The 288,358-nt window shown below is 36.5% G+C and overlaps 3 protein-coding genes and 1 long non-coding RNA gene across 13 annotated transcripts in view; 2 read left to right on the top strand and 2 right to left on the bottom strand.

The window, feature by feature from the left end:
* The window catches only part of LOC127171973 (HMG box transcription factor BBX), a 49,599-nt gene extending 6,834 nt beyond the window's left edge, over positions 1-42,765 (bottom strand). Inside the window, exons 1-17 of one of the 7 annotated variants that reach the window (XM_051120962.1) lie at positions 42,642-42,765; positions 35,371-35,452; positions 26,337-26,508; positions 20,195-20,452; positions 19,861-20,062; positions 18,448-18,515; positions 13,611-13,691; positions 13,367-13,441; positions 13,175-13,252; positions 10,930-11,007; positions 9,324-10,215; positions 8,480-8,618; positions 6,064-6,212; positions 5,792-5,881; positions 5,222-5,413; positions 240-435; positions 1-162 (exon numbers count right to left, since the gene is read on the bottom strand). The exon at positions 1-162 is cut by the window's left edge and continues 6,834 nt beyond it. In XM_051120962.1, coding sequence (XP_050976919.1) covers positions 81-162; positions 240-435; positions 5,222-5,413; positions 5,792-5,881; positions 6,064-6,212; positions 8,480-8,618; positions 9,324-10,215; positions 10,930-11,007; positions 13,175-13,252; positions 13,367-13,441; positions 13,611-13,691; positions 18,448-18,515; positions 19,861-20,062; positions 20,195-20,452; positions 26,337-26,495 — 2,739 coding nt within the window. In that variant the 5' untranslated portion in view covers positions 26,496-26,508; positions 35,371-35,452; positions 42,642-42,765 and the 3' untranslated portion in view covers positions 1-80. Of the gene's footprint in view, positions 163-239; positions 436-5,221; positions 5,414-5,791; positions 5,882-6,063; positions 6,213-8,479; positions 8,619-9,323; positions 10,216-10,929; positions 11,008-13,174; positions 13,253-13,366; positions 13,442-13,610; positions 13,692-18,447; positions 18,516-19,860; positions 20,063-20,194; positions 20,453-26,336; positions 26,509-35,370; positions 35,453-38,698; positions 39,043-42,641 lie in introns of those variants that run through there. The other 6 variants (XM_051120961.1, XM_051120965.1, XM_051120964.1 and 3 more) reach the window with 6 other exon arrangements.
* A 29,199-nt stretch (positions 42,766-71,964) lies between these two features.
* LOC127172277 (uncharacterized) lies at positions 71,965-78,634 on the top strand. Of its 2 annotated transcripts, none has more exons than XR_007828613.1 (3): positions 71,965-72,134; positions 77,951-78,095; positions 78,224-78,634. It is a non-coding gene; the product is annotated as an uncharacterized LOC127172277 (long non-coding RNA). The 2 variants fall into 2 exon arrangements; XR_007828612.1 differs by having other exon boundaries at positions 71,965-72,159.
* A 2,069-nt stretch (positions 78,635-80,703) lies between these two features.
* Positions 80,704-162,633, top strand: cblb (Cbl proto-oncogene B, E3 ubiquitin protein ligase). Of its 2 annotated transcripts, none has more exons than XM_051120374.1 (19): positions 80,704-80,968; positions 81,637-81,799; positions 83,636-83,886; positions 121,804-121,950; positions 130,892-131,048; positions 134,155-134,276; positions 137,911-138,048; positions 141,156-141,243; positions 141,339-141,470; positions 146,129-146,320; positions 150,542-150,709; positions 150,797-151,159; positions 153,754-153,839; positions 157,457-157,585; positions 157,667-157,731; positions 157,937-158,041; positions 159,399-159,557; positions 159,661-159,783; positions 160,912-162,633. In XM_051120374.1, the coding sequence occupies exons 2-19, from the start codon at positions 81,647-81,649 to the stop codon at positions 161,160-161,162; spliced, it is 2,829 nt and encodes a 942-aa protein (XP_050976331.1). In that variant the 5' UTR covers positions 80,704-80,968; positions 81,637-81,646; the 3' UTR covers positions 161,163-162,633. The 2 variants fall into 2 exon arrangements, with proteins under 2 accessions (XP_050976331.1, XP_050976333.1); XM_051120376.1 differs by having other exon boundaries at positions 81,613-81,799.
* A 5,816-nt stretch (positions 162,634-168,449) lies between these two features.
* alcama (activated leukocyte cell adhesion molecule a) lies at positions 168,450-246,885 on the bottom strand. Of its 2 annotated transcripts, XM_051120942.1 has the most exons (16): positions 246,644-246,885; positions 188,672-188,778; positions 188,286-188,505; positions 186,503-186,567; positions 183,240-183,327; positions 180,770-180,943; positions 178,378-178,502; positions 178,118-178,250; positions 175,146-175,258; positions 174,937-175,063; positions 173,219-173,340; positions 171,659-171,788; positions 170,906-170,932; positions 170,559-170,673; positions 170,188-170,312; positions 168,450-168,649 (listed from the first exon to the last, which is right to left on the bottom strand). In XM_051120942.1, the coding sequence occupies exons 1-15, from the start codon at positions 246,699-246,701 to the stop codon at positions 170,222-170,224; spliced, it is 1,695 nt and encodes a 564-aa protein (XP_050976899.1). In that variant the 5' UTR covers positions 246,702-246,885; the 3' UTR covers positions 168,450-168,649; positions 170,188-170,221. The 2 variants fall into 2 exon arrangements, with proteins under 2 accessions (XP_050976899.1, XP_050976900.1); XM_051120943.1 differs by lacking the exon at positions 170,906-170,932.
* Positions 246,886-288,358: the final 41,473 nt, after the last annotated feature.

The raw sequence follows: 288,358 nt of genomic DNA, 5'->3' as shown, positions 1-288,358 counted from the left end.
CGAGGGTCAAGATTAAGGCCTCAGCATGTCCGTACATAAGCCCAGTCCGGACTAAACCCGTCCCGGGCCAGGCTGAGGCCTCACTGGTCCGCACAGGAAATCAGCACAGGAGCCATGTCCTTCACTTGACCTTCGGTGGGGATGCTCACAGCACGCTGAGCTCTGGAACAAACACACAGGCGTTTATTATCAACAGACTTGCACCTCATAGCAATTAGATTTAAGGGTTTCTCATCTACCTGTGCACATTCTCCATGGCTGCAACCTCGGCGAGAGCAGCTAAACTGAAGAAGGCCGGGAGACCACCGGACGTGTCCGCCACGTCCTCTTCCGCTGATCTGGGGTCATCGTAGCTGACCCCCCTATTGCATAATGTCTCTTGAGTGAATGGCTTTTCATCCTGATTCTTGGTCTGATCCTTGGATTTGTCTTCTGCTGAGATAGAAGAGTAATAAAAGAATTTGGGTCACACAGGTTTTTGAAAAATATCTTTTTTGCAGTTTGCAACATAGCTATCCTTCAATGTAAATGGTCTGCAAAGTTGTTAATCAATAAAGTGCATAATAAATAAACAGATAAAAAAAAAATCACCTTAACGAGTCGTCATTTTTTCGAATCTTCGGCCTGTTAGCGATCTACATCACTGGGTAACACATTGGCAAAATCCTTGCCTAGCCACAAAATACGAACAGTCTGACCTGCCCACAAACACTTCGGCTAGTTAGTGTGTTTACATCATGTCCCGAAGACACTGTTTTGCGCTGCAAGGTTTTGTTTTCCTTGCTGAACAATGAAGATGTGAGTAGTCAGTGGATAAAGGAGAAGTCCACTTCCAGAACAAAAATGTACATATAATGTACTCACCCCATTGTCATCTAAGACATTCATGTTTTTCTTTCTTCAGTCATAAAGAAATTATGTTTTTTTAAGGGGGAACATTTCACCATTTTTCTCCATATAGTGGACTTCTTTATGGTGCCTTGAGTTTGAACTTACAAAATGCAGTTTAAATGCAGCTTAAAACGATCCCAAATGTGGTTGTAAATAATCCCAGCCAAGAAAAAAGGATCTTATCTAGTAAAACGATCAGTTATTTTAGTAAAAATAATATGATTTATATACTTTGTAATCTTGTTTTGTCTTACTCTGCCTGAACTCTGTTTTTGTTCCGGTTCATGACAGTTAGTGTATGTCGAAAAACTCCCATCTCATGTTCACCCACAACTTCAAAATCGTCCTATGTCGCTGTTTTACCTTTTTTGTTAAGGGTGTTTGATCTTCTTTGCATGTTCACTTTGCAAAGACTGGATCGGTACTTCTGCAGTGATGTAGGATGATTTTTAAATGATTTTTGAAGCTAAGGGAGAAAATACGATTGAAATTTTTTTTGACATACCCTATCTGTCTTGAACCAGAATACACAGAGTTCAGGAAGAGCAAGACAAGACGAGCGTTTGACATTAAAAGTATTTAAATTGGATTTTTAAAAAATAAAAATAACCAATCGTTTCACTAGATAAGATCCTTCTTCCTTGGCTGAGATCGCTTACAACCGCATTTGGGATCGTTTGAAGCCACATTTAAACTGCATTTTGGAAATTCAAACTTGGGGGACCATAGAAGTCCACCATATGGAGAAAAATCCTGAAATGTTTTTCTCAAAAAAAAAAAAAGTGCTCATTTCTTCACGACCGAAGAAGGAAAGACATTAACATCTTGGATGAAAAGGGTGTGAGTACATTATCTGTAAATTTGTTCACCCCCTTGTCATCTAAGATGTTCATGTCTCTCCTTCTTCAGTCATTAAGAAATTATGTTTTTTGAGGAAAACATTTCAGGATTTCTCTCCATATAGTGGACTTCTATGGTGCCCATGAGTTTGAACTTCCAAAATGCATTTTAAATGCAGCTTAAAAAGGCTCTAAATGATCCCAACAGAGGAAGAAAGGTCTTTTCTCGCAAAACTATTGGTTACTTTCTGAAAAATGTACAAATTATACACTTTTTAAGCATAAATTCTCATTTTGTCTAGCTCTGCAATGCACATGCATACTCTGTGCACTCCTGTTCACAGTTAGGGTATGTCGAAAACTCAAAAATAACCGATCGTTTTACTAGATAAGACCCTTCTTCCTCAGCTTTAAGCATTAAGAGCAAATTGAAGCTGCATTTAAATGCATTTTGGAAGTTTAAACCCATGGTCCACTATATGGAGAAAATGAAATCTTTTCCCCAAAAAACATAATTTCTTTACAACTAAAGAAAGAAAGACATAAACATCTTGGATGACAAGGGGGTGAGTAAATTATCTGTCAACTTGTGTTCTGGAAGTGAACTAATCTTTTAAGATTCATTTTTATCTGTATTATTTTTTTATGTAAAGGTGCACGCTTTGTCAATAGTAGCCAGGGTTGCCAAGTTTTTACAACAAAACCCACCCAACTGCTACTCAAAACTAGCCCAGTCGCGTTTCGAAGGGCTTCCCGTTAACCATCGCAAAATGACAAAATGACTCCATAAATGTATGTTCTGAGAAAATCACAATGTTTTCTGACCCTAGACGCATTTAAATCTTTTGTTGGAGACTCCAACACAATATTAAGACATTTTGAAATACCATATGACCTGTTCTTTAACAATCCAAATGTTTTGAAGTCATGCACACTCCCTTAAGATAATGAATCCAGTCATAACACGGGCTAATATATATATATATATATATATATATATATTTTTTTTTTTTTTTTTTTTTTTTTTTTTATTCTACATGAGAAAGATATTCACCACGTTGAGATGGCAGAGCTTGATGTGGTTTATTTTATCTTAGTACCCTTCTGCTGGTGGCTACTTTTGGTTGCGGTATGCATAGGTGTGAAAAATATCTGCAAATAGCGCATTTCTACAGTGGCAAGCACCTTCAGTGGCTAACTTTTCATGAATGATGCATTAGGTATCATTAGCCGTCCAGTTTTGATTTTCTGTTATATTTTTTGGGCTCTTTGTGCTTTGGACAGGACAGTAGAGAGACAACAGGAAAGCACTGGGCAGAGAGAGGGGAGCGGGATTAGCAAAGGACCTCGAGACGGGAACTGAACTCGGGTCACCGTGAGCACTGGTGCGCTGTATGTTGGCGCACTAAACACGAGGCTATCGGCGCTGACTCCATCCAGTTTTGTTATCGACAGAGAATATGTGGCTGTCTCCAGCCTGTTTCTAACCAAGTCACCATTTACCAATAAAATGGTATACGTAATGACATCATCCCTAAAAAAAACCCCAAACTGTTGCATAAGTTTTGTTGTATCGCAAAAAAAAAATTCCCTTGAGCTGTTTCCATACATAATTTCACCTATTGCACAAAGGCTTTTTTAATATTTTGTTATATAGACTAGGTTTCGATCAGTAGTCACATCATGCACCTCCAGTGTTTCCAAACAAATTGTGACATTTTAGGTATCAATTTATTTTATTTTATTTTATTTTTTATTTAACCAGAAAAGATTGAGATTAAAAATCTCTTTCACAAGACTGTCCAAGCCAAAATGAGCAATAATACAATCAGTTTCATCACAAATTTACACAACACTTACAACAATTACATATCATTGAGTCATCTTCCATTTGCCAAGTAATTGTTTTAAAATGATTCAAACTTCGGTGGACTTAAACTTGAAACACTGTGTTTACTGACGTCTTTCCGCTGTTAAAATACGTCCTGATGTTCTTTCATGTTTTTTCATGCTTCAGGTAAAGAAGAAATGACGATCGGTTCATGTGTTGATTAATCTAATAAGGCAATACTACAAAATGGTATTTATTGTTTAAATTAATATTTTAAAGCTGAGACCTTGTGTCATATTAGAAGTAACCTGCTCTGTCTTGTCTGTTGACATGTTGTCTGCTTCCTCTTTGCTCCACAATGTATTTTTCACTATGTGAGAACAGCACTGTTCAGCAGACATAGCAACAGTAACTAAGGTGGGTGGGTTTTTGTGATTTCTATTTCTGATATAGAATTTCCGCAATAATGTTAAATGGAAAGACTGTGTATATACTTGAGAAATTGTATCCATAAATGCCATTTCCATCAGCTATATCGGTAAAGCGCTATTTTTTTTGTTTGTTTGCAAAAAAAAAAAAATAAATCCTTGGATGGAAATCTGGCTATTGTAAATCTGTTTTAAATTGTTTTTTCTTTTCACATTTTATATATATATACACTGCTGTTCAAAAGTTTGGGATCAGTACGATTTTTTGTCTTTTTTACAGAAGTCTCTTATGCTCATCAAAGTTGCATTTATTTGTTCAAAAATACAGAAAAAGCAACATTATGAAATATTACTGCAATTTAAAATAAGTTTTCTATTTTAGAGTACTTTAAAATAGCATTTTCAGCATCATTACTCCAGTCTTCAGTGTCACATGATCCTTCAGAAATTATTTTAATATGCTGATTTATTATCAATGTTGAAAACAGTTTGCTGCTTAATTTTTTTTTTCTTTTTGGAACCTGTGATACTTTTTTTTTTAGGATTCTTTGATGAATAAAAAGTTAAAAAGAACATTTATTTAAAATAGAAATCTAACATGACAAGTCCTTACTATCAATTTTTTATCAATTTAACACATCCTTGCTAAATAAGAGTTTTCTTTTTTTTTTTTTTTTTTCAAAAAAAGAAAGAAAGAAAACATTTACTGCCCTAAAACTTTAAATGGTAGTGTTTATTGTTAGAAAATATTTAAATAAAAATAAAAGCTGTTCTTTTTAACATTTTAATCATCAAAGAATCCTGAAAATGTATCACAGATTCCAAAAAAATATTAAGCATCATAAGTGTTTTCAACACTGATAATAAATCAGCATATTAGAATGATTGCTGAAGGATCATGTGACTCTGAAGACTGGAATAATGATTCAGCTTTGCATCACAGTAATTACATTTTAAAATATGTTCAAATTAAAAACAAATTATTTTGTAATAATATAATTACTTTAATTATTTGTAATATGATCACTGTATTTTAGATTAAATAAATGCGGACTCAGTGAGCAAAAGACAAAATCATTAAAACATCTTAACATTTGACTGGCAGTGTACATTGGGGGAAAAAAAAAAAAAAAAAAGTAGAACATGGGCATAGAGCGTTTTTGCAAGAAATTATCACTTTAGAATCGAAAACAAAAAAGACACTGCAACAGGAAACTGTGGGTTTAGCTCACCCTCTGCAGGTGACACTCGGCCATCAGCCGTGCGCACCAAATGTGTGATTTTATTCTTCCTGGCCTTCCTCTTCTGACTGCCCACAGGCGTATCCAGAACCTTCTGGGGTTCAGGAGAGGGAGACACACACGGACTAACCGACTTCACCGCTGGACTTGATTCTGTACTCACGGGATCAGTTGGGACGATGTCTGAAAGAACAGAGGGAGACGTGTGAAATGCATCAAAAATGAGTACTGGAAGCCCTAATGCAGATGTCTGAGAATGAATGGTGCTTTAGGATGCTATATTGCATTTAGCTTGTGCCACTTGAATTACACCACAACAGGCTGCATCGAAGTCTTTACATAACCGTGACATGTGTGCCCCTTAAGTTAACCAAGGTATACAATGACCTAGATTTGACAGCGTTCCCTGCTATGAGACAGGAAACATCGAGGCACACCGGGCTAAACCACGGACAAACAACAACCAGCACCATGCAAGCAGTTTCCAGCACTCGTTCACACAATCTGAACACAGAATGAAGCTGATATCAGAACAGTTTCTAATGGCTGTGGGCGCATCACCTTTATCTGCGGCACTGGATTTCTCCTTCCTGTGTTTGTACTTGTTCACTATCTTGTGGAATAAGGTCTTTTTCTGAGATGAAGATGAACCTAATTTTGAAAGCAATAAAAAAGAAACAAAAAAAAAACAACAACACAGCATGCTATGTTAGGTGGAAGTCATGTCATTTTGAACATGAGATGACTACTTCCTAAGAAAGTAAGCAAATGAGGAAATGAGTGTGGGGGCCAGGAGGATGTGATGTCAGTTTCCATGCATGCTGTGAACTCACCCTTGCAGGGTTTGGGCGGTTCAGGAGGGCTGGATGTACTGTTTTTTTTCTTCTTGGTCACCGCCACACTCTTTTTGTCAAAAGTCAGGGGGCTGTACTGCGGTAAGCTGTTGAACTTTTTCTCGAACTCCTCCTCAAGCTTTCCTAGGCTGTGAGTTTTATACACAGTAAAACATTAGCCATCTGCATGCAAAGTCTGCTCACCTGGATTCAGCGTCTTCAAGATAACTGACTTCAATCTTGCACAATGAAACACTATGATCATGGGATGGCAAATATGAGTGAGACATGCTTGAAATGTACAAAATTCCTTTGACTACTTACTGAATTACCAAACTAACCTAATGCACAGAAGCTGATAACTGTTTTATGTCTTTTTAGTCCAAAAAGGGCCAGTTTTACTAAAAATTAGCACGGGAGCGCAATTACACAAGAGCGCAGATGGGAGGGGAAAGGACGCAACATCTGATTTACATATTGATCAACGCAATATATCAAACACAGCTCAAATTAGCTAGTAGTTGCAAATAAAGAATAAAGAAATAAAGAAGCCACAGTACGCTGAAAAGATCCGGAGGCCAAAAAATGAAGGTTTGCTAGAAGTTTTGATTAACCTGGTATTGCATGACTCCTAGTTGAGGGTTCGTCGTTTATTTCCTGAAGCAAATTAAAAATAACATGGCTTGGCAAACGATATGTTCGATTAATTGTTCTTCTGGCATTCCAAATAAATTAAAACATGTTGAAAAAAATCCTTTCCTTTCCTCCTAGCAACAATAATAGCGCAAAATAGTTTAAGACATGTTTTTGGGCGTTAAATAATTACGCAAATGCCAGTAATTTGATGAGCGCAAACGTTAGTAAACCGAGTTGCGTGATTCATCTGAATATTCTCCTCCCAAAAATTTAGCGTCTGAAAGGGAAACTCTCACAAATGCATATTTAATAAGGTCAGGCGCAAAAATAACTGTGTCAGAGCCTTTTTTGTGCTAATTCATCATTGTGCGTCTTTAGTAAAACCTGACAGTACAGTTTTAACACCAAAAGATGATTTGCGCTGGCTGAAACTGTTAGTAAAACTGGCCCTAACACTCTCCAATTAAGCTAATAAAAAACTGCAAACCCAAAAGTTAGCCTCAACGTCTAATATACTGATTCAACTGATATTGATTACATTATCAATCAATAATCAATGTTAAATAAGGCTGCAACTACTCAATTAAATCACTAAAAAAATGTAAAGTTTGTTTAGATCATCTTAAAAGCTATTAAAAGATTAGTTCACTTCCAGAATTAAAACATCATCCAAGACGTTCATGTCATTCTTTCTTCGGTCGAAAAGAAATTAAGGTTTTGGAGGAAAACATTCCAGGATTCTTCTCCGTATAGTGGACTTCAATGGGGATCAACAGGGTTGAAGGTCCAAATTGTAGTTTCAATGCAGCTTCAAAGGGCTCTACATCAGGGGTGGGGAACGTTGATCCTCGAGGACCAGTGTCCCTGCAGAGTTTAGCTCCAATCCTAATCAAACACATCTGAACAAGCTAATCAAGGTCAAGGTATTTTTTTTTCAGGGTTGGAGCTAAACTCAGGATCAAGGTTCCCCGCCCCTGCTCTACATGATCCCAGCTGAGTAATGAGGGTCTTATCTAGCAAAACTATCATTTTCTAAAAAAAAAAAATGTTTTTTAAATGTATATACTTTTTAATCCACAAATACTCATCTTGCAATAGCTTAACTTCATGCATACTCATGTTGGAAAGGTCACGCATGACGCAGGTGGAAGTACCGACTAAGTGTTTATAAAGCGAACGTGCAAAGAAAGTCAAACAACCTTTACCAAAAAAGGTAAAACAACGATGTCTGACAATTTTGAAGTTGGAGGAGAAAATAAGATGAGAGCTTTTGCCCTACCCTACCTTTCTGAACCAAAGTACACAGACAAAGAACTAACCATGCGTGAACATTTCAACGTGATTACGTAATGCGTGAAGTCACAGAACTAGTGCAAGATGAGCATTTGTGGTTAAAAAGTATTTTAATTTGTATTTTTTTAGAAAATGACCGATCGTTTTGCTAGATAAGAACCTTATTCGTCTGCTGGAATCATGTAGAGCCCTTTGAAGCTGCATTGAAATTGCAATTTGGACCTTCAACCCTGTTGATCCCCATTGAAGTTCACTATATGGAGAAAAATCCTGGAATGTTTTCCTCAAAAACCTTCATTTCTATTCGACTGAGGAAAGAAAGACATGAACATCTTGCATGACATGGTCGTAAGTAAAAAAAAATCATTATAATCCATTATAAAAATAGTTGTTAGCTCCAGCTCAAATAAACAAAACCTCCTCTGCAGGAGAAGAATCACTTTTTCCCTGCCAATTTAGTGCTGTGATGGGAGGCATTACAGCTCACCCTGGGGTGGTTTCCTCTTTAGACTTGGACTTCTTGAGCTTTTTTGGGTTGCTGGTAACAGCTTGAGAAAATCCCCAGCTCTCGTCATTCCAGCCACCCTCATGGTCGGACACACTTCCTCGCATGGAACCTCTTTTCCCTAGAATACCAGACCAGAAAGACAAACATCACTTTTTCATTTACTGCATCAACTGATTTTAGCTTATATGTGACCCTGGACCACAAAACCAATTCTGAGTAGCACGGGTATATTTGTAGCAATAGCCAACAATACAATGTATGGCTCAAAATGATCAAATTTTTCTTTTATGCCAAAATCATTAGGATCATGTTCCGTGAAGATATTTTGTAAATTCCTACCATACATCAAAACTTAAATCTTAATTAGTAATATGCATTGCTAAGAACTTCATTTGGACAACTTTAAAGGTGATTTTCTCAACATTTATTCAGCTTTCAGACCATTATGATCAGACATGTTTTGTGGTCCTGAGTCACATATATCATTTATTTGAGGCAAACTAAATCATATCAAGTGAAAATGCTAAATGATTTTCAATACAATATAAGATAAAAATAAACATGATGTTGTTGATTGCACTTAAGTCTACAGTGGAGTACAAAATGTCCAATAACACTAGAAAACATTTCCTTAGAAAATTAGACTATTTTTGTGTTGGTGGCGAATTTGCAAAATAAGGCCATAAATGGGGAAGTATGCTTTTTCCATTTATCATTTGCTCCACATGATTAGTTGGAACTAGTGTGTAATGAGTTTCAAATCCAGTCAGACGGCGCCTGTGACAAGATTAACAGACAGACAGGAGATGTGTGTGTATGTTACCTCTGTCCACATTTGCTCTCAGTGATGTAAGCATCCCTTCGGACACCAGAGTCTTATAAAGCGCTCCTTTACAGCTTCGCTCTGACTTCCTAGACCCACAGGACTCCGGCTTAACCTCCGTCTCTTTATCTTCCTGTCTGGTTTGAGGTGGTTTGTTGTCTGTGTCTTTCTCCTCCAGTTCTGGAGGTTCAGAAGGAGAGCAGTGTGGTGCCATGTCCTCCACGCCACTAGGTGGCTCCACCTTCACGTCTGGCTCATTCTCACACTCATCTTTAGGAGTCAGAGGAGCTTCCTCAGATTTCATCTCTACATCCTGCAGTTTATTGGTATCTTCATCTACTTCTTCCTCTTCCTCCGCGCCGTCGTCTTTTAACTTCAGCTGTTTTTTCGGTTTAGGTTTTGATTTCTTCTTCACAGCCGGAGATTGGTCCGTTGTTGGGCTGCTCTCACTCCCTGAGGGACGAGCTTTCTTCCTGGGTGTTTCTTCTGAACCCCACGCACCTTTTGCTACTGCTTCTATGGTGAACATCACGCTGTCCAAGTCCGACTCGGGCGAATGGCGCTTCTTCGCCTTTTTGGGCGATGCAGGGTTTTCATCTAAGTCTTTATTTTCTTTCTTCTTTTTCTTCTTCTTCGGCGTCTTACACGGGCTGAGATCAGATGGGGTGGTGTCAGTAGGGGAGGACGAGGTGGAGCCGGAGGTAGAGGATGATGAGGATGATGATGATGATGATGATGATGTGGTGAGAGGAAGTTCAGGAGCTTCTGCCTGCTCTTCGTGCTCTGCAGTGACTCGGCTACTTGAACTGTGCTGAGGACAGAGTGAAGAGGAACCGCCAGAGGGCTGGGAGGATCGAGCTTCCATCTTTTCAGCCTCAGAAGCCAAACACATCTGTATACAAACACACAAACACATGACCTTATGGAAAAATGACCTCTAGCATTGATATTAATGTGTAACAGTCTATTAGATATCATGAAACTATAAGCTGCCTGAAAGTCAACATGAAACTGTGTTGTTAACCATTTCAATTCAATACTGTAAATCAGGATATAAATAAAGATATAAATTATCCATTAGTAAACGTTAAAAGCCTAATTAATATCTTAAAATTATAAAAAAAAAAAATTAAAATAATTCTTGAATACAATTTGGTTTAAATAGAAAAGTAAAAATAAAACAAAATTAAATAAAATTAAAAATCAAATGACCAATTTTAATGTTTAAAATAAAAATCAAACATTTAAAAAATAAAGTTGTTTAAAATTTTGACATTTTTGAGAAACGTATATTGATAAATCGTCCAGAATTACACCAGGTACATGTAATAATACAATAAAGGGTTCAATTTAATTTCATGTTGACTTTATGATATATAAATACCCACCAGGTGGCAGCCTATGCATTGAAACTCTCCTTGGATTTATTACATAACATTGCCTGCCATTGTCCATGCCAACCGGTCAACACCAGCCACTGCCTCACTGAGCTTTAATTCTGCATTATAGCATCAAATGCTGTATGTAGCATAAGATTCGTTCTCCTGTCTCGTATTTTTGTGTAACCCGGGGCAGTGATTATGCTGTATGTGGGTTGTTAATGTACCTCAGCGAGCTGGAAAAGAGCCGACTGGCCGCACTGCTTCCCTTCAGATGCTGACTGAGACCTACTGGAGGAGATCTGCTACAGAGACACACAAAACACAAATATCAAGAGCAATAAACAGATGAACAGAAAATTATTTGGAAAATTTATTAGGAAATTCTCCTATAGAGAGGAATTAAATTCTAATTTAAATCACAGTGTTGTGATGGCATATACACTACCAGTTAAAAGTTTCCTCCAGTTTTTTAAAGAAGTCACTGCTGCTTAACAAGCTTGCATTTATTTGATCCAAAGTACAGCAAAAACAGTAAAATTTAAATATTTTTACTAATTAAAATGTTTGAATATATTTTAAAATGTATTTTATTCCTGTGATTTCAAAGCTACATTTTTAGCATCATTACTCCAGTCACATGAACCTTCAGAAATCATTGTAATATTCTGATTTGCTTCTCAAAAAATATTTATTATTATGTTGAAAACAGCTTTTTCAGGTTTCTTTGATGAACTAAAAGTCAGAAGAACAGCATTTATCTAAAATAGAAATTTTTGTAACATTATAAATGTCTTTACCATCCTTGCTAAATAAAAGTATTAATTTCTATCATTTCTTTAAATTATAAATTATACTGACTTCAAGCTTTTGAATGGTATAGTGTATAATGTAACAAAAGCTTCTTATTTCAGATAAATGCTGATCTTTGGATCTATTTATTCATCAAAGAATCCTGAAAAAAAATGTACTCGACTGTTTTAAATATTGATGATAATGATAATAATAATAATATTATATATATATATAATAATAAAAAATGTTTCTTGAACAGCAAATCAGCAAATCATGTGATACTAAAGACTGGAGTAATGATGCTGAAAATTTAGCTTTGATCAGAGGAATAAATTGCACTTTAAAATATATTCAAATAGAAAACAGTTATTTTAAATAGTAAAAATATTTAAAAATTTCAATGCTTTTCCTGTGCTTCGTATCAAATAAATACAGGCTTGGTGAGCAGAAGAAAATATTACTGTTCAAAAACTTACGACTGGTAGCATTAAGTAAAAAAACATTTTAAAACATTTAAACTATATTTTCAATTAAAAAAGCTTATTTTATTTTTTTCTATTCCATATTAGTTTGTTTTCATTTTTCTTTTGTCACTTTTCATTAGCTTTTGTTTTTAAAACACTGGTTTTATTTGTAAGATTTTAATAATATTTCTATATTTTTATTTCTATAGTTAATATTTCTACATTTATTTCTTTTTCATTCAAATTTCAGGATTTTAGGACCTCAACCTAAACATATTTCAGTTAGTTGTTCTAGTTAGTTAGTTGTTCATTTTTTTTAAGGCCACTGTACTTGTAATAGTTTCAGTTTAAGTGAACAATAAAAAAGACCGCCTACAAGCAGTCTTGTGTCACCTGCTGTCACATTTTGTGCCACAATTTAAGAACAGAAAGTGCAAACTGCTCAAATTCTTCTTCTTAAAAAAATTAAAATCAGCAGAGGGCCATTTACAGTTAATGCCAATGAAGAGAAATAACAAAAGCAATGACTGAAAGTGCAGGAGTATCAAAATGGCTGCCTGAATGGAGGAAGTTAGTGTTTTAGCATGTAATACATTAGCGAAAGCAGAAGTGGGCCATTTTATTGCCACTGTGAGTTACTGAAGGATTCACTGTGGTCACTGACTGCAAAATACATATGCAGTCAATGTGACCACCCTATTATGCATTTAAATTGATAGTTCACCAAAAAACCCCTAAAATTCTGTTATTAACTATATGTGTAATGGTACTGTCATTAAACCGCAGTGGAGACTGGTGCGGAAGAGAAAACATTGTTAAAAAAAAGTTATTTTTGTTTTATTTGCTCACAAAGAGTATTCACGTAGCTTTATAACATTAAGGTTGAACCCCTGATGTCACATGGACTATTTTAACAATGTCCTTACTCTCTTTCTGGGCCTTGAACGTGGTAGTTTGGCTGTCTATGCAGGGTCAGAAAGCTCTTGGATTTCATCAAAAATATCTTAATTTGTGTTCTGAAGATGAACAAAGGTCTTACGTATTTGGAACGACATGAGGGTGAGTAATTAATGACAGAATTATCATTTATCCCTTTGAGAATGATTCCTCCATAGCATAACTTGATTGTAACTGTACTGTGAGAGATGTAAGGTGGATAAAAGGACGTTAAGAGCGGCATGGGCAGTGGGGCAATGGAGTCATTCAACTGTACCTCAGCCAGTTGAAACAAGGGTGATTTAACACAACTCTTGGGCAGGTCTGGCGAACTTGGCTGAGATGGTCCAGAGGCCTAAGAAGAACATTAAAAACAACCAAATGAGTGCTCAGATGTCATTTTAAATTCACAAGATAATGCAAATCCACTTTAATGTAGCACTTAAACTCAAAGTGCCCAAAACCTTACCTCTACATGTGTGAGGGAGCTTGTGTCCTCTGCGTTCTTACTTCCTCCAGCTGGCTGTGCTGGACTGGAAGAAATCTGAGGGGAAAGAGTAAAAACTTGAATGCCAACAAAATGCATTCAGATCATTAAGCAAGCCATTTGGAAGCTCACAGCCAACCCATTCATATCTGAGACTGAGTGTCACTGCTAAAGAGGGTTTTAAGGGTCTTTTGTTAAGGACTGACAAGTCTTCATGTGGTCTCACCTCAGCCAGCTGGAAAAGGGCTGATTTCCCAGCGTGCTTAGCAACATCTGTGCATCCTGTCTGGGAAGAGCTGGAGGAAATCTAAAACGAAAGCATTAAAAAATGAAATCTGTAAAGCAGAACAGCCATAAAAGTAAACAACCTCAAATCAGCATCTTCTAAATTGACCACTGACATTTACAACTCAACACCTCCCTCTGTTGACAGCTTGATGGAAAAGCCACAGGTACATTCAATAAAATAAAAAAAAAATATGCGACAATTACTCTGTCTAAACAGGAAATGACAGACAGCCAGACAGCTTGAGGTGTCTACACTAGAAACCACTGCACATTACCTCAGAAACTAGACATAAGCTACAGTACACCAGGAGAATAATTATGTCTATCTTGTATGCACTGAAATACACTGATATGCCTATTTTAGAATTAAGTATTTTAAAGAAATTTTAAATTAAGGAATTATAATTATATTATTTTTAAATTGCAATGCATTTAAAGTTTTTATAATGCTATATATGGTTAATGTACAATTTTTAGAATAATTTTACAATATATATTTTAGAATTTAATCTAGGAAATGTAATATAATCTTGAAAATATTTTAGAATATATCTAGGAAATTATTTTAGAATATTTATTTATTTTAGGCCTAAAACCAGAAACACGGCTTTGCTATAACGGTTCAAAGTTAAATACTGTATATAATGAAGAAAAATCATAGAATTAAATTCACACATTTGATATTTATAAATAAAATATGTGACCCTGGACCACAAAACCAGTCAAAAGTGTAAAATTGTGATTTATACGTAATCTGAAAGCGGAATAAATAAGCTTTCCACTGATGTATGGTTTGTTAGGACAGGACAATATTTGGCAGTGATGCAACTATTTGAATATCTGGAATCTGAGGGTGCAAAAAAAAAAAACCCTAAATATTGAGAAAATCGCCTTTAAAGTCGTCCAAATGAAGTTCTTAGCAATGCATATTACTAATCAAAAATTAAGTTTTGATATATTACGGTAGGAAATTTACAAAATATCTTCATGAAACAAGATCTTTACTTAATTTCCTAATGATTTTTGGCATAAAAGAAAAATCTATAATTTTGACCCATACAATGTATTTTTGGCTATTGCTACAAATATACCCGTGCTACTTAGGACTGGTTTTGTGGTCCAGGGTCACATATATGTTTTGTAGTATTTAAAATTTTGGGCTCGCAAGATTTTTCTCTTATGCTCTCCAAAACCGCATGTAACTACATGCTGACTTTACTGTCGCTTTTGAACAATTTAATGTGTCTTTAATTAAAAAAATATATTCATTTCTTAAAAAGTGAATGACCCCAAACTTCTGAATGTTATTGTAGATGTGCAGTGCAAAAAAAACAGCAACAAGTCATCTGTAAAAAATAGGACTAAAAATATCACATACTGTCTTTTATGTAACAATTTTTTTGAATACATCCTAAATTACATTAATAGAAAAAAACGCATTCAACGCATCATTATTTTAAAGAGACAATCCACCCCAAAGTGAAAAATCTGTCATGAAGCATCCTCATGTAGTTCCAAACCCGTAAGAGCTTTGGTTATCGTCAAAACACAAATGAAGATATTTTTGATGAAATCCGAAACCTTTTTGACCATGCATAGATAGCAACGCATCTCTCGCGAATGCATGTTGAAGAATGACACGGAAGAGAAGAAAATTGTTGAATAAAGTCTTTTGTTTTGTGCACAAAAAGTGATCTCACAACTTTATAACAATCGGGTTGGACTATTTTAACAATGTCCTCGCTACCTTTCTGGGCCTTGAACGTGGTAGTTGCGTAGCTGTCTATGCAGGGTCAGAAAGCTCTCGAATTTAATCAAAAATATCTTAATTTGTGTTCTGAAGATGAACGAAGGTCTTACGGGTTTCGAATGACATGAGGGTGAGCAATTAATGACCGAATTTTCATTTTTGGGTGAACTATCTCTTTAAGCAAACTGAAAAAAAAAGATTAACTTGCTTAGTTAAGTAACAGAAAAAACTAGAAACATGACCACTGTCTACGCAAAGCACCATCAACATGGTGTTACTCTTAATTTATGAGTGACTTGAAACGACTTGCAATGCACTACTGCCAGGCACAGTTGCTCTGGATCAACGTTTGTATGAGATTGTGTTTGACAACACAAAGATTCAAAAGACTATTCCTGGTTAAACATTGCGGACGGTCAACAGGTAGAGAATTCAGCCCTGTCCCCTCCAACAAGACCAAACAGATGATGTAATGTGATTTGTCCGCAAAACGACGAGGCGCTGCCTTTTGTTTTGTATAAACCTCCCGCGGCCCTCTTCAGTGACAAATGCACTGCGCCGAAGGCAATTAGGATCACTTAGTGGCAGGAAAATGGAATTTACAGAGGATTAACAGGGGTGAGAGTCTGAGGAACCCACAGGAACACACACAAGCAGCTCGAATCCCTGACTCACACACAAACATTGGCCTGGCGTCTTTGACGCCTCATAAAGCTCTACAATTTATGAATTCTATGCACCTCCTAATGGCACACAAACCCAGTTTGGGGCCCAAAACAGTCATCCCAGTCTGTTTAGTCACAGCCCGCTGCGGCTGCCGTATCCGTGGAGATGGGCCTGTCACAGTCTATTTACGTGAGCACTGATCATGTGCTCATTATATCAGAGGTCTGCCGTGAGTACAGAATGATGCAGATTTGTCTCAATCACATCAAGATATGAGGACATGGATCTAGACTAATAACTGTTATTCCCATCTAGAGCTTTCTTTGTGTTCCTGGTTTAAAAACTCATTTAACTTGACTGTGGTTATATTGACAAATGTGTTTCTGCTGCAAAATCTGCATATTAATATGTGCAATTACACTGCAATCCATTCTAAATATTGTGATTTATTTGTGTTGTCAGAGGCTGCTCTGATCTGCACATCAGGGTCTTGCATATGAACGACAAGAATTTTGATATTAATTATGGATGCACTGCTGTTAAATTATTTAAAATTATTTTAACTAGCCAATATTTTAATAAGACTATCATTATTTTCATACTATGGCTTACAGTAATTCTATATAAAAATTCTATTCATATACTAATTCAGAAACTGTAAAGGCATAACAGCGTGTAATTGTCTAAATATAAATATCAGACCTTCATAGCTGCCTTTTACAGGATAAAAATGACAGTAAACATGACTGTGAACAAAGTGAACGCATGTTCCTGCAAAACATTACTCGATTTGTCTTTATTATCTTTATTTTGTACAAATTTAAACTATATTCCCTATATACAGTGCTCAACAAATTTATGTAAGGTACAAAAATGTATGTAAGGTTTTTACAAATGATAAAAGATTTGTGCTACTGCTGCTCTACACTAACAGTATTGGTGATTACCAAAATCATTTTTTAGCCTTCTGTATTGGTTAGTCCTCCAATATGTGTAAGCTCCTTAGTAAGAGTAATAGGCTATTTCTATTGCTATAATATAATTGGTGCTGTTATATATGAAAGAAAGGCCGAAAAAAATAGTCAAGCGCTTTATAGTGCGTTTTTATTTTTATTTTTCAGATACCCAATTACAGTCAAAAAGCACATAATGACAGCAATAATGCAAGCTGTTTATGTGAAAGGCATAAGAGGCCATTTTTGTTATGTGAATACTATTTAGTTGTTTCAGTTTGTTATTTGCCCAGTATATGACAATAACATTTTTAGATTTAAACGATTTTTTTTGGACAAACTCCTAAAATATTTGTGTTTTCTCTTTACTATTACAGGTGGTCCAATGAATTAAGCACTGTACGTTTTCATAGCATTCAGTTGGCACATTTGTTTGAAGAACATTGAGCAGAATGTGGACGTTTTTTGGTCAATAAAAAAAAAGAAAGAAAGAAATTTGGTCTTTCTTTAATCCAATTAATCGATTAATCAGAAAAATAATCTGCCAACATAATAGTTGCAGCCCTAATCCAATATCAACCAATAGGGATGTGTTTCAACCCAAATTTCACAAATCAGTTTGATTATGCTTCACAAGCTTGCGTTTCGACTCCAAATTTGATTCAATATCAATTATTCTAGATATATATCAGGTACAGTACACTTACAAAATTTGGCAAATTTTCTCAAGGGGAAAAAACAACAACAAAAAAAAAAAATCTCTCAACTAATGCTGTAAAACATACATGAGAGTCAGTTGGTACGGCATTACTATAATATTAAAGGTTAAAATTAGCTGATTTGTATACAAACACTTCAATTACACTCAAAGAAGTTTTTTAATTAATATTTATTAAATTAACTTATTTTTAATTAAATAAGTTATAATACTAACTTCAAATTACATAATTATATTTCTACTTCATTTTTTTGAAATATAAACATCTAAATGGTGGCTGTCATAAAAAATTAAATGAATTATTCAAACTTAAATTAAGTATTGAAGAAAAATATAATGAAAATGTTATATGGTGCATATATTTAGCAAAATGCTCCTCTGGAGTTTTTTCTAACTGACTAAGAAGTCCATGGTCACCGATTATGCTTTTTTCTGAGGTCATTGTGACGATAAGCGACATTGTTTACAAGCTGTTATATTGCATCTTTCCACAGCTGGAACACTGATTGAGCGATTACATGAGACAAGCCCTAATATTATCTCTAATATTAATAAAAAACAGAGTAACGCGTCACACGGTCCTTAAGTTTGCATTCAAAGAGGAGTATTGAGTGTCTTGATTTGATCAAAGAATGTACTTGGCCTTAAAATTATTTTTGTTATATGTATTAAAATGATGTTACTGTACCTCTCTGGCGGTCAGCGCGTGCTCCCCAGCTAACAGCAGCATGCTTAGGCCACCCATCTTATTAGGATCTAAAAACACAGCAGAGGAAAAATATGTTAAGAAATGTTGATTACACAGTTAAACAACCAGTGACTTAAAGACACAAAGCGGTTAAGGAATTTGTACATCACCATTCAATAGTTTTTAATTGTTTTGAAAGAAATGTATATTTTTATTTAGCAAATAAGCATGAAATTGATTAAAAGTGACAGTAAAGGCAAATATAATGTTACAAATTAAAGAAATTTAAAAAATTCTATTTATCAACGAATCCTGAAAAAACATCCACAAACTAAACCAAATCAGAATGATTTCTAAAGGATCATGTGACTGGGAAGACTGGACTAATGGCTGCTGAAAATTCAGCTTTGCCATCTCAGTAGCAAATTACATTTTAAAATATATCAAAATAGAAAACGGTTATTTTAAACTGTAATAATATTTCACATCAGTACCATTTTAGTACCATCTGTAGTTTTAATCAAATAAATACAAACTTTGTGAGCATAAGAGACTTCTTCACAAACATTAAAGGGGTCATCGGATGCCCATTTTCCACAAGTTGATATGATTCTTTAGGGTCTTAATGAAAAGCCTGTAACATGCTTTGGTTAAAATTTCTCAATGGTAGTGTAAATAACACCTTTTTTACCTTTGCAAAATCAGCTGTGCCAAAATCATCCTGTTCTAGTCGAGGTTGCTTTAAATGTTAATGAGCTCTGTTCGCCCTGCCCCTCTCTTCTCTTTGTGGAGTAACGAGCCAGTTTACTCTAGCCGCATTAAGCTGCGTTTAGCCGCTAAACTTGCTAACTAGCATGTTATAAGGAAAAGAGAGATTCATAAAAAACCCTTATACTCACTTCTACTGTAGGTGAAGCTGGATCATGAATGATTCACGCAAACATAGACACATTTAGATCTGAAGGCGCATTCCATTCACAAACAAAAATTATACACTGCATCTTCAGCGGCTCAGATTTGGGGAGTAAATGAGGACCCCTATGTTCATTATTACATCCAGCAACACAACATATATTCTTATCTAACTTACATCCCTGTTTACATTGAAACAATGGAGGTCGGACTGTTACAGCTCACAGGTCTGACGTAAGAGCTCATGTCAATCAACTATTGTGGGAGCGGCCTCTGTCGGGGTGACGCCACACCGACAGGCATCTGAGAATGTCTCAATTTGAAACAGGGGATATTATTTTTACAGATCAATTAAAAACCACTGCATGGATTTTTATCATTAAAAATCATATTGTTCAAACAACATGTAAAAGTGAACTTTGCATCCGAATGACCCCTTTTAAAAAAATCTTTTGAACAGTAGTGTATGTATGGACATATTTAAGTGTGTTTTTTTCCTACCAGCCATGGCGAAGTTGAGCTGGGGTGTGCTGTCAGCTTTGGGCTGTTTTTTGGCAACTGAAGATTCCTTGCTAGGATTGGATGGAAGAGACCAAACCTTCTTGCGAGCGTTACTCACAGAGTGAGAGGGACTCTTTACCGGCTTGTTGGTGGCAGGACACCATTTGTAACCAGGGTTAGCCTTCATGAACGCATCTTTATACTGTATAAAACACAACATAATCAAATATTAGATTCACATGTTCAAATGATGACATTTTGTCCGAACAACTGATTAGCCTATTTATATGCATTCGATTTTTAGAAGGGTTATTGTGAGTGCTCTGGTTTTTACCTCCTTGGCCATGTCTGTGTATTTTTGTTTTTCTTTGGGGTCCAGTACGGCCCACCAGTCTGCCAGGATCTTAGTGGCTCCCCGGTTGTCTAGTCGCGGATGCTCCTGTCGGACCAGGGAACGGTGCCGTTTGCAGAACAGCAGAAAGGCGTTCATGGGCCGACGAGCCCGTTGTTCAGAGGAGTATTCCTCACTGTCATCTTCCATCCCGCCACATTCTCCTTCCTGTGCTCCGCTCTCTGCACATAACACTGGCTCCTGAGGAAGAAAAGTGAGGAAAAAGTGAAAAGAGATACATACAGAGACCCGGTCAAGTTCAACAGCAGCAGTGGACAAAGCTACACAAAGATAAAAATCAAGGCCTATTCACACATTTTTGCTGCAGTATTTCATAACAGTACAATCTTAAAATGAAACAATATGGATCCCTTCACAATAACCCAGGAATTTCCCAAATATTTTTGTCAGCTGTGTTTTTATTGTAAAATAAATTGTTTTGACATATTTATGACTTAAAGCAGACATCAGATGCCCATTTTCCACAAGTGGTATGAATCTTTAGGGTCTTCATGAAATGTCTGCAAAATACCTCAATGATTGTGTAAACAACCCGTTTTACCTTGTCAGAAACAGCTCTGTTCACAATGACCAGTTTCAATGCATGTCTCCTGAAATGATAATGAGCTACTGCTCAGTCCACCCCTCTTTGACATTTTTTTGTGTATTCAGTGCTGTGTTATTATCAAAAACAAAACTAAACCACTACGTCCTCAGTGGCTCTCCTGTTGAGAGAAAATAAAGACTCTTATGCATCCACTTCTGCATCCCACTATAAAACGCCTTGCTTACAAGATGTTGTTGCTACAACTGCTTGAGCATGGAGAGAATGGCAGGCAGCATACAACAGGCTAAGGGTGAAAATATACTAAAATGGGACAGTCCGTCAGCGGATTTGGGCAGGACCTGAACAACATGATGTTATACTGCTCAGAAATTCAAAATGGCTTGATAATTAAGACAGCTATGATTTTTGGAGAAAAAAGGAGAGAATGAATTTTTAATCATTGTAGGGTGGTTGTGTCCACAGGGTGCTAAGAAAAAAAAAATGTATGGGCCATTCTACAGAATTGGTGCAAACTGCTGTCCCGCAACAAAAAAAAAACACATTTAAAAAGCATTTAAGTATTCAAATCTTAGATGTTTATTAAGATCATTCTATTATCTATTGAAACCCACAATAATATTTCAAATATTAGTAAGCTTAATATATATAAAATCATCATTTATTGGGTACTTTCAATTGCTAGATGACTGTCCCAAACCCTAACTCCGAAATTTATACTTATAAAAAAAAACTTTACTTTTATTTTTTTCTCCATTGTTTTTAAAAGTATCTTTTTAAAGTTTAAAAATATTTATGTTAGGTTTTCTTTGTAAATTTTAAAACTTTATCTAAATAATGTGTCCCACATTTTTCATGTCACTACCGAAACAGTATGTTTTAGTCTATTGGTTGAGGCTGATTTTAACTATACCCATAAATTTATGAACAGTAAATATTCCTGTATACCCCCTCTCTCATAGTTACAAGGTGTGAGTAGATAGGGTTCATCATTTTGAAGTAAATGTGTTTAAAAGTATGAAAAATCTGTATGTAACTTTAAGGAATGTCACTACTAGGGTTGGGTATCGTTTGGGGTTTTTTCGATACCGGTGTCAAATCGATACTTTTAAAACGGTACCGGTGCCAAAACGGTGCCTGAACCGATACTTTCAAAAAAGCCACAAAGTGGTGGATTACACAAGAATATATATTTTTTTGGACAAAAAAGTTCTTTAAATTAGTTTAATTAGTTTAGTTTAAATTACTTTAAATTAAGTAGTACTATACATTATTAAGTCAATGCAAAATGCAAAAACAATAAAACCTAAGCCACCTAACCCAACAGCTTAAAATTTCAGCAATTCTTTTGCAGAAATATGACTATATTTGATGAGATCTTGGAAAACCCGTCGGATGTCACGGTGGGACGTTTTCAGGAAATTCGTTTTTCATTAAATTATTATCTATAACATCTTGTCTATCATCTCTGAAAATATCTCTTCGAAATTCACTTGTTTAGTGCAGAAAAATAGACATTTATTGCAGCAAGCAGAAATGACTGTCTTTCTCCTATGTTAAGAACGCGCTGCGGAGGTGCTTTCCCTTAACTCCACAAAAACAGTTAACCTATCAAAATAAACCACCTAACATATTTAGTAAAGGCGTATCAGTTCACATTCTCCACCAGTCCTGTGTAAAGTACGGCAAGCAAAGTTATTTATTTATTTATTTATTTATTTATTTATTTTAATATGGTGAGATGGCGGAGCACAACAACGCCGTCTCAAGTACTGCAGCTGCTCACTTAACCGATCTTACTCGTCTCAATCTGCTCAGTTTTGGTGATGTCAGTGCCCTAAATGATGTTACGGGCTATTTCACATCCAGAGATGAAGGATCGGATGATGAAGTTACTAAAGAGGAGTCGTCCGATGACAGTTTGTTTTATCACAGTGCGCGAACAGTTGCGCTGCGCTCGCTTTTACTACAAGGTAGGCTGCATTAAATACTAAACATAAAATGGGTGATCAACGGAAAACAAACGTTAGTCTGTTTGTGTAATGATGCAGTAGCGCTCCTAACTTGACAGACAGCTCTTGTTAAACCCGTAAAGTGAAAGTGAAAGCCGTCTCACTTTAAAGCCGTTTTTCTCAAAATCCCATTCCTGAAAAGCATCGCTATCAGCCAACCTAAGATACCCATAACGTAGGTTATGTAAAAAAAAAAAGTTTTGGAAAGGGGCCTGAACTCAGCTTTCATATGGTGTCAAAACCTAAAAAAAGGTAAAATTTTACCATGTGTTGAGTTTTCCTAGATCGCATCACATATCTGCCGTCTCTGGCAAAATACGACACCTCTCCAGCTGATGTCTGCAAACTGTCAAACACAGTTTGACAGTTTTTGGCATTTTAAGTTAGACGCGTTTAATGTAGCTAAGCTAACAGCAAACCACCTGCTGCAGTCAGAGCAAGTGTAACGATAGTTGCAACATTCACGCGCTTCTCGGATGGTCTCATTTCCAGACGATTTGTGCTTTTAATTCGAAATGTGAAAGTGGATAGTAACTACAAAGATGTCTTGGATTTCTATCATCAAAGCTTTCCGACGTTCACGGGAGTTTTCTCATTCAGTAAATAAATTTTCTGATCATTCTGACACCCCATGAGTGCAGTATTTAAATTTAACTAGCAATCATGCATGTTGATGAATCAATGCTTCTACATCCGTGTCATAGCACCAGAAGACAAATATTTCAATCGACAGTTCAGGCATTTAAGTGGCACCGAAATTCGCGTTCTGATTCGGTCCGGTACATACCGGTCACATGGGTACCGGTGCCGTATTGGCACCGGGTTTCGGTACCCAACCCTAGTCACTACCGAACACCTTTTTAAATAAACTAAATTTTACTACAGTTATGGAATTTTTTTGTATTTTAGCATGTTTTAGTAGTGTTTTAGTATGCGAGTTAAAATTCTGTAATTTAAAGTGGTCACTACCAAAACATTACTGTCACTACTGAAAATATGCAGTCACTACCGAAAAATGGGATGTTTTGTCAAAAATAAAGCATACTGATTTATCAGCTAAGATGTTATGATAGTGAATGAATCCTTAACCTTGAAACCAGTATGATCAACTTTTTGCCTTTTTTGCCTTTACTAAGAAAAATTTGATTCAAATACAACAAATCTCATAAATTACACTTGAAATATTGTTATAAATTGAATTATGTATTTACCTCTGAAATTTTTTTAATAAAATAAAAAAAAAAAAAAAAAAAAAAAAAAAAATCTAGATGCAATCAAAATCTTAATAGGTCAATATATTAAATTATTATTACTGTGTTTCAACAGTGACAAATTTGGGGGAGAGGACAAATTTTCTGAAAATACAACATGAGAATTAACTGCACAATCTCTAGGAATATGTACTTTGGATATTATATAATTTGCATACATAAATTTTTTTGGAAAAAGACCCATTTTTTTCCCAAGACATTTCCAACTCTGACTTTGGACCAGTTTTGTAGAATGGGTACATTAACATATAAGGGTATATGTGAATTTTGCATCCAATGTCCCCTTTAATTATTAGCTTTTCATCAACTCATGAACCTAGTGTAGTCCCCTTATAAACCTCCAAGAGTTCACAAATGAAAGTGTGGGAAACCCTGCATTAAACCTTTAACAATGAAAAAAATTAACTACAGGGAAACTACAGAAGTAGTTTTGTCCTTCCCCTATATAATAATTGACCAAAATGCAAGACAGGAGCTTTTGCCACATGATTCCATACACATAACTCAGAGTACACATAATGCTGTTTCCATTGTTGGTTTCAAGTGTAGTTATTTCAAAAAATAAAATACTGCAAGAATGCATTTTGCTTTTATTAGGAGTAGTTCACCTTTTATTAGGAGTAGTAACATTTTTTTTTTTTACAGATGATGTACTCACCCCCTTTGTCATCCAAGAAGTTCATGACTTTCTTTCTTCAGTCGTAAAGAAATTATGTTTTTTGAGGAAAACATTTCAGGATTTCTCTCCATATAATGGACTTTAATGGTGCCCCAGAGCTTGAACTTCTAAAATGCAGTTTAAATGCGGCTTCAAAGGGCTCTAGACCCTAGGAATAATGATCTTATCTATATTTTTTTAACCTCAAACGCTCGTCTTGTCAAGGTCTGCGTGAACTGTTATTTCTGGTTTAAGACAGGGTATGTCGAAAACCTCCATCTCATTTTCTCCTCCAACTTTAAAATTGTCCTAAATTGCTGCAGAAGTACCCAGTGTTTACAAAGTGAACATGCAAAGAAGGTCAAACGGCCTTTGCAAAAAAAGGTAAAACAGCGATGTAGGATGATTTTGAAGTTGGAGGACAAAATGAGATGGTAGTTTTTCTAACTACCCTACCCTATTGAACTGGAAAAAACAGTTCACGCAGACCTAAACAAGAGGAACGTTTAAGGTTAAAAAAAGTACATAAACTGTAATTTTTTTTTTTTTTTAAATAACTGATCGTTTCGATAAGATAAGATCATTCTTCCTTGGCTGGGATCGTTTAGTGCCTTTTGAAGCTGAATTTAAACTGCACTTTTGAAGTTCAAACTCAGGGGCACCATAGAAGTCCACTATATGGAGCAAAATCCTGAAATGTTTTCCTCAAGAAACATTTCTTTACAACTGAAAAAAGAAAGACATGAACATCTTGGATGACAAGGTAGTGAGTAAATTATCTGTACATTTTTGTTAGACTACTCCTTTAAACATACAAACTTTCTTGCAGAGATGGACAAAAACCTCAAAAAAAAAGATGCAAATGAAAAATAATGCACTAAAAAAAAACCATATATTTGTATATTCTACACATCTGACTGAGCCTGACATGACACAGTGTTAAAGACCATAAGATGTTGCTTTGTTTTTTTGCTGTACTGACGTATTTTTGAAACTGAAACAGGTTGAGCGGAAGTGGAAGGTCTATTTCAATAGTCTTTATTTTAGTCTAGCTACAATAATATGACTGAATCATGATTTCCTATGTGCTATTGTTATTTGGATATTGGTTATTCTAATTCCAAAGAGAATTTTAATGGACAAACATCTATCTATATAGCCTTCAATACACATTGCTGTCCAAAAGTTCGGGAGTCATAATGATTTTTAAACAAATTAATTGTTTTATTCATCAAAAAAGCATTAAATCAATCAAAAGTGACAGTAAAGACAAAAATATTTTTGTTGTCTTCGCACACAAAACGTATTTTTGTAGCTTCATAACATTAAGACTGAACCACTGATGTCACATGGACTATTTTAATGATGTCCTTACTACCTTTCTGGGCCTTGAACATGTCAGTCGCATTGCTGTCTATGCAGGGTCAGAAAGCTCTCAGATTTCATCAAAAACATCTTAATTTGTGTTCTGAAGATGACCGAAAGTCTTATGGGTGAGTAACTAATGACAGAATTTTCATTTGTGGATAAACTATCCCTTTAATGCACTGACGTGAATCCAGTTTGTGTAATCACTCACCTTCTCCAGCTCCTCTTCATCTTCCTCCTCCTCTTCCTCAGAGAAGTCTGGAGCTTTCTTGGCCAGCAGCGGGTGCCACTGCAGACACTTGCGTTTGGGCCGCTTTCCGCTGACCTCTCCTTCCACCGGAGGTTCTTTCCCTCCACCTCCGCCCTTCATACTGCTGCTGACCCTGATGAGGGCAAAGGTCAGAGGTTAAACACGGCCCTTAATGCTCTTTAACATCACATAATAGACCATATGACAGGAAGAGGCCACGACTCACTGATGATTACATTGCCTGGTAGTTAATTTAAAGGTGAAATGTGCAATTGGTTACCATGAGAGAGAAAAAAAGAGCCATTTTAGGAGACAGAAAGGCAGCCGCAGACTGCAAATATAATTTGATGGGCATCATAAGAATATAAGAAAAGCCACACTATAATAATGTATTTTTGATGGGGTCGTAAATCAAGTAATAGCTCTATAACAGTGGACAAGAAACCTTGATTCAGTGCATATTCAATGTGCAGTCTCTTCTAGTGCACAGTGTTAGTTCAAGGAAACCAGGCACGCTGTCGAGTGCAGTGTGGCGCAGTGTTCGCTGAGGGAGAGCGGACACAGGCTTCCCTGTCTATCTCAGCACTGTTCTTCTGCGTCTGCAGCACCGGTGCAGCTCTACTGTACATGTGACCTTCACATACACCAGCTCTCTCCTCTCCAATAGGTCCAATAGGACCAGAGCACACATCTCTCACACGTTCATTGCATGCACACAAACAGGAAGAGGAAGACACACACAGTCACGTCACCATGAATCTTAACATACAGGCTCACCACTAACTAGACTGTTTCCTAACTTGTGCACATCGATTATCATGTGTTGTACTTTAAACTGCACATAGAAAAGGAGTACAGTGTATCTAGATATTGCATTAGCAGCAGACATCTTCTGAAAGGTTGTTCATAGCTGGTATCTGCTGCCCTCTTGCTGTTAATTTGGTTACAGGACTGTTATGAACAAATGCTGACACTAGACGAGGTCTCACACGTTCATTCATCGTTGTTAAAGGAGAAGTCCCCTTCCAGAAAAACAATTTACAAATAATTTACTCACCCCCTTGTCATCCAATATGTTCATGTCTTATAATAATATAATATTATATTATATATTTTGCTCAAACAGTATGAATTGTTCTTTAGTTACATGAAATACGTAGTTGTATTTAAAACAATCATCACATTTGTCATGAAAAAGCATGAAAAGCTTTTGGTTAAAGGACTTTTAGATCTGCTTATAGCCTGCTCTTTTTTCGAGTTCTCACATTAAAGGAGAAGTCCACTTCCAAAACAAAGATTCACATATAATGTACTCACCCCCTTGTCATCCAAGATGTTCATATATTTCTTTCTTCAGTCGTAAAGAAATTATGTTTTTCAAGGAAAACATTTTTGCATACTTCTCCATATAATGGACTGATATGGTGCCCCGATTTTAAACTTCCAAAAAACAGTTTAAATGTGGCTTCAAACGTTCCCAAATGCGGTTGTAAACGATCCCAGCCGAGGAAGAAGGGTCTTATCTAGCGAAATGATTGGTTATTTTCATTTAAAAAATACAATTTATATATTTTTAATGCCAAATGCTCGTCTTGTCTTACTCTGCCTGGACTGTTTTTGCTCCGGTTCATGACAGTTAGGGTATGTCGAAAAACTCCCATCTCATGTTCTTCAACAACTTCAAAATCGTCCTATATCGCTGTTTTACCTTTTTGGTTAGGGGTGTTTGATCTTCTTTGTGTCACGTGTCTTTTGTGTTTTGAGTTCTGTCTTCATTGTGTTTTTTCCCCTGACCTAGTTTTCCTGTGTTTCCGGATTCTCATTCCATTCACCTGTCCCTTATTTATTATCCTCATTAGTCCCTCGTTTAAGTTAGTACTTATAGCCCTGCCCTTCCATAGTTTCTTGGTCCTGTCTCTGTTGTGATTTAAGCAGTTGTTTTCTCTGGATTTATTAAATATTCTGTTTACATGGATTTTCTGCCTCCTTTGTGTTTCTCACCCAAACAACATGTTACAGAAGACAGGACCCTCAAAAAAATGAAGTGGGCTGAGGACTTTATATTAAACATCCAGCAAGGTGGACAACCTTTGGAGCGTTATGTGGAGGAGTTCCTGAGTGTTTTCCATCTGGTGAGCTGGAGTGAACATATGCTTAATGCGTGCTTCCGAATGGGACTGGACGATGATGATTTGTCCGGATTCCTGTCTCCTAATGATTGTTAAAGACCTGTAGCAGATTTTATAAATTATGATCTTGATTTAAACGGTTCCAAGTTTTTCGTTGATTTGGAGGATTCTAATCCTCCTCTTACCCGGAAGTGTGCACATGCTCCAGCTCACCATAAACCAGCTCCCTCCACATACCGCTCCAATGGTTCTGTTCCACCTGCCATTTTTCAAGGGCCACTCCAGCGTGCCCTCCAGAGTCTGCTCCTGCGCTATTGGATATGGCACTTCCGCCAGAGTTCTTTGCCCCTATGCTCTCTCCGTTGTCTCCGCTCCTCCAGAGCACCTTCCAGAGCCTGCTCCTCCTGAACTCTTCCTGGCCTGTGGACCTTTAAATTTCCCCCAGAAAATTTTAGAGGGGGGAGTCCATATTCCCATGGCCATAGTGGTCAGGCCAGAGGCTAAGGCCACGGAGGCCATCCAGCCATGCCCTCCTAAACCACTTGCTCCGCCATGGCTTCCTGGACTGCCTGACCCGCCATGGCTCCTTGAACTGTCTGCTCCACCATTGCTCCCCGAGCTCCATGATCCGCCATGGCCTCCTGAACTGTCTGCTCCGCCATGGCTCCCGGAGCTCCCTGATCCATAATGGCCTCCTGAATTGTCTGCTCCGCCATGGCTCCCCGAGCTCCCTAATCTGCCATGACCTCCTGAACTGTCTGCTCTGCCATGGCCCCCCGAGCTCCCTGACCCGCCATGGTCTCCTGAGCTCCCTGCTCCGCCCTGGAGGCCTTCCTTATCTCTGCCCTATGACTGCCCTCATTCCCTCATTCTCATTCCATTCACCTGTCCCTCTTTTATTATCCTCATTAGTTCCTCGTTTAAGTTAGTACTAGCCCTGCCCTTCCATAGCTTCTTGGTCCTGTCTCTGTTGTAATTTAAGCGGTTGTTTTCTCTGGATTTATTAAATACTATGTTTGCATGGACTTTCTGCCTCCTTCATATTTCTCACCCAAAAACGCATTACACTTTGCATGTTCACGTTGCAAAGACTGGGTTGGAACTTCTGCAGTGACGTAGGATGATTTTGAAATGATTTTTGAAGTTGAGGGAGAAAATACGATTGGAGCTTTTTTCGACATACCCTAACTGTCTTGAGTCAGAATACACAGAGTTCATGGAGAGAAAGGCAAGACAAGCCTTTGAGATTAAAAAGTATTTTTTTAAAATGAAAAACCGATCATTTCACTAGATAAGACCCTTCTTCCTCGGCTGGGATTGTTTACAACCCCATTTGAAGCCGCATTTAAACTGCTTTTTGGAAGTTCAAAATCGGGGCACCATATCAGTCCATTATATGGAGAAAAATGCGGAAATGTTTTCCTCAAAAAACATAATTTCTTTACGACTGAAGAAAGAAAGACATGAACATCTTGGATGACAAGGGGGTGAGTACATTATATGTGAATCTTTGTTTTGGAAGTGGACTTTTCCTTTAATGTGAGAACTTGAAAAAAGAGCAGGTTATAAGCATATCTAAAAGTCCTTTAACCAAAAGCTTTTCATCCTTTTTCATGACAAATGTGATGATTGTTTTAAATACAACTACATATTTCCATGTAAATAAAGAACAATTCATACAGTTCGAGCAAAATATATAATATTATATTATTTTATATTGTCACTGTAATAAAAACAACGGATTAATCTAAAATTAACTGAGTTAAACATGAGTAGTGAGGAAAAACTCCACAAAAAGAAAGAAAAAAAAAACTACAACTGTTCTTGAAAGTATAACACAGAAAATTCTCACAAACTAGTTGAAGTCAAAAGTTTACATACACCTTGCAGAATTTTTACCAAAATAAGAGGGATCATACAAAATGCAAGTTATTTTTTATTTAGTACTAACCTGAATAAGATATTTTACATAAAAGACATTTACATACAGTCCACAAGACATAATAATAGTTGAATTTATAATAGTGACCCCGTTCATTCTTAATACTGTGATGTTACCTGAATGATTCACAGCTATTTTTTTGTTTGTTTGTTTGTTTAGTGATAGTTGTTCATGAGTCCCTTGTTTGTCCTAAACAGTTAAACTGCAGGCTGTTCTTCAGAAAAATCCTTCAGGTCCCACAAATTCTTTGGTTTCTCAGCATTTTTGTGTTTTTGAACCCTTTCTGACAATGACTGTATGATTTTGAGACCCATCTTTTCACATTGAGGACAACTGAGAGACTCATATGCAACTATTACAGAAGGCTCAAACCCTCACTGTTGCTTCTGAAGAAAACACGATGTTGATGCATTAAGAGACGGGGGTGTAAACCTTTGAACAGAATGAAGATGTGTACAGTTTTCCTATTTTGCCTAAATATATATTTTTTTCATTTAATACTGCCCTTCAGAAGCTACAAAAGATGCTTACATGTTTCCCAGAAGACAAAACAAGTTAAATTTACCCTGACCTTCAAATTTAAAAAAGGTTTCACCCCCGGGCTCTCCGATTCTGCAAGGTGTATGTAAACGTTTGACTTCAACTGTATATGCTGATTTGTGACTAAAAACTATAACTGTGAATAAAATAATGGCAATTAATCTAATGTTTTTTTTCTGTAGAAAACAAAATAAAATGTTAAATAAACATTAACATTTTATTTGTTTGCTAATTGATTTCTACAATAAATGAATAAATGAATAAAAATGTCATGCAATTTAAATCCAATTTTTCCTCTTTGGCACACAAAAGGAGATGTTTTGAGGCTGTTCATGCTGCTCTTTTTGATACAACACACACTGCCCTCCAAAAGTTTGGAAACGCCCTAGAAAAGTAGGGTTTTGGACAATATTAACATGAATCCTTTTTAATTTGTACTAATTTTGCACTGATAAGGGACAACACAAACTACGAAAACATATTTTATTACATAAACAGTTTATACATAGAAAAAACTTAAGTGTTTGATTCATCAAAATATCCACCATTAGCAGCTATTACAGCTCTGCATAATCTGGGCCTAAATTCATTGTATTCTAAACTTAATTGGCAATCAATTGTTGAAGATACTAAGGTGTTCTGACCCAAAAATCTTTTAAAAACCTGGGCCAAGTTTAAACCAGTAATCAGACATCACAGGGGCATGTCTGACTTTGACATGTGTATATTGCCATTATTATGTAGTCAAAATGAAAATTATTATTGCTGGTCTTCAATGATAATATCAAGTTACTTTAATTTATTTGCACCAAAAAATGATAAGGATTTATGATGATATCGTCCAAAACCACACTTGCCAGGGGTGTTTCCAAACTTTTGGAGGGCAGTGTTAGAAGACAGTTCCCATCCAAAGTTGTGAATTTAACTTGGAAAATTGGAAAACTTATTCTTCAAATGCATTTCATTCTATCATTATTCGCATTAACCCTTTTCAAAAACCACCTCAAGTGAGCGTGAAAACTTTTTGCGAATTAAGGAATTTTCCCCCAAAATTTGGCATTTCCATCACTCTCATTTTGTGGACATTTATAGTCAAACTATTCTTGTCAATGTTCTTTCTCTGGAAACAAAAGTTCCCCGTAGCTACTGCAGGTAAAACTGTACACGGGCCACTTGATTGAAACCAATCAGGTCTTGCAGGACAGCAGTTCTCCCCTTTATGACCAGTCACTGTATGCACTAATGGGTGTTCAGCCTGAGTGGCAATAGCCCTTCTTAGTGAATGATGGCCTGATAAAGTGCAATAAAACAGACATTACAGGAGCCTACATTGTCAAATGAGAATAAAAAAACACATTAGAAAAAAAATTATTTCACATGGGTGAGATTGCAGCATCAATTGGCAAGAAAAATCCCAAACCTTATCAACTAAAATATAGGACCAATACTATGAGTCATGGTTGTGGAAATGTAAATATAGATTAAGATCACTATTAAAAAAATGGAGTAGTGGCATGCTGTTAACGGCCACAAAAAATTATTCTGGCTTGTAACACAGTACATAAAAAAATAAGCAAAAATCGTGTTTACATTGAAAGTGATTCTTACTGTCAAAGGAAATCTGTGCGAAAATTGAATGATTTGTTTTCATAATAAAATTAAGAACTGAAAATTTTGACATTACAATAAAAGTTTTTGCCCTTCACACGTTTTATGTTTGCATGTATTCTCTGACCTTCTATCTTATGTACTCTCAGGAACTTTCAAAAGCAAATTTGATCTAAATTCCCAAATTTGAATGAAACACGAGTTTAAATCCTCACTGAACCAAGACTGTCCAAGAACTCTATGTTTAAAGCAATGAAATCTATTCTGATCTATGCATATCTGACATCCAATAATAAACAAATGGCAAAATTTATCTCAACGTAACCCTGGTGCATGACATTAATCATAATCCTAACATAAATTTAGCTCTACTTTATTTGAATAGCAAACAGAAAGCTAAACAGGGTAGATAATAACAGGTAGCTTCAAGATCTAAGATCTGATCTGGGGCACCTTAATGCCTCACTATTGTCTAAAGACTGTAAAATAAGCAAATTATAACTTATAAAGATGTACATTACATTATGACATTTTATAAGATCATGAAAGATACAGCATAAACAGGATAGTAGGACTTTTACACTGCAGAGGTGTGTCAAAGTTCCTCATCGCGTCATCTATCTCTGAAAGTTTGATCTGGCAGAATGTAATTATACAGGCCAGATATGTGGCTCCGAGCCTCAGGTGTAAACAAGGCTGCTTCACCTGAATCAATATTCAGGTGTGCATGTTTTACTAGCAGAAATAATAGGATGAAATCAAACTTTAATGATGCACACTTGATAAATGCAGTGAAAACCTACAACAGATGATACTGTCTAAGAGGAAATGTTTAGAAAACAACAGCAGTTTTGATATTCATATGTAAATACCAGCAGTGAACTTGGAGGTTTGTATTATTAGACTATTATTTAAAAAAAAAAAAAAAACCTTAAATAGCACAATCATCCATAAATTAATTGCACTTTAACCCTTCTTTTGTCCTAAGAAACTGCATTTACCTGTGATCTTCAGGTTCAATTTAAAAAAGCATCAAAAACATTTTTTCTTAAAAATCATTGTTATTTTCTTCTTGTTAAATCTTATTAAAATGTAAAAACTTTTCTATTGCTGCTTAAACTCATTCACTTTTGGAATTTCATATCTCAAATTTTATAATAATTTCTGTATTAACTGTAATATTAGAAAATCAACTTTATACAACTTAAAGGAGAAGTCCACTTCCAAAACAAAGATTCACATATAATGTACTCACCACCTTGTCATCCAAGATGTTCATGTCTTTCTTTCTTCAGAGGTAAAGAAATTGTTTTTTGAGGAAAATATTTCAGGATTTCTCTCCATATACTGCACTTCTATGGTGCCCGCGAGTTTGAACTTCCAAAATGTAGTTTAAATGCGGCTTCAAACGATCCCAAATGCGGTTGTAAACGAGTCCAGCCGAGGAAGAAGGGTCTTATCTAGCGAAACGATCGGTTATTTTCATTCAAAAAATACTATTTAAATACTTTTAATCTCAAACGCTCGTCTTGTCTCGCTCTCCCTGAACTCTGTGTATTCTGATTCAAGACAGTCAGGGTATGTCGAAAAACTCCAATCGTATTTTCTCCCTTAACTTTGAAAATCATTTCAAAATCATCCTACATCGCTGCAGAAGTACCAACACAGTCTTTGCAAAGTGAACATGCAAAGAAGATCAAACACCCTTAACAAAAAAGGTAAAACAGCGATATAGGACGATCTTGAAGATGAGGGAGTTGATGGGAGTTTTTCGACATACCCTAACTGTCTTGAACCAGAAAAAAAGAGTTCAGGCAAAGTAAGACAAGACAAGATTAAAAAGTATATAAATCATATTATTTTTATGAAAATAGACGATCGTTTCGCTAGATAAGACCCTTCTTTATCGGCTGGAATCGTTTAGAACTGCATTTGAGATTGTTTGAAGCCACATTTAAACTACATTTTGAAAGTTCAAAATCGGGGCACCATATCAGTCCATTATATGGAGAAAAATGCTGAAATGTTTTCCTCAAAAAACTATTTCTTTACGACTGAAGAAAGAAAGACATGAACATCTTGGATGACAAGGGGGTGAGTACATTATACGTGAATCTTTGTTTTGGAAGTGGACTTCTCCTTTAAAGCTACAATTTTGGATTTTCATTACAATTTTAATTTTTTTTTTTTTTAAATATTCAAAATCTACATGACATGCTGAAAGGCCAAAAGGTCATAATCGTTTTCTGAACTACAAGACAAAAATATCAGATAGCACACTTTTTAAATAGTTGTTTTTTATAAAAACAAATTGATTAAAATCAGAAAATTTGCTTTTGTTCTGTTTTAGATATTCATAACAATGTCATCAAGCCTGGTTTCAGTACCAAGAGCAATGTGGTATTTATAGTCTATTCTTTACAGATTACAATGGATGGGTTAAAGGAATAACATGCTATGAATTTTCTAATATGCCATTATATGATGATCAAAAGTACAATTTGTTATTGATGCAGTCATTCAGGAAAGTAGACCATGTTTGAACAGACAGCTCTTTGCATGATAAAAGGTTGAAGAATGAATATGTGTTTTATCTCGGATTGAGCACAACCCAATAAGCAGGTGATTATGTACAGACGCGAGCTTAAAATCTGTGATGTAATGAGTGTTTGATCCGTGATGTTAAGGCATCAGATCCCAATTAGTCTGTGAATCTAAGAGATATAACAACCGATGAAGAGGAAAAACACATGGCATGAAGTGAAGGCGTACTTACAGAGCCACAGAATATGGAAATACGGTATTTGAAAGATGAGGATGGATCTGTCAGTCAGGCTGTATCATGCGATGAAGATGACCTACAAAGTGAAACAAAAAAACACTGTGCCCTCAGTACAGGAATAAATCGTCGAAAGCAAAGCCAAATGCACCACATAACGTTGCCCCGAGTCCGACCTCATCGGTCAGCCACATTTTAACTATGTTGTGGATTAGCTAGGCATACGTGCACCTCTACAGCTTCAATCTGAGGTGGCAGCTCCGGTGTTGTTGATGAAGCATAAAGTTATGACATAGCTCAAAGCATACATTGAATTCATTCAAAAACAGTTCAGTTATGGCAAGCTGTTGTAACATTTATTCATTACAAAGTATATTATTTACTAATACTTGTTTTTTAATGTTACTATTACAAAAACGCCACAAACTAAGTAAATGGACATCATTTTTCAGATTACTAGTAAACAGTCCAACAGTGACTATCCTTTTTTAACTCATTCAATTCGATACTAGGAAACGTTAATTAAACATTTGTTCTTATTTCAACAATCACAGTATCCGTAATTTAGTAGGGCTGGCTTTTTCAGAAGTGATCCCGATCCGATACCAATAATTCAGAGTGTCTGACGTTTTTTTTAAATCAGTGTTGAATTTCTTTACCTCAGTGTGTGTTGACATGATCATCACTCTTTTATGTTACACACAATCTACTAAATATAGACTTTACGTTAAAGAAAAACAAAAAAAGAATGAATTTATAATTATAATCTACGACAAAAATACTATTATAAACTAAGTAAGTGAATAATTCCGTAACAATGTTACTCTAGCAAAACATGAGTGCACAATAATTTTTTAAAATCTAAAATTAAAAAAATAAAAAAAAAAGTGGGGAACAAATAAAAGTGAATAAGTGTAGGACTAAATCTAGTAAAATTATGCACACTGCTTTTTGTATTATTGTAAAATACACTCTTGAAAAACAAGTAATATATTTATATACAAATATACTATAAAAGCACTATAAAATAATTAAACAAACAACTTTAAAATGTATAGCACAGTAATGAGGCAGCAGCATATGAGAGATGAGACGAACAAGAAAGGCTATTAATAATCTTTCATCACGCAAAAGTATTATAATACAAAAGGCTCCGTAAAAAAGTTTTATTGTCTTGACTGTCGTAACTGATCGCAATTTGAACGCTGAATGGAGGATGAAAGACAGCCGCAGCGGAGAAAATAATTTACGTTAACTTGAATTTAACAACTTAAATACTTAGCTGTACCTCCCATTAAACTATAAAACGGCTTATGAAAACTTTACTGTGCTTTATAATGTGTGTGTGGCTTTCGTGGGGCTTAACAATAACACAGAATAGCATACGAACAATAGCAGATTTGAATCACCGATACCCGATCCAGCAGAAAATGCCAGTATCGGAGCGATACCGATACTGAATATCGGATCGGTGCACCCCTATAATTTAGTCACTTACTAATAAATGCTAGTACTATCCAAGTAGCTACTAGTAAACAACTTCCTAAATCATTACTTGTAAAACTTGATTAGGTACAATATGAATATATACAAATCAGAAACTAAGAGCTGATATCTGAACACAATTCCCATAAAATTTTGTGGAAAATACTAACAGTAAGGATACTTACTAGTTTCTATTGAATAAACCAGCAACTAAACTACTGCTAAAATGTCATTCAAAGTTATTCTGTGCATCAACATATGGCAGTGCTACAATTTATCTGTGCCACAAATGCAAAGCTATACGAGTCCACACGCACAATTAATTGTCACACAACGCAATTTTTCAATTTAAACTTTTTAAATCGTCAGAAACATCAGAAAATTGCAGTCTTCAAAGATTAACTTGCTGCCAAGAGACATGAAATTAAAATTTACCTTCTCTAAATGCATGTTATAGATCTTATTGTAAACAATTCATCTGTAAACGTTTAATTTTTTCGACTTTCGAACGCAACAACCACATCTCAAAATTCAATAATCATCTGACAAATTGAACCAAATCCCCGTCCATACATTTTTCTACATCGCAATATGGAAGAAAAGATCTGTGGCTACACTTTCACTGGAATTTTTTTTAACTTTGATGAGTCGCTAACACAGCAGCAAAAGGTCGCCGACACTGAGAACGATTAAATCGCAGAAGGTCACCGAGTCGCCGCACTGTTGGTTTCCAGTCGCGGTCCTACTCTGAACTTTCAGATGCATCGCTGCCTGTCTGGACAAAATGGAGCACTTCTTAACTTTTCGCATTGCCAGTGGTCATAAGCAGTCATGTTGAATGAATGACTTCCTGTTGCTCTTCTATTGCAGATCTTTGTCAGTGTGAACACTGTTTTATTGACATATGCACTGACATCTAAAGAACAGTTGCTTGCGAGTTGAAACAACACGACCTTTGTTACATTAATAAAGATGCAAGCTGTAACAACTGTTAAGGAGGCTTGCCATACTTCGGCTCGTTCACGTAGGTCTTATTAAAGCACATCCGACACAGTTTCGTCGAGTGGATGGACGGTATATACTGTATTGCAGCGTTTAGTTTTCAGGTACAGCCTGAGAGCGGTGCTCTCGCCGAGTGTGTGCGTGTGTCTCTGCAGAACTCTCGATCACCGAATCAAGAACTCCACAAAGCACCATGTCGACGATATCCTCCGATTATTTAAACCCATCGAGCTCATTTCATAACTCGTCTGACCCCTTATTTGAACTGTGCTCGGTTTGCATCTCGGTGCAAAATGTCGATCTGGGCTCTGACAAGACAGACAGCCGAGAGTCCATCTTGCTTTGGGGAAGATGAAGTATAAATCTCACTCCTGTCAAACTCCGCCAGGGCATTTTCAGAGAGAGATCCCTCTCCACGAGCTTTCATTACTTAAACTAGGGGTTTTCGGGGCAGACTTTTCAGATGAGACGGTTTTGTGCTCGGGTTTCTCGTTCCGTTTAGTCAGATAGAATAAAAGTAGCTGGCTAGCCTGCTAGCCCCTGTGATGCGAGATTGCTCTAGCTCGCCTGAACGTGTCATTAGCAGACCCATATGCAATAATCGCACGGTCGGTCGTACATGTTAAATCGTCGTGAATTTCACAGAAAGCCTGATGTTCGGTGAGAGCAGGTGTCAAACACGGCGAACGCCAAAGTTGTTTATGCCGAAGCACAACAAACTGGCACGAATTTCGCACTGTCTAAGAGCGAGCGCCCGATCAATCGAAACTCGGGGCTTTTCGCACACAAAATATGTCCAAGTTTTCAGTCATCGCGGCATCTGTGAACGCAAACTTACCCCTGAAATCCGGTGGAAACGCCAGGGCCTTCTCATTCCAGCCGCAAACTTATTGACACATCAGAACAGTTCTGCACTGGCCGTCCGTACAGTAGCCCCACAGACACTTATATTATTTTTTACCGGATGCTTGGAAAGGAGCAACACCGCAGCGTGAAGTCGACAAAACTACATCGCAATCGCGCCGATCACTCCGAAAACGAATAACGGTGGGGGCCGGAATGCCACTTTGATATTAGTACTTTCGTTTCAGGCGAACAATTTTCTCGGTTTGTTTTCTCTCGCAGCCCTCCTCCCCCTCCGTGCGTTCAAGTGTTCCCACTGACTGCTCTGTTATGAAGCCCGTGTGCACAGTGTTTGGATGTTCACAGCGCTGGACTCACTGGCCTACCGTGTCACATCATCATCATCATCATCATCATTCAGTCGGTGTTCAGTTAGAAAATCAAGTCTATTATCATACCTGTGTTTTATAACAGTGTTTTATAACGTGGCAGCTGCGTTGACCATAAATAAGCTTGGCCACCTTATGACAAGCTGGTACCTGGTTTGCTGCTGGTTCACAAGCTTTGACCAGCTAATGACCATCACAGACCATAACAGACACAGAAACGGCTACCTTGTTCCAAAACACATCTATGGATTGACGTATATCATCTCATCATCACAACTAGCTGGTTGGTCAGTCACCATGCTCCAAAAACCAGCTCACATGACCAGCTGGTAACTGGTTTGTAGCTGGTTAAAGCTTAATGACAATCAGCTATGAACCAGCTACCGTGTTTCTAAACACAGCTAGTTAGTTTGTGCACAGTTATTTTTATATTTTTGACTGACTTTAATATCTCCATTATCATAATTAGCTGGTTGACCAGTAATCAGGTTCTAAGAACCACCTCACATTACCAGCTGGTAGCTGGTTTGTTGCTGGTTAAAGAGTTTAATGACCAACTTACAGTGTATCAGCTAGAATCCAAAAACCATGTTCCAAAACACATCTAGTTAGTTTGTGCACAGTTATTGGCTATTTTTGACTGACTTTACTATATAATCTTTATTAAAATTAGCTTGTTTACAAGTAATCATGTTTTAAAAACCACCTCACATTATCAGCTGCTAGCTGGCTTGTTTGCTGGTTAGAGTTTAATGATCATCATCTAGAAACTAGCTACCATGATCCAAAACACTTCTAGTTAGTTTCTGCGCAGTGGGCCTCGTTTGTGAAACAAACGTACGACGGAAAATTTGTTGTACAGTTGTTTCTACGCAAAACTTGGAATTTATCAATATGGAACGTGAGCGGTGGCTACGATCAAATCTCACATCAGGTCTAAGCTCGTGTACGCAAGTTTTTGAGTTAGCCTGAATTTGTGTGCAGCATAGATAATTTTGGAGAATTTTATAATGACAGCATTTTGTTCATTTATGTGAAGTACAAAGACTTGTTTACATCATGGATAATAGTTTAGCAACCAAATGTTACATGGCAAAAAATGAAAACATTTGGATGTTGACGAGAGAGGCTGTGAGCCCAGTGCTGTTTAGTTTCATTTCAGCTCGATGCTTGTATTCTGTAGGCCTATTCACTGTTTTTAGGGGCGTGATATGTCGATTGTTTTCAGCTGCCACATTTATCAACATACGATCATTCATACGATGCAATTGGTGGCATACGAATGTTTCATGAATCACATGTGAACTCTGTCGTAAGTTGATTTATGAATGAGGCCCAATATGTGGCTGTTTTGGACTGACTTGACTATATCATCATTATCATAATTAGCTGGTTGACCATTAATCAGGTTCTAAAAACCAGCTGTGAGCTGGATTGTTGCTGGTTAAAGTGTTTAATGACCATCTTATAGCAGCTAAAAACTAGCTACCATGCTCCAAAACTCATCTAGTTAGTTTGTGCACAGTTATTGGTTATTTTTGACTGACTTGACTGTGTCATTATTATAATAATTACTTGGTTGACCAGTAATCAGGTTCTAAATACCACATCACATTATCAGTTGGTATCTGGTTTGTTTGCTGGTTAAAGAGTTTAATGACCATCTTATACCACCTAGAAACTAGCAACCATGATCCAAAACACATCTAGTTAGTTTCTGCGCAATATGTGTCTGTTTTGGACTGACTTGACTATATCATCATTATTATAATTAGATGGTTGACCAGTAATCAGGTTCTAAAAAACACCTCACATGACCAGTTGGTAGCTGGTTTGTTGCTGGTTAAAGAGTTTAATGACTATGTTATTGCAGCTAGAAACTAGCTACCATGCTCCAAAGCACATCTAGTTAGTTTGTGTGTAATATAATGCTGTTTTGGACTAACTTGACTATATTTTCATTATCATAATTGGCTGGTTCACCAATAATCAGGCTCCAAAAACCACTTCACGTTTTAGTTGGTAGCTGGTTTGTTGCTGGTTAAAGAGTTTAATGACCATCTTATAGTAGGTAAAAACTAGCTACCATGCTCCAAAACACATCTAGTTAGTTTCTGTGCAAGGTGTTGCTGTTTTGCACTGAATCGACTATATCATCATTATCACAGCTTCCAAAAAACACCTTACATGATCAGCTGGTAGCTGGTGTGTTGTTGGATAAAGAGCTTAATAACCATCTTATACCACCTAGAAACTTGCTACCATGTTCCAAAACACATCTAGTTAGTTTCTGCACAAAATGTGGCTGTTTTGGACTAACTTGACTATATCATCATTATCATAATTAGCTGTTTACCAGTTATCAGCTTCTGAAACCACCTCACATAACCAGCTGGAAGCTAGTTTGTTGCTAGTTAAAGAGCTTAATGACCATCTTATACCACATAGGAACTAGCTACTTTGCTCCAAATTACATCTAGTTAGTTTATGCACAAAATGTGGCTGTTTTAGACTGACTTGAAGCTGACTGTATCATTTAATTAATAATTAGCTGGTTTACCAGTTATCGGTTTCCAAAAACCACCTCACATAAACAGCTGGATGCTGGTTTGTTGCTAGTTAAAAAGCTTAATGACAACCTTACACCATCTAGAAACTAGCTACCATGCTCCAAAACACATCTAGTTAGTTTATGTGCAACGTTTGGCTGTTTTGGACTAACTTGTGTATATCATACTTATCTTAATTAGCTGGTTCACCAGTAAACAGGTTTTAAAAACCACTTCACATGACCAGCTGGTAGCTGATTTGTTGCTGGTGTATCAGCTTAACGATCATCTTAGACTAGCTAGAAATGAGCTACCGTGTTGCAAAAACTTAACCAACCACCTTTAGATGATAAGAATGACTTATAGATGGTTTGTTGCTCATTTAAGACTGATCATCAGCTATAATATTTATATTATATTCATCATATCATATTATTGTTTTCATAATTAGCTAGTTGACCAGTCACCATGTTCCAAAAACCAGCTTGACCATCTCATGTGACTAGACGGTAGCTCAAAAGCTTATTGACCATCTTAGACCAGCCAGCAATGTTGCAAAAAGATGCTTGACTTAATCAGGTATAACTGACTAGTGGCTGGTTTGTTGCTGGTCTAAGTTGGTCCACCAGCTTAATGACCAGTTAGAAATGTTTTAAAATCCTGCCTGACCACCTTAAGCTGGTATGAACGACTGATAGCTGGTTTGTTGCTGGTCTAAGATGGTACAGCAGCTTAGACCAGTCACCTTGTTTCAAAACACCTTTCATTTCAAACCGGATTCATCAACAGGGTTTACGTCAAGCCATTCTCCCTAAACTTTTGCGCTGCATTTAAGTTGATTTACAGCACCTACTTCTAAAGGATGACACCACCATGCTGGGAATGCTTTTCTGATCACAGAACCACTATCTATAGAGCTTCCTGGATGTTGTATATTAGTGTCAGATCGCCGTCGCGCTAGTAAAATAAAGTCTAACAGTGCATGTGCGTCGCCACTTACCTGCAACAGGCCCCCAAAGTGACTTAACAGGTCCGTTGTCCACCTCTCTTACCTCTTCGATGGTGTCTTTTTCTGTTCACTTTTTTGCCAACATACAGTGTACTGTACATGCAGTGAGTGAAAATATAGTTTTCATGTAAGGACAGTTGTGATTGGCCGCACGCTTGAGTGACAGCCCGCGACAGCCACTCAGACTGCGCGAAACATTTCGGCACGGTTCCGAGATAGAGAGATTAAAACCACATCTTCATAATGTCCTGGACATTCACACAACACGCAAAACACACAATAGTTACAGAAGAAGTGTGCACTGTCATTCATTAGATCAACAGGGGGTGTGAATTTATCGATATAGAGACGCCATCGAGAAAGGAGAGCGAGTGTGACATACGCTTCAGAACAATCCCAACACACACTAAACAGTCACCGAGTGCAAACACACATTAGTGAACAACATTGATGTGTTTGCCCTTCATTCAGTCTTTGCGTACGACTGCTGAAAGCCCATTATGGTTAAAAGACGATGTAAAGCCATGCGTGTGTTCATTCGTGTCACAGCCTCGTCCTCTCACATACTGGTGCACCGTTTTCCTGTCTCGTTTGCCCTCTTTATGAGAGTTTTTCATGCGATGTGCCTACGTGCTAACATGAGAGTGGACATCGCATTATCACCTCTACGTATCACTTTGTTCACACAGGAGCTGGAATAAAACAAGCTATTTGTGTTCGTGATTATTTAGGACGTTGATATTGATGAATGATGATGAGGAGGAAGAGGAAGAGGGGGTCAACAGAGGCGGAATCATACCTGAGCGACGCGATGCTTTTTATAACTGTTAAGTTCATACTTTTCTGTCAGTCTTTCGTGTAATTCGAAATTTAACCCTGTCCCTGCTAAAATAAAAACAACGTATACTAGCTCAAATTGGATTACTGGTCTTCATTTTTTAAGCATGCTGATAAAGCTAGTCTGCCTTATGGTTTTAAACGGGTTTTGGACACTTTTCTACTAGTCTCGCTGATGTAAATCAGCTTAACTAGCTGCAGCACCAGCTTGGCCAGTCTAGGAGACCATATTAAACCAACTAAGACCAGCAAATCACCTTACTTTATTTATTTTTGTCAGCAGGTTATAAATGTATGTACTCTTGTAATAGTTAATTACTAATAATTATTAATTTGACAAATTTATTAGATTATTGATCTATTTTCTCCTTTATTTTCAAAAATGATTGCCATGCCCTGGTGAAAAAAACAGCATATGCTGGTAGGTATGTTTTGATGCTGGAATGCTGGTTAGGTAGGTTTTAATGCTGGTTTAAGCTGGTCCTTTGCTGGTTTTTGCTGGTCATGTTGCTGTTCAAGGACCAGCATGAACCCTGCAAAGGACCAGCATAAACCAGCTAAGGACCAACTTAAACCAGCATTAAAACCTACCTAATCAGCATTCCAGCATCAAAACATACCTACCAGCATATGCTGTTTTTTTTCACCAGGGTTTTTCTCTGATGGACTATGATTAAAGGTTATAATGTAATGTTTAGGTATAGGAGGGGGAGTGACGAATGTGATGATTAACTGACTTAAAATGAATGTACCTGAATCACTCTAATACCTTGTCACTTATGTGTTTATCATATTTTTTTGAGTTATGCAACACAGGCACACGAATGCGAAACGTGACATTCAGTATGTAGCCAAATGATTAATAATTACAGCTTTGGACTGACTGAACAACACACAAACCGAAAGATTCAGCCTCAGTGAGTGAATCTAATGGGCCAATCATTAACCTCCTGGTCAGATAAGTTTGATGAGACATTCTGTTCCCACAAAAGTAAAATCAAATCAGCTGTATTTTGATGTTTCATCTTAGTCACATTAAAACAATATGTGTTGATAGTCGTTTTGTAAAACTGAGAGACTGAGAGACTAAGAGAGAGAGAGAGAGAGTTGAGGAAAATCACATTAATGACTGATCAGATTATTGCTTTCAATGGAAGTGGCTCAGAAATAAATCAAGGTGTTTGCTCTGGTGGTCTTTATTAACTCTTCAGCAGCCTGTCTTTCATCGTCCTGAGTGATAATAGATCTGAAGGGTCTCCTTTACATGTGTAAACAGCTCCTTTGTATACACTCAGTAACTTGTGATTTATATCCTGTTGTTTAGGGCTCAAAATGATTTAAATGCTGCATTAGATGAGTAATTGAAAATGCAATGTTATTATTATCATCGTTGAATCACCTCTGCATCAGTATTGCAAAATGAATTTGTGTATTTCTTGACCTAAACTTCCCCATGTACATGGTTTCCACGGTCTTGGAAAAACTTCAAATTTTAGTGAATTTTAAAATTGTGTTTTGTGTACTGAAAATACATTGTATACCTTTATTTGGCCTAATAGTATTTGTGTAAGGTAAAATTGTTTGCAAAAGCAAACTGAATCATTCTTATGAGTAGGTTCTTTAGTATGAATCAGTCAAAGCAGTTCATAGAAAGGTCCAAATGACTCATTAACAAATCAATCTAAATCAAAATGTTTTTTAAAAACCCTAATGGTCATAGAAAGGTCATTGACATCTCAGAAATTCACTTGTGAAAAAAGACTGCATGTAGCAAAACAGGCTTTCTGTAACATGTATGTTACATTAATGATTCATTCATGGAGGCCATATCTAATTTATTTTTAAACATAAAGCTTGAATTGGCTTTGATTCCTGCACTTTCTCTACAATCCAAAACAATATTATATCAATAATATAATCTACAGAGATTGTAACAGCAATAAACATCACAGAACAAATTTAAAACACTTCATATGTTTATATCACATACAAGCTACTGTTGGGTTGGTTCCACCAAATACCTACAACTGAAGTTCATGGCAGATTTCCACACAATTTGTTTGCAGTTTCAAATTATGATTGTATGCAGGAATGAATTGTATGAAACCACACCTACGTGCTGTTTCTGTATAAAGGCAAATCTTCCTGCTCGAATCAGCAGAGAGCAGCAAAACTGACTATAATCAAACCATCTTCAAAGCACACGCTCACTTTGGCTAGCAGGTGTGATGCCCCTACATTCAGCTTCTCACATCTCACTTTTGACTCTATAACTGAGGATTTATAGAGGATTTATATTACACACTACAGCTCTACTGAAACCACATATATATTAAGGATTATTTTGGGGGGATCAAATGTAACCGTTTGAGAACTTGCATTTGAAAAACCCACTAATCTGCAGATTTGCTGTAGGTCAAATCGAATATTAAGTGTGAAGCCATTTCTTTAAATCAAATTCTTGATACAATGAGAGTATTGATTGTCTGGTGGACAAAATTTGCAAATTATAACTTTCCATTTCTCAAGACAAATTACAACAGTACACTGACTATGTACAATGAGAGTGAGTGAGTGAATGAATAAAAAAAGTAAAGAGATAGATAGATAAATGATCAATGAGAGTAAATGAATGAATAAGTCAATAGATAGATGATAGATAGATAGATAGACAGATAGATAGATGAACAATGCGCGTGAATGAATGAGTAGATAGAGATAGATGATAGATAGATGATTAATGAGTGAGTGAATGAATGTCAATAGATAGATAGATAGAGAGAGATGATAGATAGATGATTAATGAGAGTGAGTGAATGAATGAATGAATATATATATATATATATATATATGTGTATATATATATATTGTTTATCTATATCCTACTATGTCTATGGAATCTGGAAAGTTTCAGTCCCAGTTTATAGTAATAAAGGTCAATAAATACATTTATTAATGTATAAATTATTAACACAATTTATGATATGGTATTTCACATACATATTCAGAAGACAGTATAGAAGTTGTGATTTAATGATTAAAAACAAAAAACAAACAAAAAAACATTAGAAACAAATTGTAAACTTCTCCTGCCCTGCATGCATACAGGGGGAAACCATTGGAGGTTAATTCATGTTTATTGTTTTAATTATTTGAATTACTATTTTAATGCTCATATATTTTATTTTATTTCAATGCTAACTCTTAATTATTTCTTCTGAGTTTCAGTATTTGCCCTAACTCTTCTCTTGACAGGCTATTTTTGGAGCGGTCATATCATGGCATCATTCCTCAGGCAGGTTTTGAGGGCTCCTTCAGGTGATCTTTGACCCAGATAAGAAAATTCAGATAATCCGGTGAATTCTGGAGCATCTGTAGATCAATGGCAAAGAGGCATAAGAGATGTCCTGTCCTTTGGCCTCTGAAGATAAGGAAAGAGGAGATCCATCCATCTCACAGTTAGGTATGTCTGACGGCCTCAGTATGTTTGCTTGCTGATGTCTGTTCTCATTACCGAGTCTGATGTATTGGACATGTTGATATTTGCCACTTGTGTCGTTTCCGTGGTACATCAGCACTCTCTAGTGAGGGTTAAAATAACAGCTTCTGTTTGTACCGCGACACCTGCTGCCCCCTGCCGGCCACCTGCTACAGTACAACATCCTTGCAGGTGTGTAAAACGATCGAGTGTGTTTTAAATATGAATGTAGTTATCATACGACAAAAATAAGTATGATAATAGATTACGATGATAAATAAAAAATATTAAGAAAAAATAACTGATCTGGATTCAGAACAGAATATTAGAACATTGAGATAGAAAAAGATGCATAAAGAACGTAAGAATATTTGGTTCATTTAAGAAGCATCAGTGCTACAGGATCCGAACAGAGCTAAAGTCAGTCCATGCTTGATTGTGATTGGCTGGCTGGGGATTTCTAGGTTAGTGCTGTAGGGTAGAGCTGTCTCACTGTTGAGAGAGAGAGAGAGAGAGAGAGAGAGAGAGAGAGAGAGACAGGCAGAATATACTCAGTATCAATCCAGTGGAGCTTAAAATGTGCAGTTTGCTTCATTAAAGTTATAGAACTCTTTTAATGGCTTTCATCCACCTTATTTTGGAGTGCTAAGCTATTTCCTCTGAATGTGTGAGACTTCTGATTCATTCGCTGTAAGACTTGCACGTTCAAATTACAAAGGGCTACACCCTAATGTCAAAAATATGGTGGATAAAATGGCTAGAATGGAAGGTGAAGGTGTTTTAGATGATTTTGGAAGAATAATGTTCTGTACTAAGGCCGCTGAGCGGCCTTCCTGCCAGGCGGCCCTCCTGTTTAGGTTAATCTCTCTCTGAATGGGTCAAGCAGCGCATGGAAAGTCACACTGGGGGTTTCGCTGTTTATTAACATAAAAAGAGGGATTACACGATAATTGTCCGTGCTGTGAAGGCCGTCTAATTTAGCGTTTGGGACGTTAGATCTGGTCCTCCAGTGTGCGATTGGATTCATGCGATGCCGTAGTTCTAGTTAATGACTGTAGTGGGTCTTGTGCAGATAAACACCATCACTTACAGCAGGGGGCAGCTGGCATTTATGGCAGGGGAGACGAAGGGGAGAGCTAGTGGGCAGAGAGATTTGAAATGGAGATTCTCTGTGTGTGCGTCTCCCCTGGCGGTCCCGTTTATCTCACACTAACGAGCTTCAGAGCCACTGAAGTAGACACAGTCCCTCTTCACTTACTGGTAGGCCTCTGTCCTTCCGACTAGTGTGAGAGTCTATCAGTTGTGCAGCTAGAACATAGTCAGGGATCACCATGATGTTGCTTTCTATGGTATCTTCACAAATGCTTCTCTACTACATTATAGGCGAAAAACTGTATTTTCAAAAGAAGTGTGTCCGAATTTACTGTACTCATATAACAGGAGGTAAAAAGGTGACCTAGTATTTCTGGTGAGATTCTGAATATGAAGTGTGCGTAAGATGGATTTTTTTTACAAAGAGGTTCGAGCTTTCCATCACAGTGCCAAGAAAACTAGACAACCAATAAAATTCACGTTTTTGGTCAAACGCCCAGAGCTATTGCTGTTATACAAAACTATGACACTCATGAATACACTATTTTGCTAAAGCGCCAGAGTATGAATTGGCATGTTCATCCAGCCTGCCTGCCAATTTTTATGCAGTGATCCAATGAGTCAAATGGCATATAAAAATCACTGAATTTTTTATGTCAAACATTTGGGACTGAACAGGCCTTGATTCATCGAATAATTCACTCAGATGATTCGTTCAAAACATTGATCCATCCATGAACAAAATGGGTGTCTTTTAAAATTTTCTATTGAATCTTTTATTTAACCAGTTTGTTTGAAAAAACATCAACAGTGTATCCAAAATCGCATAATGAGTAGATACTACATTTCAATCTGAACTTACTTCATGAATGTTAAAGATGCACTAAATGATTTTTTGCCAAACAACGATATTTGAAAGCACCAAAACAAACACACCCATAGCCCAACAAGTCCTCACCCCTATTTTGATATCTCCACTCCACACGTACGTACACATCCCTGGCATAACAACAATTGCGGAAACAAGCAAAGATGACGCACAAGTGTATTCAAACAAAAGCCAACATAGATAAGTTGTGTGAAACAATGCATAACCTGGCTGGTCAGGCTGGGAGACTGGTTGGAACAACCAGCTAAAACCAGCCTAGCCACGCTGGGAGACCAGCTAAAACCGGCTACTTCCAGCTTAAACCAGCTAAGACCAGCCTAGCCACGCTGGGAGACCAGCTAAAACCGGCTACTTCCAGCTTAAACCAGCTAAGACCAGCCAACCTGCCTAGGCTGGTTTTAGCTGTTTTTTTTTTCAGCAGGGTATAATTAACGTTACTCACCTATCAAAAAGAAACAACGCAACCCTTGAGCCCTTCCCGCTCCTTGAGTTCTCTCCACCATGGGTTACGCGGGTCCTACCTTTTACCTGATCATAACGCTTCTTTTTTTTGTTCCTCTGATATTTTACTCTATTTCATCATCCAATTCTTTCTATCTATAGTCGATCTGCTAATATCTCTCCTGCGCACTCAAACTGACTGCTCTCTTCTCGCTATCATTACAAGACACGCCCCTAACTGCTGATTGGCTACAAGTGTGTTTTGGGACATGGTTAGACACTGTGGTCAAAAGTGTTTTTCAAAAACTGCTAAGTGCACCTTTAAAAAAGGAAGTTCCACACTGTGTTCCATTGTACTCAGAACACAGAGAATAACACCTTCCTAAGTCGGAGTTCCGACAAGGGTTCCGAGGAATCACAACAACTCCAATTTCAGAATCCAATATGGCTGCTCAGTCCATCAACAGAAGAGAAACAGTACTATCCAACATCTATTTTGTGGACATGATACTATGCCATTATCTGAGCAAAATACTGTTTTTTAATCAACTGGTGGTGCTAACAAAGGACGCGTCTGTCTTAGTTTTCTGACTTTTCTCCGACATCCGACTTCTGAGGTAAAGCGAGCGCAGCATTATTATAAGTATGGATAGTATCTCTTTAGCCAAACTTTCAAATAGTGCATCTCATAATCTTGAACTGCAGTTATATCTAATCAAATGCACATTATTATTCTTTAACTTGGGCTAAATAAATCATTTTTGCTTGGTTGAACAGCAGCTACGCTGACTGTGTCCCCATTCGTTTCTCTGTTTCTGCCATGGGATTCACATCCCGTGGTAACTAGGAATTACACAAGCTTCAGTCTCGATCCAGAACACCTAAGAAGAGATGATGCCAACCCCTCAGAGGACCTCAGATGATCCCAACCTGGTAACAATATACAGCACTACCAAATTTTGCTTTTGATTGCAACATATAATCCATAGTGTTCATTGTCTGTTTGATTACGTCAACTTAACATAGTCACCACTAGTAAGCTACTACTATTTATATTGTAAAAACTTTTATGTAAAGCTGCTTTGCAATGATTTTTATCGTGAAAAGCACTATACAAATAAACTTGAATTGAATAGTATGACATTCAAAAGCACTACAGCCACCATTTTGTTACCGTCACATGACCTATCTGTGTCAGTTGTGTTGCTTCCCTGCCATTTATAAATCTTCTTCCGTTTCATAATGAGATAGTAAAGTGTCCATCAAGTGCACTCTTCAGAATCCAGGTGGAAGTAGTAGGTGCTTTTTGTCTACTGTTTTTAAAGTACTATTGCTTTGTTCAGTTTACCTTGGTTGTTGGAGCTGGGAATGACCTTGACGTTACACAAGTGGATCATGTTCCTGAAGAGAAGTGTTTGCATTGTTAGCAATACCAGTCAATCAAAAAGACATAAAAAGCATTATTTTGCACTATGGGTGTAACGGTACGATGTCATGGGTCGCTACGTACCTTGGTTCGGGGGTCACGGTTCGATACAACTTCGGTACAACAGGAAAAAAAAACAACAAATCTACTATGCTTGCTATGCTAAGTTTCTTTTCATTTATTTTGAACAGACAGTAGTACAAATTACAATTTTCTCCACATAGTATGTGAAAATACTAAATATTATCAAATTATAATGACATTTTTACAAAATATTTACAAAATATTTTTTATAGTGGTGCATTATTAATAAGACAATAAATGGCAGTGTTTTAAGTTGACTTTGCTGGTATAAGGAAACAGTTTAAGTAAACTCGCCGGCGCACACATACACAAAACATCAGTTCCAGGCTTCTAGCATTGATAACTTGACAGCGCAGTGGGTACTTTATCAAAATAAAATATAGTGAATCAAACGTGCCTGCCTCATTGTTTCAACGCTGGAACGCGACCGAAGTACAAAGCTTATAATTTACATACTAAATAATAGTTTAGCATTTGGATGCATCCGAATATGGAAATATTATGGAATATTTGGATTTGTGCGAATGAGAGAAGTGGGATACACCAGCACAAAGCTCCATTTCACAAACAGTTGAATAGCAAGCCTTTAAAGTAACGTTATACTCCTTTGTAAGTGAGAGACGCGTTCAGAATCAGCACACGATCACTGTCTAGTGGTCTTTGTTTTCAAATGGGCAACTCATGGCATTCGCTATGCTTCTGCTGGCGGTTATCAAACAGCGTTACATTACTCTGGATTGAGGGTGAATTGCCTGTATTCGTTGTAAGGCCTCATGCACCGAACCAAGATATCTGTACCGTGACAGTTCGGTACGAATACATGTATTGGTACACCCCTATTTTGCACAGATAATGCCATAGTATCATGTCCACAAATAGATGTTGGATAGTACTGTGTATACCACAAAGTTTATTGAGACACAGACAAACATTAAGTGCTAATAAACTCTATTACTACTTTTTCTCTTCTGTTTATGCACTGAGCAGCCAAATTGGGTTCTGAAGTTGGAAATGTTGCGATTCCTCCGAGTGGGCATTCCAGTTGCTGCTGACCTCAGTAAATGTTGCTACTGGGAACTCGATATTTCCAACTTCCAAGTACAAATCCAACGCACCATATAAATTTGGACATACTACTCTTTTGGTGTACTGTTTTTTGCCTACGATATAGATGGGAAGTATTCAATTTTGAATGCAGTATAAAATCATTCAGGAACAAAATCACTGAATCAATTTATTCAACTGATTCGTTTTAAAACACTGATTCATACAGGAATGTGTATACACTCAGTGTATTTCTTGACGATGCACAGAGTGCGATCATGTTGTGGCTTCACTGCCGGAACAAAAAAGTTTTAGAAACTGGTAATATTATGCCTAAAATGTGAGTAATCTATTTTATATTTCTTTATGGAACTTCAGGCAGCATGTGAGGTTGCAAGAGAAATGTCAATTCCAAATGTTACATATACATACACTACCCGTCAAAAGTTTTTGAACAGTATGATTTTTAATGTTTTTTTTTTTTTTAATTCTTTTCTGCTCACCAAGCCTGCAGTTATTTGATCTAAAATACAGCAAAAGCAATAATATTGTGAAATTTTTACTATTTAAAATAACTGCTTTCTATATGAATAAATTTTATAATCTATATATTTAATCAAATTTATTCCTGTGATCAAAGCTAAATTTTCAGCATCATTACTCGAGTCTTCAGTGTTACACAATCTTTCAGAAAACATTCTAATATGCTGAATTTTATTACATTTTTTTTGTTTTGAGGGGGGTTACAGAAATCAATACTTTTATTTAGCAAGGATGCTTTAAATTGATAAAAAAAAAAATGATAAAGACCATTTATAATGTTACAAAAGATTTCTGTTTCAGATAAATGCTGTTCTTCTGAACGTTATATTCATCAAAGACACCTGATAAAAATCTACTCAGCTGTTTTATATATTCAAATAGAAAACAGTTATTTTAAATAATAAAAATATAAATGCTTGGTGAGCAGAAGAGACTTCTTAAAAAAACATTAAAAATTGGACTGTTCAAAACCTTTGACTGGTAGTGTATATATATAAGATCATAATATAGAGCTCGACCAATCATTTTTACAGATATTTAAGCATTTTTCCATTATGGGATATTAGTTTTGTAATATACATTTACCGATATCGCTTTGAGAATTGCATGCAAGACTGCCATCACAGCACTGCACCTTGAAGAGAGACGCTTCAACAATGGCGTTTACAGGAAAAGTAACTAGCAAAGCAAAGCTTTTTTATTTTTTTTATTAAATTGGTTTAGAAAGTTTTATGTTTTTTTATTTGTTACCTGTTAGTTTAACTGATCAAAGTTTTTTAACAATGTTTTAATTGCATTAGGACATTAAATTTTTTTGTTAATAATTGAATAGTTATTTTTTAAATATCAAATCAAACTAAATAATTATAAAGTTACAAAAATTACATTTTGAATGCTAAAAATCTAAAATACAAATAAAAATATTATAGAACTGCTAGAACATTACTCAATATATTAAGGAATTAAAAAGTTTTCTTTAAACAGTTGCTTACAGTATATATTAAAACAGGGCTTTGCAGTAATGGTGTATATCCAGCAGGTGGTAGTATACTTTATCTTTTTACACTATGCTTGAGGTGTCCATGGAGATGACATAGATTAAGATGAAATGCTAACTGTAGAGTTTGAATACATTCAAACACCATGAAAAAAATCAAACACATCTTTATGCATTTTTACATTACATCTGTGATGATTCATTCCAGACCGTATTTGTACAAAAATAACCTAACTCTTGGCTTGAATTTTTAATCAGTCACATTCTAGAACTCACACTCTGTTGCATATGAGGTATATCAGTAAAAGATCCTAAAGCATCAAGGACAAAAGATCAGGCCTGTGACATTTAGATCAGACGGACTGACACGACCAGATCTCTCAAATCTCTCTCTCTCTGCTCTCCTATAGAGAGACGGATCGTCTGGCAGACAGTGTGCGGCAGGGAGAGCCTCAGGCCTGATGGAAATGGGGAGATAATGTGTTTAGCATCAGATCTCCTGCAGAGGAAGCACTGCATCAGAGCGATTTGATTAGGCCGTTCCCAAACAATCCCATTGATCAGAGTCATTATCTTTACTCAGATTTATGTTAACCAACAGGAAGCCATTACGTTGGGTCAACACAATACGTCGAAGAGGACTCAGCACAGTATCATATCCCATTTCTAATGATGATGAATAGTAAGAGACTAAATGAAAGACGCTGAGGGGGACGACAATCGTGTTGACCTAATGTATGTGTGTGTTCATTGATCAAAAGGTCCTGCTGGCTTTAAAGGACTTGCACTATGATAATTCGATCCTGCGTTTATGTAATACTAGTGTTTACGTGCACATTCATACGTGCGTCCTGTGAGTAAGAAGCACAGGCATGTGTGAGTATGTTTGACTGCTAGTTTAATACTTTATCTCATTAAAATGCTTCATGAGTAATCCAGACGTCCTGATCTTGAGCTGATTTGATTTTGATGTGACGTTTGTAAGAAAGTGCCTCTAAGCTGCCTAATTGAGTAATTTCTTTAACGTGACATCTCTTAGTGTAGCATTACATCTCATTTTCACATCCTGATGAAGCCATTGACTATGCATCACGCTAGCTGTTGAGACGTGAGAGACTTTTTCGGATTCTGTGCCAGGAAGTGGCTTTGCTAAAAATACAAATACACTGCTTTCGTGAGAAACATTCCCTTCGTGTGACACGTCGAGTTGTTTGAGGTAACGTAAAAAGACATAAACACAAGACTGCCTGCATCCTACTGCTGAATAAATGCTTTTGGCGTTTAGCCCCCCGAAGGCAAACTGATCTCTTTCCTTTCCTCTCACATCAGAGATATGGACATGCTAGTCAGCATAATTTGATTTGGGCTTGGAGCCATTTCCTGTGGAAGTGGACACTGAAAGAGAGAGAATCTGCACCCAAGAAGTCTTAGTAGACAGAATTGAGCCTGACATTGTCATTGAGCCTCTTCTAGCGCTTGTAAAATGCTTCTCAGGTGTTTCGCCATCCATGCGGAGAAATACAGCACGTTACGTCAGCTGAAACATGGTGTGAAATAAGCAGTAGAGAATATATACACTACCGTTGTGGTCAGTAGAAAGTTTAATGTTTTGAAACATTAAAAAAAAAACTTTTTTTTAAAAAATGTATTTAAAATGTAACTTTACTGTGATGGCAAAACTGAATTTTCAGCAGCCGTTACTTCAGTCTTCAGTGTCACATGATCCTTCAGAAATTATTCTAATACAGTTAAGGTCAAAAGTTTACATACACCTTGCAGAATCTACAAAATGTTAATTATTTTTCATACAAAATGCATGTTATTTTTTATTTAGTACTATAAAGATATAAGATACATAAACGACATTTACATATAGTCCGTAAGAGAATATAATAGTTGAATTTCTAAAAATGACCCCGTTCAAAAGTTTACGGACACTTGATTCTTAATACTTTGTTGTTACCTGAATGATCCACAGCTGTGTATTTTTGTTTTTGTTTAGTGATAGTTGTTCATGAGTCCCTTGTTTGTCCTGAACAGTTAAACTGTCCGCTGCTCTTCAGAAAAATTCTTCAAGTCCCACAAATTCTTTGGTTTTTCAGCATTTTTGTGTATTTGAACTCTTTCCAACAACGACTGTTTAATTTTGAGACTGAGGACAACTGAGGGACTATTACAGAAGGTTCAAACACTCACTGATGCTCCAAAAGGAAAAAACATGGATTAAGAGCCAGGGGGTGAAGCTTTTGAATTTGAATATCAGGGTAAATTTAACTTATTTTGTCTTCTGGAAAACATGTAAATACCTTCTGTAGCTTCTGAAGGGCAGTACTAAATGAAAATATGGTATTTAGACAAAATAAGAAAAATGTACACATCTTCATTCTGTTCAAAAGTTTTCACCCCCAGGCTCTTAATGCATCATGTTTCCTTCAGAAGTATCAGTGAGCATTTGAACCTTCTCTAATAGTTGCATACGAGTTCCTCAGTTGTCTTCATACGGTCATTGTTGAAAAGGGTTCAAATACACAAAAATGCAGAAAAAACAAAGAATTTGTGGTACCTGAAGGATTCTGAAGTAAAGCAGGCAGTTGAACTGTTCTGGGCAAACAAGGGACTCAAAAAAAAACAAGAAAAAAAAAAAAAACAGCACGATATTAATAATCCAGTTGAATATAGTCATTCTTTAAAAATTTAACTATTATTTTCTCTTGCGAACATATGTAAACATCTTTTATTATTCAGGTCAGTACTAAATAAAAAATAACATTTTGTATGATCCCTCTTATTTTGGTAAAGATGTGTACACTGACCTCAACTGTATGCTGTTTGCAGCTCAAGAAACATTTTTTTTTTTTTTGTAACAGGTCTTTACTGGCCATTTTGATTAATTTAATACCACCTTGCTGAATAAAAGTAATAATTTCTTTTAAAAGAAAAACGTTCTAGCCCTAAAATTAACATACTATTAACATAATATTACAAAAAGGAATATTTTTAAAAATGTATTTCATTTCTTCACTCAAATACTTACTAAATGCTAGCTAGATTCATTTTCTCTTATGGTTTCAGACTTTTGGTTCCCACTGTACTGTATAATGGTCTTGCATAAAGGTTTTGTATGACTGACAGTTGAAGAAAGGAAATCTGTTATTGTAGAATGGTGTGAAGAATTCAGATCTGAGGTCAACTGGTCTGTGAAGTTCTGGGTTTCCAGAGGGTCTGCGTGTGTTTGAATCACTCCTTACTCACTGCGGTCGACTTTGATGGCTGACAGGAGTTGTGAGAGCTACACAGGAAGTGCACCAAAGAGGATCCTTTGTTGTACTACACCAAAAGGGCAGGCTGAGTCATGTTAAAGTGCTAAGAAGTCCCTCAGGACACGCACAGTCAGACGTTAGCGATGGTTTTGAGTGTCCGGAGATGTCAGGTTATAATCTGTGTGGGAACTGTTCTTCACCCTAGCTGCACGGACAATGCATTGAGATGGAATTGGCAGATGGGGGAAAAAACTGAGTAGCCCACCTTACATTCTTAGTCTCAAACAGTTTCTCCAATTTTGACATTACTACTAGACTTAACTGTTTTAAACAATGACCAGTATTATTATAGTCTCTCAAACTGAAATGTACATTATTGTAACAGTTTCTGTTAATTTTGAATTGGACATAATTATAAAAATGATTTATGGTTCACTGAGAGAGCTGTTTAAAGGGATAGTTCACACAGAAATGAAATTCTGTCATTAATTACTCACCTTCATGATGTTCCAAACCTGTAAGACCTTCATTCATCTTTGAGACACAAATTAAAATATTTTTGATGAAATCCGACAGCTTTCTGACCCTCCATAGACAGCAACGCAACTACCTTGTTCAAGACCCAGAAAGGTAGTAATTTCTGGTAGCATTTCTGTCGCATTTCAGGTAAGCATGTTAAGTCAAGTCATTTGTCATTTGGATGTGAAAAAGTCAAATTTTGTGTATTCTTCCTAAAGTTTTAGAGTACTATTTACAAACAGAAAGACTATACTGAAAAAAATGCTCATACTGAATATTAAAGACACACACTACCTTTAAAGCAGGGGTATTCAAACCCACAGTCTTCCGGATGACAGCCCACCTCAGTAACCATAACTATTGACACAGCATCTCTCAGGCCTTCATATAGGCAGTCTGTGGTAAGACCCACACCTCAAAGAAGAGATGCAAGGAAAGATATGTCACTTACACTCAGTCTGGCTCTTTGAAGTGCAACAGAGGGGGCACCTCAGCCACTTGGTCTCCTTCCCAGCTGGGTAGAGTTAGTGTGTCCTGGGATGTTCAGAGGCACCGTGACACATGGGGGTGAGGCCAAAAGGGGCCCTGACCAAAGCTAAAAACGCAACGCACATGGTTTAACAAGCATGTCTGTTTCCTATCAAGACGTTCTGTGCAGTGATAGAAGTATTAGTTCAAATTTACATGGAAAAGAGTTAAACGTCAAAAAGAAGCATAACAATAGAAGTAGCTCACAGTGTCACAAAAGTCTGTCTACACTCGACGTGACAACAAGGCTATTGCAAAGCATTTGAACTTTGTGTCAGTACGACATTAATAGAAAGAGGCATCGGTGTACCATCAGGGATTTGTAGTGTCACGTCACACTGTGCCGCATCCAGTGTAGACAGCATCACTGACTATAATGGGTTCTATAGAGGGTTTGCACTCACGTCATGGTTTGGTCATTAACCCGGATTTAGCGTCCATATTGGAGGTACTCAGATGTAAACAACAGCATCGATTACACGCTTAATGTACTACTGAATACGCTCTTTTGCTAATTTATGCTGTCTAAACCACAGAAAAAATGTGTGGATGATGCTAAATCATATAGAGAACGACTCAGTAAGCAGGAAAGGGTGCAATATTTTGACAAACTAAAGTTAATAGGTGGTAAAGATAAGTACGAGTATTAATATTTCACCTACCAGACCGGAAATGATAAGAACAAACATGAATGTTGTCAAGATTCTTGCCCTGGAAATCCTGGTTCAGTTTGGCCAACCACAAACGCCTTTTGCTCCTCTGACAGTTTTTTGCACTCTTCTCCTTGATTTGTTATCACTTTTGGCAGTCTAGTACTTTAAATGTTTTTCCCGGTCCGACCGATTAGTACAGCCCAAAATATGACAATAATTGACCATTTTCAGAAGCAATAATCAGCAAAATTTGCGAGTTCCTTTTGGTTCAGTGGCACTGTTTACATTACTCTGTGCCACAAATTATGACAATAAGCCCCAAGAAGCCGTGGTACAGCTTTGTAAAGTGGAGTGCCTAAAACCCTCTCAGCTATTACAAATTCACTGTAAACCACAGCTTCTTTTATAAAATGTTTATACGTAGTAAGGTTTCACAAAATATAACAGAGCAAATCAAGTGTAATGATATTAATAAAAAGATAATTCCTCCGCCAAACAATGTAGTTCCTCAGAAACAGTTGTTTTTGCCGAGCAACACACAGACGTAAACAAAGGTGTATGTTTGTAGAGTAATTTACAACGGCTTCGAACGCGGCTCAAACAAACAGAACCAAGGGCCGGAACTATCCGTTTTATAAATGGCGTCAAGTGCAGACAGGGTGTAAAAGTCCATTATTCAGCAAGATTTTGCAAGAGAAATCTAGTCATTGGAATAGGAATCCACGCGACTGAAGTACCACATGAGGGAGAAATATTTTAAGTAGGTCACACAAATATGCAGCGTTGACCGACAGAAAGCTGCTTGATTTGAAAGTTATTTCCAGTGTTGTGTTTTAAACATCATCACACAGTAAAATTTTTGCTAATATGACTACATGATAACTACAAACCCTGGTGAAAAAAACAGCATATGCTGGTAGGTATGTTTTGATGCTGGGATGGTTAGGTATGTTTTGGTGCTGGTTTATGCTGGTCCTTAGCTGGTTTATGCTGGTCCTTTGCTGGTTTTTGCTGGTTTATGCTGGTCATGTTGCTGGTCAAGGACCAGCATATGCTGTTTTTTTCTCCAAGGAAGATACCTATAATTATAACTATTTGATATTCTGTCAATGATTTTATCTTTCATCAGCTCAAAAATTCTAAAAGTGATTCCAACGATATCATTCCTCTGTGCTCTGTGTGAACTCTGCGATTATTTTAAATTTAGATTTTCACAACTATATCTTTATTGTTCATTATAGTTATAATCCTTGGTACTGTAAAAGTTACCTTCATAATTCTAGGTTGATAATGCACTGTTATTCATAAGATAACATGCTATTTTTAGCATGATTTCATCTGTTTGCTACTACTGTTTGCTACTTGTTTACTTTACCCTCAAGTATATCATTATTGTCCCTCCCACAATGTGATTTTTGGTCTTTAAATTGACCATCATGCAGTATTTGAGATATCATTCATGTCTGTAGCATGGAAGTATGAGCAGTAGCAATAAAAAGCAGAACGTTAGTGTTGCGATATTTAGTACGGTCTATAGATGGCACTGTTGTAAAAGTGTAAAATACTTTAAATGACTTATTTAGACAGATGAACATCTGATGGCACATTGAAATCACACTACATAAGTGTGCTAAGTGTTCCATTCACACTATTCCTGATGTGCATTCTTCTTCAAGACATTTTGCAGTGCTCCACTGGTATGGCCCTCATTTCTAACAGCGTGAAGTGTGAGAAAAGAAGAAGAAAGAGAGAGAAATGAAAGGCAGAAGGGGCCAGAGCGAAACTGTCCTTTGTGATCAGATATCAGAGGGCTCTGTTATTAGCTCTTCTCTCTTCAAGCCCGCAGGCGGCTTTCATCTCTACTGAGTGTCAGTAGTAAAAGCTGGAGGTCATCTGGAGCGCTATACCTGCGTTAGCGCATGTGCTTCTGTGCTTTCGGCTTTACCGAGGTCAGCTCACAGCCGTGTCAACACTGCCATTTAACAAAAGACCACTGACAGGAGATCAGACACTCACCCCAGAAAAGATCATTTACATGGTCCGGCGTGACATTTACACTGATGAAAAACACAGGGTGCTCTGAGTCACATTTGATTAACATGATACCCAGATGGTCTTTTAGGACTCCTGTTTAGTGAACTGAGATGCTTTGTGGTAATAAATCTGAACGGGATGTTCTCACAGGTACCCTGAGCAAACACCATCTTTCACTTGGCTGTTTTCCCTGCTGTAAGTTGCCCTGCTGTTTTTCTGTACTCGGGTTAGCATGACAGAATCTAAAGTGAAGGCCACTGTCAAGTATGTACTCGGCGACGGAGTCGTGCTGCCAGTCAGCAGAAAGTTTAGATTAAAAAATGTCACCTTGTGGAAAATCTGTCACTGTGAATCATTCGGTGTCCCACGGTTCTGCCGGGGACTTATAAATGTCAGAAGGTAAGATATCCGTCACTGAGGGTCTCAAAGTGTGAGTTGAGTTGCTCATTAACTTGTATGAGATGAGTTGTCTATGTTAGTAAGTGAAAATAGTTGTCATATGATTAGTTGCATGCTCAGTCAGCACTGTTGAAGTGCAAGAAGATCCTCATTTGTTATGTTGATTCAGCTAGCTTTTACCTACTTTGATATGTAACTAGGGGAAGTTACTTTAGAGTAATTGGACTTTATTCGAAATTTGCCTTGAGGACAATCAAAAGTGTGGAAAGAAACTCATAGACTTACAGTGAAGGAGTTTTTCTTTTTTTATTCTTTTTAGAAAATGTAAAATCCTTTTAGATACCATTTTACAGTAAGGTTCAACTACCTTTTATTAGCCGAGTATACTACAAATATATTCACATTTTTATGTATGTAATATAAATGCCCTGCAATTGTACTTCTGGTGTAAGGGTATAGTTAAAGTTTGCTAAATTGGGACAACTAATTTTGTGCTTAATGCACTTTTTGCAGAAGTAGTGCTAAGGTCCAACTAAAGATATACTGCAGTATATTTGATTGAGCTAAAGTGGAATTATTGTAATTATACTTCAGGTACAATTTAAGTATCTTGCATGTAAGGCTAGTATGTGAACCTGGACCACAAAACCAGTCATAAGTAGCACGGGTATATTTGTAGCAATAGCCAGCAATACATTGTATGGGTTAAAATGATTGATTTTTCTTTTATGCCAAAAATCATTAAGATATTGAGAAAAGATCATGTTCCATGAAGATATTTAGTAAATTTCCTACCGTAAATATATCAAAACTTACTTTTTGATTAATATGTATTGCTAAGAACTTCATTTGGACAAATTTAAAGGCGATTTTCTCAATATTTTAGATTTTTTTTTTGCACCCTCATATTCCAGATTTTCAAATAGTTATATCTCGGCCAAATATTCAGATGATGTATAAATCTCAGTTTAAATAATTTGACTCTTATGACTGGTTTTGTGGTCCAGGGTCACATATTATACAGAAATCATACAATCCATATTAACAGTCATATTAAAACACATTTTAGGCATACTATTAGGAAATGTGCATTGTGCAGTGAAGAAGTACTCTAAATAAAGTTTAATTGCAATTTTATATTGCTAAGTCTTGATATGTAAATAAATAATGGCTTTTAAGTATACTTGTTATGTAGGGCTGGGTTTTGACAAAAAAAATTCACGATTCAATCCTGATTCACAAGCTTGCGATTCGATTTGATATCGATTATTTTGGATATATATCAGGTATAGTGCATGCAAAATTTACCCAAGGAAAAAAATCTCTCAGCAAATGCTGTAAAATATAGGACTCATGAGAGTCAGCTGGTACTGCATTAGTAGAATATTGAAGGTTTTAACTAAATGCTCCTTTCTAGTGTTTATTTTTCTATGACTAACACTTGGTCGCCAAATGTTTTTTTTTCTTAGGTAAATGTGATTTTTTTTACTAGCTGTTATTTTGACGTCTTTATGCAGCTGAAACACTAATTCCATGATGACATGACACAGGATATGAATTTTGGTAAGTTTTACTCTTTCTTTTAACATACCTACGGATGTTTATTCATGTTACCGAGGTCACTTGTTCCACGCATCACAGTAATTGTCATCAATAATATCAACGCTGTATAATGACTGCTTTATTGTTAGGAATCTCGTTCCACTCAAACATAGCTATTTTCATCTTGCATGTCAGTTATAGACTGTAAAATGAAATTAAAGGACTTGAGTAGGCCTGTGGTAACATTGTGTTCATCTTGTTTCCAGAATGATTGTTTTGTACACCCTAATGGATTATAAGATAGTCAACAGGTGAGATTTTAAAATGGTTTCTTCTCAAATCAATATTTCATGTCCCTGATGAAAAGCTGTGTAATATGTGGTGTGACTGTACATTATACCTTAAAATGTTTGTCATGTTTGAACTTGTTCATTCGTCTTGGCTCCTGATCACTCTGTCTGGATTTAAACAACATTATCCCATACTCAACGTACAGAACCTTATTATAAAATGTCTGTTTCGCGCTACAGAGTCATTTCAGTCAGCAAGGTTATAGTTTAATCTTAAAGTACAGATCTGCTGAAATTCTGAATGAACCTAGGAGTTCCTAATGACCTCATTAACGTAAAGTGTCTTCTCTCACAGGCCATAACTCTACCGCTTCATCTTCTTGTCACACATTTTACCATCCTCCAGTGCAGAAGCAGCAAGCATCTCAAGTGCAAAAGAGGAGCAGGTTTCGCATTGACAAGTGTTCACACCCTATCAGGATAGAGGAAAGCTTTGCAGATCCAGTAAACGATAGGCTGTGGTTAAGAGCTTTAGATTTTACAACACATTGTTGGAGCGAAATGGCCTTTCATTTGCCAAGTGGGAATCACTTGCATATGGTACGGGGATAGTCTTCTGTTAGGAAGCACCTTTGAACAAAATGCTTGTAAAACATTAAAGGATTGTGTAGGACAGTCTTGAAAGGTCTGGATTTAACTTACACGATTTTCGCTGTAATTGCATCGCATTACTCCTCTGCAAATGTAAATATTTCTTTCTTTTGTGTCAGGGATTATTAGGCTTGTCTGCTAAAGTGTCTGAGGACAGATTGCAGAGCAGCGTAATAAAAATTTGTTAGTCCTTGGCTTCAGTTGAACAACTGAACAGCAACCATTTCATTTTGCTTCAGAATTATATTATTTTTTTGTACATGGAAACTGTTGGAAGACAAAATAACATTAAGTACAATATTTCATGATGTCAGACATGAATCTGAGTTTATTTTGGGAAAAACTTTGTTCATCACTGAGGAGAATTTGCAAAAATTAGTGGAAATATTACCCTGTGGTGTTTTACGTAACAGTGGCATTGATTCATACTACGTAATATATAAAATTATTTAGTTTACCGTACAACGTGTAATTATTCCACAAATTAAAGTTCAATGGATTCATTAAGTTCACAGAGTTCAGACGACGTAACATTTGACATTTGATTTGTAATAATCTGTCTGTATAACTTCTTTCAGATCGAACAAAAGTGACATTATCTCTAAGCCTGACTTTCATTTGAATCAAAAGCTATGGGCAGTTCACTGAGGAACAACATCACACCCATGAATCAAGGCTAATGAAATGTGTAGGTTTTGTTTTGAGAGTCCCTTGGATACTTTACAGTCAAGAGTTTGTCATCACCCAGAATTCCCAAAAACTCTCTGCACTCTGCATTTAATCCAAACAAAGCCCACGTATTCTCAGCATGCCAAGATTGCTTTCGGCTGGAAAGGTGCTTATTCTCTCTGGTTATTCACGTTTGGCATTAATCACCACGTCCCACACGACTGTCACCGCTGTTGCCAAGAGGCTCTTGTTCAGTCTCCGTCAAAGGTTGTGTACCTTTAGGGTTCAATGCGTGGAATCAAGGGAGTTTTTCTGTGGATACAGTAGCTGTTGAGAACAGAAGAATGAGCGGTTTTGGTTGCGCTTGGATATTGTAGCGCAAGTCAACATGTGTGGATCAGGGACGGATTATGATGTTGGCATGCTCTGGGCACGGATGGGGCCCATTACAGGACGTGTTCTTGCTTTCAAAACAGACGGAGCTCAACAGAACTGAACAGAAGGTGCATTTAAATGGGGCATTAGCTTTCATATACTGTTGCAAATGTAACACTCAAGATATTTGTCCAGTGCGATGCTCTGTGACGGACGAAGATGTCCGTTTAGTGACAGTACCATTTAAAAGTTTGAGGTCAGTAATGTTTTTAATGTTTTTGAAATAAGTCTCTCATGATGACCAAAACTGCATGTATTTTTTTCCTTTTTTTTGTAACAGCATAAAGGTGTTTCCAGTGGAAGCCTGTTTTCGCCACTGAATAAAAAATAAAAAAAGGTAATTGAGACTTTTTATCTCACAATTCTGAGATTTATTCTCGCAATTGCGAGTGTATGTCTCGCAATTCTGTCTTTTTTACTCAGAATTGTGAGATAGAAACTCTCAATTGTGAGTAATAAAGTCAGAATTCTAAAATATAAATCACAATTCTTACTTTTTTCTCTGAATTGTGAGAAAGTCGCAATTATGAGTAATAAACTCAGAATTGTGAGATATAAATTCGCAATTCTGACTTTTTTCTCAGAATTGTGAGGTAGAAACTCGCAATTGTGACTGTTTTCACAGGATTGAGATAGAAACTCGCAATTGTGAGTATTCTCACAATTCAGAGAAAAAGGTCAGAATTGCAAGTTTATATCGCACAATTCTGACTTTTTTCTCTAAATTGTTAGAAACTCACAATTGTGAGTAATAAAGTCAGAACTGTGTGATATAAATTCGCAATTCTGACTTTTGTCCCAGATTAAAATGTAAGTCAGAGCTGTTTAAATTAAAAGAAACTTGCACTGACTTATTTTAAAATATATCAATGTTTTTGTTTTGTCTCAGGATGCACACCGGTAATGTTTTTTCTAAAACACGTTTATAAAAATTACTTAAATGTCCTAATTGAACTATGGTCTAATCCTGGCTTAGTCTAAGTCCTGTCTGTGAAACCAGGCCTAAATCTCACAATTCTGACTTTTTTTCTCAGAATTGTGAGAGAAACTCGCAATTGTGAGTTAAAAAGTCAGAATTGTGTGATTTAAAATTTAGGCCTGGTTTCATAGACAGGGCTTAGACTAAGCCAGGATTTTAAAGTCAGAATTCTGAGATATGAACTTGCATTTTTGAGAAATTAAAGCCGAGAATCTGAGCAAAAATCTTGTCGAGCACCTCGACCGGTCCCGATGTTTGGCGCAGATTATCTGGTAATGCGAGGAAGCAATTCTTTAGCAGTTGTGAGTGGAATGGGGAAATGTAGCCCCGCCCCTATGTTAATTGCGTTAAATATTTTTAACACGTTAACCTGAAAAAAAATAATCGCCTGCGTTAATGCTAATTTTGACACCACTATACTATACATATTCATATAGAACAGTGGTTCTCAACTCCAGTCCTCGGGGCCCACGGCTCTGCACATTTTGTATATCTCCCTCATTTAACGCACCTGATTCAGATCATCAGCTCGTTAGGAGATCCATGAACTAAACTGAGTGTGTCAGATTTAGAAACATACATATGTATAGTATGAATATTCATTGTTTTGATTGTCACGTGACTTACCAGAGAACCACTGATATAGAACATACTTTTTTAGAAGAAACCTACTCAGAGAGTATGCGACTTCGGTATTTTTCTTATGCTACGGGTCTAGTAAATATGAACCCACAGCAGCTCATCGGGGCCCCCTGCTGGTCTGGTGCCTGGCAGGTCTGTGGGTTGAATCCATCTGTGTGGGTGGAGACAGAATATTTGAGCTTCAACAGGCGTAGAGAAGTAGCTCTCCTCAGATGGAGCCGTCATCCTACATTTATCCTTTGCCGTTCCCACAGACGTGGAAGTGTGGCAGATGAGATAACATGGCTAATGCGCATACATGTGACCCACATCATTTTGGTGTAATCCAGTACAGTAATCACTCTTTAAATATACTTGAATAAACTATAATTTCCTCAATGACAGGCTGTATAGAACGCTTGGCCTCCACAACAACCATATTATCTTTGACAGTTTCAATCTACAGTATTAATATCCCATCTCCGGCAGCCCGCTGGTTTTTCTGCATTTCCCAAGCTGAGGTTTGAACTTTATCCTTTATGTTCAAACAGGCTTCTGGAACTCTGAAGCTGATGAGAAAGGCACCACGGGCGTTTTGGGCTGAATAAGCAGCATGAAGGCTAGAAGCTAAAGCTAGTGAAAGGTATTGCTGTGGTTTTGAAGAGGAGTTGAAAATTACATGGGTTACCATGTAATTTGAACACAAGGAGACTTTGGTCCACTCTTTTTCCTGTGGGTTGAACGCTTTGTGCTGCTTTGAACACACCTGTGGCCTGTTGAGTGGGCCTTGTTTTGGAGGAAACAAGTCCGATATGCTTGTCGTTTAACCTGGCCTATGCACTTACCTCAGCTTGACAAAAAATGTCAACTGAAGCAGCTATTTATATAACTAGAACAATCAAACCCTGTCACATCGTGGTACAAACACACACTACCTCAGTCTGCATGCTTCCGTTTCTGCTGTTTGCTTTGTGCTGTGTGAATGAATGTCTACGGGCAAATTCAATAAGCATGGCTATTTCTAAAACAGAGAAATAAAGATTTCAAGGTCCACATCCTTGTTCCTTTTTTCTTTGAAAAGGCACACAGAAGAGTGGTTTGTGCACGTACTTCGTGCCTTCAAGCTCTCCCCTCCTTCACAGATTTAGTTAAAGTATCTCTTTGTATAAAAGGGAGATGTGGTAATTTCAACCGGTTTCATCAGTTGTTTGAGGGAATTGTTAGCGTGTTGGAATCATTGGCACTTTCTCAACTACATTTAGTCATCTGATAGTAAACTGGAAGCATCTGTTGGCTTGTATTTAAATCACATCTCTGATATGCTTTTTTTTTTTAAGCAGTTCTGAGTTTGTTTTGTTAATGTATATAATGTGTATTTTAGTTTCCATATTTTAAAAGTCAGAATGAAGTTATTAAATGAAATATTGATATATGTACACATGATCATGAGTGAAAAGAATGAACACTCAAAAAAATGCTGGGTTATTTTTTTTTTTACAACCAAATGCTGAGTATATCCTGTTGGGTCATTTTATTGGGTTATTTTTTTAAATTGTTTTACCCAGGTGTTGGGTAGTTTTTCTGCACTCTAAAAAATGCTGGGTTATTTTTTTTTTCACCCAAATGCTGGGTTCAGCTTGTTGGGTCATTGTATTGTTTTTTTTTTGTTTTGTTTTTTGTATTTTACCCAGGTGCTGGGTAGATTTCCTGCTCTCTAAAAAATGCTGGGTTATTTTTTTGTTAACCCAAATGCTGGGTTCAGCTTGTTGGGTCATTTTATTGGCTTATTTTAAATATTTTTACCCATGTGCTGGGTAGTTTTTCCGCACTCTAAAAATGCTGGGTTATCTTTTTCACCCAAATTCTGGGTTCAGCTTGTTAGGTCATTTTATTGGGTTATTTTTAACATTTTTACCCAGGTGCTGGGTAGTTTTTCTGCACTCTGAAAAATGCTGGGTTATTTTTAACCCAAATGCTGGGTTCAGCCTGTTGGGTCATTTTATTGGGTTATTTTTTAACATGTTTACCCAGGTGCTGGGTAGTTTTTCTGTAATCTAAAAATGCTGGGTTATATATATTTTTTTTACCCAAATGCTGGGTTCATCTTGTTGGGTCATTTTACTGGGTTATTTTTAATATTTTTACTCAGGAGCTGGGTAGTTTTTCTGCATTCTAAAAAGTGCTGGGTTATTTTTTTTTAACCCAAATGCTGGGTTCAGCTTGTTGGTTCATTTTATTGGGTTATTTTAAATATTTTACCCAGGTGTTGGGAAAACATCTGTGGTCTCACATTATTTCCTTTTTTTTTTTTTTTTTAAGTGGTCATCAAATGCAAAGTTCACCTTTACATGTTGTTTAAACACAAATGTGTGTTGGCAGTGTATGTACACAAACACCCTATAATGATAAAAATCCATCCAGTGGTTATTATTTAATCTGTAAAAATAATTTCCCCTTTTTCAAATCAAGCCATTCTCAGCATCTTGTCTGTGTGACGTTACACCGACAGAGGCCGCTCCCACGATAGATTGGTCTTACCTTCGACCCGCCCTAATGAGCTGTAACAGTATGATTCAGCATTGAACAGCATGAACAGCATTGTTTCGATGCTGGATTAGGGACGTAGACAAGAATGTCTCCTAAACGACTGAAGTGTTCTGTTACTGGATGTAATAATGAACATAGTAGCATTCGCCGGATCTACACTCAAAGCGAACGACGTCCTGGCGCCACCATGGAAGTTTGACCTTCTGCCTAATGAATGCGTGACCAGGGCTGAAACATGACACAACATCGCTATTATATGTAACAAAATTTCTGTGTGCTGTACTGACTACTACAGCAGCGATACTGATAGTGCGCCATTGTTGCATCTGTGGTCGCACTATGCGCTTGACAGGTTGAAACTTAAATGTCGGACAGACATTGGCACGAGGTAAAGCTGTTTTTGATGTAACATTTCAAACACGAATATAACAAATTATGAATATAAGACATTTAAAAAACTGGAACAGCCTATTGATAGCAGTTTTCTTCCCACAGATTTCCATTGGCTGCTCTTGCTGCTCCTGTCACATCCTAAAATCTTTACTGAATGTTTTTGAAGATTTTATGGTTGTAAAAGACTGAGTTGAGATTGAATAAAAAATATTGTATATGACCAGCGCTGGGTTGCCAAATAACCCAGAAATGGTTGTTGTTAACCCAGCATTTTTATAGAATAAGATAATATCTTGATGTAAAATGGTTGAAACCTTGTAGACGAGCTATACAGACTCCAGGTTAATTATTAATTAATATTAAAAGGTCATGTAGAAATATATAGGAAAATTTGATCATGTGTTTCAGTCCCATCAATCACTGTGTAACACTGAAAGGTCATACAATTGCACATGGCAATGTATTATATTAATTAATGTCTAAAAATCTGAAAAGATCAGCTTAAGCTGATTAATATTCATGCACTTGGTCTTTTCCATGTGGTGGTGCCACAACTTTCCCATCGTTGGCCCGTAATCTAAAACTATTTAGAGTGCCACTGGTTCAAATTTACATCTACATTTATTCATTTAACAGATGCTTTTATCCAAAGCGATTTACAAATAATCCAGTGACATACCGACCACACAGTCTGACATTTGTAATCAGAATGAATAACTTCAACCACATATTTTTTTCTGCACATAGCATTTTTTAATCACCCATCTTATAGGATGATTCAGGGTTTTTGTGCTGAAGTCGGCCTGATTTTAATCTCTACACTGTAAAAAATGTCCCTGTAAAAAAACGGTAATCTACTGGCAGCTGTGGTTGCCAGCATCTTACTGTAAAAATATAGTGTGCTACTGTTTTTGAAATTAACAGCAAAATGCTGTTTTGTCATCTACAGTATACAACTGTAATTTAGCAGCATATATCTGTTAAATTACATACTATAGTTATTTTTTGTTCATTGCCCCCTTCGATTCTGTCACTTATATTTTCTAAATGAATTCCAAGAATGCGTCCCATGAGGTGGTCCCTATATGTGGCCGTATGTTGTGTCACACATCTAGGCATGTTGGGAGTTGCGATGACTCTAATTAGATTCTGTCATGGTGGTCTGGGCAAGTTGGTAAAAAGTCACGCGTCTACACTTAATTTCAACGACAAGTAGCACTAAAGGAACCGTTCTGTTATGCGGCCACAGCTGTGCGTGTTCAGACCACACAGTGACTGAAACAAAACAATGCACCTTTATCTGTCCGTCACAGGCACAGTGACTCGAGTCTGCACATGCAGTGACCTGAAAGTCAACATATAGATCATACACATTATAGATATGTAAACCTAAAAATAATTTGATATTTGAATCCACACAATGTTATTCATTGAGTTAAAGAATTTCTCTGTCAGTCATCAGTCTTAATGGTCTGCTTTGTATGTTACATGTTTTTCTATTAGTGATAGTATATATACATTTTTTAATTAGCCTTTTTTTTATACATATATATATAATTTAAGCTTTGTTTCAAATTTTAAGTTTGAGTAATTTAGGTGTTTGCTTTTGTCATTTTTATTTGTTTTTGTATAGTATTTATTACATTTTAATTAGCCTTTATTTTTATATTTAATTTTTTTTTTTTTTTTTGGATTAAGTTTTAGTCATTTTGGTGTTTGCTTTAGTCATTTTTATATGTTTTCGTATAGTATTTATTAAATTTTTTAATTAGCCTTTATTTTTTATATTTTAAGCTTTATTTCAGATTTTAAGTTTTAGTCATTTTGGTGTTTGCTTTTGTCTTTTTTATACGTTTTTGTATAGTATTTATTAAATTTTTAATTAGCCTTTATTTTTATATTTTAAGCTTGGCTTCAGATTTTAAATTTGAGTCATTTTTGTGTATATGCTTTTGTATTTTTATATGTTTTTGTATAGCATTTATTACATTTTTAATTAGCCTTTATACTTATATTTTAAGCTTTGTTCCAAATTTAAATTTTAGTAATTTTGGTGTTTGCTTTTGCCTTTTTTATACGTTATTGTATCATATTTATTACATTTTGAATTACCCTTTACTTTTATATTTTAAGTTTTGTTTCAGATTTTAGATTTTAGTAATTTAGCTATTTGCTTTCTGTCAAGTTTTTTTAATACTTCTATTTAGTTTTAACACATTTTTATTTCAGTGTAGGTTTTAGTTATTTTGCTATGTGCTTTTCTGTTATTTCTATTTAACTTTTTAATATTTCTATTTAAGTCTTTTGTAATTTTAGTTCTTTAACTTATTTTATTATAGTTAGTTTTCAAGGAAACATTTCTATTTTTTAAAGTTTGTTCATCTAATATTTATATTTTATTTCATTTCAGCTTTATTACAGTTAATAAATGTTATTTATTTCTTTTTTAAATAGTTTTAGTTTTAGTTAAAAGAGCAGCCATAGCTATTTGTATTGCTCATATTTGATGGAATAGAAACTGTTAAAAAGAATTAGAAGTTCCCTACTGACAAGAACCCACTTAAAAAACTGATATGAATTTGGTAATTGGCTATTTTACCTCAATTTGTTTGTGCTATGTGCTATTTTGTGCTTATTATAGCCTTGTGTTGTTAGCTTAGCAATAGTTAATATCAAACTTAAACTGAAACCAAACTATAGCCACCTGTATTCTTCGAAAGTACAAAAACAATACTTTTTTGACTTCAATATAGTTTAATATCTTAAAGTTTTAATCCAGTCTGGATTGGTAAAGTGAAGTTGTGTCTTGTGGAGCACATACTGCGATGGTATCACATTTCACAACAGAGGATCCGGAGCTCTGTGTTTGGGAATGGAGTGCTGCTTCCTTTTAAGGACGATGGAGCACAGCAGGCCCTCCTCCTCCTACTCCTCCTCCTCCTCACAGATGCCATTTCCTGAGTGTTCGCATTCTTCTGGCTCTCTGTGTCGCTGTGATTTTAGGAGAAGAGTGGGATAAATATTACGCGAGTGATGTAAGGGTCCACAGCCCACGCATCCCAACAACGTCATTGCCACTTCCTGTCCCGGTCAAACGTTCAGTTTGGATAACTCAGGAGAAAAACATCTGAAGGTCAGAATGCAGGGAAGGAGTTATGGTTAGTGTGTCACCATGTCTGATACTGTCACTTTTTTAAAAGAAATGTTTTACGGAGCAACAGTTTGGTATGAATATGCTTACTTCCCTACTATATCCCTGCTGTAAAAAACAGCTAAAACCAGCCTAAGCTGGTTTAATTTATAAAACATTAAGTGAACAGTACACGGATGACCTGTACTGCTTCTGCCGAGAAGTGTGCATAAGATGGACATTTCACTATCCCATGAAGTGGAGTTGCGGTACATCCAGATCTCATTCAAACTATACACATTCATACATATCTTTCATCAGGTCACAAAGTTCGTTTCTCATCAAATGTACTCAGACAGGATGCGATTTCGGATGCACCTATTATGTTTATAGCAACTCTTCTGAACAATAACACATCTGGTTTAATGATACAGACATTTAAAGGTAACTTTTTCACCCCCTTGAGTATGGAGACTTTTTTCAGTTTTTTTTTTTAAAACTTTTTTATTTGAATTTGCATTAAGTTCCTCACACAAAGTTTTCGTATGTCTTCAATAGACTTGAGTTGTTGTGTGTACAGTTTTGATAATATTTTTTTAAGATAATATAAGGTTAAATACCAGTTCAAATGGTAAACCAGTTTGAAATATGCACAGTGTCAAACAACGGCAAACCGGTACCAGTACGTTCACATGGGGCACCGGTGTCGACCAGGGTTGCCAGGTTTTCACAACATAACCCACCCAATTGCTACTCAAAACTTGTAAAAAGTAGCCCAATCGCATTTCGAGGGGAGTCCGCCAGTAAAAATTGCATTCCAGGGGGTAAAATACACATTTTTGGTGGGGTTACCCTGGTAAAATTAGCATTTCACCGGCTCAAAATTACGTTATTGGGGTCGCTTCAACCCACGGACATGAAAAACAACCCACGGCAACAGTGGTAAAGTAGCCCAATTCCACTGGAAAACCGCAGACTTGGCAACACTGGTGGCAACTTGATGGAGGGTGTGTCTGAAGCTTGGTGCTGATGCGACTGTCATACTGGCAACAGCAAATCACTTTACTTTTCTGGTGTTGCATGAATGTGATTGGCTAGCATCTGCACTAGGGTATCTGATTGGCTGACACCTGTGTTGGCACTTAAAAAGTTGAAAGTGTGAAGCAATGCAACACATCCACAATACAGTTCGGCAACGCATGACATCACCAATTAATATTTTTTTGGGGATTTTGCAATTTTTCCTTGAAGGGACAGTAGAGATAGAACAGGAAGCAAGTGGGAGAGAGAGAGAGGGGTTGGGATTGGGAAAGTTCCACAAGGCAGGATTCAATCTCAGGACACCCAAATCGCAACTGGGCCATATGTCAGGACGCTGCCCAAAAGGCTATCGTCGCCGACACGCCACCAATTCAAAGTACATAAGAAGCGTTAACGGCGAAGCCCCGTGTGAATGCACCATACAAGTGGCTAAGCAACGTAGATAGTGTTGTCAGTTGAGCGGGGTTGGTTACTTTTAAAACTATTAATAATGCACAACTAATTAAATAATTGGGAAATAACCCAACTGTAACCACCTGTTAGCAGAAGCCAGAGAGGAGAAAAAACTGTAGCAGGCAGAGCAAGATGACTGTTCACAATATGTGAAATGCGGAAGAAAATCTAAATACTGAATACTGGTGGTTGGGGGTTTACATGAATATATTACTGAGAGGAACTGACAGTCTTCAGCAAAGTTTAGATGGTATTTTCTTTTCATTGTACCTCTGTAGAATACATGCTAATGCAGTATTTAAAAGCACAGCACTGTTTACAGCTGTAACCAAAGAAACACTGTATTGCTGTTGTTCTATAAGTGCCACCTGCTGTCAGAGAGTGAATTTGTGTTCTCATTCAGCCCGTCTGCTGTTTTTTTACGCCTGTTCGATTCCAAAGGTTTTTGATTCTTTTTTGGTTCTTGTTTTTTTTTTAGATTGGAGGAACCAAATTTTACCATGACTGTTTGTAAAAAGTAGCATTTTCATAATATGAAGCTTTATTTGCAAAAATTTTGATTGATTTCAAATTGTAATTTTGTCTGCATTGCCCATGAAATTAGTCATAGCCCACAACTCAGCAGTGATTATAGTAAAGCTGCATTTGACAGTGTATAACAGCTACAGTCTCATCCATATCACTATAAAATATAGCATTTTGTGTAGAATTCAAATGGCTCCGATATGTTTTATGGTCTGCGCCAATTCACGCACATGTTCTGGTCCGTGCTATCATCTCTAGATGGCGGTTTGCGTCCCAACGGAAAGCATATTTACATTGCCTGAATCGCTTCCTATCCCCTGTAAAGTGAAATGAACAGAAAATACAAATTCTGTAAACCAAGTGACCCATTTCAACCGCGGTTTCAGCGTATATTTGTAGTGTAGGGGACGGGATGCTTCAGATTCTAGAGAGCGTTTGATTGGACAGAAAGTTTGATGTGAAGCTGAAGTGCAGGGTGATGTCATCAAAATCATTGATCCATATTGTCAGAAGTTAGAGACTGTAAGTTTTGAATGCTTGAATGCAAATACTTGTAACTGTTTTGGAGCACACTAGCTTATAGATAACCGTAAGGCTAACATATCCAATATTCATACCCTTATTCCTCAGCTGGGATCATTTAGAGCCCTTTGAAGCTGCATTTAAACTGCATTTTGGACGTTCAAACTCGCGGGCACCATTAAAGTCCACTATATGGAGATAATACCTGAATTGTTTTCCTCTAAAAATTTCTTTACGACTGAAGAAAGAAAGGCCTGAACATCTTGGATGTCAATGGGGTGAGTACATTATCTGTAAATTTTTGTTCTGGAAGTGAACTACTCCTTTAAAAGCCTCTAGTATAAATGTAATTAAACAAGCAACCGGCACAATCCTTCAAAATTCTCTTTTTAAGTTCCCCAGACGAAAGAAAGTCATGAATTTGAAATGACGTGAGGGTGAGTACATTTTTTTTTTAGTTAAACTGTTTCTTTAAGAAGACATGAATCAGTGCTTGAACATGTAGACAGGACATGATGATAAACATGATTATAATGATGACGGCGATGATGGTGCAGTTATGCGACCTCATTGGGAGGCCACAGAGCGAGGCCGGTGTGTATGTGCGCATTTCTCTTTATATGCATGTGAGGATAAACAAGTTTGATACAAAGTTGCCCAAAGACCGGCTGCAGTACAGATTAGAGGTTGTGTGGTTTTCTGGTTGACTGGATTGTTTCTCATCTTTAGCTGTTTCCTCTCTGACAGAACTTCTATGTCTTATCTCAGTGCCACAGCCTTTCATGAATCTTTATATAGCTCCGTTGCCATGGGCATCGCTGTGGATACACAGCCTGACGCTAACCAAGAAGAACGACAGAAAGATATTTGAGAGGAAAGACACAGTTCAGACCAAAACCACTAAAAGGTTAGGTGAATATCCATGCTTTTGCATTAAATCTGTGTCTAACAGTAATAGAAAGTTAATTTTAGCATAGCTATTGGTTGCAGCCTCAGGAAACTCTATTGTCAGAGAAAAATAGTGGGTAACAATCTCCTGTCCTGGCAGGCCTTGGACCGTCGGGGCCGGATAATTATGTTTGTTTGCCGAAGTCTTTGTTTACTATACCATTACCAGAACAAACCGCTAAACCGTCCAACCATGGGAATCACAAGGGAGGTTTTTGAAGTCAGTATCCCGGCTATTCAAGTCAAAACATGACCGTTGGAAAATCCATCTTTAGTGTTTTAGAAACAGCTGCTGGTTCAACATAGTTTAGATTTGAAATACCAGCTGGTAGGGAACTGACTGGGCTGGTAGACCTTCTTAGACCAGTAAGAAGCCAGCTAACAGGTTCCAAAAACCAGTTGGACTTTAATCTGTTTTGTTTTGCTGCATGACCACTGATAGTTTTTCTTAATCATCAATTGCCTAGAAAGCAAAATTAAAAGTTCTGTCATTAATTACTCATCATGTCGTTCCAAACCTCTAAGACATTCGTTCATCTTCCGAACACAAATTAAGATATTTTTGATGAAATCCAAGAGCTTCATAGACATAGACATTGCATAGACAGCAACACAACTGACACGTTCAAAGCCCAGAAAGTTAGTAAGGACATTGTTAAGCAGAATGTACATACGTATGTAATACTACTACTACTAAAATGATTAAAACCGTATTTTGAAGGAATAATCATATATTTCTTAATAGTAAATTTATAAATAGTAAAACTTTTATTTGCCAAAAAGACTTGAATTTTTATTAATTAAAAGACAAACGAAATTAATTCATTTTATAATCAGAAAAATGCAAATACACAACACAGAATTTCTGTGGAAAAAATTCACAAGGCTATTGTAAGAATAAATGAAATTTGTTTTTATTATAATTAGACATGTTAGAACACAGAATTTGGTAACAATAAAACAGAAGGTGGCCAAGAATAAAACATTTCGTAGGGCCCTAAGCATGTAACTTTTGTTAAACTTTTAATACATTGATGTTAAAGATTTTAATTAATCAGACATTCTTTTTGATTAATACACTATAATTTAAATAGGATTAAAAAGGAGGCCTGAAAAATTAAAACAGAGGGGAAAAAACAGAATTCAGAAAAATGAAAATGGAATTTGGAAAAAAAAAAAAAATGAAACAGAATTTCGGAAAAAATAAAACGGATTTCATAGGGCCCTACTTTATTCAACAGCTTCTTTGAACCATTCATGTCACATGGAGGATTTTATTGATGTCCTCACCTCCTTTTCCGAACCTTAAACGTGTCAGTTGTGTTCCTGTCTATGCAGGGTCAGAAAGCTCTCGACATGACATGGGGGTGAGTAATTACTTTCAGATTTTTCATTTTTGGCTGAACTATCGCTTTAACACTAAGTAACCACATGAGTTAAGATGAACATTTAAAAGTGATACATTTGTGTTTTTTTTGTTGTGGTACAGATCTTATGTGAACTTTAGTAACCCACTTGCTTCTGAGCGACAGAGATAGCGAGTGAGGTAGGCCTGCATTTATTCTGTGTAGCTCACAGATGAAGGCGCTGGATGTCATCCAGTTCTATGGAAGTTAAGTGGCCACAGATAAGTTGAGAGCAGGCATAATACTCTCCTTACAATCAGGCCACTCTAAAGCGAATTGCCCCCCGGTCGTCCCCGTGGGCACAATAAGGCCTTTTACATTTCCTGAACACGCACTGGCACACATGATAACTCACTGATTGAATTAGCTCACTGCCATACGACTTCCTGTACGGAAAGCGGATGAGTTTGAAATTCTTATATCTTATGGCAACAGAGTTTCATAATTTCACCTCTCAGCAAATATCGAGGGAATCGTTGTGCAATACTTCATGACATCACCGCGCCCTTTTGCCAAAAACAAAATTGTTATCGAAACGAGGCAAACCATTCCTGATAATCTTGACAATTCACTGTGAACCTCCACACCTTCATTGTGAATCCTGTGAGTACAATGCAATCTGTGACTGTCACGTTTCACACACTATTAACAGGCCACAGACATCCTGAAAGACATCTCGCTCTGAAATACTGAAGTGTGCTTAGTCATAACAGAGAAATGATGACTCAACATGCTGTTGATATTTTTCATCACTTCAGTCAACCACTATATATACGTCGAAATGTATATTATTGATTGTTGCTTTTTGTTTGTTTGGTTTTATTAATGGTTTAAGTTAATGTTGAGGGTTATTGACTGACCACTCACTCTGGGCTGTTTTGCTTCCTCCCCTCCAAACTATTATCACATACTTGACCTCCACAGGTCAGGAAAAGGGAAATCGAAAGCAGGGTCACATTCTAACAGAGAAGCAAGATATTATGCTGACCGTCTGATACTTTTGAGAGGAAATCAGTTATGCTGACCCTTCAAGCAATTGCTTTACATCCTGTCGTGCCATACTGAGATGGTGAGTTTTAAATGTATATGAATTTATTCATTTTCATATGTGTGTGTGTCAACATCAGCCCCTGTAATGATATGATTGTTCATCTTGTGCAACTTTTTCTCTATCTGCTCTCTTTTCTTTGCTGAAAGATATGCCCTGGAGACGTTGGATCACATATCCTGTGTGTGTGTGTGTGCGTAGTGTCATGGAAGTGGAACTGAGAGCGTTGTGCTTTAATAAGCGCTCTGCTGTATCGTGTGACCTCCTGGTCATGGCCCCAGGGACCTCCATTCTCATTACAAACATCATCCATGGTGCTTTGCCACAGATGGGGGCAAGTTTAACATTTCAAATTCGCCATCAGACAGTATATACAAGCCAGGACGTTATGAAATCTTCTTTCATTCTTTGAAAGCAACTGATTATTCTCTGTGAAGTAGAAGGGATATGTAGTAACCACATAAATAGTTCCATTTAAACATGTCTGAGCATTTTCTGGATATTTTAAAACCCTGCATGAGTCATGTCTTAAATTTCTGATTTCCTTTGCTGATTGATGAATTGCACCATTATCAGACTGTGTTATATCATCTCTGAATAAACAAGTCTGCTCTTAGTGTCTGCGTATTTTGTTGTGCCTTCAGGTGCAAAGATGTTTCATTGTTTTTGCTACTTCCTGTTACTCTGTTGAGTGCTTATGCTGTTTTTGTAGTGGTTTGACCTCACAGTTTCACATTTTCACAGAGGTTGTGAAGAGAAGTACTCATTCTTGTACTGTAATTGTTAGATTTAATAGTGAGTTTTCTGTATAGACAATTAAAAAGTAGAATATGAAATCCATATGCAGCTGGTCTGAGTGGGATAGGATGAGTGAAATATCAGTCTAAAATATTGCTGTTTGTTGTTATGTATTTACAAAATAGGATTTGATATACCTGAACATAAGATCATAAATTCAAAGCCAGACCTTTCTATCCAAGAACTCTTTCAAAAATATAAACCGTTTACAAGCAAAACAAGTCTTAATGTACAAAACTCTGGATGAATTGACTTTTCCAGGCCTAGAAGTGAAAATGTTGAAATCCCAGATATTTCCAGGTTTTCCATGACTGTGAATGTCCAACTAAGAGTACAAACATGAGGAAGATGAACTGAAGGAGATGAAGACAGAATACGCAGAAGAGGAAGAGCAAGACATTTCTTATTAAAGAATCAAGACAAAATGTTCCGCCAGTGGCCCACGTGGTTATAGGGCAGCTAAACAACTGGACTGTGGAAAGCCAATTTAACATCTGTTCTTTTAAACTAACTAATATAGTCATATCTAAGTATTAGCCTGCTTATTTTATTAAATTATTCATTAGATGCTAGTACTTATTTCATTGGTACTTGTCACTTTCCCAATTCAACAATTCTAGTGTTGCTAATAACAAATAGCAAACTTTTGCAGTTGACCCTTCGCAAACAGTTTGATTGACAGGCGATTTGACCAATCATAATGCAGAATTCAACATTTTGTCAGACAAACAAATTAAACAGCAGAGTAGATTAACTTTGCTGGACTTAAACTTGAAAAAATGTGCATACTGACATCTTTCCGTGGTTAAAATAAAATACGTTCTGATGTTCATTCACGTTTATCTCATGCTTTAAGTAAATAAGAAAAGACCATCAGTTCATGTGTCGATTGATCTAATAAGGCAATAAAGTGACCTGTCATGACACATTAAAGAGCCACGAAATGGTATTTATTGTTTGAATTTCTTAAAAATTACAACTTTTTAAAGCTAAGTCTTGTATTGACGCATTGTCAGTTTCCTCTTTGCTCCGCAATGTATTTTTCACTGCGTGAGAATGTATAGTGTGAGAGCTGCATTGTTTGTCAGACATAGCAACAGTAACTAAGGAAGGTGAGTTTTTACATAGGGTCAATTGAATATGGGGGTCTGAAGTTGAAGTAGAATTTCAGCTAGTATTATTCCAGTTATTACTTAGTTTATTCCAGGTATTACTTAGTTTACAGTTACTAGTGTCTATTTTTGTATTAGCAGTAGCTATTTATGACATACTAGTATCTATTCCATTTGTTACTAGTATAATTATAAGTAGCAATGGAATAGTTACTGGACAGTGACAACAGAATATAAGTACTAGTATCTAATAAGTTGACAGTGATTGTTAATTAAATAGACGTTGGTTGCTATTTAAACAAGTGCAGTTATCTATTAAATATAGCTAGTGAAAATAAAAAAATATACTTGTCACAATTGGATTAGGTACTGGTTATTATACATAATTATACGTAACAAAATATTTGAGGTATTTTACAGGAATAAATGCTAAAACGGCTTGCCATACTACTTGTTTCCATCGGAGAAAGTGAAGACGGCTGAATGTACAATTTGCATAATAGGAACAACCTACAAAACGCTTTGCACGATTTCATTGCCTCTTCATTTACGGAAATATTAAGCATGCACTTAAAGTCTCAACTCTAATTGGCGATTGGAGGACTCCGTCACCTCCGAGAGCGTTCCCGCATTCTGATTGGCCACTCGAGAGCGATTGCTTCATCGGCTCCGCCCGCTCGGCTCCTCCTTGTTGCTTTCTCTGCTTTCTTGTTCCAGTACTGATTTTTAAGCGAGCAGTGACACGACCATATCAGACAGCGAGAAAAGCGGGATTGTACTGCGTTTAAGCGGTTTCTGCGTGAGGATACGGAACAGCCGCTTCTAGTTTCTTAACATCTGGGCAGAGATGTAACAGTTTCCCGACATTGGCGCTGTGTTTTTGTTGCTTTTGTTGTATTTTGTTGTGGGGACCTCCCTAAAGCTTCAACTCAGGAACTCTGACATTCCCTGTCTTGGCAGCTACACTGTTTTCCTTTTGCCGCAGTAAGTCTGGAGTTTATAGATGATACAAAAGAGCATTTTGCAGCGATTTACAGTGAATTTAAGATCCTTGCTTTGGCTAATAAAGTGTCATAGGCTTTAAACATCAAATTGCGTTTCTTACTACAGCGAATTTTGTTACATGCTGCTTTTAAATAGTGCAGTAATGTAGCCCTTTTGCAGGGTGGATTTTAAACAGTTTAATCCCAAAATATTAACTGGGCACGTGTATTTTACTCGCATAGACAACCTCATTATACAAACTACATGCTTTTTTCTGAAAAAGTTTTAAAAACTTTACGAATGTGATTTATTCAAGGTTTTACACTGGGTTTGACAGTAGTGACCGCTGACATGTTTATTATTAGACGTTAATAACATTACATGTAGCGTATATGATAGATGTATTTGTATATTGTATGCTTAAACATGGTTTCCAACTAATGTTCACACATGTAACAGTGGATTAAATAGGTTAATGGCGTTGTTATTGCTTATAGAACAAAGTTCAAGCATTTCAATGTATCTTGACTAGACTTGACTTTGTATCAAACGCTGGACTGATATAGAAAACCTAAGGTTTTCGGTGCTGCTACAGCTCATTTATACTGTCACATATCTGCCCACATGTGTTTTGTTGCCTTCAGGTGCAACATTTCTGTGTGTTACAGTGTGCAGAAAATGGCAACTGCTCTCAGTGGACGCCCACCTAACAATCGGAAAGGCCGTATTTTAGGCATTATTGACGCCATCCAGGACGCTGTCGGACCCCCCAAGCAGGCGGCCGCGGACCGTCGGACCGTAGAGAAGACATGGAAACTCATGGACAAAGTAGTAAGTGTCCCGAGTATGTTTACAGTCTTGCTGCCGATGACGCAACAGTGCTTCCTCTGCTCTCCCGCGCTGAGAGACTTTTCCATGAAGTCGGTTGTTTGGAAGCGTTTGTTTGATACATTGTAGCAAACTGTTTACTGTGTGGCCGCAAGCTCGAGAAGTTTGTTCGTAGCTGAATTCCACCGAGTTAGCTTCATTTACTTGATCTGTCTATCCCTTAGCATTCCTGTCAAAATTAACTCAATACAAAACGTCCCGTGGGTGGATCTATCTATCTATCTATCTATCTATCTATCTAATAATAATAATAATAATACTAATAATAATAACATATATAATCCTTTGACAGATACATAGAGTAAATGAAGCTTATTGGGTGGATTTTAGTTAGGAACAGTAAACACAGTAAACAGTTTGCTATATATATATATATATATATATATATATGTATATGTATATACACACAAATTTCTAAATATTTATTCACTATTTTATATATGCACTATTTTATATATTTATATATGCATAAATATATATAAATATATAGAGAGAGAGGTTTTATTTTTATATTTTCATTATATGTAAAAATCACATTTTTTTGTTGCACCTCCTTTTAAAAAATTTCATTTATTTGTTCATTTATTGCAATAAGTATATATCTTTATAGCACAATATTTGGCCGAGATGCAATTGTTTGAAAATCTGGAATTTGAGGGTGCAAAAAAAGAAATCCAAATATTGAGAAAATCGCTTTTAAAGTTGTTCAAATGAAGTTCTTAGCAATGCATATTACTAATCAAAAATGAAGTTTTGATATATTTACGGTAGGAAATTTACAAAATATCTTCATGGAACATGATCTTTACTTAATATCCTAATGATTTTTGGCATGGAAGAAAAATCGATAATTTTGACACATGCAATGTATTTTCGGCTATTGCTACACATATACCCGTGCTACTTAAGACTGGTTTTGTGGTCCAGGGTCACATATATAAAAATATCTTTTACACATTTATTATCTACATATACCTACTACACAAAAAGTATATAAAATTTGTCAGAAATACCATCTACTTTTTTTTTTTTTTAAATTCAAAATTAATTTAGTAAAATTGCTGTTTACTTTGTTCTGAGTAAATAAGAGTGTTTTTTTTTTTTTTTTTTTTTTTTTAACCTGACGATGTTTTTTTGTTTGAAATTTTTTTTTGTTGCGTCTCCTTTTAAAAAATTAAAAAAATTCATTTATTTGTTAATTTATTGCAATAAGTATATATCTATATAGCACAATATTTGGCCGAGATGCAGTTGTTTGAAAATCTGGAATTTGAGGGTGCAAAAAAAAAAATCCAAATATTGAGAAAATCGCTTTTAAAGTTGTTCAAATGAAGTTCTTAGGAATGCATATTACTAATCAAAAATGAAGTTTTGATATATTTACGGTAGGAAATTTACAAAATATCTTCATGGAACATGATCTTTACTTAATATCCTAATAATTTTTGGCATGGAAGAAAAATCGATAATTTTGACACATGCAATGTATTTTCGGCTATTTCTACAAATATATCCGTGCTACTTAAGACTGGTTTTGTGGTCCAGGGTCACATATATAAAATTATATTTTATACATTTATTATGTACATATACCTACTACACAAATAGTACATAAAATTTGTCAGAAATACCATCTACTTCTGATTTTTTCTTTTTTAAATTCAAAATTATTTTGTAAAATTGCTGTTTACTTTGTTCTGAGTAAATAAGAGTGTTTTTTTTTTTTTTTTTTTTTTTTTTTTTTAACCTGACGATGTGTATGTGTTTTTTTTTTTTTAGGTGAGGTTATGTCAGAACCCCAGACTACAGCTGAAGAACAGTCCTCCGTACATCCTGGATATTTTACCTGACACTTACCAGCACCTGAGGCTGATTCTGTGCAAATACGAAGAGAACCAGAGACTTACTCAGCTAAGCGAGAATGACTATTTCAAAGTGTACATCGACAGCCTGATGAAGAAATCCAAAAGAGCGATCCGTCTCTTTAAGGAAGCCAAGGAGAGAATGTATGAAGAACAGTCACAAGACAGGTAGGATGCTTTTTATTTTGCTTTCACACATGGTCTGCTCAGTGTTGTGTATATAAGGACTGGTTTTGTGCATTGGAAAGTGAAACAAATTCATTTTCACTTTTGTGGTTGAGATGTCCGTTTTAACACCAGCAGATGGTTTTTAAGATTGTCTTCGAGCGTTATCACGGTTGTCAGCCTTTCTTTTCGACGCTGATCTGTTGGCCTTTGAATGTCTATGTCGGATGGACATAGACATAGAAGAGGTCAGGTCACATGACTGGTCTGTGTCATGGCTAATTATCATGGAAATTCGACTCTGATCAAGAACAGCAGCCCTAATGAAAGAGACCGACCTCCCCCTCTGGATCCAAACCCTTGGTGGGCCAGGCAGACTCTGCGCAGGGCGAGAACAAAGTAAGAGAGATTATTAACAGAGCAAGTGTGTCTTGGGCATAAGCTGACACATGCAGAATACTCTCCCCGAGGGCCATTAGAGTTCTCGGTCAGCCTGTGCTTTTCAGACATGAAACAAGGCCCTTGACTAAAGAGGAAAATCTTAGCATTCTGTTTTACTGACAGCCAAGCGTAACATTCCCAGCATCTGGTTTAGAGCGTAGCCTCACATCAATTAAACTGCATTTAGGCCACTGACTATTTGGGAAAATACTGCACAGTTTGAAAATGTATCATAAGGGCGTTTGATACTGCCAGCAAATAATAGTGTTTCAGCTGTTGGTTTATATCCCAGCGCTTTTGATTGGCAACTGTGGCTCAGGTTTTGGCAGAAGAGTTTAATTTTAGTAATGCTTTCGATCCCAGTCTCACCAGATTCTGCAGGGGTGAGAAGATGATTGAAATGAAATTTTTAGGGGGTGATGGAGAGGTAAAGCAGCATTTGTTAGCCTGCGGACACCAACTGACAAGCCGTCCTGGCGCATTGTCGTATCCAGAAGCTGTGACACTCGCTCCGGACAGGAGCAGGGATATCGGCTGACAGCTCCTCCACGTCTGCTGTGTCACTCTGTCTTAAATCTCCGGGGAGAGATCCTCTACTTTGCCTTCCAGCCTCTGGCTCCCTGTCCCACACAAAGAGGGGGGATAGAAATGTGTCCTTTTGCAGATTATAGACAGGAAGGGAGGGAAGACAAAAGGTCAAGAAATCGAGATGAGTGCAGGGCTTAACAATAAGGATTCTTTGACAGCCCAGTACTAGTTGATGGAACTGTCAGGTTAGTGCTGTGCTGTCACGGTTTGTAAAAGATGATCATCTATATGTTTTGTGTGGCTTGCGAACGGAAGCTTTTGGTTTTCTTTGAATGTTGAACATTCTGGTAATTTAAATATGTTGCCACGGTAACAACATGAGGTTTCCGAGGTTTTCGATATTGAATGCATTAGCTATAACGGAAAACTTCAAAATGACAAAAATAATGATGTTTGGCAATAAATATTAATATGATAAAACAAATACAGTTCTGTTCAAAAGTTTGGGATCAGTAAGATTTTTAATGTTTTTAAAGAACTCCCTTATATATCAAGGCTGCATTTATTTGATCAAAATACAGAAATCTAATATTGTGAAATATTATTACAATTTAAAATCTATTTTAATACTCTGTAAAGTATAATTTGTTTTCTTTTTGCAAAGCTGCATTTTCATCAATCATTACTTCAGTGTCACATGATCCTTCAGAAATCATTCTAATAAGCTAATTTATTATCAATGTTGAAAACAGTTGTGCTGCTTAATATTTTTTGGAACCTGATACTTTTTTGAAGTTTCTTTGATGAATAGGAAGTTAAAAAGAGCATTTATTCAAAATTGCAATCTTTTCTAACATCTTATCATTTTTTTAAATCAGTTTAACACATCCTTGACTGACCTCAAACTTATGAATAGTTGAGTATATTGTTTTAAAGGCTTTCTATTTTAATTAAAAGCTTTTCTTTTTGCCTTTTTATTTATCAGAGTATCCTGAAAAAAGTATCACAGGTTCCAAAAAAAAACTTAAGGAGCAAAAATTGTTTTCTAGATTGATTAGGGTTCTACGATTATGACAAAAACCATAATTGTTGATTATTCCCTTGAAATTGTAATTGCGATTATTAATTATGATTATCACAATTTACATTGGTTGATGTTTTGAATTGCTTTATATCATTGTTTGAAGCAGCTGCATGCCACATTTTTATATATACTTTCATCTTATATTTAAAAAAAAAAGTTAAAAATTAAAAAAATGAGGGAAAAAAAACTTAAGTTAACCTGTAGGAAAAATACACACTCTCTCTTTCACACCCACCCACCCACCCACACATGCCTTTGAACGATTGCATAATTGTGGCATCTGTCATTGTAATCATGATTAGAAATTCGATTAATTGTTTAGCCCTAACATTGATAGTAAATCAGCATATTAGAGTGGTTTCTGAAGGATCATGTGACACTGAAGACTAGAGTAATGATGCTGAAAATTCAGCCTTGCTTCATATGAAAAAATACTATTTTGAAGTATATTAAAATAAAACACTGTTATTTTAAATTGTAATAAAATGTCTTAATATTACTGTTTTTTTTTCCATATTTTTGATCAAATAAATGCAGCCTTGATGAGCATCTTTAAAAAACATTAAAAATCTCACTGATCCCAAACTTTTGAACGGCGGTGTTTATTGCCTTTCGGTATATATAAAATAATAGTACATAACAGTATTAATACAGACACACAGTTAAACAATACACTGGCGTAAAAGTATGTATGAAAATGTTGGCAGGGCAAGTGAAAGTCCTGCTTAAGCCAGCAGAAATGTTCCTTATTATTGAGCCCTCTGAATGAGATGTGGAGAAAGGACAGAAGAGCCAGTAAGAGAGGAGGGAATCAGGAGAAAGAGCCATGTGGAAAAGCAAGGAGAGTTCATTCGTAGTGCAGTGGGGCTGCGGGGAGACATCAGTACAGAAAACCGGTCCCCGGCCTGCAGCCAGGCATCTTCATAGAGGCCTCGCATGTGCTTTAGTAATTATACTGCAGCTCCTGAGACCAACAATGGGACTTTTTTTCGATCTCTCGCTCTCTCCCCCAGCACCCTCCTGCCATAAATATCATCTCTGCCATGCATGTTAGACAGTCTGTGGAGGACAAAATAGTTCCTAAATAACTTATAATTCCTAGTTTTGGTGAATCTTTTTTTTTAAAAAGCAAACTTTTTTTGGAACTCGTTATAAAAGTGAAAGTTTTTAACCCTGTTAAGCATTTTTAATTGATTATACCCTGTTTTTTTTTAAACTACACTTTCGTTCATCACGTCTGTGTTACTATTTTTCTTTGTTTACATTGTTGCACAGCTGTGGGGAAATTACAACAACAACAGAAGAAAGAAAAAAATTAACCATAAAGCCCCTGATGGAGCAGTGGAAAAAAATGAAAGCGGTCTTTCTTTGTTTCATTAACTGCACAATGTTTAAAAGCTTTTTTCAGATTATGTGCTGTATTCTAGCGACGTCAACTCTGTTTGATAATCATCATAGGATTGCTGAGGTTCTGAATTTCTCCTTTTACTGGAAAGATCTAAATGCATTACCATCTATTAGTATTGACATTAAGAGGCGGACAAAACGGTGGTCTGGAACAGGGTTGAATGAGCCTGATGTATTGAATCGAGTGGAGATTGGCAAGCTTTGCTGTATCTGGGGCTGAGGTGGCAATCCTAAACCTTGCAGCATTGAATCTCTCGTGCGGTGTCTTTGTGACAGAGATGGAGCCAGACAGTACACGCTGAACTTCTCTGAAGCCTCAGACTTGGCCTCATTGACGTGCTTGCTTCTTAGGCGTCATGCTTCATGAGAAGATCGGCAGATGTTTTAATGTTTCTGTGGCTTTGAGGTGTGAGCAGATGACAGAGAGACTGCTGTCGACAGAGATAGAGACTTCAGATGTACTGCTCTCAAACTTGCAGAAGAAAATATCTTGAGGTTTGGCCTTTAAACAGGCCACAGACAGTGGGGACGGTCCAGAGAGCTGTTTTGCATTCACACCGACTGTAAAATCGCAGCGTATTAACCCCATTCCTTACTCTACCACTTCCAGCCTCGTCAAGTCCAAAAAACGAACGGTTTTTAAAACTCTAAGAGCTCTTCAAGCAGCTAATTCCCCTCTGAGAAAGGTGATATACTGTACTTGCTCACAAGTGGCAGCCGTCTGTTTAAATCTCCTTACTCAGCTTGCTCGTTTTAAAGCCGCTTAACAGCGACGGAACATTCGGGGAAGTTTTTGTTTTCCGCAAATGTGCAAAAAGTGAGCTTTCTTCCCGGCTTGCACCTCTACGCCTGTCGCACCTGTAAACCAGTGTAGGTGTTAGCACCATGATGTGATGTTAGGAATGTATTTCTTTCCTTAAAGCACAGGATGTTTACCGCCCTCACTGAAAAACCATCCTTAATTTGTGTTTGACCACAAGCTACTACGTTCTCCGCGCAGATGTTCCATAGATAAACACAATGCTCTGGTTGTTGAAACGGACTTTTTTGGAGCCCATTACCATCTGCTGTGTGTAAACAGAATAGGATCAACATGTTACAGTACAGGGGGCAACAGGAATGATGCTCGGACTGAACGTAGTTGCTAACGCAGCAGCAGGTTTGATGGAAAAGTTCACTGATGTGGCTTTATCTCAAGACGCCGTCTGAGCCAGTGATGAAAAGATGAAGTGAAAGTGCAGACCTTGATGGAAACGGAGCTGTGGATTTGAAACTGCTAGGTAGGGGAACCGAGAGACTGGCCTGCCTTGTTTCCTTTGACCTTGAGTAAGCACATTGCAGGGAGCATCTCTTAAAAGGTTAACTCAGTTATTTTCACTGTGCAAGCAGAAGTTAATGTTCAGCGATATCTTCTTCCTGAGGAGGAACTAATTATAGGCTAGCTTGTTTTGTGGATGAGCACAATTGCCCATTCTCCAATAGATCTTGGCCAGAAACACATTTCAGTATGCAGCGGATTATTTCTCTCATCCAAAGTAATAATTGCATTATCTTTCTGGCTCTCGCTGTGCCTTTTTTCTTTTTTTATATCCATAAGACGTTGAATTAAAGACCATTATAAAACAAAGTTCTAGGAAGCTGATTGGAAATACCTGTCATGGACAAGTCAAAAGTTTACATACACATATTCATAATGTTATGAAGCTACGAGAATACTGATGATGTCACATGGACTATTTTAACTCTGATATTGACCAATATGGCGTCAGTATATATTTAAAATATATGTATGCTTCAGAAGGAAAAAAAACGACGCATCAAGAGCCAGGGGTGAAAACTTTTAACATTTGAAGATCAGGGTAAATTTTACTTATTTTGTCTTCTGGGAAACATGGAAGTATCTTCTGTAGCTTCTGAAAGGCAGTACTAAATGAAAAATATGATATTTAGGCAAAATAGGAAAAATGTACACATCTTCATTCTGTTCAGAAGTTTACACCCCCAGCTCTTAATGCATTGTTTTTCCTTAGGTGGCATTTAGTTGATAAGTGAAAATTTTTAATAATATATTGATGCCACATTGGTCAATATCAGAGTTAAAATAGTCCATGTGAATCAGAAGTATTCTCGTAGCTTCATAACATTATGTTTGAACCATTGACGTAACATGAACTATTTTATCGATATGACCTTACTATCTTTCGGTGCCTTGAACGTGGTAGTTGCGTTGCTGTCTATGCAGGGTCAGAAAGCTCTTAATTTGTGTTCTGAAGATGAACAAAGATCTTACGGGTTTGGAATGACATGAGGGTGAGTAATTAATGACAGAATTTTCGTTTTTGGGTGAACTATCCCTTTAAGTAAACTAAGTAAACATTGACTGCAGTAACATCCAATGTGAGCCAGACCTGGGCACATGGCACATGATGGACTGCAGCAGGGCATGTCACCCTTTGACTGGAGTTAATTGGAGTTATTTACAGAGTAAGTGACTGCCCTCCCATGGAGAATGAAAGGAAAATATATCCTCCCCTCATCTCGGAGCCTGCAGACCAAATGGGCCCCTCTCCATCCCCCAATCTTAGCCTTCTCCAGCTGCATCCATCACACACAGGAACAATGAAGTTCAAACAGCCAAATAGCAGTGGAACAGAGCCAGATGTTCTACTCAATTAAGGGTCTCCCCGCTCTCCGGTCACTCTTTCATGTCTTCCCGCTCTTTTTCCCCTTCATCCCATTGTGTAACAAGTTTGTCCTGCATCAGAGGCTCAATTAAGTCTGCCTGTTATTGCGATCATGTTTGTGTTTATTTCTCTTAAATGGCCTTGTCAAATGTAGGCCCAGCGCTGTGATTAATGAGCGGAGGTCTGCGTTTGGGTAAAAGCGCAATTAGCAGCACTCAGTCTACCACCAATCAGATGGCACGCCGCATATCCCAACTCCCTCACCCCACCACGCCTCGGTTACCGCACCGTCTGCTCTGCAGCGTGATGATGAGGTTCATCTGGTGCCCGGCTAATGATGGAAAAAGCTTCATTAATGAGGAAGTCACGGACTGATTCCGAGCCTTAGATCTGGGAGATACCACTGCTTTGAATTGGCCTTAATTGGCAAAGACTGAGCTTCTGAGAATAACCTCAGTGTCTGTGTTCTCTCATAGTTTAACTGGATGGAAATTCTCAAGACCCCAAAACTTAGCCAGACCTTAAAGGAAGTGGGTTGCAAGAAAGGCAGGAGCGAAAACCGGAAGGGAAAGACGTTGGGATATATGACCTCGAGAGGAAGGGCAAACTCACACATATATATACACACACACACTCTTACAAGACAGGACACTTTGTGCAACCCAGTCTTTGTGCTGCAAATCAGTGGCATTGAGTGCAGGTATCTGTTATGATTTTTGCTTGCTCGGATTCTGTACTGTGCCATTTAACCCGCTTTTCAGTCATCTGGAGGAAAACTCAAGGAGGAAGTGCCCCACAACATCCTGTTCTTGTGTTTCCCTTCCACAATTATCCTTTTACTCTGAACGTAAGCACATTTGGGTCAAAATACATATGATGGCAAGTACACAAATGCTTCTAGCCAAGAATGCAATTCATAATTCAGGGTTTGGTCATTTGCGGAAACATTATATATGATTACTTTAATGACAGTGTCAAACTTTCTGCAACCTAGGTAAACTGCTGATTTGTTATAGCTAGCTACCTAAATAATAAGAGTTAGTAACTGTAAACAATAACTGTTATTGGACGATACTACAGATTATTATTATAATTATTATATTTTAAATTGTAATAGTATTTCACAGTATTACTATTTTTATCAAATTTAAATGTTAGTGTTTTTTTATTTAGAAAAAAAATTATTTGATTTAAATATTTTATTTATTTAATTAATTAATTTATTTAATATTTACAATTGTCTAAAATCTAAAATCTGGAGTAGAATTTTTTTTAGGTTTCTTTGATTAATACAAACTTCAGAAGAACAGCATTTATCTGAAATAGAAATCTTTTGTAACATTATAAATGTGTTTATCATCGCTTTTGATCATTTTAAAGCATCCTTGCTAAATAATCCTTGCTCTGTCTTTCCCCAAAAAAATAAAAGAAAATTATACTGACACCAAGCTTTTGAATGGAATAGTGTATAATGTTACAAAAGCTATTTATTTCAGATAAATCTGATCTTTGGATCTTCCTATTCATCAAAGCATCCTGAAAAGAACAATAAATTAAACATTAAATTAGCATTAAAAATCTTACTGTTCAAAAACTTGACTAGTAGTGTATATTTATAGAGGTTATATATTTGAATGGGATTTCATTGTGTTACAATTCGTTGGCCAAGCTTTTGTGTCTGCGCATGTGTAGAGTATATTTCTAGCCTTTTATAATACAATGCGCTAATTTCAGATATACCACCCCCTTGTCTTTAAAACACCCCTCACCCTTTTGTCTACATGAAAGTCTCTTTGTGCCCCAGCCCCCTGAAATTTGGGGTTCAACCTTTGCTGTTCTCATCTGGAAAAGCTTAGACGGGACGCCTTTTGAAATGAACATCTAATGAATTATTAGCTTTTGAGGTTTCAATTGTATCTCTGTTGGTGGTTTTAAATGTCAGAACATCTGCTCGCTTCTTCTAGCTCTCTAATATCTCGCTTGTTTTCTCTCTTAACCTCTCACTCTTTAAGTTCTCCATCTCAGGTGTCACAAGGGCGCTGTCGTGCTCGTGAACTGAGTGGGTGAGTGTCACACTTTCCACAGCAGTGAAAATGTGTTTCTCTGAAACCAGAGGCCCGTTCGTGACAGCTTCTTGTCAACTAAGTGACTGCGAGTGCGTGTTGACGCTATTTTTTTTGTTTTGTTTTGTTTTGTTTTATTTTTTTTCCCTAGCGGATGGCGCGGGCAGCAGGTGGAACTTCAGGATGGATTCAAATCAACCGAACAGCAAATCAATAGTAGTCTCGACAGCTGCGTCTCAAGTGGTTAGGTGTCTTGTAGAGCAAGAGAGTGGAGTGGAAGATGAGAGAACAGGCCTTTTGTTCCCATGTTTGTTCTGCAACTAGCAAAGTCCCGTCTGAGCTCTGGGTTAGGTCCATTCTGGCAGATGTGTGGTTTAAAGAACAGAAACCTGCCTTGTTTTCAGTAAGGTGCTTGTGGAGTCGGGTGTGTGTGTGTGTCCAGCCCGGAGAGGGAATGAGGATTTGTCTAGTGAGGTTTCACGGGTGTCCATATGGGACTTTGTTGCCTTTTTGTGTCTATGTGGTGCTGGTCTTCGGGGAGTCTGGCTGACGTGCTTGATTTATTGTGATGTGTTTGCTTCTCTCTGTTTCCTCCTCATATACTCTGCAACACACACACACATACACACAGCAGGCCATCTGAGCCCCAGTGACCATCCACTGCTGTTGAGAATGGAATCCCAGAAGGCAGTCTGTGAACAAACAAATCTGAGCCAGAGCACTTAAACATGCTAAATACATACGGAATATATTGTTATACCCACAACGTGTTTTCCTTTAAAGAGTTTTTTAAAGAAACAAATATTTTTGTTCAGCAAGGATGCATTAAGTTAATCAAAAGTGTCAGTAAAGACATTTATAAGTTTACTATTTCAAATAAAAGCTGTTCTTTCAAACCTTTGTTCATTAAAGAATCCTAAAACTAAAAAAATCTATTATGGTTTTAATTTGTGTTGGGCGACATGACTAAAATCTTATATTACAATATGAGTTATTTTAATTTTATGTTTCACAACGATATATATCAAGACATAGCTATTTTTGCTTTAAATAAGGTCTTTATGATATCAAAAAACTTAAGTTTACTGAAGACAAGTAAACCTAAGAAACTAATTATAAGCAATAGGACAAACTACAGTAGAACAAATTATAAAAAAATGATATTGTATAAAGTAATTAAATGTATAAAAACACTACATATTCTTCACTGTGTACGTTGAATATATATATTTCCTCTTAGTAAAGTTACAAAAGTGATTTAACCAAAAGCAGTGAGAGATTTTCTCTTATTTGTTGTTTGATTAAGTTGAATGACAGACAGCAGGAATATTAGACTGCTGTCACTTTAAGAGCTGTCCGGATCCAATATACTGTTAAACATATGTTTTCTTACTCAGCGGTTTGCTTTCACTTCAGACCTAAATTACTGTGTTTACTAGGATACTTGGAGGCCATTGGTGCTGACTTAAAATAACTTTTTTCTTTTGCCGTTTTTGCCTTTAATATTATAGGCAAGTAGAGATGACAGGAAGCAAAGTGTGAGAGAGAGGGGGTGGGATCGGGAAAGGTCCTCGAAAGGTCCAGTATTCGAACTCAGGATGCCCGCAGTGCAGCGTCGCTAAATGTCGGCGTGCCGCCTTTAAATCACGTTTTTTTTTTTTTTTTTTTTTGCCATTTTTGCCTTTATTGTTACAGGACAGTATAGAGATGACAGAAAACAAAGTGGGCGGGATCAGGAAAGGTCATCAAGCCGGGATTAAAACTCGGGACGGCCGAAGCGCATGGCCATCGGTGGCAACTTAATCATGTTTTTTTTTTTCTTGGATTTTTGTATTTTTGCTGTTTTTTCCTTTATTATTTTGAGACGGTATAGAGATGACAGGAAGCGAAGTGGGAGGGATCAGGAAAGGTCATCAAGCCGTGATTTAGACTCGGGACGCCTGCAGCGCAGTGGCGCTATATGTCGCCGTCGCCCACATGGCCATTGGTGGCAACTTATTTTTTCTTGGAAATTTTTATTTTTGGTGTTTTTCCATTTATTATTTTAGGACAGTATAGAGATGACAGGAAGTGAAGTGGGAGAGAGAGAGGGGGGGTGGGATAAGTGAAGGTCCTTGAGCTGGGATTTGAACTTGGGACGTGTACAGTGCAGGGACGCTATATGTTGGCGCCGCCCACATGGCCATCGGTGCCAACTTAAAAATCATGTTTTTTTTCTTGGATTTTTTTATTTTTGCAGTTTTTTCTTTTATTATTTTAGGACAGTATAGAGATGACAGGATGTGAAGTAGGTGGGAACAGGAAAGGTCCTCAAGCCAGGATTTGAACCCAGGATGCCCGCAGGGCAATATGTCGGCGTGCCGCCCACAAGGCCATCAGTGCTGACTTAAAATCAAGTTTTTTTTTTTATAGGACAGTATAGAGATGACAGGAAGTGAGGCGGGAGGGGGGGTGGGGGCGATCGGGAAAGGTCCTCGAGCCAGGATTCGAACTCGGGACACCCGCAGCGCAGTGGCGCTATTTGTTGGTGGACCACTCACAAGACCATCGGCATAGACTTAAAATCACATTTTTAAACTGCAATGCTTAAAAACGTATGCAAACGATGTTTTTGTTATGTTTCTTATGCAGCAAATCAGCATATTAGAATACTTTCTGAATGATCATGTGATACTGTAGACTAGAAAAATTCAGCCATCACAGGAATAAAGTACATTTTAAAGTATATTAAGATAGAAAAGTTATTTTATATTGTAATAATATTTTACAACATCACTGTATTTTTGAAAGTAAAAGCAGCCTTGGTGAGTCTTTCAAAAACATTAAAAAAGTCTCCCTGTCTATGAACTCTCATAGCTGTCACCGTACATCCAGCTGATTTCAATGAAACATTTGTCTGCATGTGTTACGATAAAACCTCAGGCTTGTAGTTTTAAAGCAGCCGCAGAAGAACACCTGCCGGAGCTCTGAATGCCTTTTGTCTTTTCCCGCCGTAAAAGTGGTGACCTCATCAGAGGGACCGCATAAACGTTTCTGTGCGTTGTGCTGTTGAAGTGCACAGGATGGAAACTCTGAGCTGGCAACGGCTGCTTTTTTCTTTCTCTGATCAGAAACCTCCCATAGACTCAGCGTAACTCAGCGTAACTCAGCGTAACGTGGCCCCGAAACTGCCTGCAGCACTGTGACCGACTCGCTACATCAATGTGAAAGCCTGTTTAAACTGTCAGAATAGATTAGGCCCTCTGGGATCGGTCGCCTCCTGTCTATCACTCAAAACAAGAGATGTGTCACTCGTCGTGGGGTGTGAGAGACGTTTTTGAAGTGTGTGGTCTCGTTATCCGTTGCTCTTGAACATATGATTTCATGATGACCAGTTCAATTCTTTGTGATTCAGAACTCCGGGAAGAAACCACCTAGCAACCACCAAAAAAAAAACCCACTTTTTTAAAAAATGTTCTTTTTTACTGATATGTCTTAAGTGATGTATCTTAAGATAACAGAAAGACTACTTTCTGAGTTCATTAACAACTTTTAGGCATCTTTTTTTAATTAGAGTAATGAAACTCTCAGGATATCTCAGACATTTCCTTAATTAAAACATCACGGCTAAGTGCTTGGACATGCTGCGAGTGTGTAAAGGGTTTGTGTGTGTATTTTCTCTAAAGGCTCAGACCTGCACTTACACTGATAAGGCAGGATGGATCCTCCAACAACCTTCCTCAACTGAAACCAGTATTGATCCGCTGCATCCCGGAAGCAGCATCCTCTTTGAACCCACGAACAGATTTGTGAAACGAGAGATGTGGAGAAACAAACTCATCACTCTTTCATAAGCACCAGTTCTCTAAGCTCTAAGAACCAGCACTGCTAACAACTTGTACCAACCAACCTTGTCTGTACTGCATTCTTATACCGTTATTGAGAGTTTCACTAGACAGAACAAACTTATTTAAATAACTGAAACCCAAACCTGATTTATTTTATTTTATTTTATTTATTTTGTTTTATTATTTAGTCAAAATCATGATTTTGTTGTTTCTTGTATTGTTTTGAGGAAGGCTTTCACTATACAGAAGTTGAACAAACATATTTATTAATGTATTTATATATGTATGTATGTATGTATTTATTTATTTATGTATGTAATAGAATAACTGAAAACCGAACCTATTTAATAAAATTAAATTACATTTTATTTTATTAATCGATAGTCAAATTCATGACTTGGTGATGATTTCTTTTACTGTTTTTGAGGCAGGCTTTCATGAAACAGTATAAACTTTATTTATTTATTTATTTATTTAGATATGTTTATTTGTTTATTTAATTAAATAACTGAGGACCAAACCTATTTAATAAAATTTTATTTTATTCGTTGGTCAAAATCATTATTTGGTGTTTCGTACACCATTTTTGAGGCAGGCTTTTGAGGCAGGCTAGACAGAACAAATGTTTTTATTTATTTATTTATTTATTTTTATATAACTGAAAACCAAACATTTTTATTTTATTTTATTTTATTTGTTAGTCAAAATCATTATTTGGTATTTCTTACACCAGGCTTTCACTAGACAGAACAAATGTATGTATTTATTTATTTATTTATTTTCTTTTCTTCACCAGACAGTACAAACTTATTTATTTATATATATGTATATATATATATTTATTTGTTTATTTTATTAAATAACTGAAGACCAAACTATTTTATTTTATTTTATTTTATTTTATTTTATTTATTTTTGTTTGTTGGTTTGTTTGTCAAAATCATGATTTGGTGCTTGGCATTACTACTTGTGGCTGGTTACATCAGAGAAACAGTCTCATTTTAGTGAGCATTTGATTGGACAAAGCTAACACGTTGACTTTTGAATCATAATTTGTGGATACAAATTAGTTATGCATCAAGAAACGTGGCGACGTTTAGAAAAGGCTCCGTCTGGTGTGGAGTGCGTGATGTCTCATGCTTCTCAGAGCAGTTGATACCTACGCACAAGAGCATGGGAAATCTGTCCAGCTGTTGCGATAAGTTTCTGCCTCCCATGGCCGATCTGACAGCCGTGCTGCCGCAGCTTCCTAAAGTAATCACCACTCAATCTGCTCAGTTCTGTAGTGTCGCACCAGGAAACAGGATGTTGCTTGGCCATAGATATTGTTCTCTTTGTTTACCGCATTTGTTTGGACTTAGCATTGTAAAGCTAGGCCGAGAATGAGAGAGCTGGGTTTTAGTGATCTAGTAAAGAAATTGTTTTGAAACTGAAAAATGTAAATTGGCTATTTCAAAGCTTACCTCAGCACCAGACAGCTTCCTGCCAGTAATTGTGGTCAGTATCTTCATTGTGCTTGTGTATGTCAATCTTATCACTGTGTGCAAAGCTACCCAAACAGGAAGTGACCGTGAAGCAGTGTCCTTCACATGGCTATGATGTCACTCTGCTTCCTGCTGGTGTTGGCTTGACTTTGCCATCGGGTTTATAACTGGTTTCAGAAAGCTGATCATCGTAAAGCTAATCTTAGATCTCTTTTTCCTGTTTGTCACTGTGAACTAACTGTAATGTTCCGCTGATTCAGAAATGCCATTTCAGGTTGCTCACAGAAAAAAAAGAAAAAAAAAAAGAAAAAAACATTGAGGTGATGTTTGAGGAGACCACTGAAGTTGAAAAGGGGTATGGGAGAAATGTTTTTGTTTTGTTAAAGATACACAGCTTTCATAAGACCTCAATATTACAGGAAATGAAACAATGCGGCTTTGTGTTCTGGAAGTGATGGTCGAAATATCTTCTCCAGGATATCCTCCTAATACCCACACGGGACAACGAAGCAACGCTTTATCGAAAAGTTGGTATCGTCACATATGGTTTCAAGGTCGTACTCGCAGTTTAAATTCATTACGCCGTAGACCAGATGCTTGTTCCGAAAGACATTAGATTAAGACAACAAGACAAGGTTATAAAATAACAACCTGCCATTTTTTGACTGCTAGGATACTAAAAGCAGCATAAATGATCATTTAATGGCATATTTGAGTTATTTATAACTTAATGTTTATGGACACCATCTGTAGCATGCTTGGTGTGCCAGGATGGGATGGAGTACTGATGCAGCGTTCTGGATTTTTACAAAAACTGCATGCTGCAGATGCAGACCAAAGTTGCAAATGATCCTGAATGTTCTTTATTTTGAAACTTTGTCATCCATCTGCTTCTCAAAGAGTGTTTGAGAACATAGGCAGTGCACACGGAGGTGCAGTAGTAGCCTTTGGCAGCAGTTGAGAGTTTAATGTATTTTTTGGCGTTGAGGACTTGTAATGCACATAGCAGCTATAAATTTGCAAGTGTGCATTATTAAAAATGGCAGAATTGGTTTTCTGAGAAGTGCAGATGTTTTGGCCAAAAGGAGCCCAAGTGTTTGTTAATCAGTTATTAATTATAAATTATACTAGTAACTTCTATATGAAGTTTAAACTTCAATAAAATTCACTGTAAAAAGTTTTTAAAGTCTTAAAATCTTAATTTTGACCAAAATAATTATGAGTTAGAATGTATTGGAAATCATGAATTTATCTTGACTTGTTTATCTAAATTTTTATATTAAAAATATATAATTATATAATTTCATATTTAATAAGTTCTTTAATTAGCATGCTGTGCGGTGTAGTTTAGCACTTCGCTATTGTAGGGCCCTGTGAAATCTGTTCATTTCTCCCAAATTCTGTTTATTTTTTTTTTCCAAATTATGTTTTTACCATTTTAATTTTTCTGGATTCCATTTTTTTTTTTTCCATTTGAGTTTTTCTGTACTCTATTTTAATGGTTTATATTTAAAAAATATTACTCAAAAGCATGCCCAATTAATTAAATCATAAAACTTACACAATGTAACAGCAATTTATTAAAAATTGAACAAAATATTTTTTTAGGCCCTTTGAAATATTTGTATTTTTTCCCCTCAAATTCAGTTTTATTTTTAACAAATTCTGTTTTCTATTAATTTTCTGAATTACATTTTAATGGTTTCATTAATTTTCTCTAATTTAACTGATTTCATACAAAAAATAATTAATTATATATATATATATATATATATATTTTTTTTTTTTTTTTTTCCAGAAATGCTATGTCTATTCACATTTTTCTGGTAAATATTGCCTAAAAAATAATGTCATAATAAAAATTATTTAGTAGCTATCATTAGGATTACATTAAGTAATATATAATTCTGTTACAGTTTTTTCAAGTTAAACTAATTTTTTATTTTGACAGGCTGCTGTCAGGTCCTTCAAGTTTCTGCTTGTATATGATATGACAATAGTTTTTTTGTCTCAAAAGAAATGTTAAAATGCTCATGAAGTGATTCCTAGAGCAGTTCTAGAGATTGTTTATGTGTATGTGTACTCGTATATTGAGGCGGCAGTGGCTGAAAACACAGTGAACGTCATGTGCGCTTCAGTTTGTATAGTAAACGAAACTGTGCGTCTGCGCCATTCATTCACACAGAATATGCAGGAATCATATTTAAATCATAGTTTTTTTGCAGCTTAATATTCACAGACACTAGTCTGTATCGCGTTTTAAGTGTACGACTGACTTTTGATTTATTCATCCGATATTTCATAAACTCTGGAACATTCCGTTTGTTATACAGTAAGTTCCATTTTTATGACTGGATTATGCAATTCCAATTATGTATGTCATAGGCCCCTACTATTTGAAACGATAAATACATTGCCATTTGCTATAGTTTTCTAGAAAGTGTTTATGAAGTGTTTAATTTATAGCTATAATTGGCAGTTACAAATTACAGGTATTAATCAACTGTTTTTGACGAGGCCAGTAGAAAAAAAAAACCCCAAAAAACCTTTTTGTAGAGCCCAGCTGTGTATTTTATGTTGTGGTGGTTGTTTGTTCAGCATTATTGCTGCTCTTGCACAGAGATTTCCTTCAGGAATCAATAAAGTACATCTTTTATCAATCTATTTATTAACCTACGCCATCTGCACAGGAAATGGGCTCAAAAAGAGAACAAGAAAGGAAGAGCAGGGCTGAGTGAACATGTGGGGGCCTGAGCTATAGAGAAAAAGGGGTGTTTTACTCACGTCTGTGAGTAAGTCATGGAGCGAGTGACACAGGAGGAAGGCATGATGGAGTCTCCCTTCAGCGTGAGAGTTCTGCTGAAGTCTCACTTACTCAAAGCTGAGCCATTCCCAAACTGTGATCAAACCCGAGGATCACCCAGAATAACCACTAACACTCACTGACACGCTCTCTCCAGCATACGCACAGAGCCGAGCTTTCGATGTGACAAATTCAGGGAGTCCCCTCTACTTCATCCAGACTCTTTGAGTTTCCTTTAGGATCATACACACAGGGGGAATTTATAGTGCTGGTGTATTGCAAGCTATTCCTGGCTATGGTTTACACACCACAGCTTCCAGGTGCATCATTGCGTAGCAAGGGAAAATCCTCACTTTAGAGTGACGCAATTTCCTTCTTGATCTCATTTTTCCCCTGAGCTTATTGCTGGAAATGAGGAGTGAGTACCAGAACTAAGACGTCACAATAATTGATCATGAAAAAATGTTTGTTTTATTTCATTACTTCATTATTTCATAACTTTGCTTAGTTTTTTTTTTTTATTCTTTAAATTCTTTTGTGTTCTATTTTTTTTAATTGTTTTTTGTAATTTAATAACCTTTAACCTTTTACTTTTAATTTTTTTTGTTTTATGTATTTTTGTATTTGGATTTTTGTTTCATTTCGCTTTGCTTAGTTTTTTTGTTTTGCATTTTGTTTTGCTTTTATTCATTTATTCTATGTTTTGTAACTTAATGTATTTTACACTTTTATTTTTAAATAGTTTTACTTTTTAATTCTTTTTTGTTTTGTGCATTTTTAAAAAAAAAAATTCATTTCATTTCGCTTTGTTTTTATGTTATGCGTTTTGTTTTGCTTTCTTTGTTGTCTTTTATTTTATTCTTTTTTTGTAATTTAGTGTTTTATTTTATACTTATTTTTAAATTCTTTTTCTTTTTAATTCTTTTCTATTCTATTCTTTTTATTATTTTTAATCTTATACTTTTATTTACATTTCTTTTTTACTTTGTTTTTTTGTGTTTCATTTAATTTAGCCTTACTTTTTTGTTTTGTTTTATTTTGATTTGTTTTAATCTTTTTATTTCATTTCTTATTTTTTTATTCTTTTCTATTGTTTTTTTTATTTGAATATTTTTTTAATTGAATATATTTTATTTTATACCTTTATTTTTAAATTCTTTGTTTTATGTATTTTTGTTTATTTTCTTTTGTTTTATTTCGTTTTATTCGCTTTGATTTTTGAGTTTGTTTTGTTTAGCTTTGTTAATCCTTTTTTCTTTTCTTCTTTTTTAATTATTTTATATTCTTTTTATTTGTTATTGTTTTGTAAATGTATATATTTATATTTATACTATATATTCTTTTTTTGTTATTTGTTGTTATTTAATATATTTATTTTATGTTTTCATTTTTAAATTAATTAATTCTTTTTGTATCTATTTTATTTATTTTTCTTAAAAAAAAAAAAGAAAAAAAAAATCTAAAACTGCATTTAAAAAAATAACAATGCACCAGCTAACAAAATCTCTATGTAGAACAAGTTGAAGAATAGGTTGACAGAATCCACACTCCTGTCCTAGGTGCGTTCAACTGTTACCTGAGTAAAATGACCAAAATGTCCATCCTTCCTACAAATTCGAAAGCAAGCGTCCTGAGAGCTCACTGTGGCCCAGCCGTTCTGAGCCTGAAATCTGGGGCCCATCTGCTAGGATGTGGTAAGACGGACATGAGTGGGGTTGAGCCATCTAGTAATTATAAGTCTATGGCTCAGGCCATGCCAGAGCGAGGTGCAGCATGTAGGCGGAGAGGAGGAGGAGGAGGAGGAGGACAATGTCTTTCTTTAGAAATGCTGACTGTAAAGACTCAATGACACGCGCTTAGTCACTTCGTGGGTGCGGATGCCGTTTTATTCATCTGTTTATGCCTTGTGTTAATGAAGAAAGCCTTTCAACCGCACAAGTCATGCTTGCAGTTGATTAAAGGGTCAGAAATGCTAACGCTAGAGGAAATGGAAGTGTAACCTTGATGCAGGAAGTGAACAGGAGCTGACAGAGTGTGTGAATATGACTTCCATTGAATTTCCTGCAGCAACATCCTGTGTCTGTGGGAGGACGGAGTGCGTCCTCTTTCTTTGCCGTTCTCTCGTTCTGTTAGCAACAGGTTTGGAGAAGCCTGAAGTTTGTCCACAAGAGTTTAGAAAATATTCTAGAAGGCGCAACTAGCATCTGGGCTCCAGAGGAGATGGGATGCGTGGGTTTGTTTGCTGACTTTTGTGCAAGATTGTTTGCTTGTGTCTGTGTGGTATGCATGTGTTTGTATGTGCGAGCGCGCTTGGAGGCGCCAGACTGGGGCTTTGGCAAAAAGTGACATTTATTAGTTATCTAGAATGATTGATGGTGGGCTTCGGCGCTCGCGTGTTTGTCCTAGGCCTCTCTGCCCCCGGATGCAGTTTGGCTGCTGCTCCGTGTCAGTGCAGCTCGGTGAGGTGTAGTAATAACTGCAGTTATCAGTCGAGTTTGGGGCTGAGCTGGTGACTCACTGCTGGTCTGTGATCAGTGTGGGCTGACACCCACGCGCTCGCCAAACTGCGCTCTTGAAATCGTGCCGTGACTCTAGTCTCCACGGTTCAGGTCCAGCTCGAATGAGACTCAAATTGAAAAGGTTTGAATGCTGAACTTAATAAATATTAAATATTTGTCCCAAAAATGCAACTCTCCAGATTTGAACTTTTGAAAGAAGTGTAATGGTACTAATGACAATGTGATGTGCAATTCAAATCGAAAGGACAGCGTATGTTTTGTGTGTCATGTGTCTTTTAACAATTTCATCTCGGTGGAAAATTTAGCATCACCAGTTTTTTTTGGCATATGGGGCAACACAGAGGTGGAATGTTCCTTTACAGCAAGTCAAAGCAAAAAAATAAAAATAAAATAAATATATATGTATACACATGCACATTTATATTTTATTAAATATAAAAATATATAAAAATGTATAAATTATTTAAATATAGGAAATGTGTAATATGTTGCATACAACATAATTAAGTTAACTAAAATAGTTAATACAGAAAATAATTTACTAAAAAAAGAGACAGATATGTACACTTTAAGAACTAAATATGTACTTTAAAGTACTAATATGTATTTCTGAAGTACTAATACATACCTTTTAAGGTATTAATATGTACAGAAAATGATAAATAAATAATATAAATAAACTAAGCACCAAAACAGCAAATTAGAATGATTTCTGAAATATCATGTGAAATTAATAATTTAAACTATATTTTTACTATATATATACGTGTATGTGTGTGTGTGTATATGTATAAAATATTTTTTGTATATTTATATTAATTTTTTAAATTTTATTAAATGAATAAAATAATTAAAATGAGCATCGAATCAGCAAATTAAAATGATGTCTGAAATATCTGAAAACAGTAATAAAAATATTTTTCTTCTCATTTCTTCTACTATATATATATTTCTATAAGAGTGTGTGTGTGTGTATGTATATATGTGTATATATATCATATATCATATATCAGAGGTTGCGCTAGACTTCAACATTGTACGATGGACAGGGTCGTAAAAATGTGGTCATAATCTATTATTACCCGTCTTTTAAATTTTCATATGTTAATTAGAATAACATTTAATTGCTTTTATTTTTGTTCACATTTTCGTTTTTAATCAAAAACCTACAGGATGACAACGCAGTGTTTAAAAACAAAAAAATAAGCTTGGGCTGGGTAAAAAAAAAAAAAAAAAAAAAAAAGATTTCTTGATTTTTAATAGATTCTCATTTTAATGAACCAATATCGATTCTTAAGTCACAATCAGTCTCTTGGTCTATGCTGTTTTCAGTTGATGAATGGACAGTACATTGTATTCATTGTAATACTTTGTATTACTCTTGATATGAAACAAATTCTCAGATTTCAAATTCTGTCAATTTCCTCAGTAAATTCAAGCAATAAATACCGTTTTGGCGCTCTTTAATATGGCATGATAGATCGTTGTAGTTGTGTGTGTGTGTATGTATATATATATATATTTGTATAAATGCATAATTTATTAAATATAGCAAATATTTAATATATTGCATACAGTATAATAAACGTAGAAGAAAAGGTACAGATATGTACACTTTAGGAAGTAAATGTGTACTTTAAATGTGTAGTTTATTTTAAGGTATTAAAATGTACTAAAAAAAAGATGAATAAATGAAAAGAGCACTAAATCAGCAAATTAGTTTTAGTGGTGAAATGTCACATTTTCACTGTTATGAAATTAAAAATGTATCTTTATGTTGAAAAGGTTGGCTCCCCTTGCTCTAAGCTAAAAAAATGTCCTCTGGTTAAACAGAGCGAGTTGTTTCGAGGTGTTTTCACACCGGGTGTCTAAAGATCTGCACACAGTTTAATGCCATCACATGATCTGTCAGGATTTCTCCCTTATACACAGTCATCGCAATAACAGTAGTAGTGGTACTGGTAGTGCTGCAGTGGCAGAATCTGACATGCAGAAACAATGCAGTTTTGTTTGAGTTTGAGCATAGCGTAAGACAAACAGTCTCTGAGCTGTTCTACGGACCGTAATCTTCTGCTGTCAGCACACAGGCCGTGTAGCTCTATGTGTGTGTGTCTGTGTGTGTTTGTGTGTATACAGTGTCTGTGTTAATTCCTGTTCCTGTTTGTTCATGAATTCTTGTCCATATTTGTGTACGTGTTAATTTTTTTGTGTTTTGTGTTCTCACTTCTCAGCTGTTTGAGTGCTGTGTGAAAGAGCTGACTTGAACTTAGATGTGTCTTCGTCTGCTCTGTCTAATGAGTTGCATTACCACAAATGTACCCTTTCACACGCTGATTTGCATTTTACTGATCTTGAGTTTCCATTTACCAAACTGTTTTTTGATAACTAAAACTGATAACAATACCCAGAGAAAAGAAAAAAGTGTATATACATTTAAATACATTTATGTATTATTTATGTGCATATATGCATACACACACACATTACATCAAATGAATGGATACAAAACATCATTGTGTGTGTGTGTGTATATATGACACGCATAAACGCACGTTAATACAATCCGTCATTGTGTGTGTGTGTGTAAATGGCACAATTTATTTGCATGTATTCAAATATTAACCTTCAAAGTCAAAGGTTAAAAATAGAGGACAAGAAAACCATGTATATCAGTCACACATTAATTATTAATCTTTACCGTGTGACGATAATTCATAAACTGTAGAGGAATCAAACTGGGTAAGATTTGACAGTAAGAATTTGTAAGAGTAGATCAAACATACTCGCGTACACATTTCTAACCATCATCTGGCAGAGAGAGAGACAGTGTCGTTGTCTTTGAACCAATCAGAGGTGATAGAATTCCTCTAAAATCTATCAGTCTATTAGCACAGAGAGCTGATGGGGAAGAGCCAGTCAGAGAGTGATCTTTGTGATGGCCGACCGATGCGCGTATGCATGCACATGAACACGCACCTCTAACCTCTAGTTTGTCAGATAAACTAATCAATGAAAAACCCTGTTCTTCTGACATTAAATGTGCTCTGCATATAATATTAAATGTTTTCGAACAAATATTCATTTGGTATGATGTCTAATAAATAGCATGTCAAGTTGATTATGGATTTTCAGATAGTATTCTGCTGAAAGTAGATTTGAATCAATATGTCAATGTTGTGGGAATGTTGCAATTGATTTCTGTCCTGCACATCTCTTTCTCTTTCACACCCATTCTCTTTATTCCCTCTCATGGGTTCATGCTTTTTCTCTCACTTTTTCTCTGAATCAGTGTGTCATTGTGAATGGGGAGGTCAAAGATAACTGTACTTTAAATAAGTAAATACAGTAAAGAAATAAAGCAGATTCAATGGTACAGTTTTGAAGAACAATTTACAATATTTATCTATCCTTTAAATATATAGTATAGTATTTATCGTGTATATGTGTGTGTGTGTGTGTGTAAATGCTAAATATACTACATATAATATTGGAACTATAATATAAAAAATATAAAATATTTATAATAAGTACACTATCAGTCAAAAGTTTTTGAACAGTACAATTTTTAATGTTTTTTTAAGTCTCTTCTGCTCCCCGAACTTGCATTTATTTGATCCAAAGTACAGCAAAAACAGTAAAATTTTGAAATATTTACATTTTTTTTTAAATATTTAAAATATTTTTCTGTTTTCTATTCTAATATATTTTAAAATGTAATTTATTCCTTGGATCAAAGCTAAATTTTCAGCATCATTACTCCAGTCAACAGTGTCACATAATCCTTCAGAAATCATTCTGATATGCTGATTTGCTGTTAAAGGAATATATATATATATATATTTTATTATTATTATCAATATTAGAAACAGTTGAGAACTTTTTTTAGGATTCTTTGATAAATAGAAAGATCCAAAAATCAGCATTTATCTGAAATAAAAAGCTTTTGTAACATTATACACTATACCATTCAAAAGCTTTGTGTTAGCTTTGTGTAATAGTAATAATAATAATAATATTTTTTGAGCAGCAAATCAGAATATTAGAATGATTTCTGAAGGATCATGTGACTGGAGTAATGATGCTTAAAATTTAGCTTTGAAGTCACAAGAATAAATGACATTTTACAAGTTTTTTTTAAATTGTAAAAATATTGGTGAGCAGAAGAGACTTCTTTAAAAAAAACAAACATTAAAAAACGTTTGACTAGTAGTGTGTATTGCACATATATATAATAATAACCATTCAGTTAATTTGCTTTGTTGTCAAAATTTGTTATTGAAAACAGTAACATTTTACTGGTATTGATATTTAATAAAGAATTTTGCGGTGATACTGTGAAGTAGACTTTGTAGCAGTGAGAGCAATGTTCCCGTCCCACGACAGGCTGTTGTAATGAAGTGCACACGGGCTGCTTGCCCAGCTCTCAACAAATTTATAATTTGTAACACCAAAGGCTGAAAGCGAGGGAATAGACGGGGCACAAAACAAAGAGATGAGAGTGTGCAGGATGTGGTTGGAGTATCAAAAAAGCTGTGATTGGCAGGGTGGGGTTAGGGGGATTTCTGCAGGGGACAAGCCCCGTCTGCGCACACCACCCCCTTTTTCATTTCCGTAGGCACATGTGTCCTCCCTTTCCCCTGGGATAGACCTTAACCAGGCAGTGGTCTAATGAGACAGAAGTGTCCCCAGTCTTTGTTTTGATTGGCACGAGGCAGTTTTCTCCAGACATATGCGCGCACACACACACACACACACACACACACACACACACACAGAGAAAGCCCCGGCAGCTTAGCCCTCTGAAACAGAGACAGAAAAGCCTGGAATTAATATTCTTATACCCCCAACTTCAAAGAGAATCTTGTCTCTTAGATTTCATCTTTGAGTCTGTGTTTATTTGCAGGTCAGAGATGAGAGAGTCTGCCGCACATAGAGAGAGCTGAACGACAACACTGAGAAAACATGGTGAACTGTCTTAGCTTTAATCAAGTCTTAATGGAATTAAGTTTTTAAAATTTTTTCTACAGTTGTACAGTTGACAAAATAAAAGTAGTAGCACTGCAGTATATGCACTAACAGTGTTTTTAGAAGCATCCAGAAAATTTTAGTAAGAACACAATTAAACTGAACCTCTTTGTGATGTTTAGGCAATTAAGAATGTGTAACTAGCAGTGTAAAACATGCTATTTTTAAGTACCACAATACAATAACCTAAAGTTGTAGCTACAGTTTGTGCCAAGTCATTACAATATTGTTTTAGAACAGTTTTTTTTAATTGTTATTCTTAATCTTATAGTTTAGGTTTAAGCTTAGGTTTTCACAACTGTTTCACATTTTGTATTTTAAGTTGATCGTTGTTTGTTGATAGAGCTTTCAATAAATATAATAATATATGTGTGTGTATTGTGTATATTTATGTTGTATATATAAATACACACACACACATACTATTTAATTAATGCTGTCAAATAAAAGTTTGTTTACATGATGTGAACTGAATGTGTGTGTATATATATATATATATATATATATATATATATATATATATATATATACACATTCATTTCACACATATGTAAGCACATACTTATTTTGGATGCAATATGCAATTAAATCTTTTAAAAGTCTTGTTGAGTATTAGTTATTTAATATTTGTTGTTTTTTATTTTTAAATGGGTCAAAGTTTGGTTTGTTAAAGTTTGCACGCTTTCATTATTTTGGTCTTTAACTAAAACCTTGACATTTTTAAAATAATTTCAGCCTGTTTTACTCTAAACTTTCAGATATTATGCAGTTTTTGTAAGAATAAAATGGTCAAAAATGAAAGAATATGACATCATAAAGTCTTAACTAAATTTAAAGAACATTACGGTGAAGAAAACGGTGTAGAATTGAACAGAGGCGGTAGGTTATTCCCCTCCATTCTTCATCCCTGTGTTCAGGAGCTCCCCAAGGCTCTGTATTCGGCCCGTCTAAACTGATTCCTCTTCACTCCGAGGCATTGAACTTGACCTTTTAATTACACACATCACGCCCAAGACTCCTGCGCGGTTGAACAGGCTGATGCGCACCGCTCTCCTTTAGTCTCTTTTCTCGTAATCGAACTGATTGTCGTGTAATTCGAGCTTGCACTTTGCATCTGTACTGCTGTGAGCGGCAGGGAACGCCTGCTGTCTCTGAGGACTCATTATAGAAGGATAATGAGATTGAAATTGCTCTTTTATAGAAATTGTTTTGCCCCACAATTTTGTGTTTATAAGATTGCGGGCAATATCCTGCATGCGTTTGCCGTTATCTCTGCCATGTAGTGTTTTTTTTCAAAGAGCGTTTATGGCGGCGTACGTGGAATTAGTAAATTTAGCATAAAGAGAGGGAGGATTTACTAATGAGCGCATGAAATATTCCGGCCACATGAAGTTGTGTTTGGCAGCATTTGCATGCTAATGATTTAGCTCTGAGCAGTGGTACGCATTACCATTTATTATTTGAATATATTTTCATTAGATTGCATAAGCTGTGAATCTGTTTACATTGGACCTCTTTAATAAAACATGCATTGCCTCATATGAAATGAATGAAGCTCTGTTGCCTTTTGTAAAAGCTCTGTGTATTTCAACTCACAAAGCTCTTACTGTATCAGAGGAACTACAGCACTTCACACAGGATAGACTTAGGCGGTAGAAACGGAGATAAAATGATGAGAATAAAACTTTGAGATGAGATTAAGAGCGTCTCATAACTTCTAACGGTTCGTCTGTGTCTTAAGCCCTCAGCAGCCCTCAGAAGTTTCTTCATGTTTGTTCTTTTCTGTCACCATTTGCCTTTTGCGAGTTGTGGTGGTTTCTTTTTAAGGTTGAGAGATGTTTGTTTACTGTGTTTCCTTTGCTTCGCTTCGCAGCTAGACTGTAAAAACTCATCTCAGCCCCAAATTTGAGCTTTTTCTACCAAGTTTCTGGAGGGTTGTAGAAGTGGAAATGCAAAGAGAGATAAGGGGTGAAGGATATGGATGAGGTAACTGTCAGGAAGAGCTCCTCAGAAGACCACCGCTGTGTGAAACCTACATTCTGCTTGCCGCCCTCTCTGTCCGTTGCATTGAAGCTGAAAATGCCCCCTGTTGTTTGTATGTGAAGATGTGGCAGAAATGCTTTGTTTTTAAAGGCAGGTCTTTATTGTCTGTAGGGGTTGGTGATATGACCACAATTTTATGTCACGATATAGTTATTTTTGGTTTAAATAAGGTCTAAATAAGGTAAAAGCTAAAAAAAAAAATCAAGTTTACTGAAGACAAGTAAACAGCTATTGATTAAATAAGAATGTGACCCTGGACCACAAAACCAGTCATAAGTCACAGGTATGTTTGTAGCAGTAGCCAAAAATACATTGTATGGGTCAAAATTATCAATTTTTCTTTTATGTCAAAAATTATTAGAATGTTAAGCAAAGATCATGTTCCATGAAGATATTTTGTAAATTTACTACTGTAAATATATCAAAACTTCATTTTTGATTAGTAATATGCATTGCTAAGAACTTAATTTGGACAATTGTTCTCAATATTTTGATTTTTTTTTTTTTTTTTTTTTTTTTTTGCACTCTCAGATTCCAGATTTTCAAATAGTTGTATCTTGGCCAAATATTGTCCTATCCTAACGAGCCGTACATCAATGGAAAGCTTATTACACAACTTTCATATGATGTATCAATCTCAATTTAAAAAAAAATCAACACTTATGACTGGTTTTGTGGTCCAGGGTCACAAATAAGAAACTAATTACAAGCAGTAGGACTAAAAACTACAGTAGGACAAAAATAAGAAATGCTACATACAGTGTGTAAAGTAATCAAATTTATAGAAAACACTGAATATTCTTCACTGTGTAAATAAATATACAGTCGAGCAGTGAGAGATTTTCTCTTTTGTTGTTTTATTAACATGAATGTCAGACAACAGGAATATCAGACTGCTGTCACTCTAAGAGCTACCCGGACCCAATATATTTTCTCGGCTGTTTCCTTTCACTTAAGACATAAATTGCATTTTGACACATACGTGTTTATTTTTATTTCAGACAGCGTGTGCATATAGCGAAATGAGTTCTCTTCGCTGCTGATTCCATTTTAATAGCTTAAAATCACTTGTTTTTAACCGCAATGCTTAAAAATGCATGCAAACGTTGTTTTCGAGACCAAGTAGCACTACAACGTTATGTGAGCTTGTAACCGCAATAGAGACGATAGTCAAATCTCTACCGGTTGCCAGATTTCTACCATTTAATCATGTCTACCTGTATATTGACCCCCCCTGCTTGTCTGCAAAGCAAAAAATGTGAATTTGCCTGGTGAAAATTGGAAAACGATTGCTTAGAGAACTAATAACACACCTATCACCTCACCTCTCTAACACACAATTTGAGGTACTATTCACGTCTGTAACACAAACTTTTAGTTAGGCGTTGCAGTTCCTTTATTTTTTCTTCCTCCCTTTTGTCTTCTTAATGCTCAAACCGTTTATTAAAAAAATTTAACAATACAGTTTCTGGAATCCCATCAGTTTTTCATGTACGAGTTCAAAGAAGCAGAGTTGAAGTGGATTAGTGTGTACGTGTGTGTGTGTGTGTGTGTGTGTGTGTGTGTATGGAAGAAAAAAGGAAAGCAAGAGGGGGTTGTGGCGGCATTGATTTAGTCATAAAATAGAGGCTTGTGATGTCTCACCCCCCATATGCTGTAGTCTTTCCATCCTGGATCCCCCCCAATCCCTCATTACAGACGCTAGAAGACCACTTCAAGGTTCAGCTGTTTAGAGTAGGAATAGACATGCATACTTGGCTAATGGACAGGCTTATTTGTCAGTTCCTCTGCAAAATGATTGTTGACGCTTTTAATAATTCATAGTGATTTGTGTATGGGTGTTGCCGGTAATGTGCGTGCATGTGTGCAGTGTTAGTGTGTGGCAGATTGGCCTGCAGCAGGAGGTCTTGATGGATATCTCATCTGTTCTTCAGCTCTGAGGGGTCCTGCCGCTATTACCGTACTTGCTCTCTCACTCGGGCCGGTCCTGCTGTGGAGCAGGCTGCCAGGTGTTTTATTGATGAGTCATGTCGCTGGCCTAGTGGCTTCTGCAAAAAGTCTTCAGATAAAAGCAGGACAAAAAGGCAGAATTTAACACTAATTACCATTCAACTCTCTTCGGCTTTGCAACTGAACTTGCTGTGTTATAGGTAAATAAGCAGCTGACAGTGATGCCATTGAGCAAACTATGGCAATAATTAAACATGATTTAATAAAGATGTCATTTGTTTCTCTCTTCTGTATATAACATTGCAAATCCAGTTCATTTGGACAGTCAGAGTCAATCAGCTTGGACAGTATGTGAATAAACCATTGTTTTATTCATGGTGTCAAGTTTCAGTATACAGTATTCAGCATTCAGCAAACTAGTGTATCACTTATACTAGGATAGATATGGCAGAAATAATAAGAGTAGTTTGCTAGTATGCTATTCTGAATTCAGCCCAGTGTGGCTTGCAGCACTAAAGTCTGAAATGAACTGGTTCCAAAAAAAAAAATCAGCAAATCAGTCTTTTTTTTTTTTTTTTTTTTTTTTTTTTTTTTTTTGCATCTTTTGTATCTCACAATTCTGACATTTTTGAGTTGGTGATATAAACCCACAATTACGGGTTATAAAGTCAGAATAGTGGGATAGAAACTCACAATTGCAAAGGAAAAAGTCAGCATTTTAAGATTCTCACAAGAACTAAGAAGACTTAATTATTTAGAATTGTGTGTTTATATTTCACAGTTCTGACTCGCAATTGAAAGTTCATGTTCCTCAGTTCTGAGTCAGAATTGTGAGGGGAAAAAAGTCAATTTATTTTTTCCTCAGAATTGCATAATATAAACTCACAATTGTGAGTTATAAAGTCAGAATTGTGGGATATAACCTCACAATTCTGAGAAAAAAAGTCAATATTGTGAATTTGTATTACAATTCTGACTCTATTTCTCATAATTTAGAGTTTACAACTCACAATTATAAGCAAAAAAGTCAGAATTGCGAGTTTGTATCTCACAATTCTGATTTTAAAAAAAAGTCAGAATTGCAAGGTATAAATTCAGAATTGAGAGATATAAACTCACAATTTTGGCTTTTTTTCTCAGAATTGCGTAATATAAACTCACAGAATAATATAATGTCAGAATTGTGGGATATGACTTCACAATTCTGAGAAAAAAGTCACAAGTGCGAATTTATATTCTCACTTAATTTCTCGTAATATTGAGTTTATATCTCAGTTCAAAAAAAGCAGAATTGCGAGTTTGTATCACAGTTCTGAGAAAAAAGTCAGAATTTCGAGAGATAAACTCACTATTGCGAGATATGAAATAAACTCATGCAATTATCATGCAATTCTAAGATAAAAAGGTCACAATTACCTTTATAATATATATATATATAATATATGTGTGTGTGTATGCGTGTGTATATATATATATATATATATATATATATATATATATATATGCACACGCACAAAATTTTGTTTGTACTTTTTCTTTAAAGTACGTTCCCCACAACTGCCACTAACCACTACACTGTGGCTTGAATGCGAAAAAGCTGCAAGTGCTCTTATTTCATGCAGTGAAGTTGAAAAGCTCTTCGGCATATCGATTACATGTCATCCGCTGTGTGCTGTTCTCTGACTGACAGCCGACCGACGTAATGACAGTATTTATGAAGAAGGGTGTGTGCGGCTGAATGTAGGTCAACAAAAAGTGAAAGACAATAGCAGGCAGTGCTGACTCCTACAGGTGTCAGGAAGCCTAGGAGAATGTCACGCCGGCCGTTAGACGTGACAGGTGCTTCCACGTGCCTCTGAACCACACACGCCTTTTAGGGCGTCAACTGCACTTTGCTTGAATTGTTTGCACGCCTGTGTGTTGCAGATGGAGGTTGAGCTATAGTTCTAGTGGGCATGAAGTAGTATCACTGTTTTAACAATAATATTAAGCAGTGCAACTGTTGTTTTTAACATTAATAAAGATAAATGTTACTTGAACACCAAATAAGCATATGAGAAAAAATTCTAAAGGGTCGTGTGACAGTGAAGACTGGAGTAATGATGCTGAAAATTCAGCTTTTTCATCACAGGAATAAATTAAATATCAAAATGTGTTAAAATAGCAAACATATCTAATAGATTTTCAAAATGTTTCATAATATTGCTGATCATTTCTGTCTCTCTCAGCTGTTTTGCAGCACATTGACACATGTGAACGCCTCTTGAAAGTGACTCAGTGTCTCAAGGTTCCAGAGAGCATGATGGGTGCTTGACTGGGCTAGTGGGAGGTCTCTTTTTCTCTCTCTCTCTCTCTCTTTAGCTGTTGCTTTCTCTTTGTCATAGTGGTTAGGCTGTTAATCAAATCAATGCCTGGTCTCTGCACGGCCATCACATGTGCAAGTAATAGCTCAGTACTGAAACTACCTTTATAGCCCTACGGTTGACACTCCCTGATGAGGACCTTTAGACCCGCCTGCAATGAAGTACTTTACGCCGTCACACTTCATTAACAGTAACGGCACAGGATGCTTTTTATGAGCTAGCAACGATAGTGTTTTGATGCACAGATGTTAAGAAAACAATATATTTAAGAGACATTTCTCTTAAATTGCAGCAGGATTAGAATATAAATATCAGCTGTTGTGAACCATTGTTCATTTTGCAAACTGCCAATAATGTGTGTGTATCGACCGACTTTTCTCACAGAGGTCAATTCCCACTGGGCTGCAGTGGCCTTTTAATGTGATGTTGGAGTAGGATTGAACTTAGGGGCTTGCTGATTAGTTGTGACTTGCTTCATGCTTTCTTTTGGGACGTTCTGGATATAGAGCAGCCAGATAGAGGCAAATGGAAACATGTAACCCTCACTAGACCACTCAACAGCAGACACGTGGCACCATCCCGAGCTGAAACACTACATGTGTGCGTGTGTGTTTGAGTGTGTATGGGGGGTGGTTATTAGAGGTTTCGACTGAAAATCCAGACAGATTGCTTGAACGTAATTGAAGGCTGAAAATAAAGGCTCTCCGGAGTAATTTCACAGTTTTCCCCTCCTCTCCAGATGAGCTCGGATGAACCCCAACCCCAGCACTCTACCATTATCTGCAATTACCATAAAATCATCTGTGTTCAAATACAGCACTGTCATCCTCCATCTCCCAATAATATATGATGTTTTATGGGGTTTCATTCAAAAAGGCAGGAGTCATCCGGTCCACAGAACACACACAGGAAGCGCTGAGGGTTTGGAGAGTTTGCAGAGATGATGGTAGGAAGTCTGACTCTCTGGTCTGGCCACTAAGAAAACAGCAGGAATAGTATAGGAGAGCAGCATGACTAAGCTAAATGCATATTTTATTATTTTATTTTATTTTACATTTCAGTTCCTTTTATATAATTCATGCTTTTATTTCACCCAAAAAAGAAAATTCTGTTACTAATTACACACCGTCATGTCGTTCCAAACCCATGAGACTTCGCAACACAAATTAAGATATTTTTGATGAAATCCAAGAGCTTTTTGACCTTGAATAGACAGCGATGCAGTTGACATGTTCAACAGGTGTAAAGTGCTTGAAGTACTTGAATTTGACTTTTTGAAATTTAAGGCCTGGAAAACTCATGAAAATACCAATATTCCTGAAGAGGTACTTGAAAAGTGCTCGAATTTTTGAAAGACAGTGTATCTGAGAAATAAGTGTTTAATTTAGTCAATAAGCACATTTTTTCACGCAAAATTCACGGAATTAAAAAAAAAACATAATACCTTTCTCGCTTATTTCAGTTAGTGTGAGAAAACAGTCGAGCCAAGACTGTTGAAGTATTGACAGTGTCGTGTAAACATGGCTGAAGACGTGAAGAGAGGAACAGACAAACCGAATCAACTCATTTACATTGGAACCGCTCCGATTGATTCAAACTTGTGACTCCATCATTGATTTCAAGCGATTCACTAGCAAAAACCAGATCAAATTAAAAGAGCCATTAATTTTCAAATTTCGTCTTTGCTTGTAACAATTTTAAAAAGCATGTAGTGATGGGTGAAACAGAGCTTCTCGAAACTCAGAATCAGTTAAACCATGGCGTCGCAAAATGATTTACTCTTTCAAAGTGCTCCAATCGGATTGCGTATCGGGAATCATTTGATTCAAATCAGGACTTCAAATTGCATATTGCAAATCATTCGATTTAGATCTGCACTGCGCTTATCACGAATCGCAACAGGTTTGTGAATTTCGCACATTAAATGATTCAAATCAGTTGATTCACGATACACAATTTGAAGTCCCAAATGATTGATCATTTGATCTAAATCAAATGATTTGTGATCCGCGCTCCAAGTCCTGATCTGAGATGATATGGTTCTTCAGAGCATGAATGAATCACAAATCATTTGATTTAGATCAGAACTTCGAAATGGGTTCGCAAATCTTTTGAACCACTGATGTCACATGGACTATTTTATCGATGTCCTGACTATCTTTCTGGGCCTTGAACATGTTAGTTGCATTGCTGTCCTTGTAGGGGTAAAAGCTCTCGGATTTCATCAAAAATATCTTAATTTGTGTCCCAAAGATGAACGAAGGTCTTAAGGGTTTGGAACGACACGAGGGTAAGTAATTACTGACAGAATTTAGTTTTTTTGGGTAAGCTAGCCCTTCAAGTTTCTCAACAGGTTCACTGTACTGTGGGTCTCATATGACCTGTGCAAAGCCAAAATGATTAGGCTTTATTCTGCTTTTAGACCAGTCACATGGCTCTTATGTGAGCCCAGAATCACTATTTCTGTTTCTTTCCTTTCAGCAGTCTCCCTTAATAAGCACAAATGTGCAGTCTCGTTTATTTGTGGTGTTTTCTAAGGCAAGCCATCACTATTATTATTATTCACTATTCGGCACTATGGACATAACTGATACCTCAAATCATGTGGCTTGTTGAGGATAAATATATGTTATTACTTTTCTAAGGGATCAGACATATTATTTTCACCTGGCAGAGGATAACTCTCATAGACTTGCGTTGAACATGGAAGTCGAATCATATCTGCAGACTGGAATTTCAGATACATTGACTTGGATCAACTGTCTAGTTTCATTAGACTCTAAAACAACTACAGCTAGAAAAAAATAAAAAAACGGGCTCATAAACTACCCTGTGTTCTTTCAGCCATTTCCAACATATATTTTGCCTTTGTAGCTGTTCTGTAAATTACTTGCAGAGTAATTTTGCATATCCCAGATTAAGCGCCAGCCATATCCTGCTGAGCTGTAGTGTTGCGTGAGGTATAGTGATGTTTCTTATGAAGAACTGGCTCTGTTCAAGCACACCCCCCGCTTCTGTCGATAAGAGGTGAGGCACATAAAAAAAAAAAATCCTCATCCGCCCCAGCAGCGCAGAGGGAATTAGCATACGTTAGTTGCCTGTGGGCCGAGATTATTGTTCTGTCTTAAATTCAATTTCTTCTACCTCAGGACAAGCTTCTGTACTAGGATTAACTCTCTCTGTGCATCCGTCACTCAGTGTCCTCAAAGGTACACTGTCTTCTCCCTGGCTTTGTGGCTAGCGTCTGACATGTTATCAGGCTGTACCGCATGGATCGGGTTTAAATGATTCACGGACATGCTGTGTGTGTCAGAGGTGTTGAAGCTTCGGTGATCGCTGTGAACTCGACAGTCAGCACACGAGCACCTCTAGGATTCATCCGCGTAATGGTGTCGCTCTCAAAGTGGTGTAGATGTTGAAATATTGTAATGTAGTTCTTGTGTGAGCCACAATCTCTAATTTCCTGTGAAACTTATGAAGCAAGCAGGTGTGAGTGTGCTTGTGGTTTGCATGTCATCCGCTGGTTATGGATATGTCGGATGTTAGAGATTAGAGATATATGTAGATGTTCTACAGACATGTGAGCCGGTGAGTTCAGTTAAACAAACAGAGAATCTATTAAAACTGATTCATATACAAATGACTCTGAGTCAGTTCGTATAGAGAATCAGCATCTGACTAGGGCTGTCAAACACAAACTTTTAGTTTGGATGCGATTAATCGTTTGAAAGCGATTAATTGTTTGACAGTCCTTCATCTGACTCACAAGTTAAATCTATCATTACTAACTTATATGATAATGTGTAGTCAGAAAAACATTTTCAATGGCAAGTAAATGATTAATCTATAAAAAATGTAATAAAACTAATTTATATTATATTATATTATATTATATTATATTATATTATATTAAATTATATTAATTATTGTGGTCAAACAATTAATCGTGATTAACATCCAAAATAAAAGTTTTTGTGTACATAATGTTTACTGTATAATGTATATAATAATGTATGTATTATAATGTGTGTGTGTATATAAATACACACATGCACAGTATATATTTTTAAATTATTTACATACATTTATATGTATATACTTATATTCATGCAATTTATATTATATACAAATATATTTATATTTGTGTTTATATATACATAAGAGATATACAAAAACATGTTTATTTTGGATGTGATTAATCACAATTAATCACACAGTATACAGTATATATTTAAAAATTATTTACATGCATTTACATGTGTGTGTATGTATTTGTATTCACACAATGTATATTACATATAAATATATCTAATATATAAATACAATATTTTTCTTAAATACATGCATGTTTGTGTATTTATATATACATAAGAAATATACAAAAAAAAGTTTTATTTTGGAAGCGATTAATTGCAATTAATCATTTGACAGTGCTTATTATATTATATTATATTATATTATATTAGTGTCGTCAAATGATTAATCACGATTAATCGCATCCAAAAATACAAGTTTTTGTTTACATAATATATGCGTGTACTGTGTATTTATAATGTATCTATAAATACACACTGCATATATTTTAAAATTATTTACATGTATATATTTATATTCATACAATTTATATTATATATTTAATATGTAAATATAACATTTTTCTTAAATACATAGATGTGTGTGTATTTTATATATACATATAAAGTCGAGTCAAATTAAACGTTTGACTCTACATTTGCCATGTTAGCAAGTCAGCAACAAAACAAAACAAATTATTATTGTATTATATATTATTATATATTTAATATATCCTCCAAAAATTTGAATGATTGTGTGTTTTATTTTATTTTATTTTACTTTGTTAATGAAAAGCAAGCCCTGCGTCCACCCTCATGGACTGTTTTAGTTGAGCTTGCCTTTTTCAGACTGACACTTAATATATATGAATCCCTCAGCAGTTTCGGTATTACTATATTAAACAGGATGATAAAATATGCAGTGACTCACCGTATTGAAAATTTGAAGACTTGGAGGTATTAACTGAACCGAGGTTTATGGAGAAAAATGTTCTCTGGTGGGTTCATCAGGAGTTATAACGAAATAAAAGGATCCCTTTGGCTGAAAAGAGCTTTATTGCCTGTATCTGAGGCGAATACCACTGAGATCTAAGGAAGTTTTTCACACCGGTTAATCACTGACGTTTGTGAGCTCTGATTATGACCACTGCTTTATAACAACTCTGAATAATCAGGATTCTGAGGTAAAATACACCTCTATGATTGACCTCCGGTTCTCATCTGCCAGTTTCTCCCACCGGTTCTGCATCGCTGCTAACGTGCTAATTGCTTTGTCACAGTTATGTTTTGACAGGAAGCTACGCTGATGTAGCACACTAATTAATGGGTCTCTAAATACAGCCCGATTTAGACAAGAAATGCAAATGTGACACCGGTGAAAGAAACTGTTTGTGCCGAGCATGACGGTTGAGCCAGAATTTCGGCAACACTCCTGGGAGCTGCAGGTGCCCGATTGCTGCTTTACAAAACGCAACTGTGAATTCTGAAAGTTGGTGTGTGTTTGTTTTGCCTCTGAGGGGCTAGTTATCTACCGCTTGCAGCCCGGTTCCTCTTGACCTCCCTCGGGCTGAGTGGCCCCGCGTAATTGAGTGCCACCTGAAAGGTTGTTCTGAAAGGTGGGTTATCTGCCCGCTCTAATCCCACAGGGAAATGGCAGGGGGGGAGGAAGGGGACAAGCCCCTGAGGGCTGGAGTCCCTGTCTGCCAGCCAAAAGGCATTGTGGGAAAAGTCACTTAGGGACACAACTTTGAAAGTCTTGACTAACTTGTGATACCTAGAGATGGTGTACTCATTATATTTGTTTGCATGTCTGCTGCATTGGTCCATAAATTCTATAAATTAATAATGTAAAAAATGAAAATTCTGTCATTAATTAGGCTGCACCCTCATGTCGTTCCAAACCTGTAAGACCTTTGTTCATCTTCGGAACACAAATGAAGATATTTCTGATGAAATCCAATATTGTTATTATTATTATTATTATTATTATTATTATCTTCTCCTTTTTTTTTGCTGAGTCGTTTTTTTTTTTTTTTTTCTAAATTTCATTTTTTCTGTTTCAGTTTTTCTGGATTTTTTTTTTTCTGGTTAAACTCTGGTTAAATAAAAATATTATTTAAAAAGCATCTAATTAATTAAAATCATGAAATATACACAATTTAAAAGCAATTTATTAAAAGTTTTAACAAAAATATTTTTTTTTACGACCCTATGAAATACGTTTTATTTTTTTCTTAAATTCAGTTTTATTTTTGCCGAATTCTGTTTTCTCCAATAATTTTCTGGATTCCATTTTAATCGTTTCATTAAATTTTATGATCAAAAATAAAATAAATCGCCAGATCCTATTATGGCATTGTTTGGTGCTCATTTTTCTGCTCTCAGCATGTTACTTGCAAGACGTCTGATTTTACAACATTGGAAGTCTGAAGCAGTACCGACATTTGATATGTGGATCATGGAGTTGGGAAAGATTTTGCATTTGGAAAGGATTCGTTTTATTAAGGAAAGGAAAGAGCATGTTTTTTTGAGCAAGTGGGAGTCATTTATCAATTTGATGGGCAAAGACTGTGCTAGTGCATCACAGTTGCTATAATGTTTTACTTAGATCTCTTTTGTCATTGTTTTTTTTTTTCTTTTGTTGTTGTATTTTGTTGTTTAATTGTCCCTTTTATATCAGTGTGTAACCACCAAATGTAAAAATGGTTGTATTATATAAAAATAATAAATTAAATAAAAAAATTATAAAATAAATAAATAAAATAATAAAGATAATCAAAAGCATCTCTAATTACTTGATTTTATTATTTTTTTTTAAATTAATTAATTAATTAATTTCTTTATTCAGTAATTCTACGTTGTGTATTTACATTTTGCTGGTAATTAAATTCTAGGAATTTTTCTGGTAAATATTTCTTGAAAAATAATGTTTTAATAACTTTTGTAGTAGTAGTACTATCATTACATTAAGTAATATATTTCTGTCACAGTTTCTTCAAGTTAAACTGAGCCTTTATTTTGGTGGGTGGCTGTGAAGACATGTAAGTGTCTGTTTGTATATGATATGACGATAGTTTTTCTTAGAAGAAATGATAAAATGCTTATGAAGTGACTCTCAGAGCAGCTCTGGAGTAGACTGCTCAGTAAATTCCGTTTTTATGACTGGATTCTGCGATTCTGCCATCATTTTGTGCATCACAGAAATCATAGGGCCCTATGACAATGTTTGATTTGCAAATGAATTGTATAGTCAATAATATATTTTGCAACTTTACACCTCTGTAGACAGTCGGTCCTCATTCGCTTGCAGTGTTCAGCTGCAACAGGAGCAGGTTGTCTCTGTTCTGTTGGCCGGAGCCCAGTGAGCGTTTGTTTTCTGGTGTGGCTCCGACATGCCCTACAGACTGCGTGCATCAGATTGCATTGTATCCTCATGCTGTTTGAAGGGAGACGCGTATGGCACATTAACTTCCAGACAAGCTCAAGGACAAGAAACTCGCTCAATAGAGATTGCTGAGAGTTCACTTTTCTCTGTGTGTGTGTACACTTGCACTGACTGCTGATTTCCTGTCTGTTTAATGTACTGACCCAGTGCTTTTGCCTTTGTTCGTCTTGTTCTCTTGCAGACGCAACCTCACCAAGCTCTCGCTGATCTTCAGTCACATGTTGGCCGAGATCAAAGCCATCTTTCCAGGTGGACAGTTCCAAGGAGACACATTCCGCATTACCAAGGCCGACGCCGCCGATTTTTGGAGAAGGTCTTTTGGCGAAAAGTAAGTTTCGAGCAGCTTTCTTCTCATTTCCAGATGCGTCTGCCAAATCAGATCTGATCTTTCCAGTTTTCATTACAGCTCTAATCAATTAAAGCTCTTTGTCATGGAGAAATGCGTTTTCTCTACTCCATTTAGCAGCGAGCGAGTAAGTGGGGTGAACTGTCTGGTCATGTGCTGGAGTGCTGCTCTTCAGCAGGCCTGTGATTTAGCATACATCTGCACACTAAACCAGGCACGCTGATGGCTTTCCTAACTGCTCTAGTCAGCATTTGAGAGGTGAAGGTCGCTGATTAGTTTTTTTTTTTTTTTTTTTTTTTTTTAATGTTTTTCTTTCTCAGGCTGATTAGGAGCATTAGGGGTCTTCTGCCTCTGACTTAATGTAGGAATATGAGCTTTGTCAGACAGCTTGACCAGCCTGGGCTTGTTTGCTGGAAGGAGTTTCGGTTTGCTGTACTGGCAGTGTAAAAATATAGATAGAGAAGGAGATAACATTGTGGCAGTTCATGCTAGTCGATTGGTAAGTTTGGCTTGTTCAGCAAACTGAGTTCCCTAGAGTATGATAATAAAAAGGAGAATTAATAATGAAAAAGGAAACATTTACAGAAGTTGTTACAGTTTCATTACGCTTTCTAAAGACTGGTCATACTTTTTTATTATTATTATTATTATTATCATTATTATTACTATTATTATTATTATATATTATTTTATTCTATTTACAACCTTAGTTTTAGTTTTTTTTTTAGTGCTCTAACAAATTAAATCTTAATAACTATTATTAATATTATTAATAATTTATAATTTGTTTCCCCAGGGAATATATATGTATGTGTGTATATATAGATATATGTATATATAGATATATATATATATATATATATATATATATATATATATATATTAAGACATATTATTATATTTATTTAAATGTTATTTTTTAAAAGCATTAAAGTTATTCTCTTATATTATAAATTATCTTAAATATTTCATTTTATTCTATCCTATTCTATTCAATTCTATTCTATTCTGCTCAACTCTATTATATTATATTACTACATAACTTTATTATAATACTTTATTGTAATACTATATTAAAATATATATTTTTAATATTTATTTAGATGTTATTTTCTTAATAGTATTAAAATGACCTTGATATTTAGGAAAAAAATATATATTTTTAGTGCACTGGCTGTGCATCTTTTATTCTATTTATTTTATTTTATTTTATTTTATTTGTTATTATTTCATGCTATTTACAGTCTTAGTTTTAGGTTTTTCTTCAGTTTTTTTAACAGTGCAAGTATTAACAAATTAATACTTAATAACTACGTATTATTAAGATTTTATATATTATATTACATTATATTATTCCAGAAAAAAATTATATTATATTACATTATATTATATTAAACTTCTTTAATATATTGCATATATCTATAATATATGCACAGCCAAATGCATTGTATTTATTTATTTATTTATTTATTTTTTTTTTTAAAACAAGAATGTGGTAATTAGTCTAAGTTTAATATAGTTTTGCAAATCTGTAGCTCTAAAATACTTTAATTTTCATTATGCATATTTGTTATTCCTGGAATGTAACATTAATTGCTTTTATAAGAGGAAAAAATGAAGTAATAATGTGGAATCAAGCTGATTTCCATTCCAAGCACAACCCAAATCTCTCTAGATCTTAAAAGGTGTCGTCCATTTGCAGATTGCCATGTTTAATTCATTTGCGATCTCTGTGACTCCTGCATATTTTACTTTCGGTTTAATCCAGCAAATTGGAGGGTTAATAGAAATGTGAATGAGTGCACGGACACACAGGCCCTGCTAGGGACGGAAAGGCCTTCGTAATGGGCCAAGTGTGATCAACTGTCCCAGAGAGGAAGAGCAAGAGAAGGGGAGCGAGAAAGAGAGATTGAGAGACGGGAAAAGACCAGCGCAGTCTCTAGTGTGTATCTAGTTACCGCTCTGATATATTATAGATTATTATAAAGGTCTACTTCCCGCTCTGTACAGAGGAAGTGTGCATGAGTCATTGATACGAGAAATAGAGCGGCCTTCCTTTAGCTCTTCTATCTCTGTTTCTCTCGCTCTGTGTAGAAATAGAAAGCTCAGCATCCTTATGCCATCAATCCAGTGAGCACTAGAGCTCAAATCTGTAGCCTGCAGAGTTAGCTGCTCAGCCAACCTATATATGCATGTCTGTGCATGTTTCGTGTGTTGAGATGAGATAAATCAACTCGTTTGACATGTAAAGTCGGGCTGAAATGTCTGGATTTGAGAATTTTGAAAAGTTGTAATGAATTAGATATATTTGATCAAATAAAATTTGTGACATTGATCATTGGAAGTTGGTCAGATGTGCTTTCAGAATTTGTAAAGTTTAAATAATCTTTTCACTTGATGAAATATGATTGTGAAAATAAATATAATTTGTAATGAAAAAGTTTCTATTCGTGTTCAGTTACAAATTAGACTGTTCAAGAAAAATCTGTTTTTAAAAAAAGTTTAATTGCTCCATTGGGTTTGATTTTGGTAGACTGCTTTTTTGGTCAAACTTTATTTTAAGATCCAGTTTTCACCATTAATAAACTATTAACATTATATTGTTAAAATTTTTAATCTGTTTTTAGTGCATTGGCTGTGCATTTTTTATTTTATTTATTTATTTATTTATTTATTTATTTATTTATTTATCCTTTTTTCAGGCTTAGTTTTAGGTTTTTATTTAGGTTTTAAATTTAACAGTGGTCTAAAAAATTAATACTTAACTACATTTCAAACACTGCATTATTAAGCGTTCTACAAGCATTAATGATCATGCAAAATAAGTACTAATAAACAGCCAATATGCTGGTAATATCCATTATATTATATTGTATTATATTATATTATATTATATTACATTATTATTGTATTATATTATATTACATTATATTATATTATTAAAACAAATTATTATATTTATTTATTTTGTAGAATACTGTCATGCAAAATAAGCACTAATAAACAGCCAATATGCTAGTAATATCCATGCTATTATTATATTATATTATATTATGTTATATTATATTATATTATGTTATATTATTAAAACAAATTGTTATTATATTTATTTCTTTTGTAGAATACGGTCATGCATGCATGCATAATATGCATGATAATAAGCAACTAGTTAGTAGTGAGAATTGGTCCCTAAACTAAAGGGTTACCAGTTTTTCAAATATTAATAAGCAGTAAAGAACAGTAGTTTTGGTGAGTGAAAATTCAGCTTTGCCATTTATAGAGATAAATTAAAAGGTAAATGAAGAGAAAAGATTGAGTAGTAATAATATTTCACAATATTAGTGTTTTTGTTGTATTTTGATCAAATAAATGCAGCCTTGGTGAGAATAAGTGACTTCTTTTTTTTGTCAAAAGCATTAAAAAAAATAACTGAACCGAAACTTGACTTTTCTACATGAATGTAGATTTCTTTCAGTTTCAAGAACTTTATTATTTTAACAAGGCTTCTTTTTCTTCATCATGATATCAGGCATTTTGGGCTTTGAAATATCATTATAGAATTCGTTGTGAATTCACTGGATGTATGAATTGCATATTTAATGTAGTTTTGAATAAATGATAAAATAAGACAAAGTCACTTATGTCTTTTTGGGGACAGATATTGAAAAAAAGAAGCATTTTCAATAGTAAACTCAGACTTTTGAACCCCACTGTGAATATATACACCCGATTTCTAGCCCTTGTTGGAAGAATTCTATAAACATTCTTGTGAAAACAAGACTGTTGTCACTGCAGTAATTCATCTAGCAGGTCAGATTGCTCTGAGACTTGAAAGATAATATTAGACCTTATAAGTTCTCTCTCTCTCTCTGTGGGTCTCTTGATAATGGAATATAATGCTTTTACTCAGAGTAACCAGAGAATGGAATAAACGTGAAGTCACCTCCCCCTCTCTCATCTGTGCACTGTTCTCAGATCAGTTTCAGCTCTCAGTCCTCAGACTATGATGTAAAGACTAACCCCGCCCAGACACAGATGCATAATGCGTGCAGTATTTGATATGCAGATGACATAATGAGGGAAAAATAAGATGTATATGTTCCTCTGCAGTAGCAGCAGGAAGTCTTGCTCACCGTTTCCTCATTATCAGTTCATATTAATGTCCCGCTGTGTCGCCGACTGACGGGTTGAGAAGAGATTTGTTTTCAAGCTAATTTTCCTTATTAAACTCCCTTCTGTCCGTCGAGACTCAAAACCGTTTTAAACTCTCGTTTAAATGCGGTAAGTGGCCACAGGCCAATAGGAACACAGTTTCCAGTGGCAACACTGAAGGCCACCGGCTGAGCTGCCTGTTTTCTGTCTTACTCGGGCGGCAGCTGTTTAGTGAATTAAAATAATGCACTCGCTGATTTTCTTTTGATAGCGCAGGGGATTATCACACAACCGTATCGCCCCGGAGCAAGCACTCAGATTCACAATTTTACCCAATTTGTTTCTCTTAACGTACAACATGACTTTTTGGAGCCTGTTTGGATTAAATTTGTCTCCTGCTTCGTGACCTGCCTCGCTCTGACTTTCCACCCCTTTGCTCATTTATTTATTAGCATGATGGCATTATGCGTATGTCTCTACCTGTCCTGCTTCAGTAATTGGCAAGGACAGGATCCTTAATGAGCTTCCTTTTGTGTTGTCCACTGAGAGATGCCCTCGGGCCATTAAAAAGTCTTCCTTAATTAGGGGGTCAGCTATTCTAATAAATGTAATTACACTAGATCTTGTCTTTTTTCATCTGTCCATCACAGAACCAAGCTCAGCTCTCCCTTCTGACAGACTTGCAACCCTCAATGGCTGATCTGGGATATGTATGAGCCATTTTCAGTAAACTCACCAGATTGATTCATTGTTTTCTTTACTGCATCGACAGACAGTTGGGAAGTTTAGCAAAGGCTAGAGTGAGTTTCCTTATTTTTGGTGATGCATCAGCACTTTTGCGCTGTTTCGCTGTGGTTGCTGATTAATGCATACACAAAACACAATTTTGCTCTGGAAAAAAGCGGTCAATTCGATGCTAAACTGTGGTGTAATTGTGCTGAAAATGCATAATGCGCAGAACTCGTGACACCGTGGAAATGAGTTTGAATGCTGAGATGATAAAGCTTTGGAAAATCAACCTAGAAATGACTTATAATTGCATCTACTTGAATCATCACTGAACAGCACCTTCAAAGTGGTGGTCAGATTTTTTTTTTTTAATAGTTTTTGTTTTTGTGTTATATTATTGTTTTAATATTTTGAAATATTATTATAGTTTAAAATAACTATTTTCTATTTGATTGTTTTTAACTGTCATTTATTTCTTTGGTGGCAAAGCTGAATTTTCAGCAGCATTACTCCAGTCTTCAGTGTCCCATGATGCTTTTACTATCTAATCATTCTAATATGCTTTTCTTATTAGAATGATTTCTTATTATAAATGTTTTGTTTATGTCTTAATATTTGTGACCATGGACCACAAAACCAGTCATTAGGTTCAATTTTTCAAAATTGAGACTTATAAACCATATGAAAGCTGAGTAAATAAGCTTTCCATTGATGTATGGTTTGTTAGGATAGGACAATATTTGGCCAAGTCACAACTATTTGAAAATCTGGAATCTGGGGTGCAAAAAAATAAATAAATAAAAAAAAATCCTTTGAAGTAGTCCTAATGAAGTTCTTAGCAGTGCATATTACTAATCAAAAAGTTTTGATGTATTTATGGTAGGAAATGTACGAAATATCTATACTTGCATAAAAGAAAAATTGATCATTTTGACTCATACATTTTTTTTTTTTGACAGAATGATATTTCATTTTCATATTTCATGACATAGAGTAATAAATAAGAAATATAATATCTAATAATATTTGCTTCTAAAAACATGTTAGCATTTAAAATAAAACTCCATACAATATGGCCTGGGACAACAATTAAATATATGAAGACTTCAGATGCAAAAACCTAAATTCCATCTAAGATTTTCTGTTTTAAATGTGTTTGTTTGTTTGTGTTTTATCAAACTCTTATGTTTAGGTTCAGTCATTTCACCTAAATGGGAAAGAAAAGGTTATTAGTCAGTTATTGAATGCATTATCATATCCAATGATATTTTCATAGGAGCCTCTTTTAAAAGAAAGATTTCAGAGAGACTTTGAGGTTTTTGTGTTTAAATTTTGTCTTAATATAGTTTAGGGGTCATTATACAAAAATAATTTCTCAATCAGAATCAAGTAGTCCAGTTAGTCATAGACAGTAGTAAGGGAATTTTAGTATTATTTCCTGTCATTCAAGCACGATAGAAGTCAAAAGGGCGTCAATATTTAGATGATTAATTAAACTTGTGTGTGTAAGAAAGGTTTCACTACGTGTTGAAACTTAACCAGCAGGCCACTGCCCTTTCTAATAGGAATCAGCATAGCTGATGTTTCCTCATTAACCTGCTGCTCTGTCTGATTCAGTGTGGATCTTCCATGCCATTGTTACTGACATCCAGATGACTCACTTCTTCTCTTTACTGTCCTGATTAACAGGCTTTGACCCTAATCCAGTATCGCTGTTTTTACTTTTGTGTTTCAATCCAGAACAGTTTTTACTTCCTGAAAGACTCGGGCTACTTGCAAAACCAGACAGTTTCTGGTTTTGGTCCAAAACTTTCTTAGAAAGTCGCAGGATTGCTGACACAGTCAGATTGTCAGAATGAAGAACAGTAGATCCTCTGTTATTAGTGTGACGAGTCTCTTTTCTTGTCTTATTTGAAGGATCAATATGACTGCTCCATGCCTGAAGTGAACATTTTTGTGTTACCAGAGAAAAGAGAACAGGCTTTTAAGAAGCTCTACATTCGCCTTTTTCTCCTTCCAAGTGCGTGTTTGTGTCTGAAAGTGTTTATTGGTCAATTTGTGACGGTCAGTGTTTATGAAACTGTTCTTTAGAGAAGTTGAAGCAGAGCGTGGGTGGCACTTTTCTCCACATGCTCTGCTGTTTACCTCAGCCTCCATTTTGTGGCTGTCGTAGACCACCAGAGCAATGTGTATGACATTTTTACAGTACGTGAACAAGAGTTTACAGTCATAAACACAGATATAGTAAGAACTTACGTTTTTAGTCATTCTGGCAAGTGTTGTTTTTATAGAGTGAATGTTCTTCAGTATGTGGGATTTGTATATTTGTACAACCGAGGGACTATTACGGAAGGTTACTGATGCTTCAGAAGGAAACACGATGCATTAAGTGCCGGAGGTGTAAACTTTTGACCAGAATGAAGATGTGTACATTTTTCTTATTTTGCATAAATATTCATCAGAAGCTACAGAAGATACTTGCATGTTTCCCAGAAGACAAAGCAAGTTAAATTTACCCTGATCTTCACATTTCAAAAGTTTTCACCCCCTTCTGATGCATCAGTGAGTGTTTGAACCTTCTGTAATAGTTGTATTTGAGTCTCTCAGTTGTCCTCAGTGTGAAAAGGTGGATCTCAAAATCATACAGTCATTGTTGGAAAGGATTCAAATACACAAAAATGCTGAAAAACCAAAGAATTTGTGGGAGCTGAAGGATTTTTCAGAAGAACAGCAGGCAGTTTAACTGTTCAGGACAGACAAGGGACTCAGTGATGAAAATCACTGAGCATGAACATCTTTTATGTGAGATATCTTATTCGAGTCAGTACTAAATAAAAAAATAACATGCATTTTGTATGATCCTTCATATTTTGGTAAATAATTAACATTTAGCAGATTCTGCAAGGTGTATGTAAACTTTTGACATCAACTGTATACAGTAAATAGGTGATGCCACATTCAACTCCAGATACCTTGGCTTGTCTGCCATCTTGAAAAGGTCAATGTGTCATCACTAATAGTAAAAATCAACAAGTCAATGAGATGCCACAACATTGCACAGCCTTTGGATGTAAACCACTAAAATATTACCTTCCCAGGTGTTGTTTTCTGCTTTTAATATGTAGTAATGCAGTATTACAGGTTTTTAAATAGCTTTGTCTTGTTGTATTCTGTAAGTTGAGCAAAATCAAGTCTATTACAGACAGGGTTGAGGGTAATGCATTATAAGTAATGCAAATTACATAATCAGAAGTTACATAATTATTACTAAAGTAACGCATTACTTTTAAGATCACAAGAAAGTTACTCAAAACTCAAGTTGCTTTGTTTTCCCATTAATTGACTGACAGCTGACAGTTGCCAAAGCTGACAGTTACCAAAAATGTACCTTTGGGTTTTTTGTTTGTAAGAATAACACTGATTACACATATAAATATTCATACATGCAAGTAACTAGAGTTAAAGAGACTTGCTTTTGAGTGTTCACCTATCAGGTTTGAACTTTTCAATATGGCGGGCGACTTATGTATAGTGACCCCGTAGATAGATGCTAACAAGGCATTAGCTTACACATATGTGCTCAGAAGCTAACAACGTCCAAGCAACTGCATAACAACATAACCACCCAGAAATTCTTAGAAATGACATACTAACAAACAGCTGCTCAGATCACCCTAAAAACTGCATAGCAAGATGCTAACCGCTACTCAGAATACTGTAATAGCTGCATAGCAGTATACTTACAACCACTCAGAACACCAACCACATGCATACTGTGTAGTAACATGCTAACATTCACTCAGAACTCTTTAGCAGCCACATAGCAGCACACTAACAAATATTTAGAACATCCAAGCAACCGCTTAGCAATGTGCTAGCAGCCACATTTTCTTCAGTATTATCTAGTACTTCAGTGTTTTCACAGTCTAGTGACTGAAGGATTTGATGTCTGATTCAGTGTTCATAGCCCAAAGCTATTGGTTGTATTTTGAGAAAGATTTCCTTAAGCCTAATCCCAGTATGCATTTGTGTGTGCTTCCAGGACAATAGTGCCATGGAAAATGTTCCGGCAGTGCCTTCACGACGTGCACCCCATCAGCTCCGGGTTAGAGGCCATGGCTCTGAAATCCACCATCGACCTCACTTGCAACGACTACATCTCCGTCTTTGAGTTTGACATCTTTACTCGTCTTTTCCAGGTAACCCCTAAAGCCCTCACCTCCCACAACCCCATCCATTTCTCTTGATTTCTCACCACGCATTCGATCTGCTTATATCAAGCTAACATTTAAATGTCAACTTCTTTCTAAACGCAGCTAATCGTAATAACGAAAGCGATACCGAAGGATCCCCCTTGTTTTTCTCTCACTCCAGCGTGGGTCGATCCACTCATTCTGAGGAGAAACCTTGTACATAGATGTCTCAGAGATAACCGCATGTTTAAATTGAAAACATCAAATACGTCTCAATGTTTTGTAGTCATCACGTCTGTTGGAAAATAGCGCTAACACTGGGGATCACCTCTGAGAATGAGTCTCGTGTGGGAGGTTTGTTTTACGCAGAGGAATCCCTTAGTTAGAAAAACACACCTCATCCTTAACCACAACACACGCGCTTGCAAACCTGTGCTTGCACAAGCCTTGTTACGTATCGGCTCCGAAACACCTACTTTTTTGTGTCTACCTACTCAAGTCTTTGGTACTAGAAAAGACTAAAATTCCCAGAAATGTGCTGGAAGGACCCACATTGTTTCATTAGCGTGGATTTGGGTATGCATGTGAGTCAATCGGTGAGCAATATGAAGTGTTTTAATCTCACGCCATGGTTATAATAGTCATGTGATCTTCCTCGGGTGAATCACCACTCACGACCCCCGCTACCTTACGGCCAAAGCCAACAAAACTACACCCTGCTCTTTTGAACATCCAAAACTCTCTCTTTATAGCTCTGCTGCAGATTTTTGGGAATTGCCAAGGTCTGGATTGGTAATGCTTTTATGGGAAAGAGGAAACAGCACAAACTTTTTTGTTTTTTTCCAAAGTATCAAAAATCCCAGCTGCTTTTTATTTAATTCTGACATGTCAAGATGCACTTATTTATGTACAAAGAGACAAAAAGTATTGAACCTACAGTTTAAGTCACTAAATCTCTAAATGTCATTGTATTAGGTCAAGGCTTTTCATATTTCAAGCTCAGGGGCCGTTAAAAGATACTAGGAAGTTTGTAAAAAATGAAAAAATATTTAAAAAAAACTTCCGGCTGTCCGGATGTTAACTTAATCCAATCCAATATATTTATGAGCATAATAAATAAATATTTTAAATATTATGAAATGAATTAAAATACTTTTTCTTATTTATCTAACATTAAGAAATATTTTGGGAAATTTACTTAATAAAAAAGAAATACTTATGATAATTTAGTTTTAGTGCAGGGACACTATAAAAGCTAATTATGTAATTAGTTTAGTTTAATTTTGTTTACGAAAATATCTTTAATTTATCACATTTTTGTCACACTTTATAAACAGGTCTTTATACATAGCTATTTTTATATTTTAGGCAGCGAGTCATCATTTGGGAGTCCTTTGAATAAAACAAATCTGGCATTATATAATACAATTCAAAACAAACAGCATCTGCAAGCAAATTATGTTTAATCTTTTCTTAGAACTACAGCAACTTCTCTTTTCTTTTGATTTTTAATGGATGAAACCACTTCCCCAATACCATTGTGCATTAACTATAACCTTGTTCAATGAACTAGAAACAACCAGAACGCATCCAAATGCTTGTCTTCTTTTTAAACAGCAAATTTATTAGTTTTAAATTTAAAACACACTTTCTTTTGTTAAATATTCAGATTGAAGTGTGTTTGTGGTTTTTGTCACAATTAATTGCATGTGGTTTGACTTTTTTATTATTTATTTTAGTTTTATGCAACCTTCATATGTTTTTAACTCTGATGTAGGTGTCCAAATACTTTTGTTAATTTAAAACACATTTTTTGAATGCTTAGTTTGAAATGTGTTTGTGCTGTTTCTTTAAAATAAATAGTGCAAAGACATTTCGTATTTGTAATTTAAACTACATACAGTTGAGGTCAAAAGTTTACATACACCTTGCAGAATCAGCAAAATGTTAATTATTTGACCAAAATAAAAGAGATCATACAAAATGCATGTTCATTTTTATTTAGTACTGACCTGAATGAGATAAAAGACGTTCACATAAAAGACGTTTACGTATAGTCCACAAGAGAAAATAGTAGTTAGAACAGTTAAACTGTCTGCTGTTCTTTCAGCATTTTTGTATGTTTGAACCCTTTCCAACAATGACTGTATGAATTTGAGATCTATCTTTTCACAATGAGGACAACTGAGGGACTCATATGCAACTATTACATAAGGTTCAAACACTCACTGATGCTCCAGAAGGAAACACGTTTCAGTGAGAGCCAAGGCGAAAACTTTTTGAATTTAAAGGTCAGGGTACACTTAACTTATTTTATCTTCTGGAAAACATGTAAGTATCTTCTGTAGCTTCTGAAGAGCAGTACTAAATGGAAAAAAATACAATATTTAGGCAAAATAAGAAAAATGTACACTTTCTTTTCAAAAGTTTTCACCCCCGGCTCTTAATGCATCGTTTTTTTTCCTTCTGAAGCATCAGTGAGCATTTGAACCTTCTGTAATAGTTGAATATCAGTTCAACTGAGTCCCTCAGTTGTCCTCAGTGTGAAAAGATGGATCTCGAAATCATACAGTCATTATTGGAAAGGGTTCAAATACACAAAAATGCTGAAAAACCAAAGAATTTGTGGGAGCTGAAGGATTTTTTTTTTTTTGAAGAATAGCGGGCAGTGTAACTGTTCCAACTATTGTTTTCTCTTGTGGACTATATGTAAAGATCTTTTATGTGAAATATCTTATTCAGATCAGTAATAAATAAAAAATAACATGCATTTTGTATGATCCCTCTTTTTTTGGTAAAAGAAGTAACATTTTGCAGATTCTTGCAGATGTAAACTTTTGACCTCAACTCTATATTTGCTGTGTTTAGTGTGAAAAGTCATGCTTTTTTATCTGTGACTTAACTGTTTATTTTTGTGAGACTGTTGTGTACCTAGTTTAGTTGGTGTGTTACAGTCTTGTTTATTTGAAAGGTCAATAAGGTCAATGGTAAAAATGCAAAGCTGGCACGTTCTGTTCCAACTTCTGTTTTCTGAGCTCTGTGCAGTGTACTAATTACTGATTTCCTAAACCCACTACCTTTCTCTCTCGAATTTTTTTTCTCTTCCTTGTAGCCGTGGGGCTCAATCCTGAGGAACTGGAACTTCTTGGCAGTCACGCACCCAGGCTACATGGCCTTTCTGACGTACGATGAAGTGAAGGCACGTCTGCAGAAGTACATCAACAAACCTGGCAGGTACAGACTCGTCTGTGTGTAACTGGATGGCGGCTGTAATAGACGTACCATCTGCTGCATGGTGTGCGGGGCCAGCCAGCTGTTTTTCTCTCTAGTCTGGCAGACGACCCCACTTGCATGGGAAAGTGGGCGAGGCGGAGATGTTAGCTTATTACAGGAGGCTCTTTGTCTGCTCTCGCAGACTCTTGTGTGTCATTTAACAGGCGCTGATCTAGCATCTAGGATCAGTGTAACCTGTAAATGAACCCCTGACCTTTGCGTTGTGCCACACCAGTGCACTAAGTGTGCCGGACGGTGCCACAGGGAGACAGGGCTAGGTAAATCCATTCTGTTTGGATTAGCTGATTAGAGAAACAGCATCGCATCTGCGCCGAAACAACTCCGAGGTCCACAGCCAGACGGCAGGCGCGATTGCACACTGGTTAGAGTCATTTAACGCAACAGCAAGATAATAGCGAGGCCATAAAATAAGAAACTTTATGGGAAAGGATTCCTACTGTTTGATTTTCACCAGGAAGATGGGCCGTTTTAAAGGGCTGATGTGGGTTGGAGAGATGTGGCTAAACAAACAGAAGGAAGTCGAGGACGGTGGGTGGTCGAGCAGAACTGTATGCAAATACCAATCTACTGAAGAGGAGCAGCAGCTGTGTGTGTGCGGTTCGAGAAGGTCATGGCGGCACCCAAGGGGACTGTGTGTGTTTCACGCTGAGCGTCTACCCGTAACAGTCACCTGGCAAAATCAAGCTTTTGACACGCTGGATGTCGTATTCATGCCTGTTTATATCAGGGCAGTGTCACACGAGACACGAGGCAGGGCTCATTAGTGCGGAAACACACACTCGCTGCCTCAGTGGTCACAGCCGCTCGGAGCTTTTTATGATCTGTTTGTGTGCGATGACTTTGAGGGTGTTGGTGACTTGGCTTGTTTTCCATGATAGTCATTTCCCAGTTCCTTCTCTCTAGACATCCATATTGCGCTCTCGGCCTACCAGGACAGAATACCCAGCCATGGGAAGCTGAATTACCCCCAGGAAACAAAAACTGATGGCTGGAAGTCTGTTTTTGAAGAATAGCCTTGTTGCATGTAAATGAGGACTGAGGCTTGTAAAGCTCCAGAATGACGAAAAATGTCTTGTGATCATATTGGTCTTTTTAAATCATATGATAGAATTGTGTGATGAGCATACAGAAATTGAAGTCATTATTCACTGATGACCTTGATTTTTGTTCTTTTTTTGACTCATTTATGAGAGAAGTTGCAATTTCTGACTCTTGAGCAAATTCTTGAACTTGATCCAGTTCGTAAAATCAGTCTGAATGGTTTGTTTATGAATAAAACTGATTCAGTTCATGAGTTTGATGTCTGATACATGAACAAATCATATTTCTGACTGTATATTTTTTATAATTTTATAATTGCTTTATATGTTCATGTCCGATTCATCAAATCATTTTTAGACTCTATTCTTGTCTATGAATTGCTTGATCCAGTTCATAAAACCAGTCTGAATGATTTGTTCATGAATCAAACTGATTCATTTCATGAGTTTAATGTATGATACGTGAACAAATTTTATTTTTGACTTGTATATTTTTAATAATTTTATAATCGCTTTATAATGATTTGTTCATGTCTGATTCATTAACAAATTATTTTTGACCCTTTTCAATGAATTGCTTGATCCAGTTCACAAAACCTGTCTGAATTATTTGTTCATGAATCAAACTGATTCGGTTCATGAGTTTAATGTCTGATACGTGAACAAATTCTATTTTTGACTTATATATTTTTAATAAATTGCTTTATAGTTGCTTTATGATGATTTGTTCATGTCTGATTCATTAACAAACCATTTTTTGACGCAAATCTTTTCGATTAATTGTTTGACCTAATTCACAAAACTCAACTGAATGATTTGTTCATGAATCATATTGTTTCAGTTCATGAATGTAATGAATAATACGAAATTTTGAAACAAAAGTTCAATATACGATTCCTGAAAAAAAAATCATTCTTTTTTGCTCAGTTTTTTTAAATGAATTGCCTAATCCAGGTCACCAGACTGTTCTAAATGATTGGTTAATGAATCGAAACGATTCTTTTTATGACTTCGGGTCACTGGAGTCAATGATCTGATAATGCCAATAGTTAACAGCTCACTGGAGGAGAAAATTTCATTGAAAATGACTTGTTTAGCTATTTCTCACACAAAGCTATCATATGACTTCAGAAGACCTATAATGTAAGTCATATGGATCACTTTTAATTATATTTAAATGGTATTTTTTTTACTTCAAAGCTTTAGTCCCCATTCCCCATAATAGCATGGACATTTTTGTCAAAATTGAATTATGACTAAAACAAGTCTCTTAGACTATGACCTGTCCTGTGACAGAGGGGTTCAGTTCATCTGTGGTCAAATTTCAATGTAAAAAAATGATATTAAATCAGTTAAACAAAAATTTAAAGCCATTCCAGTATTGGTGTAGATATTGCATTTGCCTGTCCTTTAAATAAAATGTGTTAAATAATAAATTATGCTAATAGTACATTTTGAAAGCATAAAAGGAAAGGTACTGTAGCAGCTGTCATATTAAACAAAAGAGACAGGAGAGAGTGACTGACTGAGATGAAGGTATAGAGTGTTAACAAGAGTTAGTATTGAGGCTATATGATTTTTTTTTCCCCTGTGCATGAAAAGAGCCATGTCCAGCGTGAAAGCAGCACAGTGGAGCATTATGGGATTAATCACATTTAACACAGAGAGCTCCATTCATCCCTAGCAGCTGCATTAGAAATAACTCTAATGTAATCAAGAAATCCTGCAACAATCCCTTACATCAGGCCATGGCCTTTTCCCGTGATGAATCGTTGTGTGGTCTGATGACTCAAAATAGTGGCTCAAACATGACAAAATGTCACTTTAGTTGCATTTACCTCATCGAATTTAGTTATTTTGGCCTTGCTAGCTTTTTTCTGATCCATCTCATTTGCACATTCAAAACGTTTGTGACATCACATGAGGATTTAGCGTTTATCATTACGAATCACATTCTCAAAACACTTGTATAAACTTTTCCACCTCCTGCTGAGAAATGTCAACCTGTTCTCCTTCCAGTCCTCCGTCAGCATTAGTTTTTTCCCTTTTTCCGGCTTGAGCGCCAGCTTGTGCTACTCTGGTATTGTAGGATATTGAATGGAAAGGTACCAGCTAGTCTCCTAATCCTGGCTGAATTTGTTGTTCAACAGTTGCATAACCAAGAGCCGTCTTTGAATAACTCCGAAAATGTCCTTTTGTTTCCTTTTCCTCTCACATTTCTTAGTAAAGGGGCATGCAGAAGTCAATGTCATCCATATGGTTCTGTTTTTGTCTCCGTTGTTTGGTTATTTAATAATTGCTGTTATGATATCAAAACTTATGGACTATTGTTTTCAGTTTTTATCCACATAAATGTTTTCTTTAACATAATCGACCCAAGCCTGCTGCTTTCATGCATAAGACAAGCACACAAGTGTTATATTTACATAACCTCATTCGTGCTTCGCTGTTTTTAGTATTGTTATGTGTCAGCTGTTTTGCTATGCGTTATGGTTTTTTACAGTTGGTTTCTCTCACTCTCTTTCTGTCCCCAGCTACATCTTCAGGCTGAGCTGTACGCGGTTAGGACAGTGGGCCATTGGCTACGTCACGAGTGACGGCAACATCCTGCAGACTATCCCACATAACAAGCCGCTGTTCCAGGCCCTCATTGACGGATGCAGAGAAGGCTTGTGAGTACCTCAGACAGATTAAACAAATAAATCCTAGCCTTTGGCTCAGTAGTTGTTCATGTTGAGCCATGGTGCTCATGTGGGCGATTTGAGTTCTAGTCCCAGCTCTCTCTCATGCAAATGCTCTCATTCTGTTTTAGTCAAATGTAAGTTCAGATCTTACTTTTTTAGCGTATTTGATCTGTCTCTGATTTTGTGTCTAGACAAGGGGGCTGAAATGCGTAGGTTATGATGTCATTAGTATTAATTGATGCTGAATTTGCTGATGTTCCACACTGAGTCAATTAAGTTTTACATTTGAGCAGATGTTTTTATGTGACCTTTTAATATTTTACCCAACTTTATTTGCACACAGAGTATAAAATAATATATTGTCACAAAATGTTACTATAATCTCGTCCAGCTCTTTATACAAAGTTGGATATATAAGTATGTCCATCTTTATCCACATACATACTGTATACTTGCATAGGCCGATATATACTGTATAGCAAATCTCAACTGCTTGATTGTTTGCATCATTGCAAATTGTTAATTATATTATCAGCTAGCTCTGATCTGCTTGATGCAACTATAATGCTTGAACCTTTTAAGATATTATAAACAATAACATGGCTTTATGTAAAGCTGCTTTGAAAGAATTTGTATTGTGAAAAGTGCTATACAAATAAATTTTGACTTAATTATAATTAATCATTAATCTACAGTTGAAGTCAAAAGTTTACATACACCAAAATAAGAGGGATCATACAGTATGCCGGTTGTTTTTTATTTAGTACTGACCTGAATAAGATATTTCACATAAAAGACATTTACATATAGTCCACAAGAGCAATGAAAAATTACCCCATTTATAAGTTTACATACTCTTGATTCTTAACTGTTCTGGACAAACAAGGGACTCATGAACAACTATCACTTAAAAAAAAAAAAAAAAAGAAAAAAAACAGCTGTGGATCATTCAGGGAACAACACAGTATTAAGAATCAAGTGTATGTTCATTTTCTCTTGTGGACTGTATGTAAACATCTTGTATGTGAAATGTCTAATTCAAGCCAGTACGAAATAAAAAATAACATGCATTTTGTATGATCCCTCTTATTTTGACAAAATAATTAAAGGAGAAGTTCACTTCCAAAACAAAAATTTACAGATAATTTACTCACCCCCTTGTCATCTAAGATGTTCATGTCTTTCTTCAGTTGTAAAGAAACTATACTTTTTGAGGAAACAAATTCAGGATTTCTCTCCATATAGTAGACTTCTATGGTGCCCCTGAGTTTTAACTTCCAAAATGAAGTTTAAATGCAGCTTCAAAAGGCTCTAAGCGATTCCAGCCAAGGTCTTATCTAGCGAAACGATAAGTTATTTAAAAAAAAAAAAAAGAATTACAGTTTATGTACTTTTAACCTCAAATGCTTGTCTTGTGTAGCTCTGCATTCTCCTCCAACTTCAAAATCGTCCTATATTGCTGTTTTACCTTTTTTTGTAAAGGGCGTTTGATCTTCTTTACATGTTCACTTTGTAAACACTGGGTCGGTACTTCTGCAGTGATGTGGGACGATTTTGAAGTTGGACGAGAAATTGAGATGGGAGTTTTTCGACATACCCTAAATGTCATGAACTGGAATACACAGAGTTCACACAGAGCTAGACAAGACGAGCATTTGAGGTAAAAAAGTAGAAAGAAAGAAAATAACTGATCATTTTGCAAGATAAGACCCTTCTTCCTTGGCTAGGATTGCTTAGAGCCTTTTGAAGCTGCATTTGAAGTTCAAACTTGCAGGCACCATAGAAATCCACTATATTTTTTCCTCAAAAAACATCATTTCATTACGACTGAAGAAAGAAGGACATGAACATCTTGGATGATAAGGGGGTTAGTAGATTATTTGTAAATTTTTGTTCTGGAAGTGAACTTCTTTAACATTTAACATGCAGATTCTCTGAGGTGTATGTAAACTTTTGACTTCAGCTGTATGTCTGAAGTCGAGATACTGCAAAAAGTTTCCAGTTTTTGCAACTTAACACCGCTTTTTTCTCTTTTACATGAATTTTATTCAGGAATTGAATTCAGAATGGTAACAGCTGTGTAGTAAGCCATAAAAGTGCTGTTTGTAGGTTTAGCACCACTTTACTTTTTTAATTTTATTAAGTGGAGCATTGATTAGCTTCTTTCTACATAAATATAAGTAATCATTTCCTGCATCTCAGCCAGCAGTGGTGCATATTTTAATATTAACTGTCTAAGTTTGATTGAGTGGGCCAAAGATGGGGATCTGGCGCCCCTGCGTTCGTGCAGTTCTTCTGTGAAGCACCCTGTCTACTCAATATGTTCTGATAAATTGGCAGTCTCACTTATAAACAAACACACACTCTCTCTGTCCCCCCCTTCTTTCTCTGTGTTGGCAGGTGGCTTACTGGCATGTCTGTTTAGGGCAACATTTACGGGTTTAGCTGCATGTAGCTGTCACTGTTGCTGTGTCAGCTGTCTCTGAACCACATTATTGGTTTTGTGGCTATCTCTGCCCGGGCCAGCGCCACATGCCAATCTCGCACCATCTGAGCTCTATCATGGTCGCAAGTTCTGTTAAGATAATGAATCTGATACGCTTGCACAACGCTAGTTTCTTCACACAAAAAAGCACTGTAATAGTTAATGGGCGTGTGTCTGACAACAAGCGTGCAGAAGAAACTTATTTCTACAGAAATTAAACACCTGTAATTTAATTTGTTTGCATTCTGTAGTTTTTATTTAGATCTTTTGATTATGCTTTCAGTCGTCAATAGCTACTGTCAGCTCTGTTTAACACATTTTCCATGTTTAAAACCATTCTGCTGAGTGCCGAGTTTCAGCCTAGAAAATGCAGAAAAAACCCTGCAGATTTTGTCTGGACGTCTCACTCTCTCTCTCATCTGATTGCCCCAGTCGAGAGGTTTGATCCCTGCTGAAAGTGCAGTGGTTCAGACATTGGCTGTGATTGGATGAGCTGGGGAGGTGGCCCAGTTTCTCAGCACTGCTAATGGAGATGCCACAGAGCCAGTTGCACATGAGGACAAGTCTCTTAACCTCGTTCTGTTTCTGCTGTCTTTCTCTCCATCTGTAGTTATCTGTTTCCAGACGGGCGTAGTTATAACCCAGATCTTACAGGCCTGTGTGAACCCACCCCACACGACCACATTAAGGTCACACAGGTTAGTAACCGATGCATATTTGGGTAGGCTGTATTTCAGAATTTTGTATGCTGTCTTTTTCAGCATATTTCTTTCTCTTTTTTCCGTCTTTTCAGGAGCAGTATGAGTTGTACTGTGAAATGGGCTCCACATTTCAGCTGTGCAAGATCTGTGCTGAAAACGATAAAGATGTAAAGATAGAGCCATGTGGTCACCTTATGTGCACTTCCTGTTTGACATCATGGCAGGTATGTATAGTTGTTTTTATACTTCAATAGTGTATTTAATTTGTCCATTATAAGACTTTATTTATATATATATATATATATATATATATATATACATATATACATATGAAGAGTTCAGATGCAAAATCAGCTAAAAGCCATCTCAGCTTAATGCGGATAATGATACGGAGTGAATGCTCCTGACACATTGTATACGTCCATCAAATACTTTTACTTCAGACTCGATAAATTCCAGCCTCAACCTATACAAAGTAAATTTTTGTTCGTTATCAGTCAGTAACATCTGTAAATATTGTAGCAACCTCAGTTTATATGGTTACATTTATTCTGACCCAGTTTTTTTTTTTTTTTAAACATTGGTCTCCCATAGTAGCAAGCATGATAAGCACAGTTAAAACCACACATAATGGTACCTCAAAACCATGGTAAAAATATAACTACATGGTTTTAGAGGTAGCCTATTTGTATGAAAAACGGTAGTCTAAAACCATTCAGTATAAATGCACACATGCTATGGCTTAATCACAAATACATGCATACTATAATTATATACCATTACTACTGTAATAAAATTCAGTTTGAATATCCCACATTGTTGCCACAATACCATGGTACAGTGAGTGCTACTACAATAAATCCATGGTAAATGATGGCGATGTGTAGATTGAAAAGCCTTCTGACTGTCTCGTTGCACACAGCTTTGATGGAGCCATTCACATATCGCGTCTTTTGTGCGCTAAAGTTCGTTATTTTAAATGTAGGCACGCACCAGCTGCGCTCATAACGGAAGTGACGCGGTGTGATGGGCTAGGTTTTTCCGTGCCGCATCAAGATAATAAATGCATGTTCTCTAGTGAGCTTGCGCAGCGCGGCAGTTTGAAGTTTGTGGTGCAGTTCAGGTGAGTCGCACTGTTTCATTCCGCTTTTGGCACATAAAAAATTGTCAAACATTTATCGAACTCTTCATATCGTTTTATTGAGGAAAATAACATCGCGATAATTATCGTTATCTAATTTTCGCCCAGCCCTATCTGTAAGATTTTTAATGTTCTTAATGTTTTTAAAGAAGTCTCTTATGCTCATCAAGGCTGCATTTAATTGATCAAAAATACTGAAAAAACAGTAATATCGTAAAATATAATAGTTTTTCTATTTTAATGTAATTTAAAGAAACATTTATTTCTGTGATGCAGAGCTGATTTTTTAGCATCATTACTCCAGTCAGAGTCACATGGTCCTTGAAAAATCATTATAATATGCTGATTTATTATCAGTGTTGGAAAGAGTTGTGATACTGACCCCAAAGTTTTGAACAGTAGTGTATACTGTTACAAAAGATTTCTATTTTAAATAAATGCTTTTTTTTTTTTTTTTTTTTTTTTTTTTTTTTTTTACTTTTTATTCATAAAAAAGAATCCTAAAAAAATAACAGTTTCCCCAAAATATAAAGCTTCATAACTGTTTTCAACATTGATAATAAATCAGCATATTAGAATGATTTCTATGATTCTCATTCTCTCATTCATGCTCTTCAATGGCACTGTTATCACTTGTCAATTCAGTACACTAACTGTTTTGGAAAAGATAAGTTGTTTGGCGTGGTAGAAATGATAGTTATAGTGACAGTTATAATCTTTAAAAAAATGAAATTGTACTTGCTTTTATGATGAATTTTCATATTCGAAATCTGATGTAAAACAAAATTGGGTCTGGGACAAAGTTCCTTAAGCTTTACTCTAATGCTGTTTTTAAAATTAGCATTATTCATGTAGTCACACTCTACTGGATTGCTAATGCCAAAACAGCTTAACGTTACACACGTGTAGTGCAGTTTTTTGCACATCTGCGCTCATGCATGAAATAAACATGTCTTATTTGCATCTTCTCTGATGAAACTCTTTGCATCATATGTAAACGCTTCAGTGATGCCCAGTGCTCAGCTAATGGATCTAGTTAGAAGCGCTTTAATGGCGTGCTATGACCTGAATACTGAGCGTCATCAGGGCTCAGAAGGGAACGAACAGCAGGTAATCTGTCTCTCCGTCGCCCTTGCGTTTGTCCTGATCACGGATGCAAGCGGCACCACAGCGGGCAGGTGAAGGAAAGGCAAATTGGGCGGGAAATATGTCCGGCCTGGTTGCATTTATCTTCTGGGTGTATGTTTCTGTGTGTTAGTGTATGTTTGTGATTGAGGATGTTTACGTGGATGATGTTAGACATGTGGGGTGAAGTGTGTATGTGTTTACAGTTTAAGTACCGGCCGAATTGCCAGAATGTTCAGATCTAGGGTGTTGTCTGAGCATCAGAGCTTTTTTTAGGATAAACAAATATTTCAGGGCCACAGTAGGGTCATTTAAACTCGGACGCCTCAGCCAAATGCATGCTGCTTTTTCTCATTATAAAGGAAGCTTCATTCACTCAAGCAGATCTAAGCATTTAAACCTTGTTGTGCATGTGAGTGAAGCAGTGAAGCAGGATCGAATCCGGCCAGCAACAGTAATATCCCTTCATTCTTTCTTATATCACTCAACAATTTGAGAAAGAAGCAGTATTGTTGTAGTTTTCCGTGATTTTTTTGTTCTATTGGTCGCAGTAGTTTTCCCTCTGCTGCACATGGATCTGCTACCCACTGGATTTCTGAGAGACTGGAGATCAGATTTGTGCTTATTGACCATAAACTTATGTTCTTTTACTGCGTGAAAGTTGAAGTGAAACGCTCAAGGTAATTGAATTCACAAGAGCACTTCATGGGAACAACACTATGGGCCCTAAAATTATTTTGACACTTACAATTGTATGAATGTGACTGCCTTAAATGAGAAAATGTCCAAATAAAGTGCCATTTAGTGTAATGGAAATATAGCACAAACACATTTAAAGTGAAACATTTCAGAAAAAAAAAATTGAACAATTTTTCTGAAAATCTATATGTGACCCTGGTCCACAAAACCAGTCATAAATTTGAGATTTATGAATAAATAAGCTTTCCACTGATGTATGGTTTGTTAGGATAGGACAATATTTGGCTGAGATGCAACTATTTGGAAATCTAGAATCTGAGGGTGCAAAAAAAAATCCAAATATTGAACAAATTGCCTTTAAAGTTGTCTAAAAGAAGTTCATAGCAATGCATATAACTAATTAAGTTTTAATATATTTACGCTAGGAAATTTACAAAATATTTTAGTGGAACATGATCTTTACTTAATATCTTAATGATTTTATGGCATAGAAGAAAAAACAGATCATTTTGACCCATACAATGTATTGTTGGCTATTGCTACAAATATACCCGTGCTACTTAAGACTGGTTTTGTGGTCCAGCTCAAATTTAAAGGGATAGTCCACCCAGAAATGAAAATTACCCCATGAGTTACATTCAGACGAATACAATCAGAGTTATATTAAAAAATATCCTGGTCATATACACCTAGGATGGCTTGAGGGTGAGTACACCATGGGTTAATTTTAATTTTTGGGTGAACTATCCCTTTAAGAAAAGTATTTGCAGACTTCTTTTGCTGGTGGAACGTAATGTGCTACTTCAGGCTTCAGATGCAAGTGTTCACTTGTGTTTGTGTCTCATTTAAATGAGAGACGTGAAAAAGGGTGTCATCTCTGTTTCGTTGCGGAATTGTCACTGAACACTAAATTTAAAATAGCACCTAAAAGGCTTCAGCTGCGGTCCATCTTAAATTCATTCTTTGACAACAAAAGACATAATGTGCTGTGTGGCTTTTTCGAACCTCCGCTGATGTTGCTCACCCTCTCAGTTTCTATAACAGCCAAAGTTGCTTCCTTTTCAAACTGTCACCTGCCTATAAAAGGGACCTAAGCGTTAAATAAACCATTGAGCCAGCTGAGGGCCGAGAGAAGTGTGATCTCACCTCTTAGCTAGCAGGAGCATTAATATTCATTGCTATTTTTCTGGTAAGTTTACAAACACACACAGCAGTGAAGTCTAGATGGTGACTGTCCCTTAGAAATCTCACACTCCTTTCGTTTTTAATGGCCTTGTTTTATGCCGAGTCAGTTTGGGTGTGTTTCTTTTTCTCCTTTTAAGGGCTTTAATTAGGATTAGGTTTCAAACGGCGCTTTGATGTCTTTTCAGCGACCCCTCAACCAGATGGCAGCCATGATCATCTTTTGTTCTTGTAAATATCGACACACTTTGATTCTCTTTGAGTTTAATGGAGGAAATGAAAGATGATTGTTTTTCATTTTGCCATGTGTAAGCTGTCTCCAAGCCGTACGGAGCCGCGCGTCACGGCGAACCCGTCTGTCTGCGTGTGTGTCTGTCTTACTCTGCTGTTTCCTGAATCCCAAAAAGAGAAATCGGTACCCGGCTTGAGGGGGTAGCATGTGCGTTCCAGCTGTTTGTAATCAAGCATGGCTCTTCAGATCCTGCAAGTAAAGAGCTTCCTCATGGCCGAGGCATATTTCCACAACAGTCTGTCAGTGTTTACAGCGCTATACAAATAAGCAGCCCAGAACCGTTGGGGTCGAGTTTACCGGAGGTACTACGCTGTGTGCATGTGCTCGTGTCTGTTCTGGTTGAGAGGCGGTGTTTTGGACTTCTACAAGGGTTTGTGTGTGTGATTGTGTCTGTTACGAGTGTTTTGAAGTTCACTCAGTGTGTCCTTGACTCTTTTCCGCAGGATTCTGATGGTCAGGGTTGCCCGTTCTGTCGCTGTGAGATCAAAGGCACCGAACCCATCATTGTTGATCCGTTTGACCCACGCAACGAAGGGGCCAAGTGCTTCCTACTGGACCACTTCAGCTCCCCCATGCTGGATCTGGACGATGACGATGACAGAGAGGAATCGCTGGTTATAGACCATATCAAGAAGGTAAAATATCCATGAAGTTTCTAATATCATATCAAAATTGATCATATTTACTAACTGTTAATTAAGATTGATGTTTTTTTTTTTAAGTTTTAAAAATAAAAATTAAATCTTTTAATTATTTTGATTAAAATACAGTAAAATAGTAATATTGTAAAATACTATTACAGTTTAAATCAATATATAAAATTAAAAATGTTATTCCTATGATGGTAGTGCTGAATTTTCAGCACCTTTACTCCAGTCTTTAATGTCACATGATTAAAAGTGTTATTTCTTTCTGACCCCAAATGCTTGGATGCTAGTATATATGTACTGAATGTTAATTTATATTAATTATGTAATATTAATATTAATTACACTGCCAGTCAAAAGTTTTTGAACAGTAAGATTTTTAATGTTTTTTAAAGAAGTCTCTTCTGCTCACCAAGTCTGCATTTATTTCCTTCAAAGTGCAGCAAAAAATACTTTTACTATTTAAAATAACTGTTTTCTATTTGAAAATATTTGAAAATGTCTTATTCATTCTAAATTATTCATTCTAATATTCTTATTTTCTGCTCAGAAAACATTTATAACATTATTATTATGTTATAAACAGCTGAGTAGATTTTTTTTCCATATTTTTTTGATGAATAGAAAGTTCAGAAGAACAGCTTTTATCTGAAATAGACATCTTTTGTAAGATTATACATGTCTTAATCATCACTTTTGATCAATTTAAAACATTCTTGCTAAATGAAAGTATTATAACATTAGTGTATAATGTTACAGAAGCATTTTATTTTAGATAAATTCTGATCTTTGGATCTTTCTATTCATCAAATAATCCTGAAAATAAATGAACAGCAAATCAGCATATTAGAATGATTTCTGAAGGATTATGTGACACTGAAGACTGAAGTAATGATGCAGAAAATTTAGCTTTGATCACAGGAATAAATTACATTTTAAAATAGATTCAAATAGAAAGCAGTTCTCTTAAATAGTAAAAATTTTTGGATCAAATAAATACAGGCTTGGTGAGCAGAAGAGACTTCTTTAAAAAACATTAAAAATCTGGTAGTGTAAGTACGGTGAAGATTATGGACTTACCTTGAACAATTCATCAGGGCATGTTATGAAAAAGATTTACACAAAGCTTGTCTATGTAACATTTTATATACATTTAATAACTTGTTCACCTTTTTTTTGATATCACCAAGCCCTTTTATTTTTCAGTCCTTTCTATCCATTCTGGTATGTAACACCCACTTTTTAAGACTCAGTCAAATACTAATGGTTAAAATGAACTCCAGGCCTACTTTTTTGTTTTGTTGCACTCTGGAATGTTGCTTTGTAAACAAAACTGGTTGCAGATGGATTTTGTGTTAACTTTATCATAGGTCTGTAGGTTTGTTATCATACGTTGACAAGTATGCAAAAGTTTGTTTCTGCCCAAACCTGTTCACTAGACAAGATTTCATTCATCACTGTTGTCATTCCACGACCAATCTCATTCTTCACTGGACTTCAAAGAGGCCTATATTCTGCTTTTATATAGGTGCAAGAGCCTACCGCTCTCCACCAGCATAAATGTCAGTCTCTTTTATTAGAAAAAGAAACCTGTCGGAACCTGCCTCACGAGGACACAACCTCCGCATCTCCTCTGAGTAGATTCATTAAATGGTAGAGCTCAGAGAGCAATAGAGGGCACCTTCTGGCAGGAATGCTTTTTAAATAGAAATTCGAGATATTATTTTTTTTTCCCTCTCCCCATAATGCCCTTGCGAAAGAACCTGTAGAGAATATTGGCCTCCTAGTGGGTGAGAACTACTGTAGTTTGTACTATGAGTAGTGGACAAAGTGCACATTATTCACCTTTTATTTTCCTGTATCGTTTCTTAGAAAATTTAATTAGCAGCTCTTTCCCTGTCTATAAATAATTTTTCTACACCACGGACAAAAGCTGGCCAGCTGCAAATGTTCATGGATATTCTAATGAGGCTATTAGTTGATTAGGAAGTTGAATACCCTAACCAGCCCAAAGCAATTCATGGAGGTAATAGGCCATTAGGATAACTTTGTACGCAATAATGATGATGGGTAATAATGAGTCTGTCATTGTTCTTCTCGTTGTCTTGTTTGTTAGAAATATTTTATCTTAATCAAGACCGAGACCTATGCAAAAATGAGTGTTTCTGCAAAAACTTGAGTGCTGCTTGACTGTATGAAACATGTTTAGATGATTATAAAGTTGTTAGTTTTGTTTTTTTCTGCACAAAAAGTATTCTCATAGCTTTGTAAAATTAAGGTTGAAGCACTAATGTCACATGGACTATTTTAACAATGTCCTGACTACACTGTAAAAAATAAAAAAAACACAATTTGTTCAGTCAGCTAAAAATAATTTGTTACTCTGCTGCCTTAAAATTAAGTTCAGTGAACTAAAATAAGCGTAGTCAACTTGAAATGTTAAGTTGTACTAAGTAACAACTTGGATATTTGTGTTTGCTAAACTTTACAGATGGGTAAGTAACCCAGCGGCCTTAAAATTTGAAGTTGATTCAACTCAAATATCTAAGTTGTCACTTAGTATAATTTAACATTTCAAGTTGAATAAACTTTTTTTGAGTTGACTGAACTTAATTTTAAGGCAGCCAGGTTACAAATTATTTTAATTTGACTCAACAAATTGTTTTTTACAGTGTACCTTTCTGGGCCTTAAACATGGTAGATGCATTGCTGTCTAGGCAGGGTCAGAAAGCTCTCGGATTTCATCAAAAATATCTTAATTTGTGTTCAGAAGATGAACAAAGGTTTTACGGGTTTGGAACGACATGAGAGAGAGTAGTTAATGACAGAATTTTCATTTTTGGGAAAATTCTCACTTTAAGATGTCTTAAAATGATTTAAATTGCAACAAAACAAACTTTAAAATAAGCTAAGTCAGACGCAGTTATTTTTATTTTATTTTATCCTCTCAAAAACGTCCTCCTTGAAGACGAGGATTCCCATCGTTTTGGTAAATAAATATATGTGAGAATATATGAGCTTTTTTGTGAAAATAAACATTTTTAATAAGAGATTAAAAAGTCATGGACATTTCTGTAATTAATATAAATTTGTCTAGTTATGACAAGCTCCTAAAAACTGGAAAGCAGCATATTTTATTTTATTTTTGGGTCATTTTATTGCTTAGGAAAGTAAAAGCAAAATGCATTATGATGTATGCAACAAATTTTAAACTTACAGACATGAACCAACCCTATAAATGAACAATAATAATAATACTTGTCTTGGCAAATGCTACTAAATATTAGGGATGCACGATATTGGATTTTTGCAGATATCCGATATGCTAGTATTTCCTTTTGTTTGGAATCAACACCAAGTCCCTCCTGTGCACAGTTTTTAAAAAAATGTTGGTTAGTTTTTAGCAAGAACTTATTTGTTAGAATTCAATAAACAAGAATGAAGTTCTTTTATAATGACAGTGCACTGCAGTTTTGAAAATAACTATAAATAAACTATATATCAATCGCTGTTTTTTTTTTTTTTTTCCCAGAAAAATGCAGTGGCAACCTTAACATTTTATTTTAAGATTTAACATTTGTAGATGGTCTATTAATAATAATATTATAAAATTCTTTAATTTACAAGTGTCATGTTTGTGTTTTTTTTTTTTTTTTTTTTTTTTTTTATCATATAAGTTTTAGCTTCTGACCTTCAAATCAAAACGTACATATGATTTTATGACATCAGTTACTGCTTTATTTATGTTTTTTGTGTATTTTATTTTAATTTTGTTAGAAGTAGGCCAACAGCGCCCCCGACAGAATTAAAACTCCTTACCGAATGGGTATTAGGACCCAGAGGGGGCTGCTGCTGCTGCTGCTGCTACTGCGTGTGCTATTACTGTTTACTCTATCACACACCAGTCGCGTCATTTGTATGTGCATTCTCCAATTAAATGTAGAGATCTAAATCAGTGAATCTAATAATCATTCAGTCAAAACTTTGCCTCAAGAATGAGCCACACTGCTGGCATGATCTAATCGCTAGCACACCCTGAGCACACTCTTATCGGCAAAACATATAGGCATAATTTTTCATATCGGCCCGATGCCGATATTTACATTTAAAGCCATTATCGGCCGATTTTGACATTGGTCTGATATTATCGTGCACCCCTACTAAATATTGCATAAATCATCATCAGTGTTTCTCTCTTTCTTTGCTTAGTCCATGGAGATCCAGAACTCGCCGATAATGTCTCCGAACTCATCCCCTGTGTGTGAACGCCGGAAAACCGCTGCAGATCACATGGGTCCACACTTGAACATTCCGCCCGTACCTCCCCGCCTTGATCTCATCCGTTCTCCCGCTCCTAGTCCCACAGGCTCACCCAAGGTATCTTTTGTTTTAGATCGCGATGCATGTTTAGAATTTCTCCATTTAATTTCCATATGTTCCTAATGTCTCTTTTTTCTTTGGCAGTCATCTCCAGGCATGTCCAGAAAACAGGACAAGCCCCTTCCTGCCCCTCCACCTCCACAGAGAGACCCCCCTCCCCCACCTCCACCAGAACGCCCACCTCATATCCCTCAAGAAGGCCGGGCTGCCTGGCTCATCACCCCTTCGTCTGGCCTTCCCAGGGACCCTAGAACACCCCTGGAGGCTTGGAGTCCTAAAGACAGCAATGCTTTATCAGACTGCAGGACGTCTGCTGCAGACCGCTCCCCCAAACTCGCCCACGCCGCCCCTGCGCACATCAACGGGAGACCCCTCAGCTGCTCCGGCGCAGACTTGGGGTTAAACCGAACCAGCCACAGACTGAACGCGCAGTCCGAGTGTAGTAAGGTTAGGAACGCACACACATTCCTTCAGTATCATGCGGATCACGTTCACACGCTCGTTTTGGGGAGCGACACTTTATATTAGGGCTGGAATGTCCTTCTTTGATAAGCCAAGTCAAGAACATGAGATAAGAGCAGAAAAATGACCGGACATTGTGCTTTGAAATCACCTAGAACCTTCTGTACTCATTCACAAGCACTTACATGGCTATTTTAAGCCATAAATATTCACTTTTTGCTCATGGCTGTTACTAAGCAACAGTGACGATATTCGCAGTAAAGCCAGGCTGTGAAATTCGGCTGTGTTGTGCTTCTGGCCCTGGCATTCAAAAAAGAGGTATTTAAAAAGCATTCAGCGCCTTCCATGATTACAGCAGTTGCCCTCCCACCCCACCATGTGTTTTTGCATATATCTGGGTTACTGCACCAAAATGCAAACTACACACACACATCTTCGTGGCGCACTGAGAGTTTATAAATTATGCTTTAAATAAGCTTGTTCTGCAAGAGGGGATTGGAGAGAGTTAATAATTGGTTGCAAAACTAGCGGGTCTCTCATTAAAGCCCTCTTGGAAACTAAAGAACGTCTCTGAGATGTTCTGGGTTGTTTGAAGCACATGTGGATCTTTTTGATCTTTTTGTTCTACGAAGGTTTGCAACATGCAATTATATATAACCACCAATTGACTGTAAAATTCCCTCTCTCTCTCTCACTCTCTGTTCCGAGTTGGCATGTCAGTGTATGGATTAATTTAGTGTCACAGTGTGGGCACAGAGAGTTTGGCCCCTGTTCTCCCATCACAAGCCCACACAGCTCTGTTCAGCCCACCGCCTGCAGGCCACAGCTAGTGTGCAGCATCACACGCTGCTCTTGATCTCTGAAACAAACTGACTCAGACATCAGAGACTTTTAGAGCTCCACGATGGTGGTCTAGAAGATCCTTCTCCTTTCTCTATTTCTTTAATCTATCTATCTATCTATTAGGATATATCAGTATATAGAATATTTATGTTCTATACAATATTAATTTGTTTCAGATATAAAATTAATGATCCATTCATCCTTCTGTCCTATCTGTCCATCCTTGAATCTATAAAGTCATCTGTCAGCAGTCATCATATAAACAGAATATTCATTCATCCATCAATCTTTTGTTCTGTTTTTCCATCGATCTGTCCATACATTTTTCTATCTGTAATTCATCCATCCAATCCCTCCATCCATCCATCCATCCATCATCCATCTATAATTATTTGTTCATCGTTCCGCCTATCTGTCTGTTCATCCATCCATCTCGCCATTAATCCTTCTATCTCTATCCATCATTCTATTTTTCATCAGTTTCTCCATCCATCCATCATATATCTTTTGTTCTGTTTTTCCATCGATCTGTCCATCCATTTTTCTATCTATAATCCATCCGTCCATCCATCCATCTATCCATCCATCCATCAGTCCATTCGTTCATCTTTCCGTCCATATGTCTGTTCATTCATTCTTCTATCTTGCCATTAATCGTTCTATCTTTATCCATCATTCTATTTTTCTATCTATAATCACTGTCCAATCCATCCATCCATCCATCCATCTTTTGCTATTTTTCCATCAATTTAGCTGTCCATCCATTTCTTTATCTGTGTCTAATCTTTCCATCCATCTGTCTGTTCATCCGTCCTTCTGTTTCGCCATTAATCCTTCTATCTCTATCCATCATTCTATTTTTTTTTTTTTACCAGTTTGTCCATCTATCATGCATCCATCCATCATCCATCTTTTGTTCTGTTTTTCCATCGATCTGTCCATCCATTTTTCTATCTATAATCTGTCTGTCCAATCCATCCATCTATTCATCCATAATCAACTTTTCTGTCCATCTGTCTGTTCATTCATCCGTCTATATTGCCATTAATCCTTCTATCTTTATTCATCATTCTATTTTTCTATCTATAATCTGTCTCTGTTCAATCCATCCATCCATCCATCCATCCATCCATCCATCCATCCATCCATCCATCCATCCATTATTTGTTCTTTGTTCTTGTCCATCAATTTGTCTGTCCATCCATTTATCCCAGATCCATCTATCTGTAATCTGTCTAATCCGTCTGTCCGTCTGTCCATCCATGATCAGTCCATTCGTTCATCTTTCTGTCCATCTGTCTGTTCATCCATCCTTCTATCTCACCATTAATCCGTTTATCTCTATCATCATTCTATTTTTCATCAGTCTGTCCATCCATCCATCCATCCATCCATCCATCCATTGTTCTGTTTTTCCATCTATCTGTCCATCAGTTTTTCTATCTATAATCTCTCTGTCCAATCCAACCATCCATCTTTTGTTTTGTTTTTCCATCAGTCTATCTGCCCATCCATTTTTCTCTTTAAACCATCCATCCATCCATCCATCCATCGTCCTGTTTTTCCCATCGATCCATCTGTTCATCTACTATGGATCTGTTTAGTGTGTCCCATATGAATATTTTCTCTATCTGTATGACTGGTTGCTTATTAATTATTAAAACTAAAAATGTGCTATCAAAAATGGCTTGACTGTACCATTTTGACATTGTTTCTGTGCATGTATTTCTCTGCAGTCTTTCATCAACGGTCTGTTACCTGGTGATGAGTACGACGTCCCCCCTCTGCGTCACTCCCCTCCCCTCGTGGACCACAATCAGAGGTAAGCGCCACACACATAAACACACACAAACACACACACAGGTGCCACTCCCATCTCCAGAGCCCTGATGCAGCTCTTGTTCTTTGTGAGCATGTTAATCATAATCACTGTAAAGTAGCAGAATCTGTCTTACTTTATTCTGAAGGTAGCCTCACCAAACAAACAACAGTGTTTACTCTGCCCAGATCACTTATATCATGTTCAAATGATTACAAAACCCCTGTTTGCCTCTCTCAAGCACTGTGTTTTTGCTGATTGCTTGACACTGATCCAAAGCATCTTTTCCTGCTTTGCACATTGATCTGTTTCGTGATGTTCCATGACTGAATTATGTCTTTCTCGCAAAGGATCTTTGTGGTGAATAGACAAAAAAAGATCATGTGGATTTAATGAATGTGTTAATGTGATCCAGGGATCGTGTGCACAGGCCGCATCCTGTATATCTCTAGAGCTCTGTCAGAACAACACACACATACACAGACATCAATGTTTGGACACATGTGCACCAATTATGCAAGAGCACCAGGATCCGGAGAGCATGTGCTCTTTAAACAAACATAAAGGCATCCACACACACACATAGATCCAGCAGCGATGGACTTCCTGTGGGGCTTTTGAATTAAGCAAAACCAGCCTATAGGAAGTTACACTCTAAGCAGCAAGCCGTATTTCCTTTTCTGTCACAAACACTTATGCTCTTTCTTTTCTTTATATTGCACTCAGAGTGTTAGATTTTTGTTGCAATTATTATAATTAGATAAAGAGAAGTGGTTAACATAGTAAATTTCACTGACTAGCTTGTACCGTATTTTGTATTCTGCTATACAACTGATAAAGTGGGTGTCTTAGTAACCGCATAACATTAGTATAGTGAGTAGTTTTCTGAGTAGATTTTAGTATGTTGCCTAAGGTATGCTGAGTATTGTTAATACGTTGCTATATACAGTGCCTTGCGAAAGTATTAATACCCCTTTATTTTTTTCACGTTTTATGTTGCACCCTTATGTTAAGCTGTTTTAAATAACTTTTTCCACATCAGTCTACATGCCAGACACCATAATGACAAAGCAAAAAACAGATTTGTGACAACTTTGCAAATTTATTAAAATTAAAAAACTGAAATAAGTACATTGCATAAGTATTCATACCCCAACTACTTAGTTGAAGCACCTTTACAGCCTGGGTATGTTACGACAAACTTTACACATCTGCATTTGGTAATTGCAGATGTGTCCCCCATCCAAGCCCTGTCAGCTTGGATGGGGGCTGGCAGACATTTTCAGTTTTCTCCAAAAAATGTTTGATTCGGTTTAAGCCCAGGCTGTGGCTGGGCCACTCAAGACAGTTGTACATAAGCCACTCTTGTTGTGTGCTTAGGCTCATTGTCCTGTTGAAGGGTTCTTTAGGTGCTTTGTTGCAAATTCCAAGCAGGTCTTCACTGAGGAGAGTGCATAAATTGGTAGTGTTGCAGTGATGCTTGTCCTGTAAGTCCTCCCATCTCTCAACATATATGATTGTGGAGCTCAACTACAGTGACCATGAGCTTCTTGGTCACCAGTCTAACCAAGGCCCTTCTCCATCAGTTCTCCAGAAGGCCAACTATAGGAAGTTCCAAACTTTTTCCATTATGGATAATGGAGGCTACATGCTTCTGTGAACCTGCGATGCAACAGAATTTCTTCTGAACTCTTCCCCAGATGTGTGGCTTGACACAATCCTGTTTGTGAGCTATACAGGCAGTTTTTTTGACATCAGAACTTTTTGCTTTGATGTGCATTTTCAGCTGTTAGACCTTTTATTGAGAGGTGCCTTTCCAAATCATACCCATTGAATTGAATTTGCCACAGGTTAACGCCACTCAAAGTGTAGTAACATCTACAAGCGATATGAATGCTCCTGAGCTAAATTTCAAGTGTCCCAGAAACTGAATCATTTCAGGTTTTTATTTCTAATACATTTGCAAATTTGTTACATGGAGTGTAGATCGATATGGAAAAACATTTTTAAAGCAGTTTAACATAAGGCTGCAACATAAAACGTAAAAAAAACAAACAAAAAAAAACAACTGAAGGGGTATGAATACTTTTGCAAGGCACTGTAGTTTCTAAAAAGCGGCTTTTAGTATGTTGATATACAGTTGATAAAGTGTTCTAGAAACACTCCAAATGCCTTCGCAAATACCGTTACTATAACCCCATAGCTCCCTAACCCTAGTCATTGGTTTGGTTGTCAATGTTAATGGCTTCATTCATGCAACACTGTTGTGCTCCTCTCAGCAGTTCCTACTACAAGAAAAACTGTGTTTCTGTCACCGCTATGACAAATGAAACTGAGATGCTTTGGAACCACAATGGTTGTTGTTTAGAGCGCAGAAGAATAGTGTTGTGTGTCTATGTGTTGTAGCTGTCCATAGAGCTGCGTCAGTAGTCGGTGATGCGTTTATAGAGGCTGAGCTCATTGTATTGTTAGTAAGTATAGTAAGGCTTTTCTGCTGGCTTCGGGGCACACTGGGTTCTTTGTGATGAGCATCACACTTAGCAGCATACGTTTGCTGTACATAAACATACACACCAACGTCTTGGAACTGCTGAGAGCATTTTCCACCTCCTCAAAGAAAGCAAAACATGTGAACCTGTCATCTCTCTCTCTCTCTCACAGGTGTTTTCACACTGCTTTGGTTGGCTTCTCTTTAAATACTTGGCAAATGTACATCTACAAACACTCTCTTGATGTCTTGGAAACAAGGAGCACTTAGAAATACTTGAAAAAGACGTTTAATGAATCTCTTCATCATCACAGGGACAAGGAATGCCAAAAGTGCCCTCTAATGGCGCATCGCAGTAGCAGCACAGACTTGATTGGAAAACCGCCGGTCGTATCTCAGCCAGAGCTAGTTAACCTTACTCCGACCTGTTTAAATATTGGCCGTCTTTGCCTACTTCAGCCCAGTCTGTGACTCTTAGAGCATTACGTGATTAAACTGGCTAATCTCACAGCGATCGGCTCACACACTGCGGAGCGTTCATTTCAGTGAGTCAGCATGAAGGCAGAGAACATCGTCCAAATCTGCCGTCAAAGAGCTTTTTTCTGAGTGCTGTGGCGTCAGTTACAATGCTGTCATCTATGTAAATATTTACATGTGGTTATTCCACACTTTTCTGTAATTTGGAAGCACACAAGGCGGTTTATTTGAGCATTTGCTAATGTAGTAATTTGGATTTGGGAGTTGTTCAACTATGTTTCAAGTTTTCCATGCTACAAACATGAATGATGTCTCAAATCATTCTGTTGTTGATGAAAGGTCTGCTTTTACTTTTCTAAGCGGTTAGATTTACGATAAAATGGGTGAAAAACTCCCACAGACTGAATGAATGGGGGAACAAGTCTATATAAAGACCAGAATGCCATAAAGTTTAAAAAACACTTACCAACCCCCATAACAACATGCTAAAAACACTCTGAACCAGTTACCAACCGCATAGCAACGTGCTATGTAGGGCTAAATGGTGTCAGTGTGGTCTGACAACCCGGTCTGTGGCCGATCTGATGCCTGAAGCATCATGGGATTGCATGGTTCTGATTCTCTGTTATGAAATGAGTTTTTTTGTGATCTGCAGACACACCAACCCCTTCACAAGCCACCGGAGTCTGACAGACAGAGTGGAGGACGAGTATCAGATTCCCTCATCACATCCCGTTTGCATCACACAGCCGCCCGTGTGCATCCCCTTCCGCATCCCCAACAGGTAAACACACGCATATGATACTAAAACAATGACTGTTTTAATGTGCTTCCCTGCATTTAAATGTGTTTTCTCTCTATAAAGGGCTTTGGAAAATGGCTCGTCGGATCTCTCAACAGACATAAAGAAGCCTAAACCTCCAGAGCATGGTGAGAGAACACACACGTATACACAAATACACATGCACTGTCTCTCATCTGTCATTTTCACTTTCTGTATGACCATCTTTTTGTGTGATTGTGAGAGATTGTGTGTGTTTGTAGCATCAGGGACTAAAGTATACGTTGGTTTATGTGGTGGCCCATGGTGGTTTATGTTTCTGAGGCCAGTATAACTCTGTGTTGTGTCCCTTAGGTGGGTTTGACTCTGGTTCTTTGATTTCGGGTGTGGCTCACACCACACAGTGCCCCCTCCACAACAGGACACCCTCAGACTATGACATTCTACTGCCCCCTCAAGGTAGCCAATGGCGCAGACTGTTTAATGCTGTTTATTTGATTTGTTGGTTTGTTTTGCTATTGCTATTAGACTACATAACACAAAATGAGCTGTGCATCACAACGCAGTCATTATTTATTACTGAGTTGCTAAATATTATTATTAGCTTAAATTATAAGAAATGTATGATGTGGAGTGTTTGTGTGGTGCTTTGTAACTTTTGACACTTTTTTTTTTTTTTTACATTTATTCATTTTCACTTCCATAAATCTTTGACAACTCTTTAAGTCTTGAATATATTAAATAGCTTTTTATTTTAATTAATAATCATACCACCTTTAAGGTGTGACATATTGCACTTTTTCTCAATTGCTTAGACACTAAAATTAGACTGATATCCCAAAAAGAATCTTTAAATTAAATTTAATTAAATCTTTAATTAAAGTTCACCCAAAAATGAAAATTACTCCATGATTTACTCACCCTCAAGTCATTCTAGGTGTATATGACTTTCTTCTTTCAGACGAATACAGTCGGAGATATATTAAAAGTATCCTGGTGTTTCCAAGCTTTATAATGGCAGTGAATGGGTGTTGAGATTTTGAAGTCCAAAAAAGTGAGTCCATCCATCATAAAAAGTACTCCAATAGCTCTGGGGGGTTAATAAAGGCCTTCTGAAGCAAATCGATTGTTTTTGTAAGAAAAATATCCATATTTAAAACTTAAAGTGTCAACTGTAAACTCTAGCTTCCGCTAACTGTGGATGTAGGTTCGCTGGAACGCCACTTTCTCGTGCACGTGCAGAAGTTTTAAATATGGATATTTTTCTTACACAAATGCATCGATTCACTTCGGAAGTCCTTTATTAACCCCCCAGAGCTGTGTGGAGTACTTTTTATGATGGATTGATGCAGTTTTTTGGGCTTCAAAATCTCAACACCCATTTACTGCTATTATAAGCTTTGGAAGAGCCAAGACATTTTTTAATATAACTCTGATTGCATTCGTCTGAAAGAAGAACGTCATATACACCTATAATGGCTTGAGGGTGACTAAGTAAGTGTAATTTTCACTTTTGGGTGAACTATCCCTTTAAGCAATTTATACTACTGTTCCAAAACTGCTTTTTAAAGTCTGTACTGCTCATCAAGCCTGCATTTGTTTGATCAAAAATACATTAAAAACAATATTAAAAAAGTGTGATGTCTGAACAATTGGGTATGACCAGTGTAGCCAGTGTTCTTCATAAAATGTGTCTTAGCAATTGAATAAACACGTCATTTAGATTCAGAGCATGCCTGAGTGATATTTTAGCTCCATCTGTTGGTGAGAGGAGGGATTGCTTAAGGCATAACTTAATGTCTTTCTGTTCTTCCAGCGTCTCCAATGGAAGACCCGTTCAACTCTCTTCCTCCAACCCAGCCTCCTCCTCCTCCTCCCCCTATCAGGAACAGTTTTACAGAACCCTCCCCCTCCTCACCCTATCCCAGACCTGCCCGCCCCTCGTCTGGACACGATCACTTCCTGCTCAGCCCCGGTGAGGCCAATCACACTTATCTGTGACTATTAAAGTAGTATAAATATCAAATACTGCTTTAATTTGGGTTGTACTGGTATCTGATCTTTGGTGTGATTCACAGACACTTTCATAGAACAATTAAATAACTCGCCTCCCAATCCTCCTGTGAGGAGACAAACCGGAGACAATATGAAGACGCCATTCAAAGCTCCACAAGACTACGATCAACTGCCGCCAACCTCAGGTACCAACAGTTTGTGACCTTAATATATGTCAAAAGATTTTTAATGTTTTTTAAAGAAGTTTGCTCACCAAGCCTGCACTTATTTGATCCAAAGTACAGCAAAAACAGTACAATTTTGAAATATTTTTACAGTTTAAAATAACTTTTTTCTTTTTTAATATATTTTAAAATGTAATTTATTTCTGTGATTTCAAAGCTGAATTTTTAGCCTCATTATTCCAGTCACATGATCCTTCAGAAATCATTCTAATATTCTGATTTGCTGCTTAAAAAAACATTTATTATCCATTTATTAAATATTTATTAAATATTTTTTTATTTTAAAAAAACTAAAATAAAATCTATACACTGTTATTCAAAGGTTTAAGGCTATTTTTTATTTTTAGCAACGATGCATTAAACTGAACAAAATTGACAGTAAAAATGTTTATAATATTATTACAAAAGATTTCAATTTTAAGTACATGCTGTTCTTTTCTATTGATCTACTTTCTATTTATCAACAAATATAAAAAAAATATTTCCCACACAAAAAAACAAAAACAAATGAAAAAATGAATTCTAAGCAGTGCAACTCTTTTTAACGTTTAGAATAAGAAATGTTTATTGAGCAGCAAATCAGCATATTAGTATGATTTCTGAAAGATCATGTGACATTGAAGATTGGAATAATGGCTGCTTTGCCATCACAGCATAAATTACATTTTACAATACATTTTATAATATAAACATTAATTTAACAATATTGCTGTTTTTACTATTTTGGATCAAATAAATGCAGTATAAGAAAGTGTGTATTTATTATTATATTCACAATATAGCCAAGCCTCTTATACCTTATGCTTAAAAAGTTAATGTATTATTAATGATCAGAAAAAAACCTAAGCCAAAAATATACGCGTAATATCCTGATAAAACAGCTGTGAGCGGTGTGTTGTTCTGAATACATAATAGCCGTGCAGGTTTATTAAATGAAGCCATTAGCCATCAAGATGAATGCGCTCTATGAATTATTAATTATTAGCCCATAATGGGTTTTTAATGTGTTCAGAGTCTTTTTAGTCGGCCTGCTACCATCCACTCTCAATGGCCCATTTTGCCTAAACGCTCTTTGTTTCCTGTTTACAGTGGCCGGAGATTGCTTCAGGGCACCTGAGAGACCTCCAAAACCACTTCCCAGGATCATCCCACCAGATATCCACAGGAGACCGCACGAATCGTCCCGGGAGAACGTCGACGCCAAGATCGCCAAGCTGATGGGGGAGGGCTACTCGTTTGAAGACGTGAAACGAGCGCTGATGATTGCGCAAAACAAAGTGGACGTGGCACGGAACATTTTGCGGGAGTTCGCGCTAGTCGCCCCCAGGCAGGGCCTGTAGTCTGCGCCGAAGCGATTTTGAACTAATAACGACTGTCTCTGAGCGTACAAACCGCAGGCTGACTTCGCTTAGCACATACAGCAAATGAGACAAAAACGTGCGCTTTTTCGCCAAAAGGAGCCTAATAGAGTGTTGCGTTTGTAACGATGGGATCCTGTGAAAAAAAACAAAAAAAACACAAAAAACAAAAAAGCGCCTTGTGTTTACAGTGACGTGGCTTATCTGCAGCGCTCAGGTCGTCGTCATAACAGCTCGGGACGTTTAAGAATCTTTCATATTTGGAGGTGACGTCCACGTTTTAGAGTGGACTTGCTGCGTCCTTCAAAGCAGTGACGTTTGTATTTCTCTCAAATTGGCTGGATGGAAATGAGAGCAGCTCTGAGCGCTTCTGTTTGTGTTGCCAGTGTCTCCAGGCAGTTCTTGCCTTTCCTGCCACTGCTGCTGCCGCATACACACGTCCAGCCGCTCGTTCCTGGCCTCTTGGGTTTCATGAATTTTACAGTAATGGCTCTCGGTGTGACCGTTTCTCCTTAATCTCATTAATTCACCTTGAACACGACAAACCAGATCAGAACGTTTGAGGCAGAAAAAGAACAGACATTGAATATCAGGTTCACAGTTCTTTCAGTTAGCCGCTTTTATCAACTCTTAACGGACGCCTTTGACAACTGCGTGCATTCCAGCGTTCGCAAGCAAGGGCTAATATGGTTGTTTCATCTTGTGTAAATAGGGCCTGTCAACTCGTGAATAAAACAAACCCGAATGCCCCCAGTTCCTTTATTTATTTTAAAATTAGTGCGGTGCTGGAGGAAGTCACTTAAACCTTCTCCTTACATTCTTTTTCGGTTAGACCACTTGCACTGACACGATATGCAAAAAATAAGAACTGGATGTGAGCCGTTTGTGTAAGCACCTGGCAAACAAACCAAAAACATGCGGAATATCATCTACGAGTCATTTTAGTGGCGTCAAATTGAATTTGACGTAATAGTGATGCCTGTAAACTGAAGAAAACTCCAGCGACCATTTCACTCAAGGCCTTTCGGGAATTCCGGGAATGGAAGCAGGACCGCTTTGACTTCTTTTCTTTCCCCCAACTGGCTGTTTGTCATTCCTCCCTGTCAGGTTTTCTCTTGAACTTGAAACTTCATTTTTGCACTGGTCTCGCTCTCCATCTTACACTTGAACGTCTGAGAACTGAGTGGACCCTCCAGCGGAAGAGGACGTGGCCTTCGACAGGTTCACAAAGGGGGAACGGTTTCTGTTCATTTCCCCTCTTCTTTTTACGAGAGATTTTAGTTTGTTGGAAAATGCCTTGTGGATCATTTAAAAGCAGTGATGTGTGCAATTAATTTATACTTTGTTAAAAGTTTTCTCTGAGATTTATTATTTTCTTCTTTCAGTAATGTTGGTAACCCGTGATCTGTTCTTGTGGAGAAAAAATGTTTTATAAAAGCCAGTATTAACATCATCTTTGGGTGTGTTTTTATTTTTTAAGGGCAGCTATAGACCAATTTGGAGTAGACATCACAGTTACATCACTTGGAGCTGTGCGTGCATTCTGGTGGCAGAAAAACACTGGTAACAAGTACAGGAAAATGGATAATAAATCTGTGGAATAAGAGAAAAATGTATTGTTGTGCCTTTGGATGTCAGAATTGGAATCCAAATCATTTTTTATAGAATACTGTCACCAAAGACGACATTTGAAACCAAACACAGACGTTTAAACGGACAGACTATGGATGAAAGCTGCTGTAATTACCCTACTTTAAAAGCGTAAATTTAATTTAAACAATAGGTCTATATAATATTCACATATTCTGTTCATAAGGGACATATTGTATTAGCACTACAGTTGCAGCATGAAATACTATTTAAACCTGTAACATTTTGTATAATATTCACCTATTTTATCTTGCATTTCTGAGTTTTCCTCACAAGTGCAAGTTTATATCTCCTAGTGTGGACTTTGTAACTCAATTTAACTCAACAATTGCGAGTTTGTCGGTTCTGAGGGAAAAAAATATGGCATAAGTGTGGTATATAAAGTCATGATTCTGAGCCCAGGGGAAAAGAGAGAAAACAAGTTTATTTTTCTTATCAGAAATGTGAGATATAATCTCAGAATTGCGAGAAGTAATTGAATTGAGTAACAGAATTGAATTGAGTAACAGAATTGAGAATAAAGTGAGAATTTTGAAATATTTTTCTTTTTTCCCATTGATTGCATAGCCTGCTACTTGAAAACGGTCATTTCCTGCCATCAGAATAGGCTCCGCCCACCAAATATGTCATCATTATTTGCAAACTTGGTCTATTATGCAAAATCCATTTTACATGGTGTTAGGACATAAATTAAGGATGGGCGATACCTCCTATTTTATTTTCGATCCGATACCGATATTTTCAAGCCAAGTATCGTCGATATCAATACCGATACTGATACCTCTAAACTAAACTGATCTTTTAAATTATTAAAAGAATAAAACCAGTAATTATACTTACATAACATTATATTTGAAAGTCATGTGTTTTAAACATTTCATAAGCGTTTTTTTTTTTTGTTTGTTTGTTTGTTTGTTTGTTTTGTTTTTTAACACTGTTAGAAATAAAATATAGTAAAATTTTGTATTTTAGCTCTTTACTGGGCAGTAACCTCAAAGGTGCACCTTTTTTTTACCCCTAAAAGCCAGGGAGCATACTAGTACCATATACACACGCATTAAGGGTAGATTAGGTACAAAGGTGTACCTTGGAGGGTACCTGATGAAAAACAACCATGGTATTACATAAGTACTAAAATGTATAATAATAATAATAATAATAATAATAATAATTATTATTAGTAGTAGTAGTAGTAGTATTAATTATTATTACCATTGTTTTTGCTACAAATATTATGGTTGAAATAATGTTCCTGTAGTGTTAACCATGGTAAAAGGAAGCAAGCCAAAACAGAGAGTGTTAACCATGGTAAATTTGTTGTTACTACAAATTGTTTCTTAAAGACAACAATTACAGGATATAACAACCAGTTTAAATAAATTTTCTTACACAAACTAGCCTAATTAAAATAAATATTTAATGTACACTATACTGTTCAAAAGTTTGAGGTCAGTACGATTTTGCAATGTGTCTTTAACCATGCAAACCAAGGCTGCACTTATTTGAACAACAACAACAACAACAACAACAACAACAACAAAAAACAGTAAAAACAGCAAGATTGGGAAAATGAACAGTTAAAATAACTATTTTCTATTTTAATATATTTTGAAAAATGTAATTCAAAAAGCATCTGTGATCAAAGCTGAATTTTCAACACCATTACTCCAGTCTTCGGTGTCACATGATCCTTCAGAAATCATTCTAATATACTTACATGCTACTCAAGAAACATCTTTTTTTTTTTTTATTTTAATAATGCTTTATTATTTCAGTGCTATGAGAACAAGAGGAAGAAACATCATTTCTGATTATTATCAATGTTGAATGAAGCGTCAGTAGCGAACGCTATCTGTGATTGATTGGTTCTGTCTTACAGCATTTGTGTGTGTCCCGATGAGCAGGAGAAATAGTTGTATCCCACACAATAAATCGATAATAGTCTATTGTTCCTCTTAGAGGCTTATTTTATGCACCAAACTTCTTGTTAAATAAATAAAATTAATGGTTAAAAATGTACTTTAGAATCGATATTTTATGTGAGGATCGATCCTTTCGATACAACGTCAGTTTCGAAAGTATCGATATTTCAGGATCGATCCGCCCATCCCTAATAAATGTGTTGGCAGTGTGTGAATACAACCACCTTACAGTGATAAAAATCCACTCATTCATTTTTTTTTTTTTTTTTTTTTTTTTATCTTCCTTACCAAACCAGTCTCATTGCGTCACACTGTTTAGGCTTCGCCCGCGCCCGCCACTGACAGTCCTGTGTTACCACAGTTTCCGCCCTCAGCAAGTTGTATTTCCGACGCTGTACTCCATTTTCTCCGCGGTCGAGCAGATGTACCGTCAACAGTGTCTCAAGCAATCCCGGTGTTCTGTGTTTGGATGTAAGACTGAACAGAAAAGTCTTCATTTTTTCCCAACATCTGAGCCACTGAGGACGCAGAGGATTAATGCTATTTTTAAAGGTAATTCGCCTCAGAATCTACCTAAATATGTTTATTTCTGCACAAATCATTTCACTCCAGACTACTTCGTGAATGTCATGTGGTTAAAGTGCTTAGCTAAGGTTGTGTGCGTTAACGAAGTATTTTAACTCATCAGCGCCAGCTGGTAAGATTTTTATTTGCGCTGTCAGTTTGTGGCGCTAGCAAACGTGTCCTTCCTGTGCAGAGAGGGGTATAACCTTAGACTGTTAAAAAAAAATATGGACATAGTTTCCGTGACGTCACCCGTAGGTTTCTGAAGAGCATTTTTGAAGCTCTTAGTGGGCGGGAGTCGGCCGTCGCCATCTTGGAATCGCGTCACTGCACGTCACTTTTGGATAATCGAAAATGGGCAAATAGACGGGACGTGGGTGGAGCTGGTTGCTGAAATCACGCCCGCCTAGCGCGATGGTGGTGACAGCAGCCGCAATCCACCTGTCACTCAAATGGCCACGCCCTAAAATATGCAGAACTTTAAGGCTTAATATAAATTAAACGGATGAGTTATAAAAAAAAAAAATTCACCCCCCCTCACAGTTGACATGAAGGGCAAAATTAGCTATATAGACCAAAACCACTTATTGAACCAGGCTGTAAACATATTTTTTTCTGCTGTGAAGTTGGGCATTTTAACAAATGGGGAGTCTATGGGATTGATTCCCTTTTGCAGCCTGTCTCTAGCGGCCAGTCGATGAATTGCAGTTTCAAGAGGGAGACCGGGAGGTTGCCGCTTGGGTATAACTGCAGCCTGGAGATCTCCAAATGTGGGCGGGAGCTCCGAAATAGGGCGTGGCTTCTTCACTTTGACAGACAGGCACGTGACACGCATGCGCAATTTCCCCCCCAATCCACTTCAATGCAATCTCCGCCCCACAGCTAATTTGAAAGATTTTATTGGTTGTCGATCACAGTGTTGATTTCCTACACTATGCTACACAAATGCTAACCCCTTAACCTACCCCAGACCTTACCCTAACCAGTGAAATTGACTGCACAGCGGGATTGGCGCTAAATAGCGTGGCGGATAAAAAGTTTATGTGATATGAGATCGTCGGGCCGTTCTGCAACTCCCTAACCGGACCTCACCTGAAAATTGGACCTTTTTAGTTACATCCAGCGTCACTACCCCCTCTTACCCTGCGAATTTCAAGCCCCGGGACGCCCCCGTTGCTTAAAACAAAGCCATAGCGTAAAACCCTTCCCCTGCACCCCTTATTTTATTTGAGATCAACTACAAACAATGTTTAATGTATAATGTTTAGTTTTGAAATGCAAGTCAATTACAATAGGCTGAAGCCTGAGCCAATCAGATCGTCGTATGCAAATATACTAGCGCAGACGCAAGCAAATGGCGTTCATGCAACACCAGAAAAGTAATGTGATTGGCTGTCGTCACTATGACGGTCGCGTTAGCGCCACGCTTCAGCCACGCCCTCCGTCAAGAGTTGACGTCCCCGACGACCCGTGTGAATGTACCGGCATAGCGCTGTTTCGCCCCACATTTGGTGATTGACTTCCCATGTGTACCGCTGAACACCAGTTTTTTCGCTATCAGTCATGTTGCTTATACTTACTGTTTATTGCTGTAGGCATGCAAAGCAGAGATGTATACGTTTAAACCCTCTTCTGAAGATGGGGCGGGAATCTGCAGCTCATTTGCATTTAAAGTGATACACCAAAATGTTTTTTTAAGACACGCCCCAAAAATGATATTTTCCACATGTTATAATAAATGATCTGTGAGGTATTTTAAGCTGAAACTTAACAGACATATTCTGGGGACACCCAAGACCAATATTACATCTTGTAAAAGGGGCATAATAGTTGTCCTTTATTCATTGTAAAACCCAGAAACTTTCTTCAAAATGTACACTTTTATTGTCAACAAAAGTACAAAAACAAAAGTCAGTATTTACAATACTTTATGGCCTTCTTTTTGCGGTTACCCTCTTTGGTTTCACTGCTGACCTGATGGTTCAAAATATGCGAGACGGTTACGCTAAACATGAACATTCAAAACACTCGTTTGTGGAGACTAAACAAAAAGTGAAAGTTAAATATGCGTGACAAAGTGAGATTACATTTTAAATAAAAAGGGTCTCCTTAGTGACTAAGCAGAAGCACAGCTAATCTTGCATTTCTCACACGTTATAAATATCCAAACACAAGCAAGACATTCAAACATATTTACAGCTTCTTCAGACCACGATAAACGGTACCCATCCTTAAAGACTACAGTGTCGGACATCAACCTGACAAACATGGATGTGTAAAAACAAAAAAGATGCAGTTTTTGTAGTCTGAGGGAAGTGCAAAACTGAAAGGCTATACAGTGAGGTTTCACATTAACATACTGACTCAAGTTTGCCTTTCAATACTGACTCTTTCTGTTAAGGCAGAATAATGGGGCTATTCTTTAATATTTACTTCCTACCGAAAAATAAAGGCTCTGCATGCAAGGTCGCTACCACCCAGTCTGAAACCGAGAGCGGATGTTTGCTTATTTATACTATATGCGAGTCACATCTATGTCGCTATGTTAAACTCTAGCAGGCTGTGTTCTGAGTTCAGAGCCTACAACTATGACATCATGCAACCTGAAGGCCACTGGGTGTAGCAGAAAATCTCCCTAGCTATGCTAAATTTCTAAACCCGTTTTCACTACTTAGCCACTTTTCGAACTAGAAGAAATAACATGAATGTCATAGGGGCAGTGACGTAGAGAGGTACCAATAAATAAAACATGAGCAAACAGATGTGTAACAGCAGTGAAGTCATCGTTCTTCCAGCATCCGACCGCGATCTTAGGAGTTTTGTCGATGAGGACTGTGCAATATCAATATATAGTCCCAAAATCCATTATTATCCTTTTTTTTTTTCAATAATCCCAACTTGAGTGAATGTATTCCCCTTATTTACACAGGCCTAAAAAGTGTACAGCGAATTTACATTTTTTTTTTAACTAGAGGGGGAACAAAACAGCTGTGCCCACCATATCAGCAATGCGCATAAAACGAGAACATTCACCGGGAACACCAAAAAGAATCAAAAGTAAATGCAGTCCTCAGTGCAGACTAAATTTACAACACAAGTGGTTTCTTTTACACTTTTGAATCGTGGTGGGGGATTTTCTTTTTTTTTTTTCCTTTTTTTTTTTAGTAAACAGTTTGTTTAGAGTAGGAAATATTCTGGAAACATTCTGTGATTCGTGATGCACACGAGCAGCCTGGAGGAGGCGTCGCCGTCCAATCAGATGTCTGGAATTAGATGATTGAAGTGTGTAGTACTGCACATTCAGTGTGACAAGGCCTCTTTCCTGGTTCATATCTGGCACACAAACACAAACAATGAAGAAAAAAAATTGCCTGAGAGTTGGCATACTCAATATTGCACTTAATTCAAAGCCAAATACAAACTAGTCAGCAGCTGGCCATTACCTTTATTAGCTACATTGTTTACATTACATTGTAATAATGATAGTCTAAGTGATGTGTGTGATGTAGATGAAAGACATGCACAACAGAAAACGTCGGTCTTGACTCACGTTTTACCGTCTTTTACCTAGTACAAAATGTACCTGTTTTTTCCGAGTTCTCCATTTGGTGGTAGAAATGAAGCCACCAAAATGAGAACATTAAGATCAGAAAGGTCACAATGTTCCTCACCTATTTGTGAGAATTGGAAACTGGCTTTACTTGTATACTGTGAGTAAAAATAATCTGCAATATTTGTGACCAATATTAGTAAAGTAAAATAATAATAATTAAACTGATTATTTCCATACATTAATGACCATTAAAGTTTTTTTTTATATTAGAATTTACATAGAATTTTTATATTTATATAGATTTTTTTTCATTTTATGTTAATACCTTTTTAGAACATTTATATACATATATACAAAATATTTAAAAATAATATTAATAAAACATCACATTTTTAATTTAATTTTAATTTAATTTACATACTAGTGTATATAGTGCGTGTAAGGGCTGTCAGTCAATTAAATTTTTTTATCTAATTAATTACATGATGTTTAGATTTAATCACTAAATAAATTTGACTATGAAAATGGCCACAAAAGATTATTTAAAGCTATTTTTGTGTTAAATGAGAAAGTGTAATTATGAGTCATTCACTCATTTGATTCATTCAAATGTCTGATTCATTCAGAAACTAAACACCGCTGCAACAATTCTGCTATGGCTTCAAAGGTACTATGTTCTCTGCAAAATTAAGCAAAAACACATAACATAGTGTTTAAAATATAACAATATCAACTTCTTATTTACTGAACTGTTGTATAAAATCACATTAAGCGTGTTAACATTGCGTTAAAATATTTTAATCGTGTTATTTTTTCATAACTAATTAAGTTAACGTGTTAAACTAACAGATAAATAAAGCTACTTTTTCATTTAAGAAATAGCTCTCTTCTGTGGCCATTTTCCCAGTCAAATTATATATATATATAGATATTTTTATCTATATTATATATATAATATATATAAAACATAAAATTTAAATTTAAAAATCGAATTAATCGCAAAAAAAAAAAATAATAGTTTTCCACGCCAATAATAAATCAGCGTATTAGAATGATTTCTGAAGGATCATGTGACACTGAAGACTGGAGCAGTGATGCTAAAACTTCAGCTTTGCATCACAGGAATAAATTCTACTTTAAAGTATATTAAAATAAAAACTGTTGTTTTAAAACTGCAATAACATTTCACAATACTACAGTTCTTTCTGCATTTTTATTTAAAAATAAATATATGTATCACCCAGTTTTGGCAGGTGTGAATTTTTCACCATGCCCTGTGCTTTGAAATTGTACAATTGCACGAGAAAAATCTCCTCACCTTCTTCGTTCCTTTTTGACGGCTCTCTTCTCTTTTAGACATCTGCTTTATGATTGTTCTCCTCCAGTTTCTTACTCTCCTCTGAAGTGCCTGTCTCCTTCTCTCCGGTCTTCCAGCTGCCTTGTCTAACAGGACAATTTTACCTTGATTAATCTTTCAGCACATTTCAAACTCTCGCGGCTAGACCATTTCTGGCTGGCTCGCTTCTCTTGTCAATCTGAACAAATCAAGATGATGTATAACAACAGATACTGTGACTTCGACTGCAATCATACGTACTTCATCCGTGCAGGTTGTAATTTAAACGGAGATGAAATATACTCTGCTTTTTCATACTCGACTTATTTTTCACATGTCATGTTGCATCTTACCTTGTTTTCTTGATGTACAGCCAGTAGATGAGTCCCACCAAAGCAGCAGCTAGGAGGAGTCCAACCACGACTCCCACAATTACTTTGGCCTGCTCCGCGCCGTCTTCGTTTTTTTCTAAATGCGAATGGCAGATAAACACTTAATGAATTCTTCTAAAGCATTATGACTCCTGATAGGGAAAGGCAATCCTTTGAAATCAAAAATGAGTGACAGAATCCTGCTACTTAAGAAGTCCGCTAAAAGAAGGCACAAGTTTGCATGATGTCAGGATGCTTGACACCCTCCGACTCATGATTTTAACTTTGTTTTAAGTGAAATTCAAATGAATGAAATCAGATGGTCTTACCTGGTTTTTTCGTGTCCTCCTCAAATACTGAAATCAGATATAAAATCAAATTAACTTTGGGTGCAAAATGAAACCAAACTGGCATTTATGACAAATTTGGTGAGAAGAAAAGCCACCACCCAACTGTGGTTTAATGCAAAACTGATTTAAATCAGAATAAGTGTTGTCCAATCAGATTCTAGTAAGAAAGATGACCGCAAACATGCAATAGCAGTCAGAAAAAGAGAGGAGGAAAAGGGACAGCAGTCCAAGCACCCTGACACAGACAAACAAAACCCGAGCCAAAGCGAGAACCAAGAGAGAAAGACAGCGCCCTGTGAGTGAACAACAGGACCTGAGAGAGAGCAGCCAGCCCTGTCTTTCCAGTGTTCACACTAATAATATAGTAAAAGGCCACTAAATCACCCTGCATTTAAATGGTGCATCAAGCAAAACTGTGAAACATGCTAGCTTTCAACCAGTCTCCTCACATGCACTTAAGAGATGTTAGATATGGCATGTACATATCAGGGCTGTCAAACTAGTGTTATCCGTGCCATTAAAAATGTAAAAGAGCAAAATACACCTCATTAATGCTAAGCTAAGTATGTTTTACCTATTTCCATTGTTCAGATAAAGAAGCAATCTCAGTGTTTGCGTCTGATTATATGTTCTTGACAGCCCTATAATATGAGCCTTTTTAAAAAGGGTCGATTGAGTGGTTAGTAAGCGCTCCTCACAGCGGGAAACCCCTTTGGTGCGTTTAGTACTTACGAGAAAAAACGCTGATCTCCCTCGTGTCAGTTCCCAGTTTATTAGTCACCTGGCAGCTGACGGTGAGGTTCTTACTGGGCACTACGGTCAGTTTGTATGTGGCCTTCCCGTTGACATATGACGTTTCATCCTGCAGGACAACAATATAACATTTTTTATTACTTTTTAAAACCGTTTTCGTTTCGTATATACACATCCAAACAAGCAAGACTCAGCAAGAATAAAGTTGGTTTTATTATCAAACTTCTTTGCTTCAGGCGCTATTCAATACACCTCAACACTAGAGGGTGCTAATGATCCTTAGCTCCTTTATTATCATATAGTTGGCACCACACCCAGCGCTAATGGAAAGTCTCACAGAAAACACACACACACCAGTGTAATGTTTGTCAGTAATCACACAGGCACTAAATGAGTCTCCATCACAAACACACTTCAATATCTGTGTCATTAAGGCAGACAGCGAGGGCTGAACCCCTCAGAGCTCAGTGTGAGTTAGCTACTGATACCAGCACTGCTCTCCATAGGATCACACAGCAAAATATCCCAGAAATAAGCAGCTATTAAGACACATTTAAGTCCAAATTAAAAGTAAATAATGTATTTTGTATTTCATATAAACACAAGTTTATTATTATTAAAACACATTTCTATTCAAAAAATTTGATAATGATTAAAGCCTCAGATTGTAAGCCTCACTAACAAGGCTAACTCACATGTCTTGTGTTTTACAGGAGGCAAAGTACACGCCGTACACACAGGGTGTGACTTTATAGCTCTGCTGGAAGCAGACCAACATAAAAGACCAAATCTACACTCATTTTTATTTGAAATTCATCCACCAAGACCGTCTAGACCCGTGAGAGCTAACTACGTGAGTATTTGTATCAAGGTGAGCTTGGTGAAAGAGAAAGACGAATGCTGGTCAGACTGCTCTGTATCAAACCCAAACACTGTGACTCAAGGGACACACCTATGTCTGGGATATCTGGGGTAACAAACACAGGCTATTTTTTGGTGTCCTTCTTTGGCATCCCTGCCCTCACTGTCCTGTTTTCACGTCCTGGCTGTAGTCTCACAATAAGTGGAATTGGTGAGGCAACCTCAAGGAGAGTCGTCAAGGGCTCAGAGGTGTTTGGGAGATCGGCGAGACGTGCCTCTGTGGAAATTCGCTTCTTGTCAAAACAAAAAAAGCTAGAAACAAAGGCAAAGTCGCTCGCAACCAAATACCAGAGCCGCCAGTCTGTGGAACACGGGACGAATAATAATTCTTTGTGTGTGATTCCAGACATTTCTGTCCCAGGACAACTGTTCCCTTTTTAACGTAAATTGAAAGTTGGCTCATCTCTTCTGGGTGCTGAAAACCTGTGACTTCAAACACCTGTGCACCTTTCATCTTGTCTAGACCGCAGTCGAGTGAAATATCTGGGCATCTTTCCTTCTTGCATAAAAACGTACAAGATGCAGGGTTCTTTTGGGACGACAGTCATGTCTAAAACATGATGAACAAATCAGATGAGATTCACATTTATATTCAGTGTGACAGTGGCAGTGACTCACGTTAGTTCCGTTGACATTCCACTGCACTTCAGGTTTAGGTGAACCTTCTGCCTCGCACATCAAGACTTTGTGTTTGCTGTCACTACTGCGATGCTTTGTCAGACTTGTGATTTTGGGATGACCTGGAGAAAATATCGTAGTTATGCTTTCATACAGTTTACATCATATATACAGACACACACACACTATCAGTCAAAAGTTTTTGAACAGTAAGATGTTTAATGTTTTTAAAATAAGTCTCTTCTGCTCACCAAGCCTGCATTCATTTGATCCAAACTACAGCAAAAACTGAAAATATTTTTACTATTTAAAATAACTGTTTTCTATTTGAATATATTTTAAAATCCAATTTATTCCTGTGATTTCAAAGCTACATTTTTAGCAACATTACTCCAGTTACATGATCCTTCAGAAATCATTCTAATATTCTGATCTGCTGCTCAAAAAACATTTATTATTATTATTATGTTGAAAACAGCTGAGTAGAATTTTTTCAGGTTTCTTTGATGAATAGAAAGTTCAGAAGAACAGCTTTTACATCTTTTGTAGAAATATAAATGTCTTTATCATCACTTTTGATCAATTTAAAGCATCCTTACGAAATAAAAGTATTCATTTCTATCTTCCCTGAAAAAATGTACTCAATTGTTTTAAACATTGATAATAATAATAATAATAATAATAATAATAATAATACTACATGTTTTTCGAGCACCAAATCAGCATATTAGAATGATTTCTGAAGGATAATGTGACACTGAAGACTGGAGTAATGATGCTGAAAATGTAGCTTTGATAACAGGAATAAAATACATTTTAAAATAGATTCAAATAGAAAGCAGTTATTTTAAAGAGTAAAAATATTTGACAATATTACTACTTTTGCTATATTTTGGATCAAATAAATGCAGCCTTCGTGAGCAGAAGAGACTTTAAAAAACATTAAAAATCTTACTGTTCAAAAACTTCTGACTGGTAGCGTATAAAATAAAAAATAAAAAGTGTGTTATATATACATATACATATATTAATAAATAGGGATGTAATGATTCACTCCACTTACAATGTGATATGATTCATTGTTTTTTTTTAACAAAATTAAATAAATTATAAATAAGTTATTCTTTTTATTATTGCTTAGACAAAATGCTGCACATTTCTTTGTGAAATGTGTCAAAAAACAGAACTAAATTATAACTAGAACAAACTATGGCTTAACTTGTGTTCTTTCCATTTAAAATTAGAGGCAACCACTGTAATTTAATCATTTTCCAAACAAAGATGCTGCATACATGCAACATGAGCAGAACTAAATTAGACTGTATTATTTCAAAATTTGAAACAAAAACACAATGGTTTGACTTTTAGTTTTTGTAAAAACTACACTACGTAAAACATGCCTGCACAAAACAAAAACAGCAGACGGACTGAATGAGAACACAAATTTATTCTCTGACAGCAGGTGGTGTGTATGGAACAGCAGCGCTGTGATTATTAATACTACTTTAATATGCATTACACAGCAGCAAGATGAAAAGAAAACGCCATCTAAACTTCTCAAGACAGTCAGTTCTGCTCAGAGATACATTCGTATAAACTACTACCCATTTGTATTGCATTTCGTTTAACATCTCACCCGGTTTCAGTCGGCTCGGGGTGCATCGTTACATCCCTATTAATAAAAATATCATAAGTGTGTACAATAAGTCAAGTCCTACCTTCTACAGTAAGCTCAAAGGACAAACTGCGTTTGATTCCTTCAATGGACACCTCACACACATACAGGCCTGCATCACTATACGTCACCGTCGAGAAATCAGGCTGTTTGTCTAGTTTACGGTTATCCTGTTGCAATTAAAAGACTTGTTAGTTTAGCATGACTAAATTAACCTAACCCAGATCTGTTAGATTCCCTGCAATCTCTTACCTTAGTCCATGTCACTTTTGCTTCAGCAGAGGCGTTCTTATCCAACGCCACCACCAAGTTTTCCCCGTGTTTCTTTAACACCTTGCCTGTAGGAGTGAGGCTTACATCCAGAACTGAAAGAGAAAGACCGAAAGTAAGAGGAGATGACAAGCGTGTATCAGTCCACTGCAGGCTGCTTTTTTGTACACCTGTCCTAAAAATAATTTAACGACTGAGGAGGCTGAAAACACGTCACATTTCTTCGCCAACTCGGAGCCCTCCTCGCACACCCCCTTATTCTTGCCTGAGCAATTGTTTTCTGTCTTCACATGGACAGCTGAGATGCCACCAGCTTTGAAATGGCGCCACACAGACGCCGTGAAATACATGAGTCTCCAAACCGAAGCGTCACTAAATCCACATTATGGAGATCATCAGGCCTTTTGAGCTGAACAGACACACACACTCTCACCTCAATGAGAATTATTGAAAGGCCAGAGTGTGTGAGCTTATCAGCGAGCTGGAGAGCGTAGCAGCTTCAACTCCAGTCAAAAACTCCTAATTAAGCTGTCTGCCTGCTGTCCCGCCCCCTTTGCTAATCCTGCTGAAGATAGATTTGATTAACATTTCGCTCTTGCATTCATTTGTACTATAAAGGAAGGAATTAATTGGAAAGGAAGAGTTTGGTGAACTCCGGCTGGCTGCTCATCTGTTCGACGGCTGAGTCTGTTTATTCAGGCTTGACTCTATAGTAACACTGGGTTTGTCTAAGCTAATGTTTTTAGATATTACACTCTGTATCTTTCAAGCCCAAAAATCAAATAAATGATGCTTAGGTGTACCTATAACTGATGGGTCTGTGCTGTAAAAAAGGTAGGCCATTTTTTATCAGGTTTTCCAAAAACTTGAGTAGAGCTTTAAGTGGTTTATTTTTCCTTCTCTACTTCCCTGGTGAGTTTCTTATTTATATTAACACATTCCACATGTATGAAAACTGGTAAAATGAAACTGAAATATAGTGAATGGGTAATATTTTTCCCAGAAAATGCTTGTGATATATATTTTTTTCAAGGCTAGAATTTCAATGCATTTGCATTTATTCATGATCCATAAATCCAAACAGTATGCTAGCAGGTTGGATGGTAATTTGCAGCAGGCTAGCAAAAATGTGTGTGCCATTTAGTTGAGAATACATGTTTTGGATTTGAATTTATTACAGTTCATTGCCTAGTAGGACAGCATGTTGCTGAAAGAACAACACAATCTATAGTGCATCATGAATGAATGCAGGCTGGTCTGGCTGTTTTAGATGATTCTTCAAGCATAATATCGCAGTAGATATTGCTAAACATCAATGTTCATGTTAAGCGTGTTTTCAGCAAACCTTGCACTTTTTTCTCAATGCCGAAAGCATGTGTCGGTTGCCAGATTGAGTAAATAAATTATAACACTGGGCAAAATATTTCCATGTTAAAAGCTCTTATTAGGGAAATTACAGTGCTTCAAAGTTAAGCATTTTAAATGCATATGGAGGCAGATACATGGAACAAAAAGTTTTCATAATATACTATACTATACTATACTATATTATAATATAATATAATATAATGTAATAATTCGTAAACCTTGCACTTGTTTTAGGTTAACACGGTAATATGCAATCATGATTAGCCAAAATCACAAAAGTTTTCAGAATGAATGATAATGCAGTATTGTATTATATTGTATTGTATTTTATTGTATTGTATTGTATTATATTATATTATATTATATTATATTATTACATAAACCTTGAACTTAGGGAACTACTAAAAGTTTGATGTGGTATTATTCTGATTAAGGTAAAAAAATATATACATATATATATACACTACCGTTCAAAAGTTTGGGGTCAGTACATTTTTATTGTTTCTTTTTTTTTTTTTTTTTTTTTTTTTTTTTTTACTTTTATTCACCAAGGATCTATTAAGTTAATAATTAAAAGTTTATTAAAAGTTAATAATAAATAATTTACATTGTTATAAAATATTTATATTTTGAATAAACACTGTACTTTTTAAACTTGTTATTCATGAAAGAATCCTGAAAAAAAAAATCACAGGTTCCAAAAAATATTTGGCAGCACAACTGTTGATATTATCCAACATTGATCATTCTAATAATAAATCCGCATATTAGAATGATTTCTGAAGGATCATGTGACACTTAAGACTGGAGTAACAGCTGATAAAAATTCAGCATTTCATCACAGGAATAAATTCTATTTTAAAGTATGTTAAAATAAAAAACATTATTTTATATTGTAAAAACATTTTGCAATATTACTGTTTTTTTTCTGTATTTTTAATCAAATAAATGCAGCCTTGATGAGCATAAGAGACTTCTTTAAAGACTATTACAAGTCTTACTGACCCCAAACTTTTGAACGGTAGTGTATATATATATATATATATATATATATATATATATACATATTTTTTTTTAAAAAAGGATATTAATGGTGCATTATTATATTATTTAATTTTATTTTTACATTTAAATTACATTTATTTTATTTATCTTTTTCATTATATATAATTTATTTATATATATATATGAATATATTGTTAGTAGTGCATTACTATATTATATTATATTATATTATATTATAGTACTTTGATTAGTGGGGAGGGGCATTACAGGAATTTAAAAAAAGCATGCCTCTTGTACTATTTCTGCCATATTTGTGAAAAGTTTTTGAAAGTTATTCCTCGTCATATGACCAAATGTTTAGAAACTTGCTATTATGATCAACAGATTTGCATAGAATGCATTTGTAAATCCAAGTCTCTGTATTACCGCTTGATTTTAAACTGACTTGTCTCTTTCCAAAATCTAAAAATATCTTTCCACATCTGTCAAATGCTCCATCAGTTCTTTCTCTATTGTGCAGGTGCCCTTAGGGAGAGATGAGAGAGAGAAAGAGAAGAAGAGTGCATCATTCATCTACTCACAGCTCACTGTGACGTTCTGAGTGGACTCCATCGCAGCATTGTCAAGCAGGGAGCACTTGTACACGCCACTGTCCGCTCGGGTAACGCTAGTCAGAGTGTAGACATCCTTGTCCGTCACAGTGACCTTCTTGCCCTAAAGAGGCCAAGAGAAAGATGGAGCTGGTATAATTAACCTGTAGAGAAGGATACAGGGCAGACAGCAGGACCCTGGAGATGAAAGGCCGGCGTGGTTGCCTTGGACACGGCCGGCGATCTCTCACCTTAATGTTGAAGTTGAAGCTGGTAGGAGGGGGGTTTCCATCTGCCTGGCATTTCAGTGTCACATCATCACCTTCCCTAATGGGGCTCTGAGAAACAACCTGTAGATTCACCTTCTCAGTAGGGTCTTCAAGAGAAAAAAAGAGAAAACAAACATTAGAGCGCCTGAGGAAGATGGCTGTCATTGCATGGATGCGGTGTGACTTTTCATATCATCATGTAGCAAGCAACTAAAAAAACATTCTCTAAGATGCCGCGCCATTCTGCGGACCCCAAGGGGCTTAAACGCCTTCATTTCCACAACCATTTGCAGTCTCTCATTCTCGCCCTCGTTTTCTCGCCCAGCAGCCACAGAGAATTTCACATCACATCTTCACCCTGAGGCACTGAACAAACCTCTCAGCATTCAGATAAGAGAAAGAGAGACACTACAGCTGACTTGGTTGCCGGCATTATGCCTGACAAGACCTAGAAAAAAAAAACATCGAATTGAGCCTGGCTACCAGCTGAGACCTTCAATTCAAGGTTCAGGACTCAAGAGATGGCTTCATGTACTAGGCGATGTACAGATACGCAGGGACCCGTGAACACGAATCCCTCAAACCAGCTGTAAAATCAAACAAATAAAGCATCAAAGCGCTAGGCACAGCATGTGTCACATCAAAACATTATCTCAGGAAGAGACAAAAGCCCCAGCACTTGACTACCAACCCAATTCGTTTTCCTCTTTGGGCTAATGTGGCAAATTCGCCCCTAGGGGGTGCTGGTTTGTGTACAAGTAGCCATGGAAAGAACAGTAACCTGAACCCACTGGCACAATAATAGACACTTTACCTGAATTGAATTTAGTGATTTAAAAGGACTAAGTACAATGTAATTATAAATTAGATGACACAAAATACTGGTACATACTGGTACTGTACATAAATGCAAAAAAACCCCAAACAAACAAAAAAATGCTAAATTGCTACACTGCCATTCAGAAGTTTGGGATCAGTAACATTTTTAATGTTTTTTAAAGAAGTCTTTTCTGCTAATCAAGGCTGCATTTATTTAGTTAAAACTACAGAAAAAACAGTAATATTGTGAAATATTATTACTATTTAAAATACTGGTTTTCTAATTTAATATACTTTAAAATGTAATTTATTCCTGTGATGCAATTATTTTAATATGCTGATTTATATCAGTGTTAAAAACAGTTGTGCTGCTTAATATATAAATATATATACACATTTTCTTGGAACCTGTGATACTTTTTTTCAGGATTATTTGATGAATAAAACATTAAAAAGAACAGCGTTTGTTTAAAAATGAAATCTTTTGTAACAATATACACTACTGTTCAAAGTTTGGGGTCAGTACATATTTTCTTTCGTTCTTTGCTTGAAAGAAATTGATACTTTTATTCAGCAAGGATGTGTTAAATTGCTTAAAAAAATTATAATAAAGACTTATATTGTGAGATATATTTTGAATAAATGCTGTTCTTCTAAACTTTTTATTCAAAGAATCAAAAAAAATATAAAAAAATATTGAAAAGTGTTTCCAACATTAATAAATCAGAATATTAGAATGATTTCTGAAGGACTGGAGTATGGCTGCTGAAAATTCAGCTTTGCATCACAAAAATAAATTATATTTTTAAAGTGTATTAAAATAGAAAACTGTTATTTTAAATGACAATAATATTTCTTAATTTTACTTTTGTCTGTATTTTTGATCAAGTAAATGGCACTTTGATGAGCATAAGAAACTTCTTTAAAAACATTAAAAATCTTACTGATCCCAAACGTTTGAACAGCAGTGTATATATAATGTAATTAATTTAATAATAATAATAATAATAACATATGATAAAAACAAACCATTCAAAAGTTAGGGATCAGTAAGATTTATTTATTTATTTATTTTTGTTGCTGCTGAAAGAAATGTATACTTTCATTGAGCAAGGACACATTAAATTGATCAAAAGTGACAGTAAAGACATTTATAATGTTCCAAAAGATTTCTACTTCAAATAAATGCTTTTATTGTCCATTCATCAAAGAATCCTATCTTAGTTTTCACAAGAATATTAAGCATCTGTTCTGAACACTGAAAATAAGAAATGTTTCTTGATCACCAAACAAATGATTTCTGAAGGATCATGTGACACTGAAGACTAGAGTAATGATGCTGAAAATTCAGCTTTGCCATTACAGGAATAAATTACATTTTTAAAAATAGTAGAGTTATTTTAGATAGTAATAATATTTTACAATATTGTGTCTTTGCTGTATTTTGATCAAACAACTGCAGCCTTGGTGAACAAAACAGAAAAATCTTACAAACCAAAATTTGTGTCACAAATGTACTGTTTAGTAAGTAGTTAGCTGCAATGTAGTTACTTACAATGAATTGGGAAGGTCTCGGGTGCTGAAAGTTGATCTGGTCCCGTCACATGCTTTGCCGTGCAGGTGAATTTTGATTCTACATCCTCTTTCCTGGCTGTGTACTGCAGACTGGAAGAGGTGCTGGACAGACCTGTGCCTGGCTCCTTGGTGATAGTAGATGTGATAATGATCGCTGCAGTCACACACAAACACACATCAGTCATTAGAGCTGGCTAACGCAGTAACTGTCACACTTTGTACACACTGGAAGTGCCTGAAACCACATTACGACAGCTTGCGTCTGTCAACACTCTGAGAATGTTGACTATCCACAAACCAATCAGCAGCGAGCTTGAGTCTTCCGCCACATTTAAAAGGGTAAGTTTCCTTTATTTCCTTGAATTGTTTTTTTTTTTTTTTTTTTTTTTTAGAATAACCAAACTGCATACAGTACATATGGTTAGAAATTAAACTTGTCAGCCTGAGACCACAAGCTGAGAAAATGAAAATATGTTAAATGTATTTCATAGCAATCAGTTCATGCTTTTTGTAAATTAATCTTCTTTATTTTAGACAGATGGGGAAAAAAGGTGGCAGAAGTAGTTCGGCAGCATATCAAAAATAGGTACCGGGTGTCTGTCATTTAAAACTGTGACATGCTTGCAGTGTAGACAGCTCCAATATGCTTACAATATGTGCAATATCTCGTTCTGTTGTGTCGCAACATGCTGCACACATCCGGTGTAGAAACACATTATTTATTGTAGTAACTAGATAGAAATATTATGCATACTTGTTGAGTTATTATATGAAACAAGTGCCTTCTCAATTGCAGAAAAGTGATTTTTAAGAGAATTAAAACAAAACATAGTGCCATCTGAAACTAAATGAATTAAAAATGATATTTTGGGGTTCGTCACCTTACCATCAATGGTTTGGACTCCTGACATTAGCATTCAGGAGTGAACAATATGACTTTACTAAAGTTTTAAATTTAAATATTAAAGTGTTAGTTCATCCAAAAATGAAAATTCTGTTATTAATTACTCACCCTCATGTCGTTCCAAACCTGTAAGACCTTAGTTAGTCTTCAGAACACAAATTAAGATATTTTTGATTAAATCCGAGAGCTTGAATGTGCAGTTGTGTTGCTGTCTATGCAGTGTCAAAAAGCTCTCGCATTTCATGAAACATATCTTAATTTGTGTTCTGAAGATAAAGTTCTTACAGGTTTGGAATGACATTAGGGTGAGTAATTAATGACGCAACTTTCATTTTTGGGTGAACGAACCTTTTAACATTTAATGTTGGTCATATAATACATAATCATTTTATTTAATGGGCTAGATATTTTAACAAATAATTAAACAATGATGAATGTTAAATAAGAGTATAATCTTTTAACTCTGCTTGTCAGCGCTCAAATTATGTCCCTTTCTGACAATGACAGTTCACCGTTATTTTGTGGTAAATAAATGGTGTGAATGGGAATTAAAACTCGTTTTAGATAAATGATCCTGTTTTGATTCATATTAATGCGATTGGTCTAGAATGAATTGGAAACGAACACACAATTTACCATGGCACAATTTAAAAAGAATTTAAAATATATTTCTATATGTACACTACCAGTCAAAAGTTTTTGACCAATAAGATTTTTTATGTTTTTTAAAGAAGTCTCTTCTGCTCACCAATCCTGCGTTAATTTGATCCGAAGTACAGCAAAAACAGTACAATTCTGAAATATTTTTACTATTTAAAATAACTGTTTTCTATCTGATTTCAAAGCGGAATTTTTAGCATCATTACTCCAGTCACATGATCCTTCAGAAATCATTCTAATATCCTGATTTGCTGCTCAAAAAAACATGTATTATTATTATTATGCTGAAAATAGCTGAGTAGAGTTTTTCTTTGAGTAGAAAGTTCAGAAGAACAGCATTTATCTGAAATAGAAATCTTTTGTAACATTATAAATGTCTTTATTATCACTTTTGACCAATTTAAAGCATCCTTGCTAAATTTAAGTATTCATTTCTATAATTTCTTTTGAATGGTATAGTGTATAATGGTACAAAAGCTTTTTATTTCAGATAAATGCTGATCTTTGGATCTTTGTATTTATCAAAGAATCCTGATGAAATCTACTTAACTGCTTTAAATATTGATGATAATAATAATTAAAAATGTTTCTTAAACAGCATATTAGAATGATTTCTGAAGGATCATGTGACACTGAAGACTGGAGTAATGATGCTGAAAATGTAGCTTTGATCCCAGGAATAAATTAGATTTTAAGATTTTTTCAAATAGAAAACAGTTGTATTAAATAGTAAAAATATTTAAAAATTAACAGTTTTTGCTGTACTTTAGATCAAATAAATGCATGCTTGGTAAACAGAGGCTTCTTTTCAAACCAATTAAAAATCTTTTGACTGGCAGTATATATCAGTTTTTCTTTTCACTAAATGACTCTGATGTGGACTCACTTTTGCCGTCGTCCACTAGGGGCTGGTTGTTCTTCATCCAGATGAGATCTGCTGGTGGGTTGGCATTCTCCACCACACACTCTCCCAACTAACACATAAACACACACACAGAAAAACAAACAAACAGTACATTTGCTTTAGTGACCATATCGCAATCTCTTATCGGCAAGAATTTGGATGAGGTTCAAGTCGGCGATACTCAAACACTTTCGGTTTCGCCTGTCTTACACATCTATTTATCGACTCATGACACAGTTTCACGATCAGAGCGTCTCATGATGTGTCATTTCCTTTAACACAATGTGAGTGTGTTTGCTAGGGACACTTCTTCGGGACTTTCCCTTTGTTGGCTCATGACCTAATGTTGGTTCATGACCTACTATAAGGTACTCCAGGTACTTTTATTCTGATGCTGCACTTGTGGCGGGTAAATCCTGAGGCAGCCCAGGGAAGATACCTTGATATACATAATGACATAATCTGTATGAGCTAAAGTAGGTGGGGTTTTAACTCTACAGTTGTGATACAGCTTTTCCATTTCCTCACTTTCTTTCTCTTGCCCTTTTCCTTCTCTCTGGTTGAGTAACGCCGCCAGAGGCCGAAGAGGCTCTGCATTAATAACACGCTGACAGGATCACATGCTGACGAGCTATCCGCCCCAGGATAGAGAGATCAGCAGAAAGAGAGAAGGGTAATAATGGCAGGAGAGCAGAGCAGACAGCAGGATGATGCATGAGTTCAGGTGTTCGGGGTGGCATGAGAAATCCAAGGTTTAGAGGAACCACGAACAGAGGGGGGACGGGGTAGGGGAAATCGCCGTACCACGATTCCGATCTCTGATAACACGCTGGACCCTCCTCAGGAACCGGACCATGATACATCACCTCTCAAGCACAGAGTGCTGCCTGAAGCCTGTAGTTTCCACTGAGCCATAGAACAGAGCAGCTGTGACTAAGCAGTTTCCTTCCTGGACTCTTTGGGGGATTCACTAAGAATGAATTCTGCCTGCTAATAGCGTTGTTTATTTACACATGCTTTCTGCATTGTTTAAGCAACCAATTTCAGTTTCATTACAAACTCTTTTAGTACTTTTGCAGAGGAAAAGTAACTGGAATTAATTAGAAAAAACAAATGCAAGTCTACTGCCAAATGATGAGAAAACCAATCAATTCAACTATTCTGGCAAAACAGTGTTATTATTGTATTATTAGTATACTATTATTACAGTATTTATTATTATTTTTAATTAGATTTTATTTTTATATTTCCTGTTTTCTTCTTTTAGTAGTTTGGTATGCTTTTGACATTTTTTGTTTTTTAGCTTTAATTTAATTTATTTCTTTTAAATTTCCATTTGAGGTTTTTTAATAGACGTTCAATTTAAACTTTTCACTTTAAGTTTTTCATCTAATATTTTATTTTATGAAAGAAAACAATTTTTAAACTTTTAGTTAACAATAACAATTGCTATTTTAGCACATTTTAGATGCGGCACAGCAAAATTTAAACAATGGGCTTGGCTACGTAAAAATTTTAAGATCTATATAAAAATGTAATAAAAAAATGTATAAATAAAAATATAAGAAATATACGTAAAAATATATATTAACAAACACAATTTATAATATATGTTATGTTCCATTATTCCATTATTTTTAATAATATGTGACCCTGGACCACAAAACCAAGTAACACGGGTATATTTGTAGCAATACCCAGCCATACATTTTATAGGTCAAAATTACTTATTTTTCTTTTATTCCAAAACCCATTAGGATATTAAGTAAAGATCATGTTCCATTAAGATATTTTGTAAATTTCCTACCGTAAATGTGTCTAAATTTGATTCACTAAAAAGAACCGACTCAAAAGTCAGTTGTAATCAATTGGACTATACTGGTCGCTCTGTATGTTTCAAAAAAAAAAACAACAACAAAAAAAACCCAACAAGACATTTGTTCATGAAGCATACTACAATGCATAACCATTGCACACTTAGTTCCAAATTAATAACTCATATGAGTCTTTTAGTCAATCAAAAACACAGTGCGACCAATACAGACCAATTTACAATTTTGTGATTTTTAGCCTTTTTTTGGTTTTTGATTTGTTTCAAAACAGTTTATAAAAGAAACTACACAGCATGACCACTAGAGTCTGATTACCAAATGAATGACTCTTAAGCTGGCTCTTCTAGTGAAATGTTGCTAAAACCCTAAAAGAACAGGCTCATAACAATGAGAAACAGACTACACTAGTCGTACTATATGTTTGTGATTCACATGATTTTCCGTGGCTGATTTTCTGTACAGAATAGCTACATCTCTGCATTCCAGACTTCAGAATTCACTCTATAAATCCCAAGATTAGCAATATGACTCTCCTTCACCTTTCAGTCATTGCCGCCATGATCACTGAAAAATGTACACAAACCTTTCAATATAACTCGTCTACAGCCTGTTTTGCTGAGAGCAACCCTCTCTTTCTAATTTACTCTTTCCAGAGACCTTCAGCTACCCTGCATTTCAACTGTATTAAATGTTCTATATTCAGAGGAGGTGCTCTTTCTTCAGTGCCCTTCCTCTTTCTCTGCCTAAGTGAGACTCGGCACTTTGAACACGACAGACCTCGGTGGGTGGCCACGGGAAAAAAAACAGTCCCATATATGCTGTATACACAACCCCAGCCTTCCCCACCCCACATCTCCGCCTCAGATCCCGGCGCCTCTGAACTACATTAAAACGAGAGAGCGATAGGGGAAGGAAATGAAAAATAACGACCCCCATCTCCATTTACAAACACCAGTCATAAGGACTGCGTGGGAAGCCTTGTATGTGCACCAAGTAGTTCAAATCAAAGCTCCTTCCTCTTCACATGCAACCGAATAATATTACTGCTGTCCTGTGTTTGAGATGCAAACTCTAGACAACATAAAAGTGGTTGTTTCCTGTGTAGCCGTGGGTGACAATCGCTCGAGCGCTGCCTAAATCAGGTGTGTACGCCCCACAGATGCGTTCGCTGATGTCCGTATCATTAGCTCTGTCTTTGAGCCGCGTCTGACTGTGATAACAGCAGGTGTGTGTCAATGTTGAGACTACTGGAGAGGCATGCTGGGTAATGAAAACAAAGGCACAGGGTTTGATCCTGCACATTGTTAGTACACTGGCTGGTTTGTGTACTGGAGCAAACACGGGATGAGGGAAACAATAGCAGCAGCTGAAGCTCTGGGTCTTAAAAGGAAAAGTATAAAGAGTGTGACTCACCTGCGTCAGTTTTCCGTTTTCCAGTTCTTTTGCTTTGTTTTTGATTACAGGAGCTGATGGTTTTTCTGAAATAAGAGATAAGGCAAACAAATATGTAGGTATGTTTGATAACGCATAGCATCAAACAGTAGCATACAGTATGAATACTGTGGACAAAATGCTCTATGCATAGAATGTGGATAGTTACATTTTTTTTATTATTTTTTTCCCCCATGGATTCTGTATATAATATTATATAATATATGATTCCAATATATATGTAGAAGTACTTGAAATGTCAACTACCCGGACAACCTACTTGGTTTGGCAAAATTTGCATTATAGTTCCAGCCTGAGCACACTGTGACTAATACTGTATCCCAAAATGCACTTGTCCTCCACTTGGCCCTCCATTTCCAGTGTGACGAGTGCACTAGAAAACCTCTTTAACTCATTGTTGATCGGACAAAAGTTAAAACAATTTTTTTTTCCATACAACATCGGATTACAACTGGATTTACCTCTTAAATGATAACTGTAGTGTACACCATTCACTGAATTTAATTCAATGTTGTAATTGTGTACGATTTCACATTTGTAAAACAACAGCAGTATTACAAAATCTAACATTAGAAAGTCTATAAATCACTCGTTTTTCTAAAGAAACACTGTCTAAGAGCAATACCAGCAGGTAAAGTTACAGTGTCTCTCTCGCCTCCCCTGAGCCCATCTTTAAAACGTGCGGTGAGTTTGGTGGGGGGGGTAATTGAGAATTAATGGGGAAGTCACGTGAGAGGAGGCAATGCCTTCATCTCAATATGATTAAATATGTCTGGTTATGATCAGCTGTGATTGGTTCAAGAGTCAAGCTCAAAACTAGCCCAATCTCGTTTATTGGGAGTCCCCAGGAAAAATTACGTTCCAGGGGGTAAAATACACATTTTACAATACAACTCTGAGTAAAATGCTGCACTCATCACTGTCACTTTCTAGTCAGCTAACCAATCTGAGTAGAGGAGGGGCAGGACTAATACTGATCACCCCGCTTGTACAATGACTGAAAAAGAATGGAGACGTTAATATTGCTTATCTCCAAGTATTTGTGTCTGTACCAGATGGAATTGCCCGACTACCATATTATTGTTATAAAAAATAATGGAGAAACATTACATTCGCTATGCTTTTGCCATTACTTAAGCAAATATTTTGTATTATAACAACCACAGTATCTCAACGAAACAAAACGCTGCACTCTCAACCACTCACAGCTAAACGTTTTCAGCCCAGAGCCTAGCATTTTTTAATTTTGTTACTAACTTGACTTATTATTTTGGAATAAATGTAAAATGCTTAAAAACACTAACATGATGAGATCCATACACAGCTCAAATAAATAGAATATTCATTACATTGTTAATGTAGAAATCTAAAAAAAAAAAAATCCTATTTTTGACAGTTTTCTGATTTGTGTGTGTGTGCAGTATATATTGTTTAGTATATGCACAATCCATTCCTAAGCACAGCCAATCTTTCTGATCTATGGTGGAATGCTGTGCGCAAATCAGTATCACTTCTATGCTATCCATCTAAAAGCATGCAACTAGATCAAGGCTACGAAAGTGGATCACCCATGTTATTCTCTCCCATATCTGACATCTCCACACCCACTTTTCAGTACAATTTGAGATCTGACGCTTACATTCGGTTTCATCATTGACTGGGGCTGTGCTTGATTTTTCCTATTCTCCTCTCTGATTTGCTCTTATTTATTAATATTTTGTGTGTGTGTTTTATTAATACTCACTGTACACTTTCACTTCCACAGAGTACTCATCTAAGTTGGTTAACGACACCACCATGCAGGTGAACACTCTTTGATCGGCCAGTGAGCCTTGGGTGATCATGAGGCTGGAGTTGGCGGCGATGCTAACTCTACTTTTGTAGCCATCCGTGGCGGACACGGTCGCCTCATCTTTCAGAGCCTGCTTCACGAGAAGATCGCCGGGAGAGCCGTCATCTTTCACCTGAATGAGATAACAGAGCCGTTAGCAAAGCGACAAACACACGTTTAGCACCTATAGAGATTAAATTAGAAATCAATATGATGATGAGAGTAGCCGTATATTGCTCGGCTACCAAGACTGGCTAGCACGGCAGAGTAACGGCCCAGATGCTCAGAGAAACACTCACGTATTTCCATTTGGTGAAAATAAGGCCATCTGGCTTGTTATTTCCATTGTTGCATGGCACTTCAATGGTCTCACCATACAGACCTATAACCGTCTGCACACAGCTCCCTGGAAAATACAAGACAAGAACATCCTGTTTTAGATGGCAGGTTGGTATCAAACAGAGCGGCTGTGAAGCATCGGCAGAAATTACTGTCAGATGCGACACGCGCGCATACACAAACATCAGGGCATTATCTCCACTCCGAAACAGAGCAACAAGAAATGGGAGGGAGGATAGGCAGCTGAGGTCTTGTTTTGATTATTCCCAAGACAAGTGCACGTTATGCATCTTAATTTTAAATTAGACGTGTTCGCAGATTCTGAAAGCACAAAAGGCACGACTCCACGCAACAGCACCAATGAATTATGTTCAAGCGGAGGTTTTTCAACACATAGCCGGTCTGGAATTCTCTCATGGGAAGTGCATGCATTAATAATTGTTTGTGCGTTAGCTTGCACGTTTAGGTACGGATTGAAATGACAGACGTGGAAGTTGAACATTGTCATGTGGAATGATAGATTGCACTGCAGCATTCCATGCCGACACGACAGCGCTGTTTGTCACTTGTGCCGATGAGCGCTGTAAACATCCAACTGTCTTACGCAGATAAGCGCTGACAATCAGCAACAGTCGATCATAGTTTGGAGCGCAGAAAAGGTTGGCGTTGTGAAACGAGACGTTATGTTTGCGCAATAATAGTTTGAAAGGAGTACGAATGTTGAGCAAAACTTAGCACTTAAAGGTTGCAGGGCCCTTTATGAATGCCTGGTGAGGTTGTCATGGCAATGAGGCCCCATGTCCACTGGCACGATAGATTTAGGTAAAGCAGTATAAGGGGTTGAAAGGTCAGGGCTGAAGGGACGTCACGGTCCGCCCACTTCCATCAGCGCTTCGTCTCCAAGAGAGACTAATCAAAGAGTCTGAACAACAGAGGTTCAAATTCTGGTCAAACCAGAGACTAGAGCTGTAGGCAACCACTCTTCCGCACGCAGTCAGCCTTGCCTCCAGGGCAATCGTTCCCCATTTTTGCAACTTTTCATTGTGATAGCAGTTTTAATATTGACCGAGGGGCTGCACTGCAGAGGATAAAAGAGCTGATAAACAGAAACAACACCAATGATATAGATTCACGCTAGAAAACACATACACACACCAATTCAGCAGAATAGGTCATTTTGAAGCACTGAGTATGGACTAATCTGCACAGAAACGACATTTCTCAATGCTGCCTCTGGATACAGGAATACTGGCATTAAACAAGCAGTCAATATGTATACAGTGGTCGACGTGCTGGCTGAAGTAATATTTCCCCCCCAAAAAATGTTCTTTCAAACCTGTGTTCTGTTAATTTGCTGTAAAGTTGCAATGTGATATAGTGTCATTGTTAGGGCTGGGCGATATAGACAAGAAATGATCACAATTTTTTTCATATCAGTTGATATTGATAACTATCACAATATAAATGTCAAATGAGTAATATCGTTTCAAATCAAGAAACTGGTTTGTGTTGCCTCATAATAACTAATACACTATTTTTTGTGCTTAAACTATACCGTTTATGCATTTATACTAAATGTAGGCTAGTTAGACTACTGTTTGTCATGTATGCTACTATGGAAGACCAATGGTTAATAAAAAAAAACCCTTAAACAGCCAGAATAATTACATTTCACCATTTAAAATTAGGTTGCTACAATTTTTACAGGTATTACTGATTTTGTATTTCTAAGAGACAAAAATGTTATATTAACCATTGGTCTTCCATAGTAGCATACATTTAGATAATGATTATCACAGTTAAAACCACAAATATAGCACCTCAGTAACATGGTAAAAATGTAATAAGGTTTCTAAATGAAAAACAGTAGTCTAACTAGTCTACATTTAGTATAAATTCATAAACAGTATGGTTTAATCACAAAAAATACTGTATTAGTTCATTACTCCTCCTTCAAAACATTTCTACACGTCTACATTAATATTTACATTCGACAGAATACCCACATTTCTGACACAATACTGTCTCGTCGCGCACAGTGTTTCTCCTGTTTGTCAGGGCTGTATCATCTGGCTATAAACCGAGTTATTGGTGTTTTTTTCACGGAATTCAAACGCTCCACACTGGATCTCAAAGCACTGTTTAGTAGTTGCGTGACCGAGACTCGTCAAAGATCTAACGTATCTGCTCTGGTAAACTCCCGCCGCGCCGCCATTTAAACTTTGATCCGAGCGGATAAACGGACCGAATGGCGCGCTTTAAATGACTAGCGCCATTTCGTTTAGCCTTTGCCGCATAAACATTATATCGAACATTTATCTAACTCTTGTTATCGTTTATCCAAGAAATTTATATTGCGCGATAATTATAGTCATTTGAGATATAAAATTGCTATTTCACAATACAAAGTGTGAAATAAAGTTGCAGTCATACAATATAGTCACGTTGCGTTGCAATTGTATAACATAAAACTACAATTATACAATATTAAGCCACAATGTGCAATATGAAGCCACAATCATGCAACATAGTCACACTGCACAAAATAAAGTTGGAATTATGAAATAAAAACTAGCAGTTGTAAATTACAAAGCTGCAATTTTACAATACACAGCATCACAGCGTATGATATAAATTCACAAATATGAGATATACACTCTCATTATACAAAATAACGTTGCTATTGACATTAAAAGTTGAAATTGTGAAATATAAAGCTGCAGTTTATCTAACAAAGTCTCATATGAAGTGGCAATTATAAAATCACATGTGAATTAAAGGGATAGTTCACCCAAAAATGAAAATTCGGTCATTAATTGCTCACCCTCATGTCGTTCCAAACCTGTAAGACCTTTGTTCATCTTCAGAACACAAATTAAGATATTTTTGATGAAATTCGAGAGCTTTCTGACCCTGCATAGACAGCAACGCAACTACCACGTTCAAGGCTCATACAGGTAGAAAGGACATTGCGAAACTAGTCCATGTGACATCAGTGGTTCAGCCATAGTTTTATGAAGGCACAAGAATACGTTTTCACAAAGAAAATAAAAATAATGACTTTAATTTCTTCTTAATTTGTGTTCTGAAGATGAAAGAAACTCTAACAGGTTTGGAACAACATGACGGTGAGTAATTAATGACAAATATATATATATATGTATGTATGTATGTATACATATATAGAAATTGGCTTCCATACATTTTTTTGTTTGTCCTTGTTGAGGTTTGACAAGACATTATTTTTTAAACTCAGAAAACTTTTAAACGCAGAAACTGGCCTCCATACTGTTTTGTTCTTTTTAAGGTTTGACAAGACATCTTCACTATGAATGGAAAATGGCTACTTCAAAATGTCCTTTTTGTGTTCAAAGGAGAATAAAAACAGCATATGGGTTTGAAAAGAAATAAGGGATGATGACAGAATGTACATTTTTGCTTGAACTATTCCTTTAAACAGACCTGGCAGTCACTCCGACTTCAACAGGTTGTGATAAATGACAGAAGTGAGACACTTTTTTCACTAAAAGCTCTGAGCTAATAATAAATCCTGTGGAAGAACTGAGATCATGACAGCCGAAAAGGACAGGTGTGGACAGCAGTGTGTACACAGTGGGGTCTAAATGCATCTAAAGACTACTGATTGTTTGGACAGCACACAGAACCTGTGCTAAATCACACCAGCAGCACACAGACACATGATACCTGCACAGGTTGGATAGCACCATGACAACGGATAATCTGCGGAAAGATCCTGACAGTAAATAAAGCCAAGGAAAGAGGGAGATTAGATAGGAAGATGGTTTTGTCTAATCCTGAAGCCTGTCAAAACATGAATGCTTGACTAAAAGACATAGCTTAAACTAGACAAAACTAGTTTGCTGGTGTAAGTCTCTCAACATGGTCTGGCCTAAACTAGCTAAAACATATCAACATATCAAACTATCTTTGGCTGGATTAAACCATTTCTTTTCCCAGCAAAATAGGTCATGTTTCATCCCAAAATCAAAAGAATGTACTGAAAGAAATTATTTTTCACATAAAGAATCTTCCCATGATTCTCTGAGTTCACACAGCAGCCATTTTGAAATTTTTTGAAGTGAGGCTCTGGTGGGAAAACCCTGGAAGTAAAAAGTAAACAATGTCCTGGAATATCAGCCTAGAGCTGTTAAAATGGCTTTGAAAGTGGGCCAAGGAAGATGTCAAATCACAGGAAGTCTACATCAGTTGGAAGGTAAGGCTGTTTACTCTTAGCATTCCAGCTACTGTAGCAGGCTACTCCATTTTTAAATGCACTGTGTTTGTTCAGGCTATGTTATGCTCATGTTTTAAGTGATTGTGAAAGTGTCTTCAGCTGGATATTTTTATCTCACATCCAACTTTTAAGTGCTGTTGATTTGGTATCAGGAAGGAAGTAAGTCAGCTTCTGTGAGGGCCTGGCCATTTCATTCAGAAATAAAAAAAACAATCTGGTTAACAGACAGCATGTGTTGGAATACTTCCTTCTTCTGTTTTAGTCTTCATTGGAATCAACCTTTACTGTCTTCTGTGTTTTGGGTCGAAGAATTGTCCTGGATAATAAGATATTTAATGAAATAATGTTTACACAATGGTATTATTTGCTGTACTTAAAGGCTTAGTTCACTTCCAGAATAGAAATTTCCAGATAATTTACCTTAATTTCTTTTCGACTGAAAAAAGATAGACATGAACATCTTGGATGACTTTGGGGGGGTGAGTAAATTATATGGAAATTTTTATTCTACAAGTGAACCTTTAAATTCATTTATGCTGGTAACAAATAATTTTGTGAGACAGGATGATTGTTATTTTAGTATTGCATGGAATTTTTAGTAGCTTTTTTTGTTGTTGTTAGCATTGACTGTGAGTTGTTTACAACAATGAGAACTTTACATAGCAACACGCTTGATTGACATAGAAATAATTTGGTCCTAAAAATAGGTGTTATTTTCTTTGCAGTAGGGCAGTAATTGTGAAAGTGGGGTTGAGTCACAAATAGGGTTCCAATAACAACTAATCAGTATTTGTTCTGTTATTTTGCTCTGTTCTCTGCTTAAATAGTTACAATTAGTTGCACATTTCTATAATATAATACTGATATTATAATTTAAAGCACTGCTTTTAGTGTATAGCCATACACATTATTACATTCAGACTCTGGCTTGTGTTGTCTCACATTTTATTTATTTATTTATTTATTTATTTGAGTGTTCCACCAGCATTGGGCTTTTAAGACTGTGTCAGTTTAAAAATAGTTCTGCTAAAAAAAAAAAAAACAGGAACTACTTTAAGAACTGCAGACCAGACAATAATGCCAAACTAGGAACTCACAGTGCATTTCTAAGTAACACCACAAAATCACAAGATACTACATAAAACATTTGCAACAAAAATTAACCTAATGCATGAACGTGTCAAAGTCTGCCATCTAACACATGATGACAAATGAAGGCATTCAAATGCTAAAATGTGTCAAAAAGTCTCTCATGTCTCTGCATAATAAGGGAAAAGTGTTAAAGTATGCGTTAAGAGAGAGAGAGACCAGACCTATCGGAAGTAAAATCTGACACAAGTCTGAGCGATTACAGAAATTTTCAGAAAAGTCAAAACAACATAAAAACTGATAAACTGCTATATATGATATATATTTTTAGTAAAGTCACAGAAATTCATTGGTTAAAAGGAGTGGTTAAACCCAGTATCACACTGTTTTAGCTACAGCTGGGCGAATAAAAGCAAACCAACAAGGAGAATTTGTTTTCTGTCAGAACTATCAAGCCTCAAAGCTGAGCGATTGGACTTCAAATCAAAACTCTCTGCAGGAAAACGATTTCATCCCGAAACATGTCTCACTGGGACACTGGGCCATTCAAAGAGTAGGCTGATCTCTTCAAAACGTTTCAAATTTTGCAGAACGTAATGTCGCTGAGATAATATTGACAGCGTTTGTACTCCCATAAATGCATACGCACCAGCAATCCCAATATCAACAAAACCCAATACTTGTTTATAGTATTTGGTGTGGACAAAAAAGCCACTTACGTGTTTTTAGTCAGAGAGAATAAGCTTTGGCCAGTGCAAGTGCTTTGGGCGGCATGAGGAGTGGGAGAGATGATTCACTGTGTCTGAAGTGCTTTTATTGTGCTCACCAAACTAATAGTGCTAATATTCGCTGAGCATTCATACTGTCCTCAGGGTCAACTTGCTCCCACTGGGTAATTTCACAGCAGAATTTAGCCTTATTCCTGGCAACGTTATTCAGATGTTTTGTTCTCTTTGCTTTTGTTAAAAGAAATTCACCCAAATAAATGCCGTTTTCATTCCCATGGTAAACAAGAGACCTTCTGCTTTGGTCTAAAGAGATCAGACAAACCATTCACTGCTAACAGTGCATTCCTTTGTTCTTTATTATTTGATGTTCACTTCAACTAAATGTATTTTTTTAAAATTCTGGCCAATATGACAAACTAATTATATTCACGTTACGGCAGATGATTGATAAATGGCTGATAATAAGATCTACATTATTTTGTCATATTTTGCAATAAAAAAAAAATCTCTAATATTGACCAGTAACTCTTATTTTGACTGACATGGTACCAATATACGCTTCCTGCACTTAGTTGATCAGTTTACTATTAAAATAATTGTTTTCTATTTGATTTGATTCTTAATGAAATAGATTTTATTTGATTCCTAAAATATAATTTATTCCTGTGATGTAAAGCTGTGGGTTTTTTTTTTTTTTTTTTTGTTTTCAGGATTTTTTTTTTTCTCAACAGTATGCACAGCACTTATACCTTTAAATAAAGGTCAAATGTGTCCATTAGCATATAGGTTTTTGGTGTTGTATTCAAATTGGTGTTAGATTTGTGAAATTTCACTGATATTAACTAGTGAAATTCTGGTATTGTGACAAAGCTAATTATCTCAGAGCTCCGATCTCAGCACTAGAGCTTGACAGCTGGAATACTCTGCGCTCTCCGGTTCCTCTAAATCAGCTCCGCGGATTCTGAAACCCCTCACAGAGAGCAGCAATGCTAGGAGAGAGGGAGGTAAAAGAACTGGCACTGGGGAAATCAATGCCTTCTCCGCTTCGCTCTGCAGCCTGCGATTCATCAAACGGCGCCTGCCGTGCCCATGATCAAACCCAAACATATTAGCAGCTAAACACGAGAGCAGATTGAAGGAGCTTCTCACAAGCACTCAGTGTTTATCTTACTCTGCTTGCGTTCAAACAGACCGTCGAAAGAGCTTTTGGCACCGCCCCGTAACTTCAACATTCTCCTTAATTTAAAACCTGCTGGGCATAAAGCCACGTTGAACACGACTCGTCGGTTCCACCGCTCTTTGCCAACCGTCAGAATGTGTTGACGTCAGATACGCTTCTGTGATTCTAAAACGTCCCATAAATCTAGAGCTTTACGCTACAGTTCTTCAGCCTGTCTAGAGAGACCTGGGCTGACTTCAGGCTGGTGAAAGATCAGAGCATGGTAAAGTGGTAATGATCACATGCACCTGAATTTGGCAACCTCCGGTTTTTCAACACACACTCAACAAAATGCATTTGTGCATTTTGGTCTATTTGAGAACTGTAGGATTTAGTTGTTTTATCTGTGCAGTATTAAGGGGGTTCAGAGGTGGAGATGGTCTATGTAGAGATGTGATATGACATACGGTTGAGGCCAAAAGTTTACATACACCTTGCAGAGTCTGCAAAATGCTAATTATTTGACCAAAATAAGAGGGATCATACAAAATGCATGCTATTTTTTATTTAGTACTGACCTGAATAAGATATTTCACATAAAAGACGATTCTTACTACTGTGTTGTTACCTGAATGATCCACAGCTGTGCTTTTTTTGTTTAGTGATAGCTGTTCATGAGTGCCTTCCATCTTTTCACACTGAGGACAACTGAGGGACTCGCATTAAGAGACGGGGGTGAAAACTTTTGAACAAAATGAAGTTGCGTACATTTTTCTTATTTTGCCTAAATATATTATTTTTTTCCATTTAGTACTGCCCTTCAGAAGCTACAGAAGATATTTACATGTTTCCCAGAAGACAAAATAAGTTAAATTTACCCTGATCTTCAAATTCAAAGTTTTCACCCCCAACTCTTAATGCATTGCGTTTCTTTCTGGAGCATCAGTGAGTGTTTGAACCTTCTGTAATAGTTGTATATGAGTCCCTCAGTTGTCCTCAGTGTGAAAAGGTTGATCTCAAAATCATACAGTCATTGTTGGAAAGGTTTCAAATACACAAAAATGCTGAAAAACCAAATAATTTGTGAGACCTGAAGGTTTTTGTGAAGAACAGCGGAAAGTTTACCTGTTCAGGACAAACAAGAGACTCATAAACAACTATCACTAAACAAAAACAAAACACAGCTTGTGGATCATTCAGGTAAAGTGTATGTAAACTTTTGAACAAGGTAATTTTCATAAATTCAGCTATTATTTTCTCTTGTAGACTGTAAATGTCTTTTATGTGAAATATCTTATTAAGGTTAGTACTAAATAAAAAAAAAATAACATGCATTTTGTATGATTCCTCTTATTTTGATAAAATAATTAACATTTTGCAGATTCTGCAAGGTGTATGTAAACTTTTGACCTGAACTGTATATGAAGGAAAGCTCATAAACTGTTTAAGCAAAATCCAGTTTCCACACTCTTTTCTTATTTGGTATATCAAAACTGGTGTAAAAAATCATTTGTTTTGAACATGTTGGATTTTAATATATGTATAACGCACACCATGCATAAACACACTCAATGATGAGCAGCGTTGCTGCCCTGACTGAAAATTACAGCTAAAATGACTTTCTCGTCTACTTAAACATCCTAGGGATTTTTGTTCTTGCCGTTGTTGCCTGTGGCTTTCTCACTTGGGGGTTGTTAGACATCATTTTCTTTTCTTTTATCTTCTTTTTTTCCATTTCGGAAAGCTCCCTGGCAGCAATGTGTAAAACTGTAAAACACACTATACAACTGAATTTAATTAAGCTGAGTATTTCAATGTGGGATGCAAGTTGCCACCTTTCTCAAACTGTTGGACTGGAAGGTACCTCCCAAAATCCCAGAAACTTAAAAAAGGCGGCCCATTTTAGTATTTTTGCATATAGCATCTTGACATTGATAGGTGTAAAATGTTATGGGAAAAAAGTCACAAAATTAATGAGCGTTTTCATCATTGATCATTACTGTAATTTTACTCAAGTACTCTGAATCTCCTGCCCATCTCTTCTAATTATTGCTGTATTAGTAGTAAAATACCAATCGAAATGTGTCTGGAGGCATAAACCTGGATTGCTGTGCCTCCACCTGTGGGAAACGGTAAAACCGTGCTGAGTTAACACTTATGTAATGATTGATTCTGACTTTTGATCATTTGACTAGAAAAACCCACTGCAATGCAGTAGATTTTGTATGCTACAACGCCGCCAACTTATGTTTTTTTTGTTTAAATTGATCCACCACAAATTTGTTCCAGGACTTAACTTCAGATATTCACATTTTTAAAGTAGCTTTTGTCCAATAATGACATGCATTTAATGTAAAAGTAATGGTGTTTGTTCTATAAGCTTTGAGGCATCCCTGGGGAAGTACTTTCAGCAATTCCTAATCTATAAAAACCCACAGAAAGGTGCTATTGTGGTGTTTCGCTGCCAGCCCTAGACTCTAATTGATTTAAGGCCTGTCTAATTAAAGGAAAGTGAATGAAATGCATCCAGACCGGTGATTTGATGGAATTAATGAAGCTCTGACTAAAGCCAGTAATTGGTTGGAATTCCATTAGACGTGGATTCCCTCAGACGCCGCCAGCTGCAAACACGCGGGGCATGTGCTTTTGTACAGAATCACCCAGCGTGGCTGCTGGGTATTGACTCCCTGTTAGCTTGAATGATACCTGTATCCACACTGTCTAAATCTACCTCATGCCTGAAGAGGAAGATTTTGACTGTGTGGATACACACACACAAACAGAACTAAAAGAAAGTCTCGTTATATAGATACAGTATATATATATACATAACACACAAACAAAAATTTCATTTGCAAAAACAGATGCTACACTTATAGCATTGTGCAGGACTTCAATGTGTATGCATAACTATTGGTCTATGCATAAACTTAGGCAGTAAGAATGTAACGGTTACGGCATATAATCCAATATAATGGCATATAATAACCATCTGCGGCATGTAATCACGCATACCACAACTTTTGATGAAAAAACTCATATAAAGAGGAGAGAAGTGGAATATGGATGCATTTCTTGAGAATTCAGTGATTTGAATGTAAAAAAGATAGTGATTAACATCAGTATACTCCTAAAGTCTCATTAAGTGCAAGAGAGGCACATTACTACGCAGGTAGAGACCCACGAGAGAGACCAAGAGGTAGTTCACGGGTTTGACCTGCGGCTCGAATAAATATGTTATTACTGATCCCTCATTATAAACAGCCTCCACAGCCAGACATAACAAACCTACAGCAAACCCAAGCCCACTTCTAAAAGAAAAAAATACAATTTAAGAAGTTCTGTAGAAAGTTCATGATTGAGAATTCTGTGCCTATAGCGAGTTGAGCCTGATCTACCAGCTAAGGGCCTCTGAACACCAGCGCTAATAAAACACAGTGTTTGCATTGGCAAGGTGCTTTCATCTCTTCTAATGTTAGTCTGTTCATCTTCTAAATCAAATATTACTGCCTGCCCAGAGCCATGGATCCACACGAAAATGATGGTGGTATTAACCGACAGAAGAATCATTGGTTTTTTTTTCCTCAAGCAGGTAAACATTATCCACAGGAAAAATCACACAGTAATAGCAAGTCTTTGTGATTTGATCGACTCTGCAACTTCCCGCAACATTATATTTGTCCAGGAATATTGACTTATACAGTATCAGATACAACAATGGTTAAAAGATATGACCGATGGCTTGTATATGGCAAATGTTGGATATTATATTTCGTAACTCATTTTATATATATAACAATGATTACTATCCAAATATATATGATGTTATATTTTATAGAATTTTATTATTTTAACTATTTTACTTTAATTTTCACCAGAATATTGAGGACTTATCTAGTAACTGATTCAGTGGTTGATTGAATATGGCAAATATATTGATATATTGGATATGTTATATTTTATAATTAATTTTATATATATAAAAATGATTCCTATCAAAAAAAAAAAAAAAAAAAAAAAAAAAAGGATGTTATATTTTATAGGATTTTCTTATTTATTTTATTTTATTTTATTTTATTATTTAAACTATTTTATTTTAATTTCCCCAGAATATTGAGGACTTTTCCAATATCAGATTCGGTGGTTAAAAGCTATGACCGATGGCTTGAATATAGCAAATATATTGGATATGTTATATTTTATAATTAATTTTATATAAAATATATTCTCCATATTCTGGGGAAATTAAAATAAAATAGTTTAAATAATAAAATAAAATAAAATAAAATAAATAAGAAAATCCTATAAAATATAACATCTTTTTTTTTTTTTTTTTTTTTGATAGGAATCATTTTTATATATACAAAATTAAAATATAAAATTAAAACTACCGATTTCTATATATATATATATATATATATATAGAAATCGGTAGTTAAAAGATATGATATATATATATATACACACACATATATATATATATATATATATATATATATATATATATATAAATTATTCCTACCCAAAAAATAGGATGTTACATTTTATAGAATTTTTAAGTTTAATTTTATTTTATTTTATTATCTAAACTATTTTATTTTAATTTCCCCAGAAAACTGAGGACTTTTCCAATATCATATTCGGTGGTTAAAAGATATGAACGATGACTTGAATATAGCAAATATTTTGGATATGTTAGAATTTACAATTAATTTTATATGTATTAAAAATGTAAATAAAAATTTAAATAGATATTATACATCTCTTGGTATTACTGTACTTATCTTCCTAATTGGCTGATGTCTATATTCATAAAACTCAATATTTCCTGATTAATTAGCCTGGCTGATATCTCAGTCCATCACTAATCAGGACTTGCAGGGAAAAAGTCACACCGCTTGGTGCTCAGCACCCTTATTAAATATGGTACCCTAATCACGAAGGTAGACAGTCCCTCAGTAAACCATATGCCCATCAATAGAAAACATCATTCCAGGTTCATGCCACCATCTGTCTCATCAGCAATTGGTAGTTTGTTCAGCTTAATTGAGGGATTTGTCCAGTGCGTCTGCAACAAGAGTCATAGCCAAATCACCCGCATTTCTGATCAACGGTCGCCCATCCAACAAGTAAAAATGCAGATAATTACCACTTTTGCTTTTGTCTGTTTTTTTCCTTTCTTTTTTTAACCTAATTCCTCACTATTTTGTTAAGCCAGCCATTATTCCATCTCTAAAATGGCATTAAGCGCCAGTGCTCTTTGCTGTCAACGGTACACTGACAGCGACGGTCATGCATAAAGCAGCTGGTTTAGCGAGCTGTGTCAGGAGAGTGTTCGCATTAGATAGGCGTGGATGTAATCATCTTTCTGATGGGCGACAGCAATTACAGTGCAGGGAAAGAGCATTGTCAAAGGGGCTATTTGTTCAACTCCCTCTACTCTCTCTCATCCTCTCTCCTCGCTTCCCTTACAACGTCCAGACTTCAACTCGGATCCGTCGGCCCTGAAGACTGTAGTGCAGCTACCGAGATGTCTGAACTGAGATGAACCAAGAGCCTCTTTCAACAAATTATACATGTGATATTAGCTACTGAGATGATTTCCACTGAGATGATGATTGTGGATAGCAAATCCATGGTAACCGTGTTGCGAAATGCGGTATATTTCCAGCTGTACCAATCTAGTTATTATTTGGTTGACCAAACACCAGCTTGCATAGATAGATTACTTATACTACGGGGCGTTGAATGCTTGAATCTGATTGGCTGACGAACGTTCTGAAAGTATGCATTATTTTTAGGGAAACGCACAGCGAACATAGTTCCAGGCAGCTCTTTGACCGCATTACATGTCTGTATTACTTCGCCACAGATTTATACATCATCTGAAAGCTTAATTAATAAGCTTTCCATTGATATATGGTTTGCAATAACAGACCAATATTTGGCCGAGATGCAACGATTTGAAAATCTGGAATCAAGGAGGTCAGGAGGGTGCAAAAAAATCAAAATATTGAGAAATTTTTTTTTTTACAAAATATCTTATGGAACATGATCTTTACTTAATACCCTAATGATTTTTGCCATAAAACAAAAATCAATCATTTTGACCCATACAGTGTTTTTTGGCTATTGCTACAAATAAACCCCAGCGACTTAAGACTGGTTTTGTGGTCCAGGGTCACAATTCACGAGCTTAATCTGTCTCTTTTTCTCTCTCTGTGTATGTCTGCTTGCCTGACTGCCTGTCTAAACTTCATTATTAACTGCATTAATCTGCTATCAACGGCTCAAGTGTCGTTACTAGGTCTAAAATTACGTTTTGGAATTAGCGTTGGATGAGATGCGTAAGAAATATATCCTACTCACAATAGCGTTTTAAGACTTCGCGTCGTGGCCGCATCACTACTTCGGATGTGCATTATGTTCTAAGAATTCAACGGCCCGTCATCAATTATTCCTTACATAAGAACTATGCTTTAGGGAGTTCTGAGTAGTTGCAATTAAAGTATTCAATAAGAATAGAATTGGTTCATGTTGGTTGGTTAGTGCAGGTTTAGCAGTCTTTCTGGTAAACTTGGTTGATCATGGGAATGGTTAAGCTAGTTAAGAAGTCTGGTGGCACAGCAGCAAAGCAGCAATATCTTTTCAGCAGGGCATAGCTCTGTGACTTTCCTCTGAGAAATGAGCAAATATTTGCTCTGAGGACTCGGTTCAGGATCAGGGCCAGTCCTCTGAAAGCGGTAGATGTGTGTTTGATTATGTTCCAATAAATTTGCAACCCCATAAGAGTTGAATCGACCACTGCACGGTGCCTCTGTGTACTGTTTTCATTAAGACATATGGAAAAACACACATCCAAGGATCACGGTGCAGAGCGATAATTGGCCTTCCTCCACGACTAGCGCAAGATGGCCATTAATGACATTTGCTGAGGAGGAACATCGCCTACAGCGGTCTAATAAACACCATCTAAAACAACTTTATCCCGTACTGACAAGAGGAAATCTGCTTTTGGCAGAGCTGTGTCTATACTATTAACTTGCCTTGCTTTTTCAACAAGGCCTTCCATTAGCCTAAAACCATCATGCTGTCAACATAATACCTTTCGTTTCTGACTAGGCACATGAAATAATAATGAAGGAAGTGGGGAGAGAGATTAAGGCTCTGATGGGCTTCCTGTGGATGGAGACACTTTAATAGTAATGTACAACTATGCGCTAAAAGAGTTCCCGTCCATCACAATGTGTCTGAACATGGGGCGAGAAAGTAAGCGATCGGTTAATGAGCTGATCCGGAGAAGTTTGCAGATTGCGGTCTGGCCAGGAACGACAACAACCCACTCGCGATGCAAATGCGATCTGGGGATCAATGCTCTTCGCCCACTGAATCTGGTCCCCAGTGCTGTTAACAAGCAAGAAGTAATTGATTAAGACAGCCGGCACATGCAAAGTAATGAAGCACACAAACACACTCCGACGTGACTACGTGCTCAGAAGCGGACAGTAGGTATGCCGAAAGTGTGCGGCTCAGTCAAGGGCAGTGTCTTTATTAGGGAAGTCTTCATTACACCGCAGGCAGGCGGAGAAATCAGAGCATCTTTTTTCTCATCTTGCTCCTTGTAGAGGGCCTCTGGTGGTGCATGCAGGCTAATTGACCCATCCATGGCCCAGGCTTTCAGGAGCGGACGGGCACAGAGCCTGGAGTGCTGAAATAATTGACTTGATGAAATGAAGAGCAGATACTCTCAGAGGATGGCCGCTTCATCCATGCACAACCTCTGTCTCTCTCTCTCTATCGCTCTCCACCCTTTTTGGTCTGTTGCACCAAGGGAGAATTCGCTAAGGAGTTGCTTCACAACAGTTTATGCCACAACAAAGAGCATCTTAGTCACTAAACAACCGCAATCTAGTTCAAACAGCCGCTAAATACGCAGAAAAAGTGCTGCCATTTTTCATTCTTCTCAGCTATTTGCTTGGTGCAAAGTAAGCAGAAAACTGAATTACAAAATTACAAAATTACAAAGAGATGTTTATGTAAAGTTTCTGTTGATCATGGCAGCAGTTATTCATCAAAAGTCAAATAAGGTTTAGGTTTAAATCGGGCATATTTGAGGTGCAAAGTTGATGAGTGCACTTTGGGGCATTTTAAAGAGCTGATTCTAACACTCCCCTGCTGAATCTTAAGCGATTTGACAAAAGAGTTTTTTATGCAATACAAAGACAAAACAATTGCAAGAAACTTTAAGTTGTCCTCAAGGCTGCATGCAAAAAAAAACAATCATAGAATGAGACCAGTATAGTCTGATTCACTAACAACTGACTAACAATTAATAATTTAAGAAGTCTGAATCTACAGATTTTGGTTGACATATAAATGACTCCTATGAACCAATTCCTTTTAGTTAATCAAAAAAGGATCACTGATTTATAAACAAATTATATTTTTTGGAAATTAAAAAAATATATATTCTCCAAGATTCAGTGTAGTAGGGTACACATATGAATGACTCTTTATATGCAAATTCCTACTAGAGAATCAAAAACAATATGATCACCGATTCATAAACAAATTATTTTGTAGTAAATTGAAAAATACTGTGTGATTCAGTGTAGTCGGGTTCACATATAAATTACTTTTATGAGCCGATTCTTTTTCGTGAATCAAAAGCAAAGTGATTACGGATTTATAGACAACAATTTTTTTTTTTTTTTTAGCAAACTGAAAAAACAGTATGGTTCTTTTTAGTGAATCAAAAACAAAGTAATCACTGATACACTTTTTTTTAGTAAATTGAAAATATACTGTGTGAATCAGTGTAGTTGGGGTTCACATATAAATGACTCTTATGAACCAATTCTTTTTAGCAAATCAAAAACAAAGTGATCACTGATTCATAAACAAATGATTTCTTTAGTAAATTGAAAATATACTGCGTGAATCAGTGTAGTCGGGGTTCACATATAAATGACTCTGAGTCATTTCTTTTTAGTGAATCAAAAACAAAGTAATCTTTGATACATTTTTTTAGTAAATTGAAAATATACTGTGTGATACAGTTTAGTCAGGTTCACATATAAATGACTCTTATGAACCAATTATTTTTAGCGAATCAAAAACAAAGTGATCACTGATTCAAAAACAAATAATTTTTTAGTCAATTGCAAAAATGTAGTCTCATTCAGTGTAGTTGGGGTCCACATATAAATGACTCTTATGAGCCTTTTTAGTGAATCAAAAACAAAGTGATCACTCATTCATAAACATTTTTTAGTAAACTGAAAATATACTGTGTGATTCAGTGTAGTCAGGTTTACACATAAATGACTCTTATGAGCCAGTTCTTTTTAGTGAATCAGTATGGTTCACCAACAAATGAATCCTATATGCAGGTTTGAATCATTCTAAAACAGAAGAAGTTGCAGAGAGATAATTTTTTCATATATAAGCTAAATGAATCAGGAATCGAAATCAAATAAAAAACTTGTGAAATCGAATTATATTGAATCAGGACTCACAAGGCTGGGAATTGCACCATGCTAATTGCATTGTACACAGATTATTGTCAGTTATACGATTTGCATAATTTCTTTAGCGAATCGTGCAGCAAAACAATGCATGCATACAAATAAACGAAAGTAACAGTAAACGCAATTCGTTCTAACTGCATTCCCCCCTGACTGATTAGCAAAGCAACCCAAAGCCATTTTCTATAGGGCAGCATGCTGTTCTCACCTTTAACGCAGCTCTGTGTAGACAGACTGACTCAACAACCCACTTAAACAAATGCAAGCTCTGCAGAGGACCACGGAGACCTGCGTGTGTCTGACCAGACCTCCTATAATAGACATCAGTATGCACTGAAGTGAAGGTCGAGAGTTTGAGACTGGAACAGGAATACGTGTTGCTATTATTAAGGCAGGTGCTTCTTTTGAGAGTATGCTGCTTATTTTCTAGGCACACAGACATAGCCTGAGGCATTTAAGGTGAGGTGGGGATATGGCCCTTTGTCGGTGCATTGCAAGGACACTTTTCATAACTGTGAATTTTTAACAGCTGGGAGAAGTGTCTGTTGCTTCCAAACATTCCAGGATGGTGACACCGTTAAACGCGGTATGCTACACGATAGGGCTTGTAACACCATGGGCGTCTGTTGGATTGAAACTCACAAAACATGCCAAAAACATTCAGAGGTATTTATTATAATTAGATGTCTAGGTACATATTTCAATCCAAAATATGAGGGAATTAACCCATTTTAATCGAATGACTATATGATATGCCAAATTAGTAAAAGTAATAATAAAAATCTTTCAAATGACAAGATTTTAAAGACCTTACTGTAGCAAATTAAAGCTCTGACTAGATATTACATATAGTGAAATTTTGACTTCAGGCACCTTTTTTGTAATCTAATTTGTCCGAAGCTGTTAAAGGATTAGTTCACTTCAAGAATAAAAATTTCCTAATAATTTACTTACCCACATGTCATCTAAGATGTTTGTCGTTCTTTCTTCAGTTGAAAAGAAACTAAGGTTTTCAAGGAAAACATTCCAGGATTTTTCCCCATATAGTGGACTTCAATGGGAGCCAAAGGTCCAAATTGCAGTTTCAATGCAGCTTAAAAGAGCTCTACACAATCCCAGCCGAGGAATAAAGGTTTTATCTAGTGAAACGGTCAGTAGTTTTTGCAGTTAGTTACGCAGTTAGTTTTTGTCTGTGTGCTCTGGTTTAAAAAGGTAGGGTAGGGTGAAAAACTCATCTCGTTTTCTCCTCCAACTTCAAAATCGTCCAACATCGTTGTTTTACCTTTTTTCGTAAAGGGCGTTTGACTTTCTTTGCACGTTCACTTTGTAAACACTGGGTCAGTATTTTCGCCTACATCACATGTGACCTTTCCAACATGATTACGCAATGCGTTTGTGATTTTTTTTTTTTTTTTTTTTTTTTTAGAAATTAAGACAACATTTCACTAAATAAGACCTTTATGCCTTGACTGGGATCGTGTGGAGCCCTTTGAAGCTGCATTGAAACTGCAATTTGGACCTTCAACCTGTTGATCTCCATTGAAGTCCACTATGGAGAAAAGTCCTGGAATGTTTTCCTCAAAAATTTATTTTCGATTGAAGAAAGAAAGACATGAACATCTTGGATGACATGGGGAAATTTTCATTCTGGAAGTGAACTAATCTTTTAGTGTTTTTCATAATTCATTATACATGTAATTGTAATTACAAATGTAATTTATGCACTGAAATTACTGTATGACAGTAATGAATCACCATTAAGAAGGACTGGTGAAACATTACAATAATAAACAGTTTGGAAGAAAGTGTGGTCATACATACAGTTTTAGTTTGCTTTTCAGCCAACTTTTTTTTCTATGGCCTTTGGATTTTAGGGTACAATGTGACCTGGACACGATTGTGAGGTTCACTCAATCACACCTGTAACTCCTCATGTATATAGGCAATGTAGAAAGACAAAGAAAAAGACACGCAAACAGAGGCAGTTCATCTCCATGCACAGCTCGTGCTTGACTGAACAGGTGGCAGGGAGTGTGAGGTACGGCGACATGGATGTGAAAGGGCGAGAAACACACTATAATTGCCCTAACCACGTTAGAGTCGGTTTCTCAATAGCACTGCCAGCAACACATGCCCGAAAGGGCTTATCTGGCAGGAAAGACGCAATTTGTGTCTCGTTGAACTAACCAAACAGACTTACTAAATTCAAGTAGATTACAGAATTTCTATAGGAAAACCTTGGGGCTGTATAGCAGCACAAATTGAGCAAACTGGGCCAAATGACTATTATAGGAGTCAATACGATTTCTGGGAATTATGAGTATGGTGATAACATTCACTTGTGCAACCTTGGGCACCAGACTCTAGAGAGCCACTCCCATGCAAAAAGAAATCAATGCAAACATTTTTCAGTTACATTGCCTTGGGTATCAGGGCTGGGTTGGGACAGACGTGGTTGTGTGGGGGAAGAAAGAAGAAGAATATGTCAAGCTGGAATTAGGGTTGTTTTTGTTCATTGGGCACACAGAGAGATGAGGAGAGGAACGGCAGTGTGCGAGAGAGTGAACGTGCTGTGAAAGAAACCACGGGGCTTCTGGACTCTCGTAGGGATAAGCATCATCATACAACCAGCTTTCTTTTTCTTCTTCTCCTCCTCTTCTCTCTCTCTCCCCTCTCAGTCTGTTGCAGTGTCTCTGTTGGGTGTTTCAGATCAATGCTGGCACTCCCAGTGCTCACTGCTACAGTGCTGTCTGTACTGAGAGATTTCAATCCCATTGATAGTGGAGGTTTGTCTCTGCACTGAGGCATGGGCCAGCATTTTAATCCAGAGGCCACTCTGCTATGCCAAAACACTCTCAAGGGAGGCATTCATTCTGCTTCTGTGTACACCAAACGCAAGTTTCTTCCAGGCTTAAGGAAGTTCTGAACCTTTGCACTCCTTACCATTCGCCATATTTGCTATTCAAATATATTCTAGTCAAACAGTCCTGACTTCAGGATTATGCCAATTGGTGTCAAAGGTAACACAGAATGTTTACATCTACAATGAATCCATATGATGAGAAAAAGTTGCATAGGATCTTAAAGTCATATCTAAACTGACCCTGTTTACTTTCTTAATGGACATTTCTGGTCTTCAACAATAAGTTATTGTAATAGAGATAACATCTTTCTATTAAGCTCACTCACAGGCAAAACAATGTGAGCAGATGACTATTTTTAGTGGTTCAGAACCATAAAGTGCAGCTAGCATAATCAGATTCATTGGCAAATGACTCTTACGAGGCGTTCATTTAATGAATTCTTCAAAAATATGACTTTGAATCATTCAGTGAATCCTTAAAAAAAATAAACTCATTGAATCAGAGCGGATACTGAATTAATACTGAATTCATTTACTAAACTGCAAGTCAACTAAAAAAAAATTCAGAAACACTACTGATTGATTGTCCATATAACTGTATAGATCCCATTCTAATTTTTGCATTAAAGAGGCAGTTCACTCCAAAATGAAAATCTGTCATTCATTTCTCACTCTCATGTTGTTCCAAACCCATAAGGGTTGTCTTATAAAAACAAATTAAGATATTGATGAAATCCAAGAGCTCTCTGACCCTCCATAGACAGCAAGGGTACTACCATGTTCAAGGCCCGGAAAGGTACCAAGAACATCTGAAAAAATAATCAATCAGTGGTTCAATCATAATTTTATGAAGCTACGAGAATACTTTTTTTTTTTTTTTTTTTTGCGCAAAGAAAACAGAAATAACAACTTTACTCAACAATTCTTCTCCTCCTACCTTTCTGTGCCTTAAACGTGGTAGTACCCTTGCTGTCTATGGAGGGTCAGAAAGCTCTTGGATTTCCTAAAAAATATCTTAATTTGTGTTCTGAACTAACCCTTTAAATAATTTGTTTCATTCAGTCAAATTGCAGATGTAATACAGACTGCAGTAAAAAGACATTTCATATTGGCATTTATTTATAGTATGCTGTTATTTTAGGAGACTGTGCAGCCCCAGTAATTTGGACAGCATTTTAATCAGTCCTTTCTGGGAAGAGATATTTACCGGAACAAAAACAATTACCATTGTTTTAGACTGTTTACAGCTATTTATTTATACTTCTAAAGGATTTTTAGGCATTTCCAAGGGATACTCTAATAATCTCAAATTCAACTGTAGAAAAAAATAAATAAAACTCCTTATCCATAATTCAAAAGGAAAAATACTGCTGAGTGAAGCTAGATCAGGAACATTTCAAACGTAAAGTGAATAAAAAACATTACAGAACATTATTTGAATAGTCGTGCAATTATCCATCAGCCACGTCCAGTTGTAGTGTGGCTACAGGGGTGACACATGGGAAATGTCACTGAAAATGACAGGTTTTAAAAGGTAAAAAACATCTTGAATGCTGAAATGTCAAGGATTGCTGTTCATCTTTCACTTTTTAGTAACTCATAAGCAACACTATTGCACACACACTCGCTCTGAAAGTCAAAAAGTTTCTCTGCTGAATTTATCAAATTTCTCATTCAGAGAAAACAATTTGACATAGAACTTTGCCACAACAAAACAAAAATCCAATTATCATAGCATTCGAATACAACAGCGCCAAACGCAGAGACTGAAACAGTCACACAGAGGAACAAAAAAGAAAGAAGCAAATTAACTGAGCATTGTGCGTCAGCCCGAAACAGCTCCCGTGTTCCATCCCCTCCCTTTGCGTTTCATTTTGATCTCTTTTTTGCAATGGCAGGTGCAGCTTGTTACAGAGAATTCCATTTCTCTTATAAAAATGTGGATGCTTTGTTGTATAACTAAACTAAAAATAATGCAATTTGACATAGTATGCAATTGGCTGCAGGCTTAGCTTGCGATTTTGCATGCACAACATGCTGAGGTGAATAATCGTGTACTTTAATTGTACTTTAAAAGTTAACAAAATAAAACAGCATTAATTTATCCATAAAATGTGTCATTTGCTTCAATTACTTTTTAACCACATAAAAGCTAAATTCAGTTTGATTGATTGTAAATATAATCACCTTTGAATGGTCAATGACACATAAGCGCTCAAAAATAGAAAGAATTTAAATGCCACCTCAGGTCTCCTCTCTCCAGTTGGAAACTGATAAAAAAAAAAAAAAATCATGATTACCATGTAAAACGCACTTAATGTTGCAGTTACATGCACTATAAAACAGAACAAACAGCAGCATGTGTGCTGTTTTTATAATGTCATGAGTGCGGTTCATCTTCTGAAACACAGTGGATGCAACAGCTCACCCTCCACACTCTGTGTGGAAAAATACCCTAGTCCATAAAAATTTGAGGATCTTTCAAGAGTCAGAGTACAGCTTTCGGAATAAGTCAAAATGGCTCTAGTGATTCTCCTCTCTCCTTTTATCTGCCCTCTTCAGAGAGAAGCATGCCACTCTCAGGGACCAGGAAGAAAATGAAAACGCACGCATACATACGCACATGGAGGAAAACAAGTGCAGAGCAAAGCAAAGAACACGGTCATAAAAAACTGTCCATCAGCCACGGAAGGCAGGTAAGTGCACTTTGCAATCATTTCCGTAATGCTTTACATTACGAAGATGGTGTGCAGGTTGTAGGGTATCCTGCGGGAGCAGCGAATCACATGCTTCCAGGAAGTCTGAAGAAACCAGTCTTGGTGGTGAGCCTTGCGTCGCAATCCATGTTCGTTTGCCACCCTTAAAGGGGTCATTGGATGCCCATTTTCCAAAAGTTGATATGATTCTTTAGGGTCTTAATGAAAAGTCTATAATATACTTTTGTTAAAAATTCTCAGTGGTTGTGTAAAACACCCTTTTTACCTTGCCAAAATCAGCTCTGCAAAATCATCTTGTTCTGGTCAAGGCTGCTTTAAATGTTAATGAGCTCTGCTCGCCCCGCCCCTCTCTTCTCTCTCTGTGGAGTGACGAACCTGTTTAGCCACTAAACTTGCTAACTAGCACATTATTAGGAAAGGTGATTGCAGAGATTTATAAAAAAAACCCTTATACTCACTTCTGCTGTAGGTGAAGCTGGATCACGAATGATTTGTACGAACATAGACGCATTTATGTAGATAGGCGGGCGCATTCCCTTCACAAACAAACTTAAACCATTGCATCTTCAGCGGCTCAGATGTCGGGAAATGACAACCACTATGTTCATTATTACATCCAGCAACACAACACCTCAATCGCTCAATTGGAGATATTCTTGTCTAACTTACATCCCTGCTCCGGCATCGAAACAGTGGAGATCGGACTGTGACAACTGATCTGAGGTAAGACGCTCATGTCAATCAACTATCGTGGGAGTGGCGCCACACCGACAGGCATCTGAGAATGGCTTGATTTGAAAAAGGGGATATTATTTTTACAGATGAATTAAAAACCACTGCATGGATTTTTTTATCATTACAGGGTAGATGTGTCCATACACTGCCAACACACATTAATGTTCAAACAACATGAAAAAGTCAACTTTGCATCCGATGACCCTTTTAATGAAATGCTATTAAACCCACTGCAGGGCAATTTGGAAACAACAACAACGACAACACAACCTCCCCGTAAGTAAAGACTTGCTGCAGGGCATCATTACACCCCAATCTCATTTAGTACTGCAGGTAACGCAGTTGAATCATTACGCTGCGTCTGTTACTCATACAAAGGTCCATCTGGAACCTGACACCAAACATCTGAACAGCACAGTGGCCAGATAACGGGGGGAACGGGCATCCTCCCATTACCGGATCCCTACAGCAACTGTGTGAGCAGATGTTGCTGTTTATATATTCAGGTGTAGGCTCTGATTGACCGCAGTTCAGGCTAAGTTCCCCACCGAGCAGTTAGTGCTGGTCTGAAAGGGTAAAACAGGAATGAAAGAGGCCCTAGAACTGGCCCCTGGGACACACCTTTTGAATTGAGAAAATACGTCACCAGCTTGTAACCCAAAATATTTGTATAGAACACATGCCTAAAGCATTTGTCTTTACTCAAGAGTTGCGGTAACATCAACATGCCAGTAAGTGATAGATGATTCATTCATTAACCATTCTTCACTCACAAATTAGATTGGTTCAAAAATGATGATTCACTCTGGAACAATGCAAAGACTGTATTAATGAGTGAGTCCATCTCTTAACTGAACTGATTCATTACCAGTGATTCATTCAAGAATGACACCACTGCACGTTGCTAGGAGATGCACAATGGTTCTGCTTTGACTTTGTATGGAATTATTTCTGTTAGCGAAGCAAAAATAGTACAAGCAACATTGTATCTAAAATGCAAGCTACTCAATATTAACTTTTTATCTAAAATTCTAAAATAAATTTCATCTAAAATTTGCAGCGAAACAGCGTTATTTCTCATGATGTTTTATCATGCAGCTTTTAAGTTAAAGTTAAAACAGCTACCACGTTTAAGCCCCAAAATGGTAGTAAGGACATTGCTAAAATAGTCCATGTGACATCAGTGGTTTTAACAATGTCCTTGCTAGCTTTTTGAACCTGTCAGTTGTGTTGCTGTCTATGCATGGTCAGAAAGCTCTCTGATTATGATCAAAAATATCTTAATTTATGTTCTGAAGATGATTAAAGGTCTTCCAGGTTTGGAACGACATGAGGGTGAGTAATTAATGACAGAATTTTCATTTTTGGGTGAACTGTCCCTTTAAAAGCTGAAAAAACAAAGTGTGGAATTCAAATTTTATGCACTCAACTGTCATAGCTTTCCTTACATTGTGGAGGTGAAGGAGCTATTAGTAAGACAAAGTTACCTCACACACACTACTAGTCAGCAGTGATGGGAATAACGGCATTATTATTTTCAGTAACGAGTAATCAAATTAATTACAAATTCCCTGTTACACCACTGTTACCATTACAGACAATAAAATATGGCGTTACTATAATTTATTATAATTTTATTAAGAACTGCCGGTTTCTCCAGTAGTAGGCGGAACTAATGTGCAAACGGCTATCTCATTGGCTAGCGCTCTTCTATTATAGTCCCTGTTCTGATTTCAGCAAACGCAGACAACGTGATTAATATTCATGAACCCAGCAGCTAATTAATCCTTAGTGCATTTTATATTGTTATTAATAGTAGAATTCGTAGTAGTTTTGTTATTTTATAAGTATAATTTTTTTATAGAAAAACTAAATTACAAACAATATCTTAAGCACCACCACCAGTCCTAAGTTCAGTCAACATGACAAATATGCATTCATACATGGTTATTCTAATTACTAAAGTTCTAATTGCTAAAGTTTAATGCTAAACTATCATAATAGTAGATCAGATATTTAATATTAGTTTGGTGAGTAAACTAAAAATTGAATTCATTCAATTTAAATTTTCTTCATTTTTACATATTTAATATTGGGGGCATCCAAATTATTTGATGTATGTAAACATTTTTTTTTAAAAAAAGCAACACAAAAGTTACTTTCCCTGGTAATTAGTTACTTTTATAATGATGTAACTCAGTTACTAACTAGTTACTATTTTTGAGAAGTGACTAGGAACTATAACTAATTACTTTTTTAAAGTAACATTACCAACACTGCTAGTCAGTTGAGTACATAGTGCATTGTATAAGTGCACAATGTACAATATGTCATCTGGGGCACAACTATTAGCTCAAATACATGTACTTTTCAGCTGAAAAATATGAAGTATGAAAAGCCGTGTTTCCACTTAATGGTTCTTTGTGCTATACATTCCGCTCAGGGATACTGCGTCAAGTGAACGCGTGCCTCTATTAAAGTCAATGTTCTGTACTGCCAGGTCTTGACACAGCAGAAATCCTTCTCACTTTTCGGCAGTGTTCAGATTTCCATAGCCTTATGGAGAGTAGCAGGGTGGGAAAAATCACAGCGCATCCAAGCAAAATCCTATTATTAACTGTAAGTGTCTGGTGCCAAAGGCCTCTTTTTCATCCAGCTCCCAACCATAACCAGCAGCGGGAGAGGTGAAGGATGACTCTGCTCTCGCTCATCTGTGTGTTTGTTTTACTGAAGTTTCAAGGTCTTCTCAGCGGAGACTGTTTTTCTCTCTGTTCTGTCGTCTCATGCTGGTGAAAGGCCAGCAGTGTGCCTGGAATGGACAACACCCCGCAAACCCCCTGCATGATAGCCGCAAAAGAACCGTTCCCATGAGAAAAACAGGCATTTGCTCGGAGGTTTCCATTCCGCTGCTCTGTTGCCCATTAGTTGAACTGGGAGGAAGTCATGTTTGAAAGCAGACAGGAAGTGAGGATGGGCATGAGTGACAGTGTGAAGATGTTTTAATGGCTGGGGACCATTTAGCAACACAGACTTGGAGAACCGACTGACATGCCTTGTGCTTCTACACACTGGAACCGTTTCACACCTGTGGGAGTGTAAGCCTTTTAGTGCGAGCGTGTGCGAGAGAGAAGTGTGAGACATGCACCATTAGCGCTGGGGGTGTCAGTCACGCTGGCCGAATATCTTGCTGGCGCGTCCAGGAGACACATTCCTCCATTCGACTTTAGATCACAAGCAATGTGTGCAATTTAAACTCGGAGTTAAAGGATTAGTTCACCTAGAAGGAAATGTCATCATTTATCCGCCCTCATGTCGATCCAAACCCGTATGTCTGCGTTTCATCCGTGGAACACACAAGACGTCTTGCTCAATATGTAACTGTACGCACAACTTTTTATAAGTATTTATAATGGTGTATGGAGATTTAAAAACTTAGAATCTACAGTTCTTCGAATTGTTCACAAAGTCTGAACTTCTGAAGTTTTGTGTGACGAACAAAACAAATTTGAACTTGTTATTCACTGATAATCTTGCCCTCAAATGAACTGACATCTGTTGTGACCAGATGAAATTAGCAAGTTCAATACAATTTGATTTGCCTAACTTTTAAAATAAATCATTCAGACTGAATAGATAACTGATTAATTGAAAAAAGAAGAGTTCATTTGCAAAGAGAGAGAACTCAGTTTTTAACAATTTTCAAAAATCATGTTTTTTTTAACATTGTGCATTCCAATTCCGACTTTTTTCCCCTCACAATTGCATTTTTTTTGCAATTCTGATTTGTTTTTCTCAAAATTCTAACCTTTATTCTCGCAATTCTGACCTTTTTTCCTCACAATTGCGATTTTAAATCACAATTCTGACTGTTTTCTCGCAATTCTGAGTTTTTTTCTCGCAATTCTGACCTTTTTCTCACAATTCTGACCTTTTTTTCCTCACAGTTGCGAGTTTAAATCACAATTCTGACCTTTTTCTCAACAATTGTGATTCTGACTTTTTTTCTCAGAGCTATGAGATACAAACTTGCAATTGCGACTTATAAAGTCTAATTTTGAGGGGCGGAAAGACTGATATGTTCTCAGAATTGTGAGTTTATATCTCACAATTCTGACTAAACTCAATTGCGTGTCATAAAGTCAGAATTGTGTGATATAAACTTGCAATTCTGAGAAAAAGTCACAGTTGTGGGGAAAAAAAGTCGGAATATGAGTTTATTTACAACTCGCATTTGCGAGTTTATATCTCACAGTTCTGAGAAAAAAGTCAGAATTGCAAGTTTGTATCATGTAATTCTGAGAAAGTCAGAATTGTGAGATGAAAGATGTTTTTTTTTTTTTATGTTTTATTCAGTGGTGGAAACAGGCTTCCATAAAAACTACTAAGATTAAAAATGAAATGAACAATTTTCAAAAATAATAAAAAATTACAAAAGCAAAACAAAACGTCTAAAACTTACATTGAAATGAAAACTGAAAATATACAAATAAACACTAATTCAAAATACAGTATAAGTACATAAAGATTTTTAGCAAATAACGTTTCTGTAATATTTTGTAGCTTTACTTTCTATTGTTTATACTGAAAAGAGCGATCATGATATTCCTCAGAAACTTCACCTTGCCTGTCGTGTTCCACAGAAGAAAGAAAATCCTACTGGTTTAGAATGACATGAGGGTGAGTAAATGAGGACAGAACTGTTTTTTTTTTTATTTGAGTGAGCTATCGCTTTAAATTTGTGAGATCTTATCCATTTTACACATGGGAACTGCAGTCAAAATCCCTGCTGTCAGAAACCCCGTGGGGTGAGGGTGGCGATAAAACTTCCCGAGGCTGTACAGAACGCTCGTCTGAAGTTCCGGTGAATGTGCAACTTCTGCGGCGCAAGCCACCTGCCAACTTCAGCTCCAAATCCACCCACGACGCTAAAGACATGCAAATGGCGCAATGTTCGGCTAATCTCATTTAGAGAGAAAAAGGTCTCTCTGAGGCCTAGGGGCAATTAGGCACAATGCTGAAGAAATGACAGCAGATGGTCTTGGGTTTACACCAGAGCCTTACCTGGCTGCCTTTTCCTTCGTTACACACTACACAACATTAATTATAAGCTAACACCAGTGGCATGGAGATGCCCAAAACGCTGCTTAGCCAAGTCCAACTTTCTAAAAGTTGAATGCTGAGGCTCCTACATTCTAATAAGATCCGATCCTATTACAGATGCATTCAGTGTCGTCTTAAAAATGGTTCAATACAGTAACACCGAGTTAATTGAAGCCTGCGGACATCTTCTTTCTTGCTTTAGCGCGGTAACAGGCAGAGTTAATGAGGATGACCCCCTCCAGAGTAAGTCTGCTGTAGGCTTAACTTGGCTCCAGGATCTGCTGTGCCGATTTAGCGCTTGGTCTTCTACTATCAGACCTCCTTTTGTGTTGTTCACTTACAGCACACCCCTAATCCTGACTAAAAGCCCCGATTCTGCAGTAATCCAAGCCAGTGTGTGAAGATGTGACAGAGGAAGCCATTGATCTTTGAGTTTACCCAGGGAGTTGGAAGAGTGGCTTGTATTAAACCATCTCTCCACTCACGGATAGTTTGTATTGTTGGCACACGGTGCTGCATGTATTACTATTATTGTGAAGTATTTGGTGATCTCATCACGTCGGGCTTGGTGTGTGTGTGTGTTGTCTTGCAGAGAGACTGAAGAAGGAAAAAGAAACTCAAGCAAGCAGGTTGAGTCATACACAGAGATAAGGGTGTAATTGGTATGTGCTGCAAACTGGCAACACTGTATTACATTTTCTTATAGCTAGATTCCATTTACCAGCTTGTTTAATTGTTTCAAAAAAAGCTAGCCATATTTACTACAGCTTACAACCATAAACCTAGATCTAAATAGGGATGCGCTTATGTGAGTATCATCAGTGCTGGGAAGGTTACTTTGGAAATGCAATAGGTTACAGATTAGAAGTTATCCTATTTAAAATGTAATATGTAGTGTAACTATTTCATTTACTTTATTAATGTAACTGATTACATTTGATTACTTGTTGATTAATACATTTCTAACAAATATTTTCAGCTGTTAATCATTTTCGAAAATTTCAAGCATGCAAGCAGTGCTCAACACTGATTACTGCTAGACTTTCAAAAAATGTCACCACTTGAATTAAGATTACAAAAATGTAATTTTAAAAGCACATCTGCCACAAAATCAGACTTTAGCACTTTTATTTTGAGATTGTTCTGAGGTTAAATACTGATTTAATTTCATAACAAAAAAAAGAGGTTTAATAGCTATGATACTGTTTTTGAAATCAAATCTTTGTATAGCTATGACAGACAACTTGGAAATAATAGTTATTCTTATAAAATAAAGCATATATATATAAACCCAAATAATAAATAAAACAGTTATCAAATTAACATGTGTCCTATTCTGTGTTCTAAACTCATGCAACTCTGCAACATTGGTTTCTCATATTTTAGAGCAGTCAATGCAATTTGAGAAAGAAATCAATTAAATCTAACATTAAAATAACTGGAATTTAATTACACATTTATTTCTCAGTAACTGTAACTGATTACGGTTACAGTACATTTATTTTGTCATTAAAGAAGAAGTCCAATTTCAGAACAAAAATTTACAGATAATTTACTCACCCCCTTGTCATCCAAGATGTTCATGTCTTTCTTTCTTCAGTCAATAAGAAATTATGTTTATTGAGGAAAACATTTCAGGTATTTTCTCCATATAGTTATAGGCCTTCAATGGTGCCCCAAAGTTTGAACTTCCAAAATGCAGTTTAAATGCAGCGTCAAAGGGCTATAAACGATCCCAGCCGAGAAAGAAGGTTCTTATCCAGTGAAGCAATTGATTATTTTCTTAAGAAAAAAAAAATTACAATTTACACATTTTAATAATACACATTTTAACCACAAATGCTCGTATTGTCTAGCTCTGCGATGCACATGCGTACTCTGTGCACTCAGTTAGGGTATTGGAAAACTCCCATCTCATTTTCTCCTCCAACTTTAAAATTAACTATATCACTGTTTTACCTTTTTTTGTAAAGGTTGTTTGACCTTCTTTGCACGTTCACTTTTTAAACACTGTAGGACGATTTTGAAGTTGGAGGAGAAAATGAGATGGGAGTTTTTCAACATACCCTAACTGTATTGAACCAAAGTGTGCATCACAGAGCTAGACAAGATGAGCATTTGAGGTTAAAAAGTATAAAAACTGTAAATTGTTTTAGAAAATAACAAGTTATTTTGATAGATAAAACGCTTCTTCCTCGGCTGGGATCATTTAGAGCCCTTTGAAGCTGTGAAGAAAGAAAGACATGAACATCTTGGATGACAAGGGGGTTCACTCTTCACTCTTAGTTCAAGTTCACTAAAATAGTTAACTAATGAAACCTTACTGTAAAGTCCTTGTAGCCTCCAAAATGGTGATTTCAATTTTTAAAAATGTATTTTAATGTACATAGACAAAATAGTAAAAAACTGTGTGATGCAATGTTGTGCAATTATTAGTTATCGTTGACCATAGCGTGAAAATAATGTTCAGCTTATCAGAATATGCCAGAATTTTTATATCGTGCATCCTTAAAAAATAGATATTCTTTAAAACCTACAACAACAACAACAACAACTTAAAGGACACACTATATATTTGCTGTCATAGCATGACAAACAGTGATCAGCGGAGTAACCTCTCCTTTGCAGATCTTTCAGGAACTTGGAATATGTCTAGCATTGACTTTGACCCTTGAGAGTCTATAGTTAGAGATTTCCACTGGAACAACAAGGACAGTGGGAATGAAGGGTATGAAAAACAGCATTCAGAGCTCACATATGATGCTGTCATTGTAGCAAGGACCAGCAGATAAAATAATATTATATATATGAAATATATATACAGTTGTTGAATATATATTTATAAATATTTTAAATATAAATATTTATATATTTAATATATATACATAGTGTGTATATTCTATGATTTATGCCCAACAGGTGAGAGAGAAGAGAACATTGCAACCCCCCCTGCTAAAGTCCTTTAGGCCTCTACTTGGTGCACCTTGAGAACCCATAGATCAAAGGTCGAGAGGTCAGATAAACAGCCCTAGCAGCAGGAGTCACGGGTGAGGCCAGCAGGCGATAGCTGATACTTTTTTACCTCGGTGCTCAGAGCCACAGCAGGGTCATCCGGAGCCCCTCGACACGCCAGCTGCTTTAGTCATCATTATTGTTCGCTGGCTCCTATTCTCTTCAAGTTGAGGAATCTTCTGGATTGATTTACAGTGTTGTGCTATACATGCCCGCAAGCTATGGATAGCAGTTGTTGCCCTGACAACCTGAGGGCTCGGCTATATTTATATTCTTTTCGGACAGGAGAAAAACCAGAGACCTGATCATTTTGTCCAGGTTAGAGTTATTACTTTTCTGTGAGGGTAATAAACGTGTACTGCGGCGAAGGACAGACTCATTTGACCCACTCAAAAAAAAACCTTGCAAATAAAAATGTTTACAAAGTACAAAATGTATCATGTAACACAAAGCATGGAGACAGTTTGGCCGGATGCTGTTGCTAAGATATCAGGATATTGCACTGTTGCCATACACAGCCTGATAATAAAATCTTGGCTGCTTACTACAGGATAACAGCAGATAATGGTTCTAGATGGTATCCGGATCCCAACAGCAGCTGGTCCGATAAAATTGCCGGTTCCCTCAATCATGCTAATACCATTACAGTCTAAGCAGAATGGTGTATGTGTGCTTTTTTAGCTTAAAGTCTTAAAGGAACAGACGACCACAACAGCATATTTCCATTTACACATTCCATTAGCCTTCATACCTAGCTGTCACTCACAGTACTGCATCTGAGTACTGAAGAATGGCCCATTTCATGCCCTGGAAAGAGGTCGTGATCCTCTGTTCCAGCATAGTCCCCTCCTCTCTGCTGCTGAGATTACTACTTGACAAAAAAGAGCCATTTTTATGAGCGCACACACACATATTTATTGTCTGTGTGTCATGCATGAAATCTCCCACAAAGCAGGGTTTCAGCCCTAGGGACAAACCTCTGTGTTAGCTGGCTGACTTAAAAGGTATGGCACCAACTTGTCTAGATTTGGGTTGGGGAGGATGGAAGCGTCAAACACGCGGCCTCTAAATACAGCATGCGTGAAACGCTCTCTAATTAAGATCTAAGAGGGATTACAGCATTAATTCCGAAGGGAAAACCCTGTCGTGTGAGAATTAAGTTGGCACACACCCCTCCTTCTAATTTTGGGAGCTGGAGGCGAACGTGTAACGTGAGGTGAGCGAGTCAAGCAGTCATTAGTGAGTGTGGCTTTGTTCAAAATTAAGATAAGTCCGATTTCAGACCCTTCGTGAAATGTCACAATCCTCATTATCCGACTAATCTTAGTCACTGGCTGAGGGGGAAGTCATCGACTCTTAAAATACAGTCGTCTTATCTTGTGAGGGGACCACCCACTGGCATCCTTCTCCTCCTCACCCTGGTGGCTCGCTCCCTAGGCACACCCTGTCAAGCTGGGCCCCTGTGAAGTGTCCTTTAAGAAAAGGAGAAGCTGAATCTGCTTGCTCTAGGCTTATCTGAGGGTCTATTAAAGGAATAATCCAGGTTTAATACAAGTTTAGCTAATCTTATATCTCTTCCCTCCTTTTTTTTCTGACACTGACAATGAAAGTAAATGCAGCCCATTTTGGAGGATTTAAAAGCAAAAACATTAAGCTTCGAATTCTTCTATTAAAACTTGAGCATTTATTTGATTAACAGCATTTCTATTATGACAACTCTCTGAAGATTTTAGCATGGTAATGAATACGACAATGTTAATGCATTTGGTCTGGCGAAACAGCTCTGCTACACTCCTGAATAGCTGCTGCTGCTGGTTATTGCTCTTATTGTACATTATTGCTGCTGCTGCAAAGCAAGTACAGAGACTGCTGATGCACAATTAAAGCATATATAATAACCAGTAGCAGATCTATACAGGTGGAGCTGGGGATGTGGAGAGTTTCTGAGGAACTCTGAAAGCACGCTGCGAAATGCTCTAGTGAATGCTAACCAGGCATTTAAATGTAAAGCACCAAGTTGAATAAAGTTGAAATTTCCAAAATAAAGTCAAAATTTCCAGAATAAAGTCAAAATATTTGAGAATGAAGTCGAAATTTCCAGAATGAAGCTGAAATGTTCTGAGAAATGTTTGGCACTAAAACTCTGTCGTAGTTCTAGGATTCTTTGATAAATAGAAAGTTTTAAAAACTACATATTTAAAATAAAATTCCTTCTCAAAAACATGACTTTTTTAATCAATTTATTGCATGCTTTCTCAAACTTTATAAAAACGTGTTAGCACTAACCCATCTTGTGGCTATACATACTGAAACAGTGAGTATTTTAATGTTTATGGACTGGTTACATTCACTTCCATTGCACATGTTATACTATAAAATCGAAATGTATTTTTATGGTAGTAAACATTATGCCATAAGTGCTGTCGATTGATCTTAGCTTGCAATGAACCTGGAATATATTCCTTTAATCTAAATTGACTACAGTAAAAGGTGAAAGTGCTTCCTGCTTCTGAAATACGACCAAACAGACACGCACACCCTCCCAAGGGAGGCCAAAGTCTATGCTTGTGTCCGTTCACAAGCGAGAGAAAGTGAAAGAGTGTGCCGGTGTGTTTGACCTCCCTATGGGCTGCTTTAACAGAACCAGTGTTGATCTCAAAGCTCTCTTAAAGAGCAAGTGTTTGTCATTAGGAGGAACTCTGTTCCCGTTAGTCCTCCGAGATCACATCAAAACCCCCCATTCACCTCGAAACACCCCTACCTCTCAGCATGAGGACCAAAGGCTGATAACCACAACAGGATTAAAACCAGGCTGACAGAAACAATCCGCAGTCTTCTCAGACTTACCGACCCAGGGAAGGTCATCGTTAAAAACCAACCGCAAGAGACGAAACAGAGAGGCCAGTTGAGAGCTTGTTAAAAGAAATCCTGCTATAAGACCACTGTTTATCTCTCTGGTGGAGGATTATAATTCATATTTACAACAGCATTCTGTTGACGTTCTCAACAGCATGGAGAGATTAACTGTTAACACAGTATTCATGTGATTTCAGTAGTTCTTATACTGAATCTGAGCATTGTTTTCCACATTTCCTACTAGTGCTGCAACCATTTCTTGATTCCTTAATTTGCCTTCCACATATTAAATCAATTTAAAAATCATAATAAAGCATAATGCAATTAAGAATTTAAAAAACCCTAAGATTTGATTCAATAAATATATGCAAATCAGGTTTAATATATGCGCTTTAATTAAGGTTATGTACGTGCATCTCAAGAGTGGCTTTGCTCGCAGTAAATGCTGCTCCACAAAATGCTATAATTTACATGTGTTGAGCTTCTCAAACTCCATCTCTGAATATTGTTGTGAGTTTGGGTTTATTATAACGTTCATCTGGGAACGCAACGCGTGCTATTTCATCAGATTTGTAAGATAAAGCATTTATAAACCTATGCCAAAACACAGGAGAATACATCATCTTTCTCAATATGCAAAGTGTTCATTGCGATTTCAAAATAAAAGTTTAAACCCTCACTCTGAGTTTACACGTTGATGTCCACATATGCAAGAAATTAAAGTGACTGTGGCTTTTCTATCATAAAGAAATGGCCATATATTAAAGATTAAGTGAACACTTGAATTCAATTTTGCTGAGTCAATATTAAACACAAATCAGATTGCACAGTAAACTGTAAAAATCGTCAGGTTGTTGGCGCCCTCTGATCTATTTATAATGCATTATATATTTTAACAGTTTTGTTTAATAAAACCATATGATCACTTGCTTTTGATACTTTATTTGAACTAATTATTATTGCCTCATTGCTATTATATATGTATTTAAAGTCATTTTAAAGGATATTGTTCACTTAGGCCTATTTTATTAATTAAAATCAAAAATTAATTGTTAGTGGCAGCCCTATTTCCTATGTTCCTACCATTAGAATAGTGAACTATAATCCTTGATTGAAGCATTGTTTATTGTGATTATTAATTGTAATGAATTAAAAATTAAACAATGTGGAAGAATATGGAAGATTAGGACTGACGCTTAAAAAACAGACACCATTTAAAAAAACTATGTAGTTAAATGTTACAAACTGACATAGCTGTGCTGTTATTTAGGAGGGTATGTCTTAAAATATAGTCTAAATTTCATTGGTTGATCCAAGAATGAACTGTCTGATTGCCTCTGAATGACAGATGGGTAAATAAAAGCAAATGGATTAGAAAAGAAATTGGCCAATGCTGTGTAAAACCAACTTTTAAATTGCACTGAAAGAAAAAACCTTGGACGCTCGTTTTTTTTTTTTTTCACTCCATTTGCCAAATGCTTTTCTTTATGTTACTGAGTTAGTTTATTTTATTTTTTACATTTAGCTAACGTTTATGACATTAATTAAATACAGAAAAGCGATTTATTCACATTTTCATTTTTAGTTAATAAATTAACTAATTTCTTCATTTTGTTTTTAAATGGCACTCCTAGCACTCATATAAAATAAAAACTCCTTTTATCTGAGGTAAAAGTCTTTCATGGTTTAATGTTATTCATATATATAAGCAAAAGGAACGCATTTATTAAATGAATCTGCCTGAAATTCCACACATCTTGCTTTTAAGAGACCAATGAATGGCGTTACAGAGACTCAGCAGTGCTAAACATATGAGTCACCAACACAGAATCAAAACAAAGTTGTATCATTAGCAATAACTGAATGAGCAGGAAATGAGAATGACCAAACAATCTGTCAACACATTCTCAGATGAGTCACAGTATCTGAAAAGGGCACGGTAGGCAAAAAAGATCTGGCTGCTGACTGTACGACACTTAAAGTGTGCCTGCGGGTGCAAGATTGAAATTTTGGAGAACTCTGACCTATAGAGGGCATCACAAAATGTGAACTCTAGACATGGACTGACAGAGAAACCTTTGAGATGCATGAAAGGTCCATTGAGGGCTGTCAAAGTTGAGTTTAGACGGGAATGATGGCAACAAGGGAGAGGGCTGGTGTCGTGGTTCATATCAGCGTGCTCTCGTTCTTCCATTTCATCTGTTTTGCGAAGCAGGGGCTGCCGGCCTTGGCAGCAGGCCGCGGAGGGGCGAAAGGAGGGGGGCAGGTGTATGTGACGCTGGCCACAGAGGGCCTAGTGTTGTGCTCGCTATCAGAACGGGAGTGCTCTGAGAGATAGGTGAGTCAAGGGCTGAGGTCACCCTGTCTCTGGGAGTCTCAGATAAAGCCCGGAGGAGCTGTTACAGGGGGCTCTGGAAGAGGTTAGCAGACTCTTTCCAGGCGTTTTGCAGCCCACACAGGCCTGTCGATGCGTTATCAGACTCGTCGTTCCGGAATCATCCATCCACTCACACCAGCTTAGATAAACCCACGACGGAGCTTGTGTGGGACACCGCAAGCCCGTGTCAACAAACGGACCGGGGGGACGGCAGCAATGCTGAGTGAGGTGCCAGGAATGGAGGACAGAAAATAGCCACTGTACTTGAGCCAGAAGACATCACATCTCTGAAGCAGATTGTTCTGTTCTATCAACAGCCAAAAATTTGTAAAGATCTCCTTAATCAAGTCCTTTCTAAGCCTTAAGCCTCAATCAAATCTTCTTAGTTATCACAGTTAGCTAGTTAATCTTATTCAAACAGGTACAACAGTGTAGTGTAGCCAGACCATGGAAGCCAGTTTCCGCCACTGAATAAAGAATAAAAAAAGATAATTGACTGTTTATCTCACAATTCTGACTTTTTTCTCACAATTGCAAGTTTCTTGAGAAAAAAGTCAGAATTATGAGATATAAACTCACAACTGCGAGAAAAAAGTCCAAATTGTGAGTTTAAATCTCAGAATTGCAATTGCGAGTTATAAAGTCAGAATTGCGAGATTTACAATTCTGAAAAAATTAAGTAAGAATTGCGTGATATAAACTAGCAATATCTCACAATTTATATTGTTTATATCTCACAGTTCTTAAAGAAAAAAAAAAAGTCAAAATCGTGGGATATAAACTCGCAATTGACAGGAAAAAAACTCAGAATTGCGAGATTTCACAATTCAGACTTTTTTCTCGCTATTGTGAGTTTATATCTCTCTTATAATTCTGACCACTTTACCTTTTTTTTTTATTTTTATTCAGTGGCAGAAACAAGCTTCCATACCAGACCCTTTCTGTTAGCAGTAATTGTGACCAAAAACGTATTGTTACCTCATTTTATTTTATTTTATTTTATTTTATTTTATTTTATTTTTTGGCAGACACTTTTATACAAAGCAGCTTACAGTTTTCTTTTACATTCTTTTCTTATTCTATTTTTAATATGCTATTTTTTAATGTTTTTTCCCCCCAAGCATGCAAACCAAAATACTGTCCCAAGCAAACTGACAACTTGTAAATTTGGAAACTTTGCTAGAACCATAGATTTGTTTGAAGTACAGGGATTTCAATGCCAGGAATGATTACATTGTTCTCAAAAACACTTATTGTATCAAACAGTTACCTCATAAACACAACTTTGTTTGCAAGCAAACTGGTTGCTACCTGTAGCACCAGCCAACCAGATTTAAACCGGCAATTTTTGTGCATAACGTGCATCTGATGGTCAGCGTACAAACTCTAGGTAGTTTGTCACTGAATATCTAGCAGACAATGTCTCTTCCAAGACGGCACTGAGAGAAAGTACTGTGCGGAAGAACTTTGATGTTAAGATAAATTAATTACTTTCTACTGAGTAGGACTTCGCATGTGTGTGTGTGTTTTGTATAAAGGAAGTGTGTTAATGACACGTTAGTTTATCTTCCTCTCGCTCTGAAATTACTCTTGGGCTGCGCAGAGGTGGATCTTCATATAATTAAAATATGCTAATGCCGTCCATACATTTATGTCTAACAAGTTTCAGTCAATTAAAGGAGCGAACAGCAGACCACGGCGATAACTCACAACCAATCACGAAGAGGTGATGATGTAAACAAATGAGGGCCATTTAGTTTCATGAAAGTTCTATGAGGTTCTACTTCACTAGTTCCGCTCAGGTCCTGAAGCTGTACGAGAAAATGGAGGAAGTAATTTCCAAAGCTACACGAGCGTTTGATTGTGTTTGTCCAAACACTCATTATTTTCACACTTCGTTTTTTCCTCGCTTATCTAAAAGACACTCACTCAAACTCCTTCAGACTAACACTCATCACTGCATTAGTCACACAAACACAGACTTTCGCCTGGAGACCCGATTCACTGTCTAGGCCAAAGCCATTTGCGTGTCTTTATAATCAATCATTTAACTGGTTCTAATGGAAAAACCAGGACACGAGCAAACAAACAGAGTAGGAATCGAGTAAATCACCAAAAAGAAACCTCCCGGCATCCTATTACGTACAGAACCGCCGCGTAAGAGAATCTCACAAATGCTTAATGTTTGTCAGTGATTAACATTTGACATTTGAGACCGCTGTTTCCACAAGAAAACACAAAGCCGATTGCGTCGGTCTGGAACCCGTTAAGCTTATGTGGTTTAGAGGCTAATCCAGCTGTTTCCAAACCCAGAGATGGATGAAACTCTGATTAGGGTGGCGGATCAGAGGAGATATATTTGGACCACTGTGTATACCCAGAGGAACAGAAACGGCAGGAGCCACTTTCGTCTCTTCCGTGTGTCACAGATATAATTGGCAGAAACGCTCGCTAGTTAGGACTGAGTGAGAACTGAGAAGGTGTAAATTACCAGTGAGCATAGCGTGACTTCTAGGCAGTAGTTTCTCGAGCTTCAAAACCGAGGTTACCGAGACGGTGTGTTTAAGATGGATATCAGAAACTCTATGCAGACAGGGGTGGGAGGTCAAAAGAGAAACTTCAGAGGCCGCCCATAAAATTTATGCTGTCTCGAACATCAGAGAGTAGATATGAACATTGCTTGTCTATATAAATCCTTCAAGAGCAGCGCCGCCCCTCCTTCTACTCCTCCTCCAGGACGGATTCTCAATCTCATTTACATGTCTGAGTTTTGGCCCGTATGTGAATTAAACAGACTGTTACAGGAATATTTTGGGTTTAATGTAAGTGATGACATTCAACGGCATGTGTGGCATAATCCTGATTACCACAAAATGTGCTTGAATCTAAATACCATCAGAACTCCTAAAGGGAATAAATATAAGATGGGAGGAAAAAATTTGTTTCAATGCTTTCTCCTGCTATTATATCTTTGGGTAATTATTCTGTATATAAATTGCGTGCATCAGGAAGCCACTATTACATAAGCCACTAATACATAAGGTTCATGAAACCCCAGACTACTTTTTCTGAGATTTTAGCAGAGGTGTGTGTGTTGCACATCATAGATAACAATGTTAGCATCCCTTAATTTTAATTGTTGGAGGTAACTGGGTAATTTTGAGCTTTTTTCATCTTCCAGGTTTAAATCTACATTGTGCTGATGTAACACAAAGTAAAAATGAGTTGACACACTGTTTACATCTTGTGGCTGGACTACCTGAACAGTGGGCATTTTAACGTATACATATTGGCCCACTGTTAGTGCCTCCCTGTAACAGATCGCTTGTTTTTTAAGAAAGGGAGGAACACTGAGAAATTAATTATTATGGTAATCAACACAGCGCCACAAGGGCTGTCGATTATATAATCCAAAATATTCTTTTAAGTGAAAGAAATGCCAACTGTTCTCGCTGTCTGTGTTTTTGACTCTCCTTCTAGGTGGTGCTTGTAAAAGCTCAAATTCATTTCACCAAGCAGGAAAATGCTTTGAGCAAATGTGTTTTGTTTGCCTGCGTAACAGGTTTCATTTAGGGAGGCGCACACAATCACTAAGACAGACAGAAAAGCGTTAGTACACTGAGCACATCCACTGTTTGCGCAATAAAGCTGCTGCCAAGGAAGACTGTGCTTCCCTCCTTTGCCTGTCGTCTTTGACGTCCATGTGAGCTTTCAGATTTTTTTTGGGGACACAAATGCTGTAGTCCTATGTACAATGATGTATCACCGCTGCCATTTGCGATTACTGTGAAGGCAACGTGGCACAGGCGGTCCCTCAAAGAGAGAGCAAAGAACAAACAAAGAATATCACATATGGTACATACATTCAGCTGAGAGTGGCAAACAAGGGATCTGCGGTTAATCTGAAAAGAATTTTCTGAGAGTCTCTATATTGAAGAACATCCATATTTAATCACAGTATCTGGAGTAAAACATCTTGCCGTCTGTGAATCACACACTTGCTTTATTACCGTATTTGCTAGAAACGTCTCGTATTCGCTGCTGGCGACGGTAGGATGGAAAACGGAATGATTTCGTAATGGCTTCTGGCACATCCATTATTCAATATGAAATACCTTGAAAGTTTATTTTACTGCACTCCGTCTCGCACTTCGAGCTGCCATTTCATATGTGGCTAAATTGATTCAGCGGTGTTGTGCGGGGTGAACCGTTCTGGCCAATTTGTCATGCAAAAGTTAAGCCTGAGTAACAGAGGACATCGGGAAAGGGACATACAAAGGCGATTGTGTGGGCACACTCTGATTGGTTTTTAAACAGGTTCTCCAGTCTCTTCTCAGCAGATAAGATGACCATTAATGGCCACAGAGCCCAGCTCTTCAGAATTGACTGAAGCTTCTTTGAAATCAGCAGCCTGACAGTTTGAATCGATATCGGCTCGGTCTTTAACGATACAGTTGGATTGACTAATCCCACGACAATATGATTCAGAGAGTTTTTGGAAACCAAAGCCTTCTCAATCAAACAATGAAAAAAGAACAAAGCTCAAATATGTTGAGGAACTTGCAGCAGAGGTGGGTCTGATAATTCTTGTTTTATATTTATGTGCAGAATGATGGAATGTCGAGCATCAGGTAACGCATCTTTTACGACATGCAAAGAAAGACAGACTGAAACCGTGGGAGAGAGAAAAAGATGGTGGCAGAGCATGAAAGTGATGGGAGAAAGAAAAAACACAATAGCTCAAAATTGAGGCAGTAGAGAAGAGTGTTGGTGGCAGGAGGAGAGGTTGAGAGGCAGTGCCACCAATCTAGTTATAACCCCATGTAGTGATTGCTCGGCAAAACTTAGCAATTACACCAGTTCCTTCCTCCGCCGCAGACTACTATGAAATCAGACTGGCCTCTTTCAAATCTCTGGTGAAAGCTGACCAGAAAATACCCACTGTGTTACTGCCATGGGAGGAGAAAAGTCAATTCAAGCTAATTAACATCTTAATAAGGAAGTTCGAGATTCTTGTAATTTTCAGCACACACTTGCTACATTATCATGTTGTTAATAAAATTACTTTTAATCACATGCTGTTGAGCGAGGTCCAAAAGTCTGAGAGCGCTAACTGAACACAATTTTTCTTCATTTTAAATCATATGATCAGCATAATAGTTTAAGTTTAAAGTTGAATTAAAAGTGAGCATGAATTTCTTAAAGAAGTTCACTTCCAGAACAAAAAATTACAGATAATGTACTCAACCCCTTTATCATCCAAGATATTTATGTCTTTCTTTTATCAGTCATAAAGAAATTATGTTTTTTGAGGAAGACATGTAGGATTTTTCTTTGTATAGTGGACTTCAATGGTGCCCAGAATTTGAACTTCCAAAATGCAGTTTAAATGCATCTTCAAATGATCCCAAATGCAGCTGTAAATATAGCAAAACATTTGGTTATTTTCATTAAAAAAAATACAATTTATATACTTTTTAATGTTAAAGGCTTGTCTTGCCTGAACTGTTTTTTTCTGGGTCAATACAGTGAAGAGTATGTAGAAAAATTCCCATCTCATGTTCTCCCTCAACTTCAAAATCGTCCTACATTGCTGTTTTACTTTATTTGTTAAGGGTGTTTGATCTTCTTTGCATGTTCACTTTGCAAAGACTGTGTCGGTACTTCTGCAGCAACTAAAATTTTGAAATGATTTTTGAAGTTTTGACTTCTCCTTTAATGCCTTCATACCTCTCATTCTCATAAGCTCTAAATAATGCTCTAAATAAGCATTTCTTAATCTTGTATCTCTTTTTTACTTGAATCAAAATCTTTTTACCATTTTATCCAACACAATTTCTCCATAAAGTAAGACATTTCTGCCAGTATTTATACTATTTTTACTGTTCTTTCTTCATTTTGCAGAACACAAAAGAACATATCTTAAATCATTTTGGGATCCAAACAACACAGACTGTCTCTTCATGGGCAAAAAATGTTTTCAGCATTATACAGAAGAAATAAAGTCATACAGGTTTGAAACAGCATGAGGTTGAGTAAATGAAGATAGGTTTTTATTTCTGGGTGAACGGTCTCTTTAATGACAACAGCATGAATCTACAAGTAGTGCAGAATCGTAAATATTTTAGTCCTTTGGACCCCGTCTACTTGGACGGCATAGCTGTAATGTAGTCAAACTGCGTAAAGTCATTAAGATCCTGGTCACATCGGTTAACTGCAGGCAGAAGCTAATGATCGGATGAGAGCTGGAGAGAGTGTTTCTGAGCTGGTTTGGATCTAGGGAACATGTGTTGAATCATTTACGCTGTTTACTCTGTGCATCAGAAGGTGTTAGACTCATGCATGTTATTTTAATAATCTGAGAGAGGGCAGAAATACCATTCCCATACCAGTCCGCTGAATAACAGCTTCAGGCTTTTAAAACATAATGTGCATCCTTTTTTTCTTTCCTCGACATACTCTAGTCAATGTAAATGTAATCACTTTCAAGAAAAAAGCTGTTCGGTATGGTCTGAAGCATTATAAACGTGACAGGGTTTGTAATGCGATTTAAAAAGGGCCCATCTTTTGTAAGACTCATCTTTTGTTCTAATTCATATTTATATAATACGAGTTTCCAATAACCTCTCTGAACGCCTGATGTCTTTGAAATGCAGCAAACACAGAGATTAAATAGGCTTTTATTTTTAGAAAGCCAATAAACCAATGATGCCTAACACATAGGAGCCCACGTCGTGCGTTTATATAGCTGACACCGATCCTTCCTGGTCTGTCCACTAGATCTTTAAGACCTCTAGACACAAAGTTCAAGCATTTCACCTAAAGGCTATGGAAAACCAAAAGGTCAGTGTGCCGAAAATCCTTTTCAGTGCACATTTATGATGAAGCGGCTTCAAAAAGACATTCTGGGAACTATGCTAGTCGACTGTCTCCTGCCCTAGAGGCAAAATATCACTTGTGGCCTTCCTTTAAAATACAATTTTCAAGGCCTGCTCCTTCAAAAGAATATGAACCCTAGTCATTATAAGTTGATCTCGGCTGGGGATCTGATGAAGAAATGAAATCTGCCTTATAACTTCAAAGGCTTTCAGTTCAGGCACCTGGCACACTTCCCAACCTAGTGCTCCTAGCAAAAAGTGTGAAGCTTTTTATCAGATAACAAAGGCAAGTAAGACAGGATAACCTTCGGAAATTTTGTGGTATGATATTCTGGTGCTAATTTTCAATAGTGGATTACTTTTAAATAACCTCTACTCAAATTTTAAGTGCCATTGTGGCACACGGCATGGCTGAAAAATAGATGTAGACCTTGGAACTGCGGTATTCAGCTGCTTATGAATTCACCTGAATAGGACTGCTGGCACACAAAAAAGGAGCGATGAGGCCGAATTCTTTTTCATTACTTTTCTGTGTGTGTATGTGCATGAGCAAAAGCACATCTGTTTGTGGGGTATGTGTGAGACTGGGGCGGGGAGGTCGTTGCGGGTGTGTGTCTGTGTGCATTTTAGAGGGGAAATGGAATTTTACCCTGAAGCCATCTGCATTACACTTTGAAGACAGAGTCATTTTTGTTGGTCCTAACCACACCCGCCAACTGCCCGTTTCCCAACGGACTGCACAAGACCAGACTTGATATCCAGTCTGATGAACAGAGTAAAACAGTTTGCGGATTTCCGTCTTTAATTTCCACAAATCATAAATTTAATTAGTGATGCATGATATATCAGTACCATATCACTTGTCAGCAAAGATTAGAGATTTGTAATGTACTTGTATCAATGCTATTTTAGTATTACTAAATACTTTGAATCCAGTTTAATTTTTATTTTTTAATTTTAGTTTTAGTAATTTTGTGCTTTTGTCATTATTATTAGTTGATTTAAAATATTTCTATTTTGTTTCAGTTTTAGTTATTTTAGCTTTATTTTTAGATCATTTTTAAAAAATATTTTTCATAGTTTTAGTTTAGTTAATAATAACAACTGCGGATATTTGTGTAAATTAATTTCCAGTCAAAATGAACATCCATTTTTCATACTGTACAATTTAATTTTGTGATGTTCAAAATTCACTTGTAGCATTACATTTTTTTTTTTTATTTAGACAACACTAGTACAGAATTTTCATGAGTCATTTATCAATCAGCCATAACTTAAATAAATAAATAAATAAATATCGTCTTAACGTACTGCACAGAATTTTAATATCAGTGCGTCCCTATTTCACAATCATAAATACGACTGCTTTAATATTGCTATTTTTTTTTCATAGATGGCAATATAAGTGAATGGAGACTTTGCTTCTTGAGGAACTGACCCCACACACATCTCCTCTAGATTTCAGGAGAGATCACAGAATCACAAACACAGTCTGATTTTTAAGGTAAGGTTTTCTCTTCGTATGACTCCTAGTTGAATTTAACAGAATTACAGAAATGATAGTTTTCAAACAGGTTTCTGGTAAATGTCCCTCATTTGCCATTGGTCAAACAAACCGTCCCGCCCTAAACTCACACACGCCATTGGTTAAGCCAGTGTTGTTGTTGTCGGGCAGTTCAAGATGTTTAAACAAACACAGCAATGTTTTGATACCAGCACAGAGCCACAGTGTTTCCATTTTTTGGCGTAAATCAACCAGTGAATTACTTACTTATTGCTGAGTATTTTAAAAAAATATGTATATATGATTGAGTAACACTGAAATAACGTTTTAGGAGATCTGAGACAAATTTGATGCTAAAATAAAACGTCTGAGCCTTCTCCACCTCTCTGCACAACCGCCCACTAGCAGAGCAAAAACATTACTATTGTAAATGACTGACAGAGAAATCAGAAGCAGCTGAGAGAAAGGGGTGTTTATCATGTGAATGTTTGCCATTTTCCTTGAAATATTGTGTGAAAACACTGAACGGACAGGAAGTGGAAGGTGAATGCAGGACGTAAACATCACTTGTATAGAAACATCAGAGCTTTTAACTATCAGCCTCCTGCAGCCAAACCTTCTGTTCCTTCAAAGCAGGCGGTTCAGAAAGACTGCAGACACCTGATGTTTTGTTCAAATACTTGTCAGGCCTGGGCACACCGTTATGGCATCGCTACACTGTAGATTTCATTTTATTTAAAAGCGGAGGAAACAAAGCCAGGGCATGTTCTGAACTGGATGAGAAGATAAAGTCAGCTTTGCTTTGTAGTTTCAATCATGCAGAGGGATGCAGCATAGCCACTGGCAACGAGAGCCAGGACGAGGGCAGCCAGTTTCCTCCCCGCCGTTTTACCGCACTGCTCCTGGGGGCACTCAGGATTCAGTTACCACAACAGCACAAGCTAAGATAAGATTTAAAAACACTTTCCCTGGCCAAGAACAAGAAATGAGCCCCGGATTCCAATAAAATGCAAACACCTGAGGAATATCTGAGCAAAATCAAAACAATATTGAATATGAAAGAGCCCTTTGTTTTTAGTGTTTCGTGTTGGAGTTTCTGCACAAGTCGTGTTTGGTTTTGAGTCAAATTGGTGGTTAATGCAAATTACGTGACAAAGCGAGCTTTATAAGTCTAAATATTTTAGGCAGGATGCAAAACTACATATACTGTTAGTCTGTGCATTAGTGGAGAGAATTTTCTGCAGGTTACATCAATATGCTATAAAGTCACAACTGGTGACAGTCTTTATGCATAATTTAAATTGAATCATTCATTGAATCAATCAAAAAATAACTGTTAATGCAAAGCATGCGACAAAGAGAACTTTATATTTTATGCAGGATGCAAAACTACATAAACTGTTAGTATGTGCATTAGTTGTGCAAATGTTTGTGTCCTTTTCTTCAGGTTACATCTAAATGCCAGTAGGTGCCAGTACATACAACAAGCAATAGTCTTCATGAATGATTTGAATTGAATCGTTCATTGAATCAATAAAAAAATAACAGTTAAATCAAATTACATGACAAAAAAAATGGCTGTTAATGCAAATTACGCATTACGTAGAATGCAAAACTACAGATACTGTTAGATACTGTTAGTCTGTGCATTTTTAGTGCTGGGATTTTTTTTGTGACCTTTCCTGTATAAGTGATTTGAATTGAATCACTGATTGAGTCATTCAGTCATCTATTTTGTTCAAAAACGGCAATTCATTTCAAGACTATATTGGGGTCAACCGATTATTGGCCTGGCCGATTATTGGCACCAATATTAAGCATCTTTATGGCTATCAGTACTGGTCATTTTCAAAACCGATTTGCCGATAAAAGTATTTTAAAAGCATTTTAAAAAAAGTTTTTGTCAGACCCCTTCTTATTCTTAATTTTGACATCAGTTAGCCCCAAGAAGCCTGACACAAAGCGGAGTAAACCACGGCTTCATGGGCTTATTGCTTTTAGAAAACGGTTATTCTATATACTTAGTAAGTGTAAATAAAGTGTAATGATATTAATACAAACATCATTCTTCTTGTTGTGGTTGCAACAAAGTAGTTGCAGCACAAAACACAGATGTGAACAAAGGTGTATGTTTGTAGAGTAATTTACAATGGCTTTGAACATGGCTCAACCAATCAGAATCAAGGACCTACCCACTTTAAAATTTAAAATATCATTCAAAATATTGGTTATCGGTATACTTAAACTGTAATCATCAGAATCGGCACCGGCCCTGAAAAACATATATCGGTCGACCCCTACTATATATAAGCATTTAAGTCACTGTTTTTAAGAGTGAACAATTGAATCGTTCACTGTTTTGTTCAAAAACATAGATTTATTCTGTGACAGCACTGCTATGGCTGCTTGGAGACGCACAACAATGAATTTTGTTCTGGCTTTGTTTTTAACTATTTTGATTGGCAGATCAAAAATGGAAAAAGTAACTAGTAATATGGTGTAAACACAATTTACTCGATGTAAACTTATTTCATTTGTGTATATAGATGTAATATGTAAATGCAATGCCACAGTCAAAACAGTACTGTTGGTTTGAATATCAATTTTAATTCCAAGGAAATAAAAAAACAGCTTAGCCATACAATTCTCAAATCAATATATAAATAGAGAGACAGAGACCGCATCTGACTTTAGCTCTAAGCTGGAAAACAGTGTTGGGATGTTTAGCAGATGAGAGGGGAAAGTATCTGCACTGCCAGTGCCGCCCAGGATGGTGCAACGTCTGATGCTGCAGATAAAACGGATCAGTCGTAGCACTGAGCCATTGGCTGCCTCGGCCCATCTGAGACACGAGAGCCACTGGGGTGAGTTCATGAAAAGGATCAAACATGCTCCAAATCTTTACAGTGATATGATACGTTACCCTTCCCCACGCCTGAGTTAGCAATGTGCAAGAAAACAAAAGAAACGATATTGAAAGTTCTAGTTCTGCAGCCTGAACTGAATAAAACAGACATTGAACCAAGTTAAAAAAAAAAAAAAAAAAAAAAAAAAAACAAGCAGATGGCAACGTTTTTATCAAGTTTGCATGGCGAAGTTAACCTCACATATTTCCAAATCTGTATGACTATGCCTTTAATGGCACCAATGTACTTACATTTTTCTCGCCTACTGCGTTTAACATCACAGCTCAGAGTGGTTTTTAGTGAAGGGCTTGAGACTAACAGCGGTTTTGTGGTGACCTCAGCCAGTCAGTCGTTTCACTGAGATGAATGGAAATGCTGTGATGACTAAAATCTGACGTCAACACCATTATGCTGTTTTTGCTTTCTGAACTTTTGCTTCAAATTAAGTCAAACTGCTTGTGAACCTACTGAGCATCAGACACAGAAATCAGCCCTTGTATTCCTTAGTTTTGCGTATGTGTGAGGAACATTGTGTTTCGTAGGTCAATTTCATTAAATGACAGCCGAAATGTGGTCATGAGACCACTGCATGGGCCTGAATCAAACAAATACTTCAGCTTGTGTCTCCTATATATAGAACAGCAGAAGATTAGCACACTGCCCAGAGAAAAATACATCGCCTCTTATCTCCAAGGAACACACTTGAAGAAATTTTTTCCGAAAGTGTGTGTGCAGTCCCAGCGAGAGGGGGACAGAATGAGACGGGGAGCAAGAAAAGGAATTAAAACTCTTCACCTGCAAATAGTCCACCTAAGATGTTGGGAACACCAAAGGCACAGGCTTTTAGCTTAAATACCTTTAGTATGAGATCTACGATAAGCGCTCGAAAGCCTCCCAAGAATGGCGTTATCTCTGACCGCTATGAATGCGGTTACAGGTATTTCCAAATAAGGATGTACAAAAAGAAGTGGAAGTTGGTCAGCTTGTGGTTAAATTTAGTGTGCTATCACCCTAAGCTTTCAGCGTGGATGCTAGCAGACAGCAACTAAGCTCCTTTCAAATATATTACAGCCTCATGCCGCTGGAACGGCACTTCAGAAGATGGAGTGGACTGCTTAAAGTGCACTGAATGTGCTTGTGACTTGTTATAAGCAGTAGAATTATTTGTGTTTATACATTTATGAATAAAACCCAGATTTATCAATGTAGTTTTAAGAGCAGCTGTCGGATGTGTTAAAAATCTGAAATTAGGACCGGCCAAATATATACAGCGTTTGGTTAGCGTAAAAAGCAGGAAAACATCTGACTGCAATCTTTTCTCTTCCCTTTCCTGGCTTTTAGTTCACATAATGGCTAATATGAACACTTTGAACAGAACAGTTAGCCCTGCTATTAAAAAGCTGCCATTTTGAAGGCAAAAACCATGGCTTTTAGCTGTTACAACCCATTCCGGTGGAGGTTAATGTTGGATGTGCAATTGCCTCATTTGCTGTGAGGAAAATTACAGGACAGGTCAATAGGATTATTAGCATAGCATAGTAAAGTGGAGGCCATGGGGTGACAAAATGGCAGACTAGCGGTACAGCGAAGCCTACGGGGGTCCTCGAGATATACCACTCAAGCAATTTTCTTTTCCGATGGCCTTCCAAAGAGCACAGCTTCCTCAGACTTGATATTCAGCGTAGCACGCTCTTAGTTTTCCTCCACGCACATCTACGGGACTTTTAACATAGGGCCCATTGTACTTGACCCCTCTGGAAGTTAAATAAATCAATTTGTGCTGAATGCAGAAAGTGCTGTCACACAAGAATAAAGAAACAAGGGATTTTTAGGAGGGAGAGGGAGGGAGCGAAAAGGGCAAACACCCAGAGGTGGGATTTATTGAATAAATAGAGAGACGGATCCGTCCTAAAGTTTTCCTCAAACGACAACTGAGAGCAAAAAGACTAAGTCAGATCGGCTAGGGAAGACTGATGTTTTATCCAGCTCTCTGAGGTATTCCCATCACAAAAGCAGCAGCAAAACAGTGGAAATGTGTGATGTCGGTGCAGATAGTGTAAAAAAAATCCCTCAACCATTAAATCTGCATGTGAAGAGAGATAAAGACCCGCTCGTGAAGACAGGAATTTTGGGAGGCGTCGCAAAAATCCCTCAGGCCAGGTTCTCGATGTGCAGAAACAGGTTCAGGAAAGGGGGGGGGATGCAGACTTCTTTCTCCCCGTTGTGAACCGAAGCAGATGTGCACGGCTTGTGTGTACATAATCAACCATTTACCTCTACTCCAACTTTCAACCTTTTAAAATCGCATTAGAACGGTGCACGCTGAAACAACATGGAGCTCTGAGGGAGCTCCTCCAGCCTGTGAGAGCTGGAACTAATTTATCGCATGAGAGGATGCTTCTTCCCCTGCCTCTCGGGAGCGGAGCAGGTCGGCTGCCTGCCCTAATCATTTTCACCATGAGGTTTACTGAATGTTTAACCTGTCAAAAATCCAGTGCTATCCGACTATGGCATGTAAAGTCATGCGGCAAAGCCATTTTGGAAATTCGAAAGGGGAATAATAAATTGAGTCGCAATTGATTTTATATGCCATGCATCTTTAGGAGCCTTTTTGTTTGGCAATTCTTAATGATACTCCTACGTGTGATTTTACTGGGCATGAACTTGCAGTTGAACTTCCTCCTCTGAGATTTAGGTTCAAGGTTTTCATCTCCGCAATGTTATTTTTTTTTTATCATACACTCCTCCAGCCGCAGCCTCATCCACCCATCCATTCATCCTCCCTCTTACTCCCACCAGTAACCCTTTTAAATCACATAACCAGTTTAATTTATTACTTAGGCGCACAAAGACAACAATTCAGCGCCGCTGAACGTGATTTAGTGGGAGGTGCTAAAAAAGGATGTGAACATGAGGGAAGAGGCCACTACGTTGTAAGTGGGAATAACATTTGACCCTTTTTCATTAGAGCTGTGTACTAAGAGAAACCGCATGGTAAAGATGGATGACGTACGGTACAGTAAAATGGACCTAATGACTTCAAAAGGCTCCCACATCCTCTTCCACTGGGAACCTCTGCCACAACTGAAATGCTACCATGCAAAACTTCTGTCTGGGGGAGTTTTTTCCAAATTCTGCCAGGGTTGCATTTTTAATATGGTTGCAGTTCTATTATCATTTACTCACGCACATATTGTTTCAAAACTGTACCATGTTCTTTCTTCTGTGAAGAAGATATTTTGAAAAATGTCTCAGTGGGATTTCTCAGAAGAGTCATACAGGTTTTAAACTACATGGGGATGAGTAAATCAAAACGGAATTTTTGGGTGGATAGTCACTTTAAGAAATTCCTTTACCCACATGCAAATGAATGCCTTTCTGTAGTCTTTTTTTGGCTCACACTATGTTTGAGTACATATTTGAGTTACTGTGTCACCCTACTACACTGTAAAGACGCTAAACTGGAATGACAGAAAGAGGACTTTGCCTGTGTTGAATTTCTAAAGTTGCAGTTTAGTCATGTATCCTGCTGGGAAATGAAGTGTTCTTCCACGTTAATAAGTTTACTAAAAATACATTCAGGTTAGTTCAACCAAAAAATTATGTCATTATTTTCTCACACTCGTGTTGTTACAAACCTGTATGGCTTCATTTTTTCTGTGGAAAGTCATAAAAGATAATTTGAAGAATGTTTTTGTCCACATAATGAACATCAGTGGGGTCCAAAACAACATTAGCACTGACATTTTTCAAAATGTTGGCTTTTTTGTTCCGCAAAAGATAGAGGTATGCAGTTTTGAAACAACAAATGTTCTGTCGTTATTTACTCACCCTCATGTTGTTCCAAACCCATAAGACCTTCGTTCATCTTCAGAACACAAATTAAGATATCTTTTCTGAACCTATATAATATAGATAGCAATGCAATTACCGTGTTCAATGCCCAGAAAGGTAGTAAGGACATTGTCAAAATAGTCCATGTGACATCTTTGGTTTAAACTTATTTTAATGTATATTGAAGAAATTGTTAAATAAAATTGCTATTTGTGTTTTCTATTCACACAGAAAGTATTCTTGTAGCTTCATAAAATTAAGATTGAACCACTGATGTCACATGGACTATCTTAACAATGTCCTTACTACCTTTCTGGACCTTGAACTTGTCAGCTGTGTTGCTGTCCATGCAGTGTCAGAAAGCTCTTGGACTTCATCACTTTTGCACGAATAGAAAACACAAGTTTAAACCACAGATGTCACATGGACTATTTTAACAATGTCCTTACTACCTTTCTAGGCCTTGAACATGGTAGTTGCATTGCATTCTATACAGGTTCAGAAAGCTCTCGGATTGCATCAAAAATATCTTAATTTGTGTTCTGAAGATGAACGAAGGTCTTATGGGTTTGGAACAACATGAGGGTGAGCAATGACAGAAAATTTGTTGACAGAGAACTATCCCTTTAACTAGAAAAACAAACTTTCCATTCCTTTTAATTTGACTTTATTCAAATTCAAACTGCATTTGGAATTGGCATTCCAAGTCTAAGTGGCACAACCTTGCACTCAAGTCTGACAGAAAAAAAGCTTTCAAACGAATAGGCCCATTGTGAGCTTGCGGAAAGACCAATTAAAGCTCTAAACGTTGAGACTTCTGACCGTCTCTTCCGCTCGCATTGTTTGCGCTGAGCGTCTCCGAGTAGGGCCGCCACCCGTCAAGCTCACGGTTCACCCCGCATTGCCTTTAATAGATTTAACCAACGTCAGTGCTTCCTCATTCACCCTGACAGCTCTGGGAGATCCCGTCCCATGCCCATGGAGCTCATGAGCACTCTAACCTTCTTTCCATCCGCCTCTCTCACTCTATACGGAACAGATTTAAGAGAGGGGGGAAAAAAACTATGCCTTCCTCTGTCATGCCCTTTTGGGTTCAAAGCGTCACTTAAAGAGGCGAGAGTGGCAGGCAGGAACGTCTCCTCACACATGGAGAAATGCAATCTGCACATCACAGACAGCATCAAAGCGACGGACCCAGAATGGGAATCCGGTTATCGTGCGTCTCCATGGCTGCCAGAAAGGTTGTGTGGCTTTGAATGTCAGGCTGAATTGAAGCGCTCAAAGCCTCAGATGGATATTTGACAGAATGTGATTTGGCGGGAGGGAGACGGGGCTAAGGGCCGCTACAACTCGCAACCTTTTGTAGATGGATCTAAATGCCAGGACAAACATTTGACATTGATGAAATAATATCCACCAGACCACCATTAACCACTACACGTGAACAAGCAGCCTGATGTATGTAAATCCTTTTCTGGGGGGTGTTATCGACCTCAAAACGTATGGCTTAAAAATCTCAGATCAAAACGCACACTGTACGTTTCATAAACGCAAACAGTAAACGCACTCAAATTGGTTCTACTCTGTGATCTCTGAACTGATCGATACAACAACCCCGAAGAAAGGGTGACTTATGACTCTTGTGCTATAAGCAAACTTATAAATAACATTCCAACAGCCACATAATTGCCGCTAAAACTATATCGAACGGCTCAAGGTGGCCTCGCCGTGGGCCGACTAACAACACTCTTGAGTTACCGCCAAAGTGCGCATGTTAAAAAACACATTGTCTAGAAATAATTGGATGCTTGTCTAATCGATAGCCATCCCCGGACCCTTTTATTGACTGCCACGTCAATATATTTATATCACCGTCCCATAAATGAGCAAGAGTGGCCCAAAAGAGTCAGTTATGGCTCTTTAAACCATCCCATTAAACTCAAGATGGGATAAAAAAAAAAACGTAAAAGGCAAGAAGATTTGTTTGCCAGTCCTTAACATTCCGCCTTACATTCTGTCATGCTGCCAAATGTCATTTATATTAATAAATAAATGCAGGTAAACTTATTTGAGCTCGATCGACACATGTAATCAGCTTTCCACATTTGCAAAAAGTCTTGTATCCGAGCGAGAACTGGTAAGTTTGATGCCTACAGTAAGTTACATGACAGATATTGATCTGAAAACCTTGAGTGTTTTCTAAATGAAAAGCAGGTCTGCCACCAGGAGAACTTGAATAAGCATTGTTGCCACTTCCATATGTGATAGCACGGATGTGAATTCCGCTGTGAAAATGACGTTATTGTGTACAGCACACAAAAGTTAGCACTCTCGTTTAAAGCTTCTCTAGAAAGCCTTGAACTTGTGTCTCCCTGCTGTGCATCGCCACGCTGCTTATATGCATAACAATATTAAAGCGAGAGAACAATATTCGCTTAATGCCGCTCTTAAGACCACCAACTGCCTTTTATCAACCAGCAATCTTGGGAAAAGACATTTTAGAGCTGGTAACCAACACAATAGTCCATCAGACAGCGTACACGGCCTAATGTAAGCATTCTCTTTGATTATGTGGCAAAGGAGAGCTGTGGGAGCAGATGAGTAGACAAGACCGGCTGAAGTCTCAGGGGGCCGTTTTGGGCGGTGCAGACAGCAGGTCTTCCTTCAATGCTCCGATTAATCCATTAGCAAATGGGGAGTGTGTCTGATGGACAAGAAAGATCCCAGACGAAGCCAAAGGAGGGATAATGTATATGTGTGCGCATGTGTTCATGGGAGAGCAGATGCTTGGTCCAACACACTTGGCTTAAGTAATTTACTGTTAAAAGCCTGTGATGGAACATACGTGTGTGCGCATGCATGAGCGCAAGTGGTCGGGGGGAATTTAAATATGAATAAATGATGGCATAATGGCCTCAGCACTTCAACCCATTTAAACGGTTGGTCAAAAGCACATTTTGAAACCTTAACTGCCTGTCTCATCCAAGCCTGGATCCAATAATTTCAGAATAATACCTACAATCATTGTAGCACATGAAACATTGTTCACTTAGCCTATGCTCTCAGGTTTTTTTCCCTCTTCCCACCATTTGAGACGAACAAAGCCCTAAACTTGTAAAATTAGCTTTTACCATATGCTCCCATTGGCTCTTCCTGAAAGCAGTTCAACAGTTAGGCTTAAACTAAATGAATATGCAAATATGAATTAGACTTTTCTTTTCACTACATGCGTTTTCCGGTTTGATTTCTAAGTGGAACTGACGTTAATCAGCTCAAACCCTTGCCTGCCAATAAACAATGACAAAATATTCCCCCATCAGGCCACGGTGGCATGAATCTTTCGCTTGAATGCTTACATTATCAGATGTGGGATTTCCTGGTGGAGATGCAGTTTAGTGTCAGTCTTAATGTAATTAGGTTTATTTTTTCTCTCATACTGAACAAAGGCCTGTGCTTTCTGGTTTAGTGTGTGTTTCAGTTCCTCCTAATGGTCATATGTCATTCAGAGCAACGTCACTGATATGTAAAAGGAAATAAAAATACAGCTGTGGTTTCAGTAACCCTAATATGAACTAACAGGAACTTTCCAAAAGTGCACAAATGCACATACACAAAGGAATTTCCAATAATTCTTATTTTTTTCATATTACTATGATTTCTGAAACCTTTTCAAGCATCCAATCCACATTCTTTGGCCCTTTAATCATACAGCTTTCAGAATAAGAGGGAAATTCTTCATAATCAGAATAAGGAAATGTTTCATCAGCCAGGTTATTTAATGACTGACAAATTAAATATTGTATTCAGGAAGCTGTGCAGAACAGGTTTTTGCTGTGAAGTACATCTAGACCACAGGTTTCAACCACTGAACTTGCCAAGATAGCAGAGGTGCTTTTATTTACCTGTTTGCATACCGGTGATCAGTCTCCTGCTGACAGCACTTCAGAAAAACTGACCTTTCCAACACACAACCAAAAAGAGCCAGAGGGTCATAACAGCAAATACCCTTTGAGTAAAGGCTATGGGTTACGTATGTGTGTGTTTGTTTGGGGTAGGGGTGAACTCTTTGAAACTGCCCACGTAGCTTACAGCAATGTCTGTGTGGGGGAAACAGACATATACTAACATGCCTTACATCTCAGGATAAATCATGAGATGTCATGTTCTGTCACTTAGAAACTACACTAGGAAATACTGAAGGATGGTATAAGGGTTCCTCAGGCAAAATCGTGAACCACGCCCATCGCTCTGTCAGATCAAACAGAATCCCACAACAATAGCCTGAAAACAATCTTCACACAAACTGTATTTTCCAATGAATTTCCAGATCAGCTCTTTATAATCAACAACACATTCTTTGTCGTACAATAAAATGAAGTTCTGCAAACAGGCAGACAAACAAGTGTTATTTTGGAAATGTCACATGATGAGCATTTTCCCACTGCGTGACAGAGCTTCCCTAATTTAATGCTGAACACATTTAATTTGAACAAATTTCCCATTATGTATTGTACGTCACATAGTATCATACAGAACATAGTAAACACTATTTTTAGACAGTATATGTCATTATTTTCAACAACATTTTGAAAAAGCATTAAATTTTATATGGATGCATAAGGGCTGCATAACAGTAAAAAGGCTTCCTTGTTAAAGGTCACTTTTCCCCTGCAATTTTTAAATACCATTTTGCCCAATTAGTTTAATTTTAAATGGTCCTGCAGTGTGACAAATGATTTTGTAAAGCAAAACATAATAATCATCTCTCAATTAATGCGTGGTCTTGCAATTAATGTGAGTTATTATACACGGAAAATGCTTTTTAAAATAGTCTGCGGTTTAGTATAGCGCATCACACCAGAGGAAATGTTGACTATTTCTGCCCATAGATAGATAGATAGATATCAGAAAATGATGAGCAATACTACGACAGCCGCGACCTCAAAGATATCAATCACTAGACTTAGCCTATCGATGATGACAAATAAAGACATCCCAAATACATTTTGATGAGAAAACAAGCATGTGACACCGATAAAACCCCACACTAGTCAAATGACTACATTTGTAACACGTCGCCCTCAACCTCCGCAACCTCCCGTAAGCAACCCACTCCCGCGCTCGCCCCTCTCTCTTTCTCTCTCTCTTTCTCTCTCTCTCTGTCTCTCTCTCTCTCTCCCCCTCTCTCGGTGTTCGCGCGCGTCTCAAAATCCCCTAGACTTTAATTACTGATTAACTTGACATAATTTCCGCACGCCGGGCAACAGCCATGAACAAACACAAAATAATGCAGTCGCTTATTAAAGGGTTAGTTCATCCCAAAATTACAATTCTGTAGTCTGTCAAATCGCTCCACATCCGTGTGACTTTTTTCATTTGCGAAAAACGAAGGGTGAATGAAGATGATCCTGTTTGTTTTTTCCCATGATATTGGAATGAATGGGAACTGGAGCGATAGAGAACGCAATATAACAAAAGTATCATAAAAGTAGCGTAAAAGATTATTTTTCTAGTCCTCGGCGTCATACAATAGCACTGCGTGAAGAATAGGACAAAGTCTTATCATTTCGATTTGGATCTTTGAATTTGATGATTCACAAAACCGTATCTGACTGATTCGTTCATCGTCCAAACTAATAATGATCCGGGAACACAAAGTAGGCTATTTTCGGTTTGTTTCTCACACAAACCTATTGTGTGACTTCAGAAGACTCTGAAGAAAACGTGTTTGCGTTCCTCGGAAGAAAACAAGCCATACAGGTTTTAACAACATGAGACTTTATTACTATTATTATTTAGCTTAACCGTACCTTTAAGATCCGTGTTTAGTTTCTGTTTGGCAATGACGCGTATACAGTCAATGATGGGGAATTCAGAAGCACGCGCAGGAGTGATGTCACCGTTCTCTATACGTTTTTGTTTGTGATGCAGTTAAACCGAAACAGAAACGCGTGGTATTAACAACATTACGTCGCATGTTAAGTCACGCGTCCAGACTAAAAGTTGAAACACTTTCTTTCCTATTCACTTCTCTGTAGTGAGAATCCTTGGTAAGTTTGAAAGCTTTATCGCAGTCTCCTACTGCTGGTGATAAAAATGAATGAATGTGAATGTCCGCGGCGGGCACAGATGGCTTAATCTTCGTCAGGTGGAGAGTTGACCTCTTGTTCTTAACGTGGGAGAAATGAAAAGTCTAACACATGACCTGCCAATGATTGCCAGCGAATTGCGGCAACGGCTATTATAAAAACTTGTTGATGTTCACTGATGAAAGGAAGTAAAAAAACTCTAAGTGCCACTATAGGAACGAACCTGTTAAACAAAATTCTCGAATTACGGCAGCGATGTTACAGTGAGATTACAATATTTTCATTATAAATTAACTGACATACCTGGATGAAACACAGCGGCTACTATGAAGGCACCGAAAAGGCAGATAACCGAATGCATCCTTATAGAAAACCCCGGCTCTCCTTTTATACAGTCCGATGAGATCTTCAACAGAGATATGTTCGTCTGAAGTTGTTGGATAGTATTGAACTCTCTGGTTGAGTGCGATGAAAGGATCAGGCGGTTGCTCTGTGCGTAGCTCGCAGGTGAAGTCTGGACGAGCAGTGGAGCGAGTGAGAATTCACACTGGAGAGTTTGGCAGCAAGTCCCGCCCCCAAGCGACACGCCCTCTTCGGGTGAAGCCTCGTAGCTGTGGTAACATTTCACCACTGAGTGCTGGAAAGTCCAAATAATTCACTTATTGTAAACTGGTTCACGGAGTCATTTTAAACCTGCAATTCGACCCACGGACATACACACAGGCCTATGCATTAAGAAATAGACTGTATATACAGTACAGTACAAAAGTTTAGAGTCAGTTTTTTTAAAGAAAAAATATTTTTATTCAGCAAGGACACATTAAATTGATGAAAGTGACAGTAAATATATTTATAATATTAGAAAAGATTTATTTTTTATATGCTGTTCTTTTAAACATTCTAGCCTATTTATTAAAGAAACTTTAAAAATGTATTACAGTTTACAAAAATATTAAACAGCTGTTGATAATATATATTTCTTGAGCATTGAATCAGCATATTAGAATGATTTCTAAAATATTGTGTGACACTGAAGACTGGAGTAGTTGTTGCTGAAAATTAAGATTTGCCATCAAATGACTAAATTGCAATTTAAAATGTATTAACATAGAAAACAGTTATTTTCAGTTTTATTAATATTTAAGAATATTACTTTATTTCTTTAAAAATACACTGCCAGTCAAAAGTTTTTGAACAGTAAGATTTTGAATGTTTTCAAGTTTTCAATGTTTTGAAGTCTTTTCTGCTCACCAAACCTGCATTTATTTGATCCAAAGTACAGCAAAACAGTAACATTTTAAATTATTTGTACTATTTAAAATAACTGCTTTCTGTCTGAATGTTTTAAAAAAATGTTATTTATTCCTGTGATCAAAGCTTTTCAGCATCAAAAATTTCAAACATTTTCAGCATCATTACTCCACTCTTCAGTATCACATAATCTTTCAGAAATCATTCTAATATGTGAATTTGCTGTTCATGAAGTATTAATTTTTTTATTATTATTATTATTATCAATATTTAAACCAGTTCAGTATATTACCTTCTGGATTCTTTGATGAATAGAAAAATCCAAAGATTAATTTATCTTAAATAAAAAGCTTTTGAAACATTATACACTATAACATTTCAAAAGCTTAGAGTCAGTGTGTGTGTGTGTGTGTATATATATATATATATATATATATATGTATATGTATATGTATGTATATGCATACATACTTTTATTTAAATAAAGACATCATGATGTTACAATGTTACAGAAGATTTCTGTTTCAGATAATAATCAGCTGTTTTCAATGCTAACCACTCAACTTTGAAATCACAGGAATAAATTACATTTTTAAATGTATTCAAATAGAAAACAATTATTTTAAATGGTAAAAATATTATTATTATTATTATTATTATCAATATTTAAATCAGTTGAGTATATTTCCTTCTAGATTCTTTGATGAATACAAAAATCCAAAGATTAATTTATCTTAAATAAAAAGCTTTTGAAACATTATACATTATAACATTTCGAAAGCTTAGAGTATGTGTGTGTATATATATATATATATATATATATATATATATATATATATATATACGTTTATTTAAATAAAGACATGATGTTACAAAAGATTTCTGTTTCAGATAATAATCAGCTGTTTTCAATGCTAACAACTCAACTTTGAAATCACTGGAATAAATTACATTTTTAAATGTATTCAAATAGAAAACAATTATTTTAAATAGTAAAAATATTTCAAAATTTTACAGTCTTTGCTGTACTTTGGATCAAATAAATGCAGGCTTGGTAAGCATAAACGTGTGTGTGTGTGTGTGTGTGTGTGTGTTTTAGTTTAGACTAGACTAATTTAGACTAGTTTAACTATACTCAAAGAAAATCTTTTCATTTTAGTCATATATCCCAGGTTATCAGTGCAGATGGAATCTTTGCATCCTACGTGTTTGAGAAAACTGGTAAGCACAATTGTTTTATAAATGCATATTATCTCACCGAACACCTCACAACTAATAAAAATCTGTGTTCAGCAGTGTCACCCCAGTTTATTTCCCACCTTGTCATCAGACAGACAGGCTCTGAGGAAGAAACCGACACCAGCTGAATCACACTGAATTTGAAAATGAATGAAATGCAGTGATGAACCACCCCAATATCAAGGTTATACTTAAATCATTGTCTGTAATACAAGACAATTTTCACCTAATTTCAGAAAATTTCTGAAATAACAGCTCTAAGCATTACATTTGCATACATTTGCATGACTAAATTTACTAAATTACAAACGTAATTTAAAATTAAGAGGTTGCCAATTCAGTACAAAGTGGTCTTACAAGGGGCATTCATTCTCAATCACAGCGTTGCTTTCTTTTAAGAGAGAGACAAAATGGCTTGTCTTAGTAATAGTAGTAAAAGATTCATCTTTTGTCTTTGTCTTTTCAATTTGATGCAGCTGTTTCATTATGAATAACTTCCTGACCCTTCTAAATGAATGGCCTGAGGGGAAAGACTTCAAGGTCTCCTTATGTTTAGGGCATTAACATTAATTAGCTGTGTTTAATGGTCATAAGAGCTGTCTGTTTTTTGTTTTTAATGAAGACTGATTCTTAATATTCATTTACTGGAACTGATGAAGGACCTTACAGGACCCTCCAGGTAAGAACATGTCAATTTAAATATAATTAGACTTTTACAAGACCTCTGAAACCAATTAGCAAACCATATGATCAGGAGGCTGAGAACTCCAACTATGTTTTAGCTTAATCTTAATTACAGATACAACTTTGCTTAGCGTATTATTATTATTATTATTATTATTATTAATAGATCAGTTTGACACCTGAAGCCACATGTTTGGCCTCTGTGTGAAATATTATGTGGCATCAAGGGGTCAAGGTTTAGCTGGTTAGCATGGCCCCTGCTGGTAGATGACGCAACTACACCATCTGGCAGTAAATTAGTAGTCTGTTCTAGCAGAACAGTTCTGTTATAAGTTCAGTTTTATATATACGTGATGCGATCTGTTTTTCGAATTCCCTGAAAACGTCCCGGCGCGACATCCGATGGGTTTTCCCAGATCGCATCACACACACACACATATATATATATATGCATTAACACTCGGTTTTAAAATTCACTATTGTCAGTGGAAAGCAGGTAGGCCATTAAAAAACTGAAGCTACATATATCTGCATACTTTTGTAGGTTATAATTTAATTACTTTTTTATCCACCTTTTTCTTCAAATAGCATTAGTAAGCCAATGGGTGAGATTTCTGGTTCATTAACCGCTATTGGGAAATAAGTAGAAGAATAACAACGTGCAGTAAACGGTAAAACTGTTTGCACAACAAACCAGTGTGTGTTCATAATTAAGATAATACATTAAAATAATATAGTAAGACACAACAATTTTCAGTTAGCAAAACCAGCTAAAAATAGCTAGGCACAAATAAAACTGGAAGCCTGATCCATAAAATGTACAAATGGCCACGTCCATTAAAAAAAGTGGATATAAGAACCACTTATCAGATCTCACCACTTAAAATCTCACACATTCATTATTGTTTGTTTGTTATTTTGTTTATTTATTTATTGTGTGTGTGTGTGTGTACTTGTTCTTGCTACATTGTGGGGACCAAATGTCCCCACAAGGATAGTAAAACCAGAAATTTTTGATGGTCCCCACAATGTAAAAAAATTATTAAAAATAGTAAATGATGTTTATCTGAAAGTGTAACGATGCAAACATGTTTTCTGTAAGGGGTAGGTTTAGGGTTAGGGTTGGATTAGGGGATAGACAATATCGTTTTGTCAGTATAAAAACTATAAAAATCTATGGAAAGTCCCCACAATTCACAAAAACAAGCATCGGTCACGTTTACCTAGTAGAAGGAGTCGAACAGTTCTGGTGGATCTTGAGCCAGCTAATGAGCAGGAACGCGAACACCTATCTCCAGGTAACGCACCTCCTCGTGTGATCTTAAACCAAAGAAACAGCGTCTCCCCTCGGTTAATGGCAGTTTTATTTAGTATCTGGTAACTAACTTTGATTGTTACATGTTTAAATCACAAATGAAAAATCAGCTCTATATCGTATGAACATGCACTGACTTATTCATGCAAGTAAAGACACTAAGAAGTCTTTTCATGATTGCTGAAAAAGATTCGGGGTCCACCAGGGGTCCACTTTGAACTGGGAACGCGTCAGATTTTGTGTGATCTAGATTCTTCAGTAGAGCCGGATTTTTTCTTTCAACTGTCAGTCCAATTCAGCACTCAATCGGTTTTGGCTGTTTCATGTCCAACCACAGCTGCGAACGTGCGTGCGTTCAAAATAGACTTCATTTTCGATGAGGGGAGTAGACCACAGTGCTGAAAATGCGTTTAGCTATACTCATCTATCATCTGCGGCGCACGCACAAAATGACAAAGTCATAAGCCAACCAATACAACTGCAGAAATATGACTGATTAGATCGGTTAGAAATCGTGTCACCGCGTGCTCAATATGTTCAGCATGTTTACTTGAGGTTCACCTGTCTCTGAGACCTGAGACATTTTCATTATCGAAGAAGGAAAACATTTATCCAACGTTTGTTTGTGCAACAACTGTAGTAGCTTTATCACCGGGAGACAGCTGAACCTACTGGATATGATTTAGTTGGAATTTCTCTCCTTGGAGTTAGTTTTAACAACTAAAGTGTAATATGGGACAATACAAAAGGACCCCTTATCTGTCCTCCAGGCATAACGAATGGAAGACTAATTATCTGTCTGGCCTTTGCAAGTCCAGCGCCATTTTCAAACCAAGACTTGCAGCATTTATAATTTATATCCTGCAGTTTTAATACAAGATGGGGTTTGGCTCATCTCAGCATGCCTTGTGTCAAAACTGAAGGAGTAACTGTCGCAGACTTTTCTAGATTAATTTGAAAACATTCTATTTTATACTTATGATCCCATCCATCTATCTATCGCTGAGTGTTTTCACAACGCGTCATCATTCGACCATATTGGCGGAACTTGAACGCAAACAATGGCACTAAACCTAAGGCATATTTTACTGATTATTGCTGCTGAAAATGATCAATTATTGTCATGTTTTGGGCTGTACTAATTGGTTGGACCGGGAAAACATTTGGAGTACTATAGACTGCCAAAAGTGATAACAAATCTAGGAGAAAAGTGCAAAAAACTGTCTGAGGAACAAAAGACGTTTGTTGTTGGCCAAACTAAACCAGGGCAAGAATCTTATCATTTCCGGTCAGGTAGGTGAAATATTAGGCTAATATTTTAATTAATACTGCTCATACATATCTTTACCACTTATTAACTATAGTTTGTCCAAATTTTGTGCCTCTTCCTGCTTTTTAAGTGCTTCTCTATGTGATTTAGCAGCTTCTGCACGTTTTTTCCCCCCATGGTTTAAAAAGCATACATTAGCAGAACAACATGTTCAGTAGTACATTAACCATGCAATCCATGCTGTTGTTTACATCAGAGTATCCAGTATGGCCACATATCCGCGTGCAAGCCCTCTATTGTCCAACTGGCAAACGGTCGTCCATGGATATCAGACCAGTTATTGATTATATTTAAAATCACTTAAGTGTACTTAAGTGGGCTAATATTACTGTAATATTGTTGCGGTGTTTATCTTCTTGCTAGACCGACTGTGTGTTAGGCTTAGGTTTTGTCAAACTAGTGGAGTCTTACAGATGTTTCTTGATTAATATGAAAACACACACCATTTAATGTTTTTGACATCAGCAACTGAGTACTTAAATGAATGATTTAGACATGCAGTTTTTCTTCGATTTGACACAGAATCATTTATTTTGGTTGGGAATTCTATTTGAGATAAGAAATTGTGATCTAAAACTGTCCAGAAAGCGTCTGTATTTTTTATACAAAGTTTTTTTTTTTATTATTTATTTGTTTGTGAAGCTATACTTCTGATTTCTCTTTTATGTGAGTCTCACTCCTTGGCATTCGCACCTGTGGAATAGTAATCTGCACCACTGATGTGTTTTCTCATTTTTCTTATACTAGGACCTGTTTACTTCCCTTTGACAAGGACAAAACAGAGACGGGGGTTGGGCATCATACAGATAGAGGTCTGTTTTTTTTTTTTTTGCCTTTATGTTTTTCTGTAAAGAAAATGTCAGTTAAACACTAGATTGATTGTTGTATTGACTCATTTGGCATGGTAGGGAAACCTTGCAGTTGTTAAGGTGGAACAATTGATTTTATTCAAATGTTTGTCGAAAGGTGGGCAGCAGACAAGAAAAGAAATGTTTATGCAGATTTTCTGAGTTTAATCTCTTGTGTTTATGTCAGCGCCTGGCCCGTATGTGTGTTTGAATTGAAAGCCCAGAGCAATTTCCATCGGAGGGAGAGCCACGGAGGCCTATTGAGAACGAAATGGTATATTTTATAATCAAATGAATCACGCTATTCACAGTGTGTAATGCTTGCTCTGTAATTATACCTGCCAGTGTACATGATTCAAACAGTTATTAGTGATGGTCATAGGAAATGGAATGAGCTGCACAGTAGACTGTTTGATTAGGTATTAAGAGATATTAGAAGTGTTTTGTGACAAAGGTGGCAATTTAGAGCAATTGGCTTTAATGGTTCATTTCACCTTTTTAATTTAAGTTTTTTTTGTGAAAACCAAATTTTCATTTTGCAGAGAATAACCATTTTTGGTTTTTACCCTTTTAAAGTGACACTGTAATATTTGCAGGAATATTTAAGTAAATATTAATCGTAAGAGCTTCATGCTTGATTTTACCTTTAAAGTAATGGCTTTTTGTAGCTGGTTAATAAAAGCCACGGAAAAGTATCATCTATCTATCTATCTATCTATCTATCTATCTATCTATCTATCTATCTATCTATCTATCTATCCATCCATCCATCCATCCATCCATCCATCCATCCATCCATCCATCCATCCATCCATCCATCTATCTATCTATCTATCTATCTATCTATCATCTCTAGTCCTGCTTAATAATAGATAGATAGATTTTGTTTATGGATTCCCTCAACTAAATATATTTTATCATCCTTTAGATGGTTGTACTTCTGACTGCTGCTCTGTATTACCTATTGGATTGATTTCAATGCTACAATTGAAGTCAATCTAAGACTATTAAGGATTTTCAATGAAAAGCCACCAATGACAAATGCAATTTAACCTGGCTTTTTGGACACTTAATCTGTGTTCAAGAAACTGACCTCTTTTTGAGTCAGAACATAAAGCTAGGAGCAAAACCTCATCTGAGTGTTCATTATTGTTAGCCTCCATCTAGAAACATTGGAGCGCTTGGAGCAAAAGTCAAGGTGTTATTCTGGTTTGGAATCTTTGGATTGTTCCAGCTATAATTGGTTGCCATTTCACTCGAGCACAGAGAAAACCTACTGAGAAACAGTGCAGATTGTTGAAGAAAAAAGGTAATCACTTGGTAATGGATTAGCGCAAATTATAATCCATCATTTACATCTATTAAATTCAACGGACCATTTCATGCCTCAAAGAAATGGCAATATAGATCTTTTTATGAATTGATTAGGTCCATTTTGCAGCCATTAATCCTAAATGTTTATTAGATTAGGGTCAGACTCAGTTTTTAGACTTGAAACGCCACATTATTGTGTTGTGGCTTTGTGCTGCGTCTTGATCTGATGAAAGTCCCTGATTGTTTGTCATGGCTGTATGGTTGGGATTGATGTTTATCGAAACGGAGGAGCTGGGAAAGAATCAGATGGGTGATTATGGTGCGGTTGTCAAAAGCCTGAATGCCTCCAATTGTCAGATCCATCTCAGGCTTTCAGCAGGCAAGATGAGCATGATTACATAATTATGTGTGCAAAGTGGCTCTGAGGGGCCAGCAAGTGGTGCATACAAGAGCTATTATTTACTGTGGGCAACACAGAATACACTATCGAGTGACCTGTGCAACTGCATGTGTTAGAGATAAACCACATTATCTCGCTCAGTAATTTCAATGTGTATTATTATTTCCTATCATTTCGTTTTTAAACATAGCCCACGCGTGGAAGCGCATTTTCTGAGCCATGAAAACATGAAACATCGTCCTAATTGCCACTTGTTCCAGCATCTCTAAAGGTGAATAAATCTCTTTTAGTTTACATTCATAAAACACTTTTTCAAGAACCAGCTTTAAAATCACTTGGAAAAGTAATGGCCTACAACATGAATACCACACATTTATCAATGAAAAGTACGTTTTAGTAAATAATGTTCTTTAAAGAGATAGTTTACCCAAAAATGAAAATTCTGTCATTATTTGCTCACCATCATGTTGTTCCAAACCCATAAGACCTTGGTTCATCTTTGGAGCACAAATTAACATGCTTTAAATGAAATCTGAAAGCTTTCTGACCCTGCATATACTGCAATGCAGCTGACATGTTTAAAGAAAAAGTCAGAACAAAAATTTACAGATAATGTTTGGTTAAAAATTCTCAATGGTTGTGTAAAACAACACCCTTTTTACCTTGTCAAAATGAGCTCTGCAAAAATCATCTCATTCTAAGGGACTGTTCCTTTAAATGCAAATGAGCTCTACTCGCCCCGCCCCTCTCTTCTCTCTGTGGAGTGACAAGCTGTTTACTTTAGCCGTGTTTAGCCGCGAAACTTGATAACTAGCACGTTACTAGGAAAGGTGATTGCAGAGATTCATAAAAAAAAAACCCTTATACTCACTTCTGCTGTAGGTGAAGCTGGATCACAAATGATTTGCGTGAACATAGATGCATTTATGTAGATCGGGAGGCACATTCCATTCACAAACAAATGTAAACCACTGCATCTTCAGCGGCTCAGATGTCAGAGTAAATGACGACCACTATGTTCATTATTACATCCACAACAGAACACCTCAAGCTCCGGCATCAAAACAATGGTCGGACTGTTACAGCTGGTCTGAGGTAAAACGCTCATGTCAATCAACTATCGTGGGAGCGGCCTTTGTCGGTGTGACACCACGGTGACTGTGTTTTCGATATGAAAAAGGGGATATTATTTTTACAGATTAATTAAAAACCACTGCATGGATTTGTATCATTATAGGGTAGATTTGTACATACACTGCCAACACACTTTAATGTTCAAACAACATGTAAAAGTGAAGTCTGCATCCGATGACCCCTTTAAATACTTTTTAATCAAACACTCGTCTTGTCTTGCTCTGCCTAAACTCTGTGTATTCTGGTTCAAGACAGTTAGGGTCCCTCAACTTCAAAAATCATTTCAAAATCATCCTACATTGCTGCAGAAGTACCGATCCAGTCTTTGCAAAGTGAACATGCAAAGAAGATCAAGCATCCTTAACAAATAACAAACAAAAAAAAGGTTGAGGGAGAACATGAGAAGGGAGTTTTTCAACATACCCTAACTGTCATGAACCGGAAAAAAAACAGAGTTCAGGCAGAGTAGGACAAGACGAGCGTTTGACATTAAAAAGTACGTACATTTTTATGAAAATAACAAATCATTTCGCTAGATAAGACCCTTCTTCCTTGGCTGGGATCGTTTACAACTGCATTTGGGATCGTTTGAAGCTGCATTTAAACTGCATTTTTGAAAATTCAAAATCGGGGCACCATATCAGTCCACTACATAGAGAAAAATGCTGAAAAACATATTTTCTTTACGACTGAAGAAAGAAAGACATGAACATCTTGGATGACAAGGGAATGAGTACATTATGTGTAAATCTTTGTTCTGGAAGTGGACTTTTCCTTTAAGGCCCAGAAAGGTAGTAAAGACATTGTTAAAATAGTCCATGTAACATGAGCATGAGCATTTTTTTATGCAGTTTTGGACAAGAATATGCAGACAATGAACTAAGAGAGATGGATGTTCTACATCAGAATGTCAGCTTGCAGTCATTATTTTTGTTTTCTTGCAGCACAAAAAGTATTCTCATAGCTTCATAAAATTACAATTAAACTACTGATGTCACATGGACTATTTTACCAATGTCCTTACAACCTTTTCGGACCTTGAACGTGTCAGTTGCGTTGCTGTCTATGCAGGGTCAGAAAGCTCTCGGATTTTATAAAAAAATATCTTAATTTGTGTTCTGAAGATCTTACTGGTTTGGAAAAACATGAGGGTGAGTAATTAATGACAAAATTTTCATTTTTGGGTGAACTAACCCTTTAAGCATTTGTATATTATACAGTACATTGGGCATTGCTGTCGACTGACATATGTCACTATAGTAAAGTCTCGCAGGCTAACATAGACAAGGTTTGTAATTACAGAAATTGTTTGAAATAGTTTTAAAAGCCATTGAGCCCAAATGAGCATTTAAATGTTGCTTTTAAGCTGGACATATATAAGCAAGTTTTAGACGTGGGAAACATTATCCAAATGGACCTACAGATCCGCTTGCATACTTTTCATACATTAGTGCAAATGTCTCTTGGAGCTGGATGTTAAATGTAATTAGGCTGATCAGATCTGTTCGGTGATTATAATGCATTCGGCTGGAATGATAGTCATAATGCGTTCGCTTGAAATAGACCGGCAGAGACTGTATTTTCAGTGAGGTTTGCTGTTGAGAACATCGTCGGCATTCAAACTCATTATTGACTTTGAGAGACACAGAGAGAATCACAATATCTTTCTTAAAATAGTGACTGCATTTGAATTCCTTTATGTTTTCCCTAAAGCAAAGAATATGTTTGAGTGAATCTCAGAGGCTCTGTTAATTGACTCAGAGTGATGTCATTAATGTATTTAACTCAGTCACTAAAGAGTATGAACCCACTCAAATGTTCTTTCAGGGTTTTCACCTCTGTCATAAGCATATTAGCAGATAATGCTTTCCTTTTGAATTATGTCAAGAGGCTAATTACTGAAATGTCACGAGCTAGTTACTTCAGAGCCTGCATTTTTTCCACGTGGGCTTTAAAAACAAGGGATTTCTGAGATTGTCTTGATGCTTTATCTAACACCTGCAGTCGGCTCAGCTGCAGGTGCACCCTCCAGGCGTGAGACACTTTAGCTCACCTATACAGAATTAACATAGCTGCACCAAACTGCGGCACCATGCAAATTAATTTTTCAGAGGTTCACTTTGCTCTGAGAGAAAAAAGGGGCAGAGAGAAAAAAGGATGAAGAGTTCAAGAGAGAAGAAAGACAGAGACAGACAAACTAGCTCCCATCTGGGTCATTCTATAAAACAGGTGCCTTTTTTGTTCCTCACATGCATGGTTTAAAATTACTTTAATCATGAATAGCTGGTGCCAACTTTTATTATGTTAGCACGCTCTCAGAAAAACAGGCACGAAAGCTGTCACTTTCACTTTTGTAATTTATTTCACCCTAAAGGGCGGATATTGGTACCTTAAAGATACATATTATTAACTAAATTGTACATATGAGTACCTAAAATGTACATGTCAGTACACTACCAATCAAAAGTTTTTGAACAGTAAGATTTTTAATTTTTTTTAAAGAAGTCTCTTTTGCTCTCCAAGCCTGCATGTATTTGATCAAAACGTACAGCAATAACAGTAAAACATTTTGAAATATTTTTACTATTTGAAATAGCTTTTTTCTATTTGAATATATTTTATTTAAATGTAGTGTATTTCTGTGATTTCAAAAGCTGAATTTTTAGCATCATTACTCCAGTCACATGATCCTTCAGAAATCATTTTAATATTCTGATTTGCTGCTCAAAATATATGTATTATTATTATTATTATGTTGAAAACAGCTAAGTAGATTTTTTTTTTCAGGTTTCTTTGATGAATAGAAAGTTCATTAGAACAGCATCAATCTGAAACAGAAATCTGTTACAACATTTGATCAATTTAAAACATCCTTTATAAATAAAAGTAATATAAAAAGTATTAGTTTCTATAATTTCTTTGAATGGCATAGTGTATAATGTTACAAAAGCTTTTTATTTCAGATAAATGCTGGTCTTTTGATCTTTCTATTCATCAAAGAATCCTGAAAAAAAATTACTGAACTGTTTTAAATATTGATAATAATAATAACAATAAAAATGTTTATTGAACAGCAAATCAGCATATTAGAATGATTTCTGAAGGATCATGTGACACTGAAAACTGGAGTAATGATGCTGAAAATTTCACTTTGATCACAGGAAAAAATTAAATTATTTTATTTATTATTATTTTAAAATATATTCAAGCAGAAAGCAGTTATTTTAAATGGTAAAAATATTTCACAGTATTACTGCTTTTGCTGTATTTTGGATCAAATAAATGCAGGCTTGGTGAGCAGAAGAGTCTTTAAAAAACATTAAAAATCTTACTGTTTGAAAACTTTTGACATGTAGTTTACCTTTTGGAAGGGAACTGAAAAAAAGTTGCATTCCTAGTTTGTGCATAAATGCATATTTCTCCTTTCAAGCAATTAGGTATTGCATAAATACTAAATCATACTTTTTTTTTTAAGTTAAAGTCTCTTTTATTAGGGGCTCATCTTAAAATGTCAACCCTATTATTTTATGACACTATTTTGTATAGACACCAAGTGATAGAGAACTTTATATATTTACAGAAAGATAAAAATTTTAGAAATATGTATTTATTTTTCCAAGATGCATTTCGCAGATTTTAAATGTCAAATTAAGTTAATTCCACCATGAATATATTAATCTATCTTTACATGTCAATTCATTAACATTAAACATTATTTGTTTCAATAGAATGTATTTAAAACATTCCCCTTTTTTAAAATGGAAAAGGCACCCGTTTCATGGAATAATCAATGCATAATCAAAAGCATGCTTATCAGATGCCGGCATCATTTATGTCAATAAAATGTAAATTAGCATTGTCCCTAAAGCAGAATGATTTGGCATTCAGCAATGCACTATCAGTGACAGACAATGATGCCGCATTTTGGTTTAAACGTAAGATGAGTCTCCCAGACAACAGAGCCCTTCGTATCAGGGCTGCACATTTCCATGTGTGTGGAAATCTCCAGACTCCTTCACACACTGCAGCCCAACTTCCTGTTTTCCCCCCCTCCTTTTAAACACTTCATGTTTGATCTTCTCAGTATCATGAGCAAAGGGCTGGCAGGTTGGATCCTGACATCCTTTGAGGCGCAGGTAGGCGTAGATTGGCAGTAATAAGGGCTGTTTGTCACCTCTGGGGACTCTGCATTCTCCCCAGCAACACGCTGAAGCTTTTTATGAAAAGAGAACCAAAACAGATCCTCTTCTCTGTTGGAACTTAGCAAAAAGGTATCTTTTTAGTTCTGCATCATCCTCCAAAAGGTGTTTGTGATGATTCCATTTTGCCATTTTAGTTTCAAGCTAAACCTTCCAAGCACCCATGTCACATTTATAATTTACAGATTGGAAAAAAAAGAAAGAGAAGTTTGTCTGTTCACCCTGTTGTGCATACAGAGGACATTGCCTTTAGCAAGAGAAACAGACCGGGATTTTGCTTGCAATTCTCAGCTTGTGAACCCTGAGCTGAAAGGAAAGAATCTTACTGTATCTGCAGGCATTCACAAATCGTGCTTATTTGGCGAGTGAAAAATCGAATGCAGAATGTGTTTGAATCGGTTATGGTCCCCCGTGGTTTTAAGTTATTACAGCATTCTAACAACACCTTTCCTTTTGTCATATATTATAATAAACTCTGTGTGCCATTGTTGCTGCTCCCACCTCTCTGCCAATCATTCAGAATCCAGGTAATACTGCCTGCTCCTTATGTGTATAAAAAATGCTAGAGGAATAGGTCACCAAAAAATGAAAAATTATCATTCACTTGCACAAATATGGTGATTTTATATGTGTTTTGTCAGGTCTGACGTGAATAATGAATGGTCACAACTCATGAGACTTGAGAGTCAATGATGTGTTATATGTTTGATTTGAGAGCTACAGACCATTCAGAAGATTTCTTTATGTTTTTTTTATAATTTAACCCCCCTAACTGTCACCGTCCTGTATACGGGACGCCTGCGTTTACTTCAAAATATTACAAACAAATTCTAATCTAATCAAATCATGACATATCGTTGGAAAGGTCTAAGACCCCTAAATAGATATTTTACCACTGTTGTGTGTTACAAATTATGTAGAAAAGTAATTTATGACAAGAATGCACCTTAAAAAAATCTACATAACTGAGTTCTGACCTTTGTTATGAAAATACATTTTTCGTTGCCTTTTTCCCTATTACGCTTTAGATATCATAAGAAATTATATATAAATTGAAAACTTAAAACCATTTTAAAATCAGACATTGTGCTACCATTGAAAATGTACATTTAAATCATATTACAAAATGTTTTTGTTCATGAGTTATAAAAATTTAAGTTTGAATAGTGCATTTTCACATCTAGGTTTAAAAATGGGAGTGACAGTTAAAGGGTTAAACTGATTTCTATCTTAATATATTTTAAAATCTATTATAATATATTATTATAATGTACAATGAGTATTATCAATGTTAAAACAGTTGTACTTTTTTAATCAGATTTTTTTTTTTTTATGAATAGAAAGTTCATAAGAACAGTTTTTATTTGAAACTGAAATATTTTGTGGCATCATATTTTATGTTTTTTTTTTCTGTCACTTTTTGATCACTTTAATGCATGCTTGCTAAATATTAATTCATTTCTTTCCATGAAAAAAAAAAAAGATCCCGTACTTTTGAATGGCAGTATACATTGCAAGTTAAAAACTTGGGTCTGTTTGACTTAAAAGTGTGAAATGTAGTGTCGTATGGCTACTTTTTGGAGCTTTGTAGATTACCAGCAAAGTTAATATAGTGATAATCATTCAAACTTTGTAAAAAAGAAACATGGATGCCATTTTAACCTGTTAGGTGTTGGAGATTTTTGACCAAACTAACTTTTAGCCACTGAAAACTGGAATATTAACATCCTGCAGGCTGGTGACAAAAGAAACGGCATGTTTGTTTATGCTTGTTAAGCTGTTGCATTTAAGCCGTTGACTGTAATGTGAGGCCAAAAAAGTCTCTGAATACTGTGCTGAGAGCATTATGTACAATTTAGCGAATGGTAAACTAGCTTTGATTTGAGAATAAAGTACCTGAAATCAAGCCAGTATACTTACTAGTAGCATAAAATAGATTCATAAATGTTTGGTTTAGTGCAAAAAAATAACACAGTTAATCTGTATATAAATTAAAAACATAACTCATAAGACCTTTGTTAATCTTCAGAACGCTCATAGCTTCATAAAATTACGGTTAAATCACTGACGTCACATGGACTATTTTAATAATGTCCTTACTAACTTTATGTGCCTTGAATGTGTCAGTTGCTTTTCTGTCTATGCAGGGTCAGAAAGTTCTTAGATTTGATAAAAAATATCTTACTTTGTACTATCCCTTCGAACTGGATTTCTGGTCTTCCAGCCTAGCTAAATAGACGTTTAACTAGTTAATCACTCAGCCTGACCAGCTAGACAATGCCTAAACCTCTCTTAACCTGCCAACAGATCAACCCTTTAGCCCCAAGCCAGTCTAAAAGACCAGCTTAAACTGGTTTAAGCTGTTTTTCAGAAGGGTAATTATTGCTGCGATGAACAATTAAAGAATAATTAACAGCTACGGAAGTGCACCCATGTTAGCAAGGCTATAACGTGTTAATTTGCATTTAGATCTCGCAAATGACTGATGGTTTAGTGTGAAGTCCTTATCAAGTATCAGCCTCTGCTCTATTTCTCCGCTGTCAGTATTTAAAGAGTCCGAGTTTAGAAAACGAGCTGAGCTGTGATGTGTGAGAGAGAGGGAGTAAGACAGCTGCTCACAGCTGTGTGTTGGCCTCCCTGCATTAAAACACTTGCCACATGCTCGGCGGTGTCGCGTTGACTGAAGTGCTTTTAAGTGCATCTTGGAACAAAAGAAGAACTCCAAGAAAGTCTTCTACATAAATGTCTTATTCAAAAAAAAAAAACCCTTCACACACAGCAGCTGCGATACATGTGGAATGTGATGCTAATTTTGTGACTAGCACATTTTTTTAAGTGGAGTTAAGATCTGACAGCTGAAGTTATAAACTTCGCTAATTGTTGTACTGAGACATCTTGGTACAAAATAGTTCTGATACACTGTTAAAGCAGTCATATCTTGGTTTTTTAAATGATTTGAATATGTACCTTGAGGTTTACTTATTATGTTAATAAAGTTTCTGCACAAAGACTAATAAAATATATGGGAAAATGATTATTTTTAACTCTCATCTGACCCTCTGTCTGAAACGGAGGCGGGTCCTTTAAGGCTTTTCAGTAATCAGCCACTATTATGATTGGCTAACGTCAATGCATAGGAAACAGTATCAACCTACAACGGCCTTTTTTTTAAACAAAGCATTATGAAATAATTTCCTTACAGTTTGTGATGCAGCTGCAGTCAGATCTAGCACTGCTTTATCATTCAACAAATGTTTCTTTGTGAACTCTCTGTAACACTGTGCTTTGTTTACAAAACAAAATGGTCTGATTAATCCTCTGACACGTTCAGGGATGCCATTAAAAATAAACTATCCACTTGTTCCTTATGCTGGGATCCTTCGAATTTCTGTACAAAGACGCAAACATGCTGAACGCGTCAAAGTGAACGTTCTTTAACTCCATTTGTCCTTTTGATGATAGACTCAAGCATGTGGACAAAATAGCGGGAGTGATTGTAATTTCTACTTGCCTTTGACACAATGTGACACTCGCATTCAGCGTAAACAAGTGTCAAGATTTTAAGCAACTAAACGCCAGTTGAGGGGGGCCTATAATGAGAAGATGATTCTTTTTTTTATAATGAGGAGGATGTTTTAAGCTTTGAAACTTGCAGGATATTTTAATGGTACAAAGACCTATTATATGCCAAAAGATCAAGGCAAATTTGATTTATCATGTCGTGACTCCTTAAGAAAAATTATCCTAAACTATACCAGTTTATGGTTCTTCATCTTGTAATAACGAAACACTTTTTGTGCTAAATACAACTGTTTTTATAAGGTTCCATGCTTAGAAAATGCTATACAGAATGTTAACGGTAATATAAAGATCCTTTGAATAATTTACGTTATTTTAGTATTATATTTTTACTTCACTATGTTGGCATGGGCATGTTTATGCATAAACCCAAGTAATAACTGAAAACTCCTACAATGTGAATCTAATTTATGTATCTCTCTCACTTACTTGCTTATTAGAGAAGAATCATTAGCTGAACAGAGCTGGTCACACTTACATGTTCTGCTTAAAAACTAAAAAGAGAATAAAGACAAGATTGGTGGGACACCAGTTACAATTTTAAAAAAAAAGTTGAAATTTATAGATATTTTAAGAAAGATGTGAATTACCTGTTCAGAATCTGTTGACAGTCTGTAGCTGAAGGGTTGAGCTCCTGAAAATCAATAATGAAATGCTTCTGAAACTGTTTTTTTTGTCAGTTGCAGATTTAAATACCAAAAAGGTGGGCAAAAAGAAACCTGAGAATAAATAACCTTAAACTCTCAAACAATTTCAGCAAAGGGTTCTTCAAGACAATATGGTTCTAAATAGAACTATTACCCTGTTGAAAAAAACAGCATATGCTGGTTAGGTAGGTTTTAATGCATTCAGTCAATGGTTTCTTACCTTTTTTTTTTTATAATCTAAAAAACCTTCTTTTGCCACAAAGAACCTTTTGTGAAACAGAAAGGTTCTTCAGATGTTAAAGGTTTTTTTTATGGAACCATTTAGACAGAAAAGGTTCTTCTATGGCATCGTGAAGCACCTTTATTTTTAAGAGTGTACTATGCCTCAAGAACCATTTTTATACTGTATGTTTTAGTAGACTAAAAGTGTTTATAAAAATGTGTAAGGTGATTTGCTGATTAAAATTTCTTCAGTGTTGTCAGTTCTGTCAAGAAGATTATTATACCTGGAGAAAGATATCTGATATAATTCATAATTTATCTCAATAGACCTTAGTCTGGTTAGATGCCATATTTAGTGCAGTTGAAAACAGAGCTGTGAGGGATAGACTTATAGTCTTTACAAAAGTTTTGTCCACTGAAAGTTTGTCTAATAAATCCACACGAAAATGACTTAATGATGTCAACAAAATGCACACTTAATTTGATAGACTGCACAAGCAATTTAGTTTTTATTTTGTCAGTTTTTTAAAGAGCTTTACAGATATTTTTTTTACCCAAGGGGCAATTAGATTTTGCTAAAGAGGTCACTTCTATTAGATATTATAAAAGGGTTTTGACCGGTTCATTTCCAGTGCCAGCGTCTTAGTTGTCTGCAGGACTTAATTCGGACTTAATTTGGGATATATGTCATATTCTTTCATTTTTGGACTTCCAGAATTTCTAACAATCCCTCCAAAAATAGCTAATATGATATTCTGGCAGACTTTAAAGCGCTTAATTGAGCTAATGCCCCCAGATTCAATGACATCGCAGCATTGCACTTGTTAACTGCTGGCACAGAACATGAGGCTAATTGGAGGAAAAGAGGAGAAAGTTTGGCTGTTGTGTAAGCGAAGAGAAATTAATATTTTCAAGTACACATCACACAGCGAATGTCCCCTGATGACATCTGCATAATGAAATGACTGTGCCCATATTCCATGAATATATTCATATGGATCTGTCCCAAATTTCCCATGCCAACTCAGACAGCTATCCAGCATGATTCGGATGTAACGGCACGCTTGTTTTGCTACATGCTGGATATTGATTGTATTTTTCTCTCTTATTATTCCCTTTTGCTCCCTGAATAGCATTTATTAAAGGTAAAATAAAGTAATTTATTAGTGCTCGCAGTCCAATGAGGGATTCATTAAAGTAAAGATATTGAATCGTTAGATTCTAAAGAACCTAAAAGAATGAATATCTGAAAGTTAGATTAGGCAATCCAAATGAAGGGAAGTCAATGTTTGTGAATATCTGAGACTTGCATATTTTATACTTTTGCACTAAATAAATGACATGTTTACAAATCATCTCCAAAGAATTAACTCATCAAAGATGTAGAGTTAAATAAAGCATCATTTATAAACATAATGTGCAGTGTTTAATAGGCCCATTAAAGTCTTATTAGGGAGCACATGTGGGTGTTTTTAATATCCCTGCTAGACTAGTGATAATAGCTGCAGTTTCCTTGAGCATCAATGGTGATTTTTTTTTTTCTTTCATCATTTCCAGCAGTAAATCTTCCATCAGCCCTTTTCTTTGTCCATCATGACCCATGCAGAAATAACAGCAGTTAATGAATTGTACAAGGTTAGAGAATTGGACACCATGCAACAGCAACACTAAAAACCACACTTCTGCATCCAAATTATCACAGTTGTGCTAAAGTGTTTCGTACTGTGTCTAGATCTCTAGTTCCCTGCATCCGCACAGTGCTGTATCTATTCTCAAGAACTGCACCAGCTGCTCACAGTATCTGAAATATTAGAGATCACAAATAAACATTGTATGCACGATATGAAACAACCACATTCACAAACACTGTCTAGTGTTATAGCATAACTGTAGTTCAGTGCAATATGAAAACTGCCATCGTTACCATGCCAACAGCTGCAGTTGTACAGTAACTGCACTCATTTTGCATTAGATGTCATACAAATACATGTTGCTCTACTGGACTAAGCTCTGGTTGTTTTGCTTTAAGTTTAGCCTGTATTGTACTAAACTGTACTCTAACTTGCAAATGTTTTGCAATGCACTGTGCAAAAGTTTTAGGCCACTAGTATTTTCACCAGCTAAAAAATGGTTTAAAGTGAGTTATTTCTATCTTTTGCTGTAGTGTGTCAGTAAAAAATATCGGTTTACATTTCCAAACATTCTGTTTGCCATTAATTGTAATAATCTAGTGAGATTTTTGTTTGCACAAGGAGTCTGACAACAGCCAGTGCTCCACACTGAGATCTGATCTCACCATCATCCAGTCTGTCTCTGGAATGACATGAAGAAACAGAAAAACTGAGACAGACTAAATCCAGAAGAACTGTGGCAACATCTCCAAGATGTTTCAAGTAACCTACCTGCAAAGCTACCTGAAAAACTATGCACAAGTGCACATAGGGCAAAAGCTGCTTTAAATGCAAAGGATGGTCACATCAAATGCTTAATTATTTTAGTTAATAGAAGTTCTTTGATAAAGAAAATCTATTTATGACATTGTTTTTGACAGCATCCTCATTTTATGTGCCTAACTGCCTAAAAATTTTAACAGTAGCTTTGTAGGTGTAGGTCTCTTAAAGCATCTTGGAGATGTTGCCACAGTTCTTCTGGATTTAGTCTGTCTCCGTTTTTTCTGTTTCTTAAGACAGACTGGATTGAATGATGGAGAGATCAGATCTCTGTTTGCACAAGGAGTCTGACAACAGCCTGTGCTCCATACAAAAATCTCACTGGATTATTATAATTAATGGCAAAATGAGTGTTTAGAAATGTAAACTGATATTTCCTACTGACACACCACAGCAAATACCATTTTTTAGCTGATGAAAATACTAGTGGCCTAAGACTTTTGCACAGTACTGTACTTTAACCTGTTGAGAACTGTAGTATGCTGCTTTGAACTGCACTTGTACTGCAGTTATACTACAACAAAAAGTTAAGTTAAAGTTTTACTTTACTTAAATATAGTTGTACTGCATGTCTGCCTGTGTTTATAAGTTTGTAATAAGTACAGTTTTTTATGTTTTTTATGCTCACCAAAAATTGTAAAACATTATTTTGACCAAACAGTAACATTGTCAAACATTATTGCAATTTAAAATAACTGTTTTCTACATATTAAAATGCAATTTATTCCTCCTGGCATAGCTATATTCTCAGCAGCCATTACTCCAGTATTTAGTGTCACAGTGTCATATTTTTGTGGAATTATGCAGCACAACTAGGCTGGGCGATCATCATACAGTATCAATATTTTTCACAATATTGATTTACTATTATAATGGGAAAGGAAGTGCTTTTCACATGTTTGTTGGAACTTAAGTTTGAATGTAAACATAACTTGTTTGTTCAAAATTAAACAAAGTAAGCTACCTTTTATTATTATTATATTTAACCTTTTATTTTTTCCTAAATTCTGTTTTTCATTTTAATTTTTGATTTTGTGTTTTATGATTTAATACAAATTTCTAATCAAAATAGTGTCAAATGAAATTGCATATTAAAACGTTCACAACTTAATATTTTAAAATGCAATCAAATTAAAATATAACAATTAATTTATAACAAAACATTGCATTTTTATTTTTTGTCAGATAAGAAGTTTAAATTGAAACATGGATGAAAAAATGTCTTGGTTGTTTGATATTCATTAAATATTATTTATATTATTTTGAGAAGTAGATTTTAGTATAGAATACTAATATTTCTGTCACAATTTCTTCAAGTTACACCATTAATTAAATGTGAAGATCTTTGAGTTTCAGTTTTTCCCAGACAAAACAGTGAAAAGTTTGTGAAGTGAACTCTCAGCTCTCAATAAAAAAGTTTGTATCCTCATATAATCCAAGGTCCTCTGAATCCACAACTTTATGTCAGGAAGACTCTGAGATATTATCAAAGATGAGTATAATGACAGTTCATTTTAAAGTGAACTACCCTTTAAGTACTACAGAAGCATTTATTTACAGTACAGTTCTTCATTGTGCAGTGCAGAATCTTTGTATTACACAAAACTGCATGTTTTACTGCCTAGATTGACGTAATACTGCAATCATACAGCAGTTTTACTGGGGTAAGGGCAACTGCTACGTCTGTGAAATATCCTGTCAGGAAGGCAGGTAATCCCTCTGAAGGGCCTAGCAGTGTTCAAAGCTGCCATCTTTATGCCAACGCTGAATTTTTTAAAGAGGATTAATTCTTGGGTAAATATTGGCTCCAAAACGGGAACCAGTGGGCTGTTTCGTTTGATGCCGATCGAGGCACCACACCGCGTTGACGTACCCTAGACTCACACTTCCTTTGCAGCAGCTCTCTTTAGCTGAGAGATAAAATAAAAATACTTTGTACTACAGCACACAACCTTATGCACCAGATTTCCCCTTTCAAAACGTCTACATACATGAAAATGTGCTATTCTGATATATGTGGATGGATAAAACTTTTCAACACAAGGTCAGCGTCCTTTGTTTGCCAACTTCATTCAGTCATAAAAGTTTAAACACCAAGCTGACCTGCAGTGGCTATAGTTTTATTAGTGGAGGTTTCTCGCAACGCCGTGCCAATCAATAGTTAATTAAAGGCCAACAGACTGAACAGAAGACTGCGAATCTTAGTTTGTGGGCCGAGCGGGATGCTGCTGGCGAGATTTCCCAGACCTCTGTTCAATACGGCTGGCTTCTTCTATCACTTAGTGAGCTATTGAGTAGATTCATAATTGCTAGATGTTGTTTTCCTCTGGTCAGTGCTGCAGTTAGTCTTTTATCTGAGACTTTAAGTCATTCTGAGAGGATGTGATGTTTTTATTGTCTATTGTTATTTTTCTGGGAATACAGTTACAGTGTTCACAATACAGTGTGAACCTCTCTCTTTTTCAGTCAGATGGTTTTGGAGGTCTTGTGTCTAGTCAGTTATTTAATTTTTCACCAACTGCAGTCACTGAGGTATGCCAAGAGCTTAAATCTTTAGATGTTTCAAATGTTACTCATCTTACTTTTTAAAGCGAGCCGCTGATTTTATTGCTCCGCCTCTGATTTACATTTTTAACCTTTCTCTTGCTACTCATTAAATTCCACTTATTTGTGCTTTTCTTGTTTAAAGCTGGATATTCGACACACCTAAATGATTACCGTTGTCTGTCCTGGCAAAAGTCCTTGAAACCTTTGTCAGCAATCAACTGAAGGACTTTCTGTCTGTTAATAATATCCTGTCTGGGTTTCAATCTGGCTTTAAAAAACAGCACAGAATGACTATGGCAGTCTCAACCATTATATTATTTCATTGAATCTGTTAATAACAAACAACAATGTGCAGCCTTATTCACCGTACTGCTACAATGATCAGTACTGGATTATCTAAACATGCTATTGGTTGGTTTAATAACTCAATGTCTCAAACAGAACTCAGAGTGTTCAGGGAGAAGGTCTTATTTCATGTTCACTCAATTTAACTAAAGGTGTGCCACAGGGGTCGGTCTTAGGACCACTCCTGTTTACTTTATATCAATCAAACTTTTAATAATTGAAATTTTCACTATTACGCTGATGATACAGTTATATTATAGTTTGGCGTCTACACCCATTCTGGCTCTTTCTCAGTTGTTGATTTGCTTTTAATATTGTTCAGAGTAATTTATTTTAACTAAACGCATTTTAAATGCTGATAAAACAAAACTGGTGTTTTTTAATACAAAATCAATCTTTTTCAATCACTACTTCCAAGGTTCTGAGATTGAGTCTGTGTCTCAGTATAGGTATTTTGGGAGTTTAATTGATGACTCTTTTACCTTTGTCCGTCATCATCATCCGTTCAGCAACTAGTGAAGAGATTGAAAGTGAAACTGGGTTTTTATTTTAGAGCCAAATCCTGCATTTCCTTTGAGGCTAAAAAGAGGCCTGTTGCTGCCACTTTCTTGTCCATACTGGACTTGGGTGATATATGCATGCATCTTCTCAGTTCTTACATGCTTTATCATGGTCCACTGAGACTTATTACACATCTTAAACCTTTCACTTATCATTGTGTGTTGTATGCTCGTGTTGGATGGTCTGGTTTGTCCATTCGTAGACTAAAACGCTGGAAATTTCTTATTTATAAATCTATCCTGGGACTGCTTTCTTCATACCTTCAGACCTACATCTGAAAAAAAAAAAAAACATGTAGTAGTTATAGTCTTCAGTCCCAGGAATTTTTCTTACTGTCTGTTCCAGTACTGCACACTGAACTGGGGAAAAAGGCATTTAATTTTGCTACTCCCTCTGCCTGGAATAATTAGTGAAAAAAGTTGTAGCTTAGGGAGCTTGTCTCATTGGATCCTTTTAAATTTCAATGATTTGGAGACAGAAACATCTGGTTGTGTAGATGTTTTGCTGGATTTAGTTCTGTATTGATATGCCTTTCTCATTATATAGTTTATTAGTTGTAATTTTATTAACCTGTCTGTGTGTGTGTGTTTGGGTTGGACATATTTAAATGCTCATCCCTTTTTTTTTTTTTAATCATTTGTTCAGAAAATTTAAAACTGGGGTCTAAGAGACCCCTAAGTGTCAAGGAGGATGTAAAACTTAAAGGAAAAGAAAAAAGGTAATATTTTTACATTTTTACATGATCATTTTGCTTTAGGGTTGGAAAACGGAAGATGGATAAATGAATTTAAATTGATTTTTAAAATTACATTTTTGTTCTGATTATTGTGTTAAGTAGCAAAATATACAAATTGTTTATATATTATTTATATGTATTGTTTATTTTTTAGTTATATACATCTAACTGTACTTTAATAGTGGAAAAAATATAATCAAAATAGTACTAATTAAATATTTGACAGACAGTATGTTTATTAACTAGTCTATATTTTTGGCTTTTTTATAGAGTATTATTGGGTCTAAATACACTACTATTCAAAGTGTTGGGCCATTTGATGAAAAATACACAAAAACTGTAAAAATGTTGTGAAATATTACAATTTTAAATAAATATTTTCTGCTTTAATATTTTAAAATAAAATTTTCAGCAGCAATTAGTCTAGTCTTCAGTATTACATGATCCTTCAGAAATCATTCTAATATGCTGATTTAATTCTCAAGAAATATTTCTCACAGAAAAAAAAAGTGCAAATGTTGCAAATGATGCAACAATGTACAAGTCTTTGCTGATGAATTTAATTAAAAGAATTGATCGGACAATAATGTATGTAGGGCATCAGTATTTTTTGCTCCATTTTTCTATTGCTACACTAGTATACAACTGACCTCAAAGCTAATAGAGTAAAATGCGCAAAAGTCAAACCCATCAAAACCATCTCACCAACTGCGGCACGTCCGATCTCACTTGTTGCAGTTTTACTCCCCACAGTTCACTCCAAACATTCAAACCCCCCTACAGTGGCACACTCAACTGTCTAACCCCCCTACTGTCTGTCTAGTTCCCTCCCACCTTGGCTATCTTACACCACCTCGCAGTTCCTTATTACTCTCACCGCTGGCCTGCCGCCAGCCAGCAGGCAGCTAAATCCCGACCCTCGCTGATTTCTTGTTTTCCTGTAATCACAATGGCCCATATTCACAAAGCCTCTTAAAACACCAGCTGTTTCTGGCTCACTTTAGGTTTTTGTTAAATGGTGTCTGAGATTAGTAGTGACAGGCTGATACCTGATCCCGGAGCATCGCAACTAGCATGAGATACTTTGTAAAAACACATGGAGAGCACTCGGTAAGGCTTGTTTGAGAGACATTAGTACAGTAAGGGAAACTTTAGAGGTTAAAGAAGAAAAGGTAGATAGGAAGAAAACAAACAATAGCCTTGAAGCCATAAAACACGAAGCCATAAAGATGTCAATATGCAGCATAATGTTTTTCCAGAATGCAGGGAGTGTAAATCATCTGAGAATGAACCTGATGTAAGAACTCCATGGGTGGTAACTGTTCAGAGCGTTTGGGGCAGATTTCTTTTAGCTTGACATTTCTGCTGGGCTCAGCATGCTAGCATTTCATCAGTCATAGAGTGTCATAAAGTGTTTAGCTCAGCTAAGAACACCAAAATATGCGTATTCTCAGCTATGTTCATTTGAACAAAGCTGTTGCTAAAAGTTTTTTTTTTCTCCCCATCTACCCTTTTTCGTCTTCTCTGATGTGTGGCACTGAGCAAGCGTGCAAGGTTCCTGTCAATCCTCGCTTAAGCTACGGATTGAAAGTTTCAACTTTAGAGAAAATTGTCATTTTGTACTTCTAAATTTGGGGTCTTGAGGCAGTGCACCTTTCAAAGTGAGATCTGTCCTGTAGCAACGCAAGTAGGGGTTAAGCAGAGGGGCGGGAGTTGGGGCAGAGGCTGTGTACCTTTCAAACACTAGTGATCTTGACAAAAAAGGTCACACTTTACAGTACACACATTCAGACTACTTGTTTGGAAGTGTCCTTAAACTTTTTTTGGTGAGCCAGTGACTGTAAATTGCACTGAATTTTTTCATCTCAATGACCTGTTGCTATGAGCATACGTTTGATGAGAACAAAAAAGTGTAATTTTAATATTGGCTATTTATATCCTATTATAGTTTTCAGTACTAACAACCCTGCTGAAAAACAAACAAACAGTAGAAACCATTACAGAATTTGTCAGGGTTTTACTGGTTATAATGGGACTTGTTTTGATTTTAATGGAAACTGTAATGGACACTGTGGGTTTCTCCTGGTACTTTGGTTGCCTTCTATTGGTGGCTTGTTAAAACCAATAAATCCTAATGGAATATGTTGCAAAACACACAACAGAAAACCATTTTTTAATAGTTCTAATGGTTAAAAGTTGATGGTTTGTAACGTTTGTAATGGTATTTGTAGTGGAAACCATTAGAATTTCTGTGATTGTTTCTAAAACAAGCTAGCAACATGCTAAAAATGTTAGAAACATGTTAAACATGCCAACAAATTTTAACAATGTGCCATGTAAAAAATGCTAGAAACATGCTGGGAGCATGTTAAGCATGCTAGCAAAATGTTAACATAATCCCAGATAGCACACGTACATCTGCAAGATGTCTGTTAAAGATCACTTGATCTGGAAAGCATCTGCTGTGTGCAAACATCTGACAGATGTCTGTAAGATGTAATTTGACCATTGACTGACTGACCGTTGCAGTTTACTTTATGTCAGTATGTCATAAGTAGAACGAGGCATTGGTTTACTGTTGGGGATTTGTTGTGCCGAACCGCATCCAGTGTAGACAGCATCATTAATAATAATGGGTTCAACTGTCTTTTGTGGTGTTGCATTGTGCGGCTCGCGTCCGGTGTAGAAAAGGTGTTTTTCAAACGTTCCTGATAGACATCTCAGAGATGTCTATCTGACGTCTGCATTTACAGTATCTCACAAAAGTGAGTACACCCCTCACATTTCAGCAATCATTTTAGTATATCTTCGCAAGGGACAATACTATGGAAATGAAACTTGGATATATTATGAGTAGTCAATGTGCAGCTTGTATAGCAGTGTATGTTTACTGTCCCCTAAAAATAACTCAGCATACAGCCATTATTGTCAAAACAGCTGGCAAAAGAAGTGAGTACACCCTAAGTAAACTTGACAAAACTGTGTCCAAAGTGTCAATATTTTGTGTCAAACCATTGTTATCTAGCACTGCCTTAATCATTCTGGGCATGGAATTCACCAGAGCTGCACAGGTTGTTGCTGGGATCCTTTTCAAATGATCTATAATGACATCATGGAGCTGCTGGATGTTAGACACATGGTGCTTCTCCACTTTCCGCTTGAGGATGCCCTATAGGTGCTCAGTAGGGTTCAGGTCAGATCACCTTCACCTGCACTTTCCTCAGCAAGGCAATTATCATCTTGCTACTCCTCTTTTTCTTGGTACTCCTCGCCAGGGCATCACCACACATGCTGGACATCATCTCAGCCGAACAAGTTTATCTTAGTCTCATCAGACCATAAGACATGGTTCCAGTAATTCATGCTCTTGGACAGGTTGTCTTCAGCAAACTCTTTGCAGGCTTTCTTGAGAAGGTATACTAAAAACGTTGCTGAAATGTGAGGGGCGCTCTTAATTTTTTGAGATACTGTACATCTGCAAGACGTATTTTTTAGATTGTTTGCTCATCTGCAATGCGTCTATAGGATGTTTCCTATCAGATGTCAAATAGATGTCTTTAAGATGTTTATGATTTGGAATGTATGTAAAACTGACATCTTTCAGATGTCTGCCAGATGCCAGTAAACCAATGCCTCGTTCTACTTATGACATACTGACATAAAGTAAACTGCAACGGTCAGTCAGTCAATGGTCAAATTACATCTTACAGACATCTGTCAGATGTTTGCACACAGCAGATGATTTCCAGATCAAGTGATCTTTAACAGACATCTTGCAGACATATGTGTGCTATCTGGGTACAGACTTGAAGCTATTAAATTAACTTCAAAATTCTACTCTTCTTGCCAAGCTTTTGTTTGTTTTGTCAAATTTTATAGTTATGTTTCATGTCACTGTTATTTCAATTATCAAAACTGGTTTTAATAGTTTGTTTTAGTTAATGATAATAGGTCTAACCTCAAAAAGCAGCGTGCTCTTGTAATTGACGCACACAGTGTGTAAAGTTTTTAAGGCTAAGTGTGCACAGGATGATGACCTTGTTTAAAAAAGCATTCACCAAATGAAGTAATGCAAGAAAAAAGATACTACCAATGCATATTTTATCTGATCTTTATAATGCATGTCACCATCCTTGCTGGGAACTATTTGGGGATGAAAAGAAATGCAAATCTTTTCAGAACTTAAAAAGTCTCTCAATCTTTTCTTTTATCTCTCTCTTTCTTTTAATCCACAGACAATGTTCTGCACTCAGGTAAATGCCCTGGCCAGTTTTTTCATTTTCGTTCCACAGAGAATTCCATCTATTTCTTGTCCTATGTCCCTTCACTTGATCTTGTGTCTCTCACTTCTCTGAAGGGACATAAGCCATGAATTATTAAATCAGCAGCTGTTATTTCCATATTAGCATAATTTTACAATCCAATGAATGCACTTACATTCTATTCAATGCATTTTTAATCTACCATATTTCCGACCACATGGCTTGATTAGCCATAGCTGGAAGCCCTTAAATCACTTTTAACTGACATCAAATCACATTTTGACTGATAGTCCAATTCTTGTTCTTTAAGAACAATATGAATTGCATTCAAGCCATTTTACTTTTAATTTTCTATTGCAAGTTACATCGTTATGCAACCCAGGCTCAATGGAAATACATGCCTCTAAATACATTTCTGCAACACCGTAATTCAAGTAACGTGACTTACTGCACATTTTGCAGCAGTTTCAAAGTGAAACGTCCAGAGGGTGATGATAAAACACACGTTCAATATGTGACCGTGGCATGTTTTTATTACGTTAGTACAAGTAGTATTGCTGTGTTTTTATTACGCTGCTTGAGGTATGTATTGCGGCTGTTCAGAATTCAAATATCCGAGGAATGTCGCTAAAGGTTAATGCTTTGTCGTGTTGAAAATATATACGCCCTACATCAAATCCAACCCTAAACCTAGCCGATAGTATTAACAAATTCAAAAGTGATATAAAATGCATTTGTTGATGCAGCCATGCTATTTTAACTTTCCTATGTGGATTTGAGCTGTTTTGTCGAACTGTAGTTTCACAGGGTTCGTACCGGAGCTCTTCATCACCCAAGTGCAACGCCGTAACGCGTGAGCTACCGATCAAACCTACTGAATTAGAAAACTATACAGCACGTGAAGCTGTATTTGTGACGACAACATTCAAAAGTATCAGTTTTCAAATCGTGCAGGATGTTAAAATTGTTTTGAAGTCGTAATATAATATTCTGTAAGTACTGTGTAAAAAATTAGGCTTTGTTAATCAAACGCTCTGTGTGTAAATCATACAAACTGCAGTGATTCGTACATATAGGTATGTTTTTTAGTTTTGCAGAAATGTATATAGAGTTATGCATTTCCAATGAGCCTATGTTGTATAAAACGCAAGGGCTGTTTTTTGTGAGTGAATCATTGTATCAGTCGCTCAACTAATTCATTATATGATTTATACAGGAATGAAACAAGTGTTTTATGGTTGAATCATTGAATCATTTACTCAACCAACTCAACTAGTTCCTTCATATACAGTGTGTATGGCTCGGTGACACTGAAAAGTCTCCTCCTTTGGCTTTGTTTGGAAATATTTTTATTAGCAAAGGAAATATAAGTTGTTTAAAATTATTTTCTTGATTATAGATTTTGTGTTATAAAAGAAATGTCGCATTTGCAGTCATACTGTTGGTCTGTATAACATTTGTGTTCGAAAGTTTTTAGTCAAACTATTTTTTTTTTTATTTGAGTATATGAGTTTAAAATGTTTTTAAATACACAGATTCCCTGAGCACGTCCATAAATGCAATCTTTGATTATATTCAACAATAGGAAGTCATTAAAGCGAAGCAAAAAATAAATTATGAGAAACATAATTGATTAATTTGTCTCCTAAGTCTTTTGTTCCTTTGTCATGGGCAAATGAAATGAAGGAATAGTTTGTGTGAACTCTCTGTTGAAACAGCTTTCTTGCTTGTGTAGATTATGATGATATTTATTTTTTTACTTGGACTAACGTGCTAATAAATGATTCACAATGAGACCAGCAGCGTGCATTAAATACATAAATAGACTCAATTTTAATTTAACACTGACTTTAAAGTATTCTCACTAGCAGTTTGGGGTTTCTTTTTATGTGGTGAGTAGTGGTAAACTTGCTTGTCAAAGGAGTGAGGTTTAGACGTAGTAGTGAGTACCTAGAAGGATGAAACCGCTCATGCCACACAAGCTGTTGGTCTTTGCTTTTAGATGAAAAAAACAGAAGGCAAAGCAATTAAATCAAGTTTGATGCCAGAAAAGGCTGCGGACGTTTGCCGTAAGCTTCCCCATTACACTAATCCCAACCAGGAAACTCAATACGGATAAGAAACCCCTATGACACTCCGCAAACTCTTCCGTCTGTGGGGCCCGAAAGCACGTTAAATTACCAATCACCTAGAATGGATGAGAGCCTGAATCTACAGCTCTCTTTGAAAGTCACACAAAGGGATTACCTCCCCCAGCGCAGGGTGGCTGGATGCGTTTTTGTGTTTGTTTGCTCTGTGTGCAGGAAAAGCGAAGCTCTGGAACAGATGAAAAGAGGGATGGCCATCCCAGCATCACTTGATAGCAACACATAAATCAATGATTCCCGATTGGAGCACCCAATCGGAGGGCCAGATTTTCTTTTCCACAGGGTAGGAACTCAGACCCGAGAGCGGCACAGACATTTCCTCTCTCAGTTTATCTTCTTACATCTGACTCGGGCTCTAATATTAGACTGCTCACAGATCCATCAGTGCTGCTCCACGTGCTGCCTTTCAAATCACAGCCTAGCAGAGATAATGCAGTGTACAGTTCAAATCACTGTGTTTGCTTGAATGCCTGTTCCACTGTCAAATATTGTTCATTTTACATCTAAAAGTTAAAACCTTTTGGAAATGGAAAAACATACGATGGATTTTTCTTGTGCGATATTTATAAGACCAATTCTGGTTGCCGTTTTAGAGCCTCGAATATGGCTGTGCTTAGGTAAAGCAGGGTTGAAGCGGTTTGCAAAGCAAGAGGTTTGTTGTTTTGTACTCAAGAATCAGGGACTGAATGGGAATAAGTAGTATGATTAAGCAAAATAAGGTGATCTGCACTTGGTTTTATTTTTCAAGATTCGCTCAGGGTTCTTTAAGGTCAAGTAGTACCATTAGAAAAACAGAATAAAAAAAGAGATTTGAACAGGGATTAGAGATTAGAATGAATAGCCTTATTAAAATGCTGGATTTAATGAATATCCATACGAATAAAATTCATCTGATCTTCTATTTTCTTCTAATTTTCTAATCTTTCTTACTACGAAAGATAATGATAATCATTTTGCATTACTGAATAGGCATCTCATCTTTATTTCTGAAAACCAAACACTTCTCAAAAAAAGCAAAAACAAAAATTAATTACAGAAAAGTTAAAATTCTTATATTAATTCTTAAATACAAGATGAGATGTTTGATAGATTTATTGGGGTGTTGTTAATATTAAACTCCAATTTTATAATACTAGCTACAGTTTATAGAGAGCGTTGATCGTAAAATCCAGCTCTAGTTCACCAAAAACAGTTTTTATTTATTTATTTTTATTATTATTATTATTATTATTTTTTTGTAGAAATGTCTCATTGTACATAATGGAAGTCAAAGACCACAAAAACTGTTTGGCTCCCCAACAAAAAAAAAAAAATAAAATAAATAAATACATACATAGTTTGTCTTCCACAGAAGAAAGATAATCAATCATACAGATTTGGAATAATATGAATCAAATGATGGCACAATTTTCTCTGAGAATTTAAAAGTCTCAGATTCAATAAAAATCCATATGAATACAATTAATCTGATCTTTTGTTTTCTTCTAATTTTCTAACCTTTCTCACTAAAAAAAGATAATAATGATTTTTGAATTACTGAAAAAGCTTCTTATCTTTATTTCTCAAAACCAAACACTTCTCAAAGAAAGCAAAAAATAAAAATAAATAAAATAATAATTACAGTAAAAGTTTCTTTTTATTAAGACTGTCCTTAAGAACTGAAATTCTGCAAAAATAAATAATAAATAAATAAACTTGCCACAATTCTTTAAAAAAAATTATTTTGTCCACACAGAAGAAAGATAATCAATCATACAGATTTGGCATCACATGAATCAATGATGGCACAGTTTTCTCTCTTTTCATGAATATCATTTGAAAACTTTCCAACTTTCTATTTGGGAACTTTTTTTTTATCCTAAGAATTTAAGAATATTTTCTTTGAATCTTTCCACTGAAGAGAGTGGTTTCATTTTCTTATGTGCCACAAAAAAAGTGTTTCTCACTCGATAAAATTGTCCAGACTCTTCAGAAGCGTTTGTTTTTGAGTGACATCGGTTTTCTGAAAAGATGTTTGAAGAAGCATTTGGGCCGTTATTGAGGTTTGTCTTTTTATAACCCTGAAAAGATGTCAATACTTTACTCATCTTTTTCGATTTCTGCTTGTGGCTTCACATTTTATGATTTGTCTTTAGCTTTTGTTTTGGTCCTCCCCTGGTGATTCATGACAGACTGAGAGGGCGAAGGTACAAAAAAGCAATGTATAGTTTACTTTTTATTGCGGAAATTTTTATTAAAGTAATCTTTTAGTCATTGTTTCTGGTTGAACAGATTGAACTCTGTGTTTTTCACAGGCATTGTACTTTTGAAAGATTAGCTCACTCAAACCACCATGTTATCTAATCAATATTTGGCTTTATTTTTTTCATATTAATTTGTGAAGGCATATGTTACTCCTAGAACAGCAAAATCAAAAATAAAAAAATAGTGATGTTTGATCAACTACAGCTGCTTTGAGCTTTAAACCAGGCTTAAATTCTAAATTAACAATTGCCACCAGTTGGGTGGAATTAAACCCTTCCCAGTATTTCTCTATCTGGGTTGAGTCTCCAGACACTCACCCTGGTTGTGGAGCACAGGCTTTGAGAAGATGCATGAGCATCAGAAAGTAGGTGACCCACTGCGACTTGGTGACCTCACACAGGTCTGTAAACATATCCTATCATCGACCCCTTTGGCTGGTGCCGGCGTTCGGTCAGCCGTAGCGCTATGAGCCCCACCGTGCAGGGGAGTGCAGCGATCCGTGGTGCCGATGAGCTCAGATACCTACTTAACTCTCAGCGTTAATGGGTCTCACAGAGGAAGAGCTGGATCACAGATGGGGCAGAGTTATTTCTTAACACAGCTTCCCTCAGAACTCAAGCTGAATGACAATCAGCTCTGGTTATTAGAAGCGGCTCTGAGCTGGCAAGCTCTTCTGACAGTCATTAACTAGCAGTTAGCTCTTTTTCTGGGGTTTTGAATTTTTCTTTCAGTATTTCCTGGCTGTACTGTGCACTCTAGTTAGCAGCTTTAATTTAGCTGGATTTTGTTGAAAGTTTTTGATGTAATGTTATCGTTGGAGTGGTATGAGGCAATGTGTCCCAGTGTACACAACAACAAAGAACAGGAACAAGGCTAGGAAGAGCTTGGTTGTCAGAACAAAAACAGCCAGAGTAGGATGTTGCTTTTATAAGTCATGTCGTATTTGACATTTACAGAATGAGATGATTGAGATCAATGCACAAACAGTTATACATCATTGTAGTGCAACACCCGGGTTGAAAGAAAGTCTCAAGTTGGAGAAAATGATTTAAAAAATCATTGTGGAAAGCAGTAGTGTTGATCATAATCGCTGTGAATTTTGACTTTACTATTTAGTTGCATGCATTTTGTGTACTACTGGCAGAGAATACTGCTTAAGTTTTAAGGTTTTGTGGGTCATATGCATATGCAACACTGTGTTTCTATTAAAAAACTGTTTCTGTAAAACTGCTTCTATTTTTAAATTCTATTAAAAATAAAAAAAAGGTTGAAAAAACCTTGCTTTGAATGATTCAGCACATTTGTGGCCATAGGACATCACTAGTTTCTAAGACTGCATGGTGTGATCTTGATCTACTCTTCTTTCACTGTCTTCCATAGTCTGATGACTGTAGTGGGTTTTTTAGCCATAACTTTGCCCCCAAAGATTTTCCAGAGATTTTCAATCAGGTTTAGGTCAGGACTCTGGCTCGGCCATTTTATTATTTCAGTGTTCTTAGCTTCACCAATTTTGCAGTGTGACGGAGGCATTGTCTTGCATGAAAATTGCAGGCTGATTGTGGATGAATGCAGGGAAGGAACTGCATGTTGCTGAAGGAGGTTCTGATAAACATTTGTATTCACCCTACCATGTAGCTGTATAAGAAACTATCTTTTCCCCAGTTTGACACCAAACAAAATGTTTCCCATCAGACCCAAACAAATTGCTCTCATCACTGAACTTAAGGGAGAAATCCACTTCCAGAACAAAAATTTACATATAATGTACTCACCCCCTTGTCATCCAAGATGTTCATGTTTTTCTTTCTTCAGTCGTAAAGAAATCGTTTTTTGAGGAAAACATTGAAACATTGAATTGAATTTTTTTCCATATAGTGGACTTCTATGGTGCCCCGAGTTTGAACTTTCAAAATGCAGTTTAAATGCAGCTTCAAACAATCCCAAATGCGGTTGTAAACCAGCCGAGGAAGAAGGGTTATTTTCATAAAAATAATATAGTTTATATACTTTTTAATGTCAAACGCTCGTCGTCTTACTCTGCCTGAACTCTGTTTTTTCCGGTTCATGACAGTTAGGGTCTGTCGAAAAACTCCCATCCTATGTACTCCCTCAACTTCAAAATCGTCCTATATCGTTGTTTTACCTTTTTTTGTTAAGGGTGTTTGATCATCTTTGCATGTTCACTTTGCCAAGTCTACTTCTGCAGCGATGTAGGATGATTTTGAAATGATTTTTGAAGTTAAGGGAGAAAAGAGTTCAGGCAGAGCAAGTGGAGACGAGCGTTTGAAACGAAAAACTATTTAAATGTATTTTGTTTTAATGAAAATAACCGATTGTTTCGCTAGATAAGACCCTTCTTCCTCGACTGGGATCGTTTACAACCTCATTTGGGATTGTTTGAAGCTGCATTTAAACTGCATTTTGGAGGTTCAAACTTGGGGCACTATAGCCGTTATATGGAGTTATATGGAGAAAAATCCTGAAATGCTTTCCTCATAAAACATAATTTCTTTATAAATGAAGAAAGAAAGACATGAACAACTTGGATAACAAAGGGGTGAGTACATTACATTAAATTGTTTTTTGAGGAAAACATTTCAGGATTTCTCTCCAAATAGTGGAGTTCTATGGTGCCTGCAAGTTTGAACTTCCAAAATGCAGTTTAAATGCAGCTTCAAAGAGCTCTAAATGATCCCAGTCAAGGAAGAAGAGTCATATATCAAGACAGTTAGGGTAAGTCAAAAAACTCCCATCTCATTTTCTTCACCAGCATCAAAATCGTCCAGCCGTTTTTACTTATTTTGTAAAGGGTGTTTGAACTTCTTTGCATGTTCACTTTGTAAACACTGGGTTGGTACCTCTGCAGTGATGTAGGATGGTTTTAAAGTTGGAGGAGAAAATTAGTTTGGTGTTTTTCAACATACCCTGACTGTCATGAACCGGAATACACACATTTCACGCAGAGGTAGGCGAGCGTTTGAGGTTAAAAAGTATGTAAATTGTAATATATATTTTTTTTTTTAGAAAATAACCAAACATTTTGCTAGACAAGACCCTACTTCCACGGCTGGGATCCTTTAGAGCCATTTGAAGCTGCATTTAAACTGCATTTTGGAAGTTCAAACTCACAGGCACAACAGAAGTCCACTATATGGAGAGAAATCCTGAAATGTTTTCCTCAAAAAACATAATTTACAACTGAGGAAAGAAAGACATGGACATCTTGGGTGAGTAAATTATCTGTAAATTTTTGTTCTGGAAGTGATTTTCTCCTTTAAACATGCTGAGACAGATTCTTATACTATTTAGCACTGAACTGGCAAGCAATTCCAGCTGCAGTGTTGAACCGATTCCCCATTGAGAGTCTCTGCATTATCCTGTCTTCTTGTGAATTTGTCTTACGTGGATGATCGACCTTTTGGGGGGATTTGAATGAATTAGTGTCATTGCATAGCTGCAGTATTCACAAATTTGGAATGACCAGCTTCTCTTGCTATGGGACGTCCCTTTAGCATTCAATCTCAGTGAAAATTGGAGGAATGCTGCCTGTATAGGGCATATAATTAAGGAAATTAGCACCAGGTGCCAAATTAACACTAATAATTTGGAGGTTATCTGTAAGTGATTTCTAATTTCAATCAGTGCTCTTTTCAGATATCTCATTTAAATTGTTTATACTGTGCTTCAGAATACAATTCATGAAATATGCTTAAAAACAATTTTAAACCATATTTCTTGCTGCACCGTGTGGTTATCTTGACCACTGCCCTAGAGCCAGTCTGGAGCCCTTTATTTTTTTATGATCTTATATCATAAGAATGCTTTAAAATCTTAATCTTAAAGCATGACAGCCAGTGCAGCCCAGGAAAGATCTAGCAGCATGGTTTGGTTTTCCATTAATTTTTTCCCCCCATTTAAAAGGCTGTATATAACAGCAACTGTCTCTCACTGTGCTCATACTGTGATGAAAGGGATAATTGGTTGCCAAACTGCTCATTTTATGGAGAAATCTGTTCAGTCCTGACTTGGAAAAAACGCAGCCAGCATTTCCACTTTGGCAGACACACTACAGAAGAAAAGCATTCCTACAGCTGGACGGTAATAATTGTTTTGCCATCAAAATTTTGACAAAGCTTTCCGCTCCAACCACTTTCACTTACAGCACCCTTGTGTAGCATTTCCTCAGCACGATTTCCAAATTATTTTGCAAACAGGAAAGGGAACATGTATCTAGACTTTGTGCCTCTAAACAAACAATTATTGCAGAAAACACACAGTATATTGTGTTGTATTCCTTACTTGATTACAGTGTCAGCTGTAAAGTTATAGACTCCATTAAAGCTTCTGCCTTATAGAAAGTATTTGTGATTTCAATGTGACAAATGAATTCAGTCATGCGCTTCCTCTGCTTCATCAGTTATCTTTAGTGTGATTGTTTCTAGCTACACTGTTGTTGAAGCACTTCATGGCCAAAAGTGTGTGGACATCTGAACACACCATCCATGGTTCTTTAATAGTAATATGTATTTGGTCTTTCTTAAAGGAATGGTTAACCAAAAAATTGACAATTTGTTGAAAATGTACTCATTCTCAGGCCATCAAAGGTGCAGATGAGTTTGTTTGGAACAGATTTTAATAATTTTAGAACTACATCACTTGCTCACTAATGGATCCTCTGCAGTGAATGGGTGCCGTCAGAATGAGAGTCCAAACAGCTGATAAAAACAACACAATTGTACAAAAGTGATCCACATGACTCCTGTCCATAAATTAATGTCTCGTAAAGAAAGAAGCTCTATGTTTGTAATAAACAAATTGATTATATCAAGACGTTTTTAATTTCAAACCATTGCCTCTGGCCAAAATATGAGTCTTTTATCCATACTGCTTTCTCCAGTGAAAAAGTTGTCTCATCTAAATCAGGAGTGAAATTGTTTTGTTTACACAAAAACAGTCCAAACAGTTCTAAACAAATATATTGATGGCTACAAACACACAGATTTTCATTTCACAAGATGTTAACTGATAGACTGGAGTCGTGTGAATGATTAGGATGTTTTTATCAGCTGTTTGGTCTCTCTTTCTGACGGCACCCATTCATTGGCCTGAGGGTGAGTACATTTTGAGCAAATTTTCATTTTTTTTGGTGATCTGTTTCTTTGAAGGATAAGTTTGGTGATATTTCAACCAACTATTTATTGTTAAAATGTCAGTATTATATGTAAATTAGCAATGTGTACTTTTTTCTGTGTTACCTACGCCCAGACATCCTTATTTATTTGTCAGCAGTCCTTTTGCATCATCCAGCGGACTTTTGACTGCTCTAGGGCTTTTGTTAAAACAACATATTGAACTTCTGCATTTTTGTGCTCCCTTCCATGGCCAGTCAGACTAACAGTCAGATATAATAGTCAACAGTTCGATATGGGTGTTAAAGTTTTCTATCTTTTTGGATAAGGGAATGCCACATCCCTATTTTCTGATTCTCTAGTTATGTAGCGTTCATTTCATTTTTTTTCACTGCATTTCCGCTGCATAGACAGCCAAGATTTATTTAAAGCCCATCTTACCAATAGTGAATTCCTCCTTTAACAGCTTCCAGTCTTTTTAAAGGCTGTCTGCTAGATGTTGGAACATGTGCTGGGATTTGCTCCTGTTCAGATGCAAGCATCAGTGAGATCAGGCAGTGATGTTAGGCATATTGGCAGCAGCTGTGCTGCTTAATATTTTCATTGAAACTGTGATACATTTCAGGATACTTTGATAGAACAAGTGAAAGAACAGCATTTATTTAAAACAGGAATGTAACATTATGAATGCTTTTACTGTCACTTTTAATCAATTTAATACATCCTTCCTGAATAAAAACATTAAAGGGATAGTTCACACAAAAATTGAAATTCTGTTATTAATTACTCACCCTCATGTAGTTTCAAACCTGTAAGACCTTTGTTCATCTTCAGGACACAAATTAAGATATTTTTGATGAAATCCGAGAGCTTTCTGACCCTGCATAGACAGCAATGCAACCATAGCATTTAAGGTGTGTCAAGGACTGACACGGAAGAGAAGAAATTGTTGAACAAAGTTGTTCTTTTTGTTTTCAAAATTTGTTAATACTTCACTATAGTTAGGGGTGGATAACTTTATCAACTCTTTATTATTCATGTAACAATACATATTTCTGTTACAGTTTTTATATGGCTGATAACATTGTCTAGTGCTCTTATGAGTATTTTTAGCATGATTTGTGAAAATTCAACTACTATACTGAATAACACAGCATTTCATTCTGTAACCTACTTGTTCTACAGATTTGTGTACTAGTGTTCAGTGCTACTGTTTTTGGCAGCGTTGATAACATTTCTGACATATAATATCATGATATTTTTTGCATTTCCCTTACCGAATGTTGTATCCTGTCAGCAATAACCTGTCCATGGGATTTTTTGAGTACTGTCAGTTTAAGTGCCGGCGATGCAGTGTTGCCAGATAGTGCTATTAAAACAAAGAGCGAAAAATAAATATAAATAAACCGAAATTAATTCAAATCTTTTGCAATTAAAATAAGATAAAGATATCGCTGAGCATAAACTGAAACTTCCTACTTTATTAATTTTCTAAAGTGTCAAATTAAGTTGGAAAAGACAAGTTTAAAAACACTTAGAATAGCTGGATCTGGCAACACGGAGGCTGCGCCCACGCTCTCACTCAGTCACAACTCTCTCAGTTGTTTCACTCCACCAGCATCTCGCAGTGATCATTTTCATACCACGGACGCTCGACATTCTTGCAAACTGTCTAAACTGAATTATACATGAGAGCAGTCATTCACATGAGGAGTTTAACAGCAAATTAGTCAACAATTAGAGAACATATTTTATGTTTGAACATGAAAAATCGGTGACCTCATAGCTGGCTACGGTTCTGGATCCACTGATGTCTCATGGACCACACTACCAGTCAAAAGTTTGGACACACCCTCTCATTTAATGTTTTTTCTTTATTTTCATGACTGTTTACATTGTAGATTCTCACTGAAGACATCAAAACTATGAATGAACACATATGGATTTATGTAGTAAACAAAAGTGTGAAATAACTGAAAATGTCATATTTTTCATATTTGATTTTTAGCTTTGATTACTGCTTTGCACACTCTTGGCGTTCACCTGAAATGGTTTTCCAACAATCTTGAAGGAGTTCCCAGAGATGCTGAGCACTCTCGATTGGGTTTAGGTCAGGTGACTGTGGAGGCCAGGTCATCTGGCGCAGCACTCCATCACTCTCCTTCTTGGTCAAATAGCCCTTACACAGCCTGGAAAAATAAATGATGGTCCATCTAAATGCAAACCGGATGGGATGGCATGTCGCTGCAGGATGCTGTGGTAGCCATGCTGGTTCAGTGTGCCTTCAATTTTGAATAAACCCCCAACAGTGTCACCAGCAAAGCACCCCCACACCATCACACCTCCTCCTCCATGCTTCACATTGGGAACCATGCATGTAGAGACCAACCGTTCACCTTTTCTGCGTCGCACAAAGACACGGCAGGTGGAACCAAAGATCTCAAATTTGGACTCATCAGACCAAAGCACAGATTTCCACTGGTCTAATGTCCATTCCTTGTGTTTCTTGGCCCAAACAAATATCTTCTGCTTGTTGCTTTTCCTTAGAAGTGTTTTTTAGCAGCTATTTGACCATAAAGGCCTGATTCGCGCAGTCTCCTCTGAACAGTTGATGTAGAGATGTGTCTGCTACTAGAACTCTGAGTGGCATTAATCTGGGCTCTAATCTGAGGTGCTGTTAACTTGTGATTTCTGAGGCTGATGACTCAAATGAACCCATCCTCAGCAGCAGAGGTGACTCTTGGTCTTCCTTTCCTGGGGCAGTCCTCATGTGAGCCAGTTTCGTCATAGCGCTTGATGGTTTTTGCAACTGGGGACACATTCAAAGTTTTTGCAATTTTCCGGACTGACTGACCTTCACTTCTTAAAGTAATAATGGACTCTCATTTCTCTTTACTTAGCTGGTTCTTGCCATAATATGAATTCTAACAGTTGTCAAATAGGGCTGTCAGCTGTGTACCAACCTGACTTCTGCACAACACAACTGATGGTCCCAACCCCACTAAGAAGGCAAGAAATTCCACAAATGAACCCTGACAAGGCTCACCTGTGAAGTGAAATTCATTTCAGGTGACTACATCATGAAGCTCATTGAGAGAAGGCCAAGGGTTTGCAGCGCTGTCAACAAAGCAAAGGGTGGCTACTTTAAAGAATCTAAAATATGAAACATATCTAGAGTTATTTCACACTTTTTTGTTTACTACATAATTCCATATGTGTTCATTTCATAGTTTTGATGTCTTCAGTGAGAATCTACAATGTAAATAGTCATGAAAATAAAGAAAAACATTAAATGAGAGGGTGTGTCCAAACTTTTGACTGGTAGTGTATTTTAACAAAGTCCATATACTTTCTGGGCCTTGAACGTCTCAGTTGCTTTTGTGTCTATGCAGGGTCAGTAGGCTCCTGGATTTCATTAAAAAAGTTTTAATTTGT

The sequence above is a fragment of the Labeo rohita genome, chromosome 10 (genome assembly GCF_022985175.1).
Source record: "Labeo rohita strain BAU-BD-2019 chromosome 10, IGBB_LRoh.1.0, whole genome shotgun sequence".
NCBI lineage: Eukaryota > Metazoa > Chordata > Actinopteri > Cypriniformes > Cyprinidae > Labeo > Labeo rohita.
The sequence above is the reverse complement of the archived record's forward strand: the minus strand, read 5'-3'. Positions and strand labels throughout refer to the sequence as shown.

What these genes read in the sequence shown, in the direction of transcription:
- cblb (XM_051120374.1), top strand. Translation starts at nt 81,647, where the DNA reads ATGGCAACTGCTCTCAGTGGACGCCCACCTAACAATCGGAAAGGCCGT. An exon ending in TACATCAACAAACCTGGCAG is followed by an intron (nt 134,277 to 137,910) that starts GTACAGACTCGT and finishes TTCTGTCCCCAG; the next exon opens with CTACATCTTCAGGCTGAGCT. An exon ending in CCCTTCCGCATCCCCAACAG is followed by an intron (nt 157,586 to 157,666) that starts GTAAACACACGC and finishes CTCTCTATAAAG; the next exon opens with GGCTTTGGAAAATGGCTCGT.
- alcama (XM_051120942.1), bottom strand. Translation starts at nt 246,701, where the DNA reads ATGCATTCGGTTATCTGCCTTTTCGGTGCCTTCATAGTAGCCGCTGTG. An exon ending in TCAGAACGTCACAGTGAGCT is followed by an intron (nt 175,259 to 178,117) that starts GTGAGTAGATGA and finishes TTTCTCTTTCAG; the next exon opens with TTCTGGATGTAAGCCTCACT. An exon ending in GGAGATCAGCGTTTTTTCTC is followed by an intron (nt 170,933 to 171,658) that starts GTAAGTACTAAA and finishes ATCTGATTTCAG; the next exon opens with TATTTGAGGAGGACACGAAA.